The sequence below is a fragment of the Trichosurus vulpecula genome, chromosome 2, assembly GCF_011100635.1.
Source record: "Trichosurus vulpecula isolate mTriVul1 chromosome 2, mTriVul1.pri, whole genome shotgun sequence".
NCBI classification, from domain to species: Eukaryota; Metazoa; Chordata; class Mammalia; order Diprotodontia; family Phalangeridae; genus Trichosurus; species Trichosurus vulpecula.
The window spans coordinates 388,112,945-388,401,302 of NC_050574.1; the positions used below are offsets into that span (position 1 = coordinate 388,112,945).

The 288,358-nt window shown below is 37.6% G+C and overlaps 4 protein-coding genes across 5 annotated transcripts; 3 read left to right on the top strand and 1 right to left on the bottom strand.

Moving 5' to 3' along the window:
• Window positions 1–31,125: 31,125 nt before the first annotated feature.
• Window positions 31,126–191,821, top strand: MGAT4A (alpha-1,3-mannosyl-glycoprotein 4-beta-N-acetylglucosaminyltransferase A). Its single transcript, XM_036744628.1, has 16 exons — window positions 31,126–31,186; window positions 55,982–56,315; window positions 99,313–99,480; window positions 115,988–116,128; window positions 134,593–134,726; window positions 144,284–144,330; window positions 145,651–145,764; window positions 153,455–153,530; window positions 172,976–173,090; window positions 176,057–176,187; window positions 178,761–178,868; window positions 178,998–179,191; window positions 184,077–184,155; window positions 186,160–186,226; window positions 186,728–186,840; window positions 186,996–191,821. Exons 2-16 carry the CDS (start codon window positions 56,222–56,224, stop codon window positions 187,020–187,022), a joined length of 1,608 nt encoding a protein of 535 aa, XP_036600523.1. The 5' UTR covers window positions 31,126–31,186; window positions 55,982–56,221; the 3' UTR covers window positions 187,023–191,821.
• Window positions 171,111–171,961, top strand: LOC118837640 (60S ribosomal protein L7a-like). Its single transcript, XM_036744629.1, has one exon. The coding sequence runs from the start codon at window positions 171,131–171,133 to the stop codon at window positions 171,929–171,931; it is 801 nt and encodes a 266-aa protein (XP_036600524.1). The 5' UTR covers window positions 171,111–171,130; the 3' UTR covers window positions 171,932–171,961.
• A 13-nt stretch (window positions 191,822–191,834) lies between the features above and the next one.
• Window positions 191,835–218,976, bottom strand: UNC50 (unc-50 inner nuclear membrane RNA binding protein). Of its 2 annotated transcripts, XM_036744630.1 has the most exons (7): window positions 218,471–218,559; window positions 216,054–216,113; window positions 215,218–215,501; window positions 214,512–214,632; window positions 200,142–200,281; window positions 199,959–200,060; window positions 191,835–197,799 (listed from the first exon to the last, which is right to left on the bottom strand). In XM_036744630.1, the coding sequence occupies exons 3-7, from the start codon at window positions 215,495–215,497 to the stop codon at window positions 197,663–197,665; spliced, it is 780 nt and encodes a 259-aa protein (XP_036600525.1). In that variant the 5' UTR covers window positions 215,498–215,501; window positions 216,054–216,113; window positions 218,471–218,559; the 3' UTR covers window positions 191,835–197,662. The 2 variants fall into 2 exon arrangements, with proteins under 2 accessions (XP_036600525.1, XP_036600526.1); XM_036744631.1 differs by lacking the exon at window positions 216,054–216,113 and having other exon boundaries at window positions 218,471–218,976.
• Window positions 218,397–232,067, top strand: LOC118837642 (cytochrome c oxidase assembly factor 5). Its single transcript, XM_036744632.1, has 3 exons — window positions 218,397–219,048; window positions 229,155–229,238; window positions 231,826–232,067. The coding sequence occupies exons 1-3, from the start codon at window positions 218,947–218,949 to the stop codon at window positions 231,865–231,867; spliced, it is 228 nt and encodes a 75-aa protein (XP_036600527.1). The 5' UTR covers window positions 218,397–218,946; the 3' UTR covers window positions 231,868–232,067.
• Window positions 232,068–288,358: the final 56,291 nt, after the last annotated feature.

Sequence of the window (288,358 nt, forward strand, 5' to 3'; positions counted from 1 at the left end):
TAACAAGCAGAGACAAACAACTTTGACTTTAGGAATGATTCTATTGTGTCTTGATGATCTTAAAAGAAGAGGGAAAGGGAGGAGAAGAAAAATATTGGGTGTGGGGAGGAAGGGAGAGAGCAGGGAGGTTGAGGAAAAAATCTCAAAATTGGGATCCCAAAGTAGATGTCTCTACAAACAAGGAAGACGTGGTGGAGTGATGCTAACTTTTTTCTCCTCTCAATTGGTCAAAGGAAGAAGCAATACATACACACATTTGGGCACAGAAATACATTTTTCTAAACAAATAAACAGGAAGAAAAGGGAGAAGAAAAGAAGGAAATAAGAGGGATAGTAGATTAAAGGAGAGACTAATCCAAAGAAAACAAACTGAAACTAAGGACATATGAAAATATTTGTAATATCTCTTTTTGCATTGGCAAAAAAATTTGAAAATTGAAGGAGTGCCCATCAATTGGGGAATGGCTAAATAAGTCGTGGTATATAAATATGATGGAATACTATCCTGCTTTAAGAAATGGTGAAAGGGATGGTTTTAAAGAAACCTGAGAAGACTTATATGGACTGATACAGAGTGAAATGAGCAGAAGTAGGAAAACAACTTGTACAATGACAAAAATGTTGTAAAGAAAAACAACTTTGAAAGATTTAGAAACTCTGATCAATGTAATATTCAACCATGGTACCAGTGATAAAACATGCTGTGGTGAGGGAATCAGAGTACAAAATGAGACAAATATTTATGAACATTACCAATGTAGATTTTTTTTTTACTTGACTTGTTTACAAACAAGTACAATTCCCTGTTACAACAGGGAATTTGTTTTTCTTTTTTTCTCAATTGGAGGTAGAAGGAGGTAGGAGGTAGGAGGTAGGAGAGAAAGGTGGATTTTGGTTAATTAAAAAATATTTAATTAAAAAAAGAGTCCCTTTCATCAAAGAACTTATTTTCTAATGATGGAGATAATGTGTACATATAGTCATATATACATGATACATGCAATACATGAATAAAAGGTAGTAATGAGAGCACTTGTTTGTCCGTTGTTTCCAAAGGGGACCAATGACATCACAGGATGAAGTCTTGACTTGCACTTGAATTGGATTTAAGTGAGGCAGAGTTGTACAAAGTCAACCTTACTCTTTCTTCCCGAGTCATTGAAGTCAAATGGTAGGACAAAAGTCAAGATGACTGGCAATGGCTGGGTTGCAGCAGGTGACCTTGGCGTTTCCCGTGTCTGACCAAGGGTTAAGTGCTCCATAGAGCCTGCTTCAGCCACCTTCATGGCCATTGGAACAAATTGCTCTTATCTACCTATTATGCCAGGGATAGTCTCCACATGCTTGGAGTGGATGTCCCTCTAACTCACTGAGAAGCTTGAGACCTGTCAGTTACCCTCAACCTGGTTTAACCCATCTATGAGATGGTTTACCAGGTGTGGCTGCTGCACATGCTACAGCTTCTTGGTGCAATAGAGTTGGGTGAAGGAGGGTGAGCAGTTCTGCAAAGGGCTCAGCAACCCCTCACACCAAAGGTGCTACTCCTCTCTGAACACCCCATACATCCAAGGAACAAGAGCCCTAGCAGCTAAAATGATCAAGAAAGGCTTCAAATAGGGGGTGACCCTTGAGCTGACTATCAAAGAAAACTAGGAATTCTAAGAGATGGAGGATAGGATTTAGGACTTTTTAGGGTCTGGGACAGACAGTGTAAAGGCACCAGAGACAGAAGATAGAAGGTTAAATATATATATCCACATTGAGAGATGTAAGAAGGCTAGAAAGGTAGAAAGGAAACAGTTTCTGAAGAAATGGTCTCTAAAATCAATGCATTCCCTTAAGACCAGTGTATTACAGAGCTTAGCACAGTGCCTGGCACAAAGGAAGCATTTAATAAATGCTAATTGACTTACAGTTCATACAATGTGGATTTCTGCCCTCAGGATCTCAGGAGGGAGTTTTGAACAGACTTAGAGGAAGCATTTTGGTCATGTGCAGCGTACACAAGGAGAGCCCTTTGTTCTTGCTTGGGCTTAAACAAAATTGTTATACACAAAGTGTTCTTGTTGCCACCGGAAAATGCAATCTACGTTCCAAACAACCCTAACTTAAAAACAAACTTTTGAAAAACAAGCCATTTATAAATTGTGGTCTTCTTGTATTGAGACATCTTCATTTTTCTATATAGATACCTCCTTCTTATCCCTGGAGACCCTATAATAGTAATGCTAATTAGTACTAATCCTTTTATTTCAAGAAATACTATATATTTGACATGAACTAAATAATATTTTATTGAATATTTTAGGAAAATATAAAGGCTTGTTAAGTTCATTTTTAACTTTATTTGATATTGAAAGGAGTTTAGTCTGCATAGATATTTTCCTGTGGTTTTATATGCATCTAGATATTTATTTCATGGCCAATCTTGGTACTAGAGAGCTGATAATGAAATAATTCTCTGTCTTCTCAGTGACAAGGTGTTTGTGTTGGGGGGTAGGGGAGAGGAACCATGTGTTATGCAATGTGGAATGTGGTATGCAATATCGGATGTTCTAATTGTGTCAATTTTTTGTGCTTAAATGCTTTTTCTTAGTCATAAGCAAGGGATCATTTGGTGTGGGGATGAATTTAGTGTAAAAACAAAACAATAATGCTTTTCAAAAATGCATGTTTATGAAAATTAAAGAAAGCACCCATTTGAGAAAATACCGATACCAGCCATCCTACTTCAAACCAGTCTCAGTCCATGATTCCCTGGAGGATTTCTCAACTAGGTTCTGCCCAGGCAGCTCTTCCCACCTTCAGTTTTCTTTTATTCTCTCAGTAGAACATAATCATCTTGAAGGCAAGATTATCTTTTTTATCTTCTTATATTTGTGCTTAGAACAGAACCTGGCACATAGAAAGGGTGAAACAAATGCTCTGTCTATCTGTCTGTCCGTTCAACTGCCCATTCGTCCATCCATCTGTCTGTCTGTCTATCTACCTGCCTATCATTTATCTATCTAAAAATTAGGAAGTGTTCTAAGAAGATGAAGTTAGGAGTAAGAATCTTGATGTCTAGATTGGAAAAGGGGCTATCTCACAGAGGCTCCATGAACCACAGGAGCAACTAAAAGGAAGGATTTCAAATTTTTTTAAGTCTGACGATTGAACAAGGAGCTTAGGATGAGTCCTCCCTCCTTTCCCCAGAGAGTGCCTAGGAAAACAGGGAGCTCATTCAAGCAAATGGAACCTTGCTTCTCTATCTCTGTAGCAGAGGAAACTTGTTAATCCTGCACACCTCAAGATGCAAGTCCCAACCATCATGTTAGACTCAGAAGCAGTTCTGCCAAGTCCAGCCAGGATACCAGGGCTTTCAGGTCAGTCCTGAGGTTAGTTGGCAATGTGATATAGTAACAAGAGTTTCTTGGAGACAGAAAACCTGGGTTTAAATCCTGATCCTGTTCATTGCAACCTATTGCATCAGAAAAAAATTATATAACAAAATAACTCACCTTGAACAAGTCACATGGTCTCTGGGTCCCAGTTTCTTTATTGGTAAAAGGAAGGAAAAGGATTAGATGACCTCTAAGCTTCTTTCTAGCTCTAAATAACCATGATTCTACAAACAAATACTTGAGCAAACATTTATGTGTAGGACACTAAGATAAATGCTAGGAACAAGAAGAGAGAGAAGGTCTCACTCTCAAAGAGGCACGGTTGGAAACACAGGGAATGTAAAAACGTAATCTGTGACAACGTTCCTAAATGTAATTTTCATATTTAGTATAATACTAATCAAAATACCCAGGGATGTCTTTACTGAATTGGATAAAATCCATATTGAAACTGATATAGAAAAATAAGCAAGCGAAAATATTTAAGGGCATGTTGAAGAAAAAAAGTTTATGAAGGTAGACTTATACTCCCAGTCATTTTATAAAGCACATAGTATAAGAAAAACTGTAGTACTGGAAAAAATTAGAGAAATAGATCAATGGAACTGAATAGAAACATCAGACTTAGAAACAGATACAAACAAAAGTTAGCTTTTTTATAAACCATAGAAAGTAAAAGCTGGTGGAAAGATTCATTATTTAGTAACTGTACATGAGAAAATAACTAGATTGCAATCTGGTGAGAAATCAGTTTAGACCCACTTCTCATATCACATACGCATCAGTGAATTCCAGATGGAAGATGGACTTAAATATTAAAAATGAACTACAAAAATAGAGGGAAGAAAATGGAACAAATTAAATTTCTCTCAATTATGCAATTGAGAATACTTTGTTGGACAAATTAAACAAATTGAAGGAACTCAAGAGCAAGATAGATATATTTGATTATATTAAAATGAAAATTTTCTGTACATATCCAAATCATTATAAACACACATATCTATATCTATACCTATATATACATATATTCAAAAGAAATAAAATCAGATCAAAAGAAAAAGAAATATAATAAAATAATAGCTTAGATAAAATATTTATAGCAAATATAACAGATTAACAACTTGACATCTAAAGTAAACAAGGAACTATTAAAAATTTACAGAAGCAACTCCTAGTCCCTAATGAGCAAATAGTTAAGGGATATGAAAAGATAGTTTATAAAAGAAAAACAAATAGTGAACAATCACTTGAAAATTGTTCAACTGTACTCTAGAGGTATCTTCAAATTGACAAAATTAATGAAAAATAATGAAACTTACTCTTGGTGGATTTTTGAAGAAACATATATTCATTCATTGTTGTTGAAATTGCAAATTAGAAGAATGGAAAAGCAAGCTTTTGGAAAACAAGCTGGCAATACACAGTAAAAGGTATTAAAATAATTATAGCTTTACCCTATAATTCCATTGCAGGGAACACACATGCACATACACGTGTGTGTGTATATATATGCATGCATGTATATTTCTCTCTTTATATACACACACATATATGTATATAATATATATACATATATGAATAATCTAATATGTATGTGTGTGTGTACATACATTTTTTCTCCCATATAAGAGGCATCTGGCTATGCCTCTCTAATCTTACACTTGTAAATCTGAGATTTTAATAAACGTAAACTCAATGGCAGAGCATTACATTTATCTCTATTAAATTTCATCTTATTAGATTCAACCCATAGGTCTAGAGTTTTAAGATCTTTTTTGATACTAATTCCATAATCCATTATCTACCAATTCGATAATATGTCTTCATCCAAGTCATTGAAAAAATGTTAATTGTCACACGGCCATGAACAAATCCCTGGAGAACTACATTAGAAACAGTTATCCATCTTAATATCAGTCCATTAATGACTGCATTACTGGACACTGGGTCCAGTCATTAAATCAATTTTGAACTCAGAATTGCATAAGACTTTACATTGATCACTATTGAATTTCATCTCACTGAATTCAGTCCAATATTCTTGCCTGTCTAGAACCTTTTGGATCCTGATTTTGTCATCCACAGTGTTATCTGTTCTTCCAAATGCTGTGTCATCTTGATGACAAACTTGAAAAACATATCCTATTACTTTATCCAAGTCATCAATAAAAATGTTAAATAGCATAAGGCCAATCACAGATCCCATGTATCCTTCACTGAAACCTCCTGCCCTGTTTATAGTGAACCATTAACAAGCACTTTAAAATAAAACAACATAAAAAATAACCACAACAACATACTCTTTGAATCTGGCCATCCAAGCAGCTCTGAATGTATCTGATTATAATCTCATTTTCTTCATCAGAATAATGAGATACTTTATCAAAAGCTGTGCTAGAATCTAGGTAAAACTATATCCACAATAATTTTGATTACATTAAATAAAAAGGTCTTACACAAACAAAATCAATGTTGCCAAGATTAGAAGGAAAGCAGGAAACTGGGGGAAAAATTTTATAGGAAGTATCTCTGATAAAGGCCTCATTTCTCAAATATTTAGAGAACTGAATCAAATTCATAAGAATAAGAGGCATTTCCCAATTGATAAATGGTCAAAGGATATGAATAGGCTATTTTCAGAAGATAAGATGAAAGCTATCTATAGCCATATGAAAAAATACTCTAAATTAAATACTCTAAAATACTCTAAATTAAAACAGCTCTGAGGTACCACCACTATCAAATTGGCTAACACGACAAAATAGAAAAATGACAAATATTGGAGAGGATGTGGAAAAATAGGCGCACTAATGATATTGGAGGAGTTATGAACTCAGCCAACCATTCTGGAGAGCAAATTTGGAACTGTGCTCAAAGGATTGTAAAACTAATACATACTCTTTGACCCAGCAATGCCATGACTAGGTCTGTATCCCAAAGAAATCAGACACAAGGGGAAAGGACCTATACATACAGAAATATTCATAGCATCTTTTTTTCTGATGGCAAAGAATTGGAAATCAGGGAGATTCCTACAAATTTGGGAGTGGCTGAATAACTTATGGCACGTGATTGTGATGGAATAATATTGTGCTATAAGAAATAACGAGCAGGAGGGTTTCAGAAAAACTGGGAAGCCTTATACCCACTGATGCAAAGTGAAAAAAGTAGAACCAGGGGAACATTGTACAAAGTAACAGCAATGTTGTACAAGGATCAACCTTGAATGACTTAGCTATTCTCATCAATACAATGATCCAAGACAGTTTCAAAGGACTTACAATGAAAAATGCTATCCACCTTCTGAGAAAGAACTGATAGAGTCTGAGTACCAATTGAAGCACATTTTTTTTCATTTTCTTTATTTTTCTTGCTTTTTTTTCAACATGGCGAATATGACTAATTTCATATTTCAATATGGCTAATGTTTTTGCATGATTTTGCAAGTATCACATTTCTTTCCTTCTTAATTGGTGAGTAAGGTTGAGAAAGAAAGAGAGATTTGGGGGCTCAAAATTAAAAAAAAGAATGTTAAAAATAAATAAATAACAATATTTTTTTTAAAAAAAACCTATATCTACATCCTTTCCTTCATCTACCAGTTTAGTAATTCTGTTAAGAAAGGAAATGAGGTTAGTCTGGTATGACCTGTTCTTGATAAAGCCACGCTGACTCTTTGTAAACATTGCTTTTTTTGTTGTTTTTGTTTGGTCTGACTCTTCATGACCCCATTTGGGGTTTTCCCCACAAACCTAGTAGAGTGGCTTGCCATTTCTTTCTCCAGCTCACTTTACAGATGAGGAGCCGAAGTAGGCTGAGATTAAGCAACTTGCCCAGGGTCACACAGCTAGTAAGTGTCTGAGGCTGTATTTGAACTCAGGAAGATGAGTCTTCTTAACTCCAGATCCAGAACTCTAACCACCGCACCACCAAAAGAGTATGAATAAAAGGCACACCAAACAACAGAGATAGATAGATAGAATTGATAGATTGATCATTTTTAAATGCGTACTCTGATGCCAGGTGTGGTGCTAAGAACAAAGGAAATAAATACAGCAAACAAGACATTTCTTATTCTTCAGGAGTTTATATTAAAATGGAAGAAAACAACACTTAAAAGAGAAATAGGGAAAACAGTATGGGGAGTCCAAAGAAAGGAGTCAGCAGTCCTTTGGGGGTGGGGGTGTTAGGGAAGATGTCCCCTGAATGGGAAGACAGTTGGTGAGAAGGCAAAGAAATCTGGAGAATAAAATGGGGAGGGAATGAAGTAGGCTGGTTGGGACCTCTACAGAAACCGAGATAGGGAAGGAAAGTTGGCTGGCGAGTGAGGTACCGATTGAAGTTAAATGGTATAAATTAGACTAAGTAAACAACTTTCTTCCTCCTGGGTTGGTAAAGACAGACCAGGGAGTTCATTAGAAAGCTTTTAACCGGAGTTCAACAAAAGAAGCAGTCTGGAGCAAACCTCAGAATAAGGAACTTAGAAAGCCACACCCTTCTCTGTTAGCATTTGAATGATAGTAGACACCCAAGCTCTGTTCCAGAACTTAACCTCCAAGAATAAACTGTCTTTGCCAGAGGCTTAGGCTCAAATACTAGCTACTAAGTCAATTCGGAGGCAGCTGCCACTCTGTAATTCTGTTTGGGGTGCTACGTAGGAGTGGGCAAGACGTATGGGTGTTTAAAACAAAACTGAGTCTCATTTCATGAATTTCACTCTAGTGCTTGTAGAGGTTGACTTCTGTAGTTTTGCTAGGGCATATAATAAAAGGCAGTGCCCTTGTGTTCAACAAGTAGGGACTTTGTATTGGATTTTGAGGATCTAGGCCACAGCAATGTTGGAATTTGCCTTCTGGTTTCTCTTGCAGATTGGTTGTGTGAGTCTTTGCATGTATTCTCTATAAAGTTAAAACCATAGGGGGCTAGTCTTTTTTCTCTTTCATTTTTGAGAGTTGTGTGTGTGTGGGGGGGTGTCTCTAGGGAGACCTCTTTCTCCCCGAGTCATCTTGCCTATCTGCACACTGAGAGACCAGAGTTAGTTGCCGTCATCCAAGGGAAGTAGTGAGAAATTCACCACAAGGTTGGTCTGATAAGTTTCTGACTTATCTACCATGAGGCGTTTCTTCCCTTGCCAGCAGAAAATGTGACACCAACATCCTGCTAGAACTCTGGACTTTCCCTCACTGAGTCTGGACCTAGAACTCTGAGAGGAGAAGGAGGTAGGAGAGGACAATCTGGAAAATCCACCTTAGGACTCCAAGTTCTTGCCTTTATTTTTTTAGTATAGACATTTATCTTCAGATGCCTCCAAAATGAATGAAACATTATAAATACCTAATGAATATTTTACCAACAGAATTGTGATTATCTTCTTCCAAGATAAACTTATGAAACGAAAGACTTAAATTCCCTGGATTTAGGTTTTTTAGTTTAAGAGCTACCCAGTACAATTCAAGAGCTATTCTATGGTTCTGAAGAGGTTGAGAGGTGCTGGACACCCCAAAATATTGACGCACCGGGTCCTGCCGAAAGAATTCGACTCAAGCCTTCTCAGCCAAGGGAAAAGAGAAAGTTTATTAGGGATTCACCACAATGGGCTGTCTTAAGAAATCCCCCACTTTGTGACGCCTGTTTCCACAAGCGGGCCAGATTCAACCTACTGAATTAGATTGAATCTGAGCACCTTCATGGAGGCAAGATGGAGATTATATACACAAAAATTGTAGGAGGGATTGAGGGGTGGTCTGGGGTGACTAGAGGAGGGGTTTAGGGAGGGTCTTGAGGGGAAGTCCAAGGAGGGCAAGGTGAGGTAATGGGATTAAGGGTGGGAAGTAGCGGAAGGCATGGATACCTATATATCAAGGGTGGGGAAGTAGCTGGACAACAAAGGGCGAGGCTAGGTAGAGATTTGGGCCTAAAGATAATGTGAGTCTTGTGGCCTTAGGGGAAGGCCAGATCCAGTTGGAAGATTCAAGGACAATTCAAGGGGGCTCCCAGAGACTGTATTCCAGATTCAAGGGGGTTCCCCGAGACTGTGCCCTCATCAGTTCCACTATCATCAGAAAACTCTGGGCAGTATCTCAAGGTTTTTTCTAGTCTCATGAAAAAAATGTGGGATAGGCTAAGTTGGTTCTGGACTCCCATAACCTTCCCTTTTGGCCCCCTTTTAGGAATTCAGTGTTGCCTCTTTCTACCATGTTCATTGTCTTTATGTTCTTATGTGCCTCCATGTTGCTTTCAGACTCAGACACAAAATTCTCTGGTGTTCAAAGCCACTTCATAACCTAGCCCCTTCCTACCTTTCCAGTCTTCTTCTTTTTTTTAATTTAATATATTTAGTTTTCAGCATTGATTTTCACAAGAGTTTGAATTACAAATTTTCTCTCCATTTCTACCCTCCCCCCCACTACAACATGGCATATATTCTGGTTGCCCTGTTCACCAGTCAGCCCTCCCTTCTGTCACCCCACTCCCCTCCCATCCCCTTTTCCCTTCCTTTCTTGTAGGGCAAGATAAATTTCTACACCCCATTGCCTGTGTATCTTATTTTCTAGTTGCATGCAAAAACTTTTTTTTTGTTTTTGAACATCTGTTTTTAAAACTTTGAGTTCCAAATTCTCTCCCCTCTTCCCTTCCCACCCACCCTCCCTAAGAAGTCAAGCAATTCAACATAGACCACATGTGTATCATTATGTACAACCCTTCCACAATACTCATGTTGTGAAAGACTAACTATATTTTGCTCCTTCCTAACCTATCCCCCTTTATTGAATTTTCTCCCTTGACTCTGTCCCCTTTCAAAAGTATTTGTTTTTTATTACCTCCACCCCCATCTGCCCTCCCTTCTATCATCCCACCTTTTTTTTATCTTCTTCCTCCTTTTTTCCTGTGGTGTAAGATACCCAATTGAGTATGTATGGTATTCCCTCCCCAGGTCAAATCTGATGAGAACAAGATTCACTCATTCCCCCTCACCTGACTTCTCTTCTCTTCCTACAGAACTGCTTTTTCTTGCCATTTATATGCGAGATAATTTACCCCATTCTATCTCTCTGTAACCAGAATGGCCTTTGTTTTCTTTGAATGACTCAGCTTACCTCATTGAGCCTCTTATTACCATCGAGGGGGAAGCATGATTTTGCTTTACGCAATCATGCTTCTCTGTAGCCTCCTGGTTACTCTTGCAAGGCGTACTTATTGGGCCTGGAAGCTTTTGATCAACATATCAAAATGGGGCTGCTGGTTCATGGGTTGGTTACTGTGGAGCCTAAATAAATGTTTTGATTCTTCTGCCTTCTACTTTGAGAGTTTCTTATATCCGGCGGTTCCGAACCTTTCAGACATGTTTATGATCCTCTTTGAGATTATAAACTCGGCCCTCCTAATACATTTGGCGACGAGGATGGGATTCGAACCCACGCGTGCATAACCCCTGTACAAGGAGAACTCTGGAAAGTTCTGGGATAGGTGGAAGTAGCCAATATGCTGAACTGATGGCAGTGCATCAGGCCATCAGAGCAGAGAAAGGAGGACAGTGTCATATATTTACTGACTCGTGGGCGGTAGCTAATGGATTAGCTACGTGGATGCCTATATGGAAGAATCAGAATTGGGAGATTCATGGCAAACAAGTTTGGGGTAAAGAGTTATGGGAAAATATATGGGACATGTCTTTGGTTACAGATCTGTCAGTTTTTCATGTTGATGCTCATGCAACCCTGACCACACCAGAACGTGAGTACAATGCACATGCGGATCGACTAGCAAAGATTGCTACTGAATGTATTGTCCCTACTCCGACTCCAACTGATGACCCAGCCTTAGCAAGATGGGTCCACCAGACTGCTGGCCATTTAGGGGTCCAGGCCACCCATCGATGGGCACAGGATCGAGGTATCAGTATTTCTCATGCGTTGTTAAAACAAATAACAGAGGAGTGTTGTATATGCCAATTAGAAAAAGAACGAACTCTTCCTAGGATAGTTACTGGAGAAATAGCAAGGGGAAAAGTTCCAGCCCAAATTTGGCAGATAGATTATATTGGCCCACTACCCCAGGATAAAGGATGTAAATATGTATGTACGTGTGTTGACACCTATTCAGGTGTACTAGTGGCTTGTCCTTATAAAGACGCAACTCAGAAAAACACCTGTAAAACTTTAGATATTGTAAGTTTATATTATGGAACCCCAATGCAGATTCAAAGTGACAATGGGTCACATTTCAAGGGCAAAGAAGTGAAAAGATATTGTGTGTTGAATAATATAGAATGGATATATCATATTCCATATTACCCACAAGCATCTGGGCTAATTGAAAGAATGAATGGATTGTTGAAAGAACAGCTGAGAAAATTAAGCTCAAATAATTCATATCGACATTGGAAGGATAATTTGTCTATTGCCTTACGTAATTTGAATAATAGGCCCTTAGGGGGGAGTACACCTCTAGCCAGAATGATGACCCCAAATCTGCAGATCAGAGAACAGCAAACATGTGAGATCCAAAACATTGAATTTTGGACTGTGAGGGAAGATGTCCCACTACCAAGTCCAGGAACACCTGGTTCAGCAGGATATGATTTACATTGTATAGAGAATTTTAGGTTAAATAGGAAAGAGATAAGAAAAACCCCTACTGGAGTATGTATGAGAATCCCCAAGAATCATCTTGGACGGATATTACCTAAACCAGGATTAGCGGCTCAAGGAATACATGTATTGGCTGGAGTGATAGATTCTAATTATCAAAAAGAAATTGTTGTGACACTCCAGAATATGGGTAAAAAACCTGTACAATTTTGTAGAAATGATAGGATGGTTCAAGTCATTATTATCCCCTGTGAAAAAATACCCTTTGTGAAAACTGACCCTCCTCCCAAAATAACTACTAGAGGGGCAAAAGGGTCTTGCTCCATTGATAGAATAAAGTCAGGAGCTAAGGTATGGGTAAAACGGAAGCCAGATGATATTCCAAAGGCTGCAGAAGTTATAGCCCATGGGAAGGACAACACTGTAACAGTTGTCTATTCAGGGGAAAATAATTACCAAATCGTACCCCTGAACCATATATTTTACCGTGAATAGGTTATAATAATAGATTCACAGACTCCACAGGTATGGCTGATGCTGGTAAATGCCATAAGCCACTCAGAGGAAAGGTAACTTTGTGTGATTAACGGATGAAAACTTTTGAAAAGAAACATTTCCCACCTGAGTTTGGCTCTGATGTTGGATCTTTGCATAACTGAAATCTCAACCAAACTTGAGATGATTTTATTTGAAGAATTATAGTCCATACTTGTCTATTCTTTTTGTCCTTTGTTTTGGCTAACCTTGTTGCTAGTTTTGTTTCCTTCAGGCTTAAGCACCCTGCACTTTCCGGTGACTGCCTAAGCATGTAGCATTCTTGCAATTCCTGCCAGCTCGTTAAAGAAATGACCTCTGGAATGGGACTTTTTGGGGGCAGGGCCATCTCTACATCCAATTTCAGCATGAAGAAGCTATGGAAAATGAGACCTTCACCCCTCACCCCAAGATTTTGAGCCCCAATCGTTCAAGGGGGGTGGAAATGATGATAGTGTTCTGTTTACTTATTTTGTGTTATCCTTGCTGTGTTGTTTATTGTTATGATATTATTGATCCTATGTAATGGATACAAGGATTTAGGGGTGGACATTTGAATTATTAATAATTATTTTGGGGATGATTGATTGAAGAGATTATCTTGCTGGGACCTAGGGGTGGATCACATTTGAATCGTAAACCAATATTTAGGAATGTCACCAAATGATATGTTTTGCTTTATAATGAATGATATGTTTTAGTTTCCTTTGTAATTGGATCACAATGTATGTTCTAGGATACATGGCTGATTAGATTATGTATCCTATAACAAGGGGTGGAGTGTAACCAGAATGGCCTTTGTTTTCTTTGAATGACTCAGCTTACCTCATTGAGCCTCTGGACACTGTGGCTTGCTCTTCCGGGGCAGGAGGCCCGGGGAGCATGCCGGGAAGCAGACAACTTCCTGTGTGATGAGTCATGGGGCTGGCTGAGGGGAGGTGTTAATGTCTATGCTGGGGGAGGGGCCAACTCAGGAACCAATCGGCCCTGGTCATTCGGGCGGAGCTTGATGATGTCAAAAACCCTATAAGAGGGGAGAGGACAGCTTGAAGAGCTCTCTCTTTTCCTTTTCCGGTTGGAGCCAGCGACAGTTACGACAGTTACGTCAGTTACAGCTACAGCCACAGACACAGCTGAAGCAGGAGCTGCCAGTAGCAGAGCTAACCTATGGGAGAAAGCTGAACAAAGACTTCAGGCCATTACAGCGACAGTTACAGCGACAGTTGGAGCCAGAGGCAGTTACAGAGGCAGTTACGACAGTTACGTCAGTTACAGTTACAGCCACAGACACAGCTGAAGCAGGAGCTGCCAGTAGCAGAGCTGACCTACGGGAGGAAGCTGAACAAAGACTTCAGGCCAGTGGGTAATCTTATTACCATCGAGGGGGAAGCATGATTTTGCTTTACGCAATCATGCTTCTCTGTAGCCTCCTGGTTACTCTTGCAAGGCGTACTTATTGGGCCTGGAAGCTTTTGATCAACATATCAAAATGGGGCTGCTGGTTCATGGGTTGGTTACTGTGGAGCCTAAATAAATGTTTTGATTCTTCTGCCTTCTACTTTGAGAGTTTCTTATATCCGGCGGTTCCGAACCTTTCAGACATGTTTATGATCCTCTTTGAGATTATAAACTCGGCCCTCCTAATACACTCTCCCTATCTCTCTCTCTCAATATATTCCTCTCTGATCCCTAATTTGATTTTATTTCTTTTAGATATCTTCCCTTCATCTTCAACTCACCCTGTGCCCGCTCTCTCTCTCTCTCTCTCTCTCCATATATATATATGTATATATATATAAATATATATATACACATACGTATATACGTACATACACACATATATATACATAAACATATATATACACATACGTATATATGTACATACACACACACATATATACACATAAACATATATATGTATATACATACATACATATATGTATATGTATATATATATGCATAGTCCCTTCAGCTACCCTAATACTGAGGTCTTATGAATCATACACGTCATCTTTCCATGTAGGAATGTAAACAAAACAGTTCAACTTTAGCAAGTCCCTTGCAATTTCTTTTTCTTGTTCTTTTTCTTGATTACCTTTTCATGCTTCTCTTGATTCTTGTGTTTGAAAGTCAAATTTTCTGTTCAGCTCTGGTCTTTTCACTGAGAAAGCTTGAAAGTCCTCTATTTTATTGAAAATCCATATTTTGCCTTGGAGCATGATACTCACTTTTGCTGGGTAGGTGATTCTTGGTTTTAATCCTAGCTCCATTGACCTCCGGAATATCATATTCCAAGCCCTTTGATCTCTTAATGTACAAGCTGCTAGATCTTGTATTACCCTGATTGTGTTTCCACAATACTCAAATTGTTTCTTTCTGGCTGCTTGCAGTATTTTCTTCTTGATCTGGGAGCTCTGGAATTTGGCAACAATATTCATAGGAGATTTCTTTTTGGGATCTATTTGAGGAGGCGATTGGTGGATTCTTTCAATTTCTATTTTGCCCTGTGGCTCTAGAATATCAGGGCAGTTCTCCTTGATAATTTCTTGAAAGATGATATCTAGGCTCTTTTTTTGATCATGGCTTTCAGGTAGTCCAATAATTTTTAAATTATCTCTCCTGGATCTATTTTCCAGGTCAGTGGTTTTTCCAATGAGATATTTTACATTGTCTTCCATTTTTTCATTCCTTTGGTTCTGTTTGATAATATCTTGATTTCTCATAAAGTCACTAGCTTCCACTTGCTCCAGTCTAATTTTTAAGGCAGTATTTTCTTCAATGGTCTTTTGGACCTCCTTTTCCATTTGGCTAATTCTGCCTTTCAAGGCATTCTTCTCCTCATTGGCTTTTTGAAGCTCTTTTGCCATTTGTGTTGGTCTATTTTTTAAGATGTTGTTTTTTTCAGTGTATTTTTCAGTATTTTTTTGGGTCTCTTTTAGCAAGTCATTGACTTGTTTTTCATGGTTTTCTCGCATCCTTTTCATTTCTCTTCCCAATTTTTCCTCTACTTCTCTAACTTGCTTTTCCAAATCCTTTTTGAGCTATTCCATGGCCTGAGCCCAGTTCATGTTTTTCTTGGAGGCTTTTGTTGTAGGCTCTTTGACTTTGTTGACTTCTTCTGGCTGTATGTTTTGGTCTTCTTTGTCACCAAAGAAAGATTCCAGAGTCTGAGACTGAATCTGGGTGTGTTTCCGCTGCCTGGCCATGTTCCCAGCCAACTAACTTGATCCTTGAGTTTTTCAGCAGGGTATGACTGCTTGTAGAGTTAAGAGAACAATGTTCCACGCCTGGGGGGATGCGCCAGCTCTGCCACACCAGCACTCCTCCTTCCCCAAGAACCCCCAACCCGGTCTGGACTTAGATCTTCAGCAGGCTCTTCACTCCTGCTCTGATCCACCAGTTAATTCCTCCCACCAGGTGGGCCTGGGGCCAGAAACAACTGCAGCTGTAGTTCTGTAGCTGCCCCACCTCTGCTGCCCTGGGGGCGGTGGCTAAACTGTGAACTTCTTCCACTCCTGCAGCTTTTCCCACTAACCTTCTCTGTTGTGTTTGGTGTTTGTGGGTTGAGAAGTCTGGTAACTGCTGCAGCTCAGTGATTCAGGGCGCTAGGGCATGCTTCGCCTGGCTCCTGCTCTGGTTGGTCCGCGCTGCTCACACTGGGCTCTGCTCCGCTCCCAGCTGCATGCGGGATAGACCTTACCCAGAAACCATCCAGGCTGTCCTGGGCTGGAGCCCTGCTTCCCTCTGCTATTTTGTGGGTTCTGCAGTTCTAGAATTGGTTCAGAGACATTTTTATAGGTTTTTGGAGGGCCTCGGCGGGGGAGCTCACGCTAGTCCCTGCTTTCCAGCCACCATCTTGGCTCCCCTTTCCAGTCTTCTTAAGGCTTTTTGCTATATTATGCAAGTAACACTCACCTCTTTGCTGTTCTAAGAACAAGACCCTCCATCTCTAGGCTCCAGGCGTTTTCTTTTGTTGTCCGCTATGCCTGGAATGCTCTCCTTTCTCATCTCTACCCTCTGTCTTCAAGTCCCAACTAAAATTCCTTCTTCTCTAGGAAGCCTTACCCAATCCCACTTAATTCTTGTGCCTTCTCTTTTCTCCCCCCATCTATCCTGTATATCCTGTTTGTATGCATTTGTTTGCTTGTTGTCTCCCCCATTAGATTGTGAGGTCTTTGTGGGCTGGGATTATCTTGTTATATTCTACTGGACTAATTCATTCACTTTAAGTTAAGGAGGTGGCTCCAGGTGTTATCTCTCCTAGAGATATTTGCATTTCAACTGGGAGTCACCTAAGTAGCAAAGTACAAATAGTGAACATTCTGGATTCTGTGTGGAGTGTGATGAATGGGATGAGGGGCTGAGGTTGGAAAGGCCATCTTGGTCACATAACAACACACCACATAGGTAGCTGTCTAATCCTAAAACTTGGATCGTAAATAATAACTTGTTATCTGAGTAGGGGAATAAGGAAGTGGGGAAGTGGTTTGGTACTTTCTCTGAAAAATAAAGACATTTCATGAAATTGGATGGACTGAAATTATACTTCTAAAAATTTGGCATTCTTACAAACACAGATTACAAGAACTAGAATTACCAAACAATGTTGCCTTTACTTGCAGTTCATTATTTAGTGCTGTCCTAAGGCTTTAAAGATGTGGGCCAAATCAGTCATTTTACAAAATGCTCTCTTTGTGTTTTATTCTATGTGTAGGACCATTTATGTCTGAATGTTTGCATAGGAGGTTTTTTGTAGGAAGTTGTTTTTGCAAGAGACCCACATAGATATAATTTTCACGTGACCACATTACAGAATCACTGTTAACGGCAGGCCGAGGGGCTAATGAAAGATGTAAATTGCTTCTCAAAAGTTTGGATCTAGAAATCATTTCTAGGAGTTAGATGCAACCCAGGGCTCAGGATTCTCCGGATATTTGGCCTGATTTTCTGTTAGATGAAGGCAGACTAAATTCCCAAAAGAATGGTAATTATTCCTCTTCTCCAATCCCATACACAATATATAATCAGACTTTTCTACCATCCTGTTAGTAGGATTGAGACAGAATTATACTTTATCTCTTCATGTGTTTTATCACCTTTCCTGGTCCCCTTTAATGCTCCCATCTTCCCTGTACTGGTTATCTCCAATTTATCCTGTATGTATCTTGTTTGCACATAGTTGTTTTTCATGGAGTCTTCCCATTAGACTGTGAGTTCCTTAAAAATAGGCCTGACTTTCACTTTTTCTTTGTAGCTGCAGAACTTAGTATAGTGTGTGGCACATAGTAGTTGGCTGACTGTTTGGTTGTTTGGTTGCCTGTTGTCCTTCATTCTCGAAGAGGACCAAAGTGACATCACTACGTTAGAATCAAGTTACAGTGTGTCCAACTGTGGCTGATCAGATCAATACGAGCTTGGAATGTTCTACCACAGGTCAGGCGCAAATAGTCCATGTGAACATTTGGGGTGGATTCTCTAAATTTGCACATCTCATGTTTCTTTTGAGCTACTTCAATTCTGCTTTGCTTATAGAGCACAGCACCTTCTCTGATGTGGGCATGCCATGTTGAGTGGTCCTGTACCAGTTTCTCCTATGTCACACAATCAATTCCAAGGTTCTTAAGAGAGACCTTGAGAGTGTCCTTGTATCACTCCTTCTGACCACCATGTGAAGGCTTGCCCTGTGTGAGCTCTCCACAAAATAGTCTTTTTGGCAAGTGTACATTTTGCATTTGAACAACATGGTCAGCCCTTTGGAGTTGTGCTCTTTGTAGTGGATTTTGAATGCTTGGCAGTTTAGTTTGAGAAAGGACCTCAGTGTCTGGTACTTCATCCTGCCAGGTGATCTTCAGAATCTTCCTAAGACAATTCAAATGGAAGCGATTCAGTTTCCTGGCATGGTATATTGTCCAGGTTTCACAGGCATACAATGAGGTCAGCACAATGGCTCTGTAGACCTTCAGTTTGGTGGTCAATCTAATACATCTTCTCTCCCATACTTTCCTTCAGAGCCTCCCAAACACTGAGCTAGCTCGGGCAATGTGTATATCAACCTCATTATCAATGTGTATATCCTTGGAAAGTATACTACCAAGGTAGTATTCAAAACTTTCAAAACTTCTCCATTTGCTGTAACTGATGGTTCCACATATGGATGGTGTGGTGGTGGTTGATGGAGCACCTGTGTTTTCTTGGTGTTAATTGTTAGACCAAAATTAGTACAGGTAGCAGAGAATCAATCCATACTTTGTTGCATCTCAGCTTCAGGGGCTGCATTAAGTGCACATTCACCTGCAAACAGAAAATCATGCACCAACACTCCCTCCACTTTGGTCTTGGCTTGTAGTCTTTTCAAGTTGAAGAATTTACTATCAGTGCAGTAGCCGACCTTGATGCCATGTTAACCCTCATTGAAGGCATTTGACAATGTGGCTGAAAACGTGATGCTAAAAAGCATGGGAAATAGCACACAGCCTTGTTTCACTCCATTGATGACTGGGAGAGCAAGAGAGCATTGTCCATTATCCAGAACCCAGGCAAGCATGCTGTCATGAAATTAATGTACAATGCTGATGAACTTCTCTTGTCAACCAAATTTTGACATAATTTTTCTTAAGCCCTGTCAAAAGCCTTGGTTAGATCTACCAATGTTGTATGCAGACCTCTGTCCTGCTCCTGGCATTTCTCCTGGAGTTGGGCAACAAACACCATATCAACCATTCCTCAGCCCTTTCTGAAGCCACACTGACTCTCAGGTAGATGACCATCTTCCAAGTGAAAGATGAGCCTATTAAGGAGGACTCTGGCAAGAATCTTGCCAGCAATGACTAAGAGAGAGATCCCCGTGATTGTCACAGAACAATCTATTTCCTTTACCTTTATAGAAATGGAACAATGGAGGCATCTTTGAACTCCTGGGGGATAATCTCTTCTTGCCATATAACCTAGAAAATTTCAGTGAGCTTTTGTATGAGCAATGTACCCCTACCTTGTAAACCTCAGCTGGAATAGTATCAGCACTAGGTGCTGTGCCATAGGAAAGGAGCCTGGTGGCACATAGTAGGAGCTTCTTAATTAATAAATGCTTATTGACTCACACTGTTTAGTCATTTACTTGGCAACCATTTATGTATCACTTACCATCACCAGGATATAGTGTAAAGCCCCTTCTTCTGTGAATAGAGCAGTGACAGAAAAGAAAGACATTTGAGTAGCTTTAATTGGCTAACATAAACACTCCAATTTGGGATGCTTTGCAGTATTATTTTAAGTGAAGGGTTAAATTAGTTAAGAAAAGCCCTAAATACTGCTATTGATGCTAACTTCTTAATGGTCAATATCCTGTAGCAGTCAGTCTTCACCACTTCCTTCCTTTCCCATCAGTGCCTTATATCCTAAGCATTGTTATCATGCCCCCTGCACCAAGACGACTTAGCCATTTAGGATCTTGTGAACTAATTTCAGTTCCCCAACTGTGCTGTGAAAAATTTAGTATTGAACTTGCTATCAAGAAGTCCTGGGTTCAAAATCCTCACATTGGACTAGTTCACCAGCTGGCAAGACTCTTGACCTTTTTCCTTAACTTTTACAAAAAGAGAGTAATGATATCTGTCTTCACAGAATTGCTACTTTAAAACTCTATAGCAATGATACTTGTCTTCAATGTTTGCATTGTTAAAGGGGTTTCCAGCTTGCCCCCATTAGAACTACCTGTTTTTGCCTTCCTTTGTATCCCCAGGGCTTAGTACAGTGCTTTCTGTATCATGAGGTCTTTATAAATGCTTGTTGCTTGATCAATCACCCACTTTCTGCTGTTCTTGATGTCTTTAGTAAATACTTGTTGATTGAATGCCCATCTTGGCTGTTCTCTTGGAAGCTACATCTACTCTGGCAGAGAAGTAGAAGAGGAATGAGTGCTATCTCTTAGAAGCGTGTCATTATGAGGAAAGAAACTAGGGAAGCATGAGATCCAATGCAAAGGATAAAATTCACAGGGAAGAAGTTCCCCAGACATCTCCTGTGATCTGTAAAAGTCAAGTGAATGGCTTTTCTCATTGCTTTAGGAAGAATGAGGATATTAGATATTCTTTGATTGCTGCCTAAAGCCTCTAATGAAAAGGAAATGTTATTCCGGGCTGCTTAAAAATATATGTATGGCTATGAAAGTGAAACATTTTTTTATGGGGGAGTGAAGTAATACAGTGTATAAGACAGCACCCCATACCCTGAATCCAACAATTCAATTCAATAAACATGTATTGAGCACCTATTATGTGCCAGGCACTGTGCTAAGTGCTGGTGATACAGAAAGAGTTAAAAAACAGACCCTGCCCTCAAGGAGTTTACAGTGTAATGGAGGAGAGGGTAGACAACAGACAAACAAATATATATGCTAAGCAAGCTACATACAGGATAGATAGGAAGTAATTAACAGAAGGAAGGCACTGGACTTAAGAGGAGTTGGGGAAGGCGTCCTGTAGGAGGTAGGATTTTAGTTGGGACTTAAAGGAAGTCAGGGAGGTCAAGAGCTATAGATAAGGAGGGAGAGAATTCCAGATGTGGAGGAAACCGGGAGGGGATGCTTGGAGCCTAGAGACAGGATTTCTTGTTTATGGAATAGCTAGGAGTCCAGTGTCAATGGATCAAAGAGTATATGTGTTGGAGAGTAGGGGAAAGAAAACAAGAAAAAAACCCACCCCCTTTTCAGAATTATTAGCTATACCTACCAAAATCCTTTAGTCAGTTGATCAGCACTCTTTCAATTTGTGGAATCTACCGATCGCCCTCTGACTCCATTATCTGGCAGTAATTCTCACACATTGGAATCCGTATCCTTCAGGATATATGGGAGCCTCACTTTCCAAAACGTTCTTTAAAGGTATATTCTTTGTTCTTTTTGGCTGGCAACTTAAAATTGGCTAGTTTAGAATTGATTTGATTAGGAAATTAGAAATGAAGAAAAAAATCTCTCATAGTAGGTACTCAGAAAGTAACCTATTGAACTGAAGGAGGATCATTGACATAGAGCTAAAGGACTTTAGAAGATCATTTGGTCCCAACCCCTTATTTTGAAGATGAGGAAACTGAGATCCAAAGAGTTGAAATGACACCAGGTATCATAAGTCAATTCAAATGTTTACTGACTTTGTGCCAGGCACTGATGCTGAGCACCAAGGATACAAGTGTATTTGGTTCTGGTTCTGTTATTACTTATCATCTATGACAAGTTGCTTCATTGCTTTAAGGCTTTTTGCCCAATTGTAAAATAAGTAAATTGAACTACCATGGAGGTAGGGAGTAGGGGTGAGGGGAGGGGGCTGGGAGTGCCTTCTAGTTCTGAATCTATAATGCTGCAAACTGAGAAATAGAAAAGCCCATGATCATTAGCAACAGATAATTGTATATCCACAATGTGATTAACAGTTTAGGGCACTATATTTAGAGGTAGCAAACGATGAAGAACTCCTGATTATGTATTAGTGAGGTTTGAAAATTTGGCCTCTCAACCGCTTCAGTCTGTTACAAATATTTGAAAATCAGGTTTCAAGAGAAAGTATCAATAGCTCTTGATTATTAATTCTAATGGAGGATTGTGGTTCGGAGAAACAGTCTAGATAATATAAAGTGAATAATTTCACAATCATCTCTACATATTTAGTTTTTTAATTATGTTTGAATACAAGTCTGACTGTTGTTATAAGAGTTCATAATCCTTCATACAAACGAATAGAACCGCACTATGAGGACCTCATCTAGCAAGAATTGAGAAGTTGGCCAATTTCTTTCCTTGCCATGTTAATCAGTTTTGCTTTGTGCTGAATAGGGGAATCATTCCTTGTAAGCAGCTAGGTGGTGCAGTGGATAGAGTACTGGACCTGGAGTAAGGAAAACCTGAGTTTTACTATTTGTATGATCTTGGGCAAGTCACTTAACCTCTGACTGTCTCAGCTTCCCCATCTGTAAAATGAGGATAATAATAGCTTCTATTTTCCAGGGTTTTTGTGTGGATAAAATAAATTAATATTTGTAAAGTGTTTTGAAAACCTTAAATCACTACATAAATGCTATTATTATTATTACTAAGCTTTAACTTAGAGCACCTAAGAATAAGGAAACCTGGATTCTAGTGCTATCTCATTACTAGCTTTCTATTGCTTCACTTTTATGGAATTTTGTCTCCTCATCTGTAAAATCAAAAGTTTGGACTATCTAGATTAAAGGTGGGGAACCTTCAGCCTTAAGGCAACATGTGGACTTCTAGGACCTTAAGTGCAGCCTTTTGACTGAATCCAAATTTTACAGAACAAATCATTTTATTTTTATTAATGTGTTTTTGTTCATCTTTTATATTTTTAATTTTTAAAATGAACATATTTAAAATGCCAAAGAATACAATAATTTTCAGTGAAATAATCCTCTTAGGTTCACCAGCACAATTAGAACATTAGTAAGCCATAAAGGCTAAATTGATGTCTGTGTTATGGTAATTAGAGTGGAACTTTTTTTGCTGTTCTCTTTGGGAATGCTAAGGCAATCAAGCGCCTTTAATGAGTCTTACCTTTGTTTGAATGGGGCAGGTAAAGTGGGACCCTTTGTCTTTTGTTTTGGAGTGCTTCTCAGCACTGAGATAATCAAGTGCCCCAGGGTCCTGTATATGAGATCTGAGGTTGGCAGGTTTTTTGGGGGGCACACTCATCGGAAGAATGTTGGTGATTTGGCCTGAGGAGACTCTGGGTAGCTATTGAAGCAGCCCCACCACCCCAGCCCTGGTTTTGAAAAACCCAGATGTTGTTGCTTCTCTCTCTGGTAACTATGTATGTATTGCGATTTGGTCAGACAGATAAAAGCCTGTCTGTTGATCTGTTTGTAATTTCTGTTTGTATTTGCTCTTAAGTTCAGGGTGCTGACTTTTTCCCCTGAACTAAATGAATGGTATATGTATGTTTAATTAAAATAAGATTATTAACCCCTTGAAGTTGCTTTCCTTAGAAAATCAGATCAAAGAACTTGTGCTAGCAGACTTCCTGTGTGCTCTCGTTGTTGGTCTTGTTGGGTCTTTCACCTCCACAGCAACTGCTAGCAACATTGCTGTTACAGTCTGCTATGTTCATTATTCAGTTCTAACTTCCCTCACCTGACTGGCACCACTACCACACAAGGTTGGTTGTCGAGAGTTTATGGGGTTCAAGTGCGCCAGTTTGTTATCAGCCTTTGACAACTGTACCTTGCGTTTCTGTTTGAAGTGAAATTTGTGAATAGTATTTTTTAATTCTGTCTGCTTAAGAGCACATCATGTCAAAGAAGACCAAGAGAACACTGAAAGAAGAAAACAGATTTTTTAATGGAATTAAAATTTTAATTGGGAATTGCAATATTATCTTGTTTCTGCTAAAGATAAGATGATTTACTTACTTTGTGATACTGCAACATCACCAGTAAAGAAATTCAATGCTCATCAGCATTATAACTCTCTTAAGGACCACAAATGTTTTAAATTAGAGGGAGAGACTCAAAAGGTTGTATTGTAGAAATTAAAAGATGAAAAGCAAAAGCAAAGACAATTCTTTTAAGCAGCAATAAGATCTGGGAATAATGCTACCAAAGCAACTTATAAAGTAGCTTTTATACTCAGGAAAAGAGGGAAGCCATTCAGTTATGTAGAAATTGTGAAAAAATGCTTTGTCAAAGTTGTAGGATGCTTAGATCCCCAATATCTTTTAAAGTACAAACAACTGCTTCTTTCAAGGAGAACCATAACTGATCATCAGCATGGAATAGCCTTCAACTTCAACAGAACAATTTCATGCAATACTTCAAAAAGAAAACATATATTATTCAATCACTTTGGATGAATCAACTGATACTACTGACTTGGCACAGGTTTTATACGTCATTTGGGTCATAACAGAAAATTTTCTTTGCTATGAAGAGTTAGTTGCTTTGGGCACTTGCAAACAGAATATGGGGAATAGATATCTTCAACAACTTTCAAGATAAATGTCATGAAGTTGGACTGAATTTGGAAAATTTAGTGAGTATGTGTTCAGATGGTGTACCTTCCATGACAGGAAACTATGAAGGGTTTATTACACAGATTTCAAAAAAAGTATTAGCAGATCCAGATGCTCTCATTTCTTTTCATTGTATCTTACATCAGCAAAATCTCTGTGCTAAAGCTACTATTTTAAGTGATACTTTGTAACAAGTTATAAATATATTTTGTGCAACTGTATTTGTGAAAATGCAACATGACATCGTCAATATCATAACGTACTAAAGTTGAACAATGATGTATTCGGTGTGGATTTGCTGTATCATTCTAAAGTGCACTGGCTATCACAGGGACAGGTATCAGCCAAAGTTTTATCTCTGTGAGAACAGATAATTAAATCCTATGAAAAACAGAATCAGCAACGTGAATTATTGAAAGAAGATTTCTATAGGAATGCTGCATTTCTGTGTGATAATGTCAAACTAAACCAATTTGAATATTTCTTTGCAAGGTAAAACTAAGTCTATATATGATATGTGGCAAAAAAAAAATCTAAGCATTTAAAAAAAAGCTATGTTTTTTAACAACACTTCTTCAAAAAGAAATTTCAGATAGACATTTTCCCCAGTTAGCAAAGGTCATTAATGAGCAGGATTATATATGCAAATCATTTGAAGAATATGCAACTGTTATAGACCTATTAACTGGAAAATACAATGAATGGTTCAATGACTTTGAGAATCATGATATCACACTCAAAACAGCATTTCAGCTTCACCTAGTTGATATCACCAAGGCACCTAAAGGACTACAGATGGAATTGATTGAGTTCTCAGTAGGTGACATTTTAAAGTCATTGTTTGATGCTGAAAGATCCAAATGAAATATGGAAAAATTCAGTAGAATACCCACACCTTTGGCAATATGCCTGAAAAAAACGCTTTCTTACTTTTCAACCATTTATTTCTGTGAATCTACATTCTCCTACCTAACACAAATCAAGATGTCCTTAAGGTGACAAATGATTGATACCCATCTAAAGGATCAATTGACACTGTGGACTTCCATGCTACAACCAAATATTCAAATGTTTTGCAACAAAAAGCAGATGCAACAAAGTCATTAAAATGTTAGTTAACCTTAACATTAACAAATAGTCTTCTTTTTTGAAATTATTAAGTACATAGCAGTTAGAGTTTTATAAAATAACATACATTAAGTATATCTAATTGAAGTTTCTTGAATGTGGTCTTATTTGATTACAGCTAAATATTAATGTGGTCTTCCAACATGAAAAAGATCCCCCCCCCATTCCGATCTAGATAATCTTTCCAGCTCTAGAATGTTATAATTTTATGATTCAATATGAATGGTAAAATTTTTTAAAAGACAATGAATAATGTCCAGGAAGGACGTTATTCTGGTACATAGTAAGTTCTTTGAGGGTAGGTTACCATAACATCAATCCATACCCTCCATGGAGTCATAAAAAAGTTCTGAGCACATAGTAATGCTCAATGAATGCTTATTGAATGGTGAATGATCTATGTTAATGATCTCTACTTTATTGTGAATACTACTGCCATTTCAATCTAGACATAACATAATAGCCAAAGAGTGCTTTCAGGGTCTCCTCTAAAGAGCAAAAAGTGAATGTTTGTGAGTAGGGCATGCCAATTATGTATCTCCCCCCTGAAGCCAAAGATATGGCAGGTTTATAGTTCTAAATTCTATCATGTTGCCATGATAAGCTTCTGTCTTTTCTTTGTAAAATGTTTTTATATTTAAATACCTGCTTGGGATATGTGAGTTCAGCTGCTATAAAGTAAAGCAGGGATAGAGGATTTAGAGAGGAGGGAGGAGAATAGGATAGTTTCTGAAGAATAGTTATTCATATGAAAAAATAACCATGTGTTTGGCAGTCCTGGTACGTGAGCAGTACCTGAGCACAGACTCATTGCTTAACTTTTTGACCCCAAGGCTATTTAAAACCTACTGATAGATTAGAATGGCTAAAGCAACTAGCATTTGCTTTGTTTGTGGATGGGTGCTTCACCCACAGGATTGTTGATCCAGCATCTTTCACAAAGGCAAAATTCTCAGCGAAGGAAAATGAAACAGAAAAAAAATTCAAAGCTCTGCAATTATCCTGAGCTTCCTTCTATTCCTCTGTGCCTATTAAGTACACATTAAATATAATAAAGCAAGTGATCTAGCTTTAATGGTCTGCTAAATCACTTAAGAGGAATGAGGCCTACCTCAGAGTCTCCTAAACAACTCCGGGTAGAGGATGCTGCTGTTGCACAGGCGTTTCTAGCTGCTCTAAAAATGAATTGTGGGTAGTTTATCACTAGCAATGAATTTGGATTGTCTTTTTGTTTGGGGGCTTTCTGAAAGACAAGAGTCGTGTCACCTTGATAAGAGAAGTGAACTACAGAAAACCAAACCTAATGTTGAAGAGAGGCCTCTCTAAGGTTAGGCCAGCACAGGGGTGGGGGAACCTGAAGCCTCAAGGCCACATGTGGCCCTCTAGGTCCTCAAGTGCAGCCCTTTGACTGAATCCAAACTTCACAGAACAAATTGCCAGCACAATCATATTTATATGGCCCCATAACACTGATATGGTCTGAATGGTTTCCATCGGGTAAATCTACCTTAATAAATAATTACACTAAGTGTGAGAGGATGGGGAAGGTGAATAGTGAGTGGTTTGCTGGACTGGGGTAGGGAAGGAGTCCAGAGAGATGAAAATGAAGTATAGAACTAATTCTGAATAACAATTTAGCCTTTTGCTGGCTTTTATATGATATGAGTCTTACATCTGTAGTTTATAATGAAATGCAGTTTGTGAGATTTTTTTGCTTATTCTGCTAAAATCATTCTCCCAACAAACTCTGAGGATGAACATTAGGAAAATGAGATACATTTGGCAATGGAATGAAACTGTTTAATGTAGGTAATATCTGAAACACTTAAAAATTACTAAGAAGTATAACCTATTACTGATTTTTTTTTGCACAACTTTTGGTCAACTTGGTCATCTATTAGTGCCAACTATGAGGACCTAAGGCCATAATGTATATTACATGAGCTAGTTTAGAATGATAGAATCCAAATCCTGACTTAAAAATAAAGAACCTCCCCTCCTTCTAATGAATTCTTGAGTTCAGGACACTGAACTTAAAACCAGATAGAGTCAATAACCATGTTACCAGAAGCATAACACTTGTTAACAACGAAAAAGAGGACTATTATTGCTTTATGACTTCATATAATATGGTGAGGGAAATAGATAGGTGAACACAAATAAAGATACATAAACAAAGAGACTAAGAACAGAAAGACCCCTTTCTTTTAAATTCACCATCTTTCCTCTTTTTTTCAGTATAGTTCTTCCCGATTTGTTGGATTTCATACAGTCTTGAAATAGTCCTTGCAAGGCCGTTCTATGACATGGTGTGTCTTCACAGTATTGATGTTAACTTAAAACACCTTTACCAGAGACAAGAATTTGACTTAGTGTAGTCATGTGCAAAATTACACAGAAAATAAGGCTGAGACTCAGTTTGTACTTTAAAAACAAATAGACAAACTGACAAACAAACTGAAATCTCTGGCAGGGAGGAAGACCAAATCTCCTAACTAGAAAGCTTAGCACTAATTCCATACCTGTAAGCATGCTGGTCGTAGTATACCAAAAGGAAGTTTTATTAATAAGGAAAGAAGAATAAAAGGACATCATATCTTTTCTCAAGTGAATTATAGTACCTCAAAATCCCATACTAAGTCTTTTCTAGTGTCATTCCATTGTGAGGTTCCCTCTCATTCTAGGATCTTTTCTACCACAAATCTCTATTTCTGTCTTTCTGATTATTTTACTCATGGTTCTTTGCTACCCTTCTGACAAATCACAATCTGTGTAACTCTTTCCCTTTTTAATGACCTCAGCTGTAAACCTATGGTTCATTTATTCATTCCACAAGCATTTATTAAATTTTTATTTTGTTCCAGATACTGTACTAGGTGCTAGACCGTGTGCTCAGTGCTGGACTGTAGTCCTCTCATCATGTATAACTTAGGGTGCTTTTTTAAAAAAAGTTTTTTTAAAATTAAATTTTATTTTTTCAATTATGAAACATTTATTTTTTATCCTTCTCACTTTTTCACCCTGTGGTGAAAAGAAAAATCAAACCCTTGCAAGAAATATTCATAGTAAAACAAAACAAATCCCCATATTAGCCATGTTCAAAAATGTGTTTCTTTCTGAATATTAGTCCACATCCTCTCTGTCAGGAGGTAAGTAGCCTTCATCATGAATCCTCTGGATTCATGGTTGATCCCTGTGTTGATAAGAGTTCTTAAGTCTTTTGAAACTGTTCATTTTTATAGTGTTGTTGTTATAGTATAGCTTGCTGTTCTGGTTATGCTCAGTGTTTTCTATACCAGTTCATATGAGTCTTTTCAGGTTTCTTTGAAACCATCTTTCATCACTTCTAATGGAACAATTGAATTCCATTGTATTAATATATCATGTTTTAGTAATTGATAAGCACTCCCTAAGTTTCCAATTCTTTGCCAGTACAAAAAGATCTGCTATAAATGTTTTAGTCCACATAGGGCATTTTCCTATTTCTTTGATCTCTTTGATGGTTTAGGCCTAGTAGTAGAATCACTAGATCAAGGCATATCCCTTGGGTGTCTTTCTTGGAGCAGAACAGCATTTTCTCCCTGATAACTTATTGCAGTCTACTGTTAACTAGAATACCTATTCTTGCCACTGACCAGGATAGGGAGAGCTGGAGAGATTTCTAGATTTAGATGGATATGACCTCAAAATAGGGCATCAGGCTAGGGATTTTCTTTTTGCAGTGACTCTGGCTAAAACAGAATCATCTTAGTGTCACTTTGGGGTGACACACTGGAATGTAATAAAACAATGAAATATTATAAGATATGAATGAGAATTCAACAAAATCCTAATAGTACTCTCTGAAACTCATGATTTTCTGAAATGTAGCAGTTCTCAACACAGTGTCATCATATACAGGTACTCAATAAATGTTTGAAATAGAATCGGGATCTTTTGCAGAAAGCCTACACAGAATAAATTAGATAACGCAAAGGGGGTGGGGGTGGGGAGAGGTTTCAGAAAGAGACAAATATAGCTGAAAAATGCTACAAAAAAGACATCATAAGGAAGAAGTTCTGTTTCTGTTTGTTCTTCGCCTTATGTTCTAACTTCTGTGATCAACAGTGCCCCTAGGATTTCCTGCCCTTTTCTTCTGCAGGATTTTTTTTTTTTTGCTTTTCTAGCTTATTTTTTGTTCTTTCCTCATCATTAACTACCTCAAGGGATTGTGATGAAGCTCAAATGAAACGTTTGGAAAGTTCTTTGTAAGCCTTAAAGTGCTATATAAATGTCAGATATTACTAGGTAAGTTACTGTTTTCTGAGTTACAGAAAACAAATGTGCCCTCATTAAGAGAAATGGGGCGGGGAAGGGGAGAAAAAATAGAAACAGATCAGTCAGATACTCTAATGATGACAACTCTTAAACTTTTCATTAACTAGCTTGAGCCAAACATTATAACAATGGGACTGATTGGGCGACGGTTGTTTTTGCCTTTGTATACCTATCACGTATTGTGGTGTAACTTAGTTTAAGTGCAATGTTTGTTGAAATGAAGGAACGTTGTAGAAAAGGCCCCTGGGTTGTATCAGTCTTCAAGGTAGTTTATTAAAACCACAAGAAGATGCTTCGGAAGAGAAAAAGGGATAAAGGGTCATAGAATATGGAACAGGTCCATTTGAGAACATGAGTTAGTCACTGGAGCTCAGCTTAGGGCTATTTATAATCCCCAGCCATGAAGTGAGCACGGGTGTGGGATGGGGAAACTAAGATTCCTTTCCTTCCTCCCCTTCTTCAACTAAGACACTTTTGACAAATCACTTCATCCCCCTGGGCCTCAGTTTCCACTTTCGTAAAGAGAGCCGTATGGGATCATTAGATGATCTCAGTAGCCCTCTCCAACTCTGATTTTGTGGGAGGCTATTTAGGATGTGTTCACTGTGGCAGCAGGGATGGGGATGGAGGCATCAAAGCCAGATGTGCCTAGGGATGCTGAGGATGGAGGATGGGAGATGCCCAAGGTGAGTTCCTCTTTTCCTAGGACAAGCCAGTAGCTGTGCTGAGTACCACATAATCAACCAAACCTCGCAGCTTCAGCTCTCTCAGTGACAGGTTAAAAAAACAACCCAAAAAGAAAGGAAAAAAAGTGCGGGGAGAGGGGGGCGGAAATCTCACGAGAGCTATCTCGCCCGCGAGACGGCACACCTGAGTGACAAACAGGCGGGCCAGTGACAGGGGCAGTTTGGAGGGTCTCGGGCTCGGGACTGGTCCTAGGCTAACAGTCCGACGTGCCAATGGGGAGCCGGACCTGGGGAGGGGGCGGGATGGAGTGGGGGAGAGCGGTCTCTGGGGGTGTTTCAGCGGAGGGGGCGGAGTCTGGAGAGGAGGCGGGGCGGGGCGGGATGGGATGTGTGCGCTGGAGGGAGGGAGGGGAGGGGAAAACCTTAACGGGCCCGGGCTGCAGCAGCAGCAGCCCAGCAGCAGCCTAGCAGCAGCCTGAGCTGGAGCAGCCGCTGCCGCCGCCGCAGCTGCGGGAGCGTAGCGCCTGGGGCTGGTAAGCAAGACCGGGCGAGCCGGGGAGGGAGCTAGGCGGCTGCGCGCGTGGAGGCAGAGGACCGGACTCAGGCGGCGTGAGGTGGCCGCGCGGCGGAGGCGGCACATTCACCTGCCGGTTGCGGCTGCCCGGTCACCTCCCAGGCTCCCTCCGAGCCCGCAGCTTGGGACCGCGGGGAGAGAGCGACCCGACTTGGCAGCGGGCGCGGGGGGTCGGGGCAGAGGCTCGCCGTCGGGGTCGGGGTCTTCCTGCCGACCCCTCACACCGGGCGGGGGCGGGTGCTGCTGCTGCGCCTCGGCCCCACGGGCTCTCTCTGCTCAGTCTTCCTGGCGTCGGCCCGGGGCTGCCGCGCTGTGCGCAGGGCGAGGGAGCCACCGCTGCCGCGGGCCCCTCGGGCTCCCTCGGGCTGGTACCTTCGCGGACGCGCTCGGTGGCCTCCGCTTAGGGGAAGGGGCGTCTGGGGGCGGGAACCCTGGGTCTTGTCTCTCGGTGTAAATGACGGACTTTTGACAGGCTAGCTTTGGTCACCTCGGGGGACAGGGCGCTTGCAGGGAGTGGGGGCAGGGGGGCCCCCAAGGTGAAGTTTTCTTCGGGAAGCTTGTGCCGAGCTTCAACTTGGGCGCCCGGAAGGCTTTCTCTGGGCTTTTTCTCCAAACCCGGGCATCAGCGCCTACTGTGATTGGCAGGCAGTCATCGCTGTCTCTTGTCCCTGACCTCCCTCTCCCCCTTTCCTTCTCCCCTCCTCCCTCGCTTCTTTATTTCTCTGTTCTCCCTTTTCTATCACTCTGTGCTTCCTCTCCCTTTCCCTTCTCTACCCTCTTCCTCTCCTCCTCTTCTCTTTCCCTTTCTTTTTCTCGTCTTCTCCCTCTACTCTTATCTCTTTTAGTCTTCCCTCTCCTCTTCTCTTTCCTTCTCCCCTTCTCCCTTTCCCCCTCTTCCCTCTCTCTTCCCCTCTTTCACTTCTTCCATCTCCCTCTCCTGTTTTTCTCTCTCCTCTTTTCCCCTCTTTTCTTTTTCTGTCCTCTCTCTCCGTCTCCCTTTTTCCCCTGACACTCTCCCGTTCTCCTTCTCCTTCCCTGTCCTCCTCCTCTCCCTCCTCTTCTCCCCCCCCTTCTTTCTCTTCCTCTTATCTTGCCTCTTTCCTCTTTTCTTCTTCTCTATTTCCCCTTCCCCTTTCTCTTTTTTGCTCTTCCTTCTTTCTCTCCTTCCCCTTTACCGATTTCCCTCTTCCGTCTTCTCCTTCTTATCTTCTCTTTCTATCCTTTGTTATCTCCTTCTACTTCTTTCCCTCTTTTCCTTTCTCCCTCTCCTGTCTTCTTCCTCCTTTTTTAATCCTCTCACTCCCTCTCTGTCTCTTTCCCACCTCTCTCTGTCCCCCCTCTTTCTTTTAATTCTCCCTCCTTCCCTATTCTCTTTTTCTCTCATTCCCCTTTCCTTTAATGTTTTCCTCCTCGTTTTCTGCGATTTGAGAAAAGTATATTTGTCTTTGGGTGAAGACCAAAGACCTGCTAGATGACACTGCTTTATCTTTCCCAGTGAAAAAAGAAGGAAAACAAAACCTTTTGTAACAAATTTGCATAGTCAAGCAAAACTAATTACTTCATTGGCCACATCCAAAAAATAAATCTATGTCTTGTTCTGAATCTTGAGTGGTCCTGTTGCATCAGCCACCCTTGGGAATCCTGGTTGCTCACTGCATCGATAAGTTCTATTTCAAAGATACTTGCTTTTACATTGTTGTTATCCTATAAATTTTTCTCCCAGTTGTGCTCATTTCACTCTGCATCCGTTCATGCAAGTCCTTCCAAGTTTCTCTGAAACTATTTGTTTCTTACTATTCCATAGTATTCTGTTGCATTTGTGTGCCATCATTTGCCCATCACTTCCCCAGTTGATTTGCTCCCCTTTAATTACAGGTCCCTTGCCACTACAAAAATAGCTGAGGCATACATATGCCCTTTTCTCCATTTTTTGATTTATTTGGGTTATAGGACTAGTAGTATGGCTGGGTCAAAGTATGCACAGTTTAGTGACTTTTTAGGCGAAGTTAATGCTTGAGAGAGGGGGGAGGAAGCACCAATTTAAAATTTTTTTTATTAAAATTTTTTTCAGTTGAGCATTTTTCTCCTCTCCCTCCCCAAAACGAGACAAAACAAACAACTCTTGTAACAACAATGTATAGTCAAGCCAAGCAAATAATCCATGTTGGTTGGCCATGTCAGCTGTTAAAAAAAAGCCAACTTGAACATTCAAGGGGATAATTATTTAATGAATTAGCTACCTTATTATTATTTTTTAAGTGAGTCAGGTAATACTAAGAGATTCTATAGTGGTATAGGATGATTGATTAAGAAACAGCTATCAAGTTTCTTTGGTGCTTTCATCTTAGGAAGGTAGGGATTCCCACTGAACAAGACTCAACGATGTTCCATTCTGTTTCATAGAGACCATGGACCTAATAATTAAGAAAATGCCTGAAAAAAAGTCTGCACCTGCTCTCCATCGTCATGGTGGAATAAGGATGGGGAGATAACACAGGGAATACAGATTCATAGCCTGGTTTAGTTCCCTTGGTATATGAAAACAGAAGCTGCATGTTCGATAGAGGGCTTTATGAGGCTTTGGTTAAGTCTGCCTCAGGAGAGAGAAAGTATGTAGTTTTTCCTCTAATTGTTTTTTGAATCTCTGAAGAGCTGGTAGAACCTTGGTGAATATCCTGACACTGGGGACCGCTGATGCCCTGGGTCCCATCTGATGTGGAGGAAACTTTGCAGGATCCCAAGTGACCTGAAGCCTAGGGCAATTGGTACTGTTCTTAGTAGGACCTAGGGGAATGGCCTATACTGTTTGTACTTTTTGGAGGAAGCACCTTGAACCTGGGTCTAGAATGTTCCTTCCCCACCATCTTGCATCAGCTCAATTACTACCTTTTAGATTAGGGGGAGAGAAACCTTTTCAGATCCTTTCCTCCCTCCCTTTCTCAAACCTTTTAGTGCTCGCTCACATTTGTATTTATTTATCTGTGTACTTGTTTTCAATAGACTGTGAGCTCTTTGAGGGTAGGAACTTTGCTGTTTGGTTTGTGTGTTTTTTAACCTTGGCCTCTTTTAGTACCTAGCACAGTGTCTTGCACATAGTTGGCATGTAATGCTTATCATTCAGTTGTTTCAGTCTCGTCTGACTCTTCACGACCCCGTTTGAGTTTTTCTTGGCAAAGATGATGGAGTGGTTTGCCATTTCCTTCTCCAGCTCATTTTACAGATGAGGAAACTGAGGGAAACAAGGCGAAGTGACTTGCCCAGGGTCACACAGCTAGTAAGTGTCTGAGGCTAGATTTGAACTTAGGAAGATGAGTCTTCCCGACTCTAGCCTGGTTCTCTCCTGTGCCATCTAGCTATCCCATCTAATACATATTTAGTGATTTGAATTGAAAGAACACTGGGTTTGGGGTCAGGGGACCTGGTCCAAACCTTGTCTTTGCTAGTTATGTGATCTTGAGCAAGTGACTTCACCTCTATGAATCTTGATTTCCTCAGATCCAAGAATATACTATGTCACCATCTTATTGTTCTGTTGTACGGAATTCACTAGGATTATTATCCACTAGGAGTTCGTAGCCTGAAGGCAACATAGATGTAGATACACAAATTTCCATTGAGTCAACAGATATTAAATACCTACTGTGTGCAAAGCTGTTACTGTATATTATACTGAGATAAAAGTTTAAGAAAGGAATACTTTTTTTTGCTACTCAAACTAACTATAAAAGACATATGAAGAAAGACACTATCTGCATCCAAAGAACTTATAAATAGAAGTGTGTATAGAATAATTTTGTACACACACACACACACACCCCCACCTATTTCTATCTGATAGTAGCCATCTCTAGGGTAGGGGGAAGGAAGAAAAAATTTACATGATAATTTTTTTTGTATATTTGAAAGGAATAGAAAGTTGTGCATAGGAGATTTGCAGTTTCATGTGCAATCATCTTTTTTGTAGTTATAAAAATGCTCGTTTTATTCCATAAATTAAAAATAAAACGAAAAAAAGAAGAAAGGAATGCTTGCTCTCATGCTCTTGAGTCTAGTAGGGAGATAAACTCAGAACCATAGTTGATATAAATGCATTTGGGAGGTACAAAATAAGATGCTAAATCACATTTAAGGGAAAAGAGCATAAATATAGAGCTGGAAGGGCTATCTTAAGAGACCATGAGTTTAACTTTCTCGTTTTGCAGATGACATAACTGAGGCATAGAGACTGACCTGCCCAGGGTTACAAATATCTGAAGCATTTACAAGGTTTTCCTAACTGAAAGTGTAATGCCCTAGCCACTACACCATACTACCTTTTGCAAAGTCATTAATGCCTTCCCACTGCCTCTGTTCCCTAAGAGATCAGCAAAAAATGTTAGAGTCTTTCAACTCCAAAAGGAGAATTTGAGTTGGGCTTTCTAGGATGGATAAGAATGCAGTAGGCAAAAGATGAATGAAAACTATACTCAGCATAAGAAAATATATTAAAAGTCATGAGATCTCCGGGTTGGTGGTAGGGAGGATCTTCTAGCCCAATCTGACAACCATTGTTTAAGTGCCTGCAGATGTGCCAGAAACTGATAGAAATACGAGAATAAATGGAAAATGGCACCTGCCTTCAAGGAGCTTACCTTTAATTGGGGAAATACATAAATAGTTGGTGACATAATACAGAGTGGTAAACTTGGAATTAAGGAAGACCTGTATTCCAATCTTGCTTTAGACATAATAGCTCTGTGACTATGAACAAGTCATTCACCTTTTCTTAGCTTCAGTTTCCTCCTCTGAAAATGGTAATAATAATAATAGCACCTATTTTATGAGATTGATGAGATAACCTGTGAGCACTTTGCAAATATTAAAGCCCTATGTAAATAACAGCTATTACCAAATAATTGAAGGAAAAAAGGAAGTATAATCCTATATGGCTGGAATGTAGCATTGGGTGGAAAAGAGTAATATGAGAAATGTAAGATGATGTCATATTGTGGAGGGCTTGTATTTTCATGATTTTATGTTTTTAAAAGGTCTTTTATAAGGAAATAATATTTTGGTAGATGAATAACCAAGTATAAATTTTATTCTTTACTTTTTATTGGGGTAAATGATCTGATAGTACTGATAATCACTGGATAATTGAGGTATGGGGTTTATATTTAAATCATATTGGAAAATCCAACGCCTGGAGAATGGAGTTCAGTTCCAAATTTTGTATCTTTAGTCAAAGATTAATATTGTGATCCTGAAGCCAACTTAATCTGTCTTCTTGTGTTACCATATTTTCCAATATAAAATGTTATTTTTTTTTGAAGGGGTGAAATTGAATTTTTTAAATGTTCATGTAGAATTACATGGAGAATTGCATTGGAGATTTCATTTTTGTATCTTCAGTTTTATCAGACAGTTCTGAAGTATTTTTCCACAGTTATCCAAATGCTCCAAGCCGTATATAACACTTGTTATGTACTATGTTCAAAGGTACTCAAATACATTAATAAATACACAAGAGCCCTTAAAGAACTGTTAATTGAAAATTTTAATCCATGGCTTAAGAGTTTAGAGACCCTGGTCTTTGGGTAACGTGTGACAAAGATTCCTTAAATAAATTTAAATAGCACTTATTTTTTGTGGTGATAGTATAGAAGTTCATTGTTAGCTTGTTGTTACTAAGAGTAAGGAGTAATTTGCCATTCATGTATGATGTTAATAAATGATTAAGATTTTACTAAATTATACTTCTTTAAAATTTTATATTATACATTTACTTTTTTTCTTAAACTTAGCAATTTAGACTCTTCTTCCTTGGGCAATCAAGTGCTATTAGCAGGACCTTGCCAGGTATTAACAGGTCCAGTGTCCAATTAAATAGCACCAAAAGCTGCCAGGTGATAAAGTGGGTAGAATGCAAGACTGTAGAGGCTGGAAGACTTGAATGGAAATTTTGCTTGAGACCCCTTACTACTTGTGTGACACTGGGCAAGTCACTTAACCTCTCTCTACATCAGTTTCCTCATTTGTCAAATGGGTATAATCATAGGACTTACCTCACAGGGTTGTTGTAAGGATAAAATTAATTAACATATAGAGTGCTTTAAAAACCTTAAAGTACTATATAAATGCTAGCTATTATTATTATTACTACTATTACTGTTGTTATTAACGTTGTAATTGCCTATAGAATGCACTTAGGATAAATAATTAAACATCGTTCATTTGAACTCATTGAATGGAAGTGATAACAATGTGTGATATAAGTGGTCATATGAGTAAAAGTTCTAAAATACCATTTTCCTTCCAGATTTTCAAGGTCTTCAGTGAGGAATTTCCCAACAAGGGTTTAATGAACCTCAAGATTGCTTTAATTGTTACACCCAATGATTAATGTGGTTTAAGAGGTTTGCCTGTAGTCTGTAGATCTACTTAAAGCTTTTTTTTTTTTGCTTTTTAGTATTATGTAAACATAATACATACTTGAAAGTAATAAAAGTACATTTTTTGAAAGCAGTTTCTAGTAAAAGACTTTCCACCTTGATAGGTTAGTGTTTCCAATTATTATTGAATGTCTACGTGAATAAGATAAAGGATTCTTGTCTCTTTATTATCCACAGCTAATCCTTCAGACAAGAAAGGGACAGAAGATACGAGATAGCAACAGAGTTTTGTGTTTTTATACTAGGCTTTTCAGTGTTGGAACTAGGAATAAAATTTCATAGTTCCATCTGCCTTTTTTTTAATAATCCCCATTAAATAATATTTACTGAATACTTATTATGTGCAAAATATACTAACCATTTGGGAAGTTTAAAGGGACACTGTATTTGAAGCTAGTTTGTATCTGTATTGTTAACTATAGAAATTAAAATGATCCCAATTACACAAAATATGTTACTGAATGTTTGCTGTCATATATGCAAGAGTACTTTGCGACCATATATATATATATACATGTAGCATAATATAAACATAAAACATTTATTTTTTGTATATTATTCTTGGAAATGTTTTTGAATCAATAGCTGGGGATTTCTAATGGTGAATCTTTATAAAGTAAAAGAAATTCTGACAACTTTCAGTTTTGTGGAGTAGCTAAGCTAAGGCTTTACCTCCAGGAAACTTTAGTTATTTTTTGGGATGCATTAACTATTTAGTGCCACTGGAGTGAAATTTGATATATTTCTGAAGTACATTCTATAGCACCTATGTAATACCTAATTTACTGCATAGGGGAATATATATTGGATAGCTTGGACTGATGGTTAACTGTGAGTAGCTTATGTAAAATACAGTAGTGCTGTTTTCATAACCAACCTTCTTTTTCCTCCTATCAGAAATAAATGCTATTTTAAAAAATTGTAACCCTCATATTAATTAAAATTTGCATATTAATTATTTTTATTTATTTATTTAGAGATGAGATTTTTTTCTTGCAATTAAAAAAATTGTTTTCCATTCCAAATTTTCTCCCTCTTTCAAGAAGACAAGCAGTATGATACCCATTATACGTGTGAAGTCATACAAAGCATTTTTCCCTGTTAGCTATATTGAGAAAGAAAAAAAAGAAAAAGTGAAAGAAAATATGCTTCAATCTGTATTCAGAATTCATCATTTCTCTCTGCAAGTGAATAGCATTTTTCAGCATGAGTCCTTTGAGATTGTCTTGGATCATTGTCTTGATCAGAGTAGCTACGTCTTTCACAGTCAACCATCATCACAGTATTGCTGTTACTGTGTACAATGTTCTCCTGGTTCTCACTTCACTTTGCATCAGTTTATATAAATCCAACCAGATTTTTCTGACCATGCCCCGCTCCCCTCAATTTCCTATAGTATAATAGTATTCCATAACATTCACATATTACAACTTGTTAAGCCATTCGCCAGTTGATGAGTATCCTATAAGTTTCCGATTCTTTGCGACCACAAAAAGAACTTCTTTGAATGTTTTTGTACTTGAGTCCTTCTCCTTTTTCTTTGATCTCTTTGAAGTACAGATCTAGTAGTGATATTGCTGGGTCAAATGTTACACAGTTTGATAGTCTTTCGTGTGTAGTTTCAAATTGTTCTCTGTGTTGGATCACTTTGCGACTCCACCAACAGTACATCAGCATACCTATTTTTCCATATCTCCTTCAGCATTTATCATTTTCCTTTTCTGTCATATTAGCCAATCTGATGGGGTTGTTTTAATTTGCATTTCTCTAATCAATGGTGAGTTAGAGCATTTTTTCATGTGACTGTTGATAGCTTTGATTTCTTCTTCTGAAAACTGTCTGTTCACATCTTTTGACCATTTGTCAATTGGGGAATGGCTTTTATTTTTATAAATTTGGCTAAGTTCTCTATATAATTGAGAAATGAGAACTTTATCAGAGAAATTTATAAAAAATATTTTTTCCTGTAGTTTTTTGCTTTCCTTCTAATCTTGGCTTCATTTGTTTTATTTGTGCAAAACCTTTTAAACTTAATATAATCAAAATTCCATTTTACCTCCTGTGATCTCTATCTCTTTTTGGCTCTGAACTCTTCACTTATCACTAGATCTGTAATATTTTTCCAGGCTTCCCTAACTTGCTTATGATGTCACCTTTTATGTCTAAATCATATGCCCATTTTGAGCTTATCTTTATACAGTGTGAGATACTGATCTATCTGTAGTTTCTGTTAGACTGCTTTTCCTAGCAGTTTTTGTCAAATAGTAAGTTCTTGTCTCAATAGCTTAGATGTTTCAGTTTATCAAACATCTAGGTTACTATGGTCATTTAGTTCTGTATTACGTGTGCCTAATCTGTTCCGTTGATCAACCATTGTATTTCTTATCCAGTACCAGATTGTTTTGATAATTACCCCTCTGTACAATAGTTTGAGATCCGGTACAGCCAGGATGCTTTCCTTCTCTCTCTCTCTCTCTTTTTTTTATTGATTCCCTCGATGTTCCTGACCTTTTGTTCCTCCAGGTGGATTTTGTTATTTTTTTTTCCTCACTCTATAAAATAAGTCTTTGGTAGTTTGATTGATATGGAACTGAATAAGTAAATTAGTTTAGGTAGTGTTATCATTTTTCTTATATTGCCTTGGCTTACCTGTGAGGAAATAATAGTTTTCCAACTGTTTAGATATGTATTTGTATGAGAAGTTTTTGTGTTGTAATTGTGTTCTTACAATTCCTGTGTGTGTCTTGGCAGGTAGACTCCCAAATATTTTATACGGAAATTCTCTATCTCTTCCTGCTGGATACACACACACACACACACACACACACACGCACACACACTCTTACACTCTTATAGAACAATACTGAACAGTAATGGTGCTAATAGACATTCTTGCTTCATCCCTGATCTTGTTGGGTGTTTTTGTTGTTGTTCAGTCCTTCAATCTTGTCTGACTCTTTGTGACCCCCAAGGAGCCAATGCTTGTTTTAGTTAGATACTACTTATCATTTTAAGAAAAACTTGATCTATTTTTATCTTGGTCTGTAGTTTTTCTTTCTCTGTTTTTGCAGTCCCTGTTTTAGTTATCAAAACAATATTTGTGCTATAAAAGGAATTTGATAGGATTCCTTCTTACCTATTTTTCTAAACAGTTTATGTAATATTGGAATTAATTGTTCTTTAAATGTTGATAGAATTCATTTGTAAATCAGTCTGATTCAGGGGTTTTTTCCTTAGGGAGCTCACTTATAGCTTGTTCAGTTTCTTTTTCTAAGATAGGGTAATTTAAATATTCTAATTCCTCTTCTGTTAATCTTGGCAATTTATGTTTTTGTAAATATTCATCCATTTCATTTAGATTGTAACTTTTGTTGGAATATTGTTGGGCAAAATAGCTCCTAACAATTGCTTTAATGTCATCATCATTAATTGTGCATTCATGCTTTTCATTTTTGAGACTGGTAATTTTGTTTTCTAATTTCTTTTTTAAAAAATCTAATTAGCCAATGGTTTATTAATTTTATCAGTTTTTTTCATAAAACCAGCTCCTAGTTTTATTTATTAGTTCAACTTTTTTACTTTGAATTTTATTAATCTCTTCTTTGATTTTTCAGGATTTCTTCTTTGGTGTTTAATTGGGGATTTTTAATTGTTCTTTTTCCATTTTTTTTATTTGCATGTCCTATGTGTTGATATGCTTTCTCTCTTTTATTCATGTAAATGTTTAGGGATAAAAATCTTCCCTTATGCATCCCCAAAAATTTTGGTATGTTGTATTGTTGTCATTTTCTTTAATAAATTATTGTTCCTAGAATTTGTTCTTTGACCCACTTGTTCTTTAGGATTAGATTCATTTCCAATTAATTTTTAATCTGTGCTTCCAAGGCCCTTTATTGAATATGATTTTTATTACATTATGGCCTGAAAAGGATGCATTTAGTATTTCTGCTTTTCAGCATTTATTTGTGAGATTTTTATGCCCTAATACCTGGTCAGTTTTTGTCAAGGTGCCACGTACATTTGAGAAAAAGGTATACACCTTTCAATTCTCATTCATTATTCTGCAGAGATCTATCATGTGTAACTTTTCTAAAATTTTATTCATGTCCTTTCTTATTTTATATTTAGATTTGTTTAGTTTTGAGAGGAAAGTTGAGGTTCCCCACTAGTATATTTTTACTGTCTGTTTCCTTTTGTAACTTACTTAACTTTTTATTTTTACTAGTAATAAAATTTTTAAAAAATTAATTCATTTTTGGATTACATTTTAAGTTCTAAACTGTCGTCTTCATTCCTTCCCTCCCTATCCCACAGCACAAAAAGCCATCATTTGACAAAGATTTGTTAATATATGTAAAAACCATACTGTGTGTTCTTCTATTTATCACTTGTGTCTCTGGACGTGGATAGCATCTTCCTTCATAGGTCCTTTATAGTTCTTTTGAGTATTTATAGTACTCAGAATATCTTGATTGTTCACAATTATTCTTCGAACAGCATTGCTGTTACTGTATACAATGTTCTCTTGGTTCTGCTCACTTCGCTTTTCATTATTTCATGAAAGTCTTTCCATGTTTTTCTAAAATTGACCAGCTCATCATTTCTTACAGCACAATAGTGCTCCATCACAATCATATACCTCAACTTATTCAGCCATTCCCCAAATGCTGGGCATCCCCTCAATTTCCAATTCTTTGTCACCACAAGGAGAGCTGGTATAAATATTTTAGAATATATAGGATCTTTTCCTTATTCCCTGATCATCTGGGAAACAAACCTTTCTTCATTGAAAAACTACGTGTTCATATCCTTTGATCACTTATCAATTGGGGAATGACTCATTTTCTTTTACATTTGATAAAGTTCTCTATATATTTGAGATGAGACCTTTATCTGAGAAACTGTCTATAATTCCCCCCCCCCCCCAATTTTCTGCTTAGGAATCTAATCTTGGCTACGTTGGTTTTGTTTGTACAAGACCTTTAAAATTTAATGTAATCAAAATGATTTATTTTATACCTCACAGTGCTCTCTAATTCTTCTTTATAAATTCTTCTATGCATAAGTTTGATAGGTAATATGTTCTATGTTTTTCTAGTGTTCTTGCATCTCCCTTTATATCTAGGTCATGTGTCTATTTTGACCTTATATTGGTAAGTAGTGGAAGATAACTGATCTATACCCAATTTCTGCCAGACTACTTCCCAGTTTTTCCAACAATTTTTACCAAATAATGTATTTTTATCCCAAAAGCTTAAATCTTTATATTTGTCAAATACAAGGTTACTATAATCAGTTACTACACCTTTGTTCTACTGACCCACCTTTCTATTTCTTAGCCAGTACCAGGTAGTTTTGGTAATTACTGACTTATAATATAGTTTAAAATCTGGCTCTGTTAAACCTCTACATTTTTTTCCATTAATTTCTTTGGTATTCTTAAAATAGGATGTCTAGGCTTTTTTTTTTTTTAAGTATAATAGCTTTCAGGTAGTTCAGTAATTCTTAAATCATCTCTCTTTGATCTTTTTTTCAAGTCAGTTGTTTTTTCCAATGAGATTGTTCACATTTTCTAATATATTTTCATTCTTTTGACTTTGTTCAGTAGTTTCTGGATGTCTCATGGAGTCATGAGCTTCCACTTGACTAATTCTCATTTTTTTTCTTATATCTAATTCTCATTTTTAAAGAGTTATTTGAAGTTTTGTGCCTCTTTCACTAAACTATTAATTCTTTTGTCATTATTTTCTTGCATTGTTCTCATTTCTTTTCCCAAATTTTCCTTTACTACTTTTTTGATTTTTAAAAATAATTTTTTTGCCCTGTTGAAAAATCTCTTTAGATCTCCTAGGAATTCTTTCCCCCTTCCTTCTACTTATTTATTTCACTATCTAGCCATCTATTTTTTTTTAACATTTTATTTTTTCCCCAATTATATGTTAAAAGTTTTTTTAACCTTTTTTTTGTAAAGTTTTGAGTTCCAAATTCTATCCCTCTCTTTCTTTCATCTCCCCTCCTCAAGAAGGTAAGCAATCAGATATAGATAATAAATGTAAAACATTTCCACTTTAGTAATTTTGTACAGAAAGCCTCGAATGAAAGAAAGAAGGTGAAAAATAGCATTCTTCAGTCTGTATTCAAACCTTACTAGTTCTTTCTTTGGAGGCAGATAGTATGCTTCATTATTAGTCCTTTGAGATTGTTTTGGATCATTGCTGAAAATAGTTAAGTCATTCACAATTCTTCTCCAAACAATATTGCTGTCACTGTGAACAGTGTTCTCCTGGTTCTTTTCACTTCACTTTGCATCAGTTCATTAAGTCTTTCTAGGTTTCTCTGAAATCATCTTGCTTGTCATTTCTTATAGCACAATGATATTCCATCACAATCATATATCACAGCTTGCTGTGTCAGTAAGGCAAGATTCATGACCTCAAGGATGACATGACTATGCCTGTATGGTTTGGAATCGCAAAGTGTGAAAAACTCTCTAGGTAGAAGGCATTTATTTAGACATCAGAGGATCAAACCCCAAGAACAGTAACTTCAGTTTGATATAGCAGTAATTATATTCCAAAACCAATAAGCCCACCTCAATGTAGCAACAAGGAAATTATAACACAGTATTATAGCAAGGAACCAAGTCATCCTGTCACCTTCCTCGCTGCTGGGGCCTCCCCATAAACACTCATGAATCCTAACTTTCTGCTTACTTGTGTTCTCACCCCTCTCAGTTCTCTGGTCTCTGCAGCTCCCTGGTTTCCACTCTCCATTCTGCACTCTTTCTGCAGTTCTGTCATCTCAGAGTTCTTAGTTCTCCTCTTTGGGCTGGATTCTGAATTCTCTGTTATCATTGGCTACCTTTTGGGTGTATATACTCTTTTTAGGGCCTGAGGGCTTCATCTCCAATCAGCAAAAGGGTGTGGGCCTGAGGCTTAGCATCTACTTAGCAATAGGGTGTGGGAAAGATCTTTAATTACTGATTGGTATCACAAAGGTGTAGACATGTCTTTAATCAGGCCTCTCTTAACTAGCCCCACCTGAGGCCTATTGAATGGGTGGGAAAGAGTTTTAATCATATTATCACTACATTGGTCCCTAAGATCTTTCATGTCCATTACATAGGCCACTTGTGCCTGAATAGGCACTAACATTTCTTAAGTACAACAAAATACCCTCAAAATAAACACAGCGCAGTTTGCAAGGTACTTAACATAACATCTTATCACCAGAGTGGCCACATGGCTGGATTGTTGGCCCCTACATAGGTCAATGCAAAACTGGTGCTAGTAATACTGTGACAGTATAATAATACAACAAGGATAATACAAAATAAGTACACAGAACAATATCATCATTCTCCGCCCCCCTCAAATGAATGGGGCTCGAAATCTTGGGGTAAGGGGTGAAGGTCCCATCCTTCATAGCTTCTTCCTTCTGAAATTGGATGTAGAGCTGTCCGTGCCCCAAGAGGTCAAGAGTCCTATTCGAGAGGTCAGTTCTTTAGCAAGCTGGCATCCAGAATTCAATTGACACCAGGTCCAGGGATGACACAGTACAGTTGTGGACAATGGGTGATGTCCAGCTTAAGCAGTTGGTCCTCCGAAGATGTAGGGTACTTAAGCCTGGAGGAGACAGAACTAGCAAAAAGGTTAAACAAAATAAAGGCCAAAAAGAATGGGCAAATATGGGCTATTATCCTTCAAATAGGGTCATCTCCATTTAGATTGAGACTCCAACTATGCAATGTCAATTCAACCTCATAGCCAAACTCAGGTGGGAAATGTTTCATTTCAAAAGGAACACAATGAGGAAACTAAGCCAAGAGTATACCATCCTAGATAATGTGATGCCAATCAGTGACTATAAAGATCTTTCTGGCCCCTTCAGTAGGCCTCAGGTGGGGCCAACAAAGGGAGGCTTGATTAGAGGCAGGCCCACACCTTTGTGATGCCAATCAGTGATTAAAGACCTTTCCCACCCACTCAATAGACCTCAGGTGGGGCCAATTAAGGGAAGCTTGATTAGAGGTTTATTTGTAGGCAGGCCTACTCCCTTTAGACCCAGCCTTGGGCCTGTACCCTTTTGCTGATTGGGGGCAAACCCTCAGATCCTAAAAAGAGTATATACACCAGAAGCTAGCCATTGAGAACAGAGAATTCAGAAGTCAGAAGTCAAAAGCAAGAATTCAGAATCCAGTGCAAGGAGGAGAAGTAAGAACTCCGAGATGACAGAGCTGCAGAAAGAGTGTGGAGCAGAACTTGGGAGACCAGAGAACTGAGGGGGAAGAGAATGTAGGCAAGGAGACTTAGTTAGGATTCATTGGTGTTTATGGGGAGGCCCCACCCAGCAGAGGAAGGTTACAGGATGACTTGTTTCCTCACTATAATACTGTTTTATAATTTCCTTATTGCTACATTGAGGTTTGGGAATATAATTGCTGCTATATCGAATTGGAGTTATTGGTCTTGGAGTTTGATCCTCTGGTGTCTAAATAAACATTACACTTCCTCTGCCTTCTACCTAGAGAATTTTTATACTTTGTGATTCCAAACCATACAGGCATGTTCATGGTCCTCCTTGAGTTCATGAATCTTGTCTCACTGATACACTTAACTAGCCATTCCCCACTTGATTGGCATCCCTTTGATTTTCAATTCTTAGCTACCAAAAAAGAGTTGCTATAAATATTTTTGTGCAAGTAGGTCTTTTCCCCCCCACCCCTTTTTTTATATCTTTGGGGTATAGACCTAGCTATGGTATTGTTGGATCAAAGGATATGAACAGTTTTATATTCCTTTAGACATAGTTCCAGATTGCTTTAGAGAGTGGTTGGATTAGTTCACAGCTCTGCCAACAGTGCATTAGTATCCCAGTTTTCCTACATCCCCTTCAACATCCATCATTTTCTTTCTTTTTTTTTTTTTGGTCAATATTAGCCAATCTGATAGGTGTGAGGTGGTACCTCAGAGTTGTTTTAATTTACATTTCTCTGATCAGTAGTGATTTAGAGCATTTTTTCATGTGACTGTAGACAGCTTTGATTTCCTTGTCTGAAAAATGCCTGTTCATGTCCTTTGGCCATTTATCAGTTGGGGAATGACTTGTATTTTTATAAATTTGACTCATTCTCTATATTTTGAGATATAAGGCCTTTATTAGAGATACTTATTGAAAGAAAATTTCCTCCCAGTTTTCTGCTTTCCTTTTAATTTTTGTTTACATTGGTTTTGTTTGCAAAAACTTTTTAATTTTATATAACCCAAATTACCTATTTGCATTTGATAATGCTCTCTATATTTTCTTTGGACTAAAATCTTCCCTTATCCGTAGATCTGACAGATAAACTATTCCATGCTCTCCTAATTTGGTTTCACCCTTTATGTGTAAATCATGTACTCATTTTGACCTTATCGTGGTATATGGTGAGATGTTGGTCTATACCTAGTTTCTGCCTTACTGTTTTATAGTTTTCTCAGAAATTTTTATCAAATAATGAGTTTTTGTTTCAAAAGCTTATATCTTTGGTTTTATCATATAATAGATTATTATGGTCATTTACTGCTGTGTCTTGCGTGCCTCATATATTCCACTGATTCACCACCCTATTTCTTAACTAGTACCAGTTTGCTTTGAGGATTGCTACTTTATAACACAGTTTGATGTCTGATACGGCTAGATCACTTTCCTTCACATTTTTTTCATTGATTCCCTGGATATCCTTGACCTTTTGTTCTTCCAGATGAATTTTATTATTATTTTTTCTAGTTCTATAAAATAATTTGTGATGGTTTGATATGGCACTGTTGTTTCTCTCTTTATTGTTTTTTTTTCCTGTAAACTCAGCTTCTAGTTTTATTTTTTAATTTAATAATTTACTTTCACTTTCATTAATCTCTCCTTTTATTTTCAGGATTTCCAATTTGTTGCTTAATTGGGGATTTTTAATTTATTTTTTCTAGTTTTTTTTTAAGTTGTATTTTCAATTCATCAATCTGCTCTTTCTCTATTTTATTGATATAAATTTTCCCCTAAGTACCACTTTAGTTGCATCCCATAAATTTTGGCATGTTGTCTCATTGTTTTCCTTTTCTTTAATAAAGTTATTTATTATTTCTATGAATTGTTTTTTGACCCACTTATTTTTAATTTTTTAATCTTATGTTTCCATTGCCCATTATTGAATGTAATTTTTATTGCATTATGATCTGAAAAGGATGAATTTACTATTTCTGCTTTTCTGCATTTGGTTGTGAATTTCATCTGTTTGTAATATTAGTTTCTTTAAATTTTAAGTTCCAAATTATCTTCCTCCTAACCTTCCCACACCCATTGACAAAGCAAGCAATGATATCAGTTATACATGTGAAGTCATGCGAAACATATTTCCGTCTTAGCCATGTTGCAAAGGAAAAAAGAAAAATAAAGTTAAAAAAACTATAATTCAACCTGCATTCAGAAAGAATTCAGAACTCCATCAAGTTCTTTCTCTGGAGGTGGATAACATTTTTCATCATGAGTTCTTTGGAGTTGTCTTGGATTATTGTCCTGATCAGAGTAACTATCTTTCATAGTTGATCATTCTTACAATATTGCTGTTACTGTGTACTTTGTTTTCCTGGTTCTATGTACTTCGTTTTGCATCAGTTTGTATAAGTCTTCCTATCCTGCTCTTCATTTCTTATCACACAGTAGTATTCCATCACAATCATATACACAACTTGTTCAGCCATTCTTCGATTGATGGGTATTCCTCAGCTTCTAATTCTTTGTCACCACAAAAAGAGTAGCTGTAATGATTTTTGTACCAATAGGTCTTTTCTCCCTTTTTTGATCTCTTTGGGATACTGACCTAGTAGTGGTATTGGTGGGCCAAAGGCTATGCACAGTTTAAAAGCCATTTGGGCATAGTTCCCCAGAATGGTTGGACCAGTTCACAACTCCACTAACAGTGCATTAGTATGCCTATTTTTCCATATCACTTCCAGAATTTATCATTTTTCTTTTCTATCATATTAGCAAATTTGATAGGTATAAGATGGTACCTCAGAGATGTTTTAATTTGCATTTCTTTGATCAGTAGCAATTTACTATTGATAGCTTTAATTTCTTTTTCTGAAACTTCTTGTTCATATGCTTTGACTATTAATTAGGGAATGGCTGTTATTTTTATAAATTTGGCTTGGTTACCTTCATATTTGAGAAATGAGACCTTTTTCAGAGAAACTTGGGTAAAAATTTTTTCCCTGTTTCCTGTTTTCCTTTTAATTTTGGCTCTTCTAGCAATTCTTGTTGGGCTTGTGTCCAGTCTGAATTTTTCTTTGACACTTTGCTTGTAGATGTTTTCAAATCATTGTTTTCTGAATTTATCTCTTGAGCTTCCCTATTTTCCGTAGTAAGTCTTTATGGTCAAGATCTTTTTTTTTGTTGTTGTTTTTGTTTGTTCTTTTTTTTCTAGCTTATTTCTTGACTTTGGACTTTTTAGTTGGAGTTGGGCTCAGCTAGCCTGGAGCTTCTTTGGCTAGATCTGAGGGCCTATAGGTTTTTAGTGCTTCCAAGATGCTATGATTCAAAGATAGTTCTGGTCGCTATCATCTTGGTCTGCACTATCGTCCTTACTCGAGTAGGGTCTGTAATCCCTTGAATCTGAAGAGGGAAACTGCATTGTTCCATTCTAGATTTGAGACCTGGAACTGGGTAGTGGGTGAAGGAGCTGCCAAATGACACCTGGTCCTATGCCCAGTGCTAGCACAAGTGTCCTCTGTACTGTCTTTCTGATCAGGAGCTTAAGTTCCCTTACTGCTCTTGGTACTACCACTGCTGCTTTTTTCTTTTTCTTTCATTTTTTTTTTTCTGCTGTTGCATCAGTGACATTGCCATGGGTGCTGCCTCTGCCTTGCTGCTGTCAGGACCCACAGCCATTCCCTACCCAGTGATGGCAGATGGATCTCTCTTTTGGTTCTTCTAAGCTGTCCTGGGCTGGAAAAATGAGATATTGTGACCTTTTTTGGTTATTCCACTCAGAATTTTATTTGAAGTCTTCTTTTTTTTAAAGTTATTTAAAAGGTTGGGCTGGGAGAGCATATACTCTCAGTTTCCTCACCATCTTGACTCTGCCCCCTCCTGTATTTTGTTTTTAAAATTGGCTGTTTTAACACTGGTCACTTCCTGATCACCTCTCCTACATTTCTGTCCTTTATTGTATAAAGAAATTCACAGACTGATAAAAATTCATGCACATTTAACCTATAATAATTTCAGCTATTTTTATATAGTGTATAGAAAAAGCCTCCTGTAGGAAGTATGTTGTACCTGGATTGTGCCCAGAATTTTATCCCTCTTTGGCATTCCCTTCCTTCTCAGGCACATAGACCAGTATGTAGGCTGTTAGATACAAGGCAGTCAGTATTATGGAGGAGAAAAAGCACTGACTTTGGAATTAATGCTGTGTTTACGTGAATATTTGCAATCAAATGCTGTGTTTTGTGTTAAATATGAGATTGACATTCTCTACATTAGCTATTTAGTAGTGATGAATGAGGGTCTCAATAAGTATTGATAACTAGAATATAATGATTTGAATATTAGTGTAAGCCTAAAGAAAATGTGAGTAGCAATTTTGAATACTATTGCTGATAGACTGATAATTGCAGACTTGTTTTAAGGTTGGTTTGGTTCTAGTTTAACAGCAGATTCTAGTGTCTTTTCTAAATATTATAATCTTTGCTTTCTTATGTAGAGAGTTGTATTATTGATATTTGTAAGAGATTCTAACTGATGCTTAACTGTTCTTGAAGAGTTGAGAGAGACAGTATGGTATAGAGCAGTGATATCAAACTCAAAAAGAAACTGTGGTTGTCACTAAATAGTACAGAGGGATCTCTGCCTCCACATATTGATTCAGAAAACCCACATGAACATTATTTAGATATTTATTGTATTTTATTGATTTTATTTAATATTTCCCAATTATAGCTTAATCTAGTTCTAATTTTGGAGCAGGCTGGTTTTTTGACACCTTTTGTGTAGAGGAAAGTGATCTAGACTTGTCAAGAAATACCTTTGTTCCGATCTTGCCCCCTGCTACTTGGGCAATTTATATGACCCTTCTGAACTTCATTTTTCTCATCCATAAAATGGTAGCAGCAATGATTGTACTACTTTTTTTATTTAATTTTCATTTTTTTCCAATTACATGTAAAAACAATTTTTGACCTTCCTTTTTAAGAAAAAAGTTTTTCCCCAACTGCATGTAAAAACAATTTTTAAGATTCTTTTAAAAAAAATTTTGAGTTCCAAGTTCTCTTCTTCCCTGGCTCCCCCTTCCCCTCCCTGAGATGGTAAGCAATTTGATACAGGTTATACATGAGCAATCATGTGAAACATTTTCATATTAGTAATATTGTGAAAGAAAACATAGACAACCCCTCACCCCCCAAAAAAGAAAAAAAATTAAAGAGAAAAAAATTATAGTTTGATTTACATTGAGTCCATTTCTCTGGAAGTGGATAGCATTTTTCATCATGAGTCCTTCAGGATTGTCTTGGATCAATGTGTTGCTGAGAATAGCGGAGTCATTCACAGTTGATCATCATACAATATTGCTATTACTGTGGACACTATTCTTTTGGTTCTGCTCACTCCGCTTTGCATCAGTTCATGTAAGTCTTTCCAGGTTTTTCTGAAATCATCCTGCTCGTCATTTATTAAAGCTCTGTAGTATTCCATCATAATCATTTACCACAACTTTTGCAGTCATTCCCCAATTGATGGACATCTTGTCAATTTCTAATTCTTTGCCAACACAAAAAGAGCTGCTATATTTTTGTACATATAGGTCCTTTTTTCTTTTTTTTAATCCCTTTGAAATATAGACCTATTGCTGGATCAAAGAATTTGCCAAGTTTTATAGCCCTTTGGGCATAGTTCCAAATTGCTCTTCAGAATGGTTAGAGTAGTTCCCAACTCTACCAACAGTGCATTAGTGTCCCAGTTTTGCCACATCCCCGCCAGTATTCATCATTTTCTTTTTCTGTTATATTAGTCAATCTCATAGATGTGAGTAGAATTTAAGAGTTGTTTAAATTTGCATTTCTCTGATCAGTAGTGATTTAGAGCATTTTTTCATATAACTGATTTCTTTCTCTAAAAACTGCCTGTTCGGGGGCAGCTAGGTGGTGCAGTGAGTAGAGGACCGGCCCTGGAGTCAGGAGGACCTGAGTTCAAATCCAGCCTCAATCAGTTGACACATGTACTAGCTGTGTGACCTTGGACAAGTCGCTTAACCCCAATTGCTCTGCCAAAAAACAAACAAACAAAAACAAACAAAAAACTGCCTGTTCATATCTTTTGACCATTTATCAATTGGATAATGACTTGTATTAACATTTAACTCAGCTCTTTGTATATTTGAGGAACAAGGCCTTTATCAGAGGTTTTCTTTAAAAAGTTTCCCCTAGTTTTCTGCTTTCCTTCTAATCTTGGCTACATTGGGTATATTTGTACAAACAGTTTTAACAATGTAATCAAAATGATTGCATTACATCCCATATTGCTCTCTCTCTCTTGTTTGGTCATAAATCCTTCCCTTATCCATAAACAATATTCCATGCTGTCCTAATTTGTTCATGGTATATCACCTTTTATGTCAAAATAAATTATCACCCATTTTGACCTAATCTTGGTATGTGATGTGAGGTGTTCTACACCTAGTTTCTGTCAAACTGCATTCTAGTTTTCCCAGAAGGTTTTGTCAAATGGTGAGTTCTTGTCCCAAAAGCTTGGATTTTTGCATTTATCAAACACTAGATTACTGTGGTTGTTACTGTGTAGTTATGTACCAAAACTTTTCACCACTCTGTTTCATAGTCAGATTGTTTTGATGATTACCACTTTGTAATACAGTTTGAGATCTGGTATGGCTAGGCCACCTTCCTTCACATATTTTTCATTGATGCTTTGATATTCTTGAACTTTTATTCTTATAAGTGAATTTTGTTATTATTTTTTCTGTGTCTATAAAATACATTTTTGTAGTTTCATTGGTATGGCAGTGAATAAGTAAAAAATTTAGGTAGAATTGTCATTTTTATTATATTGACTTAGCCTACTCATAAACAATGAATATTTTTTCCAATTCTAATTCAGATTTGACTTTATTTGTGTGGAAAAGTGTTTTGTATTTGTGTTCATATAATTCCTGGGTTTCTTTTATATTGTATTTTATATTGTCTACAGTTATTTTAAATGGAATTTCTTTTTCTATCTCCTGCTGGAGTTTTGTTGGTAATATATAAAAATGCCCTTGATTTATATGGGTTTATTTTATATCCTGCAACTTTCCTACAATTGTTAATTATTTTAACTAGTTTTTTAGTAGCTTCTCTAGGATTCATAGTAGATTCTCTAGGATTCTGCAGAGTCATAGTTTTGTTTCCTCAGTGCCTATTCTAGTTCCTTCAATTTCTTTTTCTTCTCTATCATTTCTAATACAGTATTGAATAATAGTGGTGATTGTGGGCATCCTTGCTATGCCCCTGATTTTATTGGGTAGTAATCCTTATTACAGATAATGCTTATTGATTATTTTAGACTATGCTAATTCTAGTACTGTTGCAGAAGCTGAAATATTTGTGTCATAAAAGGAATTTGGTAGGACTCCTTCTTTGCCTATTTTTCCAGAAAGTTTGTATGCTGTTAGAATTAATGGTTCTTTAAATGTTTGATAGAATTAATTTATGAAACCATTTAGTCCTGGGGATTTTTTCGTAGGGAGCTCATTGATGGTTTGGTCAATTTCTTTTTCTAAGATAGTGTTATTTAAATATTATGTTTCCTCTTCTGTTGATCTGGGCAATTTATATTCTAGTGAATGTTTTCCATTTCACTTAGATTGATAGATTTATTGACATGTAATTGAGCAACATAACTCCTAATAATTGCTTTAATTTCATCTTCATTGTTGGTGAATTCATCCTTTTTGTTTTTGATACTGGTAATTTGTTTTTCTTCTTTCTTTTTAAAAATCAGATTAACTAATGGTTTGTCTATTTTGCTGGTTTTTTCATAAAACCAGCTCCTGGTTTTATTTTAGTTCAGTGGTTTTCTTATTTTCAGTTTTATTAATCTTTTCTTTGATATTCAATATTTTCAATTTGGTGTTTAGAATTTTTAATTTGTCTTTTTCTGTTTTTTTTTGCTTTTCATTTCATGCCCACTTCATTGATCTGATCTTTCTCACCTGTTATTAATGTAAGTGTTTAGAGATGTAAATTTTCTCCTAACTGCTACTTTTGTTGTTTCCCCAAAATTTTGATGTTATCTCATTGTTATCATTCTCTTTAATGAAATTATTGATTGTTGTTATGATTGTTCTTTGACCCACTTATTCTTTAATTTCAGTTTTGATCTTCTCTGTCATTATAGTAACTTTCTGTGGTCAATTCTTTTTGTTTGTTTGTTTGATAATTTTTCCCAACCTTTTTCTTGACTTTTAACTTTATCTTAAAGTTGGGTTCTGCTCCTGGGGTTGATAGGACACTTTCCCAAGCTTCAAGCTTTTTGTGCTAGTGTTTTCAGACCTAGTTTTGGGAATCAGTTCTTCCAAGGTGGGATGATTTGAGGAGAGGCATGGTCAGTGCTTTCCTGGCCTGTTTGGTGGTCTTTGAGTGACCATAAGCAGTCTTTTCTGCCCTGCAACTGTGATGAGGGAACCTGTGCCTGCTAGTGCTCCCCTCACCCTGGGACTATGATCAGGTACCACATATGGGCAGTACAACAGTGTGCTGCACCCAGTGCCTGTAAAGGGTCCCCTGTCATCTTTTTATCAGTTGTCTGACCCCCTTACCTTTTGTGGACTGAGAGCTCTGGAAGCCACTGCAGTTGATCCCAAGGCATCTGCTGGACTTCACTTTACTCTCATGCCAGTGAGACAGATCTTTCCTGCTGATCTTTTAAGTTGTCTTGGGTTGGAAAATTGTTTCACCCCATCCTTTTGCTGGTTCTGCCGCTTCAGAATTTCATTTTGAGGCATTAAAGTTGTTTGGAGGGGAATTTGAGAGAGCTGAGGCAAATCCTTGCTTTTACTCTGCCAGCTTTCTTACACTGTTTTTGTGAAGATAAAGTGAAATAATTTATGTGAAGTGCCTCCTAAACTATACATGGCAGCTCCAAGTCTTTTTACCCCTACTTGAATGGATTTTTAAGAATATTCTGAAACCCAGAATTTTCACTAATCTTGACTAGTATCCCCACTTATTCTTTTAAAAGTGCCCAAGTTCCTGGGAAGGAGAAGCCTAAGGCAGACACAGGGAAAATCTTACTCATTTTAGAACAATCAGTTCTAACATTTAAGGTAAATTGCAGACAGCAAATTGAGACTTTTCCTAACGTGTTCATATGCCTAAGTTGAATTGAGAGAAGAGAAACATTTTTCATCCTATGCAAATATGTAATAGTATTATTGTTTAGATTTTAATGAGTGGGAAAACTAGGAGATGGGAAGATTAAACGAAGTTATATCAGAGGAAAGATTAGAATTCTTGGCTTTTCAGTTGAAGATGACTGCTTTGAATTTATAGTGGTTAAGACTTATGAGACAAAAGCAACTATCAAGGTGCAACATTGCATATAATGTCAAATTTTTTTGACAGGTTGGCAATTTTTGATAAATTTTTCTTTTTTTCTTTTTAATAAAGGATAGTTCCATGGGAAGGGCTAAGATTTATTAGACAATATAGGTGATATAAAAATCAAAGGCATTAATATACATTTATTTTAGAAATAAATAAGACTTTCTCCTTTTTCTCTTCTCTTTTCTTTCTCTGGAATTCTTTTGGGATCTGCTAGCCTATTATTTGTTCAGTGAGCCAGGTGTATTCCATGCATATGAAACTTTTAGGCAAACTAACATTTGGTTTACTTATTTGGGGCTGGTGTATCAGGAATATTATTTGAAGTCTCTTTTCTTAGAGCAGGGGTTCTTAACCTGTCATCAACCTCTTTGGCAATCTGGTGAATCTATGGACCTTTTTTCAGAATGTTTTATAAATGCATAAAATAGAATATATAGGCTATAGGAATATGTATCTATTTTTAAATAAAATATGTATGGAACTATTTAGCAGAATATGTAAGAAAAAAGAAATTCATGGATTTCTGAACTCCGGCCATAGAGAAAAGGTAGTATTTGGGGTGTGTGTGTATAACCTAAAGAACAAACAGGATGAATAATTAATAGTAGCTAGTCTTAGCACTTTTCTAAAATACAGACCTAATAGTGATTAGTATTACTGTATCACTGAATGTATTTTCTTTCTGAATAGGAAGAGGAAGACCATAAACCAGAATTCAGCTATATGAAGACTGTGAAGAAGCACTTGGGTGATAATTTTGAATGGTGTTCCAGCTGGACTTGTTTTGTAGAGCACTTGAAATGAACCTCTCTCATTTTTTGTTATTGACCTGGAACCCCTAGTACTGGAATACATTGACTTCACAACAATAAGAAATAATACAGGTTGTCATTGTCATCAAAAACATAACAGTTGTGATGGTGAAATGAGATGAGGCTCCGAAATGGAACTGTGACAACTGTGTTAGTTTTTATCACTTCATTCCTCAGTTTGTCTTGGTATATTTCATGGCAAAATGGAAAAGGTAAGAAAAATATCTCTGTGAGAATATACGTAAAAGTTAATATTTTATCTAGAGATATGAGAGATAAATCAAATCTATGTTATCCATCAAGTCTTAATATTTTTATAGCATGGCAAGGAAGCTGAGTCACTTGATTGTACATACACAGTTCAGCACTTCTGAGAATGCCTATCTAAATAGAATATTAGAGACCTTTTTGATTTGAATTCTGTACTTCAATGGTTATTGTCAAGAGCTACACATTTTTTTTGTTAATTTGTGCTACGATATTAAGCCAGTAGGCTAAGTTCAAGAATGTTTGTTTCATTGAATATATGAATGAATATTTCGTTCATATAATATGTTGAACATTGCTTATAACATTTAAAAGACAGTCTCATCAAGAAGTTCACTTTACTAATTACTTTGATTTTAACTGAACTTGTTGACAGATAATGTGTTCTTTAAAATTATTAAATGAATGAATAGAGTTTGAGTTTAATGTTTTAAAATTTCATTCTTTTAGTTAAGTGTTAGAAATTGTTTCAGAATGAATTCTAAGTGTCAGCCTAGTATATGTTTGTAAGTTGTACTCATATTTAGAGTATATTTCTTTTTTACCATGTCCTCATTAAAAAAAATTACTTGTAGTCATTCCACCTTCTTATTCAACTGTTTTTATTTTTCTTTTTTAATGTTATCTTAAGGCAAGAGTTGTTAAATTTTTTTGTTGTTGTTAGATTTTCTCATAGGGCCCCTTTGGTGGTCTGATGAACTCTATGGACCCCTTCTCAAAATACTATTTTTAAATATACAAAATAAAATACTTAGGAATATAAAAGAAATTATAAAATATTTTTCAAAAAGTTCATGGAATCTAAATTAATAATCTTTAAAGGAAACTTTGTTTATATGCAAGAGTATTAGAAGCATTAAAATAGTTCAATTTGAGTAATGTGACCCACAAACATTACAGATTGCTCATCTTTGTCGTTATATATTTATTAGAAAATTATATTATTTAAATGTCTTATGAGTATGAAAGTGGCTGAAAGGATTGTTATATGACTTGAATTCCTTGTCACTTTTTAATATATGTGTAAGAATAGACTATGGGAAACCTAATGTGGATATAAAACATATTAGAGTTACCGTAGTAAAATATAATGTGGGAAAGGTTTCTTAAGGATTTTTAAAAGACTTCTAAAGATAACTTTACCCCTATGACCTCTATATGTTTGTAGTCTTATTTCTCTTGAGAAAGTAGCATGAAGTATTTTTTTTCATTCATTTTCTTTAACTTTTTGGTTTCAAGTACTAGGAGAATATTTTATTGAAGACTTTTCTCCTGAAATAAAAATGCTTTCTCAGCACTGCTAAAATAATATTATTGAAGGGGTATGTTTGGAGAAATTTTTATATTAACTCCATTTCATCAAATTATTGTATAGGTAGCTGTGTAAATAATGTTTGGCCTTTCTCTCTCTCTCTCTCTCTCTCTCTCTCTCTCTCTCTTTTTTTTTTTTTTTTGTTTTTTGGCAGGGCAATTTGAGGTGAAGTGACTTGCCTAAGGTCACACAGCCAGTACATGTGTCAAGTGTCTGAGGCTGGATTTGAACTCAGGTCCTCCTGACTCCAGGGCCAGTGCTCTACTCACTGTGCCTCCCTTTCTCTCTTTTAAAAAACAAGTTTCATTGATATCTTTGTTGTTATGTCTGAGTGCACATTTTCCCTCCCCCCACCCCATCCCCATAATGAAGAAAAGCGGTTACACAGTATCTTTTCTCTTATCATTTGTGAGGTAGAAGTACCTGACAAAATACTTTGAAATCCCTTTGTATGAAATATTAGAGTGAACATATGGTTTCTTATTCAAAGGAAACTGTATCTATTTCGATAACAATAGCTAATAAACTTGATCATTTCTTAGGCTATATAAAATATTATTAGGTCTGGAATCTTAGTGGAAATTTGAAAGCTGGTTGATTCTCTTACTGAATTCAATGCTATATTCTTCATTTATTTCCTTATTGTATTGGAAAGATTAAAAATTCTCACATTTTAAAACATGGCTGATTTTCTTCTTTAACATCCTACTAATTAGAAAAATAGTTCTTCTAACTTGAGAACCTTATTTGAAAGTTGTCTATTCAAGGGTTTCAACTTGTAATGTATAAAACACTGTTTAGAGATCACTCTTGCTTTTTTACTTTTAATTCGATAGTAAGGATAAAATATTTAATTAGCATATCCACACTTCATCGATTGAATTAAATCAATGTGATTGCTCCCTGTTTGTAAGAAATTCTTATGTGAGGAAACTGCCTCTAACTTATAGTCTCAGAGAGTTGCTAAGAACACTGATGGGTTCAGTGAGTTGTCCGGAGTCACAGCCAGTCTGTGTCAACCTGCTTCTCTTTACATAGCACTTTTTTCTTCTTACTGTGGTATTCAGTAATGTGCTAGCATGGGTAATTGAAAGTTAGCCCACAGTTGGTCCTAAAACTCCACTTTAATCTTCTGTTTACTTCAAATCTACAGATAATTTTTCTTTTTACAAATCAAGTCAGATGTTTAATGCTTTTGGCTAGAGACTTTTACAGAATTTTCAGAGCAGAAATTAAAATACAATTTTAAAACAAAGTTAAAAATACAGAACAAGACAAACTGTAGACCTGATTTATGAGAGTTAAAAATGTGTAATGTTGCAAAGCAGATTCTATAAAATTCATTAAAACCAAAGATCCAGCATGTCAGTCTGCTGTATTTTGAAGGAATTTTGGTCGTGTTTTCAGAACAAAGCAGGAAGGAGACCAGAATCACAAACACGTTGGTCACGGCAGCATTCCTTTTCTGAAATTAATTTTCAGTGTACTTAGGTCAAAATTTTTTGTAACTTAAAGTTGCTTCTTGATACACAGAGAAAATAAAATGTAGAAGATTCCTTAACTGAGGACTTCTTCAAAGGATAGGTTTACAAGGCTAGAAGAATCCTCAGAACCCTTTAAATCTTAGCAACAGCCAAGTCTGGAAGTGGATATTAAGTTTGTATGTGCTTGGAAGAAAGGAGAGATTATAATCATAGAAGGTGTTTTGAATATGGTCAGTTTTTAGGGCCTCTCTTTGGACAATTCTGTACTTAATATATTCTGTCTGTCAGACAAAATAGCCCTTTAATAAAAAAAGTCACAAAACTCAGTCAATAAACATTTAAGCACCTGTTTTCTTGTAGGCATTGTGCTGAGTGCTGGGGATTCAGAAAGAGGTAAACGATAGTCTCTGCCCTCAAAGAATTCTCCCATTGGGGGGATAAGCAAAGAAATACATATAAATAAGCTATATGTAGGATAAATAGGGAATAATTAGAAGAGAGAAGGGATGAGAATTAAAGGGGTTTGGGACAGCCTTCCTGTCCCAAAGATGATAGTTTAGTTGAGACTTAAAGGAAGCCAGAGAAGCTAGTTAGTGGAGATGAAGAGGGAGAGCATTCCAGGCATGGGGGACTGCCAGGAATATGCCCAGAGCTAAGAGATGGAATGTGTTGTTAACAGAACAGCAAAAGAGATCTGTGTCACTTGATTGAAGAGTACTTGGTGGCTCTTATTTTGTTTTATTTTTAGCAGCTTATTATTGTAATTAGGTTTTAATCACGAGTTATGGGTAATGTTGTCCTAGGCCTCAGGTCCTCCTTACTGTTATTTTCTGAATTCTGTCTTAGGGGCTCAACCTCAGGAACTCCTCTCCTCCCTTAAGCCATAGTTAGGGCCTCCAGCCACGCTGATTTAAAAATGTTCTTGTTCCCTGCAGTACTGCATTCACTGGGCATGTGCTTGCTCCTTCTTGCCCACAGCCACAGCCTGGAATCACTTCTGCCCCGCACTGCTAGGCTTGGCTTCTGGAAAGAGCTGGTGGGGAGGGGACCTTCAGTGTTTCCCCACTCAGTCATCTGTTGTTCTTTGTGAGGTAAAAGTTCATGAGGTTATGAGGTGAAATTTCTTGAGGCCTAGTCAAAAGTGGAGCTGCTTTCAGGGCCCACTGTTTGTTAATTCAGTGGAGTCAGCCTGGAGCTGTCTACACGTCACTCAGCTCAAACCCCAGCCACTCTAGGCCCTGTTTTTTCTGAGGTCCTCTCAAGTTGTCTTAGGAGGAGAGTTGCTTTACCCCTTTATTTTTGCTGCTCTACATTTATTTTGTGGCAATTTTCTGTTTGTTGAGGAAATCGGGAGAGCCTGGACTTTCTGAGCTACTCTGCCATCTTTTCAGAATGCTCCCGAGAGTAGAGTCCTCCTTAATAGTCTGTTCCTTCACCCAGAGAGCCAGTGTGGTGTCAGAAAGGGCCAGGGAGTGGTTGATAGGATGTTTGCTGCCTGTCAACTCCAGGGAAATGCCAGGAGCAGCATAGAGGTCTGTGCACATGTCATATTTGTTGATCTGTGCAAGGCTTCGGATGCTGCCAGTCGTGGGGGATTGTGGAAGATCACAGCAAAATTGGGTTGCCTGGAGAAGTTCATCAGTATGGTACGCTGGTTTAATGGTGGCATGTTTTCATGGGTTCTGCTTGATGGGTGATGTTCTCATGCTTTCCCAGTCAACAGTGAAGTGAATAGGGCTGCGTGCTTGCTCCCATACTTTTTAGCATGATGTTTTCAGCAATATTGTCAGATGTCTTCAATGAGGATGAAAATAGCATCAAGGTCAGCTACGACACTGATGTTAAATCTTTTAACTTGAAAAGGCTACAAGCCAAGACTAAAGTGGAGGGAGAGTTGGTGCGTGACTTTTTGTTCACAGATGATTGTGCACTCCTTGCAGCCTCTGAGGCTGAGATACAGCAGAAAGATTCTCTACAACTTGTACTGACTTTGGCTTGTTATTAACACCAAGGAGACAGAGGTTCTCCACCAGCCAGCCCCATACTAGCCATCCATGGAACTATCAATTACAGAAAATGGAGAGATTTTTAATGCTGTGGATAAGTTCAGTTACCTTGGCAGTATACTTTCTAGTGATGTACAACTAGATGATGAGGTTGATGCACACATTGCCAGAGCCATTTCAGTGTTTGGGAGGCTGTGAAGGAAAGTGTAGGAGAGAAGAGGTATTACGCTGTCTACCAAGCTAAAGTCTACAGAGCTGTTGTGCTGACATCATTGTATGCCTGGGAACCTTGACAGTCTACCAGCACTATGCCAGGAAATGAAATCATTCCATTTGAATTATCTTAGGAAGATTCTGAAGATCACCTGGCAAGATAAGGTACCAGACACTGAGGTCCTTAAGCATTCAAACTCTACTGCAGAGAGCACAACTCTGATGGGCTGCCCACGTTGTTCAAATGCCAAATGTATGTTTTCCTAAAAGACTATTTTATGGAGAACTCATGCAAGGCAAGCATTCAGATGGGGGTTAGAAGAAGCAATATAAGAATACTCTCAACATCTTTCTGAAGAACTTTGAAATTATGTGTGAGGCATGGGAGACACTGGTATAGGACCACCCACCATGGCATGCCCCCATCAAAGAAGGTGGTGTGCTCTATGAGCAAAGCAGAATTTCAGTGGCTCAAAAGAAACATAAGATGAATAAATTTAGAGATCTCTCCACTCCATATTCATATGAACTATTTGTGCTCAATCTATGATAGAGCCTTCTAAGCTTATGTTGATCTGATCAGCCATAGTTGGACACATATGTGACACCTTGACCCCAACATAGTGATGCCATTTTGTTTTTTTATCTCTTTTGGGATACAGACATAGTGGTATTGTTGGGTCAAAGGGTTTTATAGCCCTTTGGGTATGGTTCCAAATTGCTCTAAAGAATGGTTCAATCAGTTCACAACTCCACCAATAGTGCATTAATGTCTCATTTTTTCCCCATCCCCTCCAACATTTGTCATTTACTTTTTCTGTCCCACTAGCCAATCTAATAGATATGAGGTAGTACCTCAGGATTGTTTTAATTTGCATTTCTCTAATCAGTGGTAAATTAGAGCATTTTTTCATATGGCCATAGATAGCTTTGATTACTCCATCTGAAAATTGTTCATATCGTTTGATCATTTATCAATTGGGGAATGGCTCCTATTTTCATAAATTTGACTCAGTTCTCTACGTGTTTGAGAAATGAGGCCTTTACCACAGAAACTTGCTTCAAATTTTTTTCAGTTACTATTGCTAACTGTATTTCTCTCCATCATATCACCCCCATTTATTCTATTCTCTCTCCTTTCATCCTGTTCTTCCTGAAGTGTTTTGCTTCTGACTCCCCCTCCCTCAGTTTGCCCTCCCTTCTATCACCCCAACCTCTTTCTCTTATCCTCTTCCCCTCCTACTTTCCTGTGGGATAAGATAGATTTCTGTACCCAATTGAGTGTGTATATTATTTCTTCTTTGAGCCAGCTCTGATAAGAGTAAGGTTCACTTGTTCCCCCTCACCTCCTCTCTCTCCTCCCCTCCAAAAAAGGGGTAGCTTTTTTTGCCTCTTTTATGTGAGATAATTTACCCCATTCTATTTATCCCTTTCTCTTTCTCCTCGTACATTCCTTTCTCACCCCATAATTTTATTTTTTTAGATATTCAACTCACATATATGCCCTCTGTCTTCATATACTCCTTCTAACTACCCTAACAGTGAGTCTTAAGAGTTACAGATATCATCTTCCCATGTTGGAATGTAAACAGTTTAACCTTATTAAGTGCCTTATAATTTCCTTTCCTGTTTGCCTTTTTACGTTTCTCTTGAATCTTGTCTTTGAAAGTCAGATTTTCTGGTCTTTTCATCCAGTATGCTTGAAAGTCCATTATTTCATTGAATATCCATTTTTCCCCTGGTGGATTATGCTCAGTTTTGCTGGGTAAGTGATTCTTGGTTTAAATCCTAGCTCCTTTGCCCCCTGGAATATCATATTCCAAGCCCTCCAATCCTTGAAGGTAGAAGCTGCTAAATCTTGTATTAACCTGATTGTGGCACCATGATATTTGAATTGCTTCTTTCTGGCTGCTTGCAATATTTTCTCCTTGACCTGGGAGCTCTGAAATTTGGCCATAATATTCCTGGGAGTTTTCATTTTTGGATCTCTTTCAGGAAGTGATCAGTGGATTCTTTCTATTTCTATTTTACCCTCTGGTTCTAGAATATCAGTTTTCCTGATAATTTCTTGAAAGATGATGTCTAGGTTCTTTTTTTGATCATGGCTTTCAAGTAGTCCAATAATTTTCCAGTCTATAGATCTGCTTCTTCTATTTTTGTTTTGTTTGTTTTTTGGCAGGGCAATTGGGGTTAAGTGACTTGCCCAAGGTCACACAGTTAGTAAATGTGTCAATTGTCTGAGGCCAGATTTGAACTCAGGTCCTCCTGACTCCAGGGCTGGTGCTCTACTCTCTCTCCCACCTAGCTGCCCCATGCTTCTTACTTCTGAACTTACTCCTTGTAGGTACACAACCCAAAGTCTTTGACCACTCTCTCTCTTATGCTGCTACAATTAGGTATAAATTCTTTCCTCAGTCTGCACTGGATTTGTGACCTAAAACTGAGTAGAGATCAACAGATCTGTCATTTGGTACCTGTTTCTGTACTCCATGCAAGGTCGGTCTCTTTTATACTGGTGCACAGTTGCACAGTTTCTCCTCGTATATTGGAATGCTCTGCATAGCAGTTTCTGGCTAGACCCCAGTAGCTTAGATCTCTTTGTCTCTCCATGTTGCTCTGGGTTGGAAAAATGACTCATCATGATTTTTTTCTTGAATTTCCTTTTGAGAGCTTGGTCTGATGTGTTTTACAGAACTGTGTGAAGTGGTTGTGGTATGGAGCTTGGCTTGACTGCTTCCTGTTACTCCGCCATCTTGGCTCTGTTCCTCTTCATCACTTACTGTCCCAGCTGTTGAGGTAGCCTCATAATTAATCTCTGTTCAAGTCTCTCCCCTGTCCACTTAGCTGACAAAATAATTTTCCTAAAGCACAGGTCTAAACATGTCAGTCTTTCTCACAGGAAATTTCAGTGCTTCCCTATTATATCTAAAATCAAGTACAGTATCCTCTGTTTGATATTTAAAGCCATTATACCTTGGGTTCAACAACTGGCTCCCGAGAGGGAAGTAGAGAATGTACTCAAGACACACTTTTTTTTTTGAAGAAACTAAATCTACCAATGTAGAATTTTTTTTATTCTTAATTTACTTATTTTTAGTTTTAAACATTCATTTTTGTAAGTTTAAATTTTCTCCCCCTTCTTCACTTGTCCCTCCCCAAGACAACCTGCAGTCTGATATAGGCTCTACATATACGTTCCTGTTAAACATATTTTCACATTAGTCATGTTGTATAGAAGAATGATAATGAATGGGAGAAACCATGAGAAAGAAAAAAGAAAATAGTCTGCTTCGCTCTGCATTCAGACTCCATAATTCTTTTTCTGGATATGGATGGCATTTTCCATCATGAGTCCTTTGGAATTGTTTTAGGTCCTTGCGGTGCTGAGAAGGGCTAAGTCTATCAAAATCAGTCATCACACACTGTGGATGTTACTGTGTGCAGTGTTCTCCTGGCTCTGCTCATTTCACTCAGTATCAGTTCTAAGCCTTTGCAGGTTTTTCTGAAGTCTGCCTGTTCATCATTTCCTATAGCACAATAGTATTCCATTACATTCGTATACCACAACCTGTTCAGTCATTCCTCAATAGATGGGCATCCCCTCAATTTCCAGTTCTTGGCCACCACAAAGACAGCTGCTACAAATATTTTTGTACATGTGGGTCCTTTTCCCATTTTTATGATCCCTTTGGGATATAGCCTTAGAAGCAGTATTCCTGGGTAAGACACACTTTTAAGTTTAATCTGCATTATTAAATTTTCTTCATATTCTTAAGTCTAGACAGATAGCTCAATAATACAAGCACTGATTTATAACTTGTGCAGATTTCTGAGGTATAAATGTTCTCATTGAAAACTTAACAATTGGCTCTCATGAGGTGGTATAAGCTGGCTCCAGCACAACCCTGGATCCAACCTACCTTTCCAGCCTTATGGTCCAAAGAAGATGCCCTTTCTTCTATTTCTCATGCACAACACTATCTTTGGTGCAATACTTTTAGATGAGCCCTCCCATGTGCCTGGTATGCACATTCTCCTCACCTCTTCCTGTTAGAATTACTGATTCTCTTCAAAGCTTAGCTCAGGGTTCACCTTCTACATAAAGCTTTTTGTATATTCTTCCTCTCCTTCCCCCAGCTGCTAGTCCCTTCCTCTACAAATTATATTTATTTTGTATATACTTGTTTCCCCATTAGAATGTAAAGAATTTGAAGGCAAGGAGTTATTTTTTTTTTGTCTTTTCCCACCACCCAGCATAGTGCATAACACATAGTGTGTAAGTACGTATAAGTTCTTATTAATTGATTGTTAATTATCCCTAATTTTCAGGGATTTCTTCTATATTTAATTGGTTACATTTAGCTATTCTCTTCCCAATTTCATTTAAAGTGTCATTGCCACTTCTCCATGTAGGACATTGGGAGTACAGGTGATCAGCAGAGTCCAACATGTAGTTTGGCTTTTGGTCTCATCATTCAGCTGAAATTGTTTTCTCCAAAGTTATCATCTCTTAATTGCTAAATCTAATGATCTTTTCTCAATCTTTATCCTTCCTGACCTCTCCATAGTTATTGACCCCGTTGATTACCCTTTTCCCTTTGATAGTCCTTCTCTGTGGCTTTTTAGGCTGCTGTTCTTTCCTTGTTTTCCTACCCTCTTAGTTTCCTTTTCTGGATCCTCATCCAGGTCATTCTCACTGATTTTAAGTTTCCCTCAAGGCTCTGTCCTGGGCCCTCTTATCTTCTCTCTCCATTATTTCATTATTGCCCAGGGATTCAATTATTATCTCTATGCAAATGAGTCTAAACCTTAACCTTTCTCCTGTCCTCTAATTTCCCATCTCTGACTTCTTATTGTACATCTCAAACTGGATGTCCCATAGACATCTTCAATTCAACATGTGTCCAAAAGTGAACTTATTATCTTCTCCCCATACCCATGCCAGCCTTCACCTCTAATTAGGTATCCTGTTCCTATAGAGGATAACACTGTCTTCCCAGTTATCTGAGCTCACAACTTAGATATCATCCTTGACTCTCCACTCTTATTTCACCTACCCCCTTATTCATATCCAGTCTGTTGCCAAGTGATGTTGATTTTACCTTCATAACATCTCTTCTATATTCCCCCTTGTCTCCTCTGACTCTGGTAGAGGCTTTTATTACCCCATGTCTATACTATTGCAATAGTTTTCTAAGTTGGTCTTCCTTCATCAAGTCTCTGCCCACTCCTCCATTCTATCTAGTGGATTTTTCTGAAGAAGAGGTCAGACTATCATCTCTCTCTATTCAGTCATCAGTGGATGCCTATTATCTCCTTTATCAAATATAAATTCCTCTGTTTGGAATTTAAAGTCTTTCATAACATGGTCCTTCTAACTTTCCAGTCTTATACTTTTTTCTCCTCCACATGTTCCTATGATCCAGTGATACTGACCTCTGCTTGTCTTTGAACATAACACACCATCTCTTTACTCTGGAAATTTTCTGTGGCTCTCTTCCCAGCCTGCAATATTTTTTCTCTTCACTTCTGCGTTTTGGCTTCCTTCAAGTTCCAACTAAAATATCATCTTCTACAAGAAACATTTCTGCTTCTCCTTAATGCTGATGTCTTCCCTCTTGTGATTTGTCTCCAATTGTGTTCACTGTATCTTGTTTATACATAATTGTTTTGTTTTACTGTCATATCCTTCATTAGACTGTGAGCAGGGATTGTTTTTTGCCTGTGCTTATATCCCTAGTATATGCTTAGTATAGTACCTGCCATATAGTAAGCACTCAATTAATGCATATTAATTTGACTTTTTGTTTTATTAATTTATCTTTTGGTTTTCAAGGTTTTAAGAGGGGATTTTAATTTTTTAATTTTTTTTAATTTCATGCTCAGTTCCTTAATGTGTTCTTTCTCTGTTTTATTGATGTAAGCATTTAGAGATACAAATTTTCCCCTAAGTACTACTTTGGGTGCACCCCTGCCCTAATTCATTGTCAGTTTTTGTACCATTTATTGCTAACAAAAAGGTATAATCCTTTCTGTTCCCATTCAGTGTTCTGCAGAGGTCTGTCATAGCTAACTTTCTAAAAATTCTATTCATCTCTTTAACTCCTTTTTTGTTTACTTTTTTGGTTAGATTTGTGTAGTTCTGAGAAGGGAAACTTAAGGTCCCCCACTAGTATAGCTTTACTGTCTATTTCCTCCTTTACCTCTTTTGACTTTTCCTCTAAGAATTTGGACGCTATACCATCATTTAGCGCATATATATGTAGTATTGGTATTACTTCATTGTCTATAGTACCTTTCAGCAAAATGTAGTTTCCCTGCTTATCTCTTTTAATTAGATTTTTGCTTTGTCTGTGATCATGATTACTACCCCTGCTTTTTTTTTTTCTTACCTCAGCGGAAGCATAATAGATTGTGCTTTAGCCCTTTATTTTTACTCTGTGTGTGTCTCTCTGTTTCAAGTGTGTTTTTTGTGAACAGCATATTGTAGGAATCTGGTTTTTACACCATCCTGCTATCTGCTTCCATTTTATAGGTGAGTTAATTCCATTCACATTCACAGCTCTGATTACTAACTGTATTTTCCTCTGTCCTATTTTTTCTCTCTTTATCTTTTTCTCTCTTTTTATCCTGTTGCTCTTCCAAAATTTGTTTTGCTTCTTGACCACTGCCTCCCTTAATCCACTCTCCCTTCTATCGCTTCTCTGCTTCTCCCCCTTGCCCCTTCTGTTATGCCCTTCCTCTTCTACTTCTCTGTAGGGTAAAATAGATTTCTATAGCCAACTGAGTGCGTATATTATTCCCTCTTTGAGCCAATTTTGATGGTTCAAATGTTCCCCACCCTCCACTGCCATTTTCACCTCCAATGTAAAACTTTATTTTATGCCTCCTTTTGGTGAAATAATTTACCCCATTCTACCTCGCCCTTCTAGTGCATCCCTCTTTCTTACCCCTTAAATTTATTATTTTTTAAATCATCCTATCATAATCAACTCACCTCCATGCCCCCTGTCTATGTGTACTCCTTCTAACTGCCATAACAATGATAAAGTTCTTAGGCATTACAAGTATCATCTTCCCATACAGGATGTAGCCAGTTTAACCTTATTGATACCTAATGCTTTCTATTTCAATGTTTGCCTTTTTATACTTCTCTTAAGTCTTCTATTTGAAAATAAGATTTTCTATTCAGCTCTGTTCTTTTCATCAGAAATGTTTGAAAGTCCTCTATTTAATTAAATGTCAATTTTCTTCCCATGAAAGATTATACTTAGTTTTGTTGGGTAGGTGTTTCTTGGTTGTAATCCTAACTTTCTTGTCTTCTGGAATAACATTCCAAGCCCTTTGCTGCTTTAATGTGGAAGCTGTTAAATCTTGTGTTTTCCTGACTGTGGCTTCATATTTAAATTGTTTCTTTCTCGATGATGCTTGCAATATTTTCTCCTTGACCTGGGAGCTCTGGAATTTGGTATAATATTCCTGGGAGTTTTCATTTTGGCATCTCTTTCAGATGATTGGTGATTCGTTCAATTTCTATTTTATCCTCTTGGACATCAGGACAGTTTGTTTTCTTGATAATTTCTTGAAATAGAACATCTAGGCTCTTTAATTTATTATGTTTTTCAGGTAGTCTAGTAATGATAAATTATGTCTTCTGGATTTATTTTCCAGGTCAGTTTTTTTTCTAGTGAGATATTTCATATTTTCTTCTATTTTTTCATTCTTTTGACTTTGTTTTGTTTCTTGATGTCTTATGGAGTCATTTGCTTCTGCTTGCCCAATGCTGATTTTTAAGGAATTATTTTCTTCAATCAGCTTTTTGTATCTTTTTTTCCCATTTAGGCAATTCTGTTGTTTTAAGGAGTTCTTTTCTTTGGTGAGTTTTTTTTTTTTTTACACACAACCCCCTTTTTTCATTTGATGAATTCTGTTTTTTCCTTAAATTTTTTTTTTATGCCTCATTTGCCAAGGTGTTGACTATTCATAATTTTTTTTTTTTTTTGCAGTGTTGGGGAGGTAGGGCAATTGGGGTTAAGTGACTTGCCCAAGGTCACACAGCTAGTAAGTGTGTCAAGTGTCTGAGGCTGGATGTGAACTCAGGTCCTCCTGACTCCAGGGCCAGTGCTCTACTCACTGCGCCACCTAACTGCCCCCATAATTTTCTTGTATTAGTCTCATTTCCGCCCCCCCGCCCGCACCAGTTTTTCCTCTACCTTTTTTTGTTTGATTTTGAAAATCTTCCAGGAATCCTTTTTTTAATTAGTTAATTTATGTATTTTTAGTTCACTTCATAAGTTTTAAATTTTCTCCCCCACCTCCCACCCTACAATCTGATATAGGCTCTTTATATACATTCCTATTAAACATATTTTCACATTAGTCATGTTGTATAGAAATGTAACGAATGGGAGAAAACATGAGAAAGAAAACAAAACAAAACAAAGAAAAAAGAAAATAGTCTGCTTCGCTCTGCATTCAGACTGCATAGTTCTTTCCCTGGATATTGATGGCATTTTTCATCATGAGTCCTTTGGAAGTGTTTTAGGTCCTTGCATTGCTGAGAAGGGCTAAGTCTATCAAAATCAGTCATCACACACTGTGGATGTTACTGTGTGCATTGTTCTCCTGGCTCTGCCCTCTTCATTCAGCACCAGTTCATATAAGTCTTTCCATGTTTTTCTGAAGTCGGCCTGTTTATCATTTCTTATAGAACAATAGTATTCCATTACATTCATATACCACAACTTGTTCAACCAATCCTCAATTGATAGGCCTCCCCTCAATTTCCAGTTCTTGGCCACCAGAAAGAGAGCTGCTATATATATTTTTGTACATGTGGGTCCTTTTCCCATTTTTATGATCCCTTTGGGATACAGCCCTAGAAGCAGTATTGCTGGGTCAAAGGGCATGCACATTTTTACAGCTCTTTGGGCATTGCTCTCCAGAATGGTTGGATCCGGGGCAGCTAAGTAGCGCAGTGAGTAGAGCACTGGCCCTGGAGTCAGGAGGACCTGAGTTCAAATGTAGCCTCAGACACTTGACACACTTACTAGCTGTGTGACCTTGGGCAAGTCACTTAACCCCAATTGCCTTGCCAGAACAAAAGAATGGTTGGATCAGCTCACAGCTCCACCAACAATAAATTAGTATGCCAACTTTCCCACATCTTCTCCAATATTTGTCATTTTCCTGTTTTGTCGTATTAGCCATAGGCTAATGATGTGGTACCTCAGAGTTGTTTTGATTTGCATCTCTCTAATAAGTAGTGATTTAGAGCATTTTTTCATATGACTATAGATAGCTTTAATTTCTTCCTCTGAAAACTGCCAGTTCATATCCTTAGACAATTTATCAATTGGGGAATGACTTGTATTCTTGTAAATTTGACTCAGTTCTCTCTGTATTTTAGAAATTATGCCTTTATTAGAGACTGCAGCCAGAATGGACTTTGTTTTCTTTGAATGACTCAGCTTGCCTCGTTGAGCTTCCCTGGACACTGGGGCTTGCTCTTCTGGGGCAGGACCAGAGCTTCCTGTGTGATGAGTCGTGGGGCTGGCTGAGGGGAAGTGTGTTAACGTGGTCTACGCTAGGGGGAAGGGCCAAGTCAAGAACCAATCGGCCCTGGTCGTCCAGGCGGCGTTTGATGATGTCAAAAACTCTATAAGAGGGGAGAGGACAGCTTGACGATCCTCCTTTCCTTTTCCGGTTGGAGCCAGAGACACCTACAGCCGAAGCTGAGCTGCCGGTAGCAGAGCTGACTAGAGGCTAGTGGGTAATCTTCTTACCGTAGAGGGGAAGCATGTATACGATTTTGCCTTATACCATCTCACTTCTCTGTGGCCTTCTGGTTACCCTTGTAAGGCGGACTTATTGAGCCTGGAAGCTTTTGATGAATATATCAAAATGGGGACACTGGTTTGTGGGCTTGTTATTGTGGAGTGTAAATACATGCTTTAGTTCTCCTGCCTTCTGCCTAGAGAATTCCTTATATCCTGCGGTTCCGGACCTTTTAGGCACATATGAGATTCTCTTTGAAATCATAAATTCTGCCTTCCTAATATAGAGACACTGGTTGTAAAAATTCTTTCCCAGTTTTCTGCTTCCCTCCTAATCGTGGTTGCATTGGCTTTGTACAAAAACTTTTCAATTTAATGTAACCAAAATTATCCATTTTACATTTCATAATGTTTTCTATCATTGGTCATAAATTCCTCTATTCTCCATAAATCTGACAGATAAACTATTTTTTGCTCCCCTAATTTGTTTCTAGTATCAGCCTTTATATTTAAATTGTGTACCCATTTGCACTTTATTTTGTTATACGATGTAAGACTTTGGTCTGTGCCCAGTTTCTGCTAAAGCATTTTCCAGTTTGCCCAGCAGTTTTTGTCAAATAGTGAGTTCTTATCCTAGAAGCTAGGGTCTTTGTGTTTATCAAACAGTAGATTGCTATAATCATTGACTACTGTATCTTGTGTACCTATCCTATTCTGCTGATCTACCCCTCTATTTCTTAGCCAGTAGTACCAAGTAGTTTTGATGATTGCTGCTTTATGATACGTTAAGATCTTCTTCCAGTAATTCTTGTTAGCTTTAGGTTAAATTCACATTTTTCTTTGAGGCTTTGCTTATAACTGTTATGAGAGTGTGTCTTGATCTTTTCTGTAACCATAGTACCTTTTAATGGTCAAGTCCTTTTTTTTGTGGTTTGCTCTTTTTTCCACCTTATTTCTTTCTCTTTTTTATGACAAGATGAACAAAATATCATTTCAGCATTTTGCTTGTTTTCTTAAAATTATAAAGTTTTAATCTTACCAGTTTTTATATATGACCAAATAAAATGCACTTAAAATTGGCCTTTATAGCTTAATGTATTTATTCTGCATTTGTATATTTAATAAAAACTGTCACAAAGTATTTGTTTTGTGTGGTTTATGTAAATGGCACCCTAGGTTGGTACATTAAGCTGTTAATTTAAAATGCAGTCACTTCTAATTTGGTTTGTGGATGATCAGAATCTTCCAGATAAATTTTGTTCTTTCCCCACCTCCAACTTGGCTGTGTCATTCATAATGAACTCCTTCACCCAAGATCAGGCAGAGAAAATACTACCTACAACTATCATACCACACACTGACTACATTTACTTGCAATATTTGGAATGGTTTCTTTTGTTTTGTGTTTCTATTATACAGAAAATTACATTTGCTTTCTAGCCTGTTTCTTGACTATTTATTTTATGTTAAAGTTGAGCTCTCTTCCTGGGATGGAGGAGCTTTAGGTTTTTCTTGCTGCTTTTTCTAGACCTAATTCTGGGCATCTCTAATTTTTTGGTACCTCTAAAGTGGTTTGATAGAAGGGGAGGTGTGGTCGTTACTCTGCTGCACTGTGCTCTGGTCTCTACCCAGGAAGGGACCTTGTTCTCCTGTAGCTGATAGTACGTTCCTCTTGGCTCTGGAACTGTGAACAGGTTTCTTGCTGTCCCATTGCCACTAGTGTTCTTTTTTGCCTTGGAACTGAGAGCAGGGTGCCTGCTTCCTTGTGAGCAACGTGAGCACTCTTCTTCATCTTGGCACTGTGACCAGGGCCCCTGCTCCCCTGTGGCTACTCCTCTTCATCCTGGGACTGCAAACCCAGAATTGCTTCTGGGCAATGCAATAGGGTCCTGCATTCAGCACCAGCAAAAGGTCTTCTGTAATCTCCTTCTGATCAGTTCTTTGACCCCTTCATTATCTGTGGGCTGAGGCCTCCTGAAGGTGCTGCTGCCTCCTCCAAGGCTTGTTTCCATGATGCAGGGCCTATGCTGTAGTCCCAGCCAGACACTCCCCACCCCTTCCCTGTGAGATCAACTTTACCTGTTGATTTTCTGAGTTGTCTTAGGCTGAAAAATTGTTTCACTGCGACCTTTTATTTGGTCTGGTGCTCCAGAATTTGGTTTGAGGTATTATTTTAAAGTTGTTTGGAAGAGAATTTTAGAGAGCTCAAGTGAGCTCCTGCTCCTATTCTACCATCTTGGCTCTACCCTCAGAATATTTTTTTTTAAATAAACAATAAAGTTAACTTCTATGAATGATTTTTAAAGGCAAATTGAATTTTGAATTTGTTTAAATAATTTATTCAAACTGTAGGTTTGCCATATACAATTTCCCTTCTCACCTATAGTAGCCTTTTTTTTTTATTAGTTACGGGATCTGAAATATTTTATATATAATTAAACAGCATTGTTATTGCCAGTTTGAAGAACCATATCTGCAACCCAAGTTATCACAATTATTTTTAACAATCAACATGCATAGTATTTTACAGTTAGAAAAGTTCTTGTATACATTATCCCATTTGATCTCGATGAGCACCCTACGAGGGAGCATGTGCAAATAGTATCTTTATTTTATGGATGAGGAAACTGAGACAGTACAAATACATTTTACAGATAAGAAAACTGAGGCTTAGAGAGATTGTAATTGACCTGATGTGAAACCTTTTGTTAAGTGATAGATCTGGCAATTTCAGGTTCCATATCCAGTGCTGAAAAGTCAACTGTACTGCTGTCCCCAGTTGAGGCATAGCAATTATACATAACACTTGGTATGTTTGTATAGTAATTGAATTACTGAATAATGTGTTTCTTAGAAATATATGACCAAAGATTGGCCCTATGAAAGGGCATTTTGACCCTTATTAAAGTTATTTAAATCACTGATATCACCAAATATAAATCATTTTAATTTAAAAAAAAATCCAGTACATAGTACTGGAAGAAATTTCAAGATTAGATAAATCACAATCATCTGTATGGAGGGCATTTGCTCATGGAGCAAAAACAGTCTATTTGGTTGATAAGATAATCAGATTTAGGTGCCATACAGCTAGGTCCTGATTAATTATAAAGTCAGTGGTGCCAACCCAGTGGAAATATGCAGTGTAGTTGGGAGGACCTGTATGAAATGAGATAGAGTGAAATAAGCAGAGCCAGAAGAACATATAATATGAGAATAAAGGCCCACAGTTCTTAGAATACTGACTTGTAAATTGTCCTTCTCATCTCTTAGAAGACAGCTGATAGACACTATAGGTGCGGAATGATGTTTTCAGACTTGAACAATATGTGAATTTATTTTGAATGTATTTATTTCTTAAAAGGAAGGCTATTAATTTATTTATTAGTGATGGGGATATTAAAAAGAAGAAGAGAAGAAGGTAGAGATCAAGTGCTTATTTTTAAAAGTACGTAGAAGAGAGCAGAAGGGGAACATGGATGAGCAATATAGGGTTGGAGCCAGCATGTTAAAGTTGAAAATTTGTTTAAAAAGTTATGCATTGCAGATATTCAGAGCTTCATATTCAGTATTCTTTTTCTGTCTTTGTATTAATAGGGATCAAGTTCATAATATTAAATAGGACTTTAAAGAAAGGTTTTTTTGAGAGTATGCTGCATCATTTCTTTCTTTTTTTATTTAAGATTTTTTATTTTTAGTTAACAACACTCAGTTCTGCATGTTTTTGAGTTCCAAATTTTCTAATCCCTTCCTTCCCCCCCAGACAGCATGTAATCAGATATATGTTCTACATGTAACTTTGCATTAAACTTATTTACACAATAGTCAAGTTGTAAAGAAGAATTATGACCAATGGAATGAATCATGAGAAAGAAGAAACAAACCAAAAAAAAAAAAAAGAGAGCAAATAGTTTGCCATCATGAGTCCTTTGGAGTTATCTTTGAACCTTGTATTGCTGAGAAGAGCCAAGTCTATCAAAGTTAGTCATCACAGAAGCAATATGTCTGTGGTTGTGCACGATGTTCTCTTGGTTCTTCTCCACTCACTCAGCATCATATCATGTAGGTCTTTCCAGGTTATTATAAAGTCCATATCTTCCCCATTTGTTATTGCACAATAGTATTCCATCACATTCTTATACCACAACTTGTTTAGCCATTCCCCAATTGGTAGGCATTCCCTTGATTTCCAGTTCTTTGCTACCACAAACAGAGCTGCTATAAATATTTTTGTACATATGGGTCCCTTTCCCACTTATGTGATCTCTTTGGGATACAGCCCCAGAAGTGGTATTCCTGGGTCAAAGGGTATGCACATTTTTTTTGTTTTTTTTATTTGTACAAAACCTTTTTATTTTATTATTTTTCCTTTTTTAAAATAATTTTTATTTAATATTTTAATTTTCAACATTGATTTCCACAAGATTTTGAGTTACAAATTTTCTCCCCTTTTCTCCCCTCGCCCTCTCCTGCCCATTCCAAGATGGTCCCCAGAGGGCTGACTGGAACTTCTGTCACCGCACTCCTGCCCCCATCCCATTTCTCCTTACTTTCTTGTAGGGCAGGATAGATTTCTATGCCCCATTCCCTATATATCTTGTTTCCCAGCTGCATGGAGCTATGCACATTTTTATAGCCCTTTGGACATAGTTCCAGAATGGCTGGATCAGTTTACAACTCCACCAACAATGTAACAGTATTCCAATTTTCCCATATCCTTTCCACCATTTATCATTTTCCTGTTTTGTCATGTTAGCCAATCTGACAGGAGAGATGTGGTACCTAAGACTTGTTTTGATTTGCATTTCTCTAATCAATAGTGATTTGGATGACTTTTTCATATGTCTATAGATATCTTTAATTTCTTCCTCTGAAAACTGCCTGTTCATATCCTTTGACCATTTCTCAATTGGGGAATGACTTGTATTCCTATCAGTTTGGCTCGGTTCCCTGTATATTTTACAGATGAGGTCTTTATCAGAGACACTGGTTGTAAAGATTTTCTCCCAGTTTTCTGCTTCCTTCCTAATCTTTGTTGTATTGGCTTTGTTTATACGAAAACTTTTCGATTTAACATAATCAAAATTATCCATTTTGCATTTTGTAGTGCTCTCTATCTCTTCTTGGGTCATGAATTCTTCCCTTTCCCATAAATCTGATAGATAAACTATTCCTTGCTCTTCCAAATTGCTTATAGTATCAGCCTTAATTCCTAAATCATGAACCCATTTGACTTTATTTTGGTATACGGTGTAAGATATTAGTCTATGCCCAGTTTCTGCCATACCGTTTTCCAGTTTTCCCAGCAGTTTTTGTGAAATAGTGAATTCTTAGCCCAGAAGCTGGATTCTTTGGATTTATCAAAGAGTAGATTGCTATAGTCATTGACTACTGCATCTTGTGTACCTAACCTATTCCACTGATCCATGACTTTTCCTTAGCCAGTACCAAGTAGTTTTGATGACTGCTGCTTTATAGTACAGTTTGATATCTGGTATGGCTAGGCCACCTTCCTAGCATTTCTTTTCATTATTTCCCTTGATATTCTAGACCTTTTGTTCTTCCAGATGAATTTTGTTATTATTTTATCCAGCTCTGTAAAATAATTTTTTGGTAGTTCAATTGGTATAGCACTGAACAAGTAAATTAATTTAGGTAAAATTGTCATTTTTTTATATTAGCTTAGCCTAACCACGAGGAACTGATGTTTTTCCATTTATTTAGATCTGACTTTATTTGTGTGAAAAGTGTTTTGTAATTATGTTCATGTAGGTCCTGGGTTTGTCTTGTCAGGTAGACTCCCAAATATTTTATAGTGTTTACAGTAACTTTAAATGGAATTTCTCTTTCTATCTCTTGCTGTTGGGCTTTGTCAGTAACATATAGGAATGCTGAGGATTTATGTGGGTTTATTTTATATCCTGCAACTTTGCTAAAGTTTTTGTTTCTTCTTTGCCTGTTCTAATTCCTTCAATTTCTTTTTCTTCTCTTACTGCTACAGCACATTTCTAGTACCAAATTGAATAATAGGGGTGATAATGCACATCCTTGTTTCACTCCTGATCTTGAGAATGCATCTAGCATAGCCCCATTACATATAATGCTTGCTGATGGTTTTAGGTCGATGCTATTTATAATTTTAAGGAAGGCTCCATTTATTCCTATGCTTTCTAGTGTTTTTAATAGGAATGGGTGTTGTGTTTTGTCAAAAGCTTTTTCTGTGTCTATTGAGATAATCATATGGTTTCTGCTAGTTTTGTTGTTGATATGATCAATTACACTGCTGGTTTTCCTAATATTGAACCAGCCTTGCATTCCTGAAATAAATACTTGGTCATAGTGTATTATTCTCATGATAAGTTGCTGCAATCCTTTTGCTAATATTTTATTTAAAATTTTTGCATCACTATTCATTAGGGAAATTGGTGTATAATTTTCTTTCTCTGTTTTGACTCTTCCTGGTTTGGGTATTAGTACCATATTTGTGTCATAAAAAGAATTTTGTAGGACTCCTTCATCTGTTTTCCCAAATAGTCTGCAAAGTATAGGAATTAATTGTTCTTTAAATGTTTGATGGAATTCCCATGTAAAACCATCTGGCCCTGGAGATTTTTTTCCTAGGGAGTTCATTGATGGCTTGCTCAATTTCTTTTTCTGAGATGGGGTTATTTAGGTATTTTACTTCCTCTTCTGTTAACCTAGGCAATTTATATTTTTTTAAATATTCAGCCATATCTCTAAGGTTGTCAAATTTGTGGGCATACAATTGGGCAAAATAATTCCTAATTATTATTTTAATTTCCTCTTCATTGGAGGTGAATTCACCGTTTTCATTTTTGATACTAGTAATTTGGTTTTTTTTTTTTTTTAATCAAATTGACCAAAGGTTTATCAATTTTATTGTTTTTTTTCCCATGAAACCAGCTCTTGGTTTTATTTTTTAATTTAATAGTTTTCTTGATTTCAGTTTTATTAATCTCCCCTTTGATTTTCATGATTTCTAAATTGGGGATCTTCAATTTGTTCTTTTTCTAGCTTTTTCAGTTGCATGCCCAATTCATTGATCTCCTTTTTATCTATTTTATTCATGTAAGCATTTAGAGATATAAAACTTCCCCTAAGAACTGCTTTTGCTGCATCCCATAAGTTTTGCTGTCTTGTCTTATTGTCAATCTCTTGAATGAAGTTATTAATTGTATCTCTGATTTGTTCTTTGGCCAACTCATTCTTTAGGATTAGATTATTTAGTCTCTAATTAATTTTTAGTTTGTTTTTCCATGGTCCTTTATTACAAGTAATTTTTATTGCATCATGATCTGAAAAGGATGCATTGACTATTTCTGCCTTTCTGCACTGGACTGTGAGGTTTTTTTTTGCTCTAGTACATAGTCAATTTTTGAGTATGTGCCATGTACCACTGAGAAAAAAGTATATTCCTTTTCATCCCCATTCAGTTTCCTCCAGAGGTCTATCATATCTGCCTTTTTAAAACTTCTGTTCACCTCCTTAACTTCTTTCTTGTTTATTTTGAGGTTAGATTTATCAAGGTCAGAGAGGGGGAGGTTGGGGTCCCTCACTAGTATAGTTTTGCTGTGTGTTTCTTCCTGTAACTCCCTTAATTTCTCCTCTAAGAATCTGCATGCTATACTACTTGGTGCATATATGTTAAATAATGATATTACTTCATTGTTCACGGTGTCTTTTAGCAGAATATAGTGTCCTTCCTTATCTCTTTTAATTAGATCTATCATTGCTTTTGCTTTGTCTGAGATTAGGGATTAGGATTGCTACCCCTACTTTTTTTATTTTAGCTGAAACACAATATATTCTTCTTCAGCCTTTTACCTTTACCTTCAGATGTGTTTCTTGTAAACATTATATTGTAGGAATATACTTTTTAATCCATTCTGCTACCTGCTTCCATTTTATGAGAGAGTTCATCCCATTCACATTCACAGTTGTGATTACTATCTGTGTCTTTTTCTCCATCCTATTTCCCCCCGTTTATGTTTTTATTTCTCCCTTCTCCCTTACACTCCTCAAGAGTTTTGCTTTTGACCACCGCCTTCCTCAGTTTAACCTCCCTCTTGATTCCCCTCTCTTATCTTACCTTTTTCTCTTTGCTACTTCCCTCCCTTCTGACCCCCCCCCCCCATCATGTTTTCTTTCCCCTTTCCCTGCCTACTGCCTGTAGGACAAGTTTTATTTCTATACTTATCAGAGTATGTTATTCCCTTCTTGAACCAAATCCTATCAGAGTAAAGCTCAAATACTGCTCTTATCCCTCCCTTCTTTCCCTCTACTATAATATGTTTTTGTGCCTCTTCATGTCGTGTAATTTACCCTTTTCTACTACCTCCTTACCTCTTCTCCCAGAACCATCCCTTTATATCTCTTAATTATGTTTTTATCATTATATGAGTTATTTTATACTGACACCCACAGTCTATGTATATCCCTTTCATTTGTCATAATAACTGTACTATTCTCAAGACTGACATGTATATATAATATATATAAAACAATATAATCCCATATAAGGATGTAAACAATTTGCCCTTATTGATTTACAAGGTGTCGTTCCCCCCCCCCCCCCCCCCCCCGTTTACCTTTTTATGTCTCTCTTGAGTTTTGTATTTGAAGATCAAATTTTCCATTGAGCTCTGGCCTTTTCATCAGGAAGCTCTGGAATTCCCTTATTTCATTGAATATCAATCTCCTTGCCTGAAAAATTATGCTCAATTTTACTGGGTAAGTTGATCTTTGGTTGTAGTCCAAGCTCCTTTGCTTTTCTGAATATCATATTCCAATTTCTCCTGTCATTTAATGTAGAAGCTGCAAGATCCTGCGTGATCCTGATTTTAGTTCCGTGATATCTAAATTGTTTCTTTCTGGCTGGTTGCATTATTTTCTCCTTGACCTAATAATTCTGGAATTCTATAATATTTCTTGGAGTTTTCAATTTGGGATCTCTTTCAGCGGGTGATCGGTGGATTCTTTCAATGACTATTTTACCTGCTGGCTCTAGGACCTCAGGGCCGTTGCTGATTTCTTGGAACATACTGTCCAGGCTCTTTTTTTCATCATGACTTTCAGGGAGACCAATAATTCTTAGATTGTCCCTCCCCCAGGTCAGTTGTTTTTCCAATTAGATGTTCCATGTTTTCTTCTATTTTTTCATTCTTTAGATTTTGTTTGACTGATTCTTGATGCCTTTATTAGCTTCTATTTGCTCAATTCTAATTTTTAATGAATTGTCATCTTCATTTTACTTCTGAGTGTCCTTTGCCATTTGGCTAATTTTACTTTTCAAGGCATCATTCTCTCTAATTAGATTCTGGATCTCCTTAGCCATTTCACCAATTTTACTTTTAAAGATTTGTTCTCATCAGTGAATTTTTTTTCCCTGTTTTTTTCTTTTACCTCTCTAATTTGGTTTTTAAAATCCTCCTTGAGCTCTTCCAGGAGTGCTTTTTGGGCTTGAGACCAGTTCACATTCCCTTCTGAGGCTTCAGATGTGGGTTTAATGTCCATGCTGTCCTATTCGATTGGTATTTTGATCTTCTCTGTCTCCCTAAAAAGAATCAATGGTCCTCGGTTTCCTCGAGTGCTTCTTCTCTTTGGTTAACTTTTTCCTGGCTTTAAAGTGGATTTCTGCTTCTGGGGCTCAGGGTGCTCTGTCCCAGGCTTCTTGTTTTTTTTGAATTGTGGGCCTAGTTTACTGTCTTTATGTGGTATGGCCTCTGGTTTTGTAAGTTGTGGAGGAGGGATGGTCTCAGCTGTTGTCTGTCCTGTTGTCTGCCACTTGCCCTGGCTGTGTGAAGGCACCTCTGGTTTCCTGGTGTTGACTCCTGCTGGCTCCACTTCCCTGGGGCTTGGAAATTCCTACTGTTTGGCTACTGAAGCCACAATTCTGGCTGCTCTATTTCAGGGTTTCCCCTGAGGGAGTATTATCTGGGTGAGGAAGGGAGGGATGAGAGCCATTTTATTTCTTCATCATGTCTCCGGGAAGTTCAGGAAGACTGTGGGCTGTAAGCCTCAGGAGCAGTTGTTCTCACAGCCTCAGGCATTGGGCAGCTGCCTCCCATAGCTCCAGCAGACTCTTGTCCTGGGGTGGGAGGCCTGGGGATCACCACCAGTTTTGCACGCCCAGCCTGGATCACAGCAGCTGCTTCAGCTTTGGTGTGGTCTGTTGCAGCTCCACGCGCTCTCCCAGCCTACAGATCTGTCTCGTCAACCTTGTGGACTCTCCTGGCTTGGAAATTTGCTCCACTCAGTCTGCTAGTGGCGTCTAACTCTCTCAAATCTTTTTCAGATTTACTTTTTTAGAGGTATCTGACAGAATTTGTGAGAGAGCCCCAATAAGACGCTGTTTTCACGTAGCTATCTTGGCTCCGCTCCCCCTGAGCATCATTTCTTATAGCACAATAGTAGTCCATCAGAATGATATACAACTTGTTTAGTCATTCCTCAATTGATGAATAGCTCCTTAATTTCCAATTCTTTGCCACAAAAAAGTTGCTGTAAATATTTTTGTACGTATAGGTCCTTTTCCTTTTTGTTTTTTATCTCTTTGGAATGCAAACTTAGTAGTGGCGTTGTCAAAGGGTATGCATGGTTTTATAGCCCTTTGGACATAGTTCCAAATTGCTTTATGGAATGGTTGAATCAGTATTCCACTTCACCATTAGTGCATTAGTTTTTCAATTTTCCCACATCCCTCCCCCACCACCACCCCCTGCGGTTTTAACTAAAACAGAGTGAAAGACAAGAGTGGGTTGTTTTTTTTTTTTTTTACCTTGAGTATTCAATAATAGGATAACATTGAACAGATAAATAGTTAGTGAGTAGTCATCTGAAAAGAATTCCAAGGAAGTTGCTTCATAGTTAATTGAAGCAAAGATAGAAATTCTGCCTGATCCAAGGCAAAATATGGACTTTCAATAAAAAAGAGGACTTTCAAGCTTTCTCAGTGAAAAGACCAGAACTGAATAGAAAATTTGACTTTCAAACACAAGAATCAAGAGAAGCATGAAAAGGTAATCAAGAAAAAGAACAAGAAAAAGAAATTGCAAGGGACTTACTAAAGTTGAACTGTTTACATTCCTACATGGAAAGATGACGTGTGTGATTCATGAGACCTCAGTATTAGGGTAGCTGAAGGGAATATGCATATATATATATGTATATGTATGTATATGTGTGTGTATGTGTATGTATATATGTATGTGTGTGTGTATATATATAGAGAGAGAGGGGGGGGGACACAGGGTGAAGTTGAAGATGAAGGGAAGATATCTAAAAGAAATAAAATCAAATTAAGGGATGAGAGAGGAATATATTGAGAGAGGGAGATAGGGAGAGATAGAATGGGGTGGATTATCTCGCATAAAGGTGGCAAGAGGAAGCAGTTCTGTGGGAGGAGGGGAGAGGGCAGGTGAGGGGGGAATGAGTGAATCTTGTTCTCATCAGATTGGGCCTGAGGAGAGAATACCATACATACCCAATTGGGTATCTTACCCCACAGGAAAGAAGAGGGAAGAAGATAAAAAAAAAGCGGGGGATGATGGAGGGGAGGGCAGATGGGGGTGGAGGTAATCAAAAACAAACACTTTCGAAAGGGGACAGGGTCAAGGGAGAAAATTCAATAAAGGGGGATGGGTTGGGAAGGAGCAAAATATAGTTAGTCTTTCACAACATGAGTATTGTGGAAGGGTCATACATAATGATACACATGTGGCCTATGTTGAATTGCTTGACTTCTTAGGGAGGGTGGGTGGGAAGGGAAGAGGGGAGAGAATTTGGAACTCAAAGTTTTAAAAACAGATGTTCAAAAACAAAAAAAAAATGTTTTTGGATGCAACTAGAAAATAAGATACACAGGCAACGGGGCATAGAAATTTATCTTGCCCTACAAGAAAGGAAGGGAAAAGGAGATGGGAGGGGAGTGGGGTGATAGAAGGGAGGGCTGACTGAGGAACAGGGCAACCAGAATATATGCCATCTTGGAGTGAGGGGAGGGTAGAAATGGGGAGAAAATTTGTAATTCAAACTCTTGTGAAAATCAATGCTGAAAACTAAATATATTAAATAAATAAATAAAATAACAAACAAAACAAAAGGACAGCAAAAAAAAAAATTGTGCCTGAACTGTTAAGGGACCTTTCTGAATCTTTTATGAAACCATTCCTGTAGCTTTGACATTAACATCTGGAAAATGAGGGTGGAGTGTAATAGACAATAGTGGATAGATGAATCAGTTGTAGAATTTAAGGGCAGCTTGAGGCATGTGACACCTGAGTCTCACATACATCTTTGGAAAGGATGTCACGCTTCCTTTATCCCTTTTCACTACAGCTGAGAGCTGTGATGTTATAGCCTAGAAGAAATTTGAAAGGAGGTTGGGTGATTTCGGACCTGTTTCTCTCTCCTGGCAAGTGGGAAAATTACTTCAGGGCAGCAGCAGAGAAGGTTTGAATTTTGTTCCAGTTTAGCAGGAAGATCTCATCTGTGAAGTCAGAGGATTAGACTTGATATTCACTAAAATCTCTTCGCAGTGCCTCCCACATAGCAGAAGCTTCATACATGTTGAATTGACTTGAATTTTAGTTTTGAAAGGCTATGATTTTAACTTTCTACTACAGTTAAAAGAACTTATTTTAAAAAGAGATACAGAATAGAGAAAAGAAACAAAAACACATCATAAACTTAAATACAAAGAAAGAAAAAAAGCACGTCATGTGCATAGCAGAACATAAGAGAGAGGATTCAAAATATGTAACAATAAATTATCATTTCAAGAAAGCCTGTATGATAAATAATACACATTGTGTTGAGAATTGTCCATCTTTGCTTCCTTGTGTTTTCTTTTGTTCTCCGCTGTGCACTTTTAAGCTTTGTTCTTTCCCCTCTCCCCTACCCCCAGAAGGCTACAATATAGTTTAGATATGTTTTTGATATTATACATACACATACAGATATGTATATACATATATACTTATGCATATATAGACATATACTTTCCCAAACATACTGTACTCCTGATCTTTGTTTTTATGTTTGTACATCTCTTGTTTCCTATCCCTCCTGCCTCCTCTACTTCTATCTGCTACCTTGCCTTCCCCTCTCCAAAGATCCCTCCCCTAGCCTCCCGTTCCCATTAATCTAAACACCGTTCTATATCCACCCTTTACCTATTCCCTCATTCTCCCCTCTAAAGATCCCTCACTTGTCCTCTCCCCCCTCTCTATGGCCCTACCATTTTATTTCTTCTAAATTTAGAAGACTTTTTTACTCTTCTAAATATGTATGTATTGTTCCCTCTTAAACCCATTCCTGCTGACAGTAGATTACTAGAACTACCAGCCCTCCTCCCCCATCTAATTCCTCTGTATGCTTTCTTCCTCTTGCGCCTCATTTGTGTAAAATAGTTACTCTTTTTAGCTGTTCCTAAATGGTTTTACTTTTTAAAATTCATATCATGTTTACCCCAATCTTTCTTATGAGCTTGCCAGTTATTAATAAGAATCTTAGACATATTTTACATTATATAAAGGTAAACAGTTTGTCCTCATGAATGCCTTATAATTAGTCTTTGGTATATAGCTTATGTTTCTCTTGGTTCTTGTATGTTGAATCATCTATTAAGTTGAGGATTTTTTTTTTTTACAAAGTCTTGAAAGTCTGAAAGTTTATCAAGTGTCCATTTTTTTTCATTCAAAATAATATTTAGTTTTGCAGGGTATGATATCTTCAGCCAGAGCCCCAGGTCTTTTGCTCTTTGATATATTGTGTTCCAAGACCTGCGGTCCTTTAATGTCTCTGTTGCTAGGTCTTATGTAATTCTGATTGTGATACCCTCATATTTAAATTGTTTTAATCTTGATGCTTTTAATATTTTATCCTTGAGCTGGGGATTTTGGAATTTGACTATGATATTCCTATTAGTTTTCCTCATAGGATTTCTTTTAAGTGGTAATCAATGTACTTTTTCTATTTCTATTTCCCTGCCTTGTTCTAATGCTTCAGGACAATTTTCTTTAATTATTTCTTGTTATGGTATCAAGATTCTTTTTTTGATCACAACTTTCCAATTATTAGTTAGTCCAATTATTTTCATATTTTCTCTTCTTGATCTAGTCTCCAAATCTGTTGTTTTTCTTATAAGATGTTTTACTCTCTCTTCTGTTTTTTCATTATTCATGTTTTGTTTAATTATTTCTTGATCTCTTATAATTTTGCTGGCTTCACTTTGCCTAATTCTAATTTTCAAGGTGTCATTTTCTTCCTTAAGATTCTGGATCTTCTTTTCTAATTGGTTAATTTTCCTTTCATAACTTTCTTGTTTTTCTTGGATTATTCTTATTTTTTTTTTGTTTTTCCTCCATCTCTGTCTTTTGATTTTTAAAGTCTTTTTTAAGATCTTCTATAAATTCTTTCTGGGTGAGTGACCATTTGACATTACTCTTCGGGGGTTTCTTTAATTCAATATCCTCCTCTCAAGGTGAACTCTGGTCATCTCTGTTCCCATAATAGGTTTGTACGTTTGGATTCTTTCCCCTTTGCCTGTGCGTTTTTTTGTGGTAATAGCTTGATTTTTGTAATCACCTCTAGCCCTAGGGTATGGGAAATGGGGCCTCTTGCCCCAGATCTTCAGTTCTCCCCTCTAACCTGGAACCAAAGCCAAACCTCCAACCTCCTGTACATGTCCACAGCCAGGGGCTTTCTGCCCCACTGCTTCTGCACTCATTGGGCTTGTGGTGGCTCCTTCTCGGCCCCACCGCTCTTTCCAGGACTGCTGGCTCTGGTGTTCCTCATCAGCAGAGGTTCTTTAAATCTTTCTGGGCTCAAACACCCAACTCCCTTCACTATCCTGGGGTTAAAAGTTCCTGTGGCTGGGGCCAAGGTAGCCTCTCAAACCAGCTAACCCCAGGACTTGAAGCTTGTTGTTAAAATGTACTGTAGCCTGGGGGTGTTTACTCTTTGAGGGACCAAACCTGGGATTTTTCTTTGGATCTTCTCAAATTGTCCCAGAAAGATCCCTGTTGTGCCCTTATTCTTTTCTGTCTCCACCCACACTTTGTTTGCCCTAAGGTGCTATTTTAACTCTTTCGTGCGGGGGGGGGGGGGGGGGGGCGCGGCGGATCTTGAGAGTTTGGGATTTTCTGACCTACTCTGTCATCCTCCCAGAATCCTCTCCAAATTGCTCTTTTTTTAAACTAGGTAGGTGGCACAGTGGATAGAGTGCTGGATCTGGATTCAGGAAGACCTGATTTCAAATCTAGCCTCAGACACTAGCTATGTGACCCATGGCAAGTCACTTAACTTCTGTCTCATTTTCCTCAACTATAAAATGGAGATAATGATAGCACCTACCTTGCAGAGTTGTTGTGAGAGTCAAATAAGATACTATTTGTAAAGCACTCAGCCCAGTGCCTGTCACATGGTAGGCACGTAATAAATGCTTTGAAAAGGACTCATTTCTATTTTGGGAGTAGGTAGAACTTTTTCATTCCAACCTTGTCAGTCTAGGCCCTGGGCCACCTCCAGTTGTCCTGATCTATATCTGGGCACCCAACCCAGATGCCTCTGGAGGAAAAAGTGAGGCTTGTGACTTTGCACAGCCCTACCTCACTTAAATCCAATTCACTTTCAAGTCCTGGCATCATATTCTGGATGTCTTGGTCCTTTTCAAGAACAAAGGACAAAACACAACCACCACAGTACTCAAGGCCAGCATTTTACCATTACCATTAATTGACAAGCATTTTTTCCTATCCTACTATGTGCTAGGCACTAAGGATCCAGAGTCTAAGACATTCTTAACTAACTGCCAATGACTAACACTAGTACATGACAAGTTTTTATCAGTTTCCTAAGGTTCAAGATTTCCCTTAAAGAGCCTGCAGAAGATACTTTACAGGTCCCCAGAATAGATTAGGTTGATAAATACTAAACAAAACAAATGTCACAAGGACCTGAAGAAAGGTCCAAACAGCTGATGATCAATAAAACCATGACTTTCTGCAAATTACAGTTTGAAAAAGATATTGCCTTAAGGTCAGAGGTTTTTATTTGTAACACATTTTTAAAAAATTGAAGACAATTTTATATACGCCAAGGTGCTTAGTTCCAGGACAAAGGATTGGCTACTTTCTATAGAAAAGATGAGTTGGAAAACTAGAGCACATTATATAGAGGTAGGTTTCAGTAATAGGACCAGTAATGGAGAGAAGCAAGAAAAAGGAAGCCAAGGAATAGTTGGAAATTGGATTTTTCCAGATGACCTAGGCCAAGAACTGACTTCAGCTGCTGCTCTGTATTTGGGTGTTGGCCAGAATCTGTTAATTAAGGAACAAATCAAAAAACCTGGAAAGATTTTCATGAACTGATGCTGAGTAAGGGGAGCAGAACCAGGAGAACATTGTACGCAGTTATGGCCACATTGTGCAGTCACTAACTTTGATAGACTTGGCTCTTCTCAGCAATGCAAGGTTTTAAGAAAATCCAAAAGGCTCGTGACGGAAAATTCTAGCCACATCCAGAGAAAGAATTATGTAGTCTGAATGTAGATCAAAGCATACTATTTGTTCTCTTTTCTTTTTGTTTTGTTTCTTCTTTCTCGTGTTTCATTCCATTGGTTATAATTCTTTACAACATGACTAATGTGATAATATGTTTAATATGAATGTATATGTAGAGTCTATATCAGATTGCATGCTGTCTTGGGGAGGGGAGAAGGGAGGGAGGGGAAATGTAAAACTCAAAAGCTTGTGGAACTGAATGTTCTAAACTAAAAATAAATTAATTAAAAATTTTAAAAAAAGGAATAATAAAGAACAAATCAAATACAAGCTCAGTATAAATAATTTTCCCCCCATGGGGAGATCTTGGTTTAAGAGCCTGCTATATAGTACTAGGAGAGAGGTTAGATATAAGTTCTAGTAGAAATGGAAAGTAAAGTGAATGTTCTAGTCCTTGACTTGGAGAGCTTTCACTGTTAATGTTTGTTCTGGTTTGACAACTCTGGATGTACAAAGTACAGGTTTTGATCTTCCTGTCAGATATGAGGAAAAGGCTGAAGGAACACCTTAATACTTTCCAACTTATCGGGGAGAATGAAGTACTCCTTAGAAAAAAATAGGAAAAAAAAATACTTCGAGATAGCATAGATGTATGTCAGAGATAGCAAAGAAAAATCCAGACCTTTGTCAGGAAGTACTAGGGTAGAAACTTGTCATGTTGGGGAAGAAAGAGAGCAGGAAAAGGACTATTAAGTCATTGGAACTATGTAATAGATTCAAAGTTTTTTCCATAGACTACCAGTGCAACTGGGACCCTCTGAGGAAGTAGCTTATTCTGTTGAAGGATGGTTGAAGATACATAGGTACCCCAGGGGAAAGGATGTCTAGTACTGGTCACAGAAGAAAAATGAATCATTGTGGTTGGCATTTTGAGAAATAACTATGGCATTTTCCATCATGAGTCCTTTGGAATTGTTTTAGGTTCTTGCATGGCTGAGAAGGGCTAAGTCTATGTATTGCCAAGGCAATTTTCACAATGGTTGTGATTGTTATGAGTATCCCAGCGTGGTTCTGAATTGCAAAGTGTAACAGACTCTCCATATGGAAGACAGAAGCAAAACATTTATTCAGACACCAGAAAACCCAGTCTCAAAACCAGTAAGTCCAATCTATCCAAGTAGCATAGAGGTTAATACACAATATCACAGCAGAGTCACTCCATCCCATAACCTTCCCCCCTTCTGGGGCCTTCCCACAAACACACTCACAGCACAGCTAGCACCTCTGTCCCTCAGCTCTAACTGCTCTGAGCAGCTTCCTTCCTGCTCCACCTTTTCCTGTTCTACTCTTTCAGCAAGCTCCTCCCACCACATGTGACTTAAGCTTCCTGTGACGTAAGCAGGTCACATGGACCTATCAATGGATGAGAAGGATCTTCCCATTTAAATTACCATTAGAGTCTAGCAAAATCAGTCATCACATACTGTGGATGTTACTGTCCACAGTGTTCTCCTAGTTCTGTTCACTTTACCCAGCATCAGTTCATATAAGTCTTTCCAGGTTTTTCTGAAGTCTGCCTGTTCATTTCTTATAGCACAATAGTACTCCATTACATTCATATACTACAACTTGTTCAGCCGTTTCCCCAATTGATGGGCATCCTCACAATTTCCAATTCTTTGCGAGCACAGAAAGAGCTGCTATAAATATTTTTGTAAATGTGAATCTTTTTCCCTTTTTTATCATCTCTTTGGGATATAGACCTAGTAGGACTATTGCTGGATCAAAGAGTATGCACACTTTCATAGCCCTTTGGTCATAGTTCCAAATTGTTCTCCAGAATGGTTGGATGAGTTCACAACTCCACCAACAATGCATTAGTGTTCCCATTTTCCCACATCTTCTCCAACATTAATCATTTTCCTGTTTTGTCGTATTAGCCAATCAGATGGGTGTGATGTGGCACCTCAGAGTTGTTTTAGTTTGCATTTCTCTAATCAATAGTGATTTAGAACATTCTTTCATATGACTATAAATAGCTTTAATTTCATCTGAAAACTGCCTGTTCATCTCTTTTGACCATTTATCAATTGGGGAATGACTTGTACTTTTATAAATTTGACTCAGTAAGAGAACTTAGACTTCTAAACAAGTCTTAAGAAAAAGGAATTACAGACTCTTTAGCTCTTTACTGTAGATTGAATGCATCTAACAGTGTTAGGAAGAATACTTTTACTTGAAAATTTGCTGATTTAAGAGGGCCTTCAACTAGAATTTGAGGATGAAAAATCTTTTGCATTTAGCCATTAGGCCAGATACTGAAGGGAATGATAGGCATCATATAGTTAGAGTATCAATAAAAATACTCATTAGTTCATCAGAAATAGGAAAAAGAGCAGTAATAATATTCATTTCTTCAGATGTTGATATGCAAATATGCAGAGTATGGACAAGAAAGTGAGAAAATAAATGAAATCAGATAGGTATCACTGAGGCGTGGGATGCTACACATGATTGTATTACTACAGTGGAAATATATGCCTTATTTAAGAGAAACAGATTATAGAAAAAGTGGAGCAGAATTATATGTGAAGAGATACACTTCATTCATTCAGCAAGCATTAAGCATCTGCTGTAGTCTGAGAACAGATGATATAAAGACAGACAGAATCAAAACAGTTCTTCCTTGAGGAATATCGAATATAGACTCCTCATTTTATATTTAGGGAGGGCAGGGATTCTTAACATTGTGTGCGTGTGTGTGTGTGTGTGTGTGTTGAACTTTTTTGACAGTCTTTTGAAGCCAAAGGCCCCTTTCTTCCCAGAATATAAAAATTCAGTTGAAGGAAATGCTTTGTGTTGACAGTGGCTTAGACTCTGTACCCTCAATGCTTAGTACATAATGAAATAAAGATATATTTTTTTCCCTTCTGAGTTCATGAACCTCTTTAATTCTATCCATGGAATATCCCCCATGGATGCCAGCTTAAGAATACTTCTAGTAAGGGACCAACTTGTTCACAGGTAAATAAATACAAGGTATATACAAAATAAATACACAATAATTGGGAGGGAGGCACAAGTAAGAGGATCAGAAAAGGCTTCTCAAATGAGGCAGCATTTGACCTGGGCCTTAGAGAATCAGGGGTTCTGAGAGAAGGAAAAGCATTTTAGGCACAATGAAAGCCTGTGCAAAAGTGTGAAGGCAAGTAGTAGAATTCTGTGTGCAGTGATGTGTTGTGTACAGTGATCTGCAAGTAGACTAGCCTGGCTGGATTATAGAGTATGTGAGGGGACCTATTGGGTAATCAGCTTGCAAAGATAGACCAGAGTTGTGAGAACCAAACTGACTTGTGAACACTGACTCCATTTTGTTGTTTTCCTATAAATCACCTTATTTTGGGGAATTGTACTCTCTTGTTCTCTCTCTCCCAGCTTGGAAAGTACCAGATCTCTCCTCCAATAAGAAATCAGATTACTAATCCTACTTCCTGTTTTATATCTCATTTATTTTCTTTTAATGTATAAAATCTATGCAAAAATCTGTATTCAGGGTTCTTGTGCCTGCTGAGGAGCCCTGGATCCAATTTGTTGCGCACCATCAATCCTTTGCAAATAAATTGCATAGCTCACACTTTGCTTCCTCAGTTATTATAAACCCACTCATGACTATTGGTGCCCCAGATGGGATTTGAGAGGAAAACCTGGGCCCATGGACAGCCTTTTAGAAAAACTCCCTAGAACATGCTCTGGGACTTCTTCACAGAAGACTCCCTTGGAGGTCAGACTCCCTCTTGATCTTGGATTCTTCGAAGTTAAGTAAGCCCTCATATTTCTGGGGAAGCTCCCCTAAGGGAAAGACGGGATCTGGTAGCTGCATACCAAAGGGACCTCCCCTGGAAAATTTCTTATATCTTGGAACCTGGGGAGGCTCCTGCTTCAGCTGGGAATGACCAAAAAACATACTTCACAACTTCTGCCCAGGCATCTCCAGCTCCCTTTCCGGCTGTATCAGGGAACTAGTACAGGCTGCTGGAGTGCTTTTACTGTCACAAAAAGGTCCATCATGCCAGAAAGAAGTGGGACTTAAGGAATAGAAACATAGGGGGTGCTGAGATAAGCCAAAGGGTCTTTGGCACGAGCGTGTGGGGGGAATGGCAGGAACTCTGAAGCTGATTTTTTCATTTTTCCTGATCCTGATGTCCTTGTCCTCAGCTGTCCCAGTCTCTACCCCTCCCCCTACTGGTGAATCCCATGTCTCTCTTAAAAGTTGGTAACATGATTTGTAATTGCGTATTAGATGCTGGAGCTTCTAATTTGGTTTTGATGAGTAAACTACATTCTGATTCTACCTTTCTGTTGGTTCTCTACATATTGTTGGGATCTTGGGGAAGCCTCAAAGTATCCCCAAATTGTCTCCCTTTATGGTAACTGTTGGTCCTCTGTCAGTAGAGCATTCCTTTCTCCTTATACCCAATTCTCCTGTCAACCTGTTAGGCCATGATCTCCTTTTTAAACTTAGGGCCACTATTTCCTGCTCCTTGATGGATCTCTCCTTGCAACTCCCTGAGGACTCTTTTTTTTTTGTTCCCTGTATTGTTTTTGAATGCCCAAGAGGCCCTTGACGATAGCCCTGGAATTCCATCTGATGTTCCTCATTCTCTATATTCTATATTCATATTCCATATGAAATCTATTCTTGATTTCATCCTCAGACGTAGGATTGTTAAAATCCACTGTCCTTGTCATCAAAAGCAAGGGAGGACTTTCCACCATCTATTCCTCAATCTCCTTTGTACTGGGAGGCCTTTGAAGGTATTATACCCATTATTAACTCTATGAAGGATCAAGATATTATTGTTCCATATAAATCCCTTTGTAACACTTCTGTTCTCCCTGTTAAAAAAACAAACCCCAGCCAGGCCCAGATGGCAAAACTTTGTGCAAGGTTTACATGCCATTAATGCTTATGTTATACCCACATACCCAGTAGTTCCCAGTTTCTGTGACCATCATTCTCAGTTCCCTGTGATGTAACTTTTTTATTATGATAGATCTTTGCTCAGTTATATATATATTTTTAGCATCTTCATTCACCCAAATCCCAGGTACCTGCTTAGTATGAAAGTAAACAGGAAATGAGAGTCTGGGTGAGTGGGATTTGCCTTCACCTGGAAGAGCACACAATAGACATGGACTCATCTGCCTCAAGGGTGCTCCAGTTTGTTCTTTCAAATCTGACGGTAGGACTTGGCTTCCATTACTCTCTTCTCTGGTTCAGTGCATTGATGATCTGCTAGTGGCGCCCATTGTTGAAGTCTGTCAAAATGACAGCTGCCATCTTCTTTTCCACCTTTGTCTGAAGGGTTGTAAGGTTTCTAAATCAGAAATGCAATGGTGCCTTCCTAAGTTGGAATACCTCGGTTTCATTCTCTCTGCTGGCGCTTGCTCTGTTTCCCCAAAGAGCATACTACAGGCTCTTCAGTAATTGTCAGTACCCATAACCAAAAGACAGTTATGTGCTATTTTGGGAGCAGCTAGATATTGCTGCCAGTGGATTCTGTCATTTGGTGAGATCATTAAACCTCTGGTTTTCCTAACTGAAGATAATTTTTCAGAATCTTTGCACCTTGAACCAACACATCTCACTGCCTTTGTGGCCCTCAAGAAAGCCCTGCTATCAGCTCCAGCACTGAGACTTCCAGCTTACAGGAAGCCATTTTCTATTTTTGTACACAAACATAAGGGGATAGCCTCAGGGATCCTCATTCAATCCCTTGGACCTTCTCTTTGCCCTATAGTATATTACTCCACACAGATTCAGTGGCTGCAGGGACTTGTTAGTGGTAGAAGCCACCACCACCTTTTTGGTTGAAAAGGCATGTTTTTTGGTGTTAGGGGTCTCACTTGTAGAGCAGTGCTCCCATGAGATTGAGGCTCTCGTTTTTGAGATATTTCATGCAAGCTTTCTCTAATCAGTGACTTGTTAGATATGAAATGACTTTATTGGACAAAGAAAATGTTCGCTTCTCAACCTGGCCATGTCATTTCCTGATATACCTGCCTCAGGAGAGCTTTTCCATGACTCTTCCTCTTTGGTAGATATGGCCGATAGACTCTGACCTTTCTGATATCCTTTTGCATATATACTGATGGTTCCTCCTTTATGAGAGATAGCATCTGGTACACAGGTGCAGCCTCTGCCAACTGAACTCAGTGCCCAAGCTGCTGAAATAACTGCACTTACCCAAGCTTGCCATCTGCCTGTGAACAAAGTACAGCCATCTACACCAATTCCCATTATGCCTTTAAAGTTTGTTGTGATGATGAGGTGCTATGTTTCAGGGGGGTTTCTCGACTTCTTCTGGTATTGTCATTGCAAATGCCCAAAATTTTGTTTGCTATACAGCTTCCTAGTGCTCTGGCTATTGTCCATTGTCCTGCCCACACTGATCATACTGACTCTGTTTCAAGAAGTTACAATCTTGCTGGTGCTACTACAAAAGTTGCTACCCTTGAGGGCCCTGTGCCTGTGTTTCATCCTTCTGCTTCTGTTGATGTTGACCTCTCTCTATCTTACACTGACTCTGAAATTGCGAAGTTGAAATGGCGTTTTTGTGCCAAGCAAGTATCTAGGGTCTGGGTGACTGCAGAAGGCAAACCACTCCTTACTTGGAGTTTCTCTCACCAAGTATGACTGTCTGTCCTTTGGGGTGCCATTTCAAATTTAATGGGACCCTTGAGGCCATCAAATTTAGTACTGTATCACTTGTAGTCACCACTCTCCTTCTGAGTTTGCATATCTGTGTCACCAAGAAGGAAGGCCATAATGATACTGTAGATTTAGGAAATTTGAAGATAGGTAGATTGACTTTTTCTTTTCCTGATATTACCAAAGAAGATCCTTTTATTTGCACTAAAACCTACCTCTTTAATGAGATTAGAGACAAGAAACTTCAATATATCTCTTCAGCCAACCATACTTATAAGGCTCTAGCTGGACCAAGTATGATAAAACTTTCAGGACAAATTTATACTATAAGAATAATTGGACCTTTGAGGGGATTAAGTATTCCCCTTCAGGAATTCCTTGGGGTCTAGTAGCCCTTGGACAGTTCTTTGGTTGTGCCAGTAATCCTCTCTTCCCCTGAATTGGTTTGGTACATGTGGGATTGTCTGTTCAACCCTGCCAGTATCAGTCTTTAATCATACCATAGGACTAGTGGGAAAGAAAACTACCAGAAATTTGGGAGCTTGGTGGTTTAAACATCAAAAAATAGAAGAGACCCTAGCTAGTGCAGATGCAAATACATTCCAGAACCCTGTGAAAGAATATGGGCTAGGGATGAAGATCCTCTGGTGCCTATTTCCCTTTGTAGGGTTTGCAGTACTAGAGTAGGCTCCTAGAAACCACTCACTTGAAACTGAGGCCACAAGTGAGTCTATCTCCTTCCAAATCCAGGCAGATTCCTTAGAACAAATGGGCTTACATACAGAATTTTACATAGAAAATCATATGGTCTTAGACCTTATTATGGCTTCATTGGGAGAGCCTTGTGCTATGATTGATAAGTTTGGTTGTTTATATATTAACTGATCAGGAGAAATTGTGACAAATCTTCATAATATCTAACAGGTTATAGCAGAAACACAGTTACCTAAACCAAGTGACCCTTGGTGGGATTCTTCCTCTTAGTTCACTTAGTTGCAGGGAAAGTAGCATATTAGCCACCGTAAGTAAATGGGCTGTCTTTGCTTTATGCATCATTTTTGTTCTTAGATTTTGTATTAGCTGTTGTTCTAAGCTGTGTGAAAGGATGCTTCCTAGGGAGCTTTTCTTGGTATGTAATGCTGATACATATAAAAAAAAACTTTATAAATTTAACTTAGCATAGATAGTAATCCTTGGGAGTGAGAGGCAAGGATCAAAGGAGGAAATTGTGAGAATCAAACTGATTTCCTCTTGTGAGCAGTGATTCCATTTTGTGAATGATTTTCATTTTGTTGTTTTCATGTAAATCACCTGATTTTGGGGAATTCCACTCTCTTGCTCCCACCCCAGAAAGGACCAAATCTCTCCTCCAATGAGGAATCTGATTACCTAATTTTACGTCCTGTTTTGTATCCTATTTATTGTTTTCTTTTACCATATAAAAATCTGTGCAGAATTTGTATTCAAGATCCTTGTGCCTTTTGAGGGGCTCCAGTCTTGATTTGTTGTGATACCTGCATGCCTTGCTAATAAGTTACATAGCTCAAACTTTGTTTCCTCAGTTATTATAATTGTATTTGTAACAGTCAGTGAATAGCTTTAATACAAAACAGAAGAGTTTATATTTTTCCTAAAGGGAATGGAAAGTTCCTGAAGCTTCTTGAGTAGAGGAATGACATTATCAGACATGCTCTTTAGGAATATTCCTAATATTTATTATTCTGAATATTATTACAAATATTTAGCTGGAAAGAGGTAATATCCTTAAAGTATCATTCTTAAAATATTAGGAATATTTAGTTGCATAGAGGGTGTGTTTGGAGAGGGGGAAAGATTGGATTCAAGAAGATCAATTAATAGGCTATTGCAGTAGACGAGTGAAAGGTAATGGGGGCTTGAATAAGAAGAGTGGTTGTGAATGGAAGTGAATGTGTTATGGTCGTTGAAATCAATAAGATTTAGCAACTGATTGTATATTGGAGTGAGTGAGAGTGAAAATTAGAGACTGACTGAGGTTTGGGCTACTAGAAGAATGGTGGTCTTGAGAACCAGTGAATACAGGAACTGGATGACGATCCTGCAGAGGAGAACTGGATTGATCAGTCCAAGGCAGCAAGGCAACCAGGACAGAAGTTGTGCCGCAGAAACCCAAGGAAGAGAGAGTATCTAGAAGGAGGTGGTGCATTAAATGGTGCAGATAAGTAAGAAGGGAACTATGAGAACTAAGAAAAAGCGATTGAATTTAGGGATGAAAACACTGACCTTGGAGAGACAAGTTTCTATCAAGTGGTTTGGGTGAAAACCTGATTGCAAGGGATTGAGAAGTGAGTGGGATTAAGTGGAGACACCTGAGTTTGCAGACCTTTTCCTAAGAATTTGACTATTGAAGGGAGAAAGGATATAGGAATGATAGTTTGATGAGAGAGTATGATCAAGTAATTGTTTTTTAAGGATGGGCTTGAGTGTTGGGATTATTTAAGTAATATTTGAAAATTAAAGCCAGAGAGGAAATGATTGAAGGGACAACCTGCAAGAGAAAATAAGAAGAGAATCAAGGATAAAAATGGAGAACTCGGTATTGACAAAAAGAGCTACCTCATTCTTAGAAGCAGAAGGAGGAGAGGACAAGGGATGATGCTGAGGTGATATTAAGTGTGAGGTTAGAGAATAAGGAAAAGAAAATAAACATTTATTAAGTACCTGTTATTTTCCAGGCACTGTGCCAAGTACTCAACAAATATTTCATTTGATCTGTACAACAATCCTGGGAGATAGGTACTGTTGTTATCCCCGTTTGACAGTTGAGGAAACTGAGGTAGACAGATTGAGTGATTTGCTTGGGGTCATGTAGTTAGCAAGTGTCTGAGGGAGGATTTGAACTCGGGCTCTTCCTGACTCCAGGCCCAGTGCTCTATCCACTGCACCAGTTATCTGCCTCTAGAGGGAGGTAACAATTTTAGGGATGGCCTTGATTTAAAATACAGGTTTCTTTATGGAAAGCCATAATCTAGATAAAGGGGAAGCATGAGTGGAGCACATTTTGATGAGAAAGAAGGAAGGAGCAGAGGTAATCTTGTGTGGGTATTCTATGTTTGCCAGCCAGAAAGAGGTAAGGAGTACTTAGCTCTAGAAACAAATCACTAGTCTGGTGCCGAGGTAGTACACTATATTGGTGAAAAGGACTATTAATTTTCCACACATCCAATTGAGAAATTGAACAACTGAGAAATTTTAAACTTTTTTTATAAGAGAGGAGAGGAAGCGATAAGGGAGATTTATTCCAGGATCTGATTTCTACCAAGAAGAATTGATGAATTGGAAATGATGAAAACCTTTGCAGAAAGAGATTACCTCGTTCTGGAATATATAATAATAAGGACAATGAAGGTAAAACTGGCTACAGTTGCACATACCTTGTATTTTGGAAGAGTAGATTTCAAAAATTTCAAGGAAAGGAAAAGTAGGACTTGTCTAAGATGCTATAGTAGAAGCTAAGGTCAAGAGGATCATGCTATGCAGACAACATCTCCCTAGTGCAGAGACACTGAATATGGAAATTAATCTGTTTGGCAACATTAGTTTTTGTTGCTAGCTCTTGTTTTTACATTGCCTTTATTTCTAAATATGTTCCTCTCCTCTCCCTTCCCAAGAGAGCCATCCATTATAATAAAGACTAAAAAGGAAAGAGAAAGAAATAGAACAGCAAAAACAACTGATATAGCAATCAGTTGTGTCAGTATATGCAGTGTTCTGCTACCACAAGCCCTCAGGTCTATAGAGTCAGGAAATTGCCAAAGATGACAAAAGATGGCAGTAGTCAGTACTGGAGAAGTTGTGGAAAGATAGACACACCTAATGCATTGTTGAGGGAGCTGTGAATCAGTTTAACCATTTTGGTTGGCAGTTTGAAATTGTGAAAATAAAGTGACTAAAAAGTCTATACTCTTTGGCTCAGGGATTCTGCTACTAGATTTGTATCCCAAGGTGACGATTAATAAGAATAAAGTCCTCATATACACAAAAATATTAATAGCAGCGCATTTTGTGGTAGCAAAGACTTGTAAGCAAAGTAGATGCCTATCCACTGGAGAATGACTAAAGAAACTGTGGCATATGCACGTATTGGAATATTGCTGTCCTTCAAGATGATGAATATGCCAAATTCAGAGAATCATGAAAAGCTCTAGATGAATTAAATCAGAGCAAAGTAAGTAGAGCCAAGGAAACCAACAGGTGGTGCAGTAGGTATAGTGCTGGACCTGTAGGCCAGAACACTCATCTTTCTGAGTTCAAATCCACCTTCAGATGCTTACTGTGTGACCCCAGGCAAGTCACTTACCCCCTGTTGCCTCAGTTTCCTCATCTGTAAAATGAGCTGGAGAAGGAAATGGCAAACCACTCTAGCATCATTGCTGAGTAAACCCCAAATAGGGTCATGTAGAGTTGGATACTACTGAGCAACAGAAAATATGTATTTCTCAGCACAACCTGTTGTTATTCAGTTGTTTCAGTCATGTCCAACTCTTTGCGACTCCATTTGGGATTTTCTTAGCAAAGATACAAGACTGATTTGTTGTTTCCTTTCTCTAGCTCATTTTAGAGATAAGAAAACTGAGGCAAACAGGGGTAAGTGACTTACCTCTTTGACATGCCTTGAAAATGAGTCATGTAGCTCAAACTTGGTTTCCTCAGTTGTTATAAATCTATTTGTGACAGTTGGATTGTTAATAGCTTTGATGTCAAAAAGAAGAGTGTATTTGTATGATTCTGTCTTTCAACTATGCACCAATGAACTTGTGAAATTTCTTAACTAATGAAACCATGATTATTTGGGTTCTATAATTTCTCTGTTTTGGCTATAGTGTTTGATATTTTTGCTTTTAAAAGAAAATAATTAGAAATATTTTTCTTTCTAGAAAAGTTGATTGCATACCAGCCAGAATTTCATGCCTTGAAACAACGTCTCCGTATAGCTGAACATAGAATCTTGCAACGTTCTTCTGAACTAAATGCAATCTTAGAACAATTCAGACGTGTAATAGCAGAAACAAATGGAACCAAGGCTGCATCAAGTAATTTTTCAGGTAAAATAAATATTTTTTTGATGGGTTCTTTTTTTAAAAAATAAATTTATTTATTTTTAGTTTTCAACATTCATTTGCATAAGTTTTAAATTTTTTCCACCTCCCTTCCCCCCCTCGTTCCCAAGATGGCCTGCAATCCGATATAGGCTCTACATATACATTCTTATTAAACTTATTTTCATATTAGTCATGTTGTATAGAAGAATTAGAATGAATGGGAGGAATCATGAGAAAGAAAAAACAAAACAAAGCAAAAAAAGAGAGCAAATACTATGCTTCGATCTGCATTCAGACTCCATGTTTCTTTCTGCATCTGGATGGCATTTTTCATCATGAGTGTTTTGGAGTTGTTTTAGGTCCTTGCATTGCTGAGAAAAGCTGAGTCTTATTTGATAAGTTCTTGAAAAATTTTGGAAACAGCTAGCAGGATGTTAAGATTGTGTTTTGAAACAAAAATGAATTGAAATTTTATAGAATATTACTCATCAATCTATGTGGTATAAACATTTATATGGCGTGTAATGTTGCATGAAGTCAGCTTTTGTTACTCTTTCCTGGGAAGCTAGTAATTAGAGGGAAAAACAGCATCATCACAGATCTTTATCCTATTGTGGTGAAGTTTAAAAGCTTGTCCTAATAATTAGCCAAAATTGTTTAAGAGCATATAAAAGCAAATTATAGCAGTAGAGTTTACATTGAAAACAGGAAAATGAAACTTGGTTTTATTTTCTTTTTGAATACGATATGAACTTATTAAATCGCTTGAAATTTTACTTTACATTTTCCCATAATGCATGTGTAATTTTTATATCTGCATGATAGTATTGCAACCTATATTCAGAACCCAGATGGCTCCTTCAAAGGTAAGAAAATCATATATTCAGGGCTTCAGGAATGAATAAAACCATTAGCCCTAATTTAAGTTAAATGGAATAAACAGACCTGGACCTAAGCAGCAAATAGTCCAGATCATACTAAATTTTAAGACCAGCTTTTTAATGTCTTACAAATACCTGTTGTAGATCCATTGTTTTGTTCTGCTTAGTTTTAGTCAAAGGCATTTTTACATTTGCATTTCAATATTTGTTTTGAGTGACTCTAAGTGATTCCATACCCCTGGCACATATTAGTTTGCCAAATTGACAGAATTCTTCTTTTGAGCTACAGCCTACATAATATCTTTAAAAACAAAAGAAACAAAAGCAGTCTTTCTTGAGAGGCAGAGCTAAGATGGCAGAGAAAAGGCAGGGACTCACCTGAGCTCTCCCAAATTCCCTCCAAATACCTTTAAAATATTGCCTCAAAGCAAATTCTGGAGTGGCAGAACCTACAAAAAGATGGGGTGAAACAGTTTTCCAGACCAAGACGACTTAGGAGGTTGGCAGGAAAGCTCTGTTGCACTGGGGTGAGAGTGCAGAGCAGTCCAGTGCAGGCTGTGCCAGCACAGACCCATCATCAGCAAATCAGCAGTGGTCCTTGGGAGAGACTGAATCAACAGTGGCCATGGCTAATTCTGGAGCTCTTAGCCCAGAGATGGTAAGGGAGTCGGACTACTGGTCAAAAGGAGATTACAGGGGTCCCTTTGCTGGCACTGGGGGCAGGACTCTGTTGCATTGGTCCTACTTGGATCCAGGTTGCAGTCCTGGATGGCAGTCTCAGGGCAAAGAGAAACATTAGCATACAGAACTTTTTGCTGCAGGGCAGAAAGGACATGGTCACAGTAACATGATAGAAAAGAATACTTGTGGTCACTCACACACCAGAGCACAGGCTGGGAGAGGAGTAAACACACCTCTCCTTAGTTCATACCATCTTGGAAGAACTGAAAGCTTACAGACCCCCAGAACTACTCTGAAAACAACTGCATAAAAACCCCGAAGCTTGGGAAAGTGTTCCCTCCATCCCAGAAGCAGAGCCCCACTTTAGCATAGAGTGAAAAGTCAAGAACTAAGCTGGAAAAATGAGCAAACAATAGAAAAAAAAATTCTGACTGCAGAAAGTTACTGTGGTAAAGATCAAAATACACACTTAGAAGACAGCAAAATCAAAACTACTACATGCAAAGCCTCAAATTAAAATATGAATTTGTTTCAGGCCATGGAAGAGCTCAAAAAGGATTTTAAAAATCAAGTAAGAGAGATAGAGGGAAAATTGAGAATAGAAATGAGAGTGATGGCCAGAAAATCATGAAAAAAGAGAGAATAGAAATGAGAGTGATGGCCAGAAAATCATGAAAAAAGAGTTAATAGATTGGTAAAGGAGGTGCAAAAAATACTGAAGAAAATAACACCTTAAAAAACAGACTAGGCAAAAAAAAAAAAGAGGTACAAAAATCCAATGAGGAGAAGAATATCTTAAAAAGCAGAATTGGCCAAATGGAAAAAGACTTACAAAAATTCACTGAAAGAAGAATGCCTTATAAAGCAGAATTGGCCAAATGGAAAAAGGGGCACAAAATTCACTGAAGAAGAGAACTCCTTTACAATTAGAATTGAGCAGGTGGAAGCTAGTGACTTTATGAGACATTAATAAACAACAATACAAAAATCTAAAGAATGAAAAAATAGAAGACAAAGTAAAATATCTCAGGGGAAAAACAGCTGACCTGGAAAATAGATTTAGGAGAGATAATTTAAAAATTATTGTATTACCTGAAAGCCATGATCAAAAAAGACCTTAGACATCATCTTTCAAGAAATTATCAAGGAAAACTTCCCAGACATTCTGGAGCCAGAGGGTAAAATAGAAATTGAAAGAATCCACCAATCACTTTGTGAAAGCAATCTCAAAATGAAAACTCCAGGAATATTATAGCCAAATTCTAGAGCTCCCAGGTCAACAAGAAAATATTGCAAGCAGCCAGAAAGAAACAATTTAAATATCATGGAGTCACAGTCAGAGAGTAACATAAGATTTAGCAGTTTCTACATTGAAAGATTGGAGGTCTTGGAATATGATATTCCCGAAGGCAAAGGAGCTAGGATAATAACCAAGAATCACCTACCTAGCAAAACTAAGTATGTAATCCTTCAGGGGAAAAATGGACATTCAGTGACATAAAAGATTTTCAAGCATTCCTAATGAAAAGACCAGAGCTGAGTAGAAATTTTTTACCTTCAAATAAAAAACTCAAGAGAAGCATAAAAAAGATAAAACAGGAAAGAGAAATCATAAAGATTTCAATAAGGTCAAACTGTTTAAATTCCTACATAGGAAAATGACACTTGTAACTCCTAAAAACTTTCTTGTTACTAGGGCAATTAGAAGGAGCATACATAGAGGGTACAGGTGTGAGTTTAATATGATGGAATAAAAATAAAAATAAAATTATGGGGTGAGAAAGAGGAAGCACTGGAGAAAGGGGGAAAGGAAAAGGCAGAATGGAGTAAAATCTGACAAGAAAGAGGCTCAAAAGAGCTTTCATAGTGGAGGGGAATATGAGGGATGGGGGAGGGGTGCAGTGAGTGAACCTTACTCTCATCAGAATTGACTCAGAGATAGAATAACGTACAAACTCAATTGGATAGTGAAATCTATCTTACCCTACAGGAAAGTAGGAGGGGAAAGGGATAACACAAGGTGGGAAGAGGGGTGTGTGTGATAAAAGGTTGGGCAGATTTGGGTAGGTAAAAGACAGAACCAAAACATTTTTGCAGATGGGAGGGAGGAGTGAAAGAAAAAGTAGGATAAACAAGGGGAAAAATAGGATGGAGGGAAATATAGTTACCATAACAGTGAAAAAATTTTATAGTAAGTTTTTCTGATAAAAGACCTCATTTCTCAAATATATAGGAAAACTGAGTCAAATTTATAAAAAAAATCCATTCCTCAGTCGATAAATGGTCAAAGATTATCAACAGACGATTTTCAGACAAAGTAATCAAAGCTATATATAATCATGAAAAAATGCTCTAAATCACTACTGATGAAAAACATGCAGTTAAACAACTCTGAGCTCTAAACCCACACCTATCAAATTGGCTGATATGACAGAAAAGGCAAATGACAAATGTTGGAGGAAGTGTGGTGAAATTGAGACACTGATGCACTGTTGGTGAAGTTGGGTGCTGATTCATCCATTTTGTCGAACAATTCAGAACTATGACCAAAGGGCTATACATCCATGCATACGCTTTGACCAATAGTATTTCTACTAGGTTTGTATCCTAAAAAGATATTAAAAAAAAAAGAAAAAGACATGTATGTACAAAACATTTATAGCAGCTCTTTTAATGGTAGCAAAGAACTGGAAATTGAAGGGATGCCCATCAATTGGGGAATGGCTGAACAAGTTGTAGTATATGTTTGATTGCATATTATTGTTGTATAAGAAATGATGAGCAGGATGTTTTCAGAAAAACCTGCAAAGACTTACGTGAATTGATATAGCAACAATTTGGCTAGCAACAGCTGAACTTCAGAGCAAATACAAACAAATTACAAACATACGTTATAAACTGACCAAATATAAACCAATATCTGGGTTAGGAAAGTCAGGGGGCAGTTACAATAGCTTGCCCAGAGTCACACGCCACTCTTCCAGTGAGTGAGAGCCCCAAACAAAACATCTGGGTTTCTTCAAAGCCGGGGGCCTCTTAACAACATTTGCCCAGAGTCTCCACATCAACACTTCTCCAGTGAGTGAAAGCCCCAGACAGAATGCTAACCTTTGAGTTTTTATACCCTGTTCAGGGCTTGAAGGATTCACACCTAATCAGCAAAAGGGCTGATGTGAGCCTCGGGCTTAGCATCTAGTTAGCAAAAAGGTGTGGGCTTGGGGCTTTGCGCCTAGTAAGGCTTAATCAAAGGCATTTGATTACTTTAGCATTTCTGAAAGAGAAAATATTAAAAAAAAAAAGTCCCACCTTAATTGCCGCGTTCCCCCTAGGCCTCTTCCTGGGCCGGGGGTCGCGGGCAGTCCTCCCCGGGGGACCTCTTCTGCTCCTACACCGAGCCTTCGGTCGTCACCGGCCGGCCTGGCCTCCACCCAGACCGGAATTCACCAGACAGAACGCCAGAGGATCTCGCTCACGGTCTTTATTGGTACATCTTCCACGGCGACTGCTCGACTCTGCCTCACTTCCCCTATCCCCGTACATTATATAACCTATTGCAGCCAATCCAGTGGCGAGAGCTATAACATTGCCTTATATGGACGGGCTTCATCCTAAGCCGGCACCGCCCAGCGATATACCCGGAAAAGCGTTATACCCGGAAAGCTGTAGTCCCTGCCCCACCCTCCACCCAGCCCTAAGCGGCGTCCCACCCCCACCCAAATCCCAACAATTCACCCCTTAAACTAAAATTAAAAGGAAGAAGGGGAAACATAGGGCAGTGCTCACAAAGCGGAATCAAGATCCAACCAACCTGAGGGGTCCTCCCCCACACCTACGGCCCGCAGGGCGCGGTAACCAACCCGCTGGCGGCGAGAAAGCAGGGAGATGCGGGCGCAAAGAACGCGGACCGCAATAAGCAGGGCGAGGAAGGCCGCCGCAGCAGCCAGGTAGGGCCACCACCGCAGTCGGCGCAAAGGAGCCATTCCAGCAAGGGGAGAGGTAACATTCAACCTTTGAACAGTTGAGAAGGGGGTCGGAGAGAGACGCGTTGATGAGGAGCCAGAAGAAAGGGGGTTGGACGCAAACGTCCTGGGGGGGAACAGTCGGAGGAGTCAAGGTCCAATTTTTTCCCTCTTTCTCCCAAGAGAGAACCGCCGCTCCCGGTGAACGATGAGGAACCCCCAGAGCAGGCGAAGTCCAGGTGTCGGGCACATGGCTGAAAAAGGAAAGAAAAGGAATTAGTCAGGGCTGCTCTACCTCTTCAGAGTCACTAGGGTCCGTCCTGACGAGGACGTCCCGAACCTGACGGAGAGGGACCCAAAAGGGCCCGTCCCCGGCCTGGGGGCCCTGTACAGCCAGGCACCCGCGGCGTCGGGCCACAACCCGACTTGGGCCGTGCCATTGTCCTTGGGGGTCTCTCCAAAGAACTGAAGACCCCTCCCGGGCGCGAACCGGAGGCGGAAGTATGGAGGTGGGGTCTGAGTGTCCGACGAGACCGGCGTAAAAACGGGCCGCCGGTGTCGTCCCGTCTGCGCGAACAGACAAAAAGTTTAGGGCGAAGAGCACGCGAGCGAGGTCTGGGGTCGACGGTCGACGAGGGAGTTTGCCGAACATTTTAGTAAAACAATCCTTCAGGCTGCGGTTGGTGCGCTCGACCACCACCTGTCCCTGCGGATTATAAGCGATGCCCGTGGTATGTAGGATGCCGAACTCACGGCAGAAGTCCTCGAAGGCCTTTGCGACATAGGCAGGGCCATTGTCCGTCTTGATCTCCGTAGGAACGCCGATGTGTGCGAACGCCTGGTAGAGGTGAGCAATAACACAGCGGGCCGTCTCCCCAGGCTGAAAGGAGGCGCTGACAAATCCCGAAAACGTGTCCACTGAGACGTGGAGAACCCGGGAGCCAATGTGCGTCATGTCCATCTGCCAGAGAGCGTTAGAACTGTCCCCTCTGGGGTTGCGAGCTCTTTCCGGGATGCGGGGCTGAAAGGGGGCGCAAGAGGCACAAGCTTTGACAATGTCTCTGGCCTGCTGTCGAGATATTCCGTACAGATGACGGAGAGATCGGGCGGAGAGGTGCCAACGGGAATGGGCCAATTGGGCCGGATCTTCGGAAACCTCATCCGCGACAGCAAGGAAAGTCTCAGGCGGCGACCGGAGGGCGGCGTCCACAACAGCATTCCCCGAATAGATGGGGCCCGCGGTCGTCCGGTGAGAGTGGACATGGAGGAGGTAAACGCGGGCCGAACGAGTCTGCAGAGCCTGTTGGACCTGTGAAAAGAGTGGGTGGAGCGGTACACCGGGAGAAATAAAGGAGTCTGGGAGGCCAGAAACAAGCTCCACGGCATATTTGCTATCTGAAATCACATTAATAGGCGTATCAGGGAACAACTGGAGCGCCTGAAGGATTGCCCACAACTCACTGGGCTGCACCGAGGGATATGGAGAGAGCAGTCGCAGGCACTGTTGCAAATGGGGGATATACAGCGCCACTCTGTGGTCCTTAGAAGCATCGGTAAAAATCTGGGGCCCCTGTACCGGTTGCGGGCTCACCGGGGACGGGGCGAGGGAGATGGGGAAAAGGGGGATGGTCTCCAAGAGTTTGGGCAAAGGGCCGCCGCCCACCGGGACGTCAAGCAGTGTCACCGCCCACGCCCAGGACGCCTGCATCAGTTCAGGAAGGACCGGAACAAGGTACGGTGCGTCCAGGGTGGGCACACAGCCTAGCAACGCTAGGCAGCGACGCCGGGCTGCTATTACAAGGCGAGCCAAAGCGTCCAAGCGCCCCTCCAGCGAGGAGGCCGCGCCTGAAACATAGATCCACTCAATTACTCCATGGGCCTGATACAAGGCACCCCATGGTAATAGGCCGTCTTGCAGGGGCCTAAAATAAACTGTCTTATTTGGCTCATATCGTGTCAGCGCGGACGTGGCTCGAGCAATGATGCGATGCAGTGCATCGCGGGCTGCAGGGGTCCAAGCTCGAGGAGATTTAAGGTCCGTGGGTCCTCTGAGAAGGTCATAAAGGGGTTGCATATCCCCGGGGGGAATAGGAAGATAAGAGCGGACCCACTGCACCGAGCCCACAAGTTTTTGAAAATCATTAAGAGTCTTGCAGCGCGCCTCCTGTAGCACAGGAAAGGGGCGCCGCACGGAGGTCTCCCCCACCACCGAGCCAAGATACTTAGCCGGGACCGTAAGTTGGACCTTCTCAGGATCCAGGAACAGGCCCGCACGGTGTAGCGTCCTCCGAACATCTCTCAAGCAAGGGTCCAACAATTGCTGAGTAGGCGCCGCCACCAGGATATCATCCATATAATGAAGAAGGAGAGCTGAAGGGTGGTCCCGACGGACCGGTTCCAGCACCCCGTCCACATGTCTCTGGCACAGCGTAGGGCTGTTGGCCATTCCCTGCGGGAGAACCTTCAACTCGAACCACCTGTGGGGACGAGAAACATTAGTAGATGGCAGAGAGAACGCAAACTTGGGGGTGTCTTTCGGGTGGAGGGGAATGGAGAAAAAGCAGTCCTTTATGTCCACCACGGCCTGGAATGGCCGTGGGAGAAGGAAGCCCGGGCTGGAGCTTCCCCATTGGTAACATAATACGGTTGATGGCCCGCAAGTCCACCAGGAGTCTCCAGCGGCCTTTTCCACCGCGTTTTTTAATGACAAAGGCAGGAGAATTGTAAGGGCTAGTGGAGGGCCTAATTTGGCCCTGAAGGAGCAGACCCTGGACAATCTCCTCCATTACGACGAGCTTTTGCAACGGGAGGGGCCACTGGTCTACCCACACTGGCGTGGTAGATGTCCAAGTGATTCGGGGTGTGGGGGTGCCCGTGTCACGATCAGTGGCCCTCAAGAGTTTAAAGTATCCGGGCCGGACAAGGTAACCTCGAGCTGTGCAAGGATGTCACGACCCCATAGTGCATAGGTGAGACCGGGAACGCACAAAGGGCTAAACTGGCCCTCAAGCGCGTCCCGTCTCCAAGTCATAGGCCTGGCGGCCTCCCATGCCTCCACTACTCCTCCCACTCCCTTTACTGGCTTGCCAGCTCGTCGGCGTGGAATTTGAGGAGGCCACTGGTTGCGGGGCAGCGCGGAGCGATCGGCTCCCGTGTCTACGAGACCCCGCACTGGCTGTCCCTCCACCAGGAGGATCATCATGGGGCGGTCCATTGTGATCTTCTCCATCCAAAGGCAAGAATCAGCCTCTGTGTCCTGGAACGGCACTGCCTGAGCGAGGACCTCACCTGGAAAAATATCAACTAGAATAGGGTGTGGGTTAACTACCAGTAACGGGTCACCGGGGGCCAGCACCTGGGTGGGAACGGTATAGCGGGACTGAAAAGGGTTCCCCGTGGCCAGGAGCACTCCTGCTGGCCCTTGGACCGGGATTTCTATTGCCCCCCACGAGGGAAGGGTGGTTGAGTCTCGGGCCGTAAGGACTGGACCCGGGGGGGGGCGAGTTGCCCGCTTTCTCGGCCCCCCGTGCTCGTTTCCCGACTCCTGGATGGGGTTCCTTTGGTCGGAGCGGCAAAATTTCGCCATATGGCCAGGCTTTCCACAGCGGAAGCAATTTGGGGTGCCTCGTCCCGACCCGCAGCTTTGTGGACACTGGGCCCGAAAGTGACCCAGCTGACCACATTTAAAGCACCGACGGTCGGATCCGGAGTCCCGGGAGACCGCGAGGCGGTTCAAAGCCTCTACCAGGGCGTCATTTCTCGCGGCCTCCTCTTTCAAGCGATCCCTCCGGTCCCGTTCTATGGCCGTCGCCAAGACTTCCATGGGACAGGGAGGAGCGAGGGACATCACCTTTTCTATCATTTGGTCCGGGGTGGCGTCGGGGGGCAAGGCCGCCAGAGCTGTCTTCGCCTCCCCCCGGAACCCCTCTCGGAGGATCTGCTTAATGATGAGTTCCCGGCCCGGCCCTGCAAACGTGCTGTCCACGTATCTCCGCACTCGCGTGGCAAACTCAAGTGCGCTCTCCCCTGGCTTCTGGCGCATATCGGCCAGGCCAGCTGGGGTTTCTGCAGAGGTACGCCCCAGCCTTTGCCATGCCTGTTGATGCACTACCCGCACATCCTCCAGCTCCTGGTTACTAAAAGTGGCCTGTACCCGGGGATCACTGTATTGTCCCCGGCCCAACAACAGGTCTACCCGCCCCGGGGGCCCCCCGGTGCGCGCTTGGAGCGCTCTAGCCTCCGATTCTTTGATAGCCTGGAACGCCGTGTAGTCCACAGGGCTCAGGACCCCCAACGCGAGGTCATCGAAATCACGCGGGGTCCAGACTGTGGAGACAGTCATATTAGAAAGAAGGCGCTGTGCCAACGGGGAAGCGGGGCCATTCTCCTGCACCGCCTGCTTAAATTCCCTAATGGTCTTCAGCGGCAGGGGCTGAAAAACTCGGGTACCATTATCCAGAAATAATGGAAATGCCTCAGAGATTTCTGAGTCCACCACCTCTCCGGACCGCATAGCTTCGCGGATCGCGCGAGGTATCAGAGGAAGGTACCCGCCTGATCTATCCCCCGGGCTGAGCCGCTCATAGCGGCTTTCGCTTTCGCCGTCAGAGTGGGGAAAAGAGGAAGTAGATCTGCGTTCCTGTTCTGGAGGGCGGGGCAGTGGGCGGCCCTCTGGCACACCACCCCTCCCTCGCGCCTCCCCTTCCCCGCAGGAGGGAATCGCCCGCGACTCCTCCCTCGGCCGGAAACCGGCGCCATCTTTGCTGGGTGCGCCCACCGCTCCAAAAAGTCGAACTGCGCCTGAAGCGTGGTAGCAGTTCTCCGAGACTAGTCTTTTCGTCTCTAAAAGGGGCCATTGTCCTGTATGTTCCGCCTGAGGCCGCTCATTTCCCGCCTCCTGCATATCCTCCCAAGGGTACAACGGGGGAGCAGAGGCCGCGGGCCTTGGCCCAGTTACCACCACCTCAGTCAGATCAGTCTCCCCTCCCGGGCCCCCACCGAGTGGCCGGGTCTCCGTCTGAGTCTCTGCCGTGCTGGTGTCCGGAGGAGGCCTGGGGTCGAGCAACCCCTTAATGGCGGCCATCAAGCCAAAGTCCTCCGGAAGAAGAAAACCCGGGCACTGTTTTTGATAAGACAGCATTTGCTGCTGTAAGACCGGAAAACGGTCCGGCTGAAACCCCGAGTGTATGAGCCACGGAGCCACCACCAGCAACTTTTCCACGAGCCGCTTTAGCTGCTCCGTGGAGGCGGACAACCCCCGTTTAGACAAAGCAGTTCTGACCTGTAAAGTTAATAAGTCCCGATCCTCTGGCCGCAGCAAAGGGAGGCTGCGCGCTTGCCCCATCTCCGGGCCTTTCCCCCGTTACCTGCACGGAGAAGCTGTCTGGTCCGCCCTAGTCGGGCTAGTCCCCCCTATCACCGGGGCTCTTCCGGAACTCTGCAACGGTCCAGCCGTCCTAGGCCGGTCCCTGTTCGGGCGCCAACCTGCCGCGTTCCCCCTAGGCCTCTTCCTGGGCCGGGGGTCGCGGGCAGTCCTCCCCGGGGGACCTCTTCTGCTCCTACACCGAGCCTTCGGTCGTCACCGGCCGGCCTGGCCTCCACCCAGACCGGAATTCACCAGACAGAACGCCAGAGGATCTCGCTCACGGTCTTTATTGGTACATCTTCCACGGCGACTGCTCGACTCTGCCTCACTTCCCCTATCCCCGTACATTATATAACCTATTGCAGCCAATCCAGTGGCGAGAGCTATAACATTGCCTTATATGGACGGGCTTCATCCTAAGCCGGCACCGCCCAGCGATATACCCGGAAAAGCGTTATACCCGGAAAGCTGTAGTCCCTGCCCCACCCTCCACCCAGCCCTAAGCGGCGTCCCACCCCCACCCAAATCCCAACACTTAATTACTAATGCAATTGATGCAAAGTGAAATGAGCAGAACCAGGAGAACATTGTACATAGTACACAGTAAAAACAATATTGTGTGGTGATCAGCTGTGAAGGATTTTGCTATTCTCAGCAATACTGTAATCCAAGATAATCCAAGGGATTTATGATGAAAATGCTTTCTATCTCCAGAGAAAGAACTGATAGTATCTGAATACAGATTGAAGCATATTTTTTCTTTGCCTTCTTTATCTTTATTTTTGGTTTTGGTTTTCTTTTACAGCATGAGTAATATGGAAATATGTTTTGCATGACTGCACAGGGAAAGAATTTGGAACTCAAAAAAACCCCCAAATTTTAAAAAAATATTTATTTATTTTTAGTTTTCAACATTCATTTTATAAGATTTTGTTTTAAATTTTGTCCTTTCCCTCCCTCCTCCCCAAGATGGCATGCACTCTGATATAGGCCATACATATACACTCATATTAAACATATTTCCACATTAGTTGTGTTGTAAAGAAGAATTAGAACCAAAGGGAAAAACCACAAGAAAGGAAAAACCAAAAAAAAAAAAAAGGAAAAATAGTATGCTTCGATCTGCATTCACACTCCGTAGTTCTTTCTCTGGATGTGGATAGCATTTTCTGTCATGAGTCTTTTGAAATTTCCTTCAGTCATTGTATTGCTGAGAAGACCAAGTCTATCAAAGTTGGTCACCAACACAATGTTGCCGTTACTGTGTACAATGTTTTCCTAGTTCTGCTCACTTCATTCAGCATCAGTTCATGCAAGTGTTTCCAGGTTAAAAAAACGGAATGTTAAAGATTGGTTTTGCATGTAACTGGGGGAAAATGAAATATTAACTTATAAAAAAAAATGTCCTTCTTGCACTTTCTAGTCACGTGAAAGCAACCTTCTCTATCACAAAAAAGGATATGAGGAAGTAGCAGTAGTGCTGTTGTACTAGAGTTAATGTTTGTTACTGCTTTCCATTTCCTATACCAGAAGACAGTGACTCCATTGTCAACCTAATGGAATGTTTTGTATTCATGAATAATTATCCATCCCAAGAGTAATACATACATATGTAAAATCATATTCATGAGGTGTCATATAGCTTATGATGGTGGTACTTATAAATGTGATTGAAAAGCCAAAGAACAGAAAGTAAAGATACCACTGTGTGTTCTTATTGTGAATAATGGTAGCAAAGGAACCCATTGAGGCCTTTGCTTGTCAGTTCTAATCTTTATGGTCTTTATTTTGTTGTAACTGCTCTAATAGCTGAACTGATAAAAATGTTTGCTGTATCTGTTTTGTTGTATCCATGAATCATTCCCCACCTCCCTATTTTATATCACAGGACAAACCTTTTTTCTTATTTAGCTATTGGGTTAATAGGTTATGCCAGCCATTGTTACATTATGGGCCTTTTTACCAATGTGTTATCTTATTTTAAATGTTCATACTTATTTTTATTTTTGGAAAGTTAGTATCAAATTTGAGAAAATTAAGAATGTTTCATTTTTACAATTGAATTTTTACCATCATATTGAAAGTTTTCTTGTTGTGCTTTAATGATAACCTGAAAATATTGGAAAATCACAATCCAAATTTGCCCAGTTTTGTTTCTTGCTTAAAATCTTATGGATTGAACCTCTCAGTTTAAAAAAAAATTCTTCACAATTTGTATTGGGACTTTTGGAATGAAATGCAGCAAGATGAGAAGTTTCTTAAAAATTATGTGGCATTGCATTTTAATTAGCTAAGGATATGTAGCACTTTTATGGACTGCATAATATAGATGATGAGTCATCCATCATAATGGTTTATTCAGAGGTACTGCTAGCCGTTGTGAGCAACAAACAATATCATAAAAAACGACAGTTGTTATGTTTTAATAGAGAAGAGAAAATTCATTATTGATGTGGGTATTATCCCTGAATCAGCTGTTGTTGTACATCCAGAATGTCAACTTATTATAAAATATTAGAATTAGTATAAAGCCAGAAGAAGAATGAGAAAAAGGGTATGCAGTTGAAAATTCAGTCTTGATCTATTTTAACAAGTTATTGAAGATTAAAAATGGATGGTGAATAGTAGAAATGACTAATATAGAAGTTTAATCACTTCCTATTAAAAAGGAAACCAAAGGAGCCTAAAAAAAAATGCCATAGTCAGCAAAAACTCTTGACTTCCTGGTCAGTCAAAGGAAGATAGTGATGAAAGACAAACACTAGTTTAGAATATAAACTGGTTTTAAAAATCTTACAAAGATGAACCGTGGAAGATTATGAATAATATTTCCTCAAAGCAGTTGAGTTGAAACCAGTTTGTAAAAACTCTCAGCAAGAGACCAAATTAAGCAAAGTGATTCTAAAGGCATTTATGGATGAAAATGAAAGACAGCAAATAGAAGTAAAATAGAAAAGATCTGGAAAAATTTTTATAACATTTTTCACTAGCAGGGACAACAGAATCACTACACTTATGGACTCTAATGTGATACTATCAGATGTGCTTGTAAAGGAAATAGAAATATCCCTAAATAGAACAGAACAGAGACCTCTTTGCAGAAATACAGACCTAATTGGAGAAAAATTAATTGCTTGTGGGTTGAACCAATATAATAAAATGATACTTACTACCTAAATTAATTTTATTCATTCAGTGCTATGTCAATCAAACTCCCAAAACAATGTTTTGTAGACCTAGAAAAATAATGAAATTCTTATAGAGTACAGGTGTCAAACTCCTACTAGCCTGAGTAGAACCAGATTAAAATGTAATGGGGACATGTTTAACGAAATAAAAATACAATACAATATAGATAATGTTACTTTGTGGTTTTCCAAGTCAGTATTACAACCACATGTATCCCTTTCTATTTGAGTTTTATACCACTCATACAGAGGAACAAAAAGTCAAGAATCCCAACTGTAATGATGGAAAAAAGTGAGAAAGGAGACAATCTATCAGTACTAGATCTCAAACTTTACTACAGAGCAGTAATTATTAAAATTATTAAATCATTAAAATGATTTCATAATGGTTTAAAAAAGATCAGTTGATCAGTGGAACAGATTAGGTACCATATACAGGAACAAACATACTCAGAAGCGCAGTGTTTGATTAATCCAAAGACCCTGATTACTAGAGCTCAAGGCTTACTATTTGACAAAAACTCCTGATAAGACTGTGTAGCTATCTGGAAGAAATTAGGTTTAGACTCACACCTCATACCATATACCAAAGATGAATTTCAAATGGATGCATGACTGAGATATAAAAAGATATATTATAAAGGAATTAGAAGTGCAAGGAGAAAATTAACTTCTGAAGTCTGTGGATAAGTTCATTACTAACCAAGGGATAGAGATCATGAAATATAAATGTTTTAAATATTTAAAGTCAAAAAGTTTTTGCACAAACAAATCTAACATAAAATCAGAAAAAAAAAAACAAAACAGGTTACTCCAAGAGAATCTTTGCAACAAGTTTCTCTGATAAAGGTATTTTATTAAATGTATATCTGTATGTGTGTGTTTATATACACATATGTGTATGTATATAACTGAATCAAATTTATAAGACTAAAAACTACTCTTCAGTTTTTAAATGGTCAGAGGGTATATATAGTTTCCAACAGAAGAAATCCATACTCTCATCAGTCATATAAAAATGCTCTAAATCACTAATTCTTAGAGAAAAAAAGCTTTTAAGGACCTACCTCACCCCTGTTAGATTGGCAAAGATGATAGAATCATGAAATAGCAGATGTTCAAGGAGGAAACAAATATCCAAGTGCATTGTTGATGGATCTGTGAATTAGTCCATCCATTGTGGAAAGCAATTTGGAATGATGCCCCAGAGTTCATGCATACTCTTGGCAGTAGTGCGTTACAGTACTAGATCTGTATTTCATAGAAGTCAAAGAAAGAGGAAATGGTTCTACATGCATAACAATATTTATAGCATCTCTTTTCATGGTAGTCAACAAGAGGGTGTCCTTCTATTGGCAACTGGCTAAACAAATTGAATGTCCTCCAGAAGCTCCTGTTTGCACATGACATCATGCTGGTTTCATATAAGCTCCTTAATATTGCAGAACATCCCGGAAAACATCTATAAGAATTGAGAGGTTTGGCCTGACAGTTTACATAGGGAAAGATCAAGTGGAAAAAGAATGTTAATGGTTCAAATTTTGACATGCAGTTGGATGGACAGCCTATAAAACTTGTCCATTAATATGTATATCGGTAGGAGAGAGTGTGATGGATGAGTTAGGCACAGAATTAAACAGGAGGAGGAGGAGGAGAATGGACTGGATTGCCTTCAGGAAGTTGTGCAGCTACTTGATTGATCCTAAATTTCTCCAGAAACAAAGACTCATCTTTTTAATACCCATATTAAACCACTGTCTTTGTATAGTTTCAAGACTTGGAATCCTACAGTATACAAAGAATTAAAAATGAATAGTGCCTAGAAAGCAATGGAGAGCCTCATGATGGGTGTGAGTAGGCTTCAACATGTGACCAATGAAGAACTTAAAAGAATAAGCCTGAAAAATATCAAGGATGTATATGAGAGAAAAGGGTGATAGGCTGGTCACTAGGCAAGGACCAGGGACAATGGGTGCATACCAGTTGTTCTGCTGGTAGCTTTGTGATTACAGAAGAAATTGATGAAGAACTCTAGCAAGTTGGAGGATACTTTGCTGTGAACTTATGAAAGACTGATAAAAGTTGTACAAAAAACATGGATGAGTTGCTATTTGCATTGTTAGAATGAATATTAAAATCAGTGGGCTCCAAATTGATAGGATCACAGATCCATTTGAATATTTTAATAGTCAGTGGTAAGTATTCAAAATTCTATATTCTTTCTGTTAGCCTATATTGCTTCATTTAGATTGGTCAAAAAAATTTTTGTTTTAAACTGGGGCTTCAATTGGTGTGAATTTGGGAATGAAAAGTTTGTAAGTCTGATTCTCATATTTCTAATCATGGGTTTTACTTAAGTTTTTATTATCACTCATTCATAAAACTATTAAACTTAAAAAGTGATTATGTAGATTGATAGTGGTCTCTGTTTTTCAGATAATACCCTAAAACTGTTAAAAGACTTAATGAACAGAAAATCTCTTCAAGTGCCAAATATTTATTACCATTTGCCTCATTTATTGGACAATGAAGGAAGCCTTCAACCTGCTGTGCAGATTGGTTTTGGAAGAGCAAGAGGTATTTTTTATTTTTGTAAAATTGTTAAAAAAATTTTTTTGTATAGATCTTAATTTGGCTTTTCAGATATGTTATGGTTTTATCTGACTACTCAAAGTTAAAGCTTTCACTTTATTTATGCCAATTTCTCTTGAAATCAGCTGCTAAATTCCAAGATCTAGGTAAGGTAAAAAACCTCTATAAAGATGAAAGAATTAGGGCCCTTCTGACTTTCTTAGGTGTAGGATTTGGATGATAGGGAAATACTAAAAAGAGATAATTTAAAAAAAGATGATTCTTAAATTTTGGAGATTAAGATTCCATGGCCATACTTTCCAGCCTATTCCAATGTTGAATAGTTCTTAGAAGGGTTGCTCTTATGCCTGTCTTTACTTTCTCTTACTAAAATGGAAGCATTCCTTCTGTTTGTTCTTCTGTGGAGTTATAAAAGCAGTTAGTTTTTATCTCTAAAAACTTCACATACCCAAAAATAGTTTTTGGGAGCATTCGTTGCTTTACTTAAACAACTGTATCTTCTTTGATAGCTGTTCTCCCTTTCATCCAGTTTATTTTCCATTCCTTTAATTATTTTAATTAGTTTTCTGTACATCTTCAGCTTCGCCATTCTTTTCAAAGTGTAAGAATAAAGTTTTGGGATATGTTATTTCAATGAAAATCTAATCATGACTATAAAGGTTAATTCTTAGCTCTTGCATCCATATTCACTTTTTGAAAATATGATTACTGTTGCTTTCATTAGTTTGTGACTAATGTCTCTTAACTCTTTCTCTCTTATACTTTTATCTTTAATCTTCTTACCTGTTTCTTATCCAGAGGTATATACTACTGTTTTCAATGCCTCAAAAATTTATGAAGCACCCATTGTGTCAAAAGCAATGAAGACACAAAAGTCAAAATAAGAAACAAACCCTGTTTTGAAGGAGTGTTTGGTTACTTTATGTTTAATTTTATCCAGTTTTTTTGTCAGGCCTTAATCTACTGAGGTCACTTTTCTCTTCCTACTTTAAAACATATTTTCAACCCCGACTTAGTGGTACGTGCAAATTTATTGGGGATATTCTAATTTTTTTCACTTGGAACATAGAATTTATAAATTTTCATGTACTAAATGTGAAGTTAAATGTATCTCAGTGAAGTCCTGTAATTTTTTTTATACCTTTGGTATCTCTCTCCCTCTATCTGTTCCTGTCCCTCTCTTCAGACCAGTTTTTTTTTTTTTTTTGTATAGGGAACTTCTGGTAAAGAAATTTCCTTTACCTGCCAAGACCAGCAACTAGTTTGTAATTTCTAGTCTTAGTTGCCTGAGACCTTGAGAGGTTAATTGACTTGGAAGAGTCAAATAGCCAATAGGTATTAGAGGAGAAGCTTGTTAAATGAACTAGGCTTGTCTCAGGCTAAGTCCTCTGGTAGTTTAGGTCGGAAATTGGGAAGAAATTAGATAAGTCATGACCCATAATAGTTAACCAAAGGAGATTTACTTAGTGAAAACATAAAAAGAATATTCAGAATGGGGAGAGAGATGGTTTTATAGGGTAAATATCGATTCATTTGAACCCAGCTTCCTAGTGAAGTTCATGCTTTTAGTCTGTGATCATAGGCCGGGTGGAGCCCTAGCTGCTTTTGTGCTTGAATGGTGGCCTAAACCCTTCTTCCTTGAAGCATTCAAGTGTTGAGAATTTCGGTGTCTTTTAATAAAAACTTTGTCTGTCTTGCATGTGGATGGGGAAGGGAGTGGCGCTTAGAATATTGGTGCTACCACAACTTGAACCTAAATCTTCTTGATTTTGAAGCAAGTTTTCTCTTCTGCTCCTTCTTAACAGGTAAAAATATTAAGTACTAAAAGCTTCAGGACTAACTTCTGTATCTCTGTCTCTCTCTCTCTCTCTCTTTCTCCATTTTGCTTCTGAATAGTTTATTATTATCCTTTGGAAAAGTAGCTCTAGTAAGTTGGTAGTTGTATCATTGAATCAATATGTTTTTAACTTATGAGAATGTCATTTAAACAAATTAAAGTCCCTGTAAAGTCCATTATATTTGCTTATTTCTCCATGTATGAAATCTGTGACTATTTCAAAAAGAAAGTACAATAAAATTTTGCTGAATCAATTTTTATGTAAAAATTCTAATATGCATTTTTTTTAGAGAGCAAAAATTATGGTCTGGAAGAGCTGAAAATTCAGTCTGTTCTGTTTTCAAAGGCTACCTGTTTGATTCCTTTAGAAAACAAAAAAGGCTTTAGAACTTCCTACCAAGAAGCTAATCTACACAGGAGGCAGAATGCCCATGTTCCACATTTCTATTCCAGCCAAACCCTCAATTTGCACCAGACCAAAAATAATCAAGAATTACATTGAAACTACAATAAGTGATTTCTTCCATCCCTGAACAGCATAAAAGATAAGTCAAAAGCTTGTGAACAATAGAAATGGGCTTGCCATCGTCAGTAAAAACCAGTGCCAATTCCTCCCATTGTGACCAGAGATAAAGACACAAGTAGCCTGTAAGACTCTCTGTCCAGAGATAAAAAGAGGAGAAATCTGTGAAAAAGCCTCAGGGTAGGGCCTTTGGAAATCAGTACCAATTAGTTACAATGGGCAGTGCCCAGAATGGTGCAAAAGTGGCTTTTGGATTGGGACAATTCAATCCCATGGACTCCTAGGTCTCCAAAACTCTTTTCCTGAAATACCAGGAAGGGTCTTGAAGATCAAGTTCTCTGATCCTCAAAAACTCTGGGAGAAAGAAATAGGGACAAGAAACTAGGGAATGCAGGTCAAGATCATGCAGAGTCTATCACTTCACCCAAAAGCAAAGTGGGAGACAGAGACTGACCATGGCTCAAAGCCCCAATTCGTATTAGGATGAGAGATGAGTAAACAAAGCATTTAACAGTATCAGAAATTCTGCAAAAATAGAAGTGAGTGACTAACTCATTAACAACTATAAACAGAAATTCAAAGGGAAAATGGGTTTTCCATAAGGACTACTTGAATATCTAGAAGAGATAGAGAAAGAGATTGTTAAAAATAAAATAAGAACTTTGGAGGAAATAATTGGAAAGGACAATTAGTGGAAGAAGAGAAAGTGGCAAGAAATTGACTAAAAAAGGACTTTCTTACCCAAGAAATGGACTTGAAGAAAACTAGAATAGGTCAAACAGAAATCAGTGACTCCGTGAGACGGCAAGAAATAATAAAACAGCATCAACAGATTGGGGGAAAAAAAGATAATCAAAGATACTGAGTATCAAAAACAACTGACTTGGAAACAGATTAAAAAGAGATAACTTAAGCATCATTGGACTCCCTGAAAACCACATTTAAAAAAAAAAAGAAGCCTGAATGCTGTATTTCAACAAATCATAAATGAAGAACATTCAAATCTATTAGAACCAGAAGGCAATGTTAAAGATAGAAAGAATCAACTTTTTAAATGGAACTACAAAAGAAGTCCCGGTATTATCTTAGTAAGAATCCAGAGCTCCCACATCAAAGAAGAAATAATTACTAGCACACAGAAAGAAGTAGTTTAAGTACCAAGAAATCAAGTACCAAGAAACCAGTTAGGATCACACAAGACCTGGAAGCTTCTACATTAAATGAAAAAAGATTTTGGAATACAATATCCCAAAATGTTTGTAACCAAGAACAACATATTCTGCAAAGCTGAATGAATCTTTAATGGAACAGAGGATCTTTAAGCATTTCTGTCGAAAGAACCATATCTGAGTAGAACTTTGAAATGCAAAACCAAGTCCAGAGAATCCAAGAAAGGTAAAATTTGTAGAACAGTTATTCATTAGAATAATTCTATTTTAATAGAAACAAGTGATTCTTTGTTTACCATAGTGGTTCTCAAGCTAGCAGGGGTTTTGATGTGGTTTAAAAAGAAAAACAGAAGCCTTAAGAGTGGATTGGTTGTTTTCTGAGTTTTTGAAAAAGAAGAAGGGAGGAAAGGAGGAAAACACTAGTGTAGAAATGTGGACTAAGGTGGTAGTCTTGCTATTTCTCATAATTGGGGTATGTGAGAAGAAGAGTACATTAACATGGAGAAAAAGGGTAAGGGGGAGTAGGCATCAGGTGACCCTCACTTTTATCTGAAACAGAGTAGATTGAACACACACAAAGAGTTTGGTGTAGAAATCAGACTCAACAGAGATAAGCAGGGATGGAGGAGTATTTAAAAGGGAGGGTAATACAGGGGAGATAATAGTTATAAGCAAAATAAACTTACTGAATCTGAAGGAGGAGTTAAAAGGGAAGGAAAACAAACAAAGAACTAGAGTCTAAAGAGATGTCTTAGATTTCCTCTTAGTTAAGGAATGACTGAACAAATTGTATTATATGTATATAGTGAAATATTACAGCACTGCAAGAAAGGACAAAAGAGACATTTTAGGAGAATCCTGGATAATATGAATTGATACATAGTGAAGAGATCAGAATCAAGAGAACAACTTATACAAAGGCAGCAACAATGTAAAGAAAGACAGCTTGAGAAGGCTTATGACTGGTGATCAGTGAGTGCAGGGACTATATATGATAATCAGAAGACATTCTACCCATCTTTTGATAGAGAAGTGATAGACTTAAGGTACAGAAAAATACATTTTTTGGACATGGTAACTTGTTTCATTTATTTTGCTTGACTATGCATATCAGTTGCAGCGTTTTCTTTCAAATTGGTACACAAATGCACTGTTGGACTTATAAACTGGTCCAACCATTCTGGAGAACAATTTGGAACTATACCCAAAGGGCTTTAAAATTTTGCATACCCTTTCTTTGATCCAGCAATACCACTACTAAGGTTTGTATCCCAAAGAGATCAAAGAAAATGAAAAAGGACCTATTTGTACAAAAATATAGGAGCCCTTTTTGTGATAGCAAAGAGATTGGAAATCAAGGGAATATTCATCAGTTGGGAATTCATCAGTTGTGATATATAATTGTGATGGAATACTATTGTGTTATAAGAAATGATAAAGGAAGATGGTTTCAGAAAAGCCTGGGAAATCTTATATGAACTCATACGAAGTAAGTGAAGTGAGCAGAACCACAAGAACATTGTACATAGCAACAAGCAATGTTGTAACAGTGATCAACTGTGAAAGGCTTAGCTATTCTAGTCAAAGCAGTGATCCAAGACAATTTCAAAGGATCCATGATGAAAAATGCTATCCACTTCAAGAGAGAGAGAACCAATGAACTCTGAGGGCAAACTGAAACATACTTTTTTCACTTTCTTTCTTTTTCTTTTATCTGTGTGTTTTCTTTTGTAACGTGACTAATGTGGAAATATGTTTTGCTAGACTTCACATGTATAATTGATATATTGCTTGTCTTCTCAGTGAGTGGAGGAGGGGGTAATAAGGAAGGAGAGAATTTGGACCTCAACATTTTAAAAAGAGGAATGTTAAAATTTTTTTGAATGTAATTGAAAAATATTTAACAAAATAAATAAAAAATATATTTAAAAAGCACAGATTTTCTTTCTTTAGTTTTCTCTTGGTTTTTGTTTGGTAGGAGGTCAAGTGGGGTAGTAATAATGATGCCAAAAAAAGAGGATCACTGTAATTTTTTTAAGTGCACAAAAAGAGAATTGAAGTAAATTCAGAAGAAACCAGAATATAAGCATAACAGTTTTGAAAATAATGTATGTAATTTGTTATTATGTATTTAAAAGTGGTATAAAATAGAGATTCCTGTTATTATATGGAGTCCTTTGTATATTCTTTGTATGGGGAAATTCTCTCTTTTGGTATTTGTAAAAATAATTTTACCAAAAAGAGCTTCAAAAGTTACATTGAAAGCACGTATTGGCTCTATGACTCAGGGCAAGAATCTCCCTGTGCCCCAACCAAGTTTCTAAAACAATAAGTTGCCAAACAAATTCCTAGTAGAAGTTACATCTTCACTGGAAATTCTCTTTACCAATGAATTTGCAGATCTTGACTCTTCTACCCCCAACCCCCGCACCCAAAAATAATTACAGTGGTAGTCAAAAAGTTCTAATTTCATACCTTCTTAGAGAACCTGTAGTTATAGAACTTAATTTTGATTCTAGTCCTCCCTCAAGGTGAGAAAATAAGAACATTTTATGGGGAGTGAATGAACAACATGTACATAGAAAATTAAATACAAAATATGGATACAATGATTTACACTGGAAGAAGGGATAGGTATACTATGAAAGATAGTTTGTTAACAATAAAACAGTTTCCAGAGGACTCAGTGGAAAGATAGAATGGAAAAGGGAAATAAGAAGGATTGACCTGACAATGATGGTGGATCTTTGGCTTAGGCAGTCATATAGGAATATAGAATATATTACAGAATATAGGAATTCTGAATAGAACCAGAACGGTAAATTGTCACATCCTTCAAAGTATCAATAGTAATGTTGATTTGATTATCTGATTTCTGAATAAAGATAGGGGCCATATGTGCAGAAGTGGTTACTGGTGTCTGAGTCTACTGGATAATCTGGGAAAGGGCTGGGAGTGTTCTGTGGCCTGTTTAATTAAGGAGGAATGAAACACATATTTGAGGTGCTTATCCTCCATACCTTAGCCAAATCAGCTTTAAACCAGGGTTCACTCTGGTGTTTAGATGACTTCTTCTAGGGTGGAAATGCTCATGGAGGGAGTGGGGGGGGGGAAGGGTTGGTCCTGTAGAGGTGATTGGTGTGGAGGGAGAAGGGTAGCAGTGTAGATGACCAATCTTGAGTCCTTCCTAATGGTCAGGTCAGAGGTTGGTGAAGTCCTGAGTCCTGAGTGACTATAGAAGAGTCTGCTTTTTCAAATTTTGTCTGCCTAGGGAAGAGGACAGTGGGCTTAATTAGAGGACAATGAGAGAGATTTTGAACTGACTGAATGGATGGATTTTGCTGGTCATCTGCACACATATCTCATTTCTTCCCTCTCTTTCTTCAGTGTCTGATAATCAAATCAAACTTACATTGCTACAGCAAAAGGTGTAACCTTCTACTACTGTGTGGATACTTAAGACCTGTTGCTCCTGGGTGTAATCTTTTCTCTCCAAGCATTTCTCAATGTATTAAGTTAGTAAAGCTAGTAACTATATCAGTAAGGCAGAATTCATGACTTCAAAGATAACCATGAATATGCCTGAATGGTCCAGAATCACAGGATATGAGGAATTCTCTAAGTAGAAGGCAGAGGAGTTAAAGCATTTATTGAAACTCAAAAGTAGCAGACCCACGGACCAGTGTCCCCAATTTCACATCCTGGCAAGCATCTTCCAAAACCAGTATGCCCATCTCACAATGGTGACCAGGAGGCCACAGAAAAACATTATGGCAGCAAGCCAAGCCATACTGGTGCTTCCCCCATAATGCCAGGACCCTCCAGCAAGAAGACCACCCACTGGCCTCAAGCCCCTGCTCTCAGCACTCTCCAGTCTCCACGAGGGTCAGTCCTGCCTTTTTGTACCACCCGCCGCCATCTCCAAGCTGTGTTCCAGCTAGTTGACTGCTTCCTCTCTCCTTCAGCTCTCAACTGCTTTCAACAACTGCCTCCCCAAATGCCTCTTAGCTCTGCTCCAACTGTTCAGCAGACTCCTCCCACCATAGGCTTCCATTGGCTCCAGTCCTAGCCAGTCCCCCCAGGACCCTGAGAGCCCCGCCCCTGAAGCCCACTCAAATGGGCAGGGAAGATCTTCCTATTTACTGATTGCCTTTACAGTAACCTATGACATCCCTGAACATATTGTCTCTAAATGAAACCTAATATTACATTATTTTCTTGGCTTATTACGTATCACATCATATTGTAATTACAGTCCAATAAAACACCAAGCCCTTTTTAAGATGAACCACTGTCAAACCCTGGTTCTCCAATCTTTTATTTAAGTAGTTTATGTTAAGACTTGAAATTTAATAAGGTTAAATGCAATCTTTATTCATCCCAACATTCTAGTCTGTTGGCTCATTCTGTACGGCGTACAGACATGCCCATGTCTTCCCTGTCCTGATGAAAGTTTCACTTGATCCTTCTCTTTACATTGTCATCCTATATCTCTTCTGTCCTTTGTAGCTAATCTCTTGGAAAAGGCTGTTTACAATAGGTGTCTCCACTTTCTTCTAACTATTCTTAGCCTCTTACAGTCTAGCTTTCCTATTATCATTCCACTGGAACTATTATCCTAAAGTTACCAGAGATCTCTTAGTTGCCAAATCCAATGGCCTTTTCTCAGTCCTAATCCTTTTCTATATGTCTGTAGCCTTTGACACTGTTCATTATTATACCCATATGGGTTAGTGTCTTTTGTTTGTGGTCCTGAAGTAAGAAGTATTTTTATTGTGTTATGGATCCTTTATAGACTGTTTCTGCTTTTTTACATTTGCTTGAAGGGCAGCCAGGTGGCGCAGTGAGTAGAGCATGGGCCCTGGAGTCAGGAGGACCTGAGTTCAAATCTAGCCTCAGACACTTGACACACTTCCTAGCTGTGTGACCTTGGGCAAGTCACTTCACCCCAATTGCCTTCCCTTCTCTCCTCCAAAATACAAAAAAAAAATTGTTTGTAGTATCTCTGTGCCCTATTGCATGGTCAATTATAAAAATCAGTTGTAGAAGTTTCATGTGGTATTGAGAAATATGTATATTCTTTTGCTGTCCCATTTAGAAAATGCTATAAGTCTTTTTTTTTTTAGCATTTAATTTTTCCCCAGTTACATGGAAACAACAATTTTTAACATTTGTTTTTAAAACTTTGAATTCCAAATTCTCTCCCTTCCTCCCTGTCGACCCCAACTCATTGAGAAGGCAAGCAATTCAATATAGGTTATATGTGTGTAGTCATGCAAAACATATCCATAATAATCATTATAAGTCTTTTAACTCTAGTATCTCTAGCTGTTTATTCAGTTCCATGTTTTCTTTTTTGTTTATCTTTGTCTTAGACTAATCCAAAACACAGAGAGATATTGAATTCTCCTGTCACTCTTGTGTTACTATATCTTCTTATAGCTCACTTAATATTTCCTTTTTATTTTTTGAATGTTTATTTTGCTTTGTCAGATAGCATTGTAGCAGCTCTTGCTATGTTGGATTCACTTGAAGGATAGTATTTTTTTTCTATCCTTTCAGTTTTATTTTAGCATGTCTTTTTAAAAATGTGGTTATTTTAAGCAGCAGGTTTTCTTAACCAATTTATCACTCTTTTTCATTTTATTGGGTTGTTTAATCCATTCACATTTAAAGTTATGAGAGTTACATTTCTATTATCCTCCATTTGTCTCTATTATTGACTTTTTCCAAAGTGATGAGTTTTTTCCTCTTCTTCTATAAACGTAAGTAATGTGTTCCTTCAGCTGTTTTAGCTTATTCTCTTTTAAGGTGACCCTGTTCCCACTGGCTCTCTTCTGCTCACCTTTGATCTCCCTTCCCATTTATTATTCCTCCCTTGATTTTGTGATCCTTCTAGAGAGATTTAGCAGTCATCTGCACAAACAGAAGTTGAGCTGTGGAGACATAGGTTAGAGATACATATTTAGGAATCATATGCATAAAATTGATAGTTGATTTCATGAAACCTGATGAGATCACTGAGAGGATGTATAAAGAATAGAGAGTAGAGTATAGGACAGAAGTTGCAACATGCCCATGCTCTCACTTGGATGAGGTTACAGTATGGTTTTATAAAGGGATGGCAGAGGGAGAGGTGAAAAGCCAATAGATTATGTTTGGATAGTGGAATTCTTGAATTCTTCAATGTGGAAGGTAGTATATTTGTGGGTGATAGAAAGATTGAGGGTAAGACCATTTTTGTGTGTGGATCAGGCTGGGGAGAGGACTAAGTCATGGGAAGTGAGTAGGTTGAAGGACTGAGTGTTTAAGGTGTTTAAAAAAGAATAAATCTATATATTGAAGTCCCTTAGTGTGGGAATAGGAGTTGGAGAGGGGAAAAAAATTGTGAGCCATGTACTGAATTCATTGATGGAGGTAGTGATCTGGAGACTTGTAGAGGGTCATTAGCAGGATTTTGATTGGGTGATAGATATGAATAGCATGAGAGATTACTCAGTGATTAAAGTAGGAGAAAAATTTGGAAGTGGCAATGTGGAACAAGGAGTATTCCCACTCCCCCACCTCAATTAATGAGCTGAGGGAATTCAGTAAGGAAACCAGTTTTAGAAAGGGTAGCTAGGGATGTTGTGTGGGGATTGCGGAGCCAGGTTTTAGTAATAGCTAGTGGATATAAGGAGAAGTACAGCTTAAATAACTGGAGGAATATTTAGCATTCTTGGCCAGACCATGCCAACATAATAAAAATGACAATGTTACTATATTTAGTTTACACTTCTAATGCTGTACCAATCAAATTACCACAAGAATTCTTTATAGAGCTTGATCACATAATAAAAAAAATCATTTTGAAAGGCAAAAGATTTAGAATATTAAGGGATATGATAAAAAGAAGTAAGGATGAAGGGGGAATAGCACTTTTAGACCTCAAGCTATATCATAAAGCAGCAATCATCCAAACCATCTGATAATGGTTAAAGAATAGAGATATAGATCAAGGAGGAGGAGGCTGCAGGGTATAATATATGGATAGTTTTCGGATAAAAAGTTTACAGTTATTTGAAGGTGATTTGGCTATCTAAACTAGAAAACAAAATATGTATTGCCCAGATTTATGTATTCATTTGGATGGCTAGCACATTGAGTTAGGCCACTAGTAAATGTATCTTGAATGAATGATGTAGATGATATAGGGCCATATTTGAATAGGAGAAAGAGATCTATCTAGATTACTTTTGGAAAATTGGACTGAATGGAATTTTAAAATGAAGTAGTTTATTCTCATGGGAATACTAAAATGCAAAGATGCCTAAATTTCCAGTAAATTATAGTTTTATTTTTGTCCTATAGATTTACAATTTGCTTGTTGAAGATAATTTTAAAATAGCTCAGCCATGTTCTGCCCCCAGACTGAAGATCGTTTTTATAAAATATATTGGCCATTTCTTTTTAAGTGATTCTAATTTATTAAATCTCTCATTAGTTTCTTTGATCTGATCTGACAAGATTTCTATTTTTTTCTGTCAGTTTTAGTATTTGTCAAATTACTTCTAATTCATTTAGTCAAGAACAATTTGCTAGAGTAAAAAAGCATTTTTGAACAGTAGATTTTTTTCTGTTGAGGAGTAATCATTGAGAATGTTTGTTATAGGCTGGAGTTAGGCTATATCTAACTTGTTTTTTTTTTAAGTACTAAAAAGAAGATCTAATGAATATGATAATAATTTTATTGATGCTAAATAGGAATTTTTAATAATAGGTAGTCCCTAGTGCACTTTTAGGAGGCTAATTTGGAATAAATTAACAAAATAAGACTGGCTTATTTTTTGCAAATCAACTCTTCTGTATTCCTAATACTGTGTGTAATGAACAGAATAAAGATAGAAAATGGCAATTTTTAGGTAATATGTACTACTGTATGACACAAAACTGCTGAAAAAATTTGAAGAGGGATATTACCCATCTTTTTAAGAGGGCAGTGAAACTTTTATGAGACCAGTAAAACATCTAAAACCTTTTGTTCCATTTGGTTCACTTTAAACCAGACAAATAAGAAGTGGGAAGAGATTAGGCAAATATCTAATAATAATAATTTTGTAGTGAAGATTTTAATAGCATTTTATTGTTTGCAAAGTACTTTGTATCCATGTTTTTTCATTTGGTCTATTTATAAATTTTCGAATAACAGTAGAAGCTCTTCCTTCTGGGGCCTGCTGGGCCCCTTACTAGTTTATGATTTTAGATTAAGTCACGTAGTCTCACAGAATCTTAGTTTTCTCATCTGCAAAATGGGGATATGATTTGTAATATCAAACTCACAGTGCTGTTGTAAGAATGAATTGTATTGGAACAGGCCTGCCTCTGCCAGGTACTCTGTCAGTTCAGGTTTGATGTTGGTACAAAATAAAGGACTTGTAATTCATTCATTAGTTAACAGAAAGAGGTTTGCTAAGCTCTGGCATCAAAAGGATTTTCAATAACTTAGGTCCGACTTAGGTCAGGTAGATATGACTCTTCTCCTGGTCTCCATTTAGAAACACATTTTATCAGCAGGGCAGGGTGTGGAAATTCAAGAGGGCTTGGGAGATCTGCCAAATCAGAAAGACCGTGACTCCATGTGGGTGGGCCTTTTTGTGCCTTTAAGTGAACAGGAAGGCTGTACAGTTAAGAGGTTTCCTGGAAGCTGTCAAAGGAGACATAGCTTGAGCCTTGGCCATCTGGCCAATTGAGTCTCAGGGACAGCCTTGTTTCCTTTTAGGGAAAAGCTGGCTTAGTCTTTGTTGTGTGGGGAGGGAACAACCCTGGCAGGTATTGGTCCTATCACTCCTTGTGTAAAACTTTAAAGTGCTGTGTAAATGTGAGCTATTATTATACTCCTGGAGGTCTCCAGTATAATTTAGTGGTATGTCTTAGTGCTACATCTTTAGCCCTGTTCTGTTCAGTATTCCTATAAATGATTTGGTTGAAGGCATAGATGGTATGTTCATTGATTTGATGGGATGTTATGAAGTCTGGAGAATTGGCTAATACATAGGATCACAAAATTGTGATCAAGAAAATTTTCTCCCTTATTCTGTATCCCCAAAAGTTCTTTAAAATCCAAACCTTCATCTTTCGTGCTAGTTTTTGCCAAGAGTAACTTCTTGTGCTCACAATCCTGTGTTCTCCAATCAGAAGCATATTGCTTCTGTATTTTGTTAATCTGCTTTGTCTACATTATACCTGAACTTCCTTTTGTGTTAATGATCAGGACCACTCAGGTATTTTATGGGAAAGTTAGATGGATCTAAAGAGTATCCTATTTCTGACTTCAGGGTCGAGAGATTGATCAGATAAAGAAGGTGGAAAATTCTAATGTGCAATAATATTTTCCTAATAGAAGATTTCAAAAGAGAGGGTACAGGCTAGGGGGGAAAGGGGTATTTTGTGGGTATACAAGTTTACTAGGCTGAGAAAGACTAGATCTGAAAAAGACTATTCCAGACTGTTATACATCTGATGGCAGAGATTGTTTCTGATGGGAGCATTAAGAAAGACTTCCTAATGGCAGTAACATTTCAATTGGTCATTAAAGGATTAGGAGAAATTTAGTTTAGCAAGTCAAGAATAAAAGCAAGAAAAAGTAGGAAAGAGGATGCTTTAGCCATAGGAAGACCCATGAAGAGAAAAGTAAGAAAGAATAATGTCTGTTATTAAAGGAACAACATTTAGTCCATTTTTGCTGGAGAACTGGAGTATGAAGAGAGCAGTATGAGGAAATAGTGGGGATAGGGTGTTGTGGTGGTCCTCGAATGCCACACTAAGGAGTTCGAACTTTACTCAATAGGCTTTGGAAACCAACTAACGTTTTTTGAAAAGACTTTGGCACTAATGTAAAACATGATTTTGAAAGTTTGGAGGTTCACCATGTGGGAAGAACTATTCCAGAAAGTTAATAATAAATACTAGAGTGGTGATAGGGAGATTAGAATATAGAGGACGGATGGCTTAGAGATATTGTGGAGGTAGCAGCATCAGTAGTACTTCATTATAGATTGTATATGAGATGAAGGAGAGGAAAATAACACCTAAGTTTTGACCATAGGAGACTGAGTGAATGTGTACCCTAATAGATATTCTGAAGTGGGGTAAATGTTTATGGGGGAGATAATATCTATGTTGAATATGTTGAAAGTGAAGTGCCAGTGGGAAATGCATATTGAAATGTTCTGTAGAGGCAGTTGAGTGGTTAGGGCGGAAAATACAGATTGGGAAGTCATCTGATAAGAAATTTGAGTGATTGAATTTGCTGAATTAGAGTTCACATTGAGGTTGGAAGATTGTTTCCAATCCTACACTTGGCACAGAACTGGGTCTTACGGTTACAACTTCTTGTTTGGGAGGTTTTGATTTTCTTTGTCACTTAAGAAAGGAAACATTTTTTAAAATCTCGGAGATGTGCACAGCTATCTCCCTGAGAGACTAAGAAGGTACTTCATCTCTTTATCCCTTAGACAGTAGGACATAGGAGTTTCAGTTCTGTGCTATCCAGGAAGACATGAAGTTTTGGGATGATTTGCCAAAAGCCTAAAGAATTCAGAAATCCCTTCCATTTATAGTTCCCCATTGTTCTGAGGCTCTCACTGATACAGTGCAGTAGAGGCTGAGGACCTGGGTTCAGGTTCTGACTCTATTAGTTACTGCCTGGTGGGCAGTAAAGATGGGGAGTCTTTGGTCTTGAGGCCACCTGTGTCCTTCTAGGTCCTTAGGTGTGACCTTTTGACTGAGTCTCAAGTTTTATAGAACAAATCTTTTATTAAGGGGATTTGTTCTGTAAAACTTTGGCTCAGTCAAAGGGCCACACTTGAAAACTTAGAGGGCCACTCCAGGCCACCCCTGCCTTAGGCAAATCACCTTATCTGACTAGGCGTCAGTTCCCCTCATCTGAAAAATGAAGGAGTTGGACTATAGTAACTTCAAAGGTCTCTTACAGTTTTAAGTCTTACTTACTGCTCTTACTTTTTCTTATCTTCAGTCTCTTCTAATCTACTACCTCCTTTCTTTTTACATACGTATTGGTCTCTCCCATCTTTTAAAAACATTCATTTGATTCCAACTCAAGCTATCTTTATATATCTCTTCTCTCACAACTCAAGTCCTAGCAAGAATTATCTACATCAATTGCCTCCATTTCCCTGCCTCCTATACACTTCTTCATACCTTGCAAACTTGTCTGCACCCCAACATTCAACTGAAACTTTCTTCTCTAAAGTTACCAGTGATCTCATAACTGCTGAATCTAGTGACTTCTTAGTAGTTTTTGTGGCACTGCTGTAACAATGTTGCTTGCAGCTGCTGTGGAGGTGTGAGACCAATAACACCAGCATACGGGAGGGCTGCTAGCACAGGTTCCTTGATCTGCTTTTCTAAGGAAAGCAACTTTTAAGGGGTTTACAGTCTCACTTTAATTAAACAGATATATATCATTCACTTAGTTCAGGGGAAAAAGTTAGCACCCTGAACCTCAGAGAAAACACAAACAGAAATTACAAGCAGAAATTATATAAATAGCAAAATAACACAAATCAGTAGACAAGCTTCTAGCTATCTGTCCAAGCAATGCATAAACAGTTACCAGAGAGAAGCAACAACATCTGGGTTTTCAAAGCCAGGGGAGTTCCATGATGGCTACCCAGAGTCTTGTCTGGTCAAATCACACAGCACTCTTCCAGTGAGTGAGAGCCCCAAAATAAAACACCAACCTCAGATCTTACATACACTTCTCAGGGTCAGGGGATGTCACATGAACTAAGCTTTCTTGTTTCTTAGGCAGGTCAAAGACTCTTGATTCAATCAAAGAAACAAAAGACAACAAAAAGTCCACTTTGCTTGCCATTACGTTTGAAAGGCAAGACTCATCAAAGGTACTTGATTACCTTAGCATTCTAAAAGAGAAAATAAAAAAGTCCCACCCCAATTACCATAACAACTGCCCACTTCTAATGCTCCTTCTACATATCTAACTGCTTCTTCTCAGTGTCCCCCATTAAATCATTCTTTGTGGTCCACTCTTTCCAGGTGGTTATATATAGAAGCATTGTCTTTGCTTTTTAAATTCTCTTTCTTGATTATATCAGTTCTCATGGGCTTAATAATCATTTCTATGCAAAATAATTCTAAAACTACATATCAGGTCCTTTTCTCCTGAACTTTACATCACCAACTGACTATTGAATATTTCTAACTGAATGTCCTGTAGGTTTCTCAAATTCAGTTTATTGAAAACAGAGCTCTATTTCCCCCTGTGTTGCCTTATTTCTATCTTTGATTCTTCACTTTCACTCAGCTGTCTCCTATACTTAGTTGCTAAGTCTTAATGAATTCTACCTACTTAACACTTTTTGCATAACCATTCATTTATAACCATTCATAACCCACTCATTTTGATTTTTGCAATAGATTTCTGTGTCTTCTTGTCTCACGTCATCCTCCCTCTTGTTATCAGTTCTCTATAGATCTTCAGAATTGCTATTCCTAAACTGAAGGTCTGGTCTCATTGTTCTCCTCAAAAAACTTCATTAGCACTCTGTTCCCTCTTAAGATAATGTACAAACTTGTCTTTCAGTACTTATACTCTTTCAGAGACTGGCTTCAGTTTAACTTTCTGGATGGATTTCACATTGTTTTCCTAGCTTACATTATATTTCATCTAACCTATTCTATTTGCTGTTCCCCATACATGCTATTCCATTTCCTGACACTGTGTTGTTATAGTAGCTGTCACCTATGACTGTAATGTGTTTTCTGCAGTGTGAAATTTCTGGTTCCCTTCCAAGCTCTTCCTAACCAAGGTTCTTCCCTATTCCCTCCCTTTTTAGTGTTTTTTTTTTCATCACATCCCTCAAATTACTTTGCATTTGCTTTGTGTGTATTTTGTTTTTCCTTTGGCATATTTTGCTTTTCTTTGGAATGTAAGATTCTCAAGTGAAGGGATTGTTTATCTTTCTCTTTATATCCTTTACATGAATGGCTATAGAATTAAATGATATCTCAACAGTCTGGACCTGAATCAGATAAGACAAAACTTGATAAACATAAATATACTGTTTTACACTTGAGTTAAAAAAGAAACTATACAAAGAAATGGGAAATGCATAAGTAGACAATAGTTTGTTTAATAGCCCTGGGAGTTTTAGTGGGCTGCAAGCTTGATATGAATCAGTGGTATAAGGTGGAAATTAAGAAAGCTAATAGAATTTGTGGCTACAGTAAAAGAAGTATAATGTTAGACTAAGAGGGTACCCTAGAGTATTGTGTTTGGTTGGTTCTAGATATTATCATAGAATTGACATTTCCAAATTAGAGCACCTCCAGAGGAAGATTAAAGGGATGGGGAAGGGACTTTAAACCATAAGCTGCTACTAGGTCTGACAGAGTATGCCATATGAAAATGAGTGGAAAAATGTTTTGAAGCTGTATACCCTGGAGAAGAGAAAATGTATTAGAGGAACATAATTACTGACATCCAATATTTTAAAAGGCTATCAGTGACTCCTTGGCCCTGGGGACTGGGTAGGAATTATAGGAAGATAGATTTCCGATCATTGTTAAAAAAACAAACAAACAAACTTTCTAATTCTTTAGATATGTCGAAAAAGGATTTGTCTGGCATTTAAGGTAGTGAGTCTTGCTTCCCTCCTGTTACTTGAGGTGTTTAGGCATTTAAATGGTCTTGTTAATGATACTCTTGAGAGAATTTGTACTTTTATGTGTGGGATAGATTAGATAAGCTCTAAAATTTCTTTCACTTTTAGCTCTTAAAACTTTGTTCTTATCTTGGGATGAGATAGATTGGGTGTGGAAGGGCTAGGAAAAAACAGTAGTAATCTGTATGGCAAGCTTTCCTTTTTCTCTTTATGTGTTTTTTCACTAATCTGAAAATAAGTATTAGAGAGCAAGAACTAAGTTATATTAAATTTACCTCTGAAATTTTTTACCTGCAGCAGAGTTTTCTACCTTTAGTTATCTTTAGAGATTAACTAATTTATTAATTAGCTAAGATTTTATGTTTTCTTTTAAATAGATATTTCTAAAATGTTTTTCAAAGTAACTATCTTCTGGAAATTATTCTGAGTTAGCTGTGACATTAAGCACAGCCTAAAATTACTCTTTCTATAACAGCTATTTGTTTTTCTGAAAAATTTGATAGCTAACTTGACTAAGTTTTTATGGCATCAGTAGTAAGCTACCATATATAATTAAGGAAAGTGTTTTTACAAAAACTGTGGCATTCCAGTTGTCAAGTGTTGTTACATATTTTCTTATGTATGAATGATAGAAGCAAAAAGTCATTCCAAATAATAATTTAAAATGTGAGACTTTTTTCCTTTGCAACTATATTCAGTTTAGCATGCATTTAACAAGTTCCTATATGCCTTATACTTCTAGGTGCTGAGAATACAAAAACGAAAAATGATATATTCTCTGCACTAACACAAATAATGTTAACTAGTATTTATTTAGTTATTTAAGTGACATAAATCCATTTCTTAACAACCTGGCAGCTTATGGTCTTGCATCCTCAGATTTTGTTACACTATATAATACTTATGTGTTACTGTAATTCGAGTATTATTTCTAATACATTGAATAAGATTTTATTACTTGTTTAGTGATATAATGATTTTGGGGTTTATATTCAAGCAATATTTAAAATAATTATGTTAAGTGGGATGTAATGCAATCTTTAAATATTTGTTCTCTGACACCTGTTACTTTGATCCATTATTTATTTCATTTATATTTAACATGATACTGCTACACAAAATAGAGAGAGTAACTTTTATGAAATGGACCTATTGAAAATATTTTTTTTCTAATTTGCCCTTGTGAGTTTTACACTAATTACTAAATTATTGTTTTTTTTATTTTTATTTTTCAGTTTCAATAGTAATGGGAATTCCCACAGTGAAGAGAAAAGTAAGGTCTTACCTTGTAGAAACTCTTCATTCTCTTATTGATAAGTTATCTCCTGAAGAGATGTTGGACTGTATTATAGTAGTTTACATAGGAGAGGTAATTATTAAATTTTTTATTGTTTTTATATTTTTATGTTGTTTCTGACTTTTTATATCACATTTTAACTTGTGGTGTAGACATTAAAGCCAGGATTGAATATACTTTTGTAAGCAGTGCTTTAAATGACATGCATTTAGGGGTAAGTAATATTTTACTCATGGTAGTGTTAAGCAAAACATTGTAGTTACATTTTCCTCAGCCTCTTCCTTAGCCCCAGTTTAACTGGGGCTTGCCATTTAAACATATAAGTGGTGCTGCTTCCAAGCTTTTAGAAAAGAAACAAGAATTTATTATGCATTTACTATGTGCTAGGCACTGTGCTGAGCACTTTACAAGTATCTCATAATAGCCTTTTAGAGGGACGTGCTATTATAAACCTCATTTTACACTTAAGGAAACCGGGCAGACAGAAGTTAAAAGACTTGCCCATAGTCAAGCAGTTAGTTGATATCTGAGACTAGATTTGAACTCGTGTTTCCCTGACTCCAGGCTCAGCTCTCTCAGCATTGCATTACCAGCTGCCTCCAGGAGGGTAATATTATAAAGTTTGGAGTTCACTGAGCTACAACTTCTTTATCTCACCATGGGGTCATATCTTTAAAGCTGGAGGAGATTGTGGAGGTCACCAAGAAGAGCATCTCACTTTACAGATTTGGAAACTCAAGCCCAGTGTCACACAGATAGTAAATGAGGGGCTTGGGCTCAGTGATTTCTAAAATTCTTCTCAGTACTAAATTCTATACTGCCATCCCTGGGACCTACTTCTTTGCCCTCCTGTCTTATTGAAAGATTTGTAGCCTAATGTAAGAGGTGTAGCTTGGAATTTGATTGTGCCTTCTTCATTCTTCCTCCCCCCCGTTGCAGAGTCAGTTCATTATTCTCAAGAAAGGCAGAGAAATAAATATCTTATTATTGGAGGTAACTATCTTAGTTATCTTCTTTATTATAGTGGTAGACCTTTTGCATTTTTTCCTACAACTTGAGAAAGACTTCTTGAGCCAATTTTTACTCAATTGTTATTTGTTTACATTCCTACATAGAATTTCAATATTTAAAATAGTATGAAGATATATTTTGAACTAAGATATGTACACCTAAAAAAATCTACAAAATTATTTCAGCAATTTAATATTCTAACTCTCCAATCACCAAAATGTGGTGCCTCAAATATATTAATCTTAACTTAGTTCTTTCATATTCAGATGATTACATAACTGTAAGCAACTTATAAGCATTGATTCTTATTAGCTGCTTTTGATGATGGTAAAAATTTATTAAGGTTGTATATGAACTATACTTTCCAAAGCAGTTAATGAATTCAAGAAGGGACATTCAGACTTCTTTGAGTTATATGCCCAGTAGTGGTATCAAGTTAAATGATATGAACAGTTTGGTAACTTCTGGGGTAGGTTGCAAACAGTTTTCCAGAAGGGTCAGACCAATCAGTAGCTTCACCAGCTGTGAATATTGTGTCCATCTTCTCATAAATCCTTCTCAATTGTCATTTTTCTCTTTTCCTCATTTTTGCTAATCTAATGATTGGTAGAACCTCAGAACTGTTTTTATTTGTGTTTTTTTACTTACTGATGATTTGGAGCATTTTTATATAGTTGTTGATAATTTGCAGTTTCTTCTTTTGAGAATGGCATTTCTTATCCTTTGACCACTTATCTTTTGGAGACTAGCCTTTATTTTTATACATTTGAATCAGTTATCTGAATATTACTCTATATTATTAAGTATGAGAAACTTACAAATTAAAAAAACCTCAAGTTTCATCTCAAGGCCATCAAATTGGCAAAAATGGTGACATTAAACTGTGTGGGAAGTAGACAATTTATATACTATTTGTAGAGCTGTGATTTGATCCATTCTTTCTGGAAAATAGTCTGAAGTTATGTGATGTCACTAAAGTCTCCATAGCTTTTGATCCAATCACTATTGGGTTATATCCTAAAGTCAAAGACAGAATATTTATTCCAAAATATTTGTAACAGCAGTTCTGCAATGGCAAAACAAACAAATAAACATGGAAACAAAGTGGGTGCCCATAAATTGCGGAATGCCTGAACAAATTATAGTAGTGCCGTAAGAAATTGTTATTATGAGGACTTTAGAGAAATTAGAGGACTTGTATCATCTGATGCAATATGAAATAAGCAGAAGTAAGAGTACAGTATACATGGTCACAGTATACATGACCATTAAAATGGTGTTAGCAAAAATAATACTTACAGGCAGCTGAACTCAGAATAAATGCCCCTAGGGAACACATGATGAAAAATACTTCCTTTTCCTCTGTAAAGAGACAGGAAACACTAGGAGTGGAAGTTGATTTTGCTAAAGTATTTTTCTTTGTGGTAAGGAAGAATTCACTGAGGAAGTGACATCAACATAATTCTTGTCCGTGTTTTACCATAAGTTTGCTTTGAAGAGTCTGTCCAGTGTGCTAGGACTTTTCTTGATTTCTCCTCACATTTCAAAGAAGGAAGCAAATGGGCCATTTGCCAGTTATCCCTCACCACATGGACCAATCCATTTTTTTTTTGATCACACAGTTTCCTGATGACATCCTTTACTCTAGTTCTCATGAGATTTCTTTGTTATGTGTCACAGCCTGCTGACAGTCACCAAGAACCTCTCTATAGCCATCTGAGTAATAGTCCTTTTTAATTCTTTGGAGTCTTTTAGTCATACAACAACATTCATAGAATATTGGTATTAAAAAGATAGGCTTTTGTTTCTGAAAGAAGTTTGTGGTCATTAAAAGAACTTTAAAATTTTAGGAAGCAATTCAGCCCACTATTCTTTTTCAGTCTGATTCTGGGCTCAACTCATTATCTATTTGTAATGTCTGTCTAACATATATGTTCTGAAGGATAGGATACAAAATTTGTTGAAGGAACAACAAATTGGCCATTTTGTCTGGAGCGCAGAGTGGGTAAAGGGGAGTAGGTTTTGGTTAGATTGTGAAGGACTTTAAATATCAAATAAATGTATTTTTATTTTATGCTCCAAGCATTAATGGAGTAACTGGAGCATCTTATAAAAGAGAGTAATGTAGTCAGACTTAGACTTTACAAATATCAGTTGGGCAGCTGTGTGCAGGATGGATTGGAAAAGGGGGAGACAGGAGAATAGGATACCCCAATTTTGAAGCTATTGTAGTAGTCCAAGTAAGAGATTATTAGGCCCTTAGCTAAGGTAATGGTCATATGAGTGGAGAGATGGGTATAGTTGGAAAACATTTTGTGGAGATAGAATTGACAAGACTCAGCACCTGATTGGGTATGACTCTGAAGTTACACACCTGGATGACTAGAAGTATAGTACTGCCCTTAATAAAAATGAGTTGAGAGTAAGGACTGGTTAATGGAAAGGAAGAAAACTTAAAGTATTTGAAACAGTGAAGTGATTTTTTTTCTTCAAAACCTGGTAGTATTAGTTTAGCAGCCTTTAGGAGTTTGAGCCTCTCAAAAAATGGCAACAAGTTGAGTTAACTTTGTCCTGACTTTGAACTTAACTAGAATACCTGGTATCTTGCTTGTAGAAATTTTTATTACAACACAGGAATTATTGAAAGTAGCCACAGCCAGGCTATCCAAAAAAATTATTTGACTTCTCAATGGATAGTATTATTTTGCCTTTTTTTTTTGTCATGCTGACCTAATGGTGTAATGATAAATCAAAAGGCATTGATTTATAAGGCAGACATAGATTGTAGGGGTCAAGGGGGACTACCGGCTTTATCATTCAAATACCTTTTTGGTGACAGTTTTCCATTTTATTTGTTGTTTATTAGCCATTCAGTTGTATCACATTCTTTGTGATCCAATGGACCATACTGCCCATGGAGTTTTCTTGGCGAGATCCTGGAGTAGTTTGCCATTTCCTTCTCTAGTGGATTAAGACAAACCAGTTAAGTAACTTGCCCAAGGTCATACAGCTAAATCAGTGTCTGAGATTAGATTTGAACTCAGGTGTTCCTGACTCCAGGCCCAGAGCTCTATCCACTGCATGGTGCCTAATTCCATTTTGTTACTTATCTTTTTGTTTATTTGTTTGTTTCTTTTTTATTAGGATTTAGATGTAATTATGGTCATAAGGGGGCCAGGAAAGCTCCTTTTAATCATCTGATCTTGTATTTTCCATGCTAATGCTTCCTATTCTTGTTGCTGATTGAATAGAAATTCATATGTAGAAAGAGTTGATTAAATATTACTAGCACATGTTTCCACTGCTGTCATCAAGCAAGGTGCTAAATTAAAACTACACAAGATTTATTTTAGATTCTATTTTCATCTGATGCTAGAAAGTTCATTTGCAGTATTTGTTTTTCTTACATAGGAACTGACCTCAAACTTTCTGGTTTTATTCCTTAAAATACTCAATTAACTTCCTATGATTCGCTATAGAAGGCAATCATTTGGGTGGTATTGTACCATTTATTTTTATGATGAGCATAATGGTTTTAGCAATTGAAATTTTTCTTTTTGTACCAGCACATTAAAAAAAAAGATTTCTAAACTAAGTTATTCCAGTGGAATAGTTCTGAAAAAATGTGCTATGCTCACTCATGTAATGTATATTCCTGACATTTCCAATGCAAGTCATTATACTTCTTTTCTTTATTGATCAGTGCATAGAATAGAGAACACCTTTGCAACAAAATATAATCAAATGTAAACAAAATCTAAATATTCAGAAGTTATAGGATCTTATTTTGCATTTCAGTTAACTATTCTCAAACAATTAGTTGACTTTGGGGCAGTTTCCTATCTAGCATGAAGTAATTTCTCTACAAAGATCTCTTTTCTTGACAAAAGAACAAGGGCAGGAACTAAGTTTAATTTAGTATTACTATCATCTGCTATTTACAAAATTAGTTCTTAAGTGATATAGTCCTATGTGGTTATGCTGAAATTATTATCCTTTAAGAAACATCAAATGCATTTAAATATTTTTTAAGTTAAATTTAAGCTTCTTATCCAGGCAGTAAGTAAATTGAGCAAGAAACATTTATTAAACATCCACTGTGTTCTAGGCACTGTGCTAGGCACTGGGCATATAGAACAAAAAAGAAAATAGTCCCTGCTCTGAAGGTGTATGTTCTATTGGGAGGAAATGATACACAAAATGTGTATGTAAATACAAAATATGTATACAGTAAATACAAGGCAACTTTAGGGGAGGAGAGGACATAGTAAGAGTGGGGGAAATTAAGGACAGCCTCATGTAGAAGGTAATGCTTGAATTGAGCTTTGAAGAAGGCTTCTAAGACGTAGAGGTGAGAAGGGCACTGCCTGCTTTGGTGGGGAGGGGGCAGCTTGATCAGAGGGACAGAGGTGGGAGATGTAATGCCATATGTGATGGATTGCAAGTAGCCTAGTTTTGCTGGAATCAGGTGATGAAGGACTTCCTAAGTCAAACAGATAACTATGTGTTTGAACCTCTACTTTAGGGCCATCACTTTTGCATTGTGTAAAGTCAGGGAGCTAATGAAATACATTGAGCTTCCATTTGTTGTACCAGAAGCAAGCGAGACACACCACAGAGTATAAGTTTTAAGTGGAGAATTTATTAGCCGGCAGCCATTGGGGTACTGCACCACAAATCGATGGCAATGTGTTGGGGTGACAGCTTGGCTTATATAGGATATGTGGGGGTACAGGGTGGGGGGGACAGGAACAAAGGTCCTGGCTGATCAAAAGATTCAGTCAGGTTATCTTACTAGTGGGATAATCTCATTTACATTCCTTGGTGGAGTCAAGGAGCCCCAGGGATATCTGCTGGAAAGGGTCTGCCAGGTTATCCTTCGGTGGGATGGTCCTATCTATTGACATTCCTTGGTGAAGTCATGGAGTCCCAGGGGGTTTGCTAAATGCAAAGATATCTGAGTCCATTCTTTTTGGGGGTGCTTGTCAGTAGCTAGGGGTTTCTCAGGGGTTCCTAATTTTCCTTGTATTACACATTTATCCAGAATATTTTAGATAAGGGAGTGTTTTGATCACTTGAATATTCTGCAAATAACCTCCATTTATATCAGGCTTTAAGGTTTACAAAGCACCTCCTCACAGCAAACCTGTGAGGTAGGTTATGACAAGTGTTATCCTCATTTATACACATGAGGAAACCTAGATAAAGTTAAATGTCTTACCTAGATTCACACAACTGGCAAGTATCAGAGTCAGGATTTTAATTTAGGTATTAAAATCCCAAAGATATTTCCCTTTATGGTGTGTATAGGTGTATATACACGAATCACACATATGTATATATATATATATATCCACATGAGTTACCCAAAATGCAAGAATTTGGATAACAGAAAATATCCTTAACACTAAAATTGTATTAAGCTTAATTTATTTTGATGATTCCAAAATCATTTTAGTATCTTAATAGTGAGTAGAGTCTGGTCAACACATCATTGTGCAAAATTACAAACATTGATTATCATTGTATAATATTATTGGTGTGGAATGTGTAGGCTGTTGGGTTTTATTGGACCTAAGAGATACCCTAAAAGTTGCTTTGGTGGGGGAGGAGTCAGTCAGAGTTAAGTGACTTGCCCTGGGTCATTTGAACTCAAGCTCTCTTGACTCCAGGGCTGATGTTGTATCCACTTCCTCACCTAGCTCCCTCAGAAGTTGCTTTTTTCAAGAGATTGTTGACACTTATTTATTTATTATTTGTCTGTTAGCACTTTCTTGCTTATTGAGCTCATGTTTTACCATGGCTTGAACTATCGTCATTATGCACTTGCCTCTTAAATCTGTCTCTGAATATTCCTACATTCTCTTTGTTTTCAGACCCACATTACCACCAGGATATTTCCTGCCATTGCTTCTTCTCCCATGCCTTAAATACCTAGACTGTTAGACCAGTCATTCATTTTGACTTCTCTGTTTGTTACTGGCATGATTCTTTCTCCAAACTACAGAGTCATCTTTGATTCTGTCCTCCCATATCTACTTAATCATCAGATTATGTTACTTGTACCTTCACAATGATTCTGGCATGTTCTCCCCTCCTTTCCATTCATCTAGCAAACATTTATAAAGTACATACAGATCATTGTGCTAGGCACGTGGAGAAAATACACAGTTTAATAACCAGTCCCTTCCTTTATAGTACTTAGCATTTGGCAATGGAATTCAACACAAAGAAACAACTGTAATACACAATATTCTTTGATAAGCGAATTAGAGGGGAGAGGTGTAAAACAAAATCCAGTCCAGTCCGGTCCAAAGGCATTTGCTATGTGCAAGGCATATACATGTGACCTGAAGGGAAGATTATTGCTAAAAGGGCCGATAAAAATTGGCTTCATGAAAGAGATAGCATTTGAGTTGGACTGTCAATGCCTGGTACGTAGTATGCACTTAATAAATAATTTATTGATTGATTTGCTCACAAGGAATTATTAATTTCAGGAAGATAGTATAATGGTATAATGTTTTTGGTGACTGCCTCCTGGAGCACAATAAAATATTGGTGTATGTAGTATATTAAACAGAATACCAGCTACTTTTAAGTTGTTTTACTTCACTGTCTGCTAGAAACATTCCATATAATGAATGACGGGCATTTGACTTTCTCCCCCTTCCCTTGAATATTAATTATCCTACTGAAGTATCAGGGTGCAGAATAATACAGAATTTGCTTTTTGTTTTATGTATGTTAGGTAATGGCAAGATTTCCCATGGCAGCACAAAAACAGATCAATCAAAGTTTTGAGAATAAATTGAAAGTTTTAGGGGTCCCTCCCTTTTTGTCTTGTCTTTCTTTAAAATGTATCATATTTGGTGGTCACATATATTGTTATATGCTTGAATTTCCAGGTCCTTTAATCAACATTCACTCAATATTGATTTTTCAAAGTCCTTTGTTTGTAAGTTAATTAGATAAAAAGGGTATTACATTCATTTAAAGGAAAAAATAGTTAATTTGATAATCTATATTTATTTCCAGAGGCCTTATTTGGGATTAGACTTTTAACCAAGTTACTAATATATGTGGTCAAAAGAAGATGGCAAAATGAAATTCTGAACTCAGGCCCCATTCTAAGAGATTGAGGGAGTGAGGTGAGGATTCTCTGAGTGGATTGAGGGAAGTGTCTACAAGTGGTGTCTCATCCCATAAAATCATAGTCGCTAAATGTCATTTCTCATACCCATTTATGTATCCATAGTCAACAAAATGGCATGAGAAAATTCTCTCATCCCTCCCTGTTTCTTCTAAACAATAGTTGAAAGGGCTAGGGCACTACTTAATTCTCTTGATCAACTTCCTTTGGACCCTGGGCTCTGGGCTGCCCTATTCAGTCTTTGTTCTTTAAAGAATAAATTAATCCCTCAATACGCAAGCAGTTAAGTGCCTATTAGGTGCCAGACACTTTGTTTCACACTTAGGATGCAAACAAAAACTACCTTTCTTCAAGGAGAGGTAATGTTATTCTCTATATATTTATATAGCATATTCTCAAAGTCTTAGTGCAGCTTTAAGCTTAGTAAATTTAATGTATATATTTAATAATAAGCCATTAAAGCCTAGAACTGAACAAAATTTTAGAGTACTCTTTATAAATATATACAGAATAAACATTAAATAGAAGGTTGTTGGAATTAGGAAGACTTTAAGGGTTTTTGTGAAGCAGAGGTGAGGAGGGCATGCCTTGTACACTTGGGGGATGGGTGGTGCAAAGGCAAGGACACAGAAGATGAGGTGCCAGGTATGATGAAAAGAAAGGTCAATTTGGGTGGATCATCAAGTGAAACAAGGGGACTAATATGTAATGAAAGTGGAGAGAGAATTCAGGCCACGTTGTGAAGGGCTTTAAAAACCAGAGAGAGGAATTTATTAGGGAGCCACTGGAGTTCATTCAGTAGCAAAGTAACATGGTCAAGTCTGTCTGTCTGTGCTTAAGGAGCTCTGTAGGACTTGGTCTGGAGTGGGGAGAGCCTTGAGGTGAGGAAACCAATTATGACATTATTGGATTGGTCCAGGTGAGAAGTGACAAACATGATGGCTGTGAGAGTAGTGAGAAGGTGGCAGATGAGAGAGATGCTATAGGGGTAGACAGTGTCACGTAGAGAAATGGCAAGATTTGGTAAATAATTGGACACATATGGTGATGGGCAGTGAGTAGCTGAGGATAATGGTAAAGTTATTCATCTTGGACACTGGAAGGATAGTGCCCTTGACAAACAGAAGAAGGGTCATAGTGGTGGGAGGGGAGTCAGAAAGTTAATGAGTTCCATTTTGGATATGTTACATTTGGGAAGTCTGTGGGACATTCACCTGCAGATGTTAAATTGTCACAGGGTGATGTGAGAGTGAATGAAGCTCAGGAGATGGACTGGGGTTAGATAGATCCATGAGTCATCAGAGAGCGGCATGAGGGGGAGGGGAAAAAGGAAGGTAAGTCTTCCTTAACTCTAAGGCCAGCCAGCACTCTGTCCACTAGGTTGTATTATCTCTCATCTCATTATATATAGTGCTAAATGTCTGAGACCATGAACATGACTAAAATTTTTTTTTTTATTTTTCAGACGGATCTAGATTATGTACACAGTGTTGTAGCCATTCTGGAGAAAGAGTAAGTTATTCCTAATTAAAGAATTAGGTGATATTTTAATTACCATCTCATTGTCTATTGCACTTTTTTACCCAAAGAAAATATAAAATAGTACATCTTTTATGTAGTATCTTTCTTGATGAAATTTAAAATATGATGTTAAACTTCATAGTTCATATGCCCATAGGACAATCTAGGACACATATCCAGAGGAGGGTCTACAAGTGGGGGATCTTCAGGTTCCTTATGTATCAAACTGTCAGCAGCAATTTTTAATTCTAAAAGCCATGATACCTAGAGAATTCTACCTCTCCCCCTAATCCCATGTCTTACCCATTCAGATTTGTCCACTTGTCTTTATAAAGGTACATTGATATTCAGTAAAACATTTCAGTAAATATTAAGAGCCTATATGTGCCAGGCACTATGATAAGTTCTGGGAATACAAATAAGAAAAAGAAGGTCCTTGCCCTCAAAGAACTTACAGTCTAATAGAGGAAGACAACACAAAGAAGGAAGTGGATGGACTGGGGGAGGGAGTGGGTGGAACAACAGGTGTGAAATTCCATGGAGTACAAACCAAGCAGGGCTACTGATGGAAAGTGGATAGTAAAGTAGATGGCTCGGTGGACAGAGTGCCGAGCCTGGAGTCTAGAAGATCTGAATTCAAATCCAGCCTCAGATGCTCACTAGCTGTGTGATGCTGGGCAAGTCACTTGACCTCTGTTTGCCTCGATCCACTGGAAAAGAAAATGACCAACCACTCCAGTATCTTTGCTAAGAAAACCCCAAATGGGGTCACAAAGAGTTAGACAAGACTGAAAGGACTGAACAACAACAATAAATCAGATCCTAGTCCTTTATAAAGGATGGCTTTGGGATGATTTAATTTTCCACCCTCCAGCCCTCTAATCAGAGTGGAGAGGAGGCTGAAGGAGTCGAGGTATAAAATATCCAAAACTGAGCCATCAACATGATGATGAGACTTCAGGTGATCACCTTTTTTTGGGGGTGGGGCATGACGTTCCTAAAGTCCAGAGTAAGCAGAGGTTCTGTTACTCGTCGTTCTTTGACCTAAGCAATGTTCCTGATGTTATTCTTACCACTTATCTTAAGGTTTCTATAATTGGATATTTAAGATATTCAATTTGCTTTTTTTCCTTCATCAGAGAAATAATGCTGTTTTGCTTATTGTCATTTTGATGAATGAGGTAGATGAACAAATTCATTTAACATATTTATTATAACGATTAATGATTTGTTTTCTGTCAAATTTAGTAAGAATGGCAAGAAGACAAATAAATCACACTTAAATAACTCAGTTGACCTTTATTTTGATAGATTTTCTACGGAAATCAATTCTGGTTTGATGGAAATAATATCCCCTCCTGCGACTTATTATCCTGACTTTACAAACTTAAAGAAGACATTTGGAGACTCAAAAGAAAGAGTAAAGTAAGATTTTTAAAAATAACTTGATTTTTGTTGTTCATAAAATGCCTGAATAGAAATTCTTGTATAGCAATGTTGTGGGGAGGGATATTCATATATCTTGAATAAAAGTAATAATAATGACCAACATTTATAAAGTGTTTCAAGTACTTTTTATATAGGTATTTCAAAGCACTTTGGGCTTCTCATTTGAGCCTCACAACAAGCCTGTGAGGTAGGGGCCTAAATGTATTATTATCCACATTTTACAGATAAGAAAACTGAGGCTCACTGAAGTTAAATGATTTGTTTATGATGAAATAACTAGTAAATGAGAGTAGTGGTGGCCTGTAAATGTTAGATTACAGTAATACTTAGGGTATTCTGAAAACTTGTTTTCGCTTACTATCTACCTTTTAATTTACTTTTTAAAAAATGTGTAGCATCACAAATAATTTCAAAAACTCAAAACAACAACAACAACAATACACCTGTTAATACAGATTGCAGCTAGTTGCTTTTGGGAAATAAAAGATTTAGATAACCTGTAGAGTTCTTGACTTTGTAGAATTTACATACAGTCTAGTAAACCATAAGATTAAATTTGTAATTTGTTTTATCTAAGATACTTGGCCAATTTTTAGATGTTAATTCATTGAGTAGAAATAGGTCATATTTCTAATGTTTGAATTACTTGCTTGATTAATGTGCTCTATTGCATTGAGCATTTATTTAGTGCCTACTATATGCAGTATATTGAATTAAGCACTGCAGTTTGCTTTGTTGTCATTATCATTTATTGCAAAACTTTAACTGTATATTATAGCCCATTTTGCAAATAAGTACACCCATGAACAGGAGAGTCTTGCTGAAATTCAAACTGGGTTCTATTGTTTTCCTGTATCTGTCCCCCACAACCACAGTCCCCTCAGTGATTTTGTTGTGTTCACATTGGAATAGAATTGGTAGAGATGTTACTTGATTTAGGTAAACTTTTAAAAATATTACCAGATTTTACTGAAAATTTGCTATATTAATGGGTATTTTTGTCTTTTCACTCTAGGGAAATATGAGGAGTCTTTGAATGGGACAAAGACTTTTTCATTAGGGAGAGTTTTTTGGAGAGGGGTGAGGAAAAATTAAACTTTAGTAAATTCAAACCCAGGTACTTGACTTGCTAATCCAATTTATACTGTAGAATTTTATTTTTAGGTGCCTAGGAGAATATTTGGCATCAAAAAATAGGTGTGATTCAGAAGTTAGGCAGACTTTCCAACAGTTATCTACAGTGGTGTCACAGGGTGCTCCTTTGAAAACTCCTATTTGCTAGTCAGTGTAAATCTTGGTTTAGGAAAGAGTGGTACCATGGAAAATTTGACCTAAGGCTTATTTCTTGAGATTAAATTTCATTTTAAAAACATTACCAAGCATGTTTTTCCCTTCCCCGTCTCTCCTTCACCCACTGGAGAGAAAAAAAGAAAACAAAGCCCTTGTAACAAATGTATATAGTTAAGGAAAACACATTCCCACATAGGCCTTGTCCAATACTGTATATTTCATATTTCACCTTTCTGTCACAAAGTGGGTAATTTTCTTTTTTTTCTTTTTTGGAAGGAGGAGGGGAGGCAATTGGGGTTAAGTGACTTGCCCAAGGTCACACAGTAAGTGTCAAGTGTCTGAGGCTGGATTAGAACTCAGGTCCCCCTGACTTCAGCACCAGTGCTCTATTCACTTCTCCACCTAGCTGCCTCTGTGGGTAGTTTTCGTCATCATTGTTCCTTTGAAATCACTATTGATTACTCTTTCAGTAAGAGTTCTTAAGTCTTTCAAAATGGTTAGATTTTACAGTGTTGATGTCATGGCATAAATTCTTCTGTCCTGCTCACTTCACTCTGTATCACACCATACAGGTCTCCCCAGGTTTCTTTGAAACCGTCTTTCTCACGGAGCAATAATTTTCCATTATATTCATATACCATAATTTGTTCAGCTATTCCCCATTTGATGGGAACCCCCTTATTTTCCAGTTCATTGCCACCATTAAAGAACTGCTATAAATGTTTTTGTATATAGGGAACCTTTTCTTCTTTCTTTGCTCTCTCTTTGGAGAATAGGGTTAGTAGTGGTATATTACTGGGTCAAAGGGAGTATACCCATAGTAACCATTTGGGCAAAGTAATAAATTGCTTTTCAGAATGGCTAGATGAATTTACAGCTTTACCAGCAGTATTCTTGTTTTCCCACAGACCGTTCAACATTTGTCATTTTCTTTTTTTTTAAATCAACTTTGCTCATCTAATGGGTGTGAGGTGGAACTTCAGAGTTGCTTTAATTTACATTTCTCTAATCATTAGTGACTTGGAGCATTTTTTCATGTGGCTATAAATAGCTTGGATTTTTTTTCCCTTGTGACCTGACTATTCATATTCTTTGGCCATTTATAGTTGAAGAAAGGCTTTTATTCTTAGAAACTTAATTCATTTATATATCTTTGAAATGAGACCTTTTTTCAGAAAAGCTTGCTGTAAAAGCGTTTTCCAAGTTAATGGTTTTCCTTCTAATTTACCTTCTTTGGTTTTGTTTATACAAAACCCTTTTATATTTTGTTATTCAATCCATCCATTTTGTCTTTTGTAATCTTCCTTGTTTGGTCATAAACCCTTCCTTTCCCATAGATACAAAAGGAAAATTCTTCCTTGTTCTTCCAGTTTGTTGAGGGTGGGATCTTTTGTGTCTAGATTATGTATCCATTTAGAGCTTATCTTGGAATATAGCGTAAGGTCTAACCCTGATTTCTGACAGATTGCTGTCTACTTTTCCCAGCAGTTTGTCAAATAGTGAGTCCTTACCACAGTAGCCAGGGTCTTTGGGTTTGTCAAATACTAGAGACTTTTCTGTGTGTTTCCTTCTATATGTTGTATACCTAATCTCTTTCATGGATATACTTTTCTGTTTTTTAACCAGTACCTAATTATTTTGGTGATTACTGTTTTGAGGTGTAATTTGAGATCTTATACTGCTAGCCCCACTTCCTTCCCACTTTTGTTCATTATTTCTTTTGAAATTCTTAACTTTTTGTTTTTCTAGTTGAATTTTTATTGTTTTTTTTTCAATTTCTATAATCACCTAAGGATTATCTTAATTGATGTTTATCTTTCTTAACCATACCCATCCTAGACTGAGTTTTTTTGGGGCATGATTTTGAATTCCCCCTCCCCACCCCCAGCTTGTACCAGTCTTATAGGTAATGTAGACTACTTTGAAACCTCATGCTTGTACATAATGAATACTCTATTCAAGAAAAGAATCTGAAGATACTGGATTTGAGCATTGATTTGCATTTCAGAAAATGGAATTGACTATATCTTCGCAGATAGGAAATTACTGATTACCACTGTTCCAGCCATATCAGAATCAGCTCTGTAGGCAAATCATTAACTTATACAGCAATGATCAAAGTAAACACCAAAGTTGAAGAAAGGATAAAGATGAGAAGACATGGAATGTAATGAAAGCGGCTCTAATCAGACCTATTTAAACTAGTTGTAGACTCAGAAAAATGGAAATTGCACAATAGTTAACTATGTTGATTATCATTATCTGTTAAAGTTCAACTTATGAGAGAAGTCAATTCTGAAAGTGAGAAAACTAATAAGAGTCCACAAGTCCCACCAGCCTATTGAAGAAGAGGATGAGGGAAGTCTGAGCAAGCAGTATTATTTCACAGAATAACAAAAAGCAGTTGAGAAATTGTGCCTTCAAAGAGCTTAGCTTAGTGTGAGATCTGACCAAATCAATTATCTTGAAAAAAAATTATATGTAAAACCCAAAGAAGTACAACAAATACATAAAATAGAACTGATCTGTGGGCATTTCTTCTGTAATCTCTTTTCATCACCAACAGTAGTGAAACTCTATCAGATTTGGACCCTGTCACCTCAGTACCTGATGTGACATGTGAAAAATTGGAGGTAACTCAATTGAAAAGGCATTCAAGGATCAATTTTCAAGATATCTTGGAGGGGAGAAATTTCATTAAAATCCAAAATACCACAGATGGTGCTTTTAATACTGCTGCACCTTCCCTCCTTCTCTCCTTCTACCCCAGCAAACAAGAAGACACCTGTAACTATTAACTGATAGGCCAAATTTGTCATCTCTACAAAATCTTTGAGAATAATCAGTGCGTGTATCAAGAGTATCCTTGATGAAAACATGAAGAGGTAATAAGATTTTGTAAATGATTTTCTTCAATAAACAACATCCTTCTAGTTATACAGCTGTCTGAGAACTAGAGAAAATATTAATATTCAACCATATTTAGAATCAAATGCTTTAAAAATCAAAAAGGTGTAGAGTAAAATGTGGTATTATGAAATAGTAATCACATTTGGTACTGGTTGCAAAATGAAAAAGTATATTAGTGGAACAGACTAGATGAGATAAAGAAGACCTAGCAGCTGATGAACATAGTAGCGCAGTATCTGATAACTCCAAGAATGCAAAGTTTTGGAGAAAGGGCTCCTTTTTCACAGAAGAATTGCTGGGGAGAATGGAAGGTAGCTTGGTGTGGTACATAGGTTTAGATTAGTGTCTTAAATACTAAAGCTCCAAAAGGATTTGTCCTAACTATAGAAAGGTGCACCATTTGAAAAAAATAGGGAAGTAGTTTTTACACCTATAGCTAGAGCAAGAGTACATAACCAAAGGACATAGGAAATATTATAGAAGGAAAAAAACAGGCAATTTCAGTTACATATAATTTTTAAAATTTTGGCAAGATCAAAATTAGTGCAGGTAGAATAAGAAGAGAAGCTCTTTGCAATCTTTGGATCATTTATTTCTGGCATCACTAATAAAAGTTGGGGACCAGTGATACATAGCAAATGGACATAATCTGTATGACTTGGAGCCACCTCCCAAAGGATTAGTAAGTGATAAGGTTAATAAAGAAAATTTTTAAAAAGAGAAATTCAATCCGTTAACTACAAGAAATAATGCTCAACATCCCTAATAATAAGAGAAATGCAAACTGTATGTATCATATTGATGAACATAATAACAGTTGACATTTTTATAGCCCTTTAAGACCTACAAAGCACTTTACATATAGTATCTCCTTTTATGTTGATAAAACATAGTAATCAATGTTAGAGAAGGTATGGGAAGTCAGGCATATACATGTACTGTTGGTAGAGTTGTGATGTGACTTATCTCCTAGAAATCATTTTGGAATTACATGAAAAGAACTATTCATACCCTTTGGTCAATTGATCCTATCAGAGAAGTAAGTCCATGGCAGGAAGATGCCATTTATACCAAAATAATTATAGCTAAAATTTAAATAGCATTTTCAGGTTTGCAAAGCACTTTAGATATACTTTCTTGTTTTATTTAATTTTCAGATCACCCCTCTGAGATAGGTGCTGTTATTAATATTCATAAAATATTCCTAACACATTTTCTAGCACCCAAGAAAGTGCTAACTGTGGGCTTTTATCAATTGAGGAATGACTGAATAAATTGTGGCATATGGCAGTAATGGAATATTACTATGCCATAATGAAAGAATGAGTATGAAGAATTCAGAGAGACATGGGAAGACTTACATGAATTGATATATAGTAAAGAAAACAAGTAGGAAAAGAGTTTACTCAGTAGCTACAATAATGGAAATAAAAATAACACTGAAAGAGAACAGAAATCAGGCTGATACTTAGTTCCAAAGGAAAAATGACGAAACATACTTGCCTCTTCCCAAGTATGGAATGTTACATATGTAATCAGACTTGTTTCCTTTATTTGGCTTTGCTTATACAGAACAAAAAAAGACCCTTAAAACAATGTGTATGCTAAACAATCTAAACTGACAAATATGTCTTCAGTGATGTTCAGTAACCCTGAGTATCCGTGTCAAATGAGGCCTTAAATAAGGAGATAATTTAATAATCTTTTATACAAATTATATATAACTATACATACTTAATCATTTTAGGTGCTTAGTGTCTTAGCAATGTTCTATGTAGATCCCAAACAAAAGAATTACCTGTTAATAGTATGAATGTCCATAAGTTCCTGTTTATAGGTAATATTGTAGTAATTATGTCAAGTAGTAAAAAAACAAAACAAAACCCAAAACAATAATACCTCCTCAGGGAAAATTAATAACTACTCAAAATAAATTGATTTAGCTATCCATTATGGAAAATCAAGTGAATTTAAAAGGATTATTTTCCAGACTCTGAAAAGCAGATATGTTGAGAGATACATATTGTCTCAGGTGCTCAGGTTGAGTTGGGCTTAGGATTCAGTGGGAGGAAGAGATCAGTTTCGAGTGTATTTGGGAAATTGTGTGGTGTTGTCACTCATCCCAAGACACATGCAGCCACACAATCCCTTCCTTTCAGCACCACTATCCTTCCAGCCATTGCTGCAAGTCCTGTACCACTGTAGTCATGGGAAAGTCATAAGTGTAGGTGATTTAAAGGGCAATGAAAGACATATGGTAGATGTAACAAGGTTTCAGTGTGTAATTAATTAGAAATTGTTCTCCAAAGTGGTGTAAAAAATATTAGATGGGGAAAAATAAATGGGCCAGTCATGTACCAAACATGAGATGTGAAAGAACAGCTGGGGTGCTACATTGGTGCCTTCCAGGTTACCAATTACAGGAATGAGAGGGAGGCCTCTATCTCATTGTGTAGGACCTCTACAGATAATTTATGGAAATAGCTAGACAAGAATTACAGAAAAGTTTGAAAGGGGATGTGTAACTTGTGGCAATGGAAGGAATATTGTAGATTTCCTATAAAGGATTTAACAGAAAGCCATGAATGAGAATTTCACAGAATGAAAAATCATGGAGATGGCGCTAGTAGAAGGAATATTCACCCCATTGAAATCAGATTTGTCTAAACATACAGTTCCTAAACCTGTAGGATTCTCAGTATGGGATAGGATATATTTAGGCTAACAGTTTTATCTTTGTGGAATATAGTTGAATCAGTACAAAGTGATGTAATAATGCAAATATTTTTCATTGACAAGCATGTCCACAAGAAAAAAGTTCATAGGCTTATTTTATTCTTGACTTTGATTCAGTGAATGCTGTTGGGGGTATTTTATGTGTTTTTTGTTTGTTTGTTTAAATCCCACACAATTTCAGCTTTTTCCCAACCTCATTAGGTTTTTTTGTTGTTGTTGTTTAGGTAATCTCTTTCCAAGACAAAGTTTACAGTGACGATCTTAGTCTTTCACAGGTGTGTGTACTTTATTTTGGCAGGCTGCTTGTTGTAGGATAAAATTTTCTAACTTGTTTGGTGCCTATTCTCTATAACATTCTGACTGTCCCCTCCTAAGTACATAAAAGAAGAAGAAAATTATTGATTCATTTAAGCAAAATAGGTGCACTTTCCCAAGGTACACTAGAATCTGTACAGCTCTCGCCTCACCTAAAATTTCCCTCCATTGACTAACCAGTTATGAAAAAGAGGAATACTAAATTTATTCTTTGAAACTTTTCAAAAAGTTATGAAAGCAAGTCAGAAATACCACAAAATCCATCTTAACCCGCTCACAATTTGAGGACTAATTGTGAATTTAACTTGAACTTGATCAAGTAGGCTCTTCTCCACTGATGGGCTGAAACATAAGTATTTCATTAAATTCCATGTTTAATTTCTAATTCATGTTTTTGATGACTTTTTTATTTCAGGTGGAGGACAAAGCAAAACTTGGATTATTGTTTTCTTATGATGTATGCTCAGGAAAAAGGCATTTATTACATTCAGGTAGTGTGTTTTTAAAAGAATTATTTATAGGATAGTTTTGTAAATTGAATCTTTTAATGAAAAAAAGTTTTATGAGCATAATCTTGATAAAGTAAAAAGGTTAAAAAACCTCAAATGCATAACTTCATTAACATATTATAAATTCAAAATTTTCCTAAAGAGGTAGGTTTAAACATTTAAAAAATTTGAGTCCTCTTTTTATTTGTTAAAATGTCATAGATTTTGAAATCTCATTGCAGTAAAGTGCCTTCAAAATTATTAGTTTGTAATTTATATACATATACATTTATATACATAGAGAAGTTCTTGGCTAAAGTTTATCTTTGCTTTATATTAATATAAATAAAAAATAATGTTTTTAAGAGCTTATAATTGCATCAATATATTTAAAACACTTAAGAGTGTCAACTTTTATCAGACACCCTCATACACTCTAGAACATAGATGTCAAACTCTTGGCCTTCTCTCAACACTTCTTAGTGCAGCCAAAACAAGATTGAAATGTAGTTGGGAAATGTTTAAGAAAATAAATAAAAGTACAGTATAACATAGATAATGTTAATTTGTGGCTTTCAAAATCAGTATGTGGCCAGCAGGAATCTGCTACTCTTTGAGTTTGACACCAGTGCTCTAGAATTGCTGAGATAGTCTCATAGTAGATTGAAAACTAAGCTGAAATTTAGATGACTTGGGTTCTAGTTCCAATTCTTTCATTAATTTGCTCTGTGAGCTACATCAAATGACATTACTGTGCTTTAATTTTCTCAGTTGTAAAATGAAGAGCATTGAACTACGTTTATCTTTCAGATCTCTTAAAATTGTAAAAGTAAAGCAACTGTTCTCTGCTTTATGAACAACTATCATACTCATTACGCATTGCTTTTATTTATTTGTTAAAGCATACCCCTGAGGTTCTTAAGTATACTTTTTTTAAGCCAAGTTTGAGGTACTAAATATCTTTTACGTTAATAAAATTGCATTTCTTTAAAATGTTTGTTATTTCAATTGGTCTTCTCAGTAGTATAAATTAGTGAGATTTCACTATATGGGATTATGAAGCAAATTCAGCTTAGACTTATGTATCCACTAAATTACTGTGTTATGTAACAGAAATTGTGACTGATGAAAGGACTGGGCAGGGGCACATAGTGTTTAACTGTCTTGATGCATGTGGGTAGGTGCTATTGGGGGTCAACAGGGGATCGTATCTCTGTCAGTAGGCATACAACAGTCCCAGGATGAATCCCTTTGGCAGTTGTAACACACGGGTGGCAGAATTTATAATGTCATGCTGCCCTCACTAGGATGGATAAAACCTGTTTCCTCTCATGAGTAACCTTGTTATCACTGCATAGATATTCCTGGAATGCATAGCTTGTAGACTCTGATGGCTCTTAGCTCAAGTTTTTTCTTTGTTTATCATCCTCCACAGAGAGAGAATTAAGCCAATGGAGCCTTCTCCTTCGTGTCCTCAGGTTTTTGCAGTTAATCTGTTCACATTCTATATGATAACTTATCATGAACATACTTACTATAGGTAGAAAGACCATTGGTTTTGGAGTCAGAAGACCTGACTTCAAATTCAATATCAGTCACTGTCTATGTGATTTTAGGCAAGTTACTACTTTTTGGTAAGGTTTTTGTTATGTTTTTCATTTTTATACCATAGTCCTTTCCTATTGAAAAAGCCTCTCTGAACCCTTCCTCATAAAAAAAGAAAAAGAGTTAAGCATAACCAAACAAGAATAACCCTAGATGACAGCATATACCAGATTCCATATCCATAGGCTCCCAACTCTATACTGAGAGAAGAGAGGTGTATTTTATTATTTGTTCTCTGATACTGAGATTGCTTCCTTCAGTTAAATAAGATAGTTACTTTGAGTGTTATTTTTGTTTACATTATTGTAGTCATTGGATATATTTTCTCTTAGTTCTGCTTCCTGTGCTCTGCATCTGTTGACACAAGTCTTAAGATGTTTCTCTGAATTTCTTCATAATTTCTTACAACACAGTAATACTTCATTACATTCATATACCACAGTTTCTTTAGTTATTCCTCAAGGTATGGGCACATCACTTTTCTTCCAGTATTTTACTATTGTAAAACTTTATGATGTTAATATTTTGGTATATATGGAAACTCTCTATCTTTGCCTTCCTTGCATATATTCACAGTAGTGGAATGGTTGTGTCAATAGATATAAACAGCTTACAAATTTTTCCCACATAATTCCAAATTATTTTCCAGAACAGTTGGGCAAATTCATAATTCTTCCAATAGTATATGAATGTGCGCCAGCCTTCTACAGCCTTTGCAACATTGTCTGTTTCTATTTTTTTATTATCTTTGCCATTTTGAAGGGTTGGACATAAAACCTTAGAGTTGCTTCCACTTGAATATTTCTTATTATTGATTTCATGTAATTTTTCATGTGATTATTTATAGTGCTTTTGAAAACTTTGTATCTTTTAACCATCTATCTCTTAGTTCTTAAATACTTGCATGAGTTTCTTATATATTTTGAATATTTTACTTTTTCATGCAAAGGTATTTTCCTACTCAATAATTTTTCTTTTTAGAAAAGCTATAGTTGGGGGCGGAGCAGGGACTTGCCTAGGGCTCTCCCCCAGGACCCTCCAAACACCAATAAAAAATGGCTCTGAACAAATTATAGAACTGCAGAACCCACTAAATAGCAGAGGGAAGCAGGGCTCCAGCCCAGGACAGCCTGGATGGTCGCTGGGTAAGGTCTATCGAGCACAGAGATGGGAGAGGAGCGAAGCAGAGCCCAGTGTGGGCTGCACCCGGACCAACCAGACCAAGAGCCGGGCAGAACAGGCCCTAGCGCCCTGAATCAGTGAGCTGTGGCAGTTACTAGACTTCTCAACCCCAAAACACCAAAGACAACACAGAAGGTTAGTGGGAAAAGCTGCAGGGGACAGAGTGAAAGGAGTTCGCTGTTCAGCCACCGCCCCAGGGGAAGGGGAGGTGGTGCAGCTCTGAGGCTGCTTACAGAACTACAGCCGCAGTTGTTTCTGGCCCCAGGCCCACCTGGTGGGAGGAATTAAGTGGTGGATCAGAGCTGGAGTGCAGAGCCTGCTTAAGATCTGAGTCAGGTCCAGGTTGGCAGTTCTTGGGGGAGGAGGAGTGCTGGTATGGCAGCGCTTGCTGTATAGAAATAGCTCTGAAAACAACAGTGCATCCCCTCAAACTTGGAACAGAGTACCCTCTACTCTACAAGCAGTGATACCCTGCTGAAAAACTCAAGAGTCAAGTAGTTGGCTGGGAACATGGCCAGGCAGCGAAAACGCACTCAGATTCAGTCTCAGACTTTGGAATCTTTCTTTGGTGACAGAGAAGACCAAAACATACAGCCAGAAGAAGTCAACGAAGTCAAAGAGCCTACATCAAAAGCCTCCAAGAAAAACATGAACTGGTCTCAGGCCATGGAAGAGCTCAAAAAGCATTTGGAAAAGTGAGTTAGAGAAGTAGAGGAAAAATTGGGAAGAGAAATGAGAGTGATGCAAGAAAACCATGAAAAACAAGTCAATGACTGGCTAAAGGAGACCCAAATAAAATACTGAAGAAAATGACAGCTTTAAAAATAGACTAACTCAAATGGCAAAAGAGCTCCAAAAAGCCAATGAGGAGAAGAATGCCTTGAAAGGCAGAATTAGCCAAATGGAAAAGGAGGTCCAAAAGACCACTGAAGAAAATACTACCTTAAAAATTAGATTGGAGCAAGTGGAAGCTAGTGACTTGATGAGAAATCAAGATACTATAAAACAGAACCAAAGGAATGAAGAAGTGGAAGACAATGTGAAATATCTCATTGGAAAAACCATTGACCTGGAAAATAGATCCAGGAGAGGTAATTTAAAAATTATTGGACTACTTGAAAGCCATGATCAAAAAAAGAGCCTAGATATCATCTTTCAAGAAATTATGAAGGAGAACTGCCCTGATATTCTAGAGCCAGAGGGTAAAATAGAAATTGAAAGAATCCACAGATTGTCTCCTGAAAAAGATGCCAAAAAGAAAACTCCTATGAATATTGTTGCCAAATTCCAGAGCTCCCGGATCAAGGAGACAATACTGCAAGCAGCCAGAAAGAAACTTGAGTATTGTGGAAACACAATCAGAATAACATAAGATCTAGCAGCTTCTATGTTAAAGGGATCAAAGGGCTTGGAATGTGATATTCTGGAGGTCGATGGAGCTAGGCTTAAAACCAAGAATCACCTACCCAGCAAAACTGAGTTTCAAGCTCCAAGGCAAAATATGGATTTTCAGTAAAATAGAGGACTTTCAAGCTTTTTCAGTGAAAAGACCAGAGCTGAATAGAAAATTTGACTTTCAAACACAAGAATCAAGAGAAGCATGAAAAGGTAAACAAGAAAGAGAAATCACAAGGGACTTACTAAAGTTGAACTGTTTTGTTTACATTCCTACATGGAAAGATGGTGTGTATGATTCATGAGACCTCAGTATTATAGGTGAAGGGAATATATATACATATGTGTGTGTGTGTGTGTGTGTGTGTGTGTGTGCGCGCGCGCACGTGTGTGTGTGTGTATATATATATATATATATATATAGACACAGAAGGCACAGGGTGAGTTGAATATGAAGGGATAATATCTAAAAAAATAAAATCAAATTAAGGGATGACAGAGGAATATGTTGAGAGAGGGAGAAAGGGAGAGATAGAATGGGGTAAATTATCTTGCATAAAAGTGGCAAGAAAAAGCAGTTCTGTAGGAAGGGAAGAGGGGGCCAGGTGAGGGGGAATGAGTAAATATTGCTCTCATCAGATTTGACCTGAGGAGGGAATAACATACATGCTCAATTGGGTATCTCACCCCACAGGAAAGAAGGAGGAAGGAGATAAAAAAGGAGGGATGATAGAAGGGAGGGCAGATAGGGGGAGGAGGTAATCAAAAGCAAACACTTTTGAAAAGGGACAGGGTCAAGGGAGAAAATTGGATAAAGGGGGATAGGATAGGAGGGAGCAAAATATAGTTAGTCTTTTACAACATGAGTATTGTGGAAAGGTTTTATATAATGATACACATGTGACCTATGTTGAATTGCTTGCCTTCTTAGGGAGGGTGGGTGGGGAGGGAAGAGAGGAGAGAATTTGGAAAAGTTTAAAAGAAGATGTTCCCAAAAAAACCGTTTTTACCTGCAACTAGGAAATAAGATATACAGGTAAGGGGCATAAACATCTATCTTGCCCTACAAGAAAGTAAGGGAAAAGGGGATGGGGAGGAGGGGAGGTGACAAGGGAGGGCTGACTGGGGAATGGGGCAATCATAATATGTGCCATCTTGGAGTGGGGGGGAGGGTAGAAATGGGGAGAAAATTTGTAATTCAAACTCTTATGAAAATTAATGCTGAAAACTAAAAATACTAAATAAATAAGTAATGATTAAAAAAAGGAGAGGTGCATTGATTTTATTTGTGGAAAAAGTTTTATAATTTTATGTAATTCAAATTGTCTTTTATATTTTATGATCATTTCAATCCCTTGTTTGGTTAAGAATTCTCTCTCAGCCTTAAAATTTCCTCCTTACATTCTCCAGTTTTTGTTATTGTCTTTTATAATATGGCCTTTTGATTTTGTGTCATGTAGACAGTTGGAAACTTACTGTTATTATAGCAGTCATTTGGCAAGTATTTAAGTGCCTACTATGTAATTTAAACCAGTGCCTACTTTAAAGTGCTGATAGAAAACTATTTCTGCCAAATTCCTTTCAGTTTTTGTAGTATTTCTCATCAGATAGGGAATATTAGGTTAACTAAGCACTGAATTGCTATGTTGGATTGCTTCTGCATCTTAGTTTTCTAGTATGTTCCATATTAGGTAAGTGCCAGAGCCCCTCTCTCTCATTTCCCACAGATATCACATGAACTTTGGTTTTTTTAGATCTCTGAGGTATATCCCAATTTTCATGTCCTATGCTAGGATATGTACTCATGTTCCATCTTTATCATCTCATTGACCATATGTTTTATTGGTCATGAGCCTTTCCTAATGACTCATAGACTGAGAGGTATCATGATCTGTTGACTAGTATCTGATTGAACTTGTAGTCTGGAAGATCTCCGCTAAGGTCCTGCTTCTAATACTTACCGGCTGGGTGACCTTGGGCAAGTTCATCTTTTAGAGCTTCAAGGAACTGAGACTTCTCAACTAAGTTATGAGAGATTGTGGTCTGCCCCAGGGTGTTCCACCTACAAAATCACGGGTCCTTAAAATAATGACATAATAGGTATTCATGTCAGCTTGTCTATAAATATTATAAATTTTGTTACTTGTCACTGTTGTCAGTGATCACTAGGAGTCTTTGATTCTATTCTGCCTGCACCTGTGTGGAGCAGTGGGGCCTTAAAGTCAGGTTGGACTCTCCTGTCATTCCTTTCTTTATGCTTTGCTAATTTTAGTTTATCATCCCTTCTTTTCTCAGTGGCACTTTCTCTGATGTTGCTTTCCCTTTCTTTTCCTAGTGGTTGGCTAGTCAGGAAGCCTGGGTGTTTTGGAAAGCATATTTCTTACCATTGTGACACATAGGGTCCATAATATAGGCCAACCCCTCTGCCCCCTCTCCCTGGCAAATAAAAAAAAAAAGACACTGTTCAGACCTCTGGATCATTGTCTGGTTTTGGAAACCACAGTTTAGAAAAAACAGTAAGAACTTTGAATATTTCCTGAGAAGGGTAACCCAAGGTAGGGAAGATATTTTAAACCATGCTATATGAAAGTTGTTTGAAAAAACTAAATATGTTTTGCCTGGAAAAGAGGAAAGTTAACCATGACTTGAACATTACATTGAAACATTTGAAGGATTTTGTTGTGTGGGAAAGAGATTAGCTTTAGAATTCTGTATTCCGAGTACAGGATTACCATATTTCCCTATGTATAAGACACACCTTAATTTTGGGGTCCAAAATTTGAAAAAAAAATGTATTACATAAAGTTATCGAACTCAAGTTTTATTCATCTGCTCATAGCTTTCAGGCATCTTTTGGGCAAGTCTGGTGCGTGTATGCGTGCTTAGTCCATTCTGTTGCATGAACCCAAAGTACAAATTGTGTCCTCCTTTGAAATCAGTAGCTTCTTTTTCATCAATTCTTCTTGCCTCATGCTGAACCATCTTTGTGGACATAGGAATTCCAATTGCCCTTTGCTCTTCAATCCATATCTTCAATTCTCTTTCTAAATCAGGCCATTTTGCTGACTTGCCTCACATGGCCTTCTTCTGCCGTGGTGTTTTCATTAGGGTTTCTTCTTCCCGTAGCCAGTCTTGGATTGTTTTCTCAGTTGGAGGAGGGAGGACCAAGCTTACATTCAACAGCATGATTTCCATTCACTGTTGCAAACTGGATCATCTTTTCTGAGCCATTTTTGGGCAGAATGTGGCAAAACGTAACCTAATATACCGGTAACAAATGCGAAACAATGAGAGCAAAGACAACAAGCGCGAAAAAGCAGGAAATGCAAGTAAAAGAATCTACAACAATGAGCGCAAGAACAAGCGTGAAAAAGTGGGAAATGCAAGTAAAAGAATCTATAACCACTGTATAAGACGCAACCAGTTTTTAGACCCCAAATTTTTTGAAAAAGGTTGTGTCTTATACATGGGAAAATATGGTAACTAATGGATGAAAGTCATAGAAAGAAAAGTAATAATTTAATGTGAGGAGGAACATCGTAATAATTAGACGTATAAAAAAATGGAATGGATTGGTGGAGTCAGAATGGCAGAGAGAAGCTTGGAAGTTGACTGAGCTCTCCCCATTTTCCCTCAGAAACATTAAATCAAGCCTCTAAATGGATTCTGGAGTGACAGAACCTATGAAAAGATGGAGTGAAACAATTTTCCAGCTTAAGATAACTTAGAAGGACTTCAGGAAAGGTCTGTCTCACTAGGGTAAAAGGGGAGTGCAGCCCAGAGCAGACACTGTCTAGGCAAGCCACCAGGAGGCTCTTAGTCACAACACAGATCAACAACCAAGACCCCTTGGTCCTGGTGCAGCAGATCAGCTGTGAGGCCACTAGCCCCAGTGCAGAAGGCAAGTTGCCAGCCCCAGAAAGCAGGCAACAACAGGTGCAACTTGGCCTGCTCATCCCAACACAATGAGCAAGCCACGAGCACCTGAGGTCACAGCACACAAAGTCAGTGACCAGGCCCCTGGCCCCCAGCACAAGAAGCTTGAGACAGTGCTTCCGTACCCCAGGAGGAGAGTTGAACTTTAAAAGCCACAAAAATAGGAACCCCCCACTCCCCATGAGCAAGAAGCAAAAACAAACATTGACCATAGAAAGTTACTATTATGAAAGGGAAGATCAAAACACAAACTCAGAAGAGGACAATATTGTCAGAGCTCCTACATATGAAACTTCAAAGGGGAATATGAATTGGTTGCAAATCCAAAAAGCCTATTTGGAAGAACTCAAAAAGCATCTTAGAAGTCAAATAAGAGAGGGAGAAGGAAAAATTGGGAAAACAAATGAGAGGTATGCAGGAGAGAGTCAACAGCTTGGAAAAGGAAGGACAAAAATTTAATGAAGAAAACAATTCCTTAAAAATTACAGTTGGCTAAATGGGGGGGGAAAATTCACTGAAGAAAACAACTCCTTACAAAAGATACAAAAGCTAACTGAAGAAAGTAATTCCTTAAAAATTAGAATTAGAAAAAAAAATTAGAATTGGCTAAGGGGAAGCTAATGGCTCTATGAGGCATCAAGAATCACACAAAATTAAAAGCATGAAAAAATATAGAAAAAAATGTAAAATATGTCATTGGAAAAACAACTGACCTGGAAAACAGATCCAGGAGAGATAATTTAAGAATTACCTGGGTTACCTGAAAACATGATCAAAAAAAGAGCCTGGACAGCATCTTTTAAGATATTATCAAGGGAAACTGTCCTGATATTCTAGAACCAGAAGGCAAAATAGTCGTTGTAAGAATCCACCAATCACCTCCTGAAAGAGATCCCAAAATGAAAACTCCAAGGAATATAACCAAATTCCAGAATTATCAGATCCAGGAGAAAATACTGCAAGCAGCCAGAAAAAAATAATTTAAATATTGTGGAGCCACAGTCAGGATTACACAGGACTTAGCAGCTTCCACGTTAAAGGATAGAAAGATCTGGAATATGACATTCTTTAAGGCAAAGGAGCTTGGATTACAACCAAGAATCAACTACCTAGCAAAATTGAGCATAATCTTTTGGGGGGAAAGATGGACATTCAGTGAAATAGGGAACTTCCAATCATTCCTCATAAAGACTAGAGCTGAATGGAATATTTGATCTTCAAAACGAAACTTAAGAGAAACATAAAAAAGTAAACAGGAAAGAAAAAAGATATTATTTAATAAGGCTGAATTTTTACATCCTTACGCAGGGAGATGATACTTGTAACTCTTGAGAACTCTATATTAGGGAAGTTAGAAGGGGTATACATAGACAGACGGTTTGGGTATAAGTTGACTTTAATGTGATGATATAAAAAATTAAGGGTGAAAAAAGGATTGTACTGAGAGAAGAGGAAAGGGGGAAGTAGAATAGGGTAAATTACATCACATGAGGCACAAAAGACCTATTACAGTAGAGGGAAAGGTGGGGGGAGGGAGGTGAGTTTTGTTTGAACTTTACTCTCATCAGATTTGGCTCAAAAAGGGAGTAACATATGCATTCAGTTGAGTATAGAACTCTATCTAACCCTATAGGGAAGTAGGAGGAGAAAGGGGAAAGAAAAGGGGGGGCGGTGCTGATAGAAGGGAGGGCAGATTGAGAGAGGTAGTGGTCAGAAGCAAAATACTGGTGAGGAGGGAAAGGGTGAAAAGAAAGAGGAAAGTATAAATGGGGGAAAATACAATGGAGAGAAAGACACAGTAATCATAACTTTGAATGGGAGTGGGATAAACTTTCCCATAAAATGGAAGTGGATAGCAGAGTGGATTAAAAACCATAGTCCTACAATATGTTGTTTACAAGAAACCCATTTAAAGCAGAGAGATACACACTGAGTAAAGGTAAAAGGCCGAAGCAGAATATATTATGCTTCACCTGAAGTAAAAAGCAGGGATAGCAATCCTGATCTCAGATAAACAAAAAGTGAAAATAGAGCTAATTAAAAGAGATAAGGAAAGAAACTACATCTTGCTAAAAGATATCATAGACAATGAAGTAATATCAATACTAAACATATATGCAGCAAGTGGAAGTGATATAGCGTCCAAATTCTTAGAAGAGAAGTTAAGAGAGTTACAGGAAGAAATAGACAGCAAAAGTGTACTAGTGAGAGACTTCAACCTCCCCATCTCAAAACTAGATTAATCTAACAATAAACTAAATAAAAAAAAGTTAAGGGAGTGAATAGAATTTTAGAAAAGTTAGATATGAAAGACCTCTGGAGAAAACTGAATGGGAATGGGGATAGGAACATATCCTTTTCTCAGTGGTACATGGCCCCTACACAAAAATTGATCATGTGTTAGGACATAAAAACCTCACAGTTCAGTAAAGAAAGGCAGAAATATTAAATGCATACTTTTCAGATCATAGTGCAATAGAAATTATATGTAACAATGGGCCATGGAAAAGCAGACTAAAAATTAGTTGGAAACTAAATAATCCTAAAGAATGAGTGGATCAAACAACAAATCATAGAAACAATCAATAGTTTCATCAAAGAGAACAACAATGAGACAACATACCAAAAGTTAAGAAATGTCGCCAAAGCGGTTCTTGAGGGAAATTTTGTATCTCTAAATGCTTACATGAATAAAATAGAGAAAGAAGAGATCAACGAATTGGGCATTCAACCAAAAAAGCTAGAAAAAGAACAAATAAAAAATCCCCAATTAAATACCAAGTTAGAAATTCTGAAAATCAGAGGAAAGATTAATAAAATTGAAATTAAGAAAAATATTGAACTAATAAATAAAACTAAGCTGATTTCATGAAAAATCCAATAAAATAGGTAAACCTTTGGTTAATTTGATTTAAAAAAAGAAAGAAGAAAACCAAATGGCTAGTACCAAAAATGAAAAGGGGGAATTCACCACCAATGAGGAGGAAATTAAAATAATAATTAGGAGCTATTTTGCCCTATGATACACCAATAAATCTGACAATGTCAGTGAAATGGATGAATATTTACAAAAATATAAATTGCCCAGATTAACAGAAGAAGAAATAAAATACTTAACCCCATTTCAGAAAAAGAAATTGAACAAGCCATCAGTGAACTCCCTAAGAAAAAATCTATAGGGCCAGATGGATTTACAAGTGAATTCTACCAAACATTTAAGGAACAATTAATTCCAATAGCATATAAATTATTTGGAAAAAATAGGTGAAGAAGGAGTCTGTATTGGCATTCAAAATGGGTTTGAGTGACATGTTTGTGACATCAGAGGCTTTTAGACCATGTGAGTTTAAGTTGCATTTTTGTGATGATTTTAGGTCACGTGGGTGAGTCACATGGGTGACTCACCCTTGACCCTGCAAAAGATATAAAATCAGAGGTTGGCTTTCTTTTTCAGAGCTCTGAGCTGCAGCAATAGTGATGTGTGACTCTGAGCCAGCCATTGTCGAGCTCCCCAGCTGAACTCAGATGTTGGTAACTACTAATTGTATTTGGTCTGTTTGTAATTTGATACATTTGCTCTGAAGTTCAGGGTGCTAGCTTTTCCCCCTGAACTAAGTTAATGATATTTGTATGCTGGATTAAAGTAAGATTGTTAACCCCTTAATGTTGCTTTCCTTAGTAAAGCAGATCAAAAGGACCTGGGCTTTTGCAGTGTTCTGTGTGCTGGTTGTTGTTGGTTTTACCCCCACCCCACAGCAGCTGCTAGCCAGATTGTTGAAACAGAGTCTTACTAAATTCTTTTTATGGTACAAATATGGTCCTGATACCTAGGCCAGGAAGAGTCAAGACAGAGAAAGAAAATTATAGACCATTTAAACTAATGAATTTTTTTTCAGCAGTCCTCACATGCAAGGCTAAGGAGTCTCCATTTCATTTTATTTATTTTCATTTTTTAAATTAGTATTTTATTTGTCCCCAGTTATATGTAAAAACAGTTTTTAACATTCATTTTTTAAAACCTTGAGTTCCAAATTCTCTCCCTTCCTCCTTTCCTGCCCCACCTCATTAAGAAGGTAAGCAATTTGACATGGGTTATACATGTATAGTCATGCAAAACATATCCATAATTCACTAATGACTACTGATGCAAAAATTTTAAATTAAATATTAGCAAAGAGATTACAATTTATCATGAAGATAATATACTATGACCAGGTGGGATTTATACTAGGATTGCCAGGCTGGTTCACTATTAGGAAAACAATCAGCATAATTGACCATATCAATAACAAAACTGACAGAAATCGTATGATCATCTCAGTAGATGCAGAAAAAGCTTTTGACAAAATACAGTACCTATTCCTACCAAAAATGCTACAGAGCCTAGGAATAAATGGAGTTTTCCTTACAATGATAAGTAGCATCTTTGTAAATCCATCAGCAAGCATTATATGTAATGGAGAAAAGCTAGAAGCTTTCCTAATAAGATTGAGATGAAACAAGGATGTCCACTATTGCCACAGTTATTCAATATTGTACTAGAAATGTTAGCTTTAGCAGTAAGAGAAGAAAAAGAATTTGAAGGAATTAGAATAGGCAATGAAGAAACAAAGCTCTCGCTCTTTGGAGATGATGTGATGATATACTTAGAGAATCAACTAAAAAACTACTTGAAATAATCAACAACTTTAGCAAAGTTGCAGGATTTAAAATAAGCCCATGTAAATCATTGGTATTTCTATATGTTACTAACAAAGCCCAGCAGCAAGAGATGAAGAAATTCCATTTAAAATAACAATATAATTTAAATTTAATTTTAACATTTAAATTTGAAATAGTGTAAAATATTTGGGATTCTGTCTGCCAAGACCAACCCAGGAACTATATGAACACAATTATAAATCACTTTTCACACAAAGTGTGATCTAAATAATTGGAAAAATATCAGTTGCTCATGGATAGGCTGAGTTAATATAATAAAAATGATATTTCTAACTAAATTACTTATTCAATGCCATATCAATTAAACTACCAAAAAATTTTATAGAGCTAGAAAAAATAACAAAAGTCATCTGGAGGAACAAAAGATCAAGAATATCAAGGGAATTAATGAAAAAAATGCAAAGGAAGGTAGCCTAACCGTACCAGATCTAAAACTATGTTATAAAGCATCAATCATCAAAACTATTTGGTACTGGCTAAGAAATAGTGTGGTGGATCAGTGGGATTGGTTAGGTTCACAAGACACAGTAGTCAATGACCATAGTAATTTGGATTTGACAAACCCAAAGACTCCAGCTTCTGGGATAAGAATTCAATATTTGACAAAAAACTGCTGGGAAAACTGCTGGCAGTAACTTGGCATAGCCCAACATCTTACACCGTATACCAGGATAAGGTCAAAATGGGTACATGATTTAGATGTAAAGGGTGATACCATAAGCAAATTACGAAAGCAAGGAATAGCTTACCTGCCAGATCTATGAAGATGGGAAAAATGTATGACCAAACAAGAGATAGAGAACATTCTGAAATGCAAAATGGATAATTTTGATTACACTAAATTAAAATGTTTTTGCATAAACAAAGCCAGTGCAACCAAGTTTAGAAGGAAATCAGAAAACTGAGAAACAATTTTTACAGCCAGTGTCTCTGATAAAAGTTTCATTTCTAAACTATATAGAGAACTGAGTCAAATTTATAAGAATACAAGTCATTCCCCACTTGATAAATGGTCAAAGGATATAAACAAAGAAGTTTTCAGATGAAGAAATTAAAGCTATCTATAGTCATATGAAAAAAATGCTCTAAATCACTATTGATTAGAGAAATGGAAAGCAAAACAACTCTGAGGTACCAGTTCTCTCCTGTCAGATTGGCTAACATGACAAAACAGGAAAATGATGAATGTTGGAGAAGATGTGGGAAAATTGGAACACTATTGCATTGTTGATGGAGTTGTGAACTCATCCAACCATTCTGGAGACCAATTTGGAACTATGCCCAATAGGCTTAAAACTGCATACCCTTTGATCCAGCAGTACCATTAAGAGATCTTAAAAACAGGAAAAGGACCCACATGTACAAAAATATTTGTAGCAGCTCTTTTTGTGGTGGCAAAGAATAGAAAATTGAGGGGATGCCCATCAGTTGGGGAATGGCTGAACAAATTGTGGTATATCAATGTAATAGAATACTGTTGTGCTATAAGAAATGATGAGCAGGCAGATTTCAGAAAAACCTGGAAGACTTACATGAACTGATGCAAAGTGAAGTTAGTAGAACCTGGAGAACATTGTACACAGTAACAGCAACATTGTGTGATGATCAACTTTGATAGACTTGGCTCTTCTCAGCAATACAATGATCTAAGACATTTCCAAAAGACTCATGATCGAAAATGGTGCCCATATTCAGAGAAGGAACTATGGAGTCTCAATGCAGATTGAAGCATACTATTTTCTCTTATTTCTTTCTTAAGGTTTTTCCCTTTTGTTCTGATTCTTCTTTCACAACATAACTAATGTGGAAATATGTTCAATATGATTTGTACATGTATAGCCCATATCAGATTGCCACCTTTAGAAGGAGAGAGGGAGGAAAAGTTTGGAACTCAAAATCTTGTAAAAGTGAATGTTGAAAACTATCTTTTCATGTAATTGGAAAAAAATACATTAAGTGGGGGAAAAAATGGAATGGGCTTCATTAAGGTTAAGGTACTCAAGACATTTTATGATCCCTCTACCTATTACTGCTATCTCCTCAAATTATATTTTATTTACTTATCTATGTACATGCCGTACATAACCCTTTAGTCTAAGGTAATCTCTTTGAAAAAGGAATTGTTTCTTTTTTTATCTTTGTATTTAACAGTACCTTCCACATGAAGGACACTTAATAAGTATCTTTGACTTTGTTTTAAAATTGTGTTGATGCTGTTTTTAGAGCAATCATTTCCTACTGTTTGAGTGTATATAACTCTCCCTTGTAGCCACAGAGGGGTATGGTGGATATTAGCCTAGTTCCTTGTTTCTCTCAGTCATTTTCCTCTGGGGCGCTGGTTTTCATTCACTTATTGAACCTGCCTCATGCATTATTAGCCTAATTACTCTGTTTTTTGACATTATTCTAGGGTTAGATATATGCCCAGAAGTCATATCACTCACCTACTTTACTCCTTTCTTTTCTTTAATAACTTCAACCACTCAGTCAGCAAATGTATATTAACCATTTACTATGTGCTGGGCCTGAGCTAATCCCTGAGGCTATAAAGAAAGGCCCTGTCCTCAAGGGGCTCAGTTTCAGTTGAGGGAGAAAACATGCAAATACTTATGTACCTATCAGGTGCAGTTTAAATAGAAGAAAATCTTGGGGGAAGGTCAAGTTGGGGGTGGGGGATGGGGGGTAAGGAAGAGATCCTGCATTGTGCCAAAACCAGTGTTTCTGTAAGCAGCTTAATTGGACTAGATGAAAGATAATAAAAACAGAAGCATCACTTATATGTACAATAACATCAATATAAAAATGTGTAATTTTGAAGATACAAATTACCATGATTCCAGAGGACCAATAATGAAGTTTGATGTCTATTTATTGATAAGTGATGGGTTCATGTATAGTATGAGCAATTTTTTTTAACATAGGATTTTTTTTTGCATAACTATGTATATTTGTTAAAACAAATTTGTTTTTTCCCCTCGATGGTATAGTTGGTGGGAGGGAGAGAAAATAGATTTTTGTTCATTAAAAAAATTACCTTTAAAAAAACTGAGCTCAAAAGCTAGACTTGACTGTATGCACCTGTAATCTGAGCCTCTGAGGAGTCTGGAGTTGTTGGATCTCTTGATTTTGGGAGATCTGAGCTGATGGGGGCTAGGCTCAGTGGGTGTCTGCACTATGTCAGGCATCAATACTTGTGACTCCCAGGTTGCCTAAGGAGAGGTGAATCAGCCCTGGTTAGCATTGGAGCAGGTCAAAACTCCTGTGCAGATCAGGAGTGGGATCCGGCCTGTGAGTATTACTAGCACTTCCAGCCTGGGTGAGATAGACTCATTTTTTAAAATTAAAAAAATAAAAACACAAACTGTTGAGATCAAACTCTACTTCCTCTAGGAATCCTTTTCTAGTCCCTGCCCCTCTCCCTTTCCTCAAAGGCTACTTTCCATTCACTCAGTATTTTGCTTTTATGTATTAATTTATATATCATATATCTGTGTGTTGTCCCACTTCACTAGGCCTGTTTTTGCTTTTTTTGTGTACCTAGTGCTTAGCATAGTGCTTGGCATATAGTTAGCGATCAATAAATGCATGTTGATTGGTTGGGTTTTTTTAAAGAAGTATTATGGAACATAAACTGATCCATTCCCATATCCATCCTCTACTGAAGACAAAAGCTATTTCTGGGCCGTAGTTCATCTTTCTCCCTCTCCCCCTCCCTTTCATTGATCTCTCCTTCCTCTCCTCTTCTCTCTTCCCCTCCCCCTTATCTCTTCCTTTTTCTGTCCTCTCAGCCCAAGAATGAGGATTAACCCAGAAGTTCAGTGTCCTATTTTTAGATTTCCGGTTTCCCCATGAAAGCTAGGAGGATTCATGTAGTTAACTTGACTATCCTGCAGTTAGAGCTCAGGGTGGGAAGCCTGTGGTGATTCTGATGGTAGCAGCTGTGCAAATTGAACAATAGAAGGCAGGCTTTTAGGTCCCTCCTCAGGATCTGAAACTTCAGAAGACTTTTGGTCTGCCCTACCAACCAAGCAGTGGAAATGGGGTGCAGACAAAATGCTCCAGAGGCTGATGCCAATGTGACTCTGATTGTCCTAAATCTAATGGTGGCTACAGCAGCAAAGGGCCAGTCATGGCCTTGGATGTTTGGCCTTTGAGTCCCTTCAAGTCCTTCTCTAGCCTTCACAAAATCTCACTCCTTTTGTCTACCACCAATCATGTAAGCTTGGGTGGCTAAATGGGTTTAGGAAGCCATATCAGATCATCAGTGTGCTGACAAGGAGTAGAATGCCCTTACTACCTAACAGCAAAATCAACAAACTTAGCAATGATGTCTTATTACCATTTCACATCTGTAGTTCCCTTACCTCTCTACCAAATGGAAGAAGGTGTGTTTCTTTATCTTTTTTCTGTGACCAAGATTAATCATTACAACCAGTGAGAGTTTGGCTGCCTTTCAGATCTGTTTTTGTTCTCTTGGTAAATATTGAATTAAATTAAATTAAATGAGTGAGTTCCCTGCCTCTTAGAAGTATTCAAACAGAGAATGGTCTTGTTAATGGTGGTGTATAGAGATCCCTGCTCTAGTTAGGGCTTAGACTGGGGCGATCTCTGAGATTCTTAGTTATTATTCCATAAAACCTTAATGAGTTACAGACTGTAGAATTCTTTCAGTCATTATAATAATGTATAATGGACTGTAATACATATGTAATAATAAAATACTTAAAATTTAAAGATAGCGCTTTCTCGTTCAGCCGGCCAAGATGCCAAAAGGGAAGAAGGCCAAGGGGAAGAAGGTGGCTCCGGCCCCTGCTGTAGTAAAGAAGCAGGAGGCCAAGAAAGTGGTCAATCCTTTGTTTGAGAAGCGGCCCAAGAACTTTGGCATTGGTCAGGACATCCAGCCCAAAAGGGACCTTACTCGTTTTGTCAAATGGCCTCGGTACATCAGACTGCAGCGTCAAAGGTCTATCCTTTATAAGCGTTTGAAAGTTCCACCGGCAATTAACCAGTTCACCCAGGCTTTGGATCGTCAGACAGCTACTCAGCTGCTGAAACTGGCTCATAAGTATAGACCTGAGACAAAGCAAGATAAGAAGCAAAGGCTTCTGGCTTGGGCTGAACAAAAGGCTGCAGGCAAAGGAGATGTCCCCACTAAGAGACCACCTGTCCTGAGAGCAGGTGTTAACACTGTTACTACCCTGGTAGAAAACAAGAAAGCACAGTTGGTAGTGATTGCACATGACGTGGACCCCATTGAGCTAGTGGTCTTCCTACCTGCCTTGTGCCAAAAAATGGGGGTTCCTTATTGTATTATCAAAGGTAAAGCCAGACTGGGTCGCTTAGTTCACAGAAAGACCTGCACAAGCATTGCCTTCACACAGGTTAATCCTGAAGATAAGGGAGCCCTGGCTAAGCTGGTAGAAGCCATCAAAACCAATTACAATGACAGATATGATGAGATCCGTCGTCACTGGGGTGGCAATGTTCTGGGTCCAAAATCGGTGGCTCGTATTGCCAAGCTGGAAAAGGCAAAAGCTAAGGAACTTGCAACCAAATTGGGTTAAATGTATATTTGATTTTTCCCTACATAAAAATAAAAATTTAAACAAAAAAAAAATTTAAAGATAGCTTTTCCCTGAAGAGCTCAAAGAATTTGTTTCACATTTTCAATAAGACATTTTATTTTAGCATTACCCAAATATTATTGTGTCTGGACCTTACACTTTATCCTACTGACAGTGTGCAAGTATTTGGGTTATAATGATTATAGGTGTTTGGAAGCTTTTTAGACTTGAGTAGAGAATTTCCTCTTAAAGGTTAAGAAGGCTCATTTACTTATATTTCAATTTCTGTAGTGCTTTCTCTCCAAGAGATTGAAGGCTTATATAAGTTAATGGAATTTCACAATACTTGCAAGAAAGGGAGAGTAAAAAGAAAGATAGAAAATTAAGAAAATTGAGATTGAAAGAGGATGGAAGAGAGGCACTGCCATTTAAGTGAAGTTAAAATACCAAAAAACTATATTAGCAGTTCTAGCCTTGTGAGAAAAGATAAGACAATTACTTTTCTCTCTTCCTTTGGGTCAAAGGTGACAAAAAACAAAAAAACATTGATAACAATCCTGTTAGCTCTTGCTGCCACCTTGTGGAACAACATACTACTTTCTTCTGTGTTTTGATTAAAGGTTGCCTGAATAATAAAATAAAATTGTGAATTGGTAGGCTTTTCTGGATCTCCCAGAATGAAATTAAGGAATTGAAGTGTTTCATCTGCTATGAAATCTTTGGACAATTTAATTTCTGAATGAAGAAACTGTTTTTGAAAGGCTGGTTTAAAAGCTTCTTTATGTGAAAACACTGGGAAAAGTTGCCACCTCCCTCAAAAGCTCCCCCACCAAGTAATAATTCATTATTATTCCATTATTTTTATGTGATGGAGACATGGATGGAGGTATCATGATGTGTTCCATTTTTTCTTATTTTATTTTAAATTATTCTCATTTTCATATTGGCTTTATATTTTTAAACCAAACATTTCTTTGATAGTTACTAAATTGAATTCCAGGCCACTCTTTCTTATTGTTAACATAATTATTCCATTTTTCCTAGCTTGAAGATGATATTGTTGTTAAGCAGAATTACTTCAGTACGATAAAGAATTTTGCACTTCAGGTCTCCTCTGAAGACTGGATGATTTTGGAGTTTTCCCAGCTTGGATTCATTGGTGAGAAAAATAGAAGTTTATTAATTTTTCAAACAATGTTATTTTTCTCAGAATATTTAATTGTAACTGTACCTTAAAGCTCATCTTTTGTTGAACATGGGAAAATAAATTTATTTTTCATGTGTAAGGAAAATTGCATAGTGTGTAGAGTGTTAAAGACAGAAAAGTAATGGCATAATTGAATTAAAGAATCCTTTTACAATTGTGCTTCTCTGACAAGGTCTCAAATAAGAAAAACAATGTTGAAGAGTCCCACAAGATTGTAAGATCATATACTCAGACTAGTAACAGATCTTAGAGGACATAAAATCCAGCCCTTTCATTTTACAGATGAGAAAACTGAGTCTCAGAGTTTAAGTAACTTCCCAGGTTCACCCAGTAAGTTTCTGAGTCAAGTTTTGAGCCCAGTTCTTCCTGATGCCCAGTAAATTGCTCTATCCACTATGACCATTTGTGGTGCTTGCAGTACACATTTTAAAAAAAAATGTTTTTGGAACATTATTTCTTCAGCTGAATGAATGGAAATCCCTGGTTTATGACATTCTTGCACTAAGGCAATTAAGAAGACAGGTTAAAAAAACTGAAATGTTGAGACAAAAATTTAAATATAAAATTTAGAAAAACTATAATTTTCAGTTCTTAAAGCATTTTAAAATAAGAGTCTCTTTCTGCCCCTTGGTATTCATTCAGTACTGAAATGCTTTAAAATTGTAAAAGAAACCTGAAATAGTGTGAAGTTTCTAAAACGCCTCCCCATTTATGGAGATAGAAACATGAGCCAAACCCAGCTTGCGTTTTGCAGTTATACAGTTCTAAAATTTGATTTTTTACTTAAACCATTTATGTTCCATCATTGTGGCAATAGAGTTCAATTAAATACGTATTCATTAACCCCAAAACTTTGTGCTAGGTGCTAGGGAGACAGTGTGGTTTAGTAGATAGAAATCTGGATTTGGAGGCAAGAAGATATGATATCAGACCTCATTTCAATCACTCTCTTGGAGACACTGGGCTAGTAGTTAACCTCTCTGAGCCTTAGTTTCTTATCTGTAAATTGGGAATAATAATAGCATGTACCTCATGAGAGTTTTGTGAGAGTCAAAAAAGGCTTAATAATAGTATATACCTCATAGAACTATTCTAAGGATCAAATGAGATAATGTACGTAAAGGATTTCGCACCCTTAAGGTTCTATATAATAAGTATTATGGAATGGAGGAATAATTACATGTGGCACATCTCTGTATGATCAGAAGAATGTTATCAGCTTTGCTGTGTCTTTTGTGCTCTATCACCACAGCAGGCTTTGCTGTGTGGGCACGGCGCTGAAATAAAGCTTAGTACTTGAGATGTTTGCTTGGTTTTAGCTGAGATCATTATTTAGTTCATACAGTTTCCTCTCACAAAACCAAGGAAGATAATACAAATGTAGAAATGTAGATTATAACTTTGTACTAGAAAACATAGAGTTACCACTAATTTTAGTTGTTCAAACCTAAATCAGAACAACTTCTTATAATAATTTGAATTAGGGCTGTCTTTGAGTTTTAGGATCTCTTTAAAATGAGAAGACTTAAACATTTCTTCTGCTTTATAGAAATCCCCAATTTTGGTGGCAAATGAGTTATTAAGGTGTAATCCAGAGACTGGGAAAGGTCACCAGTGCTCATGAACCAGAATTAATTCTTTGAAGTAGATTTTTAAAAAGGACTTCTTGGCTGGAGATAGGTGGCGGAAGCAGTCATCCATTGGCATTCAGATTGGGGTGATGGTGTTGCAGTTCCTCTAAGATGATTTTTCCTTTTGTATAGGAAAAGTGTCATCTGTAGTATATGGTATAGATGCTTCCTCTTTTGGGGGAATTCCAGGTGTTATCTCTTCTTTCCACTTTAGCTTTGAGTTCAGCTGTTGGTTGAGGGGCATGAGAATATGGCAATACAGTTTCCTCATTTGCTCAATGTTGGCTGAGTTGGGGGAGGGATATATGTGGAGGTATAACCCCTTGTCACAGATGCTATGGGACCACTGGGACCCATATGGACACTTACTGAAAAAGTTATAATTGATAACCTTCTCAACTGCTTACAAGGGAGAAAACACAAGAAAGCAATACACAAAACTACATAGGTATACAGGGTAGTAACCAGTAATGTCCAAAGGATAGTTTTGGGTTACTGTCAGGAAAGGATTGGAGGCTTCTAATGGAGGAACTTGTCAGTTTTCCCTTGTGATTCTAGATACGAAAGCTAATTCGGATTCTATAGGGGAGAGAAAATCAACTTCCTGAATACAAAACCCTTAACAAAGAGTGAAAGGCCTTTCATTATTACAGTGGAGACAGGCATTGGACCTGTGATTCCATGGGTAGGGAGAACCCTAGGTACAGAAACGTCTTTCACCAGTGCTGGTCAGCACCTTCTCTGCAGTAGCTATGTATAAATGTGTAGATGAGTGTATGTATATTTTTAGCAAGTAATATCAACTCATTTACATTCCCCTGTGAGGCAGGCTAGCACTCGGAGTTACAAAATGCCAAAAGACAAACATCTTCATATGTAGAATAAGAATGGTAATAGAAACCACAAATCAGACCCTATGAAATGAATTCTGGCAGTTGAGTTCGAGGCCAAAGTTTTTAACTTAGCATCTATAAATTTGTTTTAAAAATTATTTTGGTAACTGTTTAAATATAATTGACTTCCTTTGTCAGATGAAATAGTATTTGCAAAGGCAGCACAGTCTGGCACATAGGAGGTACTTAATAAATACTTGTTTCCATCCCTTCGTAATCCTATGTATTTTATTTTATACATTTAAAAACATTTTTCTGTTTAGAGGGCCTTAGGCTTTACCAGACTGCCAAAGGGACATGACAAAAAGGTTTAAGGGATCTTGTTTTAAGAGATCCTACAACAAAGCTCTATATTTCATTAACTTATTATTGTTTACTTGGAATATCTTTTTAGGTAAAATGTTTCAAGCATCAGATATCACTTTGATTGTAGAGTTCATATTTATGTTTTACAAGGAGAAACCTATTGATTGGCTTTTAGACCATATACTTTGGGTGAAAGTCTGCAATCCTGAAAAAGATGCAGTAAGTTAATTTCTTATAAAATAACACTTGTTCTGTAATGTATTTATTTAAGGATTTTTCACTGGTTTAGAAATGTGATATATGAAAACTTAGGCTCATGAATAAAGACTAAATGGAGTCCCTGTCTGAACCCACAGTATAGATTGGAATTGAAGTTGATAAAACTGCATTTGCATTTAGGGGCTTTTGAAAAGGTTTTTTTTTTTTTTTAAATTGTGCCATTTAGTAAGGATCCAGGAAATTTGCTTGACTTGCCCAAGCCCTTTTCTTTTCTGTACACTTCCCTCTAGTGGTCCTAAGGTATCAGTGTGGCCTTTTATTTCTTTCTTTTTCCCTTTCCCTTTCCAACATCACCAGGTCCAAGGACAGGATGTACATGGTACAGCGGTTCCCAACTTTTTTTTGGTCCTTATACCCCTTGGCTTTCAATCAACCATTTCATACTCTCTATTCAATATGGAAGGAAGTAAGTTCCATAGTTTACCATGTTTATGCATATAAGAAATAAAAAAATCACTTAATTTTAATAGGATAACATAGTTATTTACCAGATATTCCCTGTACCACTTTAGCAAGTTTCTTATACCTCCTAGGGGTACACATACTATAGATGGGGAATCTGATGGAATTCAGTTTTGCAGTTTTCAATTAATTTTTTAAAAAAAATATAGACCAATACAACATTAGGGTTTGAAATAACTTTAGTGTTCACTAGTCTAATTCCTCTCATTCTACAGATTAGAAAACCGAAGCCAGAGAGAGAGGGAGAGAGAGATTAAGTGATGGTATCCAAGGTCACAACAGCTGATAGAGAAGAAAGGACTAAAACTTGTGTTTTCTGAAGATTCCCAGTCGAGTATTCTCTTTTTTTCGGGCTGTTTTTGGGGGGCAGGACAGTTGGGGTTAAGTGACTTGCCTGAGGTCACACAGCTAGTACTTGTGTCAAGTGTCTGAGGCCATATTTGAACTCAGGTCCTCCAGACTCCAGGGCTGGTGCTCTCCTCACTGTGCCACCTAGCTGCCTCTAGTCCAGTATTCTTTACGCTGCACCGTGCCATTTCACATGCCAACAATTCTATAATTGTCACTACTTTTTAAGTCCTAACTCTAAACTGTGGATGCTTCACAAGCAGGTTTTTCCATTATCCTAGTGAGAAAAAAATATGTGCTATTGCTACTTATTGAAGTCTCAGAGACAGGAGCAGCCTGTGCTATTTATTTGATGATAGCAATACTACTGGTGATACATAAAGAAACTGAGATAGAGTGCTCTAAGTAATTGTTCTGGGTCCATCTGGTATCTTTAAAGAAAAAATGGTCTAATCAATTGCACCCTCTTGCTTCTCCTTTTTTGCGTAGTTCAGGTGTCTCTTCTTCTTGTCCATAAATCACAAGATATATTGGATGTGAAATCTCATGAAACCATGATATATGTAAAATGTACCCCAAAGCCCATATTTCCTTTTAATTATAAGGTTTTGCAATAAATACTTATTGAATAACTAATTTGGATAAGTTATCGAATAACTTATTTGTAATTTGGATAATTTGAAAATAATAGTCTAACACAAAAATCACCTGGGTTTAAGGGGTAGTAGTGGAAGTGGTAGTGTATAAAATGAGGATGACAGAGGAAAAGGAGTGTACGAAGTCCCTTAGCCAAGGAATACTTTCTCTTTAGGAGGTCTTTAGTTCTATCTTATTTTTCCATTTGTGTCCTAAATCCTATTTCTCCAGTCACTATCAGTTAAGGAGTATCAGGTTAATTATGCTGTATTTCCCTAGTGCAGGAGTTCTTAAACTAAGATCTGTGAGCTTAAAAAAAAAATGTTTTTAAAACTTTCAGTATGAGTTTCCCTCGTAATCCTGTGTATTTTGTTCTCTGCATTTAAAAACTTTGTTAGCCTGTCAGAAGGGTCCATCATACAAAAAATTTACGAACTCCTTCCCTAATGGGATAACAACAATGCCTGCTAACACCATGAGAGTTTCTTGGTCAGTATTTTAACATCTTTGGCTATGGTTCAGCTTAAAACACTGTTAACAACCCTGGTCTTACCTCTATATTGGAAATTTTGGCCAGTGATAGTTTCTACATACCTAAGTGAATGACAGTGACCATGAGGTTTTTAGTTCTCTTTATCAGATTGAAGTTCATTTATTGGCTGTAATGTGTCAGTAATTGCTATAATGACTCAAAGCTTGCTTTTTTGGGTTTTCACATTCTTCTTTGTTATTGTTTCAAAAATGATATTTTGAATTGTTTTTGAAGTGAATCTTTAGGTAATCATAATATTTATAATCACAGTAATATTAAAAACAAAATATCATGTATTTTGAATTAAAAGCTTTCAACCTGCTCTTTTTGTTAAGTTATTATCTGTTTCAGAAAATTGCCATATTTACCAAGTAAGTAGCAAATCCAGGTATACTTTGATATTCAGAAAAATGTTCAACATGAAATTATGTAAATTATTGGATTTTATTTTAGATATTCTAAAAGGCTTTCCATTATTCAGGTGAGTAAGAGTTCACACTATCAAGTATACTAACATAATTTTTTTTCTTTTGAGAAACATTGTGATAGGCAAAAATCAAATCTACGAATTCGATTCAGGCCTTCCCTTTTCCAGCATGTTGGTTTGCACTCGTCACTAGAAGGAAAAATTCAGAAACTCACAGTGAGTGGTTTAATTTTACTATATATGTGTGTGTGTGAAATTTCATTATATGTATGCATGTGAGTTCATTCTTTTCCTCTTAGTAGACGATTGCATGTAATACTATGTCTCTTAAAAATTTATTATTAGGATAAAGATTTTCTGAAGCCATTACTTCACACAATGCATGTAAACCCACCTGCAGAAGTATCTACTTCTCTGAAGGTCTACCAAGGACACACATTGGAAAAAACTTACATGGGAGAGGATTTCTTCTGGGCTGTTACCCCAATTGCTGGGGACTACATATTATTTAAATTTGATAAGCCAGTTGATGTGGAAAGGTTAGTAATTATTGCCATTTGATCTTACACTCCAAACTTCTTGTTTTGTTATGGCATTCCAAACATATGTAATGCTAAAATGAACAGGCTTTAGTTGGAAGGTCATCTTCATTTATCTTAATTGATTAACTCACTGTCATTTGTAAAATTGTATTTACTAAGTTTTCCCTAAATTATTTTCATGCATCTTGCTATCTTAGCTATTTGTTACATTTCTACTATTCTGTGACATATATTCAGTGCAATATATACTCTTCAATTATATGCAACATATAATTATATTCGATTGTAATTATATATTGATCCCCATTGTCTTCAATGGTTGGTACAACATAGCAACTCATTCACTTGATACCATTGGTTATGTGAAGAGTTACCTTGTATTTTTTAGTCTGCATTGTTTTCCAAAAGAGAAACAGAAATACTAAGAAAAAACAATAATTGAATAAGTTCAATTAACCGTTAAGGTCTTATGTGTAAGGTGTTGCGTTGTGTCTTGGGGACTCAGAGATGAAAAACTGCCCTATCTCTGTCCCTGAGCATCCTATGGACCAGTGATGGGAAGGATGACCCATATGTAAAGAATTATGATGCAAGATAGAATTGTGGCTTCTAGATGGTGGAGTGGATAGAGCACTGGACCCTGGAGTCAGCTAGATGCGAATTCAAATGCTTCCTTAGATACTAGCTGTGTGACCCTGGGCAAGTCACTTAACCTCTGTTTTCCTCAGTTTCCTCAGCTGAAAAAATGAGGCTAATGATAGCACCTATCTCCCAGTGCTGTTTTGGGAATCAAATAAAATAATTTGTAAAGTGCTTAGCACAATGCTGGCACTTAATGCTTTTTCCTCCCCCATGAATGTTAAGAGTTAAAGGGGAGAGGTCTAGGTTAAGAAATCTGCAAACTGAGAAATCAGTTTCAGCTGGGAACTCAGGTGAGACTTCAAGGAGGAGGTGATAATTGATGTGGGCTGAAAAAAAAAAAATCGTGATGTGAGCTGAAAAAAAATCATAACGTGGGAATGTGTTCCAGACATGGGGAAAGGCCTATTCTCAAGCAGAAGGGTATAGGGCAAAATCAAGGAACAGTTAGTTGGTAGTCCAGTTTGTCTTAAATGAGATGGGGCGGGGGTGCTAGCGTCCAGAAAGAGTGGGTATCTGGTTCCTGATGGAAACTGGGCAGTAGAGGTGGGGGTACCTTTTGGCATGTGGGCTGGCAAATTGGGATGGGGAAAGAGAAAGTCAGTTGATTCTGCTGGTCCTTTGGGCCACCCATTGGAGTCATCAAGGTAGAATATTGAGAGAGAAGAGGGGCTAAGGAATAAGCCTTCAGCTTATTCACTCCCAATTCAGGAACAAGAGTGGGACAATGAAACATTATAGGGGACAGGACTAGTCAGACAGGTAGAAGAATAGGAAAGGAAAGACCTTGCCACAGAAACCAGTGGAAGCGAGAATGTCCAAAAGTTGTTTATTCTCTGTAGTTTGAAGGAGATTGCAGCTTGAAACAAAAAGGCCATTCATTTTTGGTGGTGATTAGTGATGTTGGAAAAGGGCAAGTGTTAAAAAGTATGGAAGCTAGATTACAAGCATGACTTCCTTCAGCAGCATTGGGCTACTGAGGAGGCAGGTGTGGAGGCAAGACAATAAGATTGATCATTCAGGTGGGAACAATGGATGGAGAAGCATCTAAGGGGTTCTGAGGTGCATGACAGCGTCTTGTTGAAATGGCTGATTATGTGGTTGAGACTATGAAGGAAAGGCAAATGAAGCCAGAAGAGGAACGGTAGACTAGAAGAATAAGGAGGGATCAAAGAGTGTGATGAGTATGAAGAGCAGTTTCAGGAATAAAACAGTAGGAGAGAATTGGAGGGATGGGAGATGGTGATCAAAAAGAATAATTTCAAACTTCAGTATCTTGGAGATAAATAGTTTTGGGTGACAATGAGGTCAAGGTTATGATCATCCCTGTGTTAGCCTGAGGAGCAGCCAGTCAGTGCTCGGGTTCACATTACAAGTTATTGTAATTGGCCACACAAGAGACTTATGTTGCAAGGTTAGAGGTTTTTATTGATATATATATATATATATATACCTACAGGATTAAGTGGAACTCATAAGGTCCATAATCCAATCCTGCTAGCCCTGAAAGGGCAATCTGAATCAGCATCATCAGTCATGAGCTTCTGCTTTCTGAATTCTGAGATATGATTCAGGATTCACCAACACAAAATGTGCATAGCAAAATGTAAGGCTTGGTCCTATGCTAAACTAACTCTCCTTGATTGCCCCTTCTTATAGTCTCATGGGAACATGAAGTTTCAGTTAGTTCAGATTATTTGTAATAGTAATCAACGACTCTCTAAGAAGTCCCTCATCTGAGTTGGAATACCTTGGTGCTGCCTCCATATTAGGTCTGTGTTCTGCACATACAATGATTCCAAGGCCACTGAGGAGAGGTGGCTTTCCTAGTCAGCCAGTTTGGTACACAATCCAACAAATTTTGATATTATTAATTAACAGGATTGCAATCCCTATGAGAACTGGAAAAAAAAATCTTATTCCTAAAAAGGGAATTTATTGATCTCTTCATATTTGATCAGTGTCCCTAGCCTGAGTTCGAGGTTTATTCCTCTTCCCATAAACTTATAGGGCATCTCTGAGGGAGAGTTACAAGACAGGCACTGTGGGAAGTGGGTGTGTTTATCTTTTCTCAGTATTGGGTTATGGTAGGAGCTAGGAGGAAATTAATTCCCGAGAAACAGGGATGTCAGCTTAAAAGCATAGTCTAAGGCTTGTGTATGCCTATGTATATGTATATATACATACGTGTGTGCGTATGTATGTAGATAGTTGATGGAGTTAGTAATAATTACTTCCTACCACAGCTCTTGAGGAAGGTGGGAAAGGAACCTGGAGGTTGGAGTGGAATAGGGTGATAGAATCAAGTGACACCTGCTTTAGAAGAGAGGCTATTAAGTGTCCACAGCAGAACATGTATACTGATGATACAACATTCAACTTAATATTTTCTTAGTCATCAAAATGTTTTACAATTACTGTCATTGTTTTGGAGCTTATTCTCTTAGGGCTGTCCAACTTTAGGTTTTTATTGAAACAATAGACAATATATTTTGATTTGCCATTTTAGTGAGAATGCTGCAGTAGCTGGGCTTCATTTACTAAAGCATTTATGTAAATTTCTATGCTTGTAGGCAGGCTGCATAAATTGCACTGCGGGCCGCATTTTGGACAGCCCTGTCTTAGACCCTCTGCTAGTCAAATCATTGGCCCCTAAGTTATCCTCATTGTTTGATCACTGGCAGTGTCACCTTTTCTCTTTCATGGAAGGGAATTTCTTGTTGGGGTGTTCCTTTTCAGATCGTATGTACTCAAATGAAATCTGTGATGAATACCTTCAACTATGCAGGTCCAAGCCTTCCTATCCTGTGTGACTCTTGTCCTTGTCCTTCCATAACTTCACACCAGGGGATGCACCCTAGATTTTATTTTATTTTTTTTGGGGGGGGCACCCTAGATTTCTACGAAGATAGGTTATTTAGCACTTAAATCAACACCAGTTGTGCCTTCTTTAGTTTTGAAGCTTTTGGCTCCATGTCATTTACATTCAGTTGTGTATTTTTTCTCCATGGGTATTGGATGAAAGAAAAATTTTGGCACAATTGATTTGGTAATGTGGTGATAGATAATATTTACATAAAGCATTTTTCTTATAACACCCCTTGGAGGCAGGCAGTGGAATCTTTAAAACCATGATAGAGTAAGAAAACATAAAATAGATGAGGAATGCAGGAAAATTTAGAAAAAGTAGCAGTTCAAGACAATGGTTTTGGTGTTATTTTTCAGAATTTTAAAAAAGAAAAAATATTTTAAAAAATAAAGTTAGTCTGGAAAATTATCAATTTATTAATGACATATATTGCTGCAGCAAAAAAGAGAACTAAGTCAAAAGGAGAGGATTGATTTCTTACATTTTGGAAAATAGGTAATTTGACCTTCATCAGAAGTATATATTTTTTTTTCTGGGCAAAACACTTAAGAGCTTAAAGTTTTTAAAACTAGTTTTCATCTAGTACATATACATATCTGTGAAGACAAATATCAAGGTTAAAATTAAATTCCATAGTATTAAACTACATGCCAGACACTGTGCAAAGCCCTAAGGATATGAGGAAAGAAAACAAAACAATCCCAAATCAGTCCCTGTTCTCAAGGAGTTCATGGAATAATGGGAGAGACAACACACAAACAGTTATCTATAAACACAATATATACTTGATAAATTGGAGACACAAAACTAATTAACAGGCTCCAGGGCTTACTTAGTATAGTGGCCTACAATTTTTAAAATTGTTGGGAGAGATGAATTCAATTCCATTTTACTTCATTTGGTACTAACATTACTTGAGTTATATAAAATCAGCCTTGATAATGCTGTAACCAGGTGTTGGGTGCAGTGAAATATTCATGCTGAGTAAGAGTTGGTAGTGCTACTGCCATCAGCTTCTTTACTTCCCTTGTTAATACCTGTTTGGATATTTTTGAAGTTATTCCAAAACCCCTTAAACCCACCAAGCTTTACTCTTATGAAAGTTATTTAACATAAAATCTGCAAGTTTGCTTTTATATTACTCAGTAAATATTTCCTTTTTCAATGACAGGAATTATTAAAATGTTGCCCTTAGGTCTTATCTATGAATCTATGAAATAATTGAAATACAGTTTGCAGTTTATCACTTGTGTATAGTGTTATCCCTGACATACAGCTTAGTTCTTTCCTAAAATCTTAATTTATTATCCTTTTATAATCACTAGTATATCCCAAAATATTATCATATGCAACATCATTTATTTTTTTTAATAGCTACTTGTTCCAGAGTGGCAATCCAGAACATCCAGGAGATATACTGATAAATACAACTGTGGAAGTTTTGCCTTTTAAGGTATGACTTGATTTTTTTTTTTCACTCAGCCTTTCTTAAGAAACAAAAAGATAGCAGAGATTTGATTCATAGGAGACTGTTGGCATAAGATAAAACGAGTTGTTTCTTTTGATTGAAAATCTCAGTGTTGATCATTGTTGACCTTGTAAAATATAGAGTAGATCTGTTTTCCTCATTTATGAAAGAGAAGGGGCCTAAGTTTCGCTCAAAAGAAAGGATCCCAGAACTTCCTATAAAATTAAAGTGGATCTTCCTTTTTGTTTTAGTTTAATTCACCTATTGGTGCTAGATTAATTGCATATAGTTTTAATGATTGTTATACATAATAAACCTATGATCTCACCCTTTCTCCCTCCTACTGCAGTCAGAAAGGGTTCCACTTGTGAGACACTTTCAGCAGAAGCCTCCTTCACCTCAGGGACTTGGGTGGGCAAAGAGCAACATACGTCTTGGCTTTTCCTCCTGAGTTAGCTAAGGAGGCTCCCACCTGAGACATTCATAGTAGAAGCATTTTTAGAACGCTGGACATCTCTTTTCTCCCACCTTTTCATGCCAGCTGATGCTTTTCTTAAACCTGTGGCACACTGGGTCATTCTCCTGGTTCTCCCATTTGGCCCTCCAGACCCTCACTCTTTGCTAGTCATTTATCACTTTCTCCTTTGAAGTTCATACCATCAAACAATATCAGGCACTTTTGATATCAGAGACCTTTCCCTTATGATTTGTGGCTCCATCATCCACATTTGTGGCCCTTCTAACACCCTGGCCTCTGCCTTTACGACCACTTAAAATTGTTCTACCTCCAGTACTTTGAACTTTGAGGTTCGCCTCTCAGATCACAGTCTCCTGCCCTACCACTTGTCCTTTTTTCTAATTCCTTTTAAACCAGTTCTTTGACCTCACCATAATCTCTGGTTCTTTACTCGTCTTGTTTTTCCAGTCCATAACATTTGTTGTAATCTTTTTTCCTCTCTCCACAGTCTTAAACCAATACTTGTTTAATTCAGTAAGATTTTTGCCCTCTGACCTTGAATCTCTCTTATCCCTACATTGTTCATGCCCTGCTAATTCTTAGTTTTGGGTCACTCCCAACATTTACCTTTTCAACTTCAGCAGAACACTGTTGGGGAAAAGTCACACAATGTAACTGGGACCATTACAAATTCATGTTATCTAACCCCAGCTGGGCTCATGCTCATGTATGAAATTCCTTTTGTTCTATCTCTGACCAACTGCTCTGCTTATCCTACTCCCTAGGGTTTTAAATGCCTCCTGCTTTACTCATCTAGGATCAACACCAGCCATTCTAAGTTCCCTTTTATCTCTGCTTTTCCACCCCATTACCCATCTTTTCCTCCTTTCTTCTATGCTGAAATGATGAGATAGCCCTTCTTGCCAAGGCTAATCCTTATACTTTTGCCCTCAATACTATCCCTCGCTCAATCTCTTGGTACCAACAAACATATCAAGTTGAATCTCTCCTAAAAATCAACAAAAATTTGTCTCTATTATTCTCCCAAGCTATCACAGAGCCTACTACACTACTGTTTACAGTTGTCACTTTTCAGCCTCTTGTGGCCTGAAATCGCTCTCTCAAAGGTCACTAGTTACCTCTTCATAGCTCTGGTAGCATTTTTCTCAGCCCTGGGTCTTCCTGATCTTTACAAAAATATACCTCCTAGGCCACTGCTCCCTTAGCCTCTCCCTGTGGGCAGGTGCTGTCTTCATAGAGGGCCTTGACCCTTTTCCATCTATTAGTTCATTATAAAAGTATTATAATTTTAAAGTTTCTATGTTCCAAATTAATTATATAAGATCTGAAGGGCTGTTTTTTTTTTTAAGGTTTGGGCTAACTTTTTAAAAAGCCTCATAAAGATCAAATTTATTTAATGAAGCCTTTTTTTTTTCAAATATGGGGGAGCTTTATGTACTTCTAGAATATGGCAATGAGTACTCTTTCTTTTGTATAAGTAATTATTTTCATAATGAATATTTCTGTTTTAGGGTGAAGAGTTGGAAATAAGCAAAGAAACCAAAGATAATCAATTAGAAGATGGTTATGTCAGAATAGGTAATGTATACTTTTAATTAGTAAAAACTCACTTTCTTACATAAACTTCTTGAGTGCAAATACTGTCAAACCTTTTTATTTTTATTCCCAACAAGGATATAGCAGGTGCCTAAAAATGTTTATTGATTATGTGGATTTATCCTTAAACTCTAACTTCTTTTGGGGCAATAATTTCATTATAAACTTATAACAGATAATCAGGATTCAGTCACTTAAAAAACCTATAGGTTAATGGTTATTTATGAATGTTATATTGGTTATCATTTTTATTTTGTTTTGGGATTTTGCTTTCTAGTAAAAAATGCAGATGTAAAATCAAAATTCTGGTAAATTAGCATTGTATACTTGGGCAATTTAGAATTTTAAAGGTTAGAGGCAAATTTATTAAGTCTTAATTTTGTTGGCATGATAATATACCCATCTATTCAATTAAATTTTCAGTCCTATTTTGTGTTTCAGTTCATCATGGTCTAATCACCGGTGATACTTTTTATTTTGAAGGAAAATTTGAAGGTGGTGTGGCAGAAGGGATGGTGGACCCCAGTCTAAACCCCATTTCAGCCTTCCGTCTCTCAATTACACAGAATTCTGCTGTTTGGGCTGTTCTTAATGAGGTGAGATATTTCTTCAACTTAGTGAAAATCAGTGGGAGGGTTGCATCGTTTCAAAAAGATTTCAAATTGCTTTTACCTTAAGAATTTGAAAGTTGTGCTTAAAAGAATTTAGAATTTATTGCTTTTACAAATTAACTTAAAATTCTCTATTTCAGATTCATATTAAAAAGGTTCCAAACTGACCAAGTTCCCTTAGGAAGTCAAGATCATTTCAGACAAACGATCTTAATGGGACTTTTCAGCTCTGAAATTGATTCCCTGTAAGATTGTTCTTCAAGGAAAAAAAGATGTTAGAACAAATTCAAGACAATGAAGCATGTTTCTGTTCTCTTTTGTATTTCACTTGAATACTACCTCTTGTGAAATCTACTGTAGATAAGATTGTATTAAGCCTTTTTGTCAGATCAATTCAGAAAACTAATCTCCCATCCATAATATTCACATGAAGCCTGAGTCCTTTATTTGAACATCATTTGTACATTTTACAGTCACATTGTGTTTGTTTGTATTATCTTGTATTATTTTGGTGTTTTCCTAATACGTAAGAGGTGTACATATTGCTACATTCCTTCAATATAAGAGGAATGTTAAATACATTTTATGAAGGGGGTACTTTTGGATTTCATTTATTTTACTATTGCAAACCCCCTTTTATAGATTATCAGGGATATATATGTATAAATATAAATATACAGAAAACCATTAAGTTAATTTATTGAAATTATTTGAGGAGTAAATATTTTGGTGCATAAACTCTGAATTACTTTTTAAAAACAGATTACACCTTGCTTTGTTAAGTTTTATGTATTTTTTTTTGACAATGAAAACATTTCAAATGGTAATGTCTTTTCAAATGTACTGCCAGTATAAATAATTCCAGATGGGTTTCCTAAATGAAGTACTTTTGTATCCTAAAGGATCTGAAATAGTGTATTTTCAAAGGCATCATCATTCCTTAAATCCCCTTGTTTTGAAGATCAGTTTCTATGTGGGCTGTAACACTGTACTGTGTACAGGGTAAGGCCATATACAAAGCAGTTTGCTAAATTTTGGCGTACAAATGTGATACGTTAAAAATAAAATAACAGGCTTAATGTTTCCCTGTTATGCATTGAAACAAGTTGTATTTTATTTTTGATCTTTGTAATCAGCTCAATATTCCTTTCATTAAATATTACCTAGATATATATACATTCATGTTTTATAAGTTTGGACAAATTTTTTGGTAACACTTGTATCAAATTTTTTTCTAGGAAATGTTATCGCATTTACAAATTTAAAGACAAATGATATGAGATTTTTAGTGAAAGGTACTGTTGCAGCCATATTGTATTTCTCCACTGATTTAATTTGCATTTTAAAGTTACAGCCCTAGCATCCAAGAAACATAATTACATAATTGATATACATGTAATTCCAAAATTACCATTTCGTATAGGTTTTTGTTTTTTAATCAGCTTCAGAAATTATCTTTGTAAAGCTTTTCCTTTTATTAAAGAAGATAAAAGTCTAAGGATGATGGAATATGTAAATATTTTGATTCATTTCATGTTGGTTTTCTTGCTCATAACTTCCTGCCAAAATTTTTTTTTAAAAGATGCTAAATTTCCAAGTTCAATTTAAACTTTGCCTTTGGGTTTAGTTATTTCTTAGTCAGTTTGGTCAAATTCCTAAAGCAGATGATTTGAAAAGGAAGAAAAAAATTTTAGACCTTTCTGGTGTACTAGGAGTCTTCTTAATTGGCTGTTACAGTAGTTAATAGAATCATTCTAAGTGCCAAGAGCCCTTCAAATGCAGCCTCCACCAGCTGAATTATATTTAACTACTTTGTGACAAGATTGGGGAACTCAAAAAAGAGCATTGTGAAGCATGTATAGTTGCTATTGCACCTTGCCATTTTAAAATGAATTCCAGTCAGCCTGGTGGTCTTCCCCATCCCCTTTCTTCAGATCCTTATTGGTTAAATCACAGCTCAGATCCCACCTCCTTCTCCTTGAAGCCTTTAGCAATCAATTACTTCCCTCTACTGAACACGTTATACCGTACCACATATTTGTATATTTAAGAAGTTCTGCCATCATTTCAGACATGTTAAATGTCTTCTCTACCAGATTTTCAGCTCTTGGAGAGTATCTATTTCTTTCTTACACATTTTCTCTTTCATGAATCACTTTCTCTTCCTCTTTTTCTACCTCTGTTCCTCTCCTCCCACTTCCTTTCTATAAGAGGCAGCATGGAGTAGTTACTTAATCCCTTAAACTCTAGGTAGTGAAAGTGCAGATCTGCAGGGGTAGGAGTTTTCTTACTTTGGGCTCCCTATATTAATGACATCATGGGTCCCAGCCCCGAATCCTTTCTCCTGATTTGTTCCTGCATACCCCATGATGCCTGGGCACAGCACTAGGCATAAAGGTGCTCAATAGACACTTTTTGGTTGGTTTGTTCACTGTTTCTCCTATTTCTAGTGCAGGTCAAATGCCTTCACATATTAAGGGCTCTTCAGCATGGCACAAAGATCCTTGTAAAACAGTTTAGTTCTTCAGAGTGAGGTTAGGTTTTAAAGTGTAAAAGGCAGAACTGTGTTGTAGTAAGAGATAACTTGAAGGGAAGATATCTGGATTGTGAAGAATAGGTGAATGTTTCTAAGTTTATCATGACTCAAATCTACTTTTGTTTATGTTGAGTAATGGTATATTTAGTTTTATATTCAGAACAAGAACTTTTGTGAAAAATGTTTTCACATGTGTCAGAAAACATTTAGATACTTGGAGTGTGCTAACAGTAATAACATTTTAGTTGCACTGGTAACTCAAGGTCAAAGCACATGGCCACATATATGTATATATAATTTGTATTTGAGAATTATCCAATGGTGAAAGCTATTGGAAAATTATTATTAAATGTGTTTTAAAGTGGAAAAAAGCTTTCCACAGTGTTTTGTTTTGGAAAGAACTAGGTTTTTTTTGTAAAGTAACAAAACTCTGAAGGCTGCTTTAGAGGATTTAAAAATCTGTAGCTTTCACAAAGCAAGCTGTTTGATATCAACATCTACCAGGTTTCTAGGAAAGACTGGTCATTCACAGTTTTAAGAAAGACTATTATAGAAGTGAGACAAAAAAGGGAAGCTGTCATGTTGGATATTCAGAGACAGGTGAATATATATCATAACCTAGCAGTCATATCCCTAAAGCTTTATCCTGTACATTCTCTTCCATGAACATTATATAGGCTTAATTGGGAGATCAGTAACCAGAGATTGCAGGTGGAAAATTATTAGCACATCCAAATTAAGTGTTGGAACCATTGTGTAGTTACAGGATCCCCAAATTTGTGTTAGTGACAGGTAAAAAAGTACACGATAGCTTTCTTTCTGGAAAGGATAGTATATGATTAAGTTCTAGAAGGTATAGTAATCATTAATTAAGACTACTCCTGAATTTGAACCATTATTGTCTAAACCCATTTTGGAATTTTAAATTGGACACCCACATTTGGAGTAGTAAAAATTACTTTTCACCATGCAGTGGTCAGACTATATGGAAGGACTTGGAGGGAAGAACTAATATTTGGTTATTTTATATTTGTCTTTATCATGCAGTATAAAACAGTTGTACTAATTTGTGTATTTTGTATATTGGAAACTATTCGAAATACCCATAATCAATTACTTCACATGTCTAACGGTATTCTTAATTTTGTTATATCGATTATTTTCGTGCTTGTCTAATATTGCCATACCCTCTGGATTCACATAGTGAGACTTACAGAAATAAAAGAAAGAAAATAAGAGAATAACTATTAATAATGTGGCCAGAAATGCCATTCAAAAAATCCACTCAATTTTCCTTAAAAGTTGGTTTTAATTTGTTGCTTTTTAAAAAATGGTCTTGAAATGACTGAATTTATTTGATAAATGCTACAATAAGCCAATGCTTTTTTACTGTATTCATGCATGTGCCCATTTATGCTACAAGAGAATAATGCACTCGTGCTCTTAAGAAGTAGGACTTTATCACAAATACATATCAGTGATATTTTGGTCCATTTCAAAGGAAGGATGTTTGTTATATTAGATCACACTATGAGAAAGTTCTCTAGCTTCTTGTTTCAAGAAAGGTAAATAAAAACATTTCAATGTAAATTACTCCCAAAGGATTATGAACATTTTAATCTTTTAACTCCAGGCCCTAGCATAGTGCCTCTTTTGAAAAAGAGTTATTTAAATGGGGACATGCTGCTTTTAAAAAGTTTGTGTAAACAGTATGGGTGCTTTCTGCAAAGAAATGTTTTTAATATCCTTGATTGTTAGCAAGGGGCACTTGAGTATTACCACCTTCTAGTTAGGCCCTTGTAAGTAGCCAATGCCAGAATTAATGCTTTAGTTGATTGAGTTGAGATTACATTTCATTTTCCCTTAAAACTCAGTGTTTGCCAAGATTTGGTGAAAACACTTTTTGAGGAAATTACTTTTTCTGAGCCTTAAAAGTGGCTGATAGCAACAGTACTGTAAGATGCACTGCCAGCAAATAACTTTCTGTTTGGGTATATAAGTTTTTCCTTAGAAGGATATAAAATGATATTTGTTTAGAACACGGTGGTTCCTTTTTTTTTTAATTAAAAAAAATTTAAATGTGGCCCTTAATTCTTCCTTTGGAGAAGTTTTTCCTTTTTTAAAGAGAAGATGCCATTTGAGAGATCTTCCCTATGGAATCTTTACCTGACAGGTTCTGCAAGAGGCTTTTCTTCAAAAACTTGATCCATGTTTCCCTTAAATGTCCTCATTACTCAACTGTGCAGTATCTGCAGTAATCCTTGGAGTACCTGTTGAGTTTTTATCGGTAGTCCGATCTTTGTTTGAAACCTTGCTGCTATAAACTGAAAACCTGATTATAGGTGATGTTGATTGTGCCTTTCATCACTGTTCTTTCTGTGCCACAGCTGTCCACGTGTATTTGAAATAAAGAATTTTTTAAAAAGTCAAGGAGAATTCAAGGTTCATTCTAATAAAACATTGTAATATGAAACATACATCGCATAGCATTTTATGGTCACAAAATTACACACATTAATCTCATTTGACTGCCACAACAAACAAGAGATACAAAAAGTATTCTATCTCAGAGATGGAATTTAAGTTATAGAGGCAAGAGGACGAAGCCATAAGACTTTGGGTTCTAGTCTTTATTCTTCTATTACCTTGCTTTAGGACCCTGGGTGGGCATATCATAATCACTCTGGGCCTACTTCCTCTTTGATGAAATGGATCTTTACTTGTAGAACACTCTCAATGACTCACATCACAAAATACGGCTGCATTATTTTAATGTAACACCCATTTTTAGTTATGAAAACAAATGTGGCTATTAATCAACACGTGCTACCATGCCATCTTTAGACTTTGGTGATGAGTAAATTTTTCAAAAAAAATCCTTGTTATATTTAATGTCAGTATAATAACTGGTTAACATTTGTGTTCATTCCTGTAAGAAAACTGAATTCACAAGAGGACAATGCATCTTGGGCGGTAGGACTAACAACCAGAAAATAAGTTAAACACATTTACAATAATTTACATTCTTTTTGTTTCAGATTACATGTTATTTTGTGTTTTTGTTAATATAGTTTAATAGCTGTACATGTAAATGGAAACACAAAATTTACATTAAAAAATACACACACAGTTCCTAAAAAATCAGCAGCTAAATTACAGATGTCCTTTTCATAGGAATAGTTCACAAGGCCTGGCTGGGAGTTCCAAGCTGGAAACAAACACATTCTTCCAACAGGAATGGTTACGTTTTAGTTTGGTCAGAAGTTTCAAGTCACAGAACAGATCCACAAAAACCTACCTACCAATTTACTTAGTATTGTTTCTGTGGGGAAATGTATTTCCCATTGAATTCCCACAATGGAACTAGAGATTAAAAAAAAGAGATTCATACTGCAGAATGGTCCTTTATTTTATCAAAAGCATTCACTGCAGGGTTCCTTTACACCTCACACGTATTTACCAAAATTATTTTTCTAACTGTCTTTTCTGGATTCCATCCATATTATAAAGGGAAACATACAGATACTATACCCTTACAAATCTGGATATTCTTTGGGTAGATGGGTGGGTGGGGGGAGAGGGTGATGAAAATTCAGAACACTGAATTTATAATCAATTACATCATTTCTAAAACAGTAACAATCATTAATCTCACTTAATATCAAAGAATAAAACATGAAACCTTCCATTAGCAGAGATTCTTAATTTTCTAGCAGTGCTTCTGCAGCATTAAGTTCTTTGATTTTACTCAGCCCTGTAAAGTACAGTGTTGGGGAACGGATGCTTCCTACTCAAATTTCTCAGGGAACACCAATCCCAGGTTCATGCACTTTCCTGTCAAAGCCTTTCAGAGATATGCCCTCTCTGCTCACTTTTACAACTGCCAAAACCCTGTCTTCCAAATGGGCTTCTCCTTTCCCAAGTTCCTCATCAAAGGGTACCCAGGTTCACACATTTTCCCCTACTTTGTTAATGAAACAAACATACAGTTCTCCAGATGGTTTTAAAGGATTTTCCTGCCAGTAGGTAGATATAGGAAAACAGAGGATTTAAAAATGGTTAGAAAAGTTATGTAATTCTAAATCTTTTCTATCTACTCAAATGTAAAGGGCAGTAAATCTCCTTAGTTCTTAGCACCCCATTTGCTGACCCATCTTCTTGTCTTTAGCACTCAAAATGACAAACAGGGATGTGCTTTACTGAACAGATTTTATATGCCAAGGAAACGAAAGTCTAGCCTCAGGTAGAAGTAGCTGACACAGTTGATGTTTAAAAAAAAAAAACAAAAACAAAAAAAAAACAAAGTTTGTGCCCCAATTGTGTAGGGATTAGAAGCCAAGTTAGGTTTAGGTGTTGACAAGATCAAATAGGTTCATCGGTATTTATCCACATCTGCTATTTAGTTGTCTTTGGACTTTCAGGTACTAAATGAGATGGCAGGTTTGCTATACAATTTATCCATTGCCCCCCTTGCAGTGTCTCTGGTCCTCCATGAATGAAAGTAGCCTTCCTATGGGCTTTAGATATTCTACACTGACCTTGAAGGTCCTTTCTGCTTCTGTTTTGATTAAAGCATATTCACCTAGCAAGTCAAGACAGTTTTTGATGTACATGAAATTTTACTTTTTCACTTACTGTTCTGAAGTAACAGCCTGCACTTAAAGGTTTCCAAAGGACTTTAAACATATCTCATCCTCTTTACACTCTTTAAAGAAGGTTTCATTATCCCCATTTTGCAAATGACGAAACTGGGGTTTAGTGGCTTGCCCAAGGTCACAAAACTACCCAGGGACTGAGGAAGGAAGTGAATGCAGCTTTTCCTGACTCCAAGCCTGGCACTCTATCATTCTATACCTTGCTGCCCATATATGGTAAATGAATTTATGTTCTCTATAATATCTACTTCTATCACCCCTGAAGCCTGTTTCCATTTCAAGAGATTCCACATGTTTTCTGTCTATACCCATTTCAGAAATCACACTCCATCTGAATTTCCAGGCTATTCAATCCTGAACCAGATGACTTGATGATAGCTGTCAGTGGTGGAAGCTAATAGTTTTGCCCTTATATAAGCAGGGTCTGTATAATCTTTCCATATAACATGTAAAATAAAGACCTGGAGGGTCTTGGTAGGCTGCTAAACAGAGGTATGGAGCCCAAAACAGATCATGTAATCATAAAGTTCATTAATTAGATGCATAGTATATAAAATGAGGTAGATGAAGCTAGGATTCAGGCTTTGGTTAGGGTTATACTAGATGACAGGTCCTTTTGACCTGAGATGAAAATGGCCATCACGTCCCCCAATGAATTTTCTCTTTTCCAGGTTAAACACCATAGATTCCTTCAATTCTCACAGCACAGTTTCCACTCCTTCCAACATGCATTATAGCATGTAAGTCCTAAAATGTAGTATCCAGATCTAGTTACCATCCTCAGTAAGTGGTCTGACAGCAAGAATTACAGATTCAGAACTAGAAGACACCAATTGGACCATAAATGCAATCCCTATCTTAATTATTAATCCCATCTATACCTCTCCTCCCCAAATTCCCGATAGCACATGTCTATTTAATAAAAGGGGCTAAAACTGCATTAGTTGTTTTGGCTGCCAAAGAACAGTTAACTCTACTGAGCTAGCAATTCACTAAAACCTCCATCTTTTTCATAGGAGTCACTGTCCAGCCACATCTTCATCCTAGTATTGATTTTTAAAAACTCAAGTTTTGGATTTGTCAATATTCGAGTCAACCAAATAGTAACTAGCCATATGCAAGGCACAGTGCTAAGTACTAGGGATACAAATAAAAACCAATTTATCCACTCAAATGAGGTGTCAAAAGAAAAGTCAGCCAAAAAGCTCTAAGCAAATTGGAGGTGAGAGAGAGAAGTAAAATGTGGGAATATTGGGTACGGCCTCTGGAGGGGGTACCTGAGCTGCTCCTTGAGATGAGGAAGGAGGGACAACCTATACCAATAAGCCCCTTTGGCTGGTTCCTGTAAGTACATGAGGGCAAGTAGTGTGGAACAGGACTAGAAAGATAGATGGAAGCAAAATTCTGATAGGCTTTAAACTCCAGGCTAAGGAATTTGCATTTTATTCTAGAGATGATAGAGTATCACTAGAAGTTTTTGAGCAGGGAAATGATATGGTCAGTTCTGTGCCTTAGAAATTTTTGCAGCTTGAGACGAGGATAAATTCGAGGGAATGGTGGCAGGAAGACCAATTAGGACACTGTAACAATAGTCCAAACAGAGGTAGGAGAGAATATGAAGTTGGGTAACAGCTGCTTTACAGAAAAAAACAAAAAACAAATGCAATGTTTTTGGAACCCAATTCTGTCTTCCAACACATTGGCTGTGCCTCCTAGCTTTGTGCTGTTTGTATATTTGATGTGTATGCCACCAAATGTTCTTTCCCTCCTCAAATTTTCCAAGATTACTTTGTTAAAATCCACCCTTTGCTCTTAGCTCCAACTGCTTTGAATACTTCTGAACTCCTTTAGAATTGGGACCATGAAAGCATGGAAAACCGTGGTTTTAAATCCCACCTTGGACCCTGACTAACTCTATGGCCAAGGGCAAGTCACTTAACCTTGCTGGGCCTGTTTTCCTCATCTGTAAATGGAAGTCTGTTAGACTCCACGGCCTTGAAGATCCCTTCCAATTCTTAAACCTGTTCCTAGTCTTTATCCCGCCTTGCCACTAGCAGACATTTGATGTATATTGAAAACACTGATAAAAATACTGAACACACAAATCCCTATGACTTTCCACTAGAGACCTCCTTCCAGGTTGACAATGAATTCACTACAATTTGACCACTCTTTGGGTCAATTTTTCCAATTAAGCCCTGAATTGTGTCCCACCAGTGTACAATTATCACCGGTTACATCTCTCTGTCTTGTCCACAAGCGGGACTTTATTAAAAAAAAAACAAACAACTGGCTAAAATCCAGATACTACAACAGTATTTATTACTCTGACCTATCATTCTAGCAATACTGGCAAAAGTCTGGCACGATATGCATTTAATGAAATAACACTGCCTCATGATAAATCACCCCCTTCTGTAATGTGCTTACTAACCATTCTTTTAACAGTAAGCTCTCTGAAAATTTTACCAGGAATCAAATTCATGTTCACCAGATACTTTGAAGAATCTACTTTTGTCCCTCTTTTGAAAATCAAGACATTTACCTGTCCTCATTCCCATGCATGTTTCCTATTCTTCATGATTCTTCAAAGAAGTTCAACCCTCTTATTTTACAGAAGAGAAAGCTGAGGCACAGAGGTTAAATAGCTTGCCCAAGGTCACATGGTAAGTGGCAGAACTTGGAAAAGGCTTCTTGACTTTCAAAAAGTTGATTACCTTGCTGAAATGAATTAACCACCTTACTAGACAGAAAAAAGAATACTGAATTATTGCTATGACAACAATCAATTTCTTATATAACATACTTTAAAATTTTAAACATTCTAAAGTATTCAGGGCAGGTGTTTTCCCCCAGTAACCAAAAGAATGATGTGAAATACCATCCAAACTGCCACAGCTAGTAGGACAAAATAAACCATTTCAAAGATTTTGGCTAAGTGTTACTGGGCTTAGCTGCATTCGTTAGAAAGCACCAACTCCTAATGAAGTAATATTTGGCCTCTACTGGATAACGTCATTTAAGTGCCTATTTTAATGCCTTGTGGCTGGTAACCGGCTTCTGGAATGCCAGGCCAGCGGAGTACAAGTTCTGGCAAGTCTCAACCTGCCTTTCTTCAGCTAAAAAGGCCTGAAGTAAACAAGTAATATATATGTTTCTCATGGGCTGGTCTAGATTGCTACATTATGAGGCTCAAAAACAAGGGTTAAGCCACGAGATTATTAAAAGATTTTGATCTCAGGGCCTATTAAGGCAGAGTTGCACGCTCTGTGATAGAGATCACCAATAAAATCAAGGATCCTTGAAATTCTGAAGTATGGAGATTACTGTTAAGCAAGGGTAAAAATCAAAATGCTTCCAAAAAAATAAAATTACTGCTTAGTCAAAACTAAAAAGGCTTACACTTTGGTTTAAAAATATTTATTACACAAATGTACATTTTATGCTTTTAAAGAATGTACTGTGAGTGGAATCAACATGAAGTTGTAAATATTTCCAAAAATTCACAAAAACTTTACATTTTTAAAGATATCTACAATTAAAATTTATTTACACTTTTTACAAGAAATCTCAGCCACTTTTTAGCAACACTGTTAACAGCTAATAGTCACATTTTTTATTTCACTCTATACTTGTAGAAAGAGCACAGTGTGTGAGTGAAGTTCCATCCCAGTGCTAACGACAATCCGTAGAGTAGAATGAGAGGTGCAAATGGATACAAAAGAATTACCGTGTTTTTCAAAAACGGCAGTGCTGGAAAGCAAGGAAACAAATCCAGATGAAGAAAAAGAGTGAAAAAAACATTAATTCCTAATTACAAATCTCGAAATCTACCTTGAGTTGTACAAAAATAATCAATATTTTGCTAGCAATCATATTTAAAAAAAGGTTCCAAAGCATGAATAAGAAAAATGCAAATTAAAAACACTGTGAATTTCTGCCTTACACTCCTCTGGCCCAGAAATACCACTACTAATAATATACCACAAAGAAGTCTAAGAAAGGAAAGGCCTCATATGGACAAAAATATTTATAGCAGTATTTCTAGTAGTAGTGAAGAAACAAAGTACGTACACTATAATCAAGGAATGGCTGCATGTATTACGGTATATGAAAGACTCAAGAACTCTGTTGAATGCAGTGATCAGTCATGACTCCAGAAGATTAAAGAAGCATGCTTCTTCAACAAGGTGACTGACTGTAGATGTACCTGACACATATGTTTTCAGGCGTGACCAATATGTATTCAGAAGTATTGCTGAACTATACTTGAAATTTCAAGGGAAGGCTTTTATTCCGAGGAAGAAAGTTGTAGGGAGATGTGTGTGTGAAGGAGGTAAGAGATAGTGATGCAAAAATAGAGAATATCAATATTTAAAAATACCCAGAAAATATAGATGGGGGCAAATAAATACAAGGTGGGGGGGGCGGAGATGCTGACACTACCTACTAAATTTCATACTTGTTTCCTGGCTTTCCCCACCCTCTCTGCTCCACCTCTGACAGAGGGAATCCCAATTCTCCAACCCACTCACAGCTCCTCACCATACAAGGGCTTTCATATACCCTTTCATATACCATAATATAGGGACTCCTAGGCTGGGGTCTGCCTTTGAATCCTTAGGACTTCTAGATGTTTTTGTCCACCCTGAAGCCTGAGTTCTCCTCTGAGTAATCATTTCCAATTACACAAGAGCTCCTTCAGTTCACGGACTATCTTTTTCTATTTGTTTCCTTAGCATTTAGCACACTGCTTATCTTTGTCCACAAAGCAAAAACTGCCCTAATGTATACCTTGAAATTCAAATTTGTTTGTGGCTATGATTCTGACAGTAATTAAAGAGTACTGAGACTAGCTAAGAGGAAGTTAGAGGAAAGAAAAAAAAGAGTATTTCAAATAGTTACTGAACATAAAACTTGCCAAGCCAGTTAAGAAATTACAAAAACATACTATTTTATAAGTAAATATCCTAAAAGTACCAAAAAATGAGAATGTTTCAAAAAGTAATTGTAGCCAGTAAAATAAGGCAGACACACACCAAACTTGAGGTAAAAATTAGAACACTAATACAAATTCTAACAATGCCTACAAAGCTTAGGTACAGAAGGGCCATTTAAGACAAAAGTATATGTTCAAACCCCAAATCTAGCATTGTTTGCAGTGGGGAAAACATTAGCAGCTTTACCCAGAAATCCAGGACTGAAGTACAGATGCTCCTTTCTACCATCCTTAGTTGACAAAGTTCTAAAAATGCTATTGATACCACTAAATACATAAAGAACCAAAATTATTCCTGTTTCCTGACATGATGGTTTAAAGAATCAGCAAAAAACTAATTAAGACAATTAATAGCTTTGTTCAAGTAGCTAGATACATAATAAATGTTCCCAAACAAATTCTAGCAATTTTCTTCTGGTGTTTCTAACATAGAAAGTTTACAGTTTTCAAAGAAAAAGCAACATTTCCTGCCCCCAAATCCTCTGCCTCTCAGGCCTTTAGCAAACAAACAAAAATTCCAAACACACTCATGATACCAATACAATGGCAAGTAATTTTATCTCCCGAAACAGCCTTTTGCATAAAAATACAAATTGGTTTTAGGGTTTCTCTCTGTCTTTTTTTGGTTTCCCAAGATGAACTTAAAGTAAGGATTCAGGGTCCTTAAGGAATCATTATTTATTGAGTATATGCTAGACATCTGCTGAATTAAGAAATGCAGAATTTAATAGGAATGAATTCCAAGCAGCTGAATATGTGTGGCTTTGAAAAGTTGGGTGAGAAAAAGGCCATAAAACTACTGAAGTGATTTCTAAAGCAATGAATGTTGGAAGACAATAAATTATATAATTTGTTTCCTTGCCTTCTAACGTTAGAAACTTTTACATAAATTTCAATTCTTCATTATGCTTACCACTGTATCCGAGGAATGTTACATAGATATAATAACCAACGGCAATCAACCATAATGTATTTCCGACAAAGTAGCCAATAAATGTATCTGTCATGATAACATCTGTAAGAAAAGAAAAAAATAACTTTACTATTATGTACAATGAAGATGACAATACCATTTTGAAACTGATTTGCTACTTACAGTTAATGAAAAAAAGCTGGATAAAATGCAAAATGACTAGTAGTGGATAGAAAGCATTCAAATGAACATCAAAGGCGTATCCCCATTCTACGTCATAGTCCCTGCTCTGCCGCTTCACTAAGTACTTGTTAGAGATAAACCTGATGGAAAATAAATTCAAAAGAATAAAATTAGGCAATACAAAAAGATTTCATAAAGTGACAAGTGATATAAATATTTATATATCATAGCAACCAACAGTATACTAACTATAGCAACTATACAGTGATACAGGAATATTCATATAGTAACATTCACTACTAAAACATTTATTAAATATATGTTGTGTAATGCAAACTAAATTTGGGCTATAAATTCAATTTTATACATTTAAATCAACTCTATAATAATGACAGTTGTTAATGTATTAACATATTCAAAGAAATCCTTCCTCTGAAACACTTTTCAATTTTATTATGGAAATGTGAGCGTTCATTTCCTGTGTCTGTTTCAATGAAAATTTCCAAAGAACAAACAGAAGAAACTGGAAGACAAACGGGAAGACAACGGCCTTGCTAGCACAGATTCAGTACTCTGAAAATGAAGGTAATTAAGACAGGTAGCACTTTAAGGCACTTTAATGACTGACTCATTTACAGAGGCAGTTTGTTCCAATTTTCCCCCAAGAACATTTCTTTCTTCATTCATAACCTAAATACACACAGCATATTATTATATAACAAGATTATAGACTCAACAATCACTTATTAAACATCCTTTATATTATGTAAGGCTCTGCCAGGTACTGAGGATACAAAAGCAAAAAAAAAAACCTATCCTCCACATGTAAAGAAGATAATGGAGATGGCACTAGCAACTGGCGGAAGCAATATGATTTTTTATTCTGTGTCTTCATAAGATATTTTGGTAGCTAGCTATGTGATGACAGAAGATGGGAAAGCTTGAAAAACTACCGATTAGTAGGGTCCTGAAATAGTCTTAATGAGAGGCGATAAGGTCCTAAAGATAGGAAATCGTCCAGCAGATATAAAAGTGGTGATGAAAAGGAAAGTTGTGAAAATAAACATTACAAGGATTAGCAATTCTTTAACTATAGAGAGTAAAGTCAGTAACCAAATATGAAAAGCAGATCATATATTTTTCACAGCTTATAGAGGACAAATTCTTAACTAAACAAGGAATAAAGACAATTACAAAAGATAAAATAGATAATGTTGACTGGATTAATTTGAAAAGCTTTTTTTTTTTACACAAAATTATATGCCTAGGATAAGAATGGAAATGGTAGAATGGTGGAGGGGGAATCATGTATTTCTGATAAGGAAGCAGACAAGATGTAAAGACAATTAAGAGAAATATAAGACTAAAAACCACTTAAAAGACAAGAAGTCCAAGGATATGAAAACAGTTCTCAAAAAAATTGAAAACTATTAGCTACTACATGAAGAATGCTACAAATCACAGAAGCAAAACAAATCAAAACAATTCTGAGGGCAAAAATGAAAAGAATGTAGGAATAAGTCATGTTGGAGGGGTTGCTGGTGGAGTTGTGAACTGACACAATCATACTGGAAAGCAATCATTAATCATGCAAATGAAGTGACTAAAACATCCACTCCTTTGACTCAAGAGTTGCCATTGCTAGGCTTATACCCCAACAATGTGAATAACAAAAACACAGGCCCCAAAATATTTAAAGCAACACCTTTTATGGCAGCAAAGAACTGGACATGAAGCAAATGTCCACTGGGAAATGTCTCAATTGTGGTACATTAATGTAACAGAATATTACTGTACTGTAATGAACATGATGAATACAAAGAATAGAATGACATATGAAAAGATGCAAAGTCAAGTAAGTAGGACAAGAAAAACATACGCATTGCTGTAGAAAGGACAACAAAATAAAACTCAATGCTATAAAATTACAATATAGAAGCTTGGCCCCAAAGAAGATATACAAGAAGACAACTCCCCAGAAAAAGCAATGGCACAAATAAACTTAAAAGGGAAAAAGGGGAAAACTATATATTCCTAAAGGCAACACTGACAACAAATTAATTTCAATACTTAACACATTTTCCAATTGGCACAGATTCTAACTACATGAAGGAAAAGCTAAATGAACTACAAGGAGAAATAGTAAAACTACAACAGTGAGGGACCTCCATTTACCACTATAGGCTCTAGATAAATCTAATTAAAAAAAAAAAAACCAAAAACCACAAGACAGACATTAAGGACTTGAATAAAATTTTAGAAAAATCAGACACAATACACACCTGACAATTACTGAATGGAAGTAGAATGGAGTATATATTTCTCTGGTGCACATGGCACCCTTACACAAATTATGTGTTCAGACAGAAATCTCAAAAACAATGCTGATAATATTTTCATTTTGTTGTATTTTTTTCCTTTTGTTCTGTTTCTTCTTTCATAACATAACTAATGTGGAAATATGTTTAACATGATTGCACACATATAACCTATATCAGGTTGCCTGCCCTCTTTGGGAGGGAGCAGGGAGAAAAATTGGAACTCAAAAGTCTTATAAAAAATGAATGTTGAATGACTAATATGAAAATACATTTAATATGAATGCATATGTAGAGTCTATATCAGATTGCATGCTGTCTTGGGGAAGGGGGAGGGAGAGTAAATTTAGAACTCAAAATCTTATGGCAGTGTATGTTGAACTAAGAAGAAATTAATTAAGAAAAATTTTAGAGTATCTTCCACATATGTATGTATATACATATATATGCACATACACATTTGACTCACGCAAATACACTAATTACATATATTATAAAACATATGAAAATAAAATTTGAAAAGGTTGAAAAAATGAATGTTGAAAACTTAAAAAAAAATGGGAGGGGGAACAAATGCAGAGAGAAGATATTAGCATTAAGGAGGAAATCTGAAAATGCTCTTTGTAAAAGGTAGAATTTTGGGTCAGAGCTAAAGGAAACATTCTTGTTGGCTTGTATCATCTCCATACTGGCTGTCTAGCCCCCGATGGATCATAATAATAACCTCATACCCTCCTCATCCCAGTGATGCTAAACTCTCTAAGTCATTTTACAAATCCCATTCCCCATTGCCTATTCCCTCAATCTCATGCTCTTTCAGCCCCCCAAATCCCACTCTACCTTAGCCCTTCTCCACTGTTCTCTGAAATGTCTGTTCCACAGATAACAAACTTGCTTTCATCTTCAACCTTTTCCTGTCTCACATGATCCTTGTGCACACATGAAGACCTGGGTCTTGAGAGCTAATACAGAGTATCGCAAAAACTCAAGGAGAAAAGAATATTCAAGAGAAGGAGAAGGCCATTATCATCAAAAGCTGCAAAAAGGACCAGAAGAAGTACTCAGAAGAAGCCAAAGTACCTACCAACTGAGATCTTTCATAATGTTGGGAGGAAGTAGTTTCAGGAGTCAAATGCAAGAATGGGAAGTAGAGGCAACAAGAGATGATCCTTTTAAGGAAGCAGGCCAATGAAAGGCAGAATTTAAATTCCTTGAGGGAAGGAACTGTTTAACTGTTTTTCTTTGTATCTCTAGCCTATAAGACAATGCCTGGTTCATAAAAGGCTTTATCAAATTAATATAGAATTGAAGGGAAAGACGTAGGATGGTTTGAGGGCATGGCAGGAATGTGGTTTATTTTTATTAATGTTCCTTTTTAAAAAATCTGTCACTTCCTGGTACACTCCCCCAGTCCCACTGAATTCTCTCACTTAACAGAGAAAATCAATTAAACAAAATTAATAAAGAAACCATTCAAACAACATATCCAAAACTTCACAGCTTTCATACCTCACACCTCTCTGTGCTGAAAAGGTGTTTTATTCTGTTCTCTGCAACCAAGGTTGTTTAATGGAATTAGCCTGAGATTACCAGCCTCTCAGTGTTGTTTTCATGTCCAATATTATTATAATTTTGTATCCTGATTCCCCAAAATCCTGCTTTTTTTCACTCTAGGCAACTAGTGGTACACTAGACAGAGCACTGGACCTGATTTGGGAAGAACCAAGTTCAATCCTTCTTAGCTGTGTGATCCTAGGCAACTCATTTAACCTCTGTTTAATTCCGTTTCCTCAACTGTAAAAATAGCACCCACCTTACATGTTATTCTAAGGATAAAATAGTATTTGCAAGGTACTTAGCACAGTACCTGGTACACAGCAGGTGCTTAATAAAGGTTTATTCCCTTCCCTCTAAATAATTTTCCATGTTTTCCCTTGTTTCTCTACATATTTACCATTTCACACGACAAAATAATATTCAATTATATTTATATACTACATTCCCCAAATAACGGCACCTACTTTGTGTCTTTTTTTTGGGGGGGGAAGGGGACTACTCACAAAGAGTGCTGCTGTGAACATTTTCTTACATATGAAATCTTTGTCTTTGACTCCCTTAGGATATGAATTAAATAAATGAAATAGCATTTGAGGGCTTATTAAGTACTAAGCAATGTTGATGAGCTCCACTAATGAGATAGCTGGTTAAAGGAGTATGAACAAGGTAGTTACTTTCCTTGAATAATTCCTAATTATTTTCCAATTTACATTTTACCAACAGATAACTATCATGTCTCCCCATAGGACCCTTCAAAATTTATTATTTCCATCTTTTATCATTTTTACTAATTTGATTTTTTTAACCAGTCATGCTTTTCCTATCTATTGATTCTGTTAATATAAAAGCTTTTAAAATTTCATGTGATATTGCTTATTTTATGATTATCTCTCTTAAGAAATTATGATGGACTGTCTTTAGTTCTATTTTATTTAAATATTACCTTTTAATGTTTCGATCATGTATTCATATGGAGTTTATTATGGTATGTCATGTAAGATGCTAGTCCAAGTCTAATTTATGCCAATTTGCTTTCTCCCCATCTCCATCAGTTCTTGTCAAATGAGGGTGGGAGGTTTCTTCTGCTGACTTAAACTGAGTTTAATCAAATACTGAGCTACGGTGCTCAACTGTTTTATGTCTTGCTTATCTGATGTCTTACTGATAGACTTTACTTTTTATTTCAGTACCAAGGAGTTTTGACGATTACTACATACCAGATATCAAACCATATTGTTAATCAGTTATTCATCATTCCTACTTTTGTTCATTAGATTCTTTATCTTTTGTTCCTCCAGATAAATTTTATTATTCTGTCCATAAAGCAAGCCTTTTATAGGCTGGTATTGTACTAAATCTTAAATTAGTTTAGAATTAGATCATCATTTTTGTTAAATTGTTATGGCCTAACGTAACCAATAAATGTCTGTCCAATTGTTTAAGTCTTCTTTATTTCTGTATTTTGTGGCTATTTTAATTTAACCTGTAAAGACACACAACATTTACAGTGAAATATTTTATTCCCATGACAGTTATTTTTGAACACAAATTTCTCTTATTCTCCTACAGTTTTACTAGTAACATATAGAAAAACTGGTGATTTTTGTGGACTAATTTTATATACTACTTTACTAGAGTTATTTCTGTTAATTCCCCCCACCCCACCCCACCCCACCCCACCCCTGGACTCTGGGTTTCATTAAAGCAAGGTTCTTAACCTTGTGTCACAGATGTCTTTGGCAGTCTGCTGAAATCTATCTCAGATTGCTTTTAAAGGCATCAAATAAAATACACAGGATACAATGGAAACTAATTACACTGAAATATAGTTATCAAATTATTTTAAAAATAAGTTCAAAGACCTAGGTTAAGAACATTTGCACTAGGGGAAATAAAATTTACCAGAAAATAAATCATTGCTTATGCAAATAACGAAAACAAAATGCAGAGCCATCTCTTTCTGCCAACTCTCTACATCCATATTTATCTTTATTGATATAGCTATTTATATCATCTATATACAAATGTATTTATAAATGTATGTGTATGAACATATGTGTACATTGATATATACGTCTCTCTGAGTGTATATAGCTTGATTTTAGAAGGACCATAGGAAGATGACTGCAAGGTAGGACAGAGATGAATTCAGAACTCCTACAAATATGCCAATAAAACTTTAAAATGCACCATTAACTGGTGAACTCAGGAGAATTACCTGTAGACTATTCCACTGAGCCCAAGGGTACACAGGACAGCCTGAATCCTTCAGGAATCCAGAAGTAGATAATCCAAGGTAGGTCAAAAGCAGTAGGTAAAGTAGCTTGAGAATTCAACATAAGGAGGGCGGATGGATTGGGGGGCTGGAAATTAAAGCCCAGTGGTAAGACAAGGACCCTAGCAATGATAAGATGAGGTGATCCATGGTGGGAGTTTGCCAGGGAAGGGCCTGAAGCAGCTCCAGAGCCCAAAGCAGGGGGGGAAGTTTCTCAGGAAGAGCCTAAGGCAGAAGGTAGCTTGGAGCTCTGTGGCAAAAAGGAGCACCATGATTCTGAAAGCAGCCACAGCAGCCCTGATGCCCAAAGCAAGGAACATAAAAGCCCCAGGAAAAGTCTAACATAAGGAGTGACCTAGTAGCCCTGTGGGCAAGAAGGGGAACATAGGAACAATCCAGTCTCAGAGCAACCCTAGAATCTCTTTAAAGAAGAGGCCTACTTTTAAAATACTTAGGACCAGGCAAAGCTTGCCCACTCCTTTCAGAAGTGCAAGAGTAAAGCTGGACTGAACAAGAGACCACCCCAATCCTCAACACACTGAGGTGCTAACATGCGCAAACTAAGGAAAATATTAAGAGGAAATATCTTTGACTGAGTGATGGTCAGGTATGAACTCTAAAGAAGAGAGTGATCTCACAACAAATTCAATTAAACTTGTGAGAAAAATAAATATCCTGACCATAACAACTACAAAAAAATCTGGAAGAAATGATCCAGAGATATGAAATGTAAGAGCTAAGGAGGAAAGGAAGACAAGGAAAACTGCTATCTTAGAAGAGATGGTAGAAAACCTTACCCAAGAAATGAATGGCTAGAAAATGAGAATGAGTCAAAAAGAAATCAACTTACTGACAAAAAAAATTAAATAAAATTGAATTTTTTAAAAACTTAAATATATCTAATTTAAAGAAATAAATTTAAGTAAATAAATTTAAATACATTTAATAAAATTAAATCTAAAATATTTTTAAAAGAAATAAAATATTAAAATCAACTGACTGGGAAAACAGGTCAAGTAGATATAGTCTAAAATTGTTAAAATAACCATATTTCAAGAAAATGGAAATAAAAACTGCCCAGAACTCTTAGAATCAGAGGGCAAAGTGAAAAAAAAAATAATCCATATAGGTCACTTCCAAAAACCTCAAAATGAAAACTCAATAATGTAGCCAAAATCCCTTCTGTATCAAAGAAAAAATACTATAAAGCACTCTCCCACCCAATTCAAATAACAAGAAGTCACAGTAAGGACCATACATAAAGAGCAGAGCTTGTAATCCAATATTAATCAAAAAAGCAAAAGATAAAGGATTACAACCAAGAACAACTTACTCAACAAAACTAAGTATAATCCTCCAGGAGGGAAAAAAAATGAGCCTTTAACGAAATAGAGAATTTCAAAGTATTTTTCATGAAGAGGCCAGAAGTGAGTAGGTATTTTAAAATAGAAACACAGAAAGGCACACGGTTGTTTAGCTGGAAGAGTATATGTGGAGATTGATTATTTACATGATAACAAGGGTATCAGGATCATATATTTGTCTTATAGCAGGAGTCAGTAAAGTGGAACTTAAGGTTATTTAAAATGCCCAAGTAAGGGGAGCAAGATGAGATTGAAAACATAGATGAACGAGGTATGATTAGTTCTGCTGTTTTTTGATAACATAAATTTGTTCCAATGTGACTGACTTATTAGGAACATTTTGAGCATGATGTGAATTTTGAGTTTTCTTCTGCACCATTTCTTCAAGAAACAGCAAGAGAAAGAAAACTGTACCAGTCACAATCACTCACAACCCTTCTGGCACCCATTTCTACAAGCAAACTTTGGGTATTTCTCAAAGCAAAGTGCTATATTTATTCATTATCTTCTGGTGTAGGAGCTAGGAGCAGAGAAAGGCTAGCTGCTTGTTCCACCATAATATTTGGACCGTAGGCACTCTACGTCCATCAGCTCTCTACACAGAGATGTGGAGTACCTTAGTATCTTATAATCATCAAGTAATGATTTCTGAAAGGATATTTTAAATATGCATTTTCAGTTATCATACCAGTAACCGAGGTTTGTGTATATTCTTTCACAAAAATAATATATGATATAGTAAAGAAGAATATTTGTCCTCTATTAAAAGGTAAGAGGATAAAGTTGCTTCTGAGTTACATTTATGGTACTTACTCCCAGATGTTTCATACCATTTTATTTTTGGACTCAATGTTAGTTGTGCTTAAATTTTTGAAGTGGGAATTATATTTCAAAACTTTAGAATCATTAGTATACACTTTTTAAATATAAATTCTTGTGTTTATGGTATCACTTGGATCTGCACATCTTGTTTTTACACAAAAGCCATTATGAAGAACCTGAATTCTATCTACCAAAAATGGGAAGGAAAAAAAAAAGAGTATACAAGTAAATAAGATTTTCTGAGTCAAGTTGTCTCTGAGTTCTTTTTCATATAAGACACCTGAGATATCTATGTCTTTGTACCCTTTAAACACAATCGATAGTATTTTGTTATATATGGAATGGCACAATGGCTCAAAAGTTACTTCTTGCTGGATGTCTTCTATTTCATTTTCTGATTCCTTAAAGTCTATGGAGCAGCTACTTATTGTATCCAGTTATTCCCTTTAAAAATTTCTCCAATGAAGCCTTTCCCAAAGTATTCAAATTCTGTGAGCAATTCTTCTGGATCAGTCGTTTTGTATTAATGGAATAAGGATCTGCTTTCATTCCAGGCACTTGGACAGACAGTGGTCAATGTGCCATGACAAGGGCTGCAGAGTTCTCCACCCAGCAGTCTCCCTAGCAAGTCTGGTGGCAGCCAGGACACTAAACCTAGGTGTTCCCCTACCATCTCTTTATTTACTCTGGCTATAAATGCGTTCTTAGTAATTTCTGGTCTGATATTTCTAGTCCAACAATTTGCTTTGGCAGAAAAAATACACCAGCCTATCCAACTGAATAAACAGTTACACTACTACACTCTGTGTTAAGGCTGGGATGCAAGAGTTCCTGCCCTCGAGGAGCATATAATCTAAAAAGGGGACACAGGAAAAAGGAGGCATGAAAGGCACAGAGGGGAATACCAAGGGACACCCTATGCAAGGGTACCTTCTTCTAGAGCCGAAACTAGGCAAAGCAGCAAATGCAAAGTGGGGAGAACTGAGAATCTAGTTTTTGTCCTCTACAAAGGAAGGCACTGGGAGGAGTTCAGTACTCCACCGACCAATCAGAGGGAAGAGAAGGCTGAGGGCAGTTGACTCAATAAAGGCTTTCTTTGATTATTAATGGTTTTCTCTAATATAAGCTTAAAAAAATTTTTTTTGGTCAAACTTGGCCTTCCTTGTCAGCTTCAGCTCATTTTGAGATTTAATATTAATGATCCTTCTCTTATAGGACCTGCCGTGTCATACTCACTTGCCTGTCCTTATTTCCATCTTCTCCACATGCCTTTTAAAATGCAAGTTGGTTGATGAGTTCTAAGTGTCCACATGGTCTCTCCACACAATGTCAATTTTTCCTCATCAGATATTCTTCTTAGTATCTTCAAAATCTCATTTTTGAGAGCTTCTCATTTCTCTTAGGCTGACTTCCTCCATAAACTTTTACACCATAGGATCCTACTTCTTCCTTCTCTTGAACTCTTTGAAATCTCCTCCCTCTCCCCCAATCTAGGCCACATGTCAGGCTACCTCCAGCTTTCCTCTTTTTGTCTATCACAAATTCTAAGATTTAATGGTACCTTTCCCAAAGATTCCCATATCTACCTACATATCTTCCTTATTGGTGAAAATCAGATATGGAATAAAAATTAATATTGCTGGTTCTACCATGTTCTGAAGAATTATCATTAAGGAAAACTAAAAAATTATTAACTGCTCTGCTTTGGGTGAAAAGATAAAGTCACCCATCACTACTATTATCATGCCTCCATGCCAGGCTTATGATAGTTCCCAAATACTGTATTTCCTTTCTGCTTACGTAGTCTTTAATATATTTTAAATGACAAAATCACAAATGCTCTTCACCATGCTTACTCCCTTTGAAACCTGGAATTCTTTACAAAGATATCTTAATAAATACTTTTCTACCCCCCAACTCTTTACTTTTTTGGTTTCTTTTGAATAAGGTAATGACTTTCCTAGTCTTATTCAGCCACAGAGCTCATTCTAGAAGTCATAGTTGATTCTTTATATTAAGATCTCTAGTTTGTCTTGTCTGTTTACCCAAATTTAGTACATCTGCTTATAGGCATTTAAGGCCAAAGGGTCTTACTGTAGGCTCCTTTCTTAGTTTTTTATCTCTTCTGAGCTTCTGGGCATCTCTTCCATTAGTCTTCAAATGTAGTAGTTATTCTCCGTGGCATCTAGTTTGGTGGATTTACCTGGGAAGCTTCTCCTCTTCCTCCACCTGATTTAAGTTTTTGTTTTTAAGTTAAAAGAATCTTTAAGATTAGATTTTTAAGACTCTAGGCAAATACATTTTTAGTGGCCCTTTTTAAATGTAGTCCATTCTTGAATCAAGTCCCATCATTCCTATATTTTAAATCACAGTCCAGAGACCCAAGTCTCAGTTTCAATGATCTATTTAACGAGGTTTATATTCTTCAGATCTGTCTTCCCAAGTTCTCACCTGAAAATGGCAGCAGAGAAGCACTGTCTGTACCTCTAAAATCTTCAGTTTATTGCATTTCTTTAAAATCTTTGCTAAAACTTTCTAGATTCATTTTGGCAGTATCATTTATGCGCCAGTGAATCATCAGAAGTGGATAGTATTTATGTGATTTGATAAATGTTGGGAAAATCCTCTATCACATCTTGGATACATATCCCAGGGACAACAGGAGACTTTTACATTGTTATCAAGTCAGCAGGAAGCTAAAAACTATCATTTCTTGTCTCTTCTGAGCTATATGAGATGATCTCAACCAAAAGCACCTGTGTATTAACATAATCATTCCTTAGAGGATAAGCAGTTCTTTCCTTTTTGGAAACAGCCAATTATTGTTACTTAGCTCCAAGAGTTCAGCGGTCTCTTTTTTCTCCTCAGGATGCCACTTTTCTGTACTCCAATCTCCTGACACCAGTCAGTAATTCCTCTCTGTTGCTTAGGTTTCCTTTTCTTCTTTGTTTTCACATATAAGCCTTTCTTTCATTCTTGTAGAGGAGCTATCACTTGCCAGTGGCAGAAATACAAATATTTCACACTCAGTATAGATTACTTCAGATGTTCTCCTTATCTTCATGGTGGAAGTGACAGTCTCCCATTACTTTGTCATCTTTGTTAATTAATTCCCAGGCAGATATTCAACTTTAAGAGTTGTCAGTCTTTTTTTCACTTCCATATCTTCGAGTCCTTCTCCACCTTCAGTTTTTCAAGTCCTCCCACATTCCCCATTCCCAAAATCAATCTCAGACCTTCTTCACAATTCTAACTCCCTCATCCCCAAACACCTTCATAATCCCTTTTGCTTCTTTATCAGCTCAAGTCTTTCTCATGGCTTTTGTGGGAGGAGCAAGGGAGTTGTAAGGCCTACTCTCACTTTTGATTTTTAAGAAAGTGTATTTAGCAAAGAATGTTTATATTATAAGAATCACTTAACTAACCAACATTTATCAAATAACTCCTTTGTGCTAGTGTCTCTGGATACAAAGATAAAAATGAAACATTCTCTGCTTTTGAGGAGCTTATATTCCATAGACGGAGAAAATGTGTACATATACATATGTACACATATGAATATACATACATATGTATATACAAGATATAAACAAAATAAAATTAAGGTAATTTGGGTGTGAGAAGTTCTAGCAGTTGCAGGCATCAGGAGAGGCTTCATGTAGGATGCAGTATTTGAAGTGAACTTTGAAGGAAAATGGACTTCCAAGAGGCAGACATAAAAGGGAAGTACATTTCAGGCATGCAAGACAACTTGAATGAGAGCGCAGAGATGGAAGATGGAATGTTACGTGTGAGAAACAGGAAAAAAGTCAGTTTGGATCGACTAGAGTCAGGTGTGTAAGAAAGAATAGCAAAAATGACTTTCATTAATGTCTTAGACTTTATCATCCATGTTACACATTCAAAGGCCTTTTCCAAATGAGTATATTTTCTAAATCTTACATACATTATTTCTGCACATTTGTAGATAGAATCATAGATTCAGAGTCGATCATCTAGTTCAAACTTACTTTGCAGTTTAATAACAATAATAATGATTATAGCTAACATTTATATAGCACTTACTATGTGCTAATCACTATGCTAAGTACTTTACAATTATCTCATTTGATCCTGACAACAACCTGGAAGGCAGGTGTTATTATTAACTCCATTTTACAGAGGAGGAGACTGAGGCAAACAAAGGCTAAGTAACTTGCCCCAAAATCACAGAAGTTGGTAAAGTCAGGATTTAAACTCAGGTTCTGTTACTCAAAGTTCAGCAATTCAGGTTCAGGGCTCTTCCCACTGCTCTGCCCTATCCATATCAATTTTTTTATTAAGAAATGAACAAAATTGATCACAATGCAAAAGGTATTGAGGAAATAAAATGCGAGATTACTAACAGCAATATCTTTTTCTGGAAGGCATCTAACATGGACTATTTGGCATATATAGATATGGCAAATCAAGAAAGGCAGGGCAGCATAAATACGATTTGCCCCTGACAAAAAGAAAATTTTAAAAAACAAAACAAAAAAACATAACACTGGATAAAAAAAAACACAAAGTAGTAGATAGGAATGATAGAGCACAACCCTAGGGAATATGAACCTCAAACAACGATCACTCTAACTAAGAAATTTTTAACCTGGTGTCTGTGAACTTACGTGTTATTTAAAAAAAATTTTTTAGTAACTATGTAAATATAACTAGGTTTCTGTGTAACAACATAAATTTTATTTTATGCTTTTAAAAACATTATTCTGAGAAAGGATCCATAGGCTTCATGAGAATGCCAAAGGGTTAGAAGGTTAAGAACTCCTGTTCTAACTAAACTTTAAGGAAGAACATTCCATTAGGGAAGAACATTCCATCATCTTAATATTAAGGATAACACATCTATCCGGTATAAAATACATTCTGGAGCAGAATAATTCAGGAAGCAATAAAAACTTGGGTCTTGATTATGGCTTGCTATGGTTCACTAACTCAAAGCAATGTGCTTAAGAGATAATGAACTGTAATGGGCATATTCAAGTTTTTTAATTTTTAAAAAACTAAATTTAAATTAAATGGTCCAATTAAGGACATGAAGGTACTAAGTTATTGCTAACAAGTTATAGAAATATAAGATTTGGCACTGATAGATTTGCAAATGTAAGTTATATACTACCTGACTTTTAGCTGCATATAGAATGTGGTACTGTATTTGAGGCTGTACAGAAAAGAGAAGAATGATTCATACGTCCAAAATATTTACAGTTTTGCAGCTTTGTTCATCACCTCTCTTTTTTGGGGAAAAACATTTGCCACAACTATTCGTCTCAGTCAAAATATCAAGAGAGAGCACTACAGATTTAAAAAAAAAATCAGGAGAATTGAAAGCTTAAAAATAAACCTGGAATTCATACTTACATCTGTTTAAAAACAAGATATAATGATGAGGTTTGGGCCCAAAGAGGACATGTGTGGATGCACCTCCCTCCCTTTCTCAGACACAGGAGACTGTGCCATAGAGTTCTCCACATTACTTCAGATTTGGTTGATCTGTTACTTAGTTATGCTAGATTGAGCTTTAGATTAGATACTGAGAATCCTTTCAGTAAAACATCACTGTGCATTCTTTAAGGCATAAAAAAGTCTTTTCCTTTTCAAAGGTGTTTCATTAATGATAAAGGCTAAGGAAAAAAATCAGATTGTAGCTGTTATCCATCTACAATAGATCATCTGCCAAATGCCACTGAAAAGACTGCTCTAAGTAAAGGAGGGCTAACTAGGAAATTTATTTAAAATTAGTTATTTTGTTTGAATTAATAATCATTGTTTTGATTCAATTCTTGGCTGCTCTTTGACAATATAGGCTTTATCCTGTATTATTTACTGATGCTGAAAGCAGCTGAGATGGTTTATATGAAATCCTGACTATCCTAATTAACCCTTTTCAATTAGTCTTGTGACCTCTTGTTTTAATTTTATCAGCTTCTAAATTTTAGAAACAAGTAACTTAAGGGTCTATAGCAGTGCCTAAAAAACCCAAAGGTGTGGTACTTACCACATCAGAGTTGATATTAAAAGGCCAACACCCACACAATCTATAAACACAACCCAAAGGAGCAGCTTTATGGTTTCAAAAAATCCCATATCCAGGACAAATCCAAATCCTATAGTGGACACTGAAAGGAAGATAAAAATACATGAATTAAACTGACTGCAGATGATTCTCTAAGGCAACAATCAGAATTTCAAGTAAATTCTACATTAATTCACTTTACAAAAAAGCTCTCAACGTCAATAAACAAGAACTTTATGCTGGAATCACAATGAACTAGCTGGACAAGGCCCTTTTATTTAAATTTAATTTAGTGCTTCCAAAATTTTAATTCCTGCTTCACTCAACTGTGTTGAAATTCTTAATCTTCATTATTTTGCATAGAAAAATATTACTTAAGGTCCACTTTGCTTAGGACTTCACAGCAAAGGCCAGATTGAGTTGTTCCCTCTCCAACAACCTTTAATGTGACAGTTTACTCAGCTAAAACCATTATTCTGATATTATTTAATTGGAGAGACTGCAGTTTTTCCTGTGGCAACATCTTTTGACAATTCCAGAAAAGCTTACTTTTTCAAGTATTCCCAAATTTCAGTTCACAATTCATATTCAGATCTTCCCTATTAAAGGGCATAATCTTCACAATCAATCTTCTGAGTCGAAACGTTTGACGTGTTAAATTTTAATGTACATGTGCTAAGACACTTACCACAGAGCCAGATACTCAGCAACACCAAGAAGGCAGGATCATCTCGTGCCCACTGATCTTTTGTTTGTTTTCGGTAATGAAAGTTTCTGTAAACTCTTTGTGGGGAAGTGAAAAGATAGAGCATCTGCCAGGCAGCAAACTCAAAGTCCATCTGCCTGAATCGGAAAAGCCTCCGAAGATACTTGTAGCGTTTCGCTCCAGCTGTGTGCCTTGCTGCATCTCTGGAACTCAAGGCACCATTCCCCTGTAATCGGGAATTCATTGAGGTGGTTGGTAACATCTTTCTGGAGTAAAAAACATAATAATAATTTGTCTTATAGAAAGCAGAGTGATACTAAGTGATAACCAACCTTTTTTTTGCTAGAAGTATGCCTTCTTCCAGTTATCCTACCTAAGAATGAACGAGTTTGTAAAAGACCCTTTAAATTGGTACCTAAAAATTCTAGGTAGTCAACGGTGGACACTTATAGAAAAATCTTCACATTCTGTTTGGCCCTTGTGTTGGAGCTCCCACTAATTAATACTAATGACTTAGTGAGTCTGGTTTACAGTAGCCCTTAAAAATATTCATAGCACTGTATTTATATAGTCATTAGTACTCTGAGAATCACTGCGTTAGGCCCTTTATTTGGGGGGAAAAATTCATGTATATCTGAGTACCTCATATATACCAATTTAGTCCACTAATACCAAATGTTTCCTCAGACCAGCTAAAACAAATTTATGTGCTTTCTAACTTTGTTATTGCTACTTCTTCCTCCTTTTAGAATCACAGTTAAGCTGTCAAGTTATTTTTCTTATGGTCATTTACTAGCAAATTTCACAAGGTCTCTTACTTTTTAAAAAGCCATTTCCTTCTGTTTCTAGCTGTTGACAATTACTTCACAATATTAAAGCTGGAGGAAAAAAGAGAAGAAAACTTGTAAGCAATAGCCAAGAAGGGAACTCCATGTACCTGAGGTAAGTACAGCAACACAACCAATTAAGAATGTAAAATCACTTCCAGTACATTGATAATATGTGAAAATATGCAGGTTTAATGAACAAACTCCACCACCGAAACTTGAACTCCTAAATAAAGTATCTACATTTAGTTAAAGCAAGGTCAGATCAGTCAATGAAGTTTTACCTAAGGAAAGCGAATGGTCTTGCCACACACAACCAACCACACTGTCATTGTAGGGGGTACAAAATCTCAATCCTAATTCCAACCAACTAGGCCAGGAGGAAGATCGATAATATTGAAGCTTATTCTAAAGCTTCCATTCTCACTACATTACAATGTCCTTTCAATGTCCAGGAAACCGGTATTGGAGTCAACAGTAATCCACACTGGGCCCCTTTGGAATACTGAATCATGATTGACCAAATAACTACAACCATGTTTGATCAACATTAGTCTCCAGACTGGCTAAGTACATTAGAATGTTTTATAGTAACAAGTAAACTTGAATGTGTGGTGTTTTATTTTTTAACTTTTGTATTCCCAGTGTCTGGGGCTGTGCCTTCTAAATAGTGTTTAATACGTATGTGTTGAATAACTCAAAAGAATCTTGGAGTACTCTACTTATATCAAAATCCAATAAACATTTACTAAACACCTGTTATGTGAAGAGTACTTTAGGCACTTATAGAACTGACAGTTTAATACAGGAAAATAACTCCATCGCAAAATAATACATAATTGCCTTAGATGTATAAGCAAAGTGTGGCAGAGACTCTCACTTTGGATTTATATACACATATTTTATATTTAGTGCCAGAGGAGATGGGAATACAGGTTCAACCACCACTTTTCAATAATTACCAAATGTGTGACTATAAGCAAGTCAACTAAAAATTTTCTCCTAATCTATAAAATAAGAAGCATAATTCCTTCAGTACTTACTTCACAGGGTGGAGGTGAAGTTCAAATGAGAGAATTAAGTAAAACCCTTTGTAAGAAGCATTTTGTAAATAACAGTATTGGTAAATATTTATGGAGATCACCCCTACCCTAGACTCTGTAGGTCCCTATTAAGTCACTTACCAAGGGGCCTGTCTTATCTAATTCCTACATCTAAAGCCATAACTAGGAATCCCCTAACCCAAGGCAAATTCAGTAGAGATAGCAAAGTAGAGGGTTGGGGCTAAGGCAGATCCACCTGGGTCTAAAGTAGAAACACACTTCTGTTTGGCTAATGAAGACTGGAGGTAGAGATAATGGGAGTTGAAAATAAAAGAACCGAAAAACCAGGGTTTTGGAAAGGTGTAAAGATGGGAAAGGAATGGTTGGATGGAGAAAAAGACTGAGATTCTTGAACTGAGCTTATTCAGGAGGAAAGAAGACTGATGAGGACAAATGGATCAAACTTTAAAGGAAGAAATGTAACTGTTGAGTGACAGTGAGTGAGAGTGAGTCTGAAAAATACATTGATTATGCCAACCCTTTGTGGTTCTGTAGAGAGTGGCAAGAGTTGTAGTGAAAGGAAAAGAGTTGAGGATTGCTGGCTCATTAATTTGGGATTGGAATGGACCGTGGAGGTCTCATCTCACAGACAGGAAACTGAAGCGCAGAGGTGGAGTGACTTGCCCTTGTTTTTACAGCTACCAAGGGACAGAAACAGGATTCCAAGTCAGGTGCATAATAAAAGCAGTGACAACATAACACAACCGGGGAAGGATCAGCACTGGGGAAGGGATGAAGGTGGAGAGGACGAACAGCTAACAAAGCATCCCCTTCCTGGCTCGAGCGTCCACCTGATTCCACACCAATCCGCCTCACCCCGCACTATGCCGGGATCCTGGGCCTGGTAGCAAGCGGGCGACGAGGGAAAAGGTTGCTCAGTCCCCTTGGGGTGAGGGGGGGGGCAGTAACCGCGCCCAACCCGCCCCTGTACGCCCAGGTAAGTGCACCTGGGGCTTGGATCGCCCCGGAGTGGGCGGTGGCCGAGCGTGGGCGTGTCCGGGCCCGAGCCCGGCGCTCCAGGAGTATCCCAGGCCCCGAGCCGCCTCCCTCCTCCGCAGGCCGAGGCCCCGATCACTCCTCGATTATTAGTGACACCTTCAGAGCCTCCCTTGGGGTGGCCACGATCCTCCTCCACCCTCGAGGAGTCTTGGGGAGGGGGCGCTGCAGGCGCGGGGGCTTCTTGTGACGTCGCGAAACGCGGAGCCAAAGGAAGCCGGGAGAAAAGGCGCTCGAACTTTGGGGCGCGTGCGCGGGGCGCGCCCGACGGAGGAGGGGCAGTTCTGACGGGGATCCCTCAGTACTCACCTGGAGCCCGGCTGGGGCCTCGGCCCGGATCCGTAATCTCCCCCGCCACCTCTGTTCAAGAGCCGAGCCAGGCGCCCGCCCCGGCTCCGGTTCCCCTTCCTTCCTGCTACGTAGTTGGTCTTCGTCACACCGAGAGCAAGGCAAATCACGTGCTTCTCCCACTTCCGCTGCGCTTCCTGCCGGAGGGCTTTCGGAGTCTTGGATTCCGGTGGCTGCGACTCTGCCGCCGGAAGGAGCTTATCCCTACTTCCTGCCTCTTCCTCTCCAACACCCTCCTCCGCCCCCTCCGCCATCACGGGTGCTGGCGTCCAGAAGGTTGCTCCTGCCGGAAGTGCAGGCAGCCCGGGGCGTGTGGGGGCGGTGTCGAGAACGCTGCACGCGGTGTTTGTTGAAGCCGCCGGGCTTGGCTCTTGGGGTAGCTCTCGGTCCTCTGAGTCGGAGGCTGCCTCGGCGGCGGCGGCGGCAAGGGGGAGGTGATGCCCCGTTACTATGAGGACAAGCCGGAGGATTACGGCGCATGCGCCGGGGTGAAGGAGGATCTGGGGGCGTGCCTACTGCAGTCGGACTGTGTGCTCAAGGTAGCCCCAACCAACCGAGGACCGCGGGGGAGGGGGTGTCGGGCCCCTCCAAGACTAGCTGCGCGCCACCATCCCCCAACCCTCGTAGGGAAAGGCAAGCCAAGCTCCCAGGTTCTCCGCCAGTTAGCCAAGCTTCTCTCTGGGCTCCTTGGGGTAGCCGTGCCCCAGCCCCATCTTTGTGTCTCTGGGTAGTTGGGTGAGCTGGCCTGGCGTAATCGAACAGAAATTAAAATCATAGAATGATAGGTCTAGAGCTGCAAAGGACCTTAAAGATGGTCCAGTCCATCCGCGCCTTTACAGAGCCAGGAAACAGCTTAGAGAGACAAGGTGACCTGTCCAAGTTAAGTCAGAAGCATAATTTGAACCCAGATCTTTTGACTACAAAAAACCCCACTTTTTTTCCGTTATACTTTGCCGCAGATCTTGACGGCAGATGCTCGTTCTCGGACCTTAATGATGCCACTATTCAGCAAACATTAAGCGTTGACACTGTGTTTGGAGCAAGGTGAAAGACGGATAATTTTTAGCGTGTAGTGGGGAATATTTCAAGACTCAGTGTAGATGCTTCTACAGACACAAGTCACAACTTTTCTATGCCTCTATGTAAATGGTTTCAGTGTTGTGAACATGAAGTTTGATCGCATAATGGCTAAATTAATGCGTATCAGCGTGTGGACCGGGTTCGTTCTTTTCTGTCACCTGGAGCTTGTACTCTCCTAGCACATCCTTTGCAAATCCAGGGCCACTTCCATACAATGAAGCATTGGAGATGGACTTTAGCTGAAGACTGTAATACAAAGATGTATATATATATGCATATCTGCATATGTATGCATACATGTGTGTATGTATATACACACATGTATGTATGCATGCATATATATATAAAATTCGTTAGAGTTGTTAGCATAATGCTATACGAGGTCAATGGGGGTGAAAGATCATGTTCCCTTGGGAGGATCAGGGAAGGTTTACAGACTATAAATGTTCAGTGGAATAGAGGTCATAACCTCACTGTATAGGTTGCAAACCACAGTATCCTGTCTAGAGAATAATCAAAATTTACTGAAGGGAAACCTTGCTCTCTGCAGTGATCATGCAGAACAGGTGGAACTTTGGTTAACTTCTCCCCAGTATATTAAAGTACCATTTCTCTTGAAATAAAAGAAACCTCACATTAAAATACTCAGTAACACACCTTAAGTACTGCTTGGTTTCAGAGCATCTGATAATAATTACTGGCACCTTAAAAGTGAAACTGGATGTGGCTAAAAGACCAAATAGCATATGTCTCCATTTTTATCAGGACTCACATTTTGAATAGAAACAGGTTAGAAGTGGGAAGGGCCTAAGCAATTATCTGATCCACTTGACTGATGAGGAAATACTATAGACTGAAAGAAGTGAATTGATTTGTTCAAGGTCACATAGCTACTAAGTGGGTCACCGAAGAACTGAACCTAGGTCTAGTCCTTCCCATGTCAAGTCATTTTTCTGTTATACTGTACAAGCTTCCATTCAACAAACTAGAAAAGTGCAATGCATTGTACTAGATTGGGGGAGGTACAGATAGATTGATGCCCTCTAGCTTACTAACAGATGATAAGAAATACACATAAATAACTGTAACATGTATTCCATTATAGTTACATAAAAGTTCAACTAGTATTCCATGAATTTAGATGAAGGAGCTAACACTGGGAGAATCAGGAAAGGGTTTCATGGAGGTGACATTTACACTGAGTCTTGTTATACTTTTTAAGTCACATTGTTAACATTTTGTACTATATATTTAGCTTTTCTTATTTTTTCCACTTCGTAGTATCTTATTTTTTCCAGTTACATTTTTCTAATTTTCCAATTACATTACAACCCTAAATGATAGTTTTCAACATTCACTTTTGTAAGATTGTGAGTTCCAAATTTTCTTCTCCCTTCTGAAGAAAGCAAGCATTCTGATATAGGTTATACATGTACAATCATGTTAAACATATTTCCACATATGTTGTGAAAGAAGAACAAAAGGGAAAAACCACGAGAAAGAAAAAACCAAAAAAAAGAAGTAAAAATAGTATTCTTTGATCTGCATTCAGACTCCATAGTTCTTTGCTGTTACCGTGTACGGTGATCTCCTGGTTGTGCTCACTTCACTCAGCATCAGTTCATGTGAGTCTTTCAGAAATCCTTCTGCTCATCATTTCTTATAGCACAATAGAAGCCCATTACATTCTGTATTTAGCATTTATGCATGCCTTTTAGATTTCACAGCAAAATTTGAAGGGAATTCTTATCAGAGTTATAAAATGAGTGTTAAATACGTACATTACAATGATTATCTTATAAGCATCATTAAGTAGAGGCTGATTTTGCAAACTTAATTTGTACTCTTCTATGTTAAAGATGTCTTAAATAACTATACCTGTGCCCTACAAATTAATAATTTGTATATTAGACATAATTTTATCCCATGAATTCACATATACCATTCCTTGTACACATCGTTCGTTCACCAGTTTATGTAACATCTGCCCTACAGAGAGTGCTGTGTTAGGCACTAGAAGATGTGTGAAGTTAAATAAGTTTAGGTAAGCTTGATGTACATGTATACTACTTTGTGATATCTTTTTTTTTAACTTTTTTTTACATGTATCTATTAAATTTCACCATCTAATGATGACAGTAATTATAAAGGGCTTGTTAATAAAGCCAACTTTAGTCACATTTGTGATGTAGGTAATGCAAATGTATTGCAGCCAGGTCCCTATTAGTGCCAATAACAAATCCCCTAAAATGCTTCTATATATTTGGATTCATACTATTTGAAGCTATAATTATGAAAAATATGGTAATTAATTTCAGCCCAATGGAAATATGCTATAAAATATATTATTCCTGTTTTGCAGATGATGAAACAAGTTCAAGGAGGCAAATTGATTTACCTAATCACACAGCTACTTAGTGTCAGAATTAGCATTTGAACACTCACTCTATGTCCATTGTTCTTTCCTGTACCTGAACGGGTATTCTCTTCGTAATATCTTTAAGTAGTTCTGTGAAAACACAATATTAGGGGAAATGATATTACACAGGGAAGCTCCATAATATGAGTCATTGAGACTTCCAGCCAAAATGGTTGCCTAAGTAGAGGCAGACAGTCTAACTCCCACATACTGCCTCCAGGAAAAACCTAAAAATAGCTCCAGACTGAATAATTCAATGAAAACAATAAGTGGCTTCTGTCATGCCAAAACTACGCAAAAAGTTAGAATCCCGCAAGCAGAGCCTACCATATAAAAACAGTGCTTATGCCCAAACGTACAAGCAAGAAGTGTCACTAACAATTACAGTTGGACCAGAAACACTTGTAACATTCAGTTATCTGTATCTAGAGGCAGTAAGAGTGGGGTTCCTCCAGAAGGCCCCAGGGTGGCCAGAAATTCACTTGTGGACAGTTATAGCAGTTGCTCAGACTGTGACACCTTAGGCTTCAACATCCCTGGCACTCTAAGACACCAAAGAGTACTCTAGATCTCAAATAGCCAGACGAGTGAGTGGATTGTCACAGGAACCCAGATGATCCAGGTTAAGACCAAGCAGAGCCAATCACAACATCCCAAAATGCTGCAGGGTGTAGAGCCTAATCCTGGCACAAAGCCCCTTTCCAAGAAGTAAGGCTGGAGAGATGAGGAAACGAAAGAAGATACCACTATGAGGAATTATTGTATTGAAGAAACAAATCTAAAAATCTGTACTGAAAGAGAATAACTCCACAAAAAATGCAAACAAGAAAAATGGATTGTCCATAATGACTATATGATACCTAGAAGAAATGAAGCAAGAGATAAAAACAATAAATACTCTGGAGGGGAGAGAATGGCAGTGAAATCTAGAGAAAAGAGCACAGCCAGGAAAGGAATGAAACTTGTTTATTCTTCTAATTCTTTCCTCCAGAGCTTTTCAGCTCCTTTTTATTTATTTTCTTTCTCCATTAGAATGTCCTTAAGGAAGCTCCTTAAGGACAGGAAATAAGGGCTGTGTATGTATCCCTAGCACTTTGCACAGTCTCTGGCACATGTCAAGCCTAACTAAGTGCTTGTTGCCTGCTTTTTGCCAAATCTATTAGGACTAAAGAGCAAAGTGAAACTAGAAGGAATCCACCAGTTATTTCCTGAAAGAAACCCCAGAGACAACCTAGTCAAAACCCAGATCTTCTTGGTCAAAAGGTAACTGTAAGCAACCAGAAAGAAAGAATTCAAGACCAAGCAGAGTCAGGATGACACAAGATTTGGCAGAATTCTGCTAAGAACAAGAGATGTTGGAATATAGTATTCTAAAAGGCAGAAGAGATGAGCCAACAACCAAGAATAACTCATTCAGGAAATTCCACAGGAGAAAAATAATGGATCTCCAGCTGACTAGCAAACTAGCAAGTATTTCTGTTGAAAAGACCACAGCTGAGTAGGAATTCTAAAGGGCCAACAGAAGACTCAGGAAACTTGAAAAGGTAAATTTATTTGAGCACTTGGAAGAAACAGAACCTTAATATCTTCAAGAATTAAGTAAGAAAAACAGGAGGATTTGGGGAGGATAGGTTTGTTTTGAGGGTTGTAGGAAAGGAAAAGGGAGAATAAAACGAACATACTAATTAAGAAGAAGGAAGAGGGGTGTGAAACTTCTGATGATTGGCGTACATGAGAAGAAGGGTATACAGGCATCAAAGAGAGGGTGAGAGGATATTAGATATTAGGTATTAGATGATAATTTATGTCTGAGACAAATAGGGAATAGTGTGTCCTATTGTGCCCCTGTACACGTGCAGCAAAGACAAGTTCGATGTGGAAGTACATCAAACTCCATAGGGAAGGAAACAGGTTTGTGGGGATAGGGAGAAAGAGGTGAAAAGGATAATACCGGGGAGGGAATGAGACAAAGCAATACAAACTTGTGATCCAGGAAGGGGTTGGGGGAGTTGAAAAGAACTGAAAACTAGGGCATGCCTACTGGAGAATGGCAGAAAAAATCGTGGTATATTAATTTAATGGAGTATTATTGCATCTTAAATGATGAGATAATTTCAGAGAATCTTGAGATTATCTGAACTGATGCAAAGAAGAACCAAGATAAGAATTTACAGTTTGAGAGCATTGTAAAAGACTTTAAGAGTTCTTACGAAAACAATAACCAGCTGTGTTTTCAAAGGACCTGTGTTGAGGCATGTTAGCTGCCTCCTGACATATTTGCTGGACTAGCCACCATGCATATTTGTTTCTGTTTCACTGTGCTTGTTTGTTACAAAGAGGGGGTTTTTTCCCTATTTTTTAATGGGAAAAAGTGATAGGAAAAGTAGGTAATGGTGATGCCAAAGAAAAGAAAAAAGAGGAAGTATTGAAACATTTGAAAAAGTACATAGAAGAATACAAAAATTCAGAAGGAAGCATAGACAAGGACAACAGTTTTGAAAATAGGTTAGATTTAATATATGTCGGGTTTTAAAAGCAACAGGTAAGTATGAAAAATTCAGTTTCATATTCAATCATCTTTTTGTCTTACCTTTTCTGTGGAAATGCTCACTTTTTGGTGTTAAATTCAAATTTTTTTGGCGGGGGGAAGGGCCATTGACCAATATTAAAATGAAATTTGGTGGGATTTGGATATAACGTTAGTTATGTGGCAGAATGATAATAGTCAGGACAAATGGGGGAATGTGCTTCCTTCCATATTACTTTGTCTCTTCTATCCCTCCTCCCATTGCACACCATCCATGCATATAGGTCTATCTAGCAAAATATTTATTAATTAATAATTGTATTAGTCAAGATTGGTTGCTAAGTAGACTAGGACAAAGCTTTTAATAACAGAACAGATGATTCACTGCTCCAGATGCTTTAGTTCAAATTGTAAACTTGTGTATAATGTCAATTATTTCCCATAGAAATTATAGTGTTTTCTGTAGCTTTTGGTATGGTTAAGCTACTTCAATTATTTAAACTAAATATCCAGATAATGATAAGATAAAAATTGTTAAGATACTCATTAGGGATAATTATATCTTTATCATTTAATTTGGAAAAAAAAGGCAAAATACCCTACCTCTTACTAGGGTGGTTTAGTTACTATTTTGTATGTATTGCTGTTGCTCAGTTGTCTCTAATTCTTTGTGACCCAATTTGGGGTTTTCTTGGCAAAGACAGTGGAGTGACTTGCTATTTCCTTTTTCAGTGCATTTTACAGATGAGATAACTGAGGCAAACAGGATTTAAGTGATTTGCTCAGGATCACATGGCTAGTAAATGTCTGAGGCTGGATTTGAACTCAGGTCTTTCTTCCTCTAGACCTGGCACTCTATTCACTGCATCACCTAGCTGCCTTTATTTTGTGTGTACTAAATTGTAAACTTAGCTGTAGGGATTGTGTCTAATTGAAACTCTTTTTCTATCCAAGTCTTCAGCAATGTTCTGGTTACTATAGGTTCCTAATAAACATTTTTAATGTCAAATTTAATTTTGAAATTTTAAAAATAAAAAATTTTATTATAAACCCTTTTCTAGGGTGGTTTGATGGATAGAATGCTAGCTCTCTAGAATTGGAGAATCTGAGTTCAAATCCTGCCTCTGACACTTAATATGTATGTGATCTTGGGTAAGTCATTTAACTTTCTTGGGCCTCCATTTCCTCATCTGTAAAATGAAGGGGCTACCCTAGATGGCCTCTGAGGTCCCTTTCAGCTCTAGATCTGTTGTCCTACAACAAATAAATGATCAGAAAAATAGACAAAATGGATAATAAAATTTTCTCACCATTATCATTTTGCAAGATAGAATTTACAAACAAAAAGGACATTTTGTTTTGTGTTCCTTTTCAGGTCTGTGTGAAATTCTACCTCTGGCTTAATTTCTTTCTTTGTTTTTTAAATATATAATTGTTGTCACTGTTTGTACAATTCTGGTTCTGCTGTTCTCATTTTGCATCACATCAATCAATCAACAAGTTATTAAATGCCAGATATGTGTTAGGCACTCTGTTAGGCACTGCGGATACAATATAGTAAATGAAACAATACTTACTTTGAAAGTAGATAACTTTTAGTGGAAGAGACAACAAGAACATTTAAAAAAAAAGTAAACTCGTGGGCTTTTCATTATTTCCTTGTATACTTCATATTTCTATTTTTGGCATAATATTCTATTATATTAATATACCATAATTCATCTTTTCTCCTGTTTTTGATATATTGGTTGACTATAATTTTTTTTACATATAGATCACTTTTGAGTATTTTTGTAAATAGGTCATTTTTCAATTTTTGTGATATTTTAAGGATAAAGGCCTAATAAGGAAATTTTGGGGTTGAAGGGTTCGAGACTCATATTGTATATTGTTTTCCAGAGTGCATACCAGTCCTATCAGTAATATATTGGAGTGTTTATTTCCTCACAGACCTATAAACATTTAATTTCATCATTTTTTGTAACTGAATTGCTACTTTGAAATGTTTTTAGATTGAGAGCCAATTGCAAAGATGTTCCCTAAGTTATGAATATTTATCTTATGAACATCTGAACATATCAATGAAGATTGTTCCATAACCCTTAATTCAAACTGTCTTCAGTTTTGTGGTATATCATTTAGTGGCAGTTGTCACCAAGTGTTTAAACCCACCCCTCCTTTCTTGACTCTCTTAGGTACTTCAAGAAGACAGCACACAGCAATTCTCCTGTCTCCCCTTTTATTCTGTTTTTTATTTTTCGTAGATTAGTTCTTTCTACTCTAGGTTCATGTCTTTTCTACTCATACCATACACATACTTTCAATTCCTTTATTTCTAACTTTTACTTAGTGCACTAAGGAAAATTTCTCTTATTCTCTCTCCTTTCAGATTTCCCTAAGATACTTTTAAATGTTCCTAAAACCCAGTGCCTTTAATTGACTTCTCTGAGCCTCTTATTGTTTATCAGGAGAGGAGGTTGAATTAGATGAGTTACAAGGTCCTACCTTGGTTCTAAGATTCTTTGATCTTACGACATTAAAAACATTTCAGGTCCTTTTCAGAATCTTCACAAGTCTCCATCGACCTCTTCTAATTTGCTGTCAAGTACTAATATTTAACATAAAGCATTATTTTTCTAAAGAGACTTGAGAGTATAATGAAAAGGGCACTGGTTTTGAGGTAAGAAGACCTGGGTTTATGTTCAGCCTTTGATGCTTACTAACTTTATCCTGAAGAAATCATCACATTTTTGTGCTTCATATGTCTTTATCAGTGAAGGAGAACAAGGCAATACTTACATCATAGGATTATTTCGAGGAAAACATTTTATAAACCTTAAAGCACTCTATAAAGGTGAACTATTTTTATTATTTTTTGGTATTGCAACTAATTGTTTTCCACTGATATAGTAAATGTACAATATAGTAGCACATTATAGATTAAATTGGTTTTGTGGTCCTTCTTGTGAACCTGACCACCATTTAGAACAGGCCTGCACAACTTGCAGCCCATGGGTCGCTTAAGGCATGCCAAAGGATTTCGGGGCTGCCTTCAAAAAATGTACAGGAAAACATTCTTGGATGTAGAGAAAATCCTTTGGTGTGCCACAGGCGGCCTAAGCGGCCACTGGCCACAAATTGTACAAGCCTGATTTAGAACGTTGTTTTTGTGGGGAAATGCGTGTTGAGTCCAAATTTGTTTATGCTGGGCTGTTTCTTGAACTGAATTAAATTTGTAAACTAGGGACCACTCATATTGATTCAACAGTAGAAAGAATGATAAATTTAGAGTCTGAGAACATAGGTTCAAGTTCCTATTTTGCCATTTGCTACTTGTGAGACTTGGGGCAAATTCCTTAACTTTTCTAGATCATAGCTTCCTTGTCTGGAAAATGAGGTAGTTCCCCTAGGTGACCTCTGAATCTACAGTCCTACAACTGAGACTTTGTATTTTTTTAGAGTTATAGTTAGAAGTTACAGAGTTATAGTTGGAAGATTAGAATCTCATCAATAAAAGACTGGCCACCAATGATTTTGTTTACAATTATGAAATCATTCACTGAGGTGCAGAGGGATTGTGGCAGGGATATGCTAGGGCCAGTTATTAAAGACTCGTGAGAGCCCATTGTTAAATTTCTGGTGTGAGTGTTTACACCTCACACATTGGCAATTGCTACAGTTCAGGGCTTGATTTAGTGTTCTGTTGTTAGTCCAGATAAGAAAGGATTAATAATGCCTCTTATACTGAAAATATACTGTCTGCATACTTTCCCCCACCCCAACCAAGCTGGTTTTTAAACATTAATTATTAGTATATCCTTGGGTTGTAGTGTATTTTTCTGTACTCTCTGAGAAGATTAAGATTGATCCCATATTATTTTCTCATTGATTCCATTTACAATTAATTGATTTTGTCCTGTAACTGCTTTTGTCCTATAATTGCTTTAAATCATAGTTCTTTGTCTCTAAACTTAGTTCAGAATTCAGCTGGCCTGTAATGGGTTAATTTTAGAAATCCACCTCTCCTACCAATCATTGATCTATTCTTGCTTCCAGGAATTTAGCTGTTCTTGGGGGGGGGGGTGTGAACATAAGGGAGTTGGGTCTAGTATCTTTACACCATGAAGGCATTCTTCAGGGATGTCTGGTTTGCTGTCCAAAAGAAGCTAGCCTGTTATCTTTTGACCTTTCACCTGGACTTAAACAATGAGCACTTCTTAGGCACAGAGAAAAGAGAGGGTTGTAGCTAGCCTCCATTACCAGACTCACAAACAGTGATGTTGTTCACTGAGCCTCAGCTCTGTAACCAATCATGTTGTCCTCAGTCTCATGATGTCATCATTTACTTTGTTCTCTTCTTTGTATTCCCCAAAACCTCTGTAAGGGGAACTGTCCTTTTCTTTGGGGTCTTTGACATGAACAGAGGTAAATCATTGACCCATTTATTGTTATCTTGCTTGGAGAATTGCCTCAGTTTGCCCTTCATGTTAAATTTAACTCATGATACCATGCTGATGAAACGACGGAAAATTTTGAAGTATTGATGAAACAATAGCATTTGTGGTTTTTTGTGAGGGAATTTCCCAGATATTCACATTTTATTGTCTTATATATTACAGGAAGGAAAAACTCCTAGACAGTGTTTGAAGGAAGGATACTGCAAAGCTTTGAGTTACTCATTTTTTGAATGCAAAAGGTCAATGGTAAGTGGCTATCCAATAAGCAAGAAATGAGAAACAGTGAGATATTCATTTGAGGAATTGTGATTGAGTTGTTTTATAAACTGTGCTAAGGAAGAATCTGTAGAGATAGTTTTCCCAAATTTTTTACTTGGTGAGTGGTGAAAAATTCCTTCCAATGAGTGAAAAGTCATGTGACATTTGAGTGAATCTCACATACTATTGCAGTTGCCAAAAATCTCTGGTATTATTTTGCTTCTTCTGTTCTTTAGTAGTGGTATTAATTATCCAGCCTATTTGTTCTTAGGAGTTTTAGTACATGTCAGATCAGGTCTTGGTGAGAGGAAGTGGGCAAAAGTTGCTCTAGGTCACTGTGAATTCAAGCTAGTAAGTACCTCCTCCGGACTCTGTGTGTGTGTGTGTGTGTGTGTGTGTGTGTGTGTGTGTGTGTGTGTGTGTGTGTGAAGGAGAGAAAGGTTCTGGCTTAGAATGATAAGAAGCAATGGAAGTGACTTGGGAAGGATAGAAAGAATGTCATTTATTGATGTCAAAGAAGTTAGAGGTTTGGTCATCTATGAAACATTACACAGAAGACAGCAAAAGAAAATTGAAGAGGAAACAGATAAGCAAAGTAATCTTGTTACTGTGTTAAATTTAATACATGTTTTAGAAAACAAGCTTTGTAATAGAGATTCACAGTTTCTTACACAGTCCTCTTTTTCTTTGTGTATGGGGATACTGTGTTTGTTGATGTTTCAGTTTGTAATAAAAAAGAATATTAAAAATGAAGTTAGAAGTCTGCTCTAAGATATTTTCAAGCTTTACAGTTCTGTAATTCTCTAAAATATTAAGATGATACAGTGAGAGCAAGCTAGGAAAATTTTTGATAGGATGATGTTAAGAAGATTTCTGCAAAACTTCTGGTTCTCTAAGACATTATTCATTTCTGGGTAAAAGGATATATAGCCCACTGAATAATAACTATTCTAGCTCATATTTTAGAATACTTTAAGGTTTGCAAAGTGATTTCCTTGTAAAAACCCTTTGAGGTGGCTAGTTAAGAATTATTATTCCCATTTGACAGATGAGAGATTGAGATGTTAAATTTTAGGCAGAGATAAGGAGATTGATTAACCTGAAAGTCACCCAGGTCATTGGGGACTTAAACCCAGATCATACCACTTAAAACTGTTGATGGAGAGAATCACACCAAAATGTCCACTCTATCCATTAAAATCTACTTTTAATCCCAAACTAGTTTCTTGTTGCTCAACATGCTGCAGGGCTTTTCCCTTTCAGTTTTGGTGCATTATCAGAGTACAAATACAGTCAGTTCTGTAATGTGTGTTTCAAAAACACAAATTTATACTAGCACGATTGATATATTCGGGAAAAGAATGCTTCTGAGTGATTTTTTTCTTTGAGAAACAGTGAGAGAACTCAAAATTGCACCATTCACAATAACTCAAAAGCTACAATCCTTCCGATGCCCATTTCCACAAGCAAACTTGAGGTTTTTGTCCAGGTAAAGCGCATCTTCTGGTGCAGTTTGGAGCCGTAAGCAGAGAAGGGCTGGTCCATGGTACTGCTATCCTTGCCTCACCCCTTTGTGCCCTGCCCAGCCCCAGAGTTGCAGCCTGCCCTACTTGCTTGTGCAATCTGAGGCATAGACCAAACAGTAGCAGCTCAAGGCCAAGGACGTGGCTACTATTTGTTGTGTAGTACTTATGTACTTCTTATGTACTTCTTAACCTTTTGACATATATAAAACTATGCTTTATGTTTCATGATGAAGTTTTTGATCATTGTGCTCTAACCCATTTTCCCCATAAGATATATGGTTTTTATTGTGCAGTTTTGCATATCGAGGTGCTTTTTGGAATATGTGTTGTGTTATAGAAGAACTGACAGTATATTTTAATATTTGCCTAAGCAAAATTTAATTAGCTTAACTGTGAATCTCTATTTCATATAGCTTGTTTTCTAAAAGTAAATGTTAAGCGTAACACAGTGGCATGAACATTACCATACATATTTGTTTCCTCTTTTATTTTTTGCTCTCTTTGTAATGTTTCATTGATTTTATCCTTTCCAGAAAACAACATAAATAATTTTGTAATTTTCTGCATCATTGCTTCCCTGCATTAGAGCTTATAATATAGAGTTGACTGCCTTTCAAAGGATCATAGACTGAGAGCTGGGAGGGACCTCACAAGCTATCTAGTTAAGTTTCTTTCTTCTCCTGCCTCCATTTTACAGATGAGGACAGTAAAACCCAGGTGATTAGGTGATTTACCCAACGTCATACAAGAAGGAGTATCTGAGGCATGATCAAACCCAGGTCCTTTGAACAGAACTAATATTGTACCATGCTAGCTTTAAAGAAAATGATTGCTGGTTTAATTTTAAAGACACTTTTAATTGTAACTTCTGTACTCATTCCTTTGTTTTTGTCAGGCGGGTGGTGAGAAGAGCATCTCTGGTATTTTCTTTGCCTCACCTTGAAGTTTAGGTTTTTTTTACTCTTAATATGACAGCCCTTAATAGAAGTTGTAGTCAGTAATGTATCTTTTTACAAGATATTTGATTTGATAACTCTTTTTGTTTTTAGTTGGATGCCAGATCAAGATTCAGAGGAAGAAAAGGATATTGATGCCTTTCCCTTACAACCAAGATTGAAATGACATGGGTTCATCATTTAAAAGCATGGTTATAACTTTGTTTCAATTGAATAATCTCGTAATTGATTTTTAAGGGAAAAAAGAGATGAATCCTGCTTTTTGAACACTGAAAGAAGGATTAAACAGATGTAAAATATGCATATAATAAATTTTCAGAATTATTCTACACTGATTTTTAGTAAGTTTATTCACTGATCAAATGACAAGGACCACAGTTTTTTCCTAATAATACTGGCTAGGTCATTGATGTGATTGATGCTGCAAACAACTTGGAACTGAGTGGGAAAATATACAGAAAGTTTGCTTGAATCATTCTTTTCTTTTGTCCCCAATCTTCCATGGTTTAGATACAGAGTTGTGTTCAGCTTCTTGGAGAGACAATTATTCCTAGTTAATCATTTTGAGGATTAAAAAAAAAAAAGACTTCACCCTCTGTTATGTTTTCCCTTGAAATAACGTGGTCATCTTTTTAGTTAATTTTGTTAGTTCTTTTGAAGAAAGTGAACTGCTATTCAATTTTTTAAAAAGATATTAGGAAAGTAACAATATCTGTTCTAATCATCGGCTTGGACAACAATAACAACAAGTCATTTAAAAAAAAAAAGACCTGGCTAGAATTGAGAACAGATGATAAGGTTGTATACCCAAGTTAAGGTAGATTTTTAAAAATAATTAAAGTGATTGAGTAAAGCTATCATAACTGTGAATTTGTCAACTTAGAAATCATCCACTATCTAATTTTTATAAGTTATCCTCAACACTAGAGAACAAGTGTAGAAACTAAGGAATTATAAAAACTTGAGGTCATGGCAGTTTGTCAGTAGTCTCTGGTTTGATATATTACAAAAGGACTAATTTTTTCTAGTATAAAAGTGAAAGTTTAAAAAACTTTTTCTTTGATAGACACACTCTAATCTGTGTGGCTACTTCTTCCACTGCTGCAGATTGAAAGTTTTCTATACCATCTCTCCCTGTGTTATTCTCTTGTCCTTCCACAGACACTCCCTAGAGGAGCCATCAAATGCACTGGAGGCCTTTCTATTGTTCTTTTTAATATCTGGAAAATGCCATTCTAGAACTCTTGATTGGCTGGCTGTTGTCTTTCATTCTTGCTACGTGCCTAGTCAGTCTTCTACTCTGTTCTTTTCCAAAGTGATCTTTTTAATGGCTCTTCTCACATTCGAATTAAGCTCTACTTCTTTAGATTGTCATCTTCATTGATTTCACGTCATGTAACATTAGAGGAATATTGTGTCTAAGAGATGGATTTTTGCAGCACTGAGCAGCTTGGGATCCCTGAGAGCACCATAAAATTTCCCAAATACTGTCTAACCCAGTTTTCTCTTGCTCTCAGATCTAGGCCAAACTCACTGTCTAGTTGTAGTTCCCATTCAAGATACTGAGTATGTTTAAAGAAGTTAAATTGATACAGCAGTTCCTAAAAAATGATAAGAATCATGTGTCCTTTACTTGAGGACAGATTTCTGCTTTGAAGGAGGAAGATGTTCTTATCAGTCACAAAATAGCATTTGTTAATGCCGCCACAGTGCCTATTTTATGGAGTGAGGAAAAACTACGTTTCTTTCTACATTCAGCAGACATATAAGTAATCCAATTCAAATATATCCTTTGTATATGACACTGCTAAGCCTCTTTTGTCTAGCTTTTTTAGGGAACGAGGTATTCCATATAAGTGAATTTTCTGAATAATTATAAATATCCTTTTAAATTACCCAACTTTACCCAATTATATGCTTCCCTAGCTTCTTAAAGCATACTGGACATCAATTCAATTCCAAAAACATTTATAAAATGACTATTTTGTGAAAGGTACTATATTAAGAATTGGGGTTATGGAGATGAAATACAATACAGTCCCTGCATGCAAAGAGATTATAATCTCTGTATATTCATGACAATAAAGTAATATGAATTTTGATATACTTGTTATAAGTGTATTTACAATATTTCTCCACAGGAAAGAATGATATTAACATTTTCATCATGACTCAATGTCATTCTCAATTATTTTACTCTGCTGGAAAATAGTAATGACTTAAAGAACTCGAGTAGTGTAGTATAAAGTAGTTTGCCCCTATACCAAATGACCCCAGTATATTATTTTTAATACGTTCTGTTTTTTGTAATTTTACTGCCTTCCCTAGCAGTCCTGTTAGTATGTCTACCTCCAGCACCCCCATATTCCTTACTCTTTTTATTTTTTGTATCCAAACTACTGCTGTTTGATGACATAAAATGAAAAAAAATGTGCAAAGCAAAATCAGTGCAGTTAAAAATTAAAAGAAACTCAACTGGGAGGAAAAATTGTGGCAAATTTCTTGGAGAAAGTTTGCTATCCAAGATAGGTATGTGTATAGATAGACATATTTTATATATGGAATTGATAGAAACATATGAGAACAAGAGTCATTCCTCAATAGATAGGGGATATCAATAGGCACTTTTCAGAAGGAAAACAGCCAACAACCAGAAGAAAAAAATGCTCCAAAATACTAATAAGAGAAACGCTTGTTAAAACCACTCTGTTACCCTGAATCTTTGTTGGATTGTCAAAGATAACAAAGCAGGAAATCCTAATTGGAGGGACTGGGAGAAGCACACTAATGTACTTTTGGTGAATCCATGGAGCAGTTTGGCCATTCTGGAAAGCATTTTGGATCTATATCCCAAAAGTCACTCAACATGCCTACCCTTTGACCCATTGAAACCTTATGAGATTTATACATGAAAGAGACAGCAGGGTACAATGGAATGATTAGTGGAGTTAAGGGTCAGAAAGACACAGGTTCAAGTATTGCCTCATAAATTTAGTAGCTGTGTGAACAAGTTGTTTAAACTTTGGACATCAGTTCCCTCATTTGTGTAGTGAAGAAATTGGACGCGAAAGCTTCTAAGGACCCTTCCAACTAAATCTGATCTAAGATCCTATGAGACAAAGAGAGAAAATACACATATGAAAATATTTATAGCCACTCTTTTTGTTATAGCAAAGAATTATAAACAAATTCTCCATTAACTGAGGGATGGCTAAAGAAATTATGGCAAATGAATTTAGTGCAATATTATTGCACCCTAACAAAGAGGGGAGGGATTTATTTTGGGTGACTGTCCCTGTTTATTACAAGGTAGTGTTTTTAGTTTACTGTTCTTTGAAGGGAGAGTTAGGGAATATTCATGGTTAAGAATGGCAATAGTAATACTTTAAGGAAGAAAAGAAAGAAAAATTGTTAATGAATCATTGAAAAACAAAGAGTAGAAGGGGACAGATATGCAAGACAGTTCTGAGGTTACTATTTTAATTTGAATTTAAAAATTCCAAGGTTTACTTAGTGGGGGAAAAACTACATAACAGAAGTATATTGTTCAAATTTAGTCCCACCCCCCCCTTTTTTCATTTTTTGGTTTAATTTTTAGAGGAAATTTGGGTTAAGTGACTTGCCCCAGGTCACACAGCTAACAGGTGTCTGAGGCGGGATTTGAACTCAGGTCCTCCTAACTCCAGGGCCAATACTCTACTGTGCCATCTAGTTGCCCCACCTTTTTTCTGTAGTTCATGTTTGTTGATATTCATTAAGTACATTTTAATAAAAACATTTATAAAAATTGTGGCATATGAATATAGTACAATATTACTGTGCTCTAAGAAATAGTGTGACAGATCAAGAGAAATGAGACCCAGAAAGTAGTGAACAGGAGAACAATTTATACAAAAGCTACAATTTTTTAAAGGAAAACAACTGTGCAATGTTGGAGAACTGTAATATGTGGTAATCTCTTAGGACTCTGTAAGACTGATGGTGAAGTATGATTACTACCTTTTGACATGGAGGTGCAGAATGAGGCATAAGTATGTATACAGACACAGCCAATGTGTGGGTTTATTTTGTTGGATTACATTCGTTACAAGGGAAAACTTATTTTTTTCTGGTAGAGAGTTATGGGAGACAGTGGGTAACTGAGACAACTATGATGGCTATAACAAAAATATACATATAAATCTTAAAATATACAAGAAGAAAGTTCAAAAAGGGACATAGACAAACAGAGCAGAGTTGGAGCTACTGAGCTAAATTTAATGTATACTTTTTAGAAGGGTTGTCCATTATGTGCTACGTATAGTCCTCTTTCTGTTTTTAATGTAAGGAAATGTTCATATTCATGTTTCTTAAGTTCATAACAGAAAATAAAATTTAAACACTAGTAGTTGAGAAATAGAATCTGAAAGGGTATGGGGCTCTGATTAATATTCATTAGCTTTACTATATAATATTTTCCACCCTAAATTTTGGAAGCCTCTTCTACGTATGTCTGGATTCTCGGATTGTATTCTAAGTAGTTGAAGCTCCAGTCAAGTAGAACTACATTTGCGTAAATACAAATGTCAAAAACAAATTTATGAATAAATGCCATGCACCCAGATGACATTGGGAAGGTCACATTCTTGATCTTGATGTCTTCTGTGACATAATCTCCTTTAGGGTAGAGCTAAAAGCCCATCCAGGCACAAGATATTAAAAACGATTGTCCATTTAGGACTGATAATCTGGTAAACGAATTTTGATTTTGTGTTTGTCCTGGTTCTGTGTCCTTGTGCTAGTCATCTAAGCTCTCTGCCATGCTTCTTTTGGTCAAAAGGTTGCGCTGTTGTTCAGTCCTTCTTTTCAGTCATGTCCTACCCTTCATGATCCCATTTGGGATTTTCTTAGCAGATTCTGGAATGGGTTTGCCATTTTCTCCTCTGGCTCATTTTACACATGAGGAAACTAAGGCAAGAAGGGTTAAGTGACTTGCCCAGGGTCACACAGCTAGTGAGTGTCTGACTGGATTTTTACCAGACCTGCACCACGTGGGGCCAAAATTAAAACAGGCTAAACCTTCTGGCCACAGATGGGTTTTCAACAGTTCACTTTCCAAATAGAAGGTAAGTAGAGACAGACTGATGATGGTCGGTTGCCGCAGGTCACGTGACAAACGGAGAGCTTGTGCATTGGCAATCCACCCATCAAGTTACATGATGGGTTAAGCGGAGCACAGACAAAGCACTTCATACATCTTTACTTTCTTTTACATCCTCTACATATTTTGTAGGCCGCCTGACTGAAATCCTTTGGTGGGCTGCAAGCGGCCCACAGGCCATATGCTGTGCAGGCCTGATTTGAACTCTTCCTGACTTCAGGCCCAGCACTCTATGCACTATGGCACCACCTAGCTACCCAGTCAAGTGGTTAATACCTCCTATCACAGGGGTATTGTGGAGGTAAAATAACCAATTTCACAAAGGGAAGATTCTAATTCCTAGCCTTTTTAAAGATGCCTTTTCATTTGCTTTTAATCACATGGGAATCATGAATGTGGTATTTTGTTCTTTTTTAATAGTAGTGATTCACTGCTGTAGGAAATGGATGGCTGGACTTAAAACCAAGAAGGTCTTGGTTCAAATCCCATCTCTAATTTGCACTTTGTGGTTCTAGAGGGCCAGTCACATAACATCCCAGTGCTCTTAGCAAATCTCAAATACAGTAAGTTGCAGAGAACTGGCCTACCTGCCTTGATAAAGGGACTTTCCTCACCTAAGAGGAAATTCTAATCTTTCTAGTCCTTATCTTTTTCAACAATGAGGTTTTGTTATAATTCTTAGATTTCTCTTAACTAGCTGTGTTGGTATGTGGAATTACACCCAAAAGAGTAATATGCTTAACTCTAGAGTTTGAGACATCCTCACATAGATACGGTATCTCAATTCAGTCCAAAGATAGAGTTATCTCTCAGTTGTCCTTGGTAGTTTATCTTCTTATTTGGAAATCTGGTCAGTTTTTATTACTAAGATGGTTTCTACTCACTGGCAATTCAATTCAGCAACCTTTTAGCAACTTCTTACTATATACATGCTAAGCATACAAGGTGTTGTTGGCTAGCTCCTGGATACACTTCTCTCTCAAATTTTCCTGGCCTTCCCTTCTCTTCCCACCTGTCTGACTTTTTTTTTTTGTTTTAATGAGGTAAAAGGGGCCATTCTTTGCCTCATGTCTTATCTAGCCTCAATCACTGAATGGGTGTTGCCTCTGTCAAACTAAGACTGGGAAAGACCTTAGTTTAAAAAGGCCAAGCATTCTTTGCCTCATGTCTTATCTAGCCTCGATCACTGAATGGGTGTTGCCTCTCTCAAACTGAGACGTGGGAAAGACCTTAGTTTAAAAAGACCAAGGTGTCCTGCTGTGTCTGAGGCCACCTCCAGTCTCCAAATCTACATCTTGCCCCAGGACCCAGATGGTTCCATAGGAGAAAGTGAGGGTGGTGACTTTGCACAGCCCTCCCTCACTTAAATCTAATTCACTTGCAAGTTATGGCATCACCTTCCTGATATCATGGTCTTTGAGAATGAAGGACAAACAACAACCTGTCTCTCTGCCTCTTTATGTCCATTCTAGGATCACTGACTGGATAAACCCATGTCTCTATCCTGAGCCCTCTTCCCTTTTCTTTCTGTACTCCCTTACTTGGTGATCTCATCTGTGCACATATGTTCAATTATTGTCCCTTTGCCAGTGAATGACTCATATCTATATCTACTTACATATCTATATGCAGCCCTATTTTTTCTCCTGAGCTTCAGTCTTGCATAATTAACTGCCTACTGTATATTTTGAACTGGTGTCTTTTCAAACTATGTACAAAATAAACTTAACTAATCTTTATCCTCAAAATTCTTCTGAATTTCTCTATTGTTGAGAACACTGACTTCAGCCACTCATATTCTAAATTTAGGTGTGGTATTCAGTTTCTTGCTTACATTCAATACATCTGATAAGTTTCTAAACTTTGTTTCTTTACCAATGTTATCTCTTGTATAGATCTCCTTACACATTCACCACCCTAGTTCAGGCTCTCATCACCTCTGAATTAGACTTATTATTATTGCAATGTGGTTTCCCTGCCTAAAATTCCTCTATTCAGTCACTAAAATGATTTTCTTAAAGTGTAGGTGTGACCATATCACCACCCCTATTCAAAGATGTGAGCAGTTCCGTATTACCTCTAAGAGCAAGTAAAAGCTCCCCTGTTCAGCTTTTTATGACCTAGCCTGTTTCTGTCTTTCTATGTTTCTTTCACATTACCCTCCTTGGTGCATTCGTATTTGCTGTTTTTCACACAGGATGCTCCATGACTTGTATTCTTACCTTACCACTGGCTTGCCCTCATGCCTGGAATGTTCTCTCTCCTTACCTCTGACCATTAGAATCACTGGCTTCCTTCCAGGTTCAGTTTAGATGCCACCATCTGTAGGAGACCTTTCAGCTAATTCCTTCCCCTAAAGTTACCATGTATCTACTTTGTATCTTATATAAGCCTATTTATTTACTTGTCTCCCTCATTAGAGTGTAAGTTCCTTGAGGGCGGGGACTATTTTTGCTTTTTCCTTGTATCCTCTGTGGACTTTTGTGTATAGATATGTTAAATGAAGAAAGGCAAAAACAGGTTCTCTGCCCTCAAAGAGTTCATGATTCTAATGGAGGAGACAAAGTGTAAATAACTGTGTAAATACAAGATAAATACACAGAGTCAATGGGAGGCATTCCTAGAAGGAAGACATTAGGGGTAGTGAGTGAATGCAGATTGCTGTGCTGAGGGATCTCTATAAATATCTCATTTGAACCTCATAACAACCCTGTGAGGTAGGTGCTATTATCACCATTTTGTGGTAACTGTTGTCATGGTAACTGAGGCAAATAGAGGTTAAGTGACTTGCCCAGGGTCACAGCTAGTAAAGGAGACTAGATTTGAATTTAGGTGTTACTGATTTCAGAGGCAGAGCTCTCCACTAACTGGTGGGGAAGGGGGAGAGAAAAGCCTTTTGCAGAAGGTGGAATTTGTGCTTTTATACCCAGTCTTAAAGGAAGCCAGGAGGTACTTGGATCTCTTGGTCAAAGGGTAGGAACATTTTAGTCACTTTTTAAAAGAACATAATTTCAAATTCTTTCCTGAATGGTTAAATATGCAATTCACTACAGTAAGAGCTGTTTTATTTTTTGTATTTGTATCCCCAGCATTTAGTGCTATGTAGGGCACATAATGAACACTTAAATGCTTCTTTATTCATTATGTCATGTAAAATTAAGAAACAAAAATACACATATGTATATTTTAATCTTGATTTCATCTAAAGTACACATGGAATGAATTCAGCCCTTCCCCATCTTCAGTGGTTGAAATTCTTTTCTGGACTAATATAATAGTATATTTGTGTGCCTGACTTTCTATGGCAGTTCTAACTTTGACTATTTGCATCTTTTGTCATCTTTGCAAATTTGCTGGTTGCATAGAGAAACCTCAGAGTTTTTTAGGTTTATATTTCTCGTAATAATTTGGGAAAATCTTTTATATGGTTGTTAATATTTTGCAATTCTTTTGGGAACTGTTCATATCTTTTGACCAAGTAAGAATTGAATCCACATCTTCCTGGGTCTGAGGCTACAAAGATGCTACAATATGTTGCCTCTATCTTAGGAATTTTTGTTAATTTTTTAGAATCTCACTGTCACTTCCTAATAGCCTGCTCCCCTACTCTTCCTTGTAACAAAGTACAATTAAGCAAAATAAACTGACATTGACCACGTCAGATAATGCTTTGCCTCATTTCATACACGTAGTCAGTCTGAGACCTTTCTACTAATCAGAATAAAGTTATGTTTAATCATCAGTCTTCTAGATTTAACACTCATCACTGAATTTATCTGAATTCTGATCTCTTGTTGTTTTCTTTTCCATTATTGTAGTTACTGTGTGTATTATTCTTCATGTTCTGTTTATCTCTGCATCAGTGCAAACAGGATGCTTTAATTTACTTGATATAACTGAGGAAAAAAGTTTATTAAGCAATTATCTTTGTGGAGAGAAGTGTAAGTATAGTTTTCCCAATCTTTTCTTACTGCCAATATTAACTTATAATTTGGTCCTTATCACATTATGAAACCTACCTAATTTCTTTTTAAATTTTTTAATATTTTTTGTTTAATATTTTATTTTCCCCCAATTACATGTAAAAACAGTTTTTAACATTCATTTTTAAAACTATGAGTACCAAATTCTTCCCCCCGCCACACCTTCATTAAGAAGGCAAGCAATTCTTTCTATCCACACACACATATACACACACACACACATACACACATACATATATACACATATGTGTAGTTATGTCAATATTAGTCCATATTAGTCATGTTGTAAAAGAAAACAGATTAAAAAAAATCAAGAAAAACAAAGTAAAAAAAGCATGCTTCAGTCTGTATTCCGACACCATCAGTTCTTTCTCTGGGGATGGATAGCATTTTTCATAGTAAGTCCTTCAGAGTCATCTTGGATCATTGCACTGCTGACAATAGCTAAGTCATTCACAGCTGATCATCTTACAATATTGCTACTACTTTATATACAGTATATGTCACTTTGCATCAGCCTCTGTAAGTCTTTCCAGGTTTTTCTGAGACCATCCTGCTCATGATTTCTTATAGCACAATAACACTCCATGACAACCACATGCCACAGTTTGTTCAGCAGTTCTCGAATTAATGGACATTCCTTCAATTTCCAAATTTTTTGCCACCAGAAAAGACCTCGTATAAATATTTTTGTACATATAGGTCCTTTTCCTTTCTGTTGGATACAGACATAGTAGTGGTATTGCTAACTCTAAGGATAGGCATCGTTTTATAGCCCTTTGGGCATAGTTCCAAATTGTTCTACAGAATGATTGAATCAGGTCCTACCTAATTTCTTAATGCTAAAGGGGAACAATGCAAAGATATCTTAAATTCAATTATAGACATTACATCTATTTTTAAACTAAATTATAAATGCTTAATTGCTTATGTACCCCATGGACCTGAACTCCTTTGGCTCAGGACCGTCCTAGTTTATGGAATAAAAAAATGGTCCAGTTTGGGACTTTTAAAATAAAACATCAAAATAAAGTACTAAAAGTGTATGAGTTAGCCTACAAAAAGTTTTAAAACATAGAGTTGTTAACTGACTTCTTGGAATTTATATTCCATCAAGTGCTTTTATGCTTCTTAACAACTTGAGAGTTAAAGTTGAAGGAGAAAAATTTTCCCATTTACTGTATATTTCAGTTTCATTTTGTTGTGAAGCAAGGATTTTACCAATCATCACAAAATGGGGAAGAATTTAGATCTTTTGAATAGCTTTAACTCCATGTGTTTGAGCTTTTGTTGACCTTATTTGCATTTTGGAGCAAAATATGACCAGAAACTGAGAAAAGTGTCATCTGTTAATTGCTAAAAATGGACAATGCTGTTTTCCAGAAACCCAGTTCAGAATATAGGCTAATGGATTCCTAATCTAATTTGTTTCACTAAAGGAGTTATTTTAAAAAAAGCAAACACCTTATTGTTTTATTTCTAAAGATATGACTTCCCTAAAAGTAATACAAAATTTCATTCTTTGGGACTATTTACATAAAATTACATAGAATTTCTAAATTACTTGATTTAGAACTGCTAAATGAAACTTAAGTGTATCGACAGGAAAGACACCAGAAATATTCAGTGTTATTGCCAGTTCATCCTGTAATCTGTCCTTCCCCAAGAAAAGAAAAAGTTTATTTTTTTGTTTACACTCTGAGTATTTTGCCCTTCCTGATTTCTCATTTCAACCCCCATGGCTGAAATATTTCCAAAATGAATAAAAGTGCATGTTAATTTCCTCTTTAGAATTCGAACTCTTTGAGTCTAGGGACTACTATGTTTTTTGTCTTTTATTGTTGCTTTGTGTCTCTAGCATTAAACACTACCTGGCAGATAGTGAGCACTTAATGCTTGTTGGCTGCCTAAGCTTTTATTAAGGTTTCAACTATTTAGATTTAACTAAATATCTAGATATCTGGTTTATCTAGTATTCACGATTTGAAGTGGGGGAAAATACTTAACTTCTTTTTACAGTTCTTAACCTGGGGTTTGTGATTTTTAAAATACCTTGATAACTATCACAATATGAATGATTTCTTTTGTAATTATGTATTTCATTTTATTCATTTAAAAACATTCTGAGAGGTGGTCTTCAGGTGCCACTTGACTGCTAAAGGAGTGCATGCATGACACACAAAGTTAAGAACCCCTCCTCTATCCTGTTCCCAATCTTAACCTTACCCTTGTCCCAGCACTACTTTTGGGGAAGACACTACCTCATACTGGGATGATAGTGGTTCAGAAGTAGGGGAGTCAAATTAAAGCTATCCAAAGGGGGAAAAAAGATAACGTCTCATGTTCTGCAAACAAAAGCACTCCTAAACTGAAACGTGATTAAGTTCGAGAGAGTTGGTCTAGGGGTGTAATAAATTTTTAAGTCTTCATTAACTTGTCCTAGGGCAAATGTAATAGCATCTCAAAAGAATTAACTCAGGTTTCAGAATAGCGTCTTAGCTCCTAGCATAGGGAGGAAGGTTGGTTGAGAAAGTCATTCTTAGTTTTTTTAGCACCCTAATCAATTTATAAGAAGAATATTCCAGTTAACACAAGCCCGCTGCTGGGTTAAAAAAAAAATTGAATCCTATCCAGTGGCTGGAGGCGGAAGAACACTAATTTCTGGTTTAGATAGTTTTGTTTTAAAGAGCGTCTCAGAATCTTCACTTTTACAGATAGGCAGACTGAGGCCAGGGACCTGGCTGCATACAGGCAGATGTGAAAGTAGTAGTTATGGCACCTGGTAAGCCATAGCTTCCTCCCTAGGCTTTGGGGATTAAGCTGCGGATGGTGGGGGGCAGTCACGCGGAGCCCCTTTTCTCAAAGTGGCAGGTGGATAGAGAAGGAGCGTGGCAGAGTGCACTTCAGCTCCCGCTGTGAGCATGCGCCAAGGGACGGGGCGGTCTGAAAGGGGCGGGTCCAGGCGGGTCCCATATTAGCCTGCGGCCGGGGATTGGCTAAGACGGGAAGGAGGCGGGCAGAGAATAACTTGCATCCTCGCCTTGCCGCTGCAGCAGCCGGCCGCGCGGGGGAAGCTGCGCGGGATTGCTCGGGGAGCGAGTTTGCTGCCAGGCTGGTGAGGAGGGAGGAGGAGAAGGAGGAGGGGCCGGAGCCTATGACTTCACAACCAGGCAGCCCTAGAGCAGGCGGCGCCGAGGCTGCAGGTTCTTCAGTCTGCAAGGAGCTGCCACAGCGACAGAGGCGGCGGTGCTTCCTCCTCGGAGCCAACCACACGGGGAGCTCGCTTGAGAGCCCAGCGGCGCGGGCTGCTGGAGGCTGGGGTCCTGGGACTCCGTGGCGTGATTCAGGTGCGGGGCTGCGGCGCGAGGACAGGATGGAGGAAGGGAGTAGGGTCGTGGGAGGGGGGAGGGTCGGCGGCAGCTGGGGGGGCGGGGAAGAGGAGAACAGCTGGGGGAGGAGGAGGAGGAGGACTACGCTGCTGCTGCTGCTCCTCTGTCTCCACCAAGAGACGGGGTGGAGCCGCGAAAGGATGGAGGAGAGTGGGGATGTGGGCCACTCACTAACCCCGCTGGAGAGGCGGACCCCCAGGGATTAGGGTGGAGATAGATGCAGCCGGGGGTGGGGGTGTAGTGGAGGACGCTACTGCATCCTTCATCCCTCCTTGAGTTGGAGGAAAGCCCCCCCCCCCCCAGCTGTTGTCATGGAAATGATGCAGCTTCTCCTGATTGCAAGATCTTAAATGAAAATAAATAGATCAGTCCTGGGGCTCACCTCCTCTCCCTCCTTCCCCCCTCCCCCAGATGCAGATTTTTGTCAGTGACTTTTGGTTGGAGGGGCGGAGGGAGAGGCCAGGGCGTGTTTGGGTTGAGAGGAGGAAGAGGAGCCGGAGGAGGCTGGCCGGTTTCCCCTTTTGAGGAGATGGATTTTGATTGGCAAGGAGAGGACTGGGGATGCAGGATGTGGAGCCTGCAGCCCTGACCTATTTTGTTTATACGGATTCCAGGGCCTGGGTTGCTGCACCTGATTTATGTATGTCACTGAGGACGAGGTTTAGTAAACACCAGCATGAAAAGTCTCTGTGAGAGGAGAGTGAGTGAGTGTCACAGAATAAAAATAAAACATGGGTTTCCATTAAAGAAATCTAGATGTAATCTTCCTATGCTCTGATTCTCCCTACCCACCTCCGCAGAAAAATCTTTTTGTATGCAGTGAGACATGGAGAAAGTTGTGTTCTGTGTCCCTTAAAAATAAACATTGAATGTAGCTGTGGAACAAGGCTTCTTGGCTTCTTAACCTTTTGTGTGTCATGGATTTCGCAAACTCTTCGGCAGTCTGGTGAAGCCTAGAGACACCTCAAAATAATGTTTTTAGATGCATAAAATACATAATGTTGTAAAGGAAACCAATTACATTAAAATGTTAAAAATTCTCTGTTAAGAACCCCTGCTATAGAGGCTGCTCAGAATGTCCAGGGGCATTTGTTCCTTTCTGGGTGAAAGAGGGCTTTGGAAAACAAGAATTGTTAATGTGTTTATGCTCTGCCCCTCTTTTTCTTTGAGACAGGGTTTCTCTTGAATTGCATTTGATTTGGTTTTTTTTTTTTTTACTGAGCTTCTGAATGGTGGAAAAATCACCAAAACATACTTCTTAGGAAAATAAGTATAGAAAGCTCTCTCTCTCCCTCTCTCTCTCTCTCTCTCTCTCTCCCTCTCTTTCTCTCTCTCCCCCCCCCCTCTCTCTATCTCTCCCCCTCCCCTTCCCCCTCCCTCCCTCCCTCCCTCTCTCCCCCTTTCTCCCTCCCCCCCGCCCTCTCTCCCTCTCCCTCCCCCTTCTCCCTCCCCCTCTCTTCCCCGTTAGGTTCAGACATACCTAAGGGGTGGTGTTAGACTGCTTTGAAATTAGAAATAGTGATTTACCTTAAATGTCACTTGTTAATTATAGCATTTGAACAATATTACTCTGGGGATGAAGGTCCAGGAACAGGGCAATTAGGGAATGAGATTGAGACAATACATAATGTGGCAATCACTGATTCAAGCAAACTGTTAAGTGACCATCTATAAAAATGGTTAAAACCTTTTAATAGCTGAGCCAGGTTAAAAAAAATGCGAGCTGTCCTGGAAACGAGACTAATTTTTCTTTGATTTAAACCAGGCTTTCCCCTTAACCACAATTTAGCCTTAGGCATAGGGTCCTTTATTTTTTGAAGGTTTTTTTTTTTATCCCCTGAGCTAATTGTTACTCAAGACATTTCATTGACTGCATTGAGGAAGGATTAATTGGATATAGAAGAGAGAACTCTGGTGAGAGTGGAAGATGCTCTTGGTCAATTACAGGGATCATCTAGAAGAAGGGTATGTCTTTTAGGAAGACAGTACTGTATGAGGCATAACATGAATCCACTGGGGAAGCGATTGTGAATGTAAGAAAGTAGCAGTGGCATATAACATGCTCTACCATAAAAAGGGTCACTGCTTATGAAATTCTTACTATTGGGAGGGCCAGCCTTGGAAGAAGACCATCGTTTTAAGTTTTGCCTCTGATTATCCTATCTTAATCTCTCAGCTGGTGAAGCTGTTTTCTTTCTAAGGCTGTAAGTTGCTGACTATGAATTTCATGATTGTAGGGAATTTTCATACTGGCAGTTCCTCACACCTACTGGGGGAAAACTATAAATATCTCTTAAAGAAATTTTCATAGATTTTGTAAGCAACATGTGAAAGCTCCAGAAATAATTTGGGCCAAAGACAGGATTGTCACTTTATAGGTTCTGCTTTTTTTTGGGTGATAGACCAATGCAAACAATGTAAAAAAATGTAAAGAAAATCAATTTTTGTTCAGTTCAAATATGGAATAAAAACTGCTCAAGTATAATATTTTGACACTTGGATTGTTTATCTTTTTATTTATAAGTTCTGTCTCCCCAACTAGATTATAAACCCCTGGAGTGAAGGAACCTTCTAACTTTTTGGACTTCTGGCATCTAGTGTAGTATACACATAGCTGCTAAATAAATTTTTGTGGTTGATTATTGCCTGTTTTGCAGCTAGTTTCTGTTTTCATTCATTTTATCCCAGAACTTTTATCCCAGCAGTCTTTTTAGCTATACACACAGAGATAGGAATTGTCATTGTGTTTTCATTTATTCAGAACAGGAATGTATACTGTATTATTGGGGACAGTAGAACACTATATTGTATTTATTCCTTTACTCTGCCCGCCCCGCCCCCCCACCTTGTCCCATTACTCTTGTGGTTTTATAATGTTGCAGTGTATATGGAGAGAGAACAAACTCCCTGATACCATTCTCTTAGCTCACTTTTATATTCTAATGGGAATCTCAATGGAGTCCATCCCATCTGGAGCACTGACTTATATTATAGTCAGCAAGACCTGAGTTTGAATCCTACTTCAGACACTAAGTAGCTATATACCCAGATCTAGTTACTTTATCTCTCTCATTCAGTTTCCTTATCTGTAAAATGGAGATCCTAATAGTATCAATCTCAGAGTTGTAAGGGTCACATGAGGTAACATAGAGCACTTTGCAAACCTTAAAACACTTTGTAAATGTTAGTTAATGTGTTTATTCTATGCAGTTATTTGATTCCTACAAATTGGGAAAGTGTCTCTAGCTATTTATGACTTAGTAAGAGACAGAGTCATAGAATATCAGAGAACAACTTGTATCCTTGCCTTGCCACCACACAGGGGAAGTTATTCAGTCCCATCTCCTCCTAGGTGCGTGAATCTCTTCTATGATATTCCCAGTCATTCAGTCTTTGCTTAAACAGTGATGGAGGGCCTACTGTTTTTTTGAGGCAGCTCACTCCACATTTATAGAGCTAAATGAAATCTGCTTCTTGCTAACTACTCTCCATTGATCTTGGTTTTGCCTTCTGGGGCCAGACAGAACAAGCCCAGTGTGTCTTCTTCAGTACCTCTGATATTTCACAGACTCATGGTGTTTGGATTAGAAGAAACGTCACTGGTCATACCTGAAACCCATACCTGAAAAATATCCCCTCTGAAACATGGTCAAAATGTAGTCACCCAGGCTTCAAATTTTATGAAGTTTGAAGGATTCAGACCAAGAACTACCTCTTGAAGCAGTCCATTTGCTTTTGGATAACTTTAATTGTCAGGATAGCTAGGTGGCACAGTGGAATGACCTGAGTTCAAATCTAACCTCAGACACTAGCTGTATGACCCTAGGTGGGTTACTTAACCTCTGTTTGCCTTAGTTACCTCATCTGTAAAATGAGCTAGAGAAGGAAATGGCAAACTACTCCAGTGTCTTTACCAAGAAAACCCCAAATGGGGTCACGAAGAGTTGGATATGACTGAAAAACGACCGAACAACAGCTATTCTTAGCAGATTTTCTCAAACATCAGATCTGAATTTACTCTTCTGTAACAATACTCCCTCTCCCTCCCTGCTCCCCCAAGCAATAATCTTTCTAGGGAAAGACATTGTATTATATTGGAAATAGCACTGCTGCTTAACTATTTGTGTCATTTTGGGCAAGTTATTAGGGCATTTTAGACCTTTGTTTCCTTAGCTTTAAAGTAAGGGGCTTGAGAGGCAGTGTGGGACAGTGGGAAAAGGGCCAAATTTGGAGTCAGAGGACCTGGATTCACATCCCAGCTCTGCAGCAGTGACATAGTAACCTTGGGCAAGTAGCTTCACCTCTGACCCTTAGTTTCCTCATGTGTAAAATGAGAGGCTTGTCCTAGATGACCTCCAAGTTGCCTTCCAGCTCTTTAAATCTTTGATCTTGGTTCAGCCCTGTGAAGCTTAAACAGAGCAAGAGTAATCCCTCTTCCATGTGGGTCACCTTGAGATACTTGACCCTCATGTATCTTCTCTCCTCCAAGATAAATAACCCCACTTCCTTCAACCAATTCTTCCATTCCCTGACATTGAGGCCTTTACCCATCCTGGTTTCCCTACTCTGGACCTGTTTTAATTTTCTAAAACTCAGACCTGAACTCAGTATTCTAGATGGGATCTGAGTGTAGCAGGACTATCATTCCTTTATTTCTGGGTGCTATGCCTCTCTTTATTATACTTTTTATTATAAAATATGAATTGGCTACAACATAAAACTATTGAGGAACATCAAAGAACCTTGCAGTAAAAGATGTCCTCAAGGAATTGTGTGATAAGAAAAGAAGATGGCAAAAACAACAAGGCATGACAGGGACAGCTGGAGTGCTCTCTTGACACCCCTGCAATTTTAGGAGAAATTAAGTAAGTGTTCCAATGTGTCCAGAGGGAATGGACAAGTGGCCCAAAGGATGGGCAGACATGAATAGGTGGGGACCCATGTCACTGAAAGAATCTGAATTGTGAAATCGTAGATTAACTTGAATGTTAAGTTTTTTCCTTACTACAACCTCAGGAGGCAAGTAGTGTAAATATTGTCCCCGTTTTACAGATGAGTAAAATGAAAGACTTGCCCAAAGTCATACAACTAGTTCGTGGCAGATGTAAAACTCAAGTCAAGGTCTCCATGATCGTGCTGTACCAATTCTTTTCTTCTCTGGGCTAAACATTTCTTGTTCCTGTAATCAGTCTTCATATGGCATGATTTCTGAGTCTCCTTGCCATCTTGGATGTCCTCCTGCTTCTTAATATCCTTTAAAAAATGCAGCACCCAGAACTGGACATTGTACTACAGGTGTCTTCTGACTAGGACAGAGTATAGGGGGCACCATCACCTCCCTCGTTCTGGATGCTATTTCTATGAATGGAGCTTAAATTGACATCAGTATCACCCCTCCCTTGCCATTTTTCATAAAATAAATTATTTTCTTTCATTTTCTGGGGCTCTGGACCTCACAATGAGGGTATTCTTAATTTCTGTCTTATAAGTCTGCTAGCACTATAGTCATGGTACTCCCAATTCTATTACCACCCTAGTAAAGGCTTTCATTACCACCCACTCATACTATTGCAGTAGTTTTATTAGCAACCTTCCAGACAACTCTATCTTCTCCCCATACAAAATCATCTTTCCAACTGCTTCTAGGGTGATCTTTATTATACTTAGATCTGGTAATATTATGCGTCAGCCCAGTGTTCTGCTCTTTTGAGATCTCTATTAAGTGTCCCTTTCAGTTTTATGTCATCTGCCACATTATGGCATAAAAGTGTCTTCTTGGTTCTACAAGGCTTCCTATGCCATTGCAGCACAAGATCTGACAAATAATGCTACTAGAAAAGAATTCATGTATGGTCTAGTGATAAATTCTCTGTTGTCCTGGAATCAGCCTAGCCAGAGAGACATATCACCAAGTTAGGTTCAGGGTGATGAATTTTTGCAGCTGTAGCAACTCTCAAGTGCCTCATACTCACTTGTAGAGAGATTGTGATCTGTGTCAATTGGGAGTACACATACTAATAGGAAAAAAATAATTGAAGTGGATTGTAATGGGGAGAGTGTGAGGCAGAGAGGAAGGGAGGTTGTTATAATAATTGTGTTGATATTCAGTGAGAGTCTGAAGTAGTTTCTGGGCAGCAGGAATGATGGGGACTGTGTACAACCAGAAAGATTAAGAGGCAACATTAAGTATTTTCTATACTTTTGTGTCTTTAAATATTTTCTACATTTTTGTGCCATTGGACTTTTGTCTAAATCTTGGTTTGGCTAATGGTGGACTCCTTTTGCCCAGTCTGTCCAACTCAGCCACTCTAAATTGATCCTAATTCACCTTTTCCTAGATTAGACCCTAAATCTAGTCAGGCTAGTCTCAGAATCCCCTGAACACATCCTGCTCCTTCTTCCCCTACCTGGACTACGTTTATCCTTCCTGACTAAATCCAGCATATATCAGGCCTCCAGCCACTCCTCCCACCTTCCAAAGCACTTCAGGATTGTATTATTCACTTTAGCACTTACTCCCATTCTGCTTTACATTTATGTTGTTGTTCAGTCATTCCATTTTCAGTTAGTTGTTTTTTTCATTTGTGTCTGACTCTTTGTGACCCCATTTGAAGTTTTCTTGGCAAAGATACTGGAGTGATTTGCCGTTTCCTTCTGCTCATTTTAGAGAGGAGGAGATGAGGTGGACAGAGTTAAATGACTGGCTCAGGGTCACACAGCTAGTAAGTGTTTTGAGGACAGATTTGCACTCAGGAAGATGAGTCTTCTGACTTCCAACCTGGTACTGTATCCACTGTGCCAAAAAATTAGAAGTCTTGCCGGGCAAGGATCCATCTCAGACATTTTTTAATATCTCTCTCAACACCTAACACAGTACCTGGTCAGTGTTTGACAGATCCTCATTAGAGGAATTTGGGCACTACCAAAGTAGCAGAAACCAGTAGTATTTTCAGCTTTGTTGCAGCGGTGACAATTATTGTTTATTGGATTCATCCAGCATCCTTCCTTAGAATCTTTCATCTAGGTAGACGTTTAAAGGTTTCATTCTTGAGGTTGAATGCCCTAAATTATATCCCCTTCTCCCCACCTGTCATCACAGAATCCGCTACACTGCTTTCTTGTAAGCTGAAACATTGAAGATGAAGACTACTGAAATGCCTTATTACATTAATTCAGTATGTCAGCATGAATTAGTCTTTCATGTTAACCCAAGAAAAGAGCTAGGCTCCTGGGGAATTGAGGCACAGACACAAATATAGGGTAGGGCAAGGTAAGAAGGAAAGATTGGTAGTATGGGATTTGTTTCGGGGAGGGCAGGCTGCTTGAGGTTTCTATGGCTAGGTCATGAGACTACTGGTTTTTGGTTGTATGGCCCAAGTTGAGGATGACTTGGTTTCTCTTATCAAAACAAAACATGGAATAGAGAGGCATACAAAAAAAAAAAAAAAAAACCCCAAACCAACCCAGACACAACAACCTTAAAATGCCTCACAGTTTAATATGATGTAGAAGGGACCCTCACAGGTTGACTATCTTTAGCCGATTGCATATAGTGTTCTGTATGTGTGTTCTTTCGAGGTGTACAGTCGCAGGTTTCTGGAAATTCTATGTGACATTGAAACAATGAAAAAATGTGTAGAAAGTATAAAGCTTTCAAGGACTTTATAAATATTACTAGGAATGATGATCATTGCTCTCTAAACAGCTAGATGAGCTTATATGTTATATGTATATATACATACACATATGTGTGTGTATGTGTTTGCTGGAGCTCATAGCTCAAGATAGATTCACCTTTCATATTTAAAGACCAATAGATCAGCATGCATTTGTTAAGCATACATTACATGTCAGGCAGTGTTCTAGGTATAGGGTATACAAAGATTAAAAAAATGAAACAGTCCATACTGATTATACTGAAGTTAATAACTACTTATGATCCAATCTTAGATCATGGTATCTCTAAATATTACATAGGATAACTGCTTTAAAAGTTTGATCCACATGGATCTACAGCCTGTCTTTTTAGTTGGGAAGCAGAGAGAGTCATATAGATATTTTTTGTTTTTGATGGCAAAACATACATAGTTATATCTTTGAGATGTTAGCAGAGGTTGTTTTAAAAACTCTTCATAAAGGAATTGAAAAGGCACCATGTACAGGAGACTTGTCAAAAGGATACAAGGAATATTTGATAAGTAACTATGTTTTCCCTATTAAAATTAATATAGTTAATTCCTTAGAAGCGTGCAGTATATGGTAAACTCTAGAATTTATTTCCTTTGATATTGAATAAGGTACTGACAACTGGAGAAGGTTAGGAATCTCAGGTATAGTGGAAAAAGTTTTGGAGTCAGAAGAAACAGGGGTTCTAATCCTTGCTTTGACTGGCAAGTCTCATCCATTTCTTTGTCTGTAGTGATGGTATGGTTATCTTCAATTATCTGCCTTACCTTAAAGCAGTATATTGCAGGTCATTGTCATAGATTTAGAAATAGAAGTCTGTCAAGTCCAAGCTCCTCATTTAACAGAAGTGGCCCAAAACGGTGAAGTAACTTGTCTAGGGTCACAAAGTAAGTGTCCAAGGCAAAATTTGAATCAAGGTGTCCCTGATTCAACATTGAGCACCATATCCACCAACCCACATTGCCTTGTGTTATTCGTAATGCCACATAGGCAGTATTGAGATGACTGCATTCAGGACTTGATGCTTGTTCTCTTTGAGATTTTTTTTCTTGGTAGCTTCTTGATCTTTGAATGTTTTTCAGAAAATACCTTCTACTTTTGATAAATCCTTAGAGCTAAAGTACTTAGGATGATGAACCTGGAAATGAGAAGTAAGAGGAAAGGAGTGGGTGATAAACTTATCTGGGTGTTAGAGCTTTTGAGTTTCTGGCTTTTGATTAGGGGAGGTGTTGAAAGGGAGAGAGCTGAGAGGAAGCCCATGGAAAGGTCAAAAGAGAAGGATGTGGGCAAGGGGAGGAAGAGAGAAATGGGTGGGGCTTCTGATTTGTTTTAACTTCTGAGTCAGTATTTCACTTGACCCAGGCAAGACTCTTATGTGGATTTTTTTTTGCTAAACATATAAAAGGTCTTTTTTTTTTTTTGCAAAGAAGCTCTTTCTGAGAAACAGGGTGAATTTTTTTTTTATTTACACATTGTCTGTCTTTTGCTGCATAGACAGCTACTTAAGAAACTGCATATGTATGTGATCTGAATAAAATAAAATAGCAAAGAAACTGAGTATTGTGGTGGAACACTTGGGAGGATGTCATGTGATTAGGGAAGGTAGTAAACGAGGCAGATATCTCTTCTCCTTAATTCTATTAGATTGTTCTTGTGATTTAGAATAATATTACTTCACATATCGGTATAACCTTTATAGTTTTCAAAGTACTTTCAAATTTAAATAATGTTTTGAAGTAGTTATTTTACTGAGACTTGAGAGCTTGTCATTAACCAAGGGTCATAGATAAGTAACAGCATTCTAGTCAGGACTAGAACCCAAATCTTATGACTTCCAATTATTCTGTTTCCCATATTGCATGCCTTTTGTCTTCAGCTCATTCCTTCCAGTGCCCAAGAAGGCATCTGTCTTTTTTAATGCTGAAGTTTGCAAAGGAAAAGCCAGATTCTTTTTGACAATAATTCATCTCCGATTTCACATTTATCTGGCACAGATATGATCATAGTCAAGACCGCTTATGAGGGACAAGCTAAGACACTGCTAGAATTAATGGAAACACACGTTTATTTGACCCCTAGTTTGTGTAAAGACATTGTGCTAAGTGCTTGGAATTTAAAGATAAAGATGAAAGCTCGATGTTCGTGGAGCTTACTTCTAGGGAAATTCAGCAGTTACATAATTAAAATGCAAGGTAGGGAGCACTAATGACTGGGGAAATCAGAGAAGGCTTCACTGAGGAGGTAGCACCTGAGCTGAGCTTTATAGGAAGACTAGGGTTTTAAGAGGTGAAGGATAAGGAAGTGATTTCCAAGCTTGTTGGACAGCCTGTATGAATTCAGGGAGGCAAGGAATGGTGTTTCAGCTTTTAGGGTAGGAAGGAATACAGTTTGTGAATGGGTGTGGAATAAAATAAGGTGATAAGGAGAGGTGGGAACCAGACTAGGAGTGCCTAAAAGGCCAGGATAAGGAGTTTGTATTTTATGCTTCAAGTAGTTGATGGCAGTGAAGGTTTTGGGGCAGTTGATGACATTTAGGGAAATATTTTGGCAGCTGAATGAACGATGAATTTGAGCACACAAAGACTGGAACCAGTTAGGGAAGCCATTTAGAAAGTTTTAACAGGCAAAAGGGGATGAGAATATTTTTTTAGGGTGGTGGCCTTCAGTAGAGAGAAGGGGATAGATGTGGGAGCTATATTGTGGAGGTAGAATCAATGACACCAGCTGATTGCATATTGAAGGTGAAGAAGTAGACAGTTGAGGATGACTCTGAGGGAACAGTTTTGGGTGACATGAAGGATGCTTGTACTCTCAACACAAGTATGGAATTTAGGAAGAGGGATCAGTTTCTGATAAAAGATAGAATTCTGCTTTGGAAATGTTGAGTTTGAGATGCCTACCAGACATGTAGGAGGAGAGATCCTGTAGTTTTTTTTTTTCTTTCAGACTGAGTCTCTGTGTCATCCAGGCTTGGATATGCAGTGGCCGGTCCCAATGTTGACTGTCATGGTGACTTTTTTTATCTGCTGTTTTTTGGACCTGAGACAGTTTGCCCCTTCATAGGCAACCTGGTGGTCCCATCATTCCCCGGGAGTGGCTCTCCATATTGATGCCGAATTTGGTGTAGATACTAGAAGAGTGTTAGCTCTACAATGTCTCAGAAATCTTGAGGTCAAGCCATCTACCTAAGGGCTTCAGTCTTTCCTCAGCAGTAGGGATTATAGGTGAAAACCACCACACCCAGTCTTAGGCAATTGTGATGTGAGAGTAGATGTCTGGGGAGAAATCTGGGGGTGGATATGTGGCTCTGGGAGTCATTGTGTAGAAATGATAATTGAACCCATGAAGACCAATGGGATCACCAAGGCTGAGAGTATATGGAGAAAGTAGATTATGACCCTGATGGAAGGCCACAGGCAGAGGTAAAGAGATAGTTGTTGATGTAGGAAAGAAGACTGAAAAGTGGTGGTCAGGAGTAGGCCACATGGTAATAGTGGATGGAATACTAGACTTGGAGTCAGAAAGACCTAGATTCAAATCCTGCCTCCAGTGTCACGGTATGGCTGTGGATAAGTCACTCAACCCTTTTGACCCTCAGTTTGCTCGTCTGTAAAGTGGGGCGGGGGGAGGGGGTGCAAATAATATAACCTACTTTACAGGGGGAAGTTATCAGGTTTGAGTTCATGTATTTAAAGGGTTTTACTAAAGAACAATGTTAATGTGGATTATTATACATCCTATTGAGTGCTACATCATCTTCTGCCTTACCTCTGGCTGGGTAGGTAATTTCTTCTACTCTTTACTACTAGTTTTTTCTTTCCCTGGACATTTGGATAAGTTACATTTAATGCCTTTGCCCCCTGTCTTCCTCATTCACCTGAATAAAGTTGGTTCCTTTTTTGCTCTCTTCCTCCTGCTCCCCTTCGCCAACATGAATGTATAGATCTATGCTTATGCCTCTAATTCTATTGTATATCGTTCTTTTTATTTATTTTCACCAGAAGTAGGGCATTTTAATAGGATTTAAAATATTTCCTTCTGGTTTCTCAGTATCTAGAGGAAAAAAAATATGATTGAAAGTAAAAATTGGCAGTTACCAATCAAACGTTGAAGGTCATTCCTAAGATAGGCTAAAATTTCATACAAACAGTTTAGTTTGAGCATAATAAAAATACACCACTTTAGACCCATGGCTTAATCAATCTAATCTCTGATAGGAGTATTGAAGGATTATTGTAAGAGGAGACCTGGAAGCTTCCCTGAAGGAGGTTTTGTCCTTTATTACTCACTTTTTTCTATTATCACTCAAGGATTTATGGCAGCATTTTTCTACCTCAGGTCCTCCGATCAGGATCATTTTATAAAACATTTACTACCAAAGGCTCTTACTTCAAAATGATTCTTCCTTCAGTTTGCCTTCTCCTCTGCTTACTCCTGATCTTTCTGCCTAATTGCTTTTCCCCACCTACTAACCAATCTGCTGAGGGGAAGAGGAACCTTAGAAAATTCAGATATTTTATTGGTCCTGATTTGGGTTGGAAAACATCGGGAGGTGTAGACCTGGGAATAAAAGCTCTTGCTTCATAATTCTCTTCTATTCGTTCCCCTTTATACAGAATCACCAATAGCCTTTTAATCAACACCAGCTTTTTAGAATAAATGAATCTAGTGTAAGAAATCTCATGACATATAGGAAGCTGAATATGTACTGTGTGGTTATGAAACCAGTTCCTTCTTGTCTTTGCCTGAATACCAGAGAAATGTGGCTTCTCTTTTTAGTTCCACCTTGTTTCTATCACATCTTGAGCTAGGTCTGTGCCAGCTCCCCTGAATGCTAATGAGAGCAGGGTCCTTTCTGGCTAGTCCCAGAGATACTGTTCTCTAGGGTTCAAGCCAGTCTTACTCTCTTTTAAACCCCGATGGCCTTCAGCAGTTTTTTCTCATTTAAAGAGAAATGAACCTTGAATTAAAGCATCCCATTCAAATCCCATTTCCGTATTTTGCGCCACCTTAGACAAGCCACTTTGAGACTTATCTGCAGTAGAGAAGTCATTTTTTCAAGACTTTAACATACTTGTATGACCTGTACCCTACAAGGCTGTGTCTTATGTTTTTAGTAATGTTCTTTGAAACCCTTAAAGCCCTTTATAACTATTTGGAGTTGTGTCTGTTATCAACAAATTCCTCCTTTAGAATTCTAGTCCAGCCTTCAACTCATTTTGTTGTTTTCTTGCCACCTGGGTCATACTTGTTTGCCTAACCTTTTTAACAAACCTCTCCCAAAGTCTTGAGGTCAGCCTGTTCTTTAGAAAATAACCAGCATTTTATTTAGCACTTTAGAGTTTGCAGAGCACTTGACACCCATTATTTCACCTCCTGAGCTTATTTTTTCTCTACTGAGGCTGAGAGGTTGAGTGACTTTCCCACCATTAGTGGGAACGTGTCAGAGGTAAGGTTTAGACTCACGTCTTTTGACTCCCAAAGTCCAGAATTCTATCTATTATGGTGCCTTTTCTTTTTCCCTGCTAGTTAATTTCTAGTCCTTTATAAATTGGCATCCCCAGAACCTCTCCATTGATACAGATTAGATGTAAGGTTATATAATGGTATGAGATACGACTCCACATCTCATTACATTGGAATGCTATTACCTTAAAAAAATGCACCACAACATATGTGGCCAAATGAATTAATGTTTTCCGCTTTTAAAAGGTTGTCATCCTCTGAGGTGATATACTGCTAAGTAATAGAACTCATTTTCCAGTGTGCTTTATAAACTAGATTAAAAGAGTGTTTGTGGAGAATAGCACCACATATGCTTTAAGTGTTGTAGCATCGTAGGGAACCTTAAGACTATTTTATTCACATTTTTGTTTTTAGCTTGGTTTTCAACTCAAATTAACTTTTTTTTTTTTATTTAAAGACTAGGTCTCCTTATCGCACCCAGGCTGGAAATACAGTAGCCATTAACATGCTCAATTCCACTATTGATGGGTTTTGGGAGCATTGATCTGCTCTTATTTTCCAACCTTAGCTTGTTTGACCTGTCTTGGGCAGCCTGGTGGCCTCTTATTCCTGAGGGCTCACCATATTGATGCTGGACATGCAGACACCTACTTTGTTTAGTCTTCTACAGCTCAGGCCATCTGTAAGCCTCAGTATCCCTTGTAGCAGGGATTATGTGCACTTCATTCATAGTTAGTTTTAAAGGTCCCTAGATTAGAGGGTTTTTGTTTTTCTTTTTTACCGTACTTGAAACAGGTTGTATTGAATGACAGAGTTAGAACTCTTTGCATTTAGCTTTCTACAAGTGGGCCTTATCCGAAGCAGCAAAACTAAACTTACAGAAACTGCTATCACTTACTCCCTCTCCCTCTGCTCTCCCTCAGTGTTTGTGGCTTTTAACTGCTACTTTTGTATGAACTGTCCAGACTTGTCCCTCTCAAGGGAAGTCAGAAGCAGTTATACCAGAGGTTCCCAACTGGTATTTAGGGATTTACTGGTAGTTCTTGAAGCCCTTAGAATTTTTGTTTTATTTTTAGAGCTGGAAGGGTCCTGAGAGAACATCTAGTCCAACCTTTTTACTTCACAGATGAAGTAATCCAGGGCACTGTTTCCTAAGTGGGGAAGGGAGCTCAGTGATGCGGTGCCCCTTCTCCTGACGCACTAAGGAACCTGGACTTTTCTGTAAGCACCACTGTTATCTGCCCCCTCCCTCCTCCTTCCTGGCTTGAGGGAAATGAGAAAACCAAACAAAAAGTCCTTATTAAGTGAGTGGTTAGCCACAGTATAATCTGTTTCCAAAGGAAGCTTATCTGATCACCTCTCCTCCTACCCTCCCCATTTTGATTTTTTAATGTAAATGTCATCCCACCCCTCAGCACCTGTAGAATATAAACTCCTTGAGAAAATTTTCTTTCTTGTCTTTGTATCTCTTTTATTTAGCACAATGCATGGCATTTAGTAGGTGCTTAATAAATGCTCGCTATTGAATCTGCCAATGCTGCCTTCCCTAACCATAGATCAAAACTAAAATGGCTTTGAGAACAAGCTTAACCACCCCACCCGCAGTGGAAGTAGGGGTGAGGCAGGCCTGGATTGGAGTATACCCTTCCAGGAGCAGATGTGGGGTTGAGCCTTTGTCAAAGAGGTTTGGCCTTTGAGCCAGGAAGGCCTGCTCTGTAGTCCTTCAAAGGTTCTGTGGGTTGGAGGTGTCACACTTTTCGGCAGGAAGACAGAAAAAGCATTTGCTTTCTGAACCAGATGAAAATGTAATTGAGAATCCTTTAACAAAATGAATAAAATACAGTAGAGCATAGATAATCTTAATATGTGGTTTTCTAAGTCAATATGAGACCTGCAGGGATCCTTGTACTATATTTAGTGGCTCCTGTTTCTATTTGAATCAATAAATACCCCTGCTGTGGGGGATAAAAAGAGTACCTTATTCACTACCACAGTTCAGGGCTGGGTGAAAGTGTTGAGTACTATTACTTCTCTGTGGTGTTTTAGGTAAGTTTTCATCGACAATAAATGACATCACAATTGTAATTTTTCTATAAAAATTTGATTTCTAGATCTTTTTAGAAGGACATTTATTTCAAGCAAAATTAGCTATCACAAACTAAATTAATGGATAACACAATAATTTGTCCACTCCCTTGGAGTTTGTGCTGATGGAATTTGACTAAAGTTATTTACCCCTCAAAGATTAGATATTTGAATGATTAAAAAAAGAAGTTTTTTGGTTGTAAGTTTCCACCACCAGCTTCCTACAAGCTTTGTAAACTGTATTTAAACAAATTTTGCCAAAACAAATGTGGACCATGGTAGCTAAGACAGATTTGAGTTATACTTTATATACCTGATTTTTAGTAGGATAAGTCAACACTGGTGAAAATGGGCTATTTTTACACTGTAACCTAGATCTGTTTGACAGTGGACTTATGTATACTTGCTGAAGACTGCATACAAAGTCAAGTTATTAGAAATTGGGGCAACAAGTTTTGTATGTTCAAGAGAAACAGAATTAATTTGATTTTTTAGGAATTAAAGTATGAAGAAATGGTTTCGTAAAATAACACTTTTATAAAGTGAATTTTGCTTGGAATTAGTCATAATTCATCATGGTTGCACAAACTCCTACTGACTTATCCCAGATCTTGAAGTTAATTGGATTGTCTAAAAAGACAGCAGACTCGAGGAAGAGAAAAATGTTTTTTAAAAATGTAAAAGAACACTTCATCTATATACTGAATATTTTAGCGCTCCTAATCTGACCTGTAGAACAGATGCAGCGTCATCAGATAGTGTAGGTAGGACCCCCCCCAAAAAATTTAGCAGATTAAAGCTGATTTTTGTAGTCTGTTTTTAAAAATCTAAAATCTAGCGTGATAGAAAATGGATATGTGTATGATGGGGGTATTTTACTGTAATGGATCATCTTTTTTCAAAGAATGTTTTTATCTTATTTTTTGTCAATTACATGTAGAAACAATTTTTAACATTCATTTTTTATAATTTTTGAATTCCAAATTCCCTTTCCCCACTTGAGACTCGAGCACTTTTGATATGGCCTATATATGTTTAGTCATGCAAAACATATTTCCATATTAGCCATGTTGCAAAAGAGAGCACAGACCCAAAAAAACAGGAAAAATAAAGGAAGTGAAAAAAAGTATGCTTCGATTTGCTTTCAGACTCCATCAGTTCTTTCTCTAGAGGTGGGTAGCATTTTTTATCATAAGTCCTTAGGAATTGTCTTGGATCATTGTATCGCTGAGAACAGCTAAAGTCACAATTCAACATCATACAATATTATTGTGTACAGTGTTCTCCTGGTTCTGCTCGGTTTACTTTGCTTCAGTTCATTTAAGTCTTCCCATGTTTTTCTGAAACCATCCTGCTCATCATTTCTTATAGCACAATAGTATTCCATCACACTCACATGCTTATAATTTGTTCAGTCATTCCATAGTTGATGGGCATCCCTTCCAATTTCCCAAAAAGAGCTGCTATAAATATTTTCATACATATAAGACCTTTTTCCTTTTCTTTGATCTCTTTGGGATACAGACCTAGTAGTGGTGTTGCTGGGTCAAAGAGCATGTACAGTTTTATAGCTCTTTTGCCATAGTTCCAAATTGCTCTTCAGAATGGTTAGATCATTTCATAGCTCCACCAACAGTGCATTGGTGTCCCAGTTTTCCCACATCCCCTCCAACATTTGTTGTTTTTCTTTTCTGTCATATTAACCAATGTGATAGGTGTGAGGTGGTACCTCAGAATTGTTTTCGTTTGCATTTCTCTAATCAGTAGTGATTTAGACCATTTTTTTCATATGACTATAGATAGCTTTGATTTCTTCTTCTGAAAACTACTGCCTGTCTATGTCCTTTGACCATTTGTGTTAGATCATCTTAGCAGAAAACTCAGGAGTTTTAGTTTTTCCTGTCTCTACCACTAACTTAATAATGTACGTGTCCTGGAATGAAAAGCTCAATGAACTGGGTGTTAAAAGCCTTGGGTTCTAGTCCTGTCTCTGTAACTGGCTTGATTTGTGACTTTGTGCAAAGCTTCTCTGTGCCATTGTTTATCTGCACAATGGAAATGGGCAAATGCCCACAGACCAGAGCTGGTGTTAGATTTTTCCACCAGCAACTTTCCTCAGTGACACTAAACCAATAAATGTGCCCCAGAAGGACAATGATTGTAGAGATAACAAAGAAAACCTACAGACCCCCAGAAATGCCCTCTATCTGAACCTTGGCTGGAGTCACTGAATTACAGCTTAGTTACTTTTGCTTGGGGCTTCTTCTTTTGCTGAAATGCGAATATTCCTGGGTGGGGTAGCATAGTTAACCTTATCAATTGTTTATATCTCAAGATAGCAGTTCCTAGGAGAGAGGAGGGAGAAGGGCAGGAGAACCCTAAAATATAGACCTTGAAGGTTAGGATTGAAAGGGCCCAGATCAAGGGGATAAGGAGTGCTGAAAACTCAGTTTGCTCTCACTTTATATATAAAATTTTGCTAAAGATGGTATCCTTCAGAAGGACTTATTTGTTATGAAGAGTGCCTTTTCCTTTCGCTATGACTCTTGACATTGCTGTATGACTTACTTTTGGGGTGAGATAAAGACTATTTTTAGAAATTAAATATGAATAAGGCCCAGATAGAGATTTTTGGCCTACCGTTATCAGTGACTGAGTTATCAATCTGCCGAAAAGTTTTAATTGGTTGTTCTAAGGTAGCTGGCTGGCTTGACTGCTGAGGGACGTTTTGAGAATCAAACTCAACAGGCTTAAAGCAGAGCTCACCTCTTCTACCAAACCATTCCCACTGTTGACTTCCTATTTCTATTGAGGGTTCCACTATTCTTCTGGTCACCCAGGTTTGCAACTGTGGAGTCCTCAGTGCATCACTCATGCTTAGCCTTTATATCCATTCGTTCACTTGTCAGTTTTTTCTCTATAGCATCTTTTTCAGTCTTTTCTCTCCATTTGCACCAGCCCAGGTTTGCAATCTGTTAGTCACTCTCCTCCCTTCTCCCTTCCTTTATACCTAGGCATGTGCTATTCCTGTTACCGTTTGGAATAATTCAGGGACTGGGTTGCTTTTAAAGACATGGTCTTTTCATCTTTGGGGTCCAGGTTCCCTCACCTCATCATTTCATCTCTACAGTATCTCTTGGATTTGTCCCCTTCTCTTTGTTCAGGCCCACATCCTGTATGGCCAGCTTGGGGAGACTCTTGTAACAGGCTGGGTTCCGATCTCTTCTCTTCAAGCCATCCTTCACAAAGCTGCCTAAATTTTTCTGAAGCTCAGGTCTGGCCATGTTACTTCTTTCCTTAAGAATAGCTAGCCTTAAAAAGTGGCTCTTTAAATGCTTCAGTCATAATATAAACACTTCCTATTCTGGCTCCAATTTTCCTTCTTTCCTTCCTTCCTTCCTTCCTTCTTCCTCCTTCCCTCCCTCCCTTTCTTGCCCAGGATCACACAGCTAGTAAGTATTTGAGGTCCAATTTGAACTCAGATCCTCCTGACTTCAGGGCTGGTGCTCTATCAACTGCACCATCTAGCTGTCCACTACAGTTTATTTTTCCATTCATATGACTTTCCACTCCAGTAAAACTGCCCTACCTGAACTCTGGATTCTCCCTCCTCCTTTGTCTTTGCACGGATTGCCACACTCTCCTCCCATTTGTCTCTTTTGTAACTCCAGTAAAATGATCTTAGAGGGCAGGGATTATTTTCATTTCTGCACAAAGGTGGCTCTAACCTACATACTGGCTTTGTGAATCTAGGTTCATTACCTCTCAGTGTCTTCCAGGTGAATCTAAGACTGCTGTGAGGCTGCTGATCTGATTTAAAGTTTTTCATTATGGGTTCTGTATGCTGACGAAATCTCTCATCTAGTTTAACAAAACAGTACTTTCCACAAAGTAGGTGCTTAATAATTGATTAATGAAGTAATTCGTTACCTAGAGACAGCAAATTCTTAACCCAGAGGAAGGATTCATCAAGGTTGGCAGTGCAGACCCTGTGATAAGCTGTAATGGTGTCTTTCATGGGTGGATGGGGAGCCGACTACAGGTAGAGTATGGCTGGTGCCCCTAAAATCATACCGAGTAGTCAGCTTGTTTATTCTGCTTATGAGTAAAGCTAACCAGGGGCAGTTGATACTACTTGCTCTCCCACATGATGCATGATATTATAGCTAGTACTTAGGAAACTTCTACTCCCCAGCATAGCTACAATTAGCTTTCTGGTTACCTCTGGGAGCTGTAGGAGTCCCAAGACAGAAGCGTGTAGGTGGGGAGTGGTAGAAAGAGAAACGTCTACAGAAGTCAGGTACATAGTTAAAGGCTTTGCTTCTTTATATACATCTTGAGGTCATCATGACAGTTTTCATATCTGTATTTTTGGGTTCTGCTTTGCTATGAGTATCCAAAGGTGCCAATAATACTTTAGGAAAAAACCAAACCAACCTATAAACCCAGCATATCCTATCTTGTCCTTTACTGTAGTCAGTGAATAAAATAAGTTGTTTCTCTTGCCATCCCAGTATATACCTTATGTGGTAGGAAGTTATGTTTCTAAGTTTGTGTTACTGTGTTAGCTCATTGGAAAAAAAAAAAGAAACCCTTGGGAGGATTAATGTAAGTGCTTGTATGAAATACAAATGATGCCTAGATGTGCAAAAAATTAAGACGCTCTTTTGATTCAGTCAGTCCCCAACAGAAAATTAAATATTTTGATAAGGGACCATTTAAAGTTCAAGGAAAAAGAAGCTAGTGGATAAAGTGCTGGGCCTGGTGTCAGGGAGACCTGAGTTCAAATTTATCTTCAGATACTTGCTGTGTGACCCTTGGGAAATCACTTAAGCTCTGTCTGCCTCTACTTCCCCGCTGTAAAATGAGATAATAATAGCACCTACCCTACAGAGTTGTTGTGAGGTCAAATGGGATGTTATTTGTAAAGTGCTTGGCACTGCCTGGCACTTAGTAAATGCTGAATTTTTTCTGTTCCACCTCCTCACCCCTCAGGAAGAATTTGAAGCAAGACCGTTTCTCTCAGAGAGAATGGCAAAGTGATAGCTATTCACAAACTTTTCCACAAATATTGATATCATGAGTTCCAGACTCATAGAAGAGTGTTTCCTCTCCTCAGTAACTGTGTTGGTGCGAATATTACATACGGTGTTTTTGCCCTGTAAATCTGTGCACATTCCTCTCGACACTGTGTGGGATACAAGATTGTGAAAGCTTCCCATGAATAAATCAGGCAAGGTAATACTCAAATAGTACAACTTTAGTTGGGATGTAGACCTCACTAGGCCTAAGTTTCGTTTTCCTGTAAATCATATGATTTTGGGGAAATCAGGTGGTCTCCCCCTCTCCCCCTCCCCTAGCCTACTCCCATGCCGTCATCTTAACATTGAAATTTCCCTATAAGGTAATTCTGTAGTTTCTATGCTAGTATTGGGTAAACTTATTCTGGGATAGATTGTGAGGCCACCTGTCCCAGCAAATAGGGACAGGGGTCCAGCCTCTAGGGGTGGAACTTCTTAGAATTGTTTGTACAAGGTTATATATCCCCTTGCTTGCCTTCTCCCCCTTGCCTCTCTGCACTACCATCCCACCCTGGTAGCGGGAGATGCCCAGTTCTCGCGAGACTTGATCAAATAAAGCTTCTGTTTTGTTTCTACCTTGAGAAAACCGAGACACCTCTGTTTTTGTTTATTTTGAGCCTGTGGTTTTGTCCCACACAACACGATAGATGTGTCATTACTGTCTCGTGTTTAATGAGCGTAGTCCAGCTGCTCCATTAACCTTACATGGCTTTTGTTTTAAATAGAGGAAAGACAATGGGTGCTCTGATAATATAGGCTAAAAAATAAGTCATTTCAATAGCATGAATGCAAAAGAAGGATAAAAGAAACTCCAGACCCCAAACTCTATCCCCTGCACCACCTGGCTGCCCTGATTCTGTTTAATTTGGAGTGTAGAGAGCATAAAGAAGGTCCTCATCTAACTCTGCTCTCCCCTGCCAGTCTTGTTCTTCATCCAATTAGGATTCCTTTTTTATTATTCCCTGTCATGTCCGTAGGCAGGTGAGTGATTATGTTGAAGCACCAAGACAAGTTCTTGAGGAGATCATAATCTAATTAGGGAGAAAACATGCAAATAACATAAACAAACATGCATCTTCATCAGTGAGATTCAGGACAACTCAAGAGATTGGCCTAACAGTCTGCATAGGAGGAAAAAATAGATGAAGAATGCTTATTGCCCGGCCTATTCCATCAGTTAGATAGGTAATCTATGGCCCAGAACTGACCAGATTTGGTTGGTGTCTCAGGTTCAGGATTTGAATGACATCTAACAGCAAAAGGAGATTTAGTTAGCTGTAATAGGGGAGGATGTTCAAATCAAAGAAAGGATATTTCCCGGTCCTCTGGGTTTATAACCCAGGTGTCCTCCTCTACTTCTTACCATCTCTCCCCACCACCACCCACAACCAATCACTTTTCAAGGCCTGTTGATTTCACCTTCACAACATCTCATGAATGTGCTTCTCTCACTCCTTGGATACCATCACATTCCTGGTGCAGGGCTTCATCAGCTCCCAGTTGAACTATTGCTGGGGCCTCAAGTCTCTCTTCACAGCAGTTCATCCTCTATTTAGCTGCCATAGTGATTTTCCTAAAGTGAAGAGGCAACCATGTCACCCTTCTACTTAAACTCAGTGGCTGCCTATCACCTCAGTTGTACAAAGCCTGATACAAAATCCTCTGCTGTTCAAAGCCTTTTATAACAGGCCCCTTCTTACCTTTCCAGTCTTCTTACAGCTTACTCTGCTGCATGTACTCTTTCATCCAGCGACTCTGGCCTCTTGACTCTTCCAGGAACGAGACACCCCAGTTTCTTAGTCCTGGGCATTTGTTTTTGGTTGGAATGCTTTTCCTCCTCATCTCTACCTACTGTCTTCCTTTAAGTCCCAATTAAATCCCAACTTATACAGGAAGCCTTTGCCTACCCTTCTTAATTCTAGATCCATCTCTTAATTTTTCCCTATTTATCCCGTTTGTAGCTTGTTTCTACATGTTTGCTTGCTTGTTATCTTCCCTGTGAGCTCCGTGAGGGTGAGGAATGTTTTTTCCATTTTTTTTTTATTCCCACTGCTTGGCAAGGTGCTTAACACATGGGAGATGTTTAACAAATGTTTACTGACTGACTGACTGACTACTACAGTCTATTGAGTTAGTCAGGCGCAGTAGTTAAAAAAGGAGCCGGGCATTAAAGTGACTAGGAAGAAGAAAGCTTAGATTTCATTTTAAGAAACTGTATAATATGGTCAGTGATCTCAACCTCCTTTTTAAATGCCATTCTTCTTCCAGATGCTATATGGTTACAAATCAAGACAGAACCGCAGTGGAACCTCATTTTTGTGAGAGACGTTAACAGATTGAATTGTTTTCTGAGAGCCAGGACAGTGAGGGGAATTGAAACTGTATCATATGACAAGCAGTTGAAGGAACAAGCTAATAGTTCCTAGGTTGTTTGACCTACTGATAGCTGCCTTTAAGTATTTGAAGGGCTGTCATACTAAGAAGAGATGTTGAACTTCTCTTTTGCACCTCCAAAGAGTAGAAATAATTGGATGGAGTCCTAAGGGGATAGCATTCAGCTCAATTGAAAGAATTTCTTCATTAGAAATTTCTGAAAGTGGAATAGGTTTTCTCATGACAGAGTGAATTTCTTGACACTGGAAGAAAGAAGAAGAGCCAGAGATATTTGTTTTCTTGGGGCTTCCTTCCTCTAGTAATTGTTGGCATATGTGATCTCCAAGGTCCTTTCTAAGGCTAAAGTTCTGTGGTCCTAGAACTTTAAGATGCTCTTTATCATATTTTAAATAAAAATTTTGGACATAGTTCATTTGACATAAGTTTAAAGAAGGGAATAAGAGTAACCATAATCCACTAAGTGCATTTGTTAATGGGAGAGATTATAGGTTTGAGATCAAAGCTTCTGTTTTCATCACCACCAACTGGTATGTAATTAATGTCTCTTTTGTGCCCAACATTGAGTTGCATTGAATTGGTGATGCCTGTGTATGTGTGGCAGGACTTCTATCCTCAAGGGACTGAAGTTGGGAAGATAAAACTCAGGTATCTGAAATGGTTGGAGGAGAGTTTATGTGGACACATGCAACCATTACTATTTAATTCTGTATAGTGAAAAAATAAATGAACATGTTGGACTTTATATTCTAGACATATTCTAAGCTTCCTTATCATAGTGGCAAGGGTGACAGAGTGGATGATAGATTTTGGTCCTGTTCTTAACCCTATAATTAAATTTTGTGACAGCTGAATAAGATCCTTAAACTACCCCTCCCACCTCTTAAAATCTGTGAGAGATAATGATTTCTACTCATTGCAAGAGCATATTTTCATAAGATTTTAGATTTTGAACTGGAAGAAATATTGAAGTTTATCTAGTTAAACTCTTATTTTACTGAAGAAACTGAGGCTAAGAAACTGAGAGGATAAGTGGCTTCGTCAGAGTCAGTGAAGTGGTCATTGGAAGAGCAGAGATTTGAACGTAGGTCATAAGTCCAAAACCAGCCCTTTTCTCACTATACCAACTCAACCAGTATTTATTCAGAGCCAACTGTGTTCAAGTCATTATTCTAGAAGCTGAGGGTACAAAGAAGCTTATATTCATTGTACACAAAGAAATACGTGCAAGGCAACGTGAGGAGGAAAGAGAACGCCAATGACCAGGGGGACTTGGCTTGGAGTGTGTGGCATTTGAATTGAACCTTGTTGAAGGAAGGTAAGGATTCTGAAAGGTAGAGGGAAGGAGGAAGTTCAAAAATGGAGAAGAAGTGAGAGAATGGAGGATTGTATAGCCAGAAAACAGAGAACTCAGCAGGAGGAAGAATTTCTTAATAGGTGGAATTGTCTGAAAATGAGACACTGGAATTTCCTATTACAGGTGTGGAAGCAGAGTCTGAATATATTTGAAAGTGAAAATGTAGAGGTTCTTGGCTCCTGTTTCCATTAGTAGGGCCAGCCTCTTCTTGGGGGTGCTCCTGAGATTTGCCTAACTTGGCCTAAGATAAATGAAGCAGGGATTTTGTAAAAGAGGAAGAAGGACTGGGAGGGAAGCAGAGGCAGAAAAATAATAGCTGGCATACACACACCTGTGCGTGCACACACACATGCACACACACACACGCACATACACATACATATAGTGCTTTATAATATTACAAAATGCTTTATATTATCATTTGATCCTAACAAACGTGTGAAGTACTTGTTATAGGTATCATTACCCACATTTAACATGAGGATACTGAGGCTCAGCTACAGCAATGTCAGAAGGTAGTTGACCTTGGCTTTCCCAGTCCCAAGTCTAGAATTTTATCCATTACATCATAAAGAGAGGGGAAGGGTGAGAGAGATGCAAATTATGAGAAGTAGCAGTGCATTACTGACAATCGCCTTAATGCCTGTACTTTTAGGTTCCTATTCCTGTGTTAGTGGAGCTTCCTAAAAGAAAAATCCTATTGAGCAATATCTTTGTGACCTTGGCTAAAGTCCTATGGCATCTCTGGATTTCCATTACTTCAGCTTTAAAATGAGGTAATTGGACTAGATGATCTTTGTGGCCCTTTTAAAATTCTCTGACTCTGAGTTACCACAGCAGTAGTGGTGCAGAAATATTATTTATGGCATATAACCAAAATTTAGGTTTGACAGAACATAGGATTTAATGATTCCATTGGTGGTAGGGCTTTCAAATGGACCAGAAAGGGACGTGATATTTCCCTTCCCTGAGACTGCAGTGTTGTTGGGGGGAAGATAGGGGAGAGGATGGGGTGAAGTTCTGTGTAGAGAAGCCCAGCTTTAAGTATAGAGCAGAATGTTGCCTGCATATTGAGAAGGGAGGGAAGAAGGATGTCTCAATTACTTCAGGATTACAGTGTGACTTTACAGTCACTCACCGGAAGCTGAGCCTGCAGAGTTGGCAGAAGAGGGACGGAAAACCAGTTGAGGAACTAGAACTATTAACAAATGTTGCATTTCAACATGCTGGCTTCAACTGTCAAAGAAGGAAAAATGGAGTAGATTGGGGGATGGGAGTGGAAATCACTCTAGACCAAGAGATGCAAAAGCCAGAAAGAAAATAGGATTCTGGGTTTTAGTGCTTGAGGGGACCGTAAGAAAGCTTTTAATCTAATCTCCTAATTTTACAGATGAGGAAACGTTCAGTTAAAGGAAGTGTATTAGTGACTCTCACATAAAGTATAGAAGCAGTTATTTGCATATAATGTATCAATGGGCAATCACCCTTAACAATAGTATTATCACTTGTCTTGGGGCAGTATGTCTTCTGTGCCTCAGCTTCTTTTTGCAGTAGTATTTGTACTGTAATTATTGTATCTATACCTCCTATTCTTAACTACCCCTTTTAGTTACTGGTGGAATTGGAGACAAGTAGAGAAATCACCTGGACTGTTAATTTAAGGTAAGGTAATCATTATAGGAGGTTGTTATTAAATTTGCTTATTAAACTTGGGTCATGAAAATCAGTATGAAATTTAGTTGGAAAGAAAGAGGCCTATAGGAGAGGCTAATCACCAGAAGGCTGGTTACCAGGAGTTGAGTTGTTTTTTCTTATGAAGGATGATTTGTTAAGGTGCAGGGCATAGAGGAGGTTATGATCTGCATTGAAGGAGGGAGTTATCTACCCTGACAAAACTATAGATCCTGAAGAAATCTGAGAATATGTATCTGGAAATTTTAAATTAGGTTTCCATATACAATATGGCAAAGGCAAAATGGTATTTATGCAGGCAGAAGTTCCTTTGTTACCTACATACGAAATCAAACTCACAACCTTAAGCAGGATTGGCTTGAAATGCTATCCATCTTTATGCATAGAATTATTTCATTAAAATTGCTGCTGAGGATGTCTTATCACACTTTTGGTACATTGCCTTGAAGTAGAATGAAGCATGGAATCCTATCGTTATATAACTTGGACCAAAATTTTCATTTATTAAATGGATATATAAGCCTGTCTTTGTTTATCTGCTACCAAAAGGTATTGTACTCCAGGGTTTACAGATGTTAAAGGTTATATGGTTTGTTAATAAACCAAATCAGTACAAATAATTTGTGTCTTAAGTTATTTGTCTATATGATTTAGCTATATACTTACTCTCTTAGAGGAAGATTGAGCACTAATACTGTTTTTCGAACACTTGGGTTTGAATCTAAGTTCTTACATTACCTGTGTGACCCTGGGCAAAATCACTTAACCTCTCTGGGACATTGTTTCATCACTGCGAAACTGGAATAATCCTGTTCAATTCAATTCAAAACTGTTAAGAAAAAAACTTTTTTCTTTTTACTCTTAAGCCATAAACCCCTGTATAAATGTGAGTTGTAGTACTGATTGTAAAGTTTTCATAGAATTCCTAACTTGATTTAAATTTTTTTTTATATGAAGACCAATTCTCTTCCTGTCCCTCTTTGAGAAAGCAAGAAAAAGAAAACCCCAGTTACAAATATGTGTAACCAAGCAAAACATATCACAGCATTGGACATGAAAAAAATGTTTCAATTTGCACTTTTGAGTGCATCCCTTCTCTTATCAGGAGGTGGATAGTATGTTTCTTACAAGGCTTTTCGAATCATGATTGGTCATTGTGTTAAATTGGGCTCCTAAGTCTTTCAGAATTGTTTTTCTTTATAATAATGCTGTTTTGCTGTTTTATGCGTTGTTCTAGTTCTGACCACTTCATTCTCTATCAGTTCATGTGAATCTTCCCAGGCTTGTTTCTCTAAAATTATTCTGTTCATCATTTCTTACAGCACCATAGTGTTGCATCACATTCATATACCAAAACTTGTGTAGGTATTTCCCAATCGATAGGCACTCTGTCAGTTTCCAATTCTTTGTCACCATAAAAAGAACTGCCGTAGGTATTTTTTTAACATATGGATCGTTGTTCTTTGATCTCTTTGAGGCATAGATCTAGTTAGCAGTATTAGTGGGTCCAAGGGTATGTATAGTTTAATATTTTGGGACATAGTTAAAAATTGTTTTCTGGAATGGCTGGACCAGTTCACAGCTTCACCAACAGTAGTACATTAATATACCAGTTTTCACACAGCTCTCCAGCATTTATCATTTTCCTTTTATTGGTCAACTTGGACAATCTAATGAGTGTGAGATGGAACCTGGAAGTTGTTTTAATTATCATTCCTCTATTAGTGGTTTAAAGCGTTTAAAAATATATCATCATTGATAGCTTGGATTTCTTCTTCAGAAAACTGCCTTTTCATATCCTTTAACACATTTGTTAATTATATAATGACCTCTTTTTCTTATGAACTTGAATCAGTTCCCTGTAATATCTAATGTCTTAGAAATGAGACTTGCAAAGATTTTTTCCCCACTCATGCCTCTTCTAATTTTAGTTGCACTGATTTTGCTTGTGCAAAACTTTTAAATTTTATGTAATCAAAATTGCCCGTCTTAGGTTCATGACACTGTCTATTGTTTGGTCACCAACTTTTCCCCTGTCCAAATATCTGACAGGCAATTTCTTCCTTGTTCCTCTAATATGTTTATAATGTCACCCTTTTTGCCTGAATTATGTCCCCATTTGGAGCTTAACTTGTTATCCAGTGGGAGATGTTGGTTTCTACTTAGTTTCTGTCAATCTACTTTCTAGCTTTCCCAACAGTTTTTGTTGACTACTGAGTTCTTGCCACAGCAGGAGCAAACTAGATGGTGCAGTGGATAGAGTATTATGCCTGGAGTCTGGAAGACCTGAGTTCAAACTTGGCCTCAGACACTTACTCCCTTTGTGACCCTGGACAAGTCATTTAGCCTCTGTTTGCTTCAATTTCCTCAACTGTAAAAGTAGTGAAAATAACAGTACCTACCTGCCTGGATTGCCATGAGGATCAAATAAGATAACATTTGTAAGGGGATGTCCATCAATTAGTAATTGACTGAATCCTTCATGGCATATGAATGTGGTAAGGTGTTATTGTACAATAAGAATTGATAAAAAGAACAGTTTGGGAGAAACCTAGGAATTCTCTGGAGGTTCCCAAGTTGTATGAATTGATGCACAGTGAAGTAAACACATTTATATATATATATACATATATACATATATATGTATATATCAATATTTTAAAAAACCCACTCTGGAAGCATTAAGAATTCTAATCAATAAAATTACCAGCACAATCCAGAGGACAGATTAAGAAGCTTGCTGTTAAACTCTGCTAAGAGAGACAATGGGCTTAAGATGCCAAATGAGATACAGATTTTTGGACAGGACCAGTGTGGGAATTTATTTTATTTTATCATACATCTTTGTTAGAAGGGCTTTTATTTTTCTTTCAGTAGGAGTGGGTGAGAGGTGGTAGGGGAGAGGCTGGAGGAGATCCTTCTTTCTCCTCAATTAGAAGAGAAGAAAACAGAAAGAAGGTCGGAAGGATTCATAGAAAAGCAGAGCAACTTTGAAAGTTATGTATACCTTAAAAAAAAAAAGCAGTCTGTGTAGGACACAGTTTCTTTTGTTTTGCAATGTATTTGAAAAAACTCATTGAATTTGGTGTTTAAATTCAGAATAGAAATACAATGAAGCATTTGAACTGTATCATCGTTTATTTAATCTTCTGAAAGAACAAAGTATCTTAGGTACTTGTACATTGTACTTAAGCCCTCTGAGGGATACAGTCTTGTCTCTGTGCTAAAAGAGCTTATGCTCTGGCTCAGGGGAGCAATTTTGTACAGAAATTTTCACAATCTACAAAATAAAATGAATACGCAGAGATATAAGCATAGTGCTTTGGGAAAACTTGGAGTTTTCGCTTAGATGAGGATATCTGTGAAAGGTTCATGGAAGAACTGGCACCTGACCTAAACTCTTAAAGGTTGGATAGGATTTCCATAAACAGAGGATAGGTTGCCTTTTATGGTGGGTGGAAAGAGCATCAGACTTGGAATCAGAACACAAGACTTGAGTTTAACTCTAATATTTGCAGTCTATATATGACCTTGGGAAAATAGTTCTCCTTCTCTGGTATTTAGTTTCTTCATCTATAAAATGGGAACAAATAATTTCACTTCCTACTTTGTAAGAGTTATGAGAAAAAACTTTGTAAAATGTAAAGCGCTATAGAAAAGTTCTCTCCTATTTCAATTAACCAACATTAAATGGCTACTTTGTACAAGTCACTGTTCCAGGTCCTGAAGATATAAAGACTTCTACAACATGTAGCCCTCAAGGGACTCATAATCACACTTGTAATGTGACAAAAGACACATCCTCATATAACTATGATTTGTGATAGAGAGAAGGGCCAAGGGCAGAACCTTGGTTAGGGGTAGAGCTGGGGACAAGGTGAAACATAAACATTTAAGGACTGAGAGGAGGTTTTGAACTCATCAAAGGAGCCAGACAAAGATCGCTCCTAGAGCTAAAAGAATCACAAGAGTAATGTAATAGAAGCCTAGGGAAGGAGAATCTGTCCAGAAGCTTAAGGAGCAGAGGGGTTGGTGTATCTACAGTGTTAAATGCTAGAGATTTTAGTGGCAGAGCCAGAACTAGGATCCTAACTCTTCCGATAGTGTTGAGTCTGTTCTAGAAGGATCACGGGGTGGGGGGTAGGGCAGTGGAGATGAAAAACTGAGTTTGGGGGACAACAGTTTGGTCTCAAGGCCATAGGTTCCCACCCCTGGGTCAGAGCATAGAATGCATGAAAGGGAGTAATGTCAAATAAACCTGGAGATGAGGACTATAGCCATACTGTGAAGTGTTTTAAAAAGCAAGCTAAGGAGTTTGTATCATGTCCTAGCATGGATAGGGAACCAGTCTAGATTCTTGAGCAAGAGAAGGATAAGGGCAGACCTGTGCTTAGGAAGATTATTCTAGTAGCTACGTGGAAGATGAATTGGCATTGCTCTTTTTTCCCTACTTTCACCTACCGCTTTGATGTTTAAAATAAATTTTTGGCTCTTTTAAGAAATCTCTTTCTTTAGCTCTTCTAAGAATTATTGTTGGATTTGTGTCCAATCTGCATTTTTCTTTGAGGGTTTGTTTGTAGATCTTTTTATATCATTGTTTTCTAAGTTTGTGTCTTGAGCTTTTCTGTCACCATAGTAGCTTTTTATGATCGTGAACTTTTTTCATTGTTGGGCTCATTTTTTTTCCAGCCTATTTCTTGACTTTGGCCTTTATTTTAGAGTTGGGCTCTTAGGTGCCAGGGTGAGGAGAGGTCAGTGTTCTGCGCTTCAGCCTTTTTTGCCCTTCTGTTTTCACAGCTAGTTTTGGTAGTTTCTAAGTTTTGGGGGCTTCAAAGGTGGTATGATCCAGGGAGAGGTGTGGTTACTTGCTTTCCTTTTTTGTGCTGTGGTCCTTACTCAGGAAGGGTATCTGTTCCCTTGATCACAAGTACCAGCTCCCCTTTCTCTGTCCTGGAAGCAGTCCTCGTTATCCTGAAACTGCTACCCAGAACTGGGTGATGGGCCATTGAATTGCCAAACAGTGCTCTGTGCTGTTTCTCTCCCCTGTAACCTCATGGTGACCACTGTCCAATCCTTTTAGTGTCTCTGAGCTGAGGGCCTGAAACTACTGTTGCTGCTGCTGCTGCTGCTACTGCAGCAGCAGCCGCAACCTACAAGGTCTGCAGTTGGTGTTGTGCCACATGGACCCTGGCTCAGCCTCCACTCCAGAGTCACAGACCTCTCCTTCTGATCTCCAAAATTGTCCCACCCTTTTTGTTGGCTGTGCTGCTCCAGAATTGGATTTTACACATCATTTTGAAGTTGTTAGGAGGGAAATATTGGGAGAGTTCAGCTTGAATGTTCCCTCTACTCCACCATTTTGTCTTTGCCTCACTGGAAGATGAATTGGAAAGGAAAGAACCTATTAGTGAGGAGTCCAATTAGGAGATTATCGCAACAGGCCAAGTAACAGACAGTCAGGGCCTAAACTTGGACCCATGAGAAGAGAACTGACGTGGGAGATGCTGTGAAAGTTTAACCCGTAAAACTTGACACTGAATTGGCTTTTGTAACTTGGGGCAAGTCACTTAGCTTCTCGCAAACATTAATAAGTTGCGGAGAATGTTACATGAATTAATATGAGTTCCCTCGATTGAGAATTGCCTTTATCGGTGAAATCACAGGTATTATTTCACTTTTTTAAATATTTCCCCTCAGTTACAAGTAAAGACAATTTTTAACATTCATTTTAAAAAGTTTTTGAGTTCCAAATTTTCTCTCCCTTTCTCACCTACCCCCTCCCAGAGATGGTAAACAATTTGATATACGTTATACATGTTCAGTCGTGTGAAACATATTACCATATTAGTCATGTTGTGAAAGAAGACACAGACCCAAAGGGAAACACACACACACACACACACACATTACAGAAAGTGGGAAATAGAATACTTCCATCTGCATTCAGAGTCCATTAGTTCTTTCTCTGGAGGTATATAGCATTTTTCATCGTGAGTGCAGGGGTTGTCTCCTTACACACACACCCCTTAACACACACACATACAGAGCACTCAAGCAAGAAAACATGGTCTAAATCCAAACTTTAACTATCACTCTTGACTTCATGACTTTGATAATTAAAGTTTTCAGAAAGATCACAGTATTTATTTTTAAACCTACCACTAGAGAAAAGACACAGGCAGTTAAGCATGATATTCTTCAAGAACAAAACTCTGTGCTTTTGAAGATGAATTAATCCCACTCAGAGAGGAAGATGAAAATGGGCTCAATGCTCAAGGGACCAGTGTGTTAGGGGATTTGAAATAATGCTGCAAAAGTAGACCAAAGTCATTTCAAAATGACAAGGTACCACTGTCATTCTCAGAGTTTGAGAAGTATTTCTTTATAGTCATACCCACCATCCAACTATCTTATCTGTAATAATTCTTAACCCTGATGATAATGCTCCCTCCTTGGGGGTACTTTTCTATATGAAGAGATTTTTTTCATGCCCTCTGGTTGTTAGTTCACTCTTCATTAGTAAGTCTCAGAACTGAGCTCCAGTCCGAAGCAGGAAATGGTCACTTTTTTTTTGAGAGTTTTTATTTTGTTTACAACACTCAGTTCTACATAATTTTGAGTTTCAGGTTTTCTTCCCCCTCTCCGCACCTCCCTCCCCAAGACGGCATGGAATCTGATATATCTTTTATGTATAACATGCTAGTCAAGTTGTGAAGAAGAATTATGACCAATGGAATGAATCATGAGCAAGAGGAAACAGAACCAAAAAAAAAACCCCCACAAAAACAAAAGAGAAAAACAAAGGGAAAAAAAAAGGCGAGCATAAAGTGTGCCTCAATCTGCATTCAGACTCCATAGTTCTTTCTCTGGATGTAGATAGCATTCTCCATCCTGAGTCCTTTGGAGTTGTCTTTCCACCTTGTGTTGCTGAGAAGAGCGAAGTCTATCAGGGTTAGTTGTCACACAGTCCATGTATCTGTGATTGTGTATGATAGCATTCTCCATCCTGAGTCCTTTGGAGTTGTCTTTCCACCTTGTGTTGCTGAGAAGAGCGAAGTCTATCAGGGTTAGTTGTCACACAGTCCATGTATCTGTGATTGTTTATAATGTTCTCCTGGTTCTGCTCCGCTCACTCAGCATTATATCGTGTAGGTTTTTCCAGGTTATTATGAAGTCCATATCATCCCCATTTCTTATAGCACAATAGTATTCCATTACCTTCATATACCATAACTTGTTGAGCCATTCCCCAATTGATGGGCATCCCCCTGATTTCCAATTCTTGCTACTACAAAGAGAGCCACTATGAATATTTTTGTACACATGGGTCCTTTTCCCACTTGTGTGATCTCTTTGGGATACAGCCCTAGAAGTGGTATTGCTGGGTCAAAGGGTATGAACATTTTTATAGCCCTTTGGGCACAGTTCCAAATTGCTCTCCAGAATGGCTGGTTCAGTTCACAACTCCACCAGCAATGTAGCAATTTTCCAATTTTCCCACATCTTCTCCAACATTTGTCATTGTCCTGTTTTGTTATTTTAACCAATCTGACTGGAGAGATGTGGTACCTAAGAGTTGTTTTGATTTGCATTTCTCTAATCAGTAGTGATTTCGAGCATTTTTTCATCTGCCTATAGATATCTTTAATTTCTTCCTCTGAAAACTGCCTGTTCATATCCTTTGACCGTTTCTCAATTGGGGAATGACTTATATTCCTATAAATTTGGCTCAGTTCCCTGTATATTTTACAGATGAGGCCTTTATCAGAGATACTAGTTGTAAAGATTTTCTCCCAATTTTCTGCTTCCCTCCTAATCTTTGTTGCATTGGCTTTTTTAATACAAAAACAGGAAATGGTCACTTTTCAAAAGAATGCTGACTTTTTTCGTATAGCTGAGAGGTATAGACAGATGGAAATTGTTTTCAGAAAAGCAACCCTCACTTCCTTTGAACATGCTTCAGATCATTTGTAATTGTCTTGACCTACTTTCTCGGAAGCTGGGTTGGTTTAGAAGAAGTACCTTTGCATTTCGCCTCAATTATGACTTATGTGTGTATGTGAAAAATATTTTTGGTGTGAGTAATAGCCTCAAAATGTAAACAATTCATATGCATAATTTACATTTTATATATTACATGCCCTCTGATTTAGGGTAAATACTGCTATTGCTCCTTTGGAGGTAGCTAGGTGGTAAAGTCAGGAAGACCTGAATTCAAACCGAGTCTCAGGTATTTTTTAGCCGTGTGACCCTGAGCAAGTCATTTACCCTTGGTCTTCCTCAGTTTGTGAAGAAGGGATAATAATAGCACCTACCTTCTGGGGTTGTTGTGAAGATCAGTGAGATAATATTTGTAAAGTACTTTGTAAACCTTAAAGTGCCATGTGCTTAAAATATTTCTGTGTATGTGATATGACTATAAAATGATTGGTTCCTACAGGCTGAATAGAAAAAAAATAAACTTTAATAGCCATACCACATACATAGAGGAGAAAATTACCTGTTTTGTATTCATTTGATATATGACTTCTTGATTTTCTGTTAAAATAGCAGTCTGTTTGAGACATGATAAATTGTGGGATAAAAATGACAGCTGAGAATTTAAAAATATGTCTGTACTATTTAGATGTTAAAAATAGTCTTATTGTTATGTATGTTCCTGAATTTGTGGCCCATTTTGAGTTCTGTATTATGCCATATGGGTCTAAATGGGAATTTCTATTTTTTTTCAAGTGGGTGTATCTTTTGAAATAAGTGTTGCTATTTGGTGATCATTTAGGGCTTCTAAATAGCCAAGTACAAATTATGCTTTTGTTTGCTAGGAAAATGTTATGCTGGTTGTTGAAGACACATCCAAATATTGGTAGAGGATATAAGTAGGTCCCTGTATAATTAATCTTCGATATGAGGCGGGGAAAGGGGGTGTTCTGATCGCTGTTTTCATTGGTTTGAGAAACTCCTTCCACCAAAGCAGGTGACATCTTCTCTCTTCATTTATCTATTTACTTATTCGTTCACCTGTTCATCTATCCATTTATTTATTTATTTATTCATTCACTCACATTTATTTATTTTTGACAATCATTTAAAAAATTTTGAGTTCCAAATTCTTTCCCTCTCACCTGCCCCTCCCTAACCAATTGAGAAGGCAAGAAATATTTCAGTTATACGTATGAAGTCAACAAAACATAGTTCCATATTAGCCTTGTTGCAAAAAAAAAGCAAGAAACATAAAGAAAGTGGAAAAAAAGTATACTTCAGTGTGCACTCAGAGTTTATCAGTTTTCTCTCTGGAGGTGGAGAGCATTTTTCATCATGGGTCCTTTGGAATTGTTTTAGATCATTGTATTGATCAGAATAGCTAAGTTTCACAGTTGATCATCCTTACAATATTGCTGTAACTGCACAAAATATTCTCTTGGTTCTGCTTTGTTTTGTTGTTGTTTAGTTGTTTTTTAGTCATGTTTGACTCTCTGTGATCTCCATTTGGGCTTTTCTTGGCAAAGATACTGGAGTGGGTTGTTTTTCCTTCTCTGGCTCATTTAACAGATGAGGAAATTGAGGCAAACAGGGTTAAGTGACTTACTCAAGGTCACACAGCTAGTAAGCATCTGAGGCCACATTTGAACTCAGAAAGATGAGCCTTCCTGACTCAAGGCCTGATTTGATTCATATAAATCTTGCCACATTTTTCTGAAACCACTTGCTCATCATTTCTTATAGCACAATAACATTCCATCACAATTATATACCACAATTTGTTCAGCCATTCCCCATTTGATGGGCATCCCCTCAATTTCCAATTCTTTGCCACCACAAAAAGAGCTATAAATATTTTTGTACAAATAGGTCCTATTCCCTTTTGTTTGATCTCTTTGGGATATAGACCTAGTAATGGTATTACTGTGTCAAAGGTAATGCAGTTTTATAGCCCTTTAGGCATGGTTCCAAATTGTTCTCCAGAGGAGGTGACAACTCTTCTGTAATTTAGTAATCCTATAGGGTTGCCTGGTGGGCAATAGAAGTTATTTACCTGTGTTCACATAGCAGCATGTATCAGAAACCGAACTTGTTAGTAGTAAATATTTATTAAATGCCTACTATGTGCCAACCACTGTAACAAGCACTAGACTTGAATCCAGGTCCTTTCTAAATCCAAAGTTGTCTCTTGGTTGGCCGTGAGATGTAGTAGAATATTGCACTACAGAAGAAATCCCTTCCTACAGAAACAAAACAAAACAAAACAAAAACCCGCTAGTGGAATACTTTCATCTTTGTAGAAATTCCTTCTCAAACACAATTAATTGTTCTGTGACATGGGGCAAATCTCTTAAACTCTCTACCTCAGCTTTCCCTTCTGTAAAATGAGGGGAGTGGTTGGCCTCCCTGGTCTCTTCCATCTCTGAACCTGTGATCTTTTATCCAATATTTCGGGCTCCCTCACTGAATGCTTAGTTAAAAGAGAAGTATGATAGAAAGGAACATAGGGCAGCAATTTCAGTCCTATGTGCAAAGCACAGAATGTACTAGGAACATTTTGCCAAGTTATGATCCATAGTGAAGAAAAGAAGGAAGGCTTCTAGGACAAGTTAAAAGGAGACTTTCTATGGGACCTATATCTGTGTCTGAGTGACTCAGTTTCCTATAAGAGATAGAAACCTATGTCTTTGCTGACTTGTCTATCTACCCAGCCCTATATTTTTTCTCGCTCTTGTCTTTTTTGTTCCTTTAAATTGCAGTATTATAACCTAAAATACAAATACGAAAGAGAATCAAGAAGAATATGTTATATATTCTGACTTTACCCAGTCTTTTAGCAATGTTCACATAGTTCTGAGGACCATTTCCTCCTTTTTCTCTACGCATTACAAGACCAGTTTTTCCTATTTGTGACCATGATCATTTATCTTTTGTTACCTGAAAGAATGCTTCTTCTAATTATCCAGATAAATTTTATAATATACCCTCTGATTTGAGGTACTGTCTAAAAGAAAATTCTGCCATTGTCCTATTGAGGTAGCCAGGTGGCACAGTAGATAGAGTTCTGGAATTGGAATCAGGAATACCCGAGTTCTAATGATGCTGGGCAAGTCGCTTAGACTCGCCTGAGTTGTGAAGATCAAATGAGATAATCTTTGTAAAGCATTTTGCAAATCTTAAAGTGCTACATAAATGCTAGTTATTAGCATTATCATGATGAGTGGTAAAGTTAAACCACTGTTGAGGTTACAATGATGTGCTTTTGATGAGAAGGTCATGATGTGAACCAGTAAGTTTCATTGCACTCATAACCCACAGATTATATCACTCACTGTGGGCAGCTGCTACTCGGCTCACAAATATTTGCTGCTGGTCATCAAGGGAAACATGGCAACTGTGTACCGATGATTCAATACAGATCCCTTCCCATTAATACGAAATCAATTGGAAAGAAACTTTTGCATTGTGGACCATGGCCTACTGTTATCCTCAGAAAGCAAGGACAGTATGTCACCTACTAAACATGTGTGGAGTACTTTATCTGTATGAGAAGTAGTCTTCCTCAGTTCCAAAAGACTCATGATAGAAAATGCTGTCTATATCTAGAGAAGGAGCTATGGAATCTAAGTGCAGATTGAAGCATACTATTTTCACTTTTTTTGTTTTTGTTTTTCATTGTTTTTTTCCCTTTTTGTTCTGTTTCTTCTTTCACAACATGACTAATATGGAAATATGTTTAACCTGATTGCACGTGTATAACCTATTGCTTGCCATCTTAGGGAAGGGAGGAGGGGAGGGAGAAAAATTTGGAACTCAGAATGTTATAAAAAATTACGTTGAAAACTATCCTTACGTGTAATTGGAAAAAATAAAATACTGTTTACAAAAGAAAAGTAGTCTTGCTGGGGAGGCTAAAAGTAAAATAAAACATGATGTCCCTGTCCTTATGGAGTTTCCTCTAGTTGTGGAATTAAAAACTATCTCGCATTTAAGTTAGCTATGCCTGAAACATCAACCAGTGCAAAGTGATGCAATTAGAAAGGAATTCCACCAACTATATTATCACTCACTGGTTTCTTTAGAGAAGTCAGCATCTTATTGTTGTACAGCATAAAGAACAGTAGGTTTAAAATGAAAGAACTAGGTTTGAATCCCATTGTTTAATACTGGGCTGATTTTGGGCAAATTGCTTCATGTTACCTGACCTCATTTTCCTTTATAAAAACTAGACAATTCTTTCACATTTTTAATAATTTTAATAATTCTGAATATTTCTTCCACATTAAAATCTTGTGATAGAATTTCTTACTATTGGTTTAAGTTTTTTATGTCTATGATGAGGACAGGGACCGTGTTTGATAGTATATATGCATACACATATGCATGTTTATAGATATACACATATACACACACACTTAAATATCCTCATAGTAAGCACTCGTTGAATAAATGTTGGTTGGTTGAATGACAATTAGGGTAAAGACATGAATTTCTGCTGTCAAGCAGACACAAACATGGGTACATAATAGCACTAGATACTCTTGTGCCCTTCTCACAGAATGGGTATGGTTGAGTCTAGGGGAGCAGGACTATTGATTTGTAGTAGAAATAATTTCATTATAATATCTCAGAATGGGACAGAGCAGACTGGTCCACTTTATGGGGATCTAAAGACCATAGCCCTCTCTACTGGTATGATTCCCCAGTGAGGGCCTGGAACTGTCCAGCACTGTTAAATGCCACACCCACCAGGAGAGGTGGAAGGTAGCAGCTAGAGCCTAGGTAATCAAGGTCAGGACCAAACATGGCCTAACCATTCCATTTAAAGAGGTTGGGGGCAGAGCTTGACCTTGCCACAAAGTTCCAAAATAGGAATTTAGACTGGAGATAATGAATAAACAAAATAATACACCTACACTATGAAGAAATATGGTTCAAGAGGTAAGCCCAGAAAAAGAGAATTAACTCTATGATAACTATAAGCAGAGTCTCAGAGAGGGAAAAAAAAATTGACTCAACCATAAGCACTACCTGAGAGAAATGAAGCAAGATATTTAAAAAAAATGAAATAAGTGAAATAGTAGCTCTTGAGGAAAGAACTGGAGAAATAAATCACTTTAGGACAGAAAATAGTAAACTTTGCCAAAGTAACAGACCCTCAGAAAATCAGGATGGAGGAAACAGAACTCGATTGCAGAAATGTTAGAAAAAAAGACTAAAAATGGAAGAAAATGTAAGACAACTACTATCAAAAGTAACCTGTAAAATGTCATAGATAATTTAAGCATAATGAGACTCTCTGAAAATCCAAAAAACAAGCCCAGTTTGCCATATTTAAAGAAATTGTAAGTGAAAACTTCCCATTAACTATATTAGAAACAGAAATCCAATGGTCATCATCTCCTGAAAGAAACTCCAAAATGAAATCTTCCAGGAGTATCATAGCCAAAATACAGAGCTTCCAAGCCCAAGGAAAAATATTTCAAGCAGCCAGAAAGAAGTAGGTCAAGTACCAAGGAACCTCAGTGAAGATCACACAGGATTTGACATCTATTGTGTTTAAGGAGAGAAAATCTTGGAATATGATATCCCTAAAGGCTTACAATGAAAAATTATCCACTCTGTTAAGACTGAATATAACCCTACAGGGGAAAATGTATCTTCAGTGCAATAGAGGACTTAAAAAAATTCTGATGAAAAATCCAAAATTGAATAAATACTTTGCAATGCTGTTTGCAATGCAAGCAGCAGTCAGGAGAAACCTTTTCGAAAGGTTAAGTTCTTTGAGAAATTAGAAGGGGCTGTGGAAGGACAGATAGACCAAGTATGAAGCTGTAAAGTGGTTTGCTTATTCTAGAAAATAATTTGGAATTGTACTCAGAAAGTCACTTAAATATACATGTCTTTTGTCCTGGTTATACAAATACTAGGCCTGTATCTTGAAGGGTGTGTGTGTGTGTGTGTGTGTGTGTGTGTGTGTGTGTGTGTGTGAGAGAGAGAGAGACAGAGACAGAGACAGAGACAGAAAAAGACAAGTACAAAGACTGACATTTTTTAGAACTGGAAACAAAATGAAAGTCCATCATTTAGAAACTGTTAAACGAATTATGGCATGTGAATGTTATACTCTATCATTGCATTATAAGAAACTAAAAATGGGTGGATTCTGAGAAATCTGTAAAGATTTAGAAAAGCAGAGGCAGAGTAAAATGAAGAGAATGAAGCAAATAATTTATAAATTTAACTGCAACATTATACTGGAAAACAACTTTGAGAGACAAGAACACTGATCAAATTCATTGACTAGTCATTGCTGCAGAGGATTAATGATAAAGTATGCTTTCTACTTCTTGGCAAGAGAAGTAATGCTAAGGAATATGAGGAGGTAATGATAGCATTGCAAAATAAGACAAGAAAGAAAAAAAGCATCGAGGAAATATTTCAAAAGTACACAGAAAACAAAAAAATTCAGAAGTGGACACAAATAGGGCGTTGTTGCTATTGTATTATTTTAAAAACTTTTTTTTGTTTTTCAATTCGTAAGTATTTATTTTCTTTCCCTTCTACCCACCTTTCGTTAAAAAGGAAAAAAAGAAAAAAATCCTTGTAACAGATATGCATAATCAAAACAAATTCTCATATTGACCTTGTCCAAAAATATATCTCTTATCCTGAATCTGTAACTTCTCTATCAGGTGAGTACCAGTTCTCCAAAATTGCTGTTCTTTGCATTGATTAGAAGTCTTTAGTCTTTCAAAGTTGTTTGTCTTTACAGTGCTATTGTCTAAACTTTTCTTCTGGTTCTCCTTACTGCACTCTGCATCAATTCATACAAAGTCTTTTCATTTCTCACAGCAAAATAGCATTCCATTACATTCACACATCTCAATTTGTTCAGCCATTCCCCAGGTGACTTGCATTCCCTAGTTTCCATTTCTTTGCCGCTTCAAAGAGATGCTCTAAATAGTTTTATGCATGTGAGGCCTTTTTTTCTTTCTTTGATCTTTTTAGGGTTTACTATTAAATTTAATGATAGTGGAGGATAGAAAGGCCTGGCGTGCTGTGGTTCATGGGGACATGAAGAGTCAGACATGACTGAACAACTGAACAACAACATTAAATTTAATATATACTTTAAAACAAGCTGTATATAAATGATTCATGTTTTCACATACATTCCTACTTTTGGTCTTTGTATATGGCAGTTTATGTTTGTTAATATTTGTCAAGTTCAAAATGAAAAAAAAAAAAAGATAATATAGCTGAATACTACCTGGAACTGAGATGTAGTGCAGTAGTGGGTATGCCCAACAGGCAGCAGCAGAGATAAAACACCCATTGGGGATAAATGGATAGCAAATGCCTAGAGGTGAGAAGACCCAGCAAAGATCATCCATGCAGTGACATCAGTAGAATACATTGACAACTTTGCTACATCAGAGACATGAGTTGCCCCTTCCCTGTGTATGCCCCATGTGTGGATACCCCCAATCCATGGTTTCTCTGCAGTTCTTCTGTTTCTGGTGATAGTGTAGGTATGTTTATAAAACTGCAGGTTTATGGGGGAACATTCCATTATTGCTATCACTACATTGATATTTAATTAAAATCTGTCATGGAAAAATGAAATTGTAGTCATAAAAAGTTAGAGGTGGAAGAGCCTTCAGAAATTACCTATTCCTTTCCCCTCAGTTTTGGGGAACTGAGGCCCAGGGAGGTAGAGTGAGTTGTTCAAGCTCTCTTTTGGTTGCTGAACTGGATCTGGTACCTGTGGGTATTGATTTTACTCTTTTCACTATGGCACACTGTCACCTTCTATGTTTGTTTCAGTCGGTCAGTAAATATTAAGTGCCACTATGTTCTAGGCACTGTGCTGAAACGATGGGATATGGAAAAAAAAGGCCCTGCCCTCAAGGAGCTTACAATCTAATGCTGGAAGACATACAAGACATACAAAAGGAAACTGAGAGGGGCACTAAGAGGTTGGGGAAGACGGTATGTTTGAGTATAGTCCAAGGAGTTCAAGATGGCTGTGAAATAAAAAGAAGGCTGCTCTGGGAGTTGTCTTTAAAAGGAAAACTTTGGAAGGAATTCTTTGCTCCTCCACTCAGAAAGTTAGAGAATGTTAGGAAGCCAGAGTAAATTTTGTAGTTGAAATGCTGTTGTGTATATTTCCCTAAAATTACAAGAACACAGATGTAGGGAAGGCAGAGAGTCATGGGTGTGAGAGCACCCATCATGATAGGAAATTTTGGTTCAATTTTTCCTGAAATGCTTTGGTCCTCCCTGGATTTGCCTTTCATCTATCAAGATCAATCCATATCTGTTACCTATTGAAAATACTCTTAGAGGGAAAGATGTTGCCTAATAGCAAATCTAGGCAAGAAAAGCTATTATCTTGCAGTCAGTAGATAGTATTTACTGAATGTTTATTAAGTATCTGGTCCTCTATAGTTGAAAGCAGGAAGAGACAGAATAAATAATTAACAGGTTTAGACCACAATTCCAGACAACCAAAAATGAAGCATGAGGCCTGACAGAGAAGTGATATACTCAAAAATGCAGCATGAGGCATAACATTTTTGGGTATGGCCAATGAGGGAATTTGCTTTGCTTGATTATGCATATTTGTTTTAAAGGGTTTCTTCCATCTTTTCTTTCTCTTTCTTTTTACCTCTTTCAGAGTTAGGAGAGAAAATAGTTATTGATTGAAAAGGAAAAAAAACAGGTCTTTGTTATGTTTATATTGTTTTCTAAGGGTTTTTTCTCCCTTTGTGAAAAAAAATCAGTGAATTTGTTTTTAGGGTCACATTTAGTGAAATTGTCATAAGAATAAACATTGAAACTGTGTTTTAAACATCTGATATCTTTTCAGTTAAACCTAAAATAATCCTCTTTGGAGATTGCCCCTAATCCTAGTCCTCTTTACAGCTAGCGATATTTTAGGGATTTCTTACAGGACTGTTGCTAAGTGAATGTTCTCTTATATCTGTCTTTACAATGGAAACTTTCACTTGTTACCATTTTATTTTGGGGCAAGATATCAGTTGAGTACGTAGTGCATTGCTGGTAAGTTAATTAAAGGCACTAAGAAGCTGATAGAATTGGCAAAGAATTCTAAGCAGAGCCCCATAAAACTTCATTCATTTTCATTAAGAGAATGCTTGCTCTAATTGGCTACAGAATATTAATGTGCCTTTTGACAATTCAGCTACAGAGTCGAAGGAAAATACAGCTGCTGTAACTTAAGTGTTAAGGAATATTATTAAAAACTGTAAAAGCCTCCTAATCTGTTTTAGTAGGTTTGAATGTGTTTCCAGAGTGTCTAAAAATGACCAAAAGGCAAGGGGGGAAGGGCTTTGAATATGATCTCTGGCTTTGAATATGATCATCATTTCCATTAAAAATTATTTGTTTTTCTATAGCCATAGAAACACCAAAAGGGGAGATGTCCCCACCTACTCTTACCCAGCAGTCTAAGGGACAGATCAGGACTTGGAGGGTAGAAGGAGCTTAGGAATTTAGGAAATGACTGTGGAGAACTGAGGATCAGAGAGAATTATGGCCCTAGCCCAAAAACTTCTCAAAGAGTTGGCCTCAAAGAACCAGTACAAGCAGGATGGGTTTCCTGCCTCATGTGAGCTTCTTCCAGCATGACCAGGAACTTTATCTGGAACTGCTTTATCGTGTAAAATTTTCTTTGGGATGGGTTTGGGATGAAGGATAATTTCAAAATTTCTATGTAAATGATGTGGTTTCTGTGCTACCACCAAAGTCATTTCAAGTGTGATATAGTTCCATTGGAGAGAGAGAGGAGGAACAGGAAGCCACTAAACGTACATTTGCCAAACTTCACACATATATATGCATAAGCAGTGGCAAAGAGATGCTGACATTTGGCTACTGTTGCCTTGATTAGCTCAGAGACTGTATTCCCTACACTAGCTGTTGTTTTTTTTAAATGTTGTCACTGTTCAGCTTTTTGGGAAGTTACTCTTGGTTATAAGCCTATCTCTTTGGCCTTTTGGAATGCTGTATTTGAAGACCTCTTCTTTATAATCTCAGCTTCCAGATTTTAAGTGATTCTGCCTGAGGTGTCAGGTAAAGGGACCAGGTAGACAAGTTTTAGTTGAAAAACAAAGAGGTCAGTAAAGCTTTTTTTCCACAGTCTTTAGATCAGAATGATTTTATACATCATCTAGTCTAATGATCTCTTGTTATGAATGAGGAAGGAAAGATCATATAAGTTTTTTTTTAAGCTAGTTTAGTCAATCTGAAAATGACCTTGTTTTAAAATTTTTTATTCTGAACTTAAACACAAAATAAACCAGCACCCCTTCCCTCTTGCAAAAATTCTTCCCTTTTTTATTCATTGG

Excerpts from the sequence above, each read along its gene's own strand:
- MGAT4A (XM_036744628.1), top strand. The coding sequence starts at position 56,222 with ATGAGGCTCCGAAATGGAACTGTGACAACTGTGTTAGTTTTTATCACT. Across the intron at positions 178,869-178,997 it reads GAAAAATTCAGAAACTCACA|GATAAAGATTTTCTGAAGCC; the intron begins GTGAGTGGTTTA and ends ATTTATTATTAG. Across the intron at positions 184,156-186,159 it reads TGGAAGTTTTGCCTTTTAAG|GGTGAAGAGTTGGAAATAAG; the intron begins GTATGACTTGAT and ends TTTCTGTTTTAG.
- LOC118837640 (XM_036744629.1), top strand. The coding sequence starts at position 171,131 with ATGCCAAAAGGGAAGAAGGCCAAGGGGAAGAAGGTGGCTCCGGCCCCT.
- UNC50 (XM_036744631.1), bottom strand. The coding sequence starts at position 218,763 with ATGGCGGAGGGGGCGGAGGAGGGTGTTGGAGAGGAAGAGGCAGGAAGT. Across the intron at positions 215,502-218,470 it reads AGGCCCCAGCCGGGCTCCAG|AAAGATGTTACCAACCACCT; the intron begins GTGAGTACTGAG and ends TTTTTACTCCAG. Across the intron at positions 200,282-214,511 it reads TTAATATCAACTCTGATGTG|GTTTATCTCTAACAAGTACT; the intron begins GTAAGTACCACA and ends ATTTTCCATCAG.
- LOC118837642 (XM_036744632.1), top strand. The coding sequence starts at position 218,947 with ATGCCCCGTTACTATGAGGACAAGCCGGAGGATTACGGCGCATGCGCC. Across the intron at positions 219,049-229,154 it reads AGTCGGACTGTGTGCTCAAG|GAAGGAAAAACTCCTAGACA; the intron begins GTAGCCCCAACC and ends TATATATTACAG. Across the intron at positions 229,239-231,825 it reads TTGAATGCAAAAGGTCAATG|TTGGATGCCAGATCAAGATT; the intron begins GTAAGTGGCTAT and ends TTTTGTTTTTAG.